The sequence below is a fragment of the Schistocerca cancellata genome, chromosome 4 (assembly GCF_023864275.1).
Source record: "Schistocerca cancellata isolate TAMUIC-IGC-003103 chromosome 4, iqSchCanc2.1, whole genome shotgun sequence".
NCBI lineage: Eukaryota > Metazoa > Arthropoda > Insecta > Orthoptera > Acrididae > Schistocerca > Schistocerca cancellata.
The window spans coordinates 471,150,469-471,396,211 of record NC_064629.1 but is presented as its reverse complement, the minus strand read 5'-3'; the positions used below and the strand labels follow the sequence as shown (position 1 = coordinate 471,396,211).

The 245,743-nt window shown below is 41.0% G+C and overlaps 1 protein-coding gene across 1 annotated transcript; it reads left to right on the top strand.

Moving 5' to 3' along the window:
* Positions 1–24,207: 24,207 nt before the first annotated feature.
* On the top strand, positions 24,208–222,981 carry LOC126185116 (formin-binding protein 4-like). Its single transcript, XM_049927934.1, has 12 exons — positions 24,208–24,599; positions 89,970–90,211; positions 137,637–137,805; positions 149,488–149,679; positions 153,201–153,339; positions 155,334–156,664; positions 168,008–168,126; positions 169,765–169,898; positions 214,286–214,548; positions 215,634–216,241; positions 222,133–222,537; positions 222,654–222,981. The coding sequence occupies exons 1-12, from the start codon at positions 24,503–24,505 to the stop codon at positions 222,780–222,782; spliced, it is 3,828 nt and encodes a 1,275-aa protein (XP_049783891.1). The 5' UTR covers positions 24,208–24,502; the 3' UTR covers positions 222,783–222,981.
* The last annotated feature ends 22,762 nt before the right edge of the window (positions 222,982–245,743 follow it).

Genomic DNA, 245,743 nt, shown 5'->3' with positions numbered 1-245,743 from the left:
ACATACAGGATACCTAAATAGTGTACAGTATTTTGAAATGTGAGGCACAGAATTATCTTCACTCAAAACTATTGTAGAATACTTGTACAGATCTTCTGCTGGACACATAAAACACTGTCTTCAACACATGTAAAACATATTAATTCAAACAATAAAACAATAAGCAAACCATCCTCATCTATGGTGATTTAAATATAGACTTTAGAAAACTCCATAAGGTAATAATACAGTTAATGAATCTCTTAATACCTTGTCACTTGGAAATCACAATACATTTACCGACATGAAAAACTTGTTATACAAAACCCAAAACAAATCAAAAGCAAAAATAGTATAGAGTATACCTGAAGACCACTACGGATGCGGCTAGCAAACCGACAAGCACGTATCAGAGCTGGACTTACACTGATTGAAAATGAAATATTTAGAAATTTCACGCAAACAGATTCTTCACTCCAGGTAGTATAAAATCAAGTGCACAGAAACGATTCCCGTACAGAATTACTAAAATGTGACACACAACACATGAATTTGATAGATACTTAAAAACGGTAGAACAGTACACAGGAATGTAATAAAAACTGTCAAAATTCTGGCAAGTAACAGATATGTAGAAAAGCATCCAACAGAATGAAAGCTTTGTACTCATCTGGGTCAGCTGTATTGTATATGTCATGTAAGGACATTATATATTGTGCTAAGAGACCAAGACGCTGCTCTGTTCGATTTTTTCCTTATTGCAATATACTATTTCGGCGTGATTGTCATCTTCAGGTTATGTCAGATTCTGTTGATATCCGTATGATATCGATGTCTCAGTTGGAGTTACTACTGTATCAGTTTTCTCCTTCGATGTTGGTGGATCTATAGTAGGTTTAACGCTTAACTGGAGCAATTACTTTCGAGGTTATCGAATTATGAAATTTCATAATGACGTTACTTGGCAACTGTATTGATATATGGATATCAAGACCACTTGATATAACCTGAAGATGGCAATCATGCCGAAATAGGCCTATTTTACTTAAAAAATATAATAGAACACAGCAGTATCTTGATCTCATACCATAATATAGAATGTAAGCTCTTTCAAATACCGTGTTATAAAGAACGAAACAAAAAATAACAAAATTAAAATAAATAATATGGAGTTGAGTGAAAACTCACGAACTATCAGAAAACCAAAGAATGATGTTAATAAGTCTAACCGTTATTTTGAAAATGTAGCAGAATAGCTTATTAAGCAAAATATCACACACAAACATCATAAATAGTTGGCATCAAACACCGAACAGACAGATAACACAAAATGACTCATGACAACAAATATAGTATCTGAACAGTAAGAAATTATGTTACTAAAATCAGAACATCCATCATTAATAGATAATATAACGCATATTGTGCAAAAAATATGCAGACATAAACTCTGAACCGCCGTCTTATTGCGAAGTGCTGGGGTGGAGAAGAGTTTGTACCTCTTTGATTCAGAGGAATTTTGCATGAGAACGAGACATTGACTCGACCCCCTCCTTATCTACCACCTAATTAATTATGCGCACAACGGTAACGAAAGGAAATGGTGGTGGACCCCGCTAGTTGGTAAAATAAGGAGTGCACACTCACAATAATTTAATAAAAATCGTAATCTACTCAGAGAAAAAAAAGAGACCTCTATCGTAATAAACAACAGGAAATGGTATTCTGCATATATCTACGAAATGATATGCAGATTAAATATTGCAATGAGATTTATTATACATCAGAACATAAAGGCACATGATTATCGACACAGACAGTAGGTTAAAAGATAGGGTATACTGCACTATTATGAGAATAAGAGTTGGCTCGAGAACAAGGGGCTCCTACTCTCTGTGATGTAACAGCTTGACGATAATGACTGGAGGTCCTAATGAATCAAATATTACTCTCCTGACCATATTGCAGTATCGCGATTAGTAGTGAGAGCTCAAATGGGATCACATGTGTGGTGTCACCGCCAGACACCACACTTGCTAGGTGGTAGCTTTAAATCGGCCGCGGTCCATTAGTACATGTCGGACCCGCGTGTCGCCACTGTCAGTAATCGCAGACCGAGCGCCACCACACGGCAGGTCTGGAGAGACTTACTAGCACTCGCCCCAGTTGTACGACGACTTTGCTAGCGACTACACTGACGAAGCCTTTCTCTCATTTGCCGAGAGACAGTTAGAATAGCCTTCAGCTAAGTCCATGACTACGACCTAGCAAGGCGCCATTAACCATATCTGGAGAGAGTCTCACTTGTATTAACAATAGCGATGTACCACAAGGATGAAGTAAAGTTAAGTATTATAGAAGCTACGTACTTTTCTTATTAGCATTCATTACGTATCCTGTTCCAGACTTCACGCCAGTCGGCGTGTGTGTACGCGTGCCTTTCGGTTACCCGTCACTGTGGACTGGCTGTCTTGTCAGTCCATTACAACATGGAGAAACAAGCAAGTGGGCTTGTGGCAGAGAGAGCGCGCGTGCTGCTGAGGGATTCAGTATAAAAACGATAGGTCCTACAATGCCGAAGCCGAAAAATACTGTACCAGACCTGAAATCTGCAGCACGTCGTTGGTAGGCAGCGTTCTGATGATACAGGCGCCGACTTCCACAGTGCAACAACTCTCTTTCAACCACTGGCCTCGAAGGTTGTGTGAGAATTGTAAGTTCTGCCGCAATGGTGCGACTAGATCGCAAGACCATCCGTCTCCAACGAAGATCAGATCCCGAATCCCTGCGGCCGCGCATCGCAGGAGTGAACATTGCTCAACTCCTTACTACTCTCGAAAACCGCAAATCAGCATTCAGTGCTGATTCCAAAATCCCCCCACGCTGTCTCAGAACATCATTCGCGTCAACAGCGACTGTTTCCTCCTATTTCGAGCAGGGCGTTATGACGTCTACTAGCCTCTGTTTAAGTTGACCAGGGCACTGAACTTGCCATTTGACCGGCTATGAAAACGTCTAGACCACTGGTTATCTTGCGCCAGACAGTTGCACCCAGCAGGGCACAGTCCACAAGTATTCTCAGAATTATGAGGACAATGCAGTCAGTCGGTGCCAGCAGTCTTCGTTCCGGGACCTGCTGGAATGGTAAACACATAAACTGTGGCGACACTTAGACGTCTCGCAGGTCGTTTCGCCTGCATACAATAGGCGAAACTCGACCGACGTCAGTCGTTTCACCAGGTGCTTAAGCCTATTGATGCACGACTCTCTCAGTATTCAGAAGTGCAGGCCTCAACCGGAAATGCAGTGTGCCGCGTCCTCCGATGCTCGCTTCGCCCAGGCCACCCAGGGAAGTAACCCGAAATGCATAGGAATCAAGTGAAAAGTACTTTGAGCTCTCAGTACAAATACTCTCAGTACAAGAACCGTGCAATGACATAAAACATTATAAAAATGATGAAAATGGGAGGTGACATGCGAAAGAGGGCATGGGACCTCTCATTACCCCCCAGTCACTTTAGATTATTTTTGGTAGTGGTTGGCTCACTTGACAGAGGTAGTGCGTCAATCACTCAAAAAGAATCTGTCTGAACAGTTTCCAAAATGTCACAGCTAATTGGCAGATTAAATTGGAAAATGGCGATAAAATGAAAGGTGAAATTTTTTATGACTTTGCCAACATCTTACTCACATTGACGAATAAGTCACACCCAACACAGATTCACCCTCAGGAAACTCACTGCCATTCATGCCACATACAAATGTTGAGCACATGCCAGAAGGCCAAGCTCGAAGCTGCAATAAAACGTTGACCTATTGCATCTGCAAGCTTTTCATTAAGATAACATTTAAGAATTAGCTACTGATGCCCAACTCAAACACACATATACTTCTGCATAAAGCCAAAAAGACAAACAATATTTCTATGCTTCATGGTTGAAACGTTTAACCACACTCACGCCATTTCCCTGCACAGAAAGGATGATTTTTTTTATATATAGTGATTGATTGACTGATTGTCCATTCGCCACTAACCAGAATTGTAACCGGAACTATCCCGCTCACATACACAAAACAAACCAAAATACTCTCATGTAACTGTGGCCTATTACTGTGTATAACATTTTGTAACTGTTGGCACATACACAAGAAATTTGTACATGTAGTGACACTTGACAGGCAACAACGTAAGTGAGATAGAGAGAGACAGTGTACAGAAAAATAAACAGAAATTTTATAAGTATACCTGTGTGATCGAAGATTATTTAACATCACAATAAAATATCTTGTTCCAAACTGACATGATGATAAGGAACCAGGATATCTTTATCATGAACAAGTATATAAAAAAAGAACACTGGAAGCTATAAAACAAAACTATATACATGTAGTTGACATTGTATTTCCAGTTTCTAGTCTCTGAAATAAAGTTTGGGGAAGGGGGGGGGACAAAAAAAACAATGTTTTCACTAAGGCCACGAATTTTACTGTGTTCACGCAGTTGTCTGAGCGAAAAAAAAACGAAAAAAAAAACAGTTGACCATAGCATCCTTCACACACCAACACCACATAACGAATCTGATCTTTCGCTCCATGTTCCTGAAGTGACATAGTGTTCTGAGCTTCAGGAAGCATTTCCATGGTCCGAAATGTCCGTAAATGAGGTGGGGATGCCACACCACCTTATTGATTAAATATTCTGGAACCCACAGGCACTATCGACGTCTCCCACATCACTCTGATGAAAAAGTATACCTTTTCTTAAGAGGTAGAATTGTCTAATGACCGTTTGACTCCTGTCCTTTCACTTTTGTTTTACTTTTACGAGGTCACGATCTTTGTCCTGTTCCCTCTGTATGTCTTTCATACTACATGTCACGAAATTTTCAAATGCCACCTTCTGTGTGTAGTACAAACTGTAGTGGCTTCCTTCAACTTCCTCGTTTGTACTACTTTCTAGTCCTATCGGCGAACGTGACAAAGCGCCTGCAGTAAGATTTTGACTACGTGGAATATATTCTATAGTGCAATTATATTGCTGCAAATATGTCACCCACCTTATCAATCTTTCGTGGTTGAGTTCGTGCAGTATGAAGAAATTCCAGTGCCTTGTAGTCCGTGTAGACCTTGGTTCTCCTGTCGGACAAGAAGGACTTAAATTTCTCAAATGTCCACACTATTCCCAATGCCTCCAACTCTGTTACCGAATAGTTCCTCTCACTTTTGGAAAGTACTCTGTTCCCGATGGGATAGTTTTCCAGATCCGGTTCCCTGCTTCGACATAATCCTGGAAAATCATTACACCCAAACCCGAGTACGAACTGTCGGTGGCAATGCAGAATTCTTGGGCTGTGTTTGGGTGCGAGAAGATCGGCGCCTGGCGTTAACGTCGATATGCAACAGGATTTTGTAACATATATTGTGTTCAAACATTATGAATTACCTCGAAGAAAGATGTCTATTGACACACAGCCAACATCGGTTTGGAAAACATCGTTCCTGTGAAACACAACTAGTTTTTTATTCGCATGAACTATTAAGTGCTATTGACAAGGGATTTCAGATCGATTCCGTATTTCTGGATTTTCGGAAGGCTTTTGACACTGTACCACACAAGCAGCTTGTTGTGAAATTGCGTGTTTATGGAATATCGTCTCAGTTACGTGACTGGATTTGTGATTTCCTGTCAGAGAGGTCACAGTTCGTAGTAATTGACGGAAAGTTATCGAGTAAAACTGAAGAGATTTCTGGCGTTCCCCAAAGTAGTGTTATAGGCCCTTTGCTGTTCCTTATTTATATAAACGATTTGGGAGACAATCTGAGCAGTCGTCTTAGGTTGTTTGCAGATGACGCTGTCGTTTATCAACTAATAAAGTCATCAGAAGATCAAAACAAATTTCAAAACGATTTAGAAAAGATATCTGAACGGTGCGAAAATTGGCAGTTGATCCTAAATAACGAAAAGTGTGAGGTCATCCACAAGAGTGCTAAAAGGAATTCGTTAAACATCGATTACACGATAAATCAGTCAATCTAAAAGCCATAAATTCAACTAAATACCTAGGTATTACAATTACGAACAACTTAAACTGGAAGGTTCAAAAATGGCTCTGAGCACTATGGGACTCAACTGCTGTGGTCATCAGTCCCCTAGAACTTAGAACTACTTAAACCTAACTAACCTAAGGACATCACATACACCCATGCCCGAGGCAGTATTCGAACCTGCGACCGTAGCAACAGCGCGGCTCCGGACTGGAGCGCCTACAACCGCACGGCCACCGCGGCCGGCCAAATTGGAAGGAACACATAGAAAATGTCGTGGGGAAGGCTAACCAAAGACTGTGTTTTATTGGCAGGACACTTAGAAAATGTAACAGATCTACTAAGGAGACTGCCTACAGTACTCTTGTCCGTCCTCTTTTAGAATACTGCTGCACGGTGTGGGATCCTTACCAGATAGGACTGACAGAGTACATGGAAAAAGTTCAAAGAAGGGTAGCACGTTTTGTATTATCGTGGAATATGGGAAAGAGTGTCACAGAAATGGTACAGGATTTGTGCTGAACATCATTAAAAGAAAGGTGTTTTTCGTTGCGACGGAACCTTCTCACGAAATTCCAATCACCATCTTTCTCCTCCGAATCCGAAAATATTTTGTTGACGCCGACCTTCATAGGGAGAAACGATCACCATGATAAAATAAGGGAAATCAGAGCTCGTACGGAAAAATATAGGTGTTCGTTCTTTCCGCGCGCTATACAAGTTTGGAATAACAGAAAATTGTGTGACAGAAACTCGCTTTCCGATGTTTCGACCCAGTCCCAAGCAACCTCCTTTCCTGTTAATTGATTCATCCGGGGACAGCTCTGTGTTTTCACGTGAATGAAGTGATTGTATGATTCTGAGTAATCCTCTCAGCCGTCTTCTGTTCCCTGGTCTCAGAAATTTCGCTATGGCTTCTATTTTCTCGGGGTTGGGCGTGATGCCGTCACCTGTAATAATGTGTCTCGGGAAATTCACTGAGGACGTTCCAAAGTTCGATTTCTCAATATTCAATGTAACCCCAAACTCCTTGAAGGTTTGCAGCAGTTCTTTGAGGACTGCATTGTGCTGTCTCCAATATATTTCCGCTATTAATAGGTCATCTATGTAACTGGTGACGTGTCTTTTTAGATTTTCACTGAGAATCCCATCTAGTTCCCTAATAAATGCGGCAGATGAGATGTTTAGACCGAATGGCAGTCGACGAAATTGGAAACACTTCCCAAATGCCAGATATGCAATGTATTTCCTACAGTTGGGATGTAATTTAATTTGCCAAAAGCTGGATCTCAGATCAACAGAGTTGAATACTGATACCCCATCAAAGTTTTGTAGTAGTTCCTCTAGTCTTTCAGGACGATCCATCTCAGGATCAATGATCGTGTTTATTTGCCGATTCTAGCACGAGACGAATTCCCCCATCTGCCTTGTCGACAATTCTCAAAGGATTGTTATATGTCGATCTCGCTGTCTCTGTTATGCCCTCTCTTAACATGCGGGTAATTTCTTTTCGTACACTCTCCCTATAAACCACTGGTATGGCATAAGGTGGCACAAAGAACTTTCTGTGCGGGCGCACCTTGAACTCATACAGAAAATTCTTTATGGATCCAGTCTTTGGTAGGAATACTTCCGTATTTTCTAATAAGATATTGCGCAGCTCCTCGTGCTCGGTCGGGTCTATACTCTTTATCTCGTCGAGTTTTTTTCGCGATGACTGCTTTAATTTCTTGTGTCACCAAGTGAAAAGTATTTTGAGCTCTCAGTAAAAATACTCTCATTACAATAACCTTATTCGGCCTGTTACCACCGTGCAATGACATAAAACATTAATAAAATTGATGAAAATGAGAGGCGACATGCGAAGAGGGCATGGAACCTCTCATTATCTTGTAACTACATTGACGGGAAAAAGTCGAACACAGAGAAGGAGTTGTGCGTACTTCATGTCAGTCGCATAAGAGTGGCACTAGTAGCGCCACAATTAGGATGCTGATCAGGTATGCTTTAAATGCACGCTGTAATTTTCGTTAGCCTTTGTTACCTTTGAGATTGGACATGGTGAGTTGATGTTTGTCAAGTGGCTTAAGGCAACATAGACGCCATTATCAACACCTCACTGAGTTTGAAGGAGGCCGTGTAATATACAGGAAGCTGGGTGTTCCTTCTGTAGTACTCCAGAAAGCCTTGGCAGGAATGTAGCCAGCGTACATTACTGCTGGCAGTTGTGGTCACGAGAATGAACGTCGCAATAAGACCGGGCCCCACACGGCCACGTGGCACTACGGAGAGGGAAGACCTTCGTGTTCGATGTATGGCTCTGGCCCATCGTGCTGCATCTGCAGTAACAGTTTGAGCAGCAGTTTGCGCCACAGTGACACAGCGAACTGTTACAAATCGTTTACTTCAGGGATAGCTCCGAGAAGACGCTCTGTAGCGTGCATCCCACTGACCCCAAACCACCGTCATTTGTGGCTTCAGTGATGTAAAGCGAGAGCTCACTGGAGGATAGGGTGGACATCTGCTGTATTTTCTGTTGAAAGCTGTTTCTACTTCGGTGCCAGTGATGGCCGTGTGTTGGTTTGAAGGAGGCCAATTGAGGGCTTGCAGCCAGTCTGTCTGTGTGCTAGACACGCTGGACTTATACCTGGAGTTACAGTCAAGGGGCCGGTCGGTGTGGCCAATTGGTTCTAGGCGCTTCAGTCTGGAACCGCGCGACTGCTACGGTCGCAGGCTCGAATCCTGCCTCAGGCATGGTTGTGTGTGATGTCCTTAGATTAGTGAGGGTTAAGTACTTCTAAGTTCTAGGGGACTGATGACCTCAGATGTTAAGTCCCATAGTTCTCAGAGCCATTTGAACCATTTGAACAGTCAAGGGTGCGATTTCGTATGACTGTAGGAGCACTCTCATGATTATCCCATGCACCCTGACTGCCAATTTGTGCGTCAGTATGGTGAGTCGACCTGTTAAGGTGCCATTCATGAACAGCATTCTCGGAAGTGTTTTCTGACAGGATAACGCTCGCTCACACGTCGCTGTTGTAACTCAACATGCTCTACAGAGTGTCTACATGTTTCCTTGGCCTGTTCGATCACTAGATCTGCCTCCAATCAAGCACAAATGGGACATCACTGGACGACAGTTTCAGTGTCATCCACAGCCAGCATTAACATCCCTGCATTGACTGACCAAATGCAACAGGCATGGAAGTCCATCCGATGAACTGTCATCTGACACCTGTGAAACACAATGCATGCACGTTTACATGCCTGCATTCAACACTGTGGTGGTTGCACCGGATATTAATGTACCAGCATTTCACATTTGCAATGGTTTATATCGCGCTTGCATTAACTTGTCAACTTGCATTGTTAATCACTGAAGTATGTTACCTAGACAAACATATTCCTGAAATTGTGTTACTAATTATTTTTTGGTGTTGCGATTTTTTTCGTCATTGCATGTCCTATATTACTGGCAATGCTTAAAAGTTTGAAAGTGAAACAACTTCGCAAAAAATAAAATCTAGAAAAGGTGTGAAACTATAGACCTGTTTCGAGAATGAGATTTTCATTCTGCAGCGGAGTGTGCGCTGATATGAAACTTTCTGGCAGATTAAAACTGTGTGCCGGACCGAGACTCGAACTCGGGACCTTTGCCTTTCGCGGTTGTCTACTGTAATGGTTCGAAGGGGCAACGAAGAAACAAGATTGAAACCTATTTGCTCAGGTCGGAGCGTTGTGCAGTTCGTAGAATGTTTGGAAGTCAGGTGTGATGTGTGGGGAAGCTGCAGACAAATCAGCGGTGACCATAAAACTTTTCATTATTAATTTCTCCAACTTATATAGTCTTCTGAGGACGCCTTCTTCTCTAGTTTGGTCCGGTGTCTCTCGTAATATTCCGGTATTGCAGCAGCAGGCGGGCAAGACATGGAGCGTGGACAATACGTCCTGGCATGCTGACCTGGCTTGACAGGCACGCCTGGACTGAGACGTCAGCGGCGACAGTAGCATCGCCCTTGGCCCTGCTGCTCCAGGCAGCGGCAGAGTGTTGGTCGACGAGTCATGTGCAGTCGCGCAGCGGTCCTTGGATCGCAGCCCGTAGGCAGCAGTGGCGACAGCGACATGGTATGCCAATGATTCCAAGGCTGCGGATGGCGCAGTCCGGATGCAGCTACGTTACCCAGCTGGTCACACACCACAGGCTGGCCATGGGCACATTTAAATGCAGCTGCTCCCTGCTGGTTGCATGGGCCATTCAGCGGCATCTGCAACTGAGCAATGGCCGGGGTCTGGCGTAATGGGCAGTAGGTCAGTTGTAGTAACATCCTAAAGACTGGCCATGTGAAGTCACGTAATTTGCTGATCGTTATTTATTTGCAAGTAGTTACACTTTAAATTTTTGACTTCACTGATAGAGACACTTGGTCCTTTACATTATTTCCACTTATTTTTGACCACACCAGCACTTGGCTTACTACTGAGTCTCTACGTCCTTATTTACACACTCTCCAAGTCCCTTTTAGTCCTGCTAGCAGCTACATTATTTCATATCGTGGGGAAGCAATGGCGTGCAGAAAAGCATCTTATCAGCTAGCTGCCCCACCTAGTATTTACACGCCAAAATTCGCATCTCTCACATCCTCCTACTATATACACCACATACTTCCAGTAACTGCAAGAAAAACCTGGAAAATTCTCTTCTATCAGATTAAGGTACAGGGTGTAGCATACTGTTGTGCTGTCTTGGAAATGTATGTAGAAACTTTTACGTTTGGTTCAGCTCTTCATATGCTGTAAGTGGTAGGTGTTCACCAATATGAAGTTAATGACATTCGTGTAATATTGAAGTTTATGGTCAGGCATCTAAGATAGTTCTGCCTCCCTCCCCCTCCCACCTCCCCCCATGCACACTCCCAAATCTATTCTTTCGCGCAGCGACCCCAACACCTCACCACTTGCCATCAACTGTACTCTTCTCCCTCAGTCCCTTCAGCCCTGACACTGTCACCTGTCCATCCCCTTGCTACCCACTCCCCCCCTCCACCCCCTCTTCGTTCTCCCTCAACCCAACAGTCGTGTTCTGTTGTAGGGACTTTCGTATTTTAGGAATGTGTAGAGAATGTCATCGAGCAGTTCTGGCTCAGGATCTTTCGAGCAGTTCTGGCTCAGGATCTTTCATTTTCGGAGTTTTTTTGGCGGTCCTGCCACTTCACTTTCTTTCTTTATTGTATTTCATATCCCCACCCCATGTGGGAAGCGGTGAGCTGGCAGCAGCACAGTTCGCCGCTCTTCAGCCTAGAGACGGTGTAAAATATCACAGGAGAACAATTACACAAAATTGGGGATAAAAGATGAAGTTGACACTAGAGAAGGAGAAACAGTGGAAATTAAAAGACACAAAAAAGTAGTTTGACGAGGCACGTTTACACAAAATCCACATATAGATAAAATGGCATTCGACGAGGATGTAGCACATATACACTGGCTGCACGGGGAGCACGATTAAAATAGCATTCACAGTACCAGTATGAAAGACACACAGGACGACGACACTTAAAATTCACTGCATTTCTCTTATCACATCGGCGAGCACCAAAGCACAATGGAGAGTAACTGGGTTAAAACTGGAAGGACCTGCCAAGGGAGGGGAGGCCAGAGAGGAGGGAAACAGAAGGGAGATGAGGTGTGGCTGTGGAGGAGGGGGAGCTGGAGGGAGCGGAATGTGGGGGAGCCAATAGCACACCAAGGGGCAGGAGACGGGGAGGCTGGGAAACGAGCAATCTAGGAAGGAAAGAACAACTGAGAAGGGCACGGGGAATAGGAGAGAGGATGCAGTAGAGGGGGAGGGAAAGGAGAGTGAGCCCTAGGGAGTAGAGGAGAGGAAGAGGAGAGTCAGAGTTGGAAGGAAGGATAAATACTGGGGCCACGCACATCATATGGGATAGGGAGACTCTGGAAGTTTCTTTAGGAGAAGGGATGGAGAGTGTGGAGATGGATGGAGGGTGAGATACATCGGTAGAGGCGCGTCAGCAGGCGGGGAGTGGTGAGGAAAGGAGACACCAGGGGGTGTGGGGATCGAGGCCGCAGTTGGTGTAGAGGATACAGATGTGAGACCGCCACTTCAGGTGGGTCGTGCAACTGATTGCACAGGTGTGACGTATTTCATGTGACTCTCCATGAGTCAGTGAATTACGATTTTATAATACTTCAGCCATGCGATCATTGTTAGACCAAAATTTTATTGTGCATCTGAAATCATTGTATTTACAGTCTGCGTATGGATTATTGCTATTATTGCAGTATATACCTGTAGGAGACTGTTATGAAAGTGTATTACAACGACGTGTCAAGCATTTAGCTAAACAAATATCCACCAACCCTTTCCTGGCAATACCTGTGATAAAGCAAAGATCATGTGGCTCACACAGTGGTGCTGCTTTGTTCCAATCTCTGCCACTGTTTTGACGTATGTCAGCGTCAGTTGATGAACAGAAGTGATGAACGCAGGTCACATGGATATACACTGAAGAGCCAAAGAAACTGGTACACCTGCCTAATATCGTGTAGACTCCCTGCAAGCACGCAGAAGTGCTGCAGCACGATGTGGCATGGACTCGACTAATGTCTGAAATAGTGCTGGAAGAAATTGGCACCATGAATCCTGCAGGGCTGTCCATAAGTCCGTAAGTACGAGGAGGTGGAGATATCTTCTGAACAGCACATTGCAAGACATCTCAGATATGCTCAGTAATGTTCATGTCGGGGAATCTGGTAGCCCAGAACAGTTTAAACTCAGAAGGGTGTTCCTGGAGGCACTCTGTAGAAATTCTGGACGTGTTGGGTGTCGCAGTGTCCTGCTGAAATTGTCCAAGTGCGTCGGAATGCACAATGGACATGAATGATGATGATGATGATGATGTTTGGTTTGTGGGGCGCTCAACTGCGCGGTTATAGGGCCCGTACAAATTCCCAACCTTTGCTCAGTCCAGTCTCGCCACTTTCATGAATGATAATGAAATGATGAGGACAACACCCAGTCATCTCGAGGCAGGCGAAAATCCCTCGAACCCGGGACCCCATGCTCGGGAAGCGAGAACGCGATCACGAGACCACGAGCTGCGGACCGGACAGGATGCTTACGTACATGTCACCTGTCAGAGTCTTATCTAGATGCATCAGGAGTCCCATATCACTCCAATTGCACACGTCCCACACCATTACAGAGCTTGCGCCATTCCCCTGCTGACGTGCAGGGTCCATGGATTCATGACGCTGTCTCCATACCCGTACACGTCCATGCGATCGATACAATGCGAAACGAGACTCTTCCGATCAGGCAACATGTTTCCAGTCATCAACAGTCCAATGTCGGTGTTGACGGGACCAGGCGAGGCATAAAGCTTTGTGTCGTGCAGTCGTCAAGGGTACACAAGTGGGCCTTTGGCTCCGAAAGTCCATATCCATGATGTTTCGTTGAGTGGTTCGCAAGCTGACACTTTTTGATGGCCCAGCACTGAAATCCGCAGCAGTTTTCTGAAGGGTTGCACTTCTGTCACGTTGGACGATTCTCTTCAGTCGTCGCTGTCCCATCGTTGCAGGATCTTTTTCTGGTCGCAGTGATGTCAGAGATTCGGTGTTTTGCCGGATTCCTGATATTCACGGTACACTCGTGAAAAGGTCTTACGGGAAAATCCCCACTTCATCACTACCTCGGAGATGCTTTGTCCCATCGCTTGTGCGCCGTCTGTAGCACCACGTCCAAACTGACATAAATCTTGATATCCTGTCATTGTAGCAGCAGTAACCGGTCTAACAACTGCGCCAGACACTCGTCTTGTATAGGCGTTGTCGCCGTAGTCTGCCTGTTTGCATATCTCTGTTTTTGAATACGCATGCCTACACCAGTTTCTTTGGCGCTTCAGTGTACAAGCTGTTAAATACGCCACACTGTATGTTAATAGTTTCTAATTATGCACAATTACATTCGTATGTGCTCGTATCCTGTAATACAACAACTGGTTTGTAAGACCAGAAATATGTTTTTTTCTCCAACGATGATGTGTAACAGAAAGGTCAGACATATTTTAATATGTAAGTAATCTTTTCAAATACGTAGTAACCGTTTGTTTCTATCATAGAAATTCTATGCCATATACTGTATGATATGTGCGCGGGAGAACGACTCCAAAGGCCGAAATCATGATTATATGAAAAAGTGAATAATTAGAAGTCAAATGGCAAAAATTTCTTTGAAAAAATTCCATATGGCTGTGATCCCCAACGAAGGAAAGAAGATTAAAATGTATCCCGCATTTAAAGAGAAAATATCGCGCGCTTTCTGGCACTGACGTCGAAATACTCGGGCGCTGCCTGACCTGTATAGCTCGTGTATTTTGATCTGATGAATAATGAAAACTATTTGCAGAGTAAAGGGGTTGGAGGTAGCATTTCCACTGTCACTTTCTTAATAGTACTGACTAACGCAACTCACAAACTTCAACCTCACAATATGCATGTAACACTTCATCATCCTATCCCTCACATTTCTTTATAATGAACCTCAGTATTTCAACACAAAGATACCTCTCATTCCGAGAGAATACAAGTAATCAAGTGGCCTTCCTTCGTAAGCTCTCTAACACTGCAGACCTACTTCCTGGGTAGCAGTCGTTTTTCAGCTACCATCTTGTGCCCATGATACATTTCTTACTTATCTACCCAGAGAGACTATTTCCTGGGCTACCTTCTTGCTCACAATACACCTTTGAAAATGCTTTCCTCTCACATTCTCCCATAGTAACGAATTTCTAGACATCATTTGCAGATTTACTGCTGTTATGTGCACTGTATCCCAGCAGACCTGGAACCGTTTAATTGATGATATGATGTCTAATGATCATCTCGCGTCCGTGTGGTACCTCGACACAATGTTGCTTTGGGTTAGTCATGCATAATAGGATAGTGTGCTGAAAACTAATGCCTCCGAATTTCTTATGTTAAAACTCAGTCCGAATAGGTGTCGGAAGGCCCAACAGCACCGATCGACCGCCGTGTCGGTCTCAGACGATTGGCATCACTGGATGCGGATATGGAGGGGCATGTGGCTCTCCCAGCCGTTGTCAGTTTTCGTGACCGGAGCCGCTACTTCTCAGTCAAGCAGCTCCTCAATTGGCCACACAAGGACTAAGTGCGCCCCAGATACCAACAGCGCTCAGTAGACTTAGTCGGTCACCCATCCAAGCGCTAGCCAAGCCCGACACCACTTAGGTGATCTGACGGAAACCAGTGTTACTACAGCGGCAAGGCCGTCGGGCTAAAATAGCTTTTGAAATAGCTTTTGAAATAAAACAAACCTGATGAACAATCTTTACGTTTTGGAAACATATGAAACTCGGATAGGGCCAAGTTGAGGTTAGCACCGCAGTATTCTTCATTATGTGCGTGCACAATTGTCCCAACGTGGCACAGTTCTGATGGCGATACAAAATTGGAAATTTGTGGTAAGGACTATGGGACCAAACTGCTGAGGTCATCGGTCCCTAGGCTTACACACTAATTAAACTAACTTAAACTAACTTACGCTAAGGACAACACACACCCACGCCCTAGGGAGGACTCGAACCTCCGACGGAGGGAGCCCCTCGAACCGTGACAAGACGCCCTAGACAGTACGGTTCCCGGCACGCCTGAAGTCGATACAATCGTCATCGTACACAGCTTTCATTCTTCTATTGATTTTAATTGGAGCCAGGTTTTCTGCGGTTAGAAACTCGATTACAGCATGCTTTTCTCACACACCGAAATAGTTAAGTCATGCATTGCAATGTCACAAGCTGCAACTCTGAGCCCTCTAGCAGTAGAAGGTTTCAACTTGCGCCCGCGAAGCGGGGACATATAATATCTCACCTGATATTAGGAACGGAATAAAAAATTCGGAGGCATTACCTTTCAGCACACCCTCCTATAACGGCAGAAAACCTGAACCATCTGATTCCATCACGACTCCTGGTCCATGCTCTACTTGGTTAGTGCTGAACTATCACTGGTTACATCTACTTTATTAACAAACATTTTTAGTTCCAAATTCGCATATTCCACGTAATCTAGGTGTAACCTACAATCTCCTCTAACATTTTACCTAAGCTTTAACTACGCTGACAAAAAAATATTGCAGCACCAAAAAATAATTAATTTAGAGAAATGAAATTTCTGGAGGACATTTTCCTAAGTAACATACGTCAGTGATCAACATTGCAAGATCACAGGTTATGTAAGCCTGAGATACTCCACTGCAAATGTGAAATGCTCGTACATTAATAACCAGTGTAGCTACCAGAATGTTGAATGCAAGCTTGCAAACTTGCATACACTATCTTGTACAGGTGCCAGATATCAGTTTGTGGGATGGAGTTCCATGCCAGTTGCACTTGGTTGGTCAATACAGCTATGGTTAATGCTGTTTGTGGATGTTGTTGGAGTTGCCTGATGATGTCCCATATGTACTCAATTGGAGACAGATCTGACGATTGTGCAGGCCAAGCCAAGGAAACATGTAGACACTCTGTAGAGCATTTCGGGTTATAACAGTGGTATGTGGGTGAGCGCTATCCTGTTGGAAAACATCCCCTGGAATGCTGTTCGTGAATGGCTGCACAAGTCAAATATCAGATTGATGTACAAATTTGTAGGTAGTGTGTGTGGGATAACCACGAGAGTACTTCTGCTGTCGTACAAAGTCACACCTCAAACCGTAACCCCAGGTATAAGTCCAGTGTGTCTAGCACACAGACAGGTTAGTTGCAGGCCCTCAGTTGGCCTCCTTCTGTCCAACACAATGCCATCACTGGCACCGATGAAGAACCAACTTCCCTGAGAGAACACAACAGACCTCCACCCTGCCCTCCAATGGGCTCTCGCTTGAATTGTCCGAAAAAACAGGCACCACACATTCATGTAATTGATTCGCCTCAATGGGCAATGATGCTGCTAACTTCAGTGTGGATGCACCTTTACGTCCAACCTCCTGCAGGAATAAATTGTGGAGGACTTGGACGCTAACTGTGGACAGGTGCCTCTGGATAGGAATGTGAACCGGTCGGGGAGAGTGCCGAGTAGTCCGTGCATTTGCGATAAACGCTGTGTGCGGATGGCGCTGTGGTTAATGCAGCTGCCAAGTAAGCAGGAGATCCCGGGTTTGAGTCGCGGTACAGCATATATTTTGATTCGTTGTCGCTGATTCCGAATACAATCCCGATGCAGCTGATATCATAATTTCCTCCCATTTCCTTTCCTTTATCCCACTCCACCTTCAATTTACATAAAATGTTTACAGTATATTGCAAATAACATAAAACGAATAAGAAAAAGGGACTAACAAAGACATAGAATAACAACGGAAATCACCTACGGAAACAACAATCTAAGAAAAGCACGACGAAGCGAATTATGGGTATTGAGACCATGGCTGCGCACAGCGCAGGGTGAAGCGACCCGGGCGGTCGCCCAGGGCGCCGGGGACCAAGGGGCGCCACGTACTAAACGCATGTAAAAAAAAAAATTACAATTTACAATCACCCATTTCGCGAAACTAAAATATTATTCAGTCTCATTCAACATACGTCACTAATCTCACGAATGCGCGATGAATTCGGGGTAGCAGAAGAGAAATTATGCTGAATACAATCTTCGTATTGTCTGCAACCATCCATGTTTGACGCGGGCTAGCACGGGCTCTACCAAAGCGCCTCTCTTATTTGTTTCAAGAACTGCAACAAGAAGAGCCCATGCAGCCGCGCCATCTCTCGTTCACAACAGAAACTACCGGTCGCTCCAAATACACTCCTGGAAATGAAAAAAAGAACACATTGACACCGGTGTGTCAGACACACCATACTTGCTCCGGACACTGCGAGAGGGCTGTACAAGCAATGATCACACGCACGGCACAGCGGACACACCAGGAACCGCGGTGTTGGCCGTCGAATGGCGCTAGCTGCGCAGCATTTGTGCACCGCCGCCGTCAGTGTCAGCCAGTTTGCCGTGGCATACGGAGCTCCATCGCAGTCTTTAACACTGGTAGCATGCCGCGACAGCGTGGACGTGAACCGTATGTGCAGTTGACGGACTTTGAGCGAGGGCGTATAGTGGGCATGCGGGAGGCCGAGTGGACGTACCGCCGAATTGCTCAACACGTGGGGCGTGAGGTCTCCACAGTAAATCGATGTTGTCGCCAGTGGTCGGCGGAAGGTGCACGTGCCCGTCGACCTGGGACCGGACCGCAGCGACGCACGGATGCACGCCAAGACCGTAGGATCCTACGCAGTGCCGTAGGGGACCGCACCGCCACTTCCCAGCAAATTAGGGACACTGTTGCTCCTGGGGTATCGGCGCGGACCATTCGCAACCGTCTCCATGAAGCTGGGCTACGGTCCCGCACACCGTTAGGCCGTCTTCCGCTCACGCCCCAACATCGTGCAGCCCGCCTCCAGTGGTGTCGCGACAGGCGTGAATGGAGGGACGAATGGAGACGTGTCGTCTTCAGCGATGAGAGTCGCTTCTGCCTTGGTGCCAATGATGGTCGTATGCGTGTTTGGCGCCGTGCAGGTGAGCGCCACAATCAGGACTGCATACGACCAAGGCACACAGGGCCAACACCCGGCATGATGTTGTGGGGAGTGATCTCCTACACTGGCCGTACACCACTGGTGATCGTCGAGGGGACACTGAATAGTGCACGGTACATCCAAACCGTCATCGAACCCATCGTTCTACCATTCCTAGACCGGCAAGGGAACTTGCTGTTCCAACAGGACAATGCACGTCCGCATGTATCCCGTGCCACCCAACGTGCTCTAGAAGGTGTAAGTCAACTACCCTGGCCAGCAAGATCTCCGGATCTGTCCCCCATTGAGCATGTTTGGGACTGGATGAAGCGTCGTCTCACGCGGTCTGCACGTCCAGCACGAACGCTGGTCCAACTGAGGCGCCAGGTGGAAATGGCATGGCAAGCCGTTCCACAGGACTACATCCAGCATCTCTACGATCGTCTCCATGGGAGAATAGCAGCCTGTATTGCTGCGAAAGGTGGATATACACTGTACTAGTGCCGACATTGTGCATGCTCTGTTGCCTGTGTCTATGTGCCTGTGGTTCTGTCAGTGTGATCATGTGATGTATCTGACCCCAGGAATGTGTCAATAAAGTTTCCCCTTCCTGGGACAAGAATTCACGGTGTTCTTATTTCAATTTCCAGGAGTGTAAAAGAAAATACAGACTGTGAAATATACATTACATTATGATTTAATTAATACGAATGTATTTATATCGAATATTTGTGACTTAATGACTCATGTACATTAATTAATAGATCATGCAATGCGTGCACTTCATTCATAGAGAATTCTCCCCTAACGTACTGAAATAATACAGCGCCACACAATGTTTGTTAGACTGCATATGTTGGGAGCGCTACGATTTGCACCCGCATGTCAGTAATTGTCAGTAAGAGTCGGAGGCAGCGGTCATGTTTTCGTGGCTGAATAATTGTGAGTGAAACGAGTGTCGTGACTGTGTCAACATTTTAATTTTCTGTTAAGTGCGAAAAACATTTTTATCTTTCAGTTCAGGTTTTTTTTCTAGTTACGTCTACTGATAGGTGAATTTCTTTATTTGTTATAGATCGAATATTGTGGTCGCGAAATAGAGCAGTGTCCAAGCAATAATTTGTCAAATTATTAAATCATGCCAGAAGAGAAGGAAATGATTAAAAAAAAGCTTTCTGGTTCAGGAAATCGGAAAAGAAAAGCTGAAAAAGAAAAAGTTCTTGAAGAAACTAAAAAGCACATGAATATTTATAAGTACCTTAAAGGAAATTATAAGGCAAATACTTCAGATATTGAATCAAAAGTCCATGTATCAGCAAATATTTCTTCAGACTGTGAACAATTATACACAAAAAATATACAATCACCTATTGAAGGTGATCAAATTGACCAGCGCAGTACATCTTTGCATGAATCCTCTGATATTTCTCCAAGTCAAAATCAACACATGACATCTGTGGTTGATGAAAGTATCAACGTTCTTGCTATAAAAGAATACAATGTTTCTTTAATGCTAGAGATATAGATCGCATTATAATATGTGGACCCTCACAAGTATGTCTAAATAACTTTCCAAAAGATGAAAATGGGCCTCATTTCTCTTCAACTCATTACACAAGAAAACTATCAAACGAAGAAACTATCAGACGACGGTGGCTAGTTTATTCTGTATCAAACGACAGTGTCTTTTGCTTTTGTTGTCGACTGTTTGATTTAAAATCAACTACTAATTTGACTACCACTGTGGGTTTCAGAAATTGGAAACATTTAAGTGAAGCTCTGAAACTGCATGAAAATAGTCCTAACCACAAAAAAGCATTTACTCAATGGACTGAAGCTGAAATCAGGTTTAAAGCTGGATTAACTATTGACAAGGAAGAACAAAAGCTAATTTCTAAAGAAAGTTTACGATGGAGCAATGTGCTTCAAAGATTGATGCACATTACTTTGTATTTGGCTGAAAATAATACGGCATTCAGAGGGTTATCAGATAAATTATTTACCCCAAATAATGGAAAATTCTTAGGTCTTGTACAGTTATTGGCAAAGTTTGATCCAATCATGGAAGAGCACGTCAGACTGGCATTGAGTGCTGATTTGGCTGACCATTATTGCGGCAAAAATATACAAAATGAATTAATAGAACTCATGGCATCACACGTTATGTCTACAATCGTATCCCGCATAAAGGGTTCAAAGTATTATGCAATCATAGCTGACTGTACTCCAGATATAAGCCACAAAGAACAACTTTCGATAACTTTAAGATGCGCCGACATAACAGAGGATGGCGCAAGTGTAAAAGAACATTTCATCTCATTTCTGCAAATAGATGATACAACCGGTGAAGGTCTCACAGAAAGCATTTTAAAAACATTGAGTGATCTTGACCTTAACATTAATGACTGCAGAGTACAGGGCTACGATAACGGCGCGAACATGAAGGGGAAAAATAAAGGCGTCCAGAACAGAATTAAGAAGTTAAATCCACTAGCTTTTTTTGTGCCATGTGGATGCCATAGTTATAATTTGGTATTGTGTGATGCGGCAAAATCATCAGTAAAATCCGTGACACTGTTCGGAATGTTACAAAAAATGTTTAATCTATTTGCTGGATCGGTAAATAGATGGAAAATTTTGACCGACCATTTGAAGATATACACCCTGAAAAATGTAAGTGACACACGCTGGGAAGCTCGAATTGATAGCGTCAAAGCGGTCCGTTATCAATTATGCGAAATGCATGACGCTTTGGTTTCCTTGGCCGATGCTACTGAACAAAGCGATGATGCGGTGTCACACGAAGCGACAACACTAGGAGGACAATTAAAAGACTTCAGCTTCATTGTTTCTCTCGTGACATGGTATGATGTTCTGTTTCAAATTAACGTTGTGAGTAAAGCAAGTCAGTCACCCACAATCAACTTTGTCGAGTTTATGGGAATCCTTGACAAATGTTGCTCTTATTTGGAAACATACAGACAAACAGGTTTCGAACAAGCTATTGTAACAGCAACTGAACTGGCTTCGGATCTTGATACGCAGCCATCATTTAAACCACAAATGCGATTAAGACGTATTAAACGCAGGCCGGGGGAAGAGGCTGTTGATGATCAAATAATTGACCCAAAAAAGAAGTTTAAAGTAGAGTTTTTCAATGCACTGTTGGACACCGTGCACATATCTATGAAAGAAAGATTTGAACAGATGCAAGAATTTTCTGCGACGTGGAGTTTCTTGTTTGACATTTAAAAAAATCAAAATAAAGAAGAACTAATACAATGCTGTTCTAAATTACAAGAAAAGTTAACTGTCAACATGAAGTTAGATATTGATGGAAATTTGCTGTGCGACAAAATTTTAGGCCTGCAACACTATTTCGAAGACAGCCAGGCAACGCCTATTGAAGCCTTAAACTTCATAAAAAAGCATAATCTTCAAGAGTTATATCCCAACATCTGGATAACGTTACGTATTTTGCTAACAATACCAGTGACTGTCGCAAGCGGCGAACGCAGTTTTTCCAAACTGAAGTTGATAAAAACGTACTTGCGGTCTACAATGTCTCAAACAAGACTAACCAGTTTGGCCTCACTGTCCATTGAAAATGAAGTTGCAGAAAACCTGGACTTTGCTAATCTGATCAGAGACTTTGCCGACAGAAAAGCGAGAAAAGTAAAATTTTAGTTGTTTATAATTGTTTTTCATTAGGCGTAATATGTTTTGTGTTCAGATGACTGACAGAAAATATAGGTTTATGGCTTACAGTTATATTAAATTCAATAAAAATATGGTACGCAATTCAAAATTAGTGTTTTTTCGTTATACATATTACCTCCTATATATAAAAATCAATTGTTGTGTGTTAGTCTCACCAAAACAAAGAAATGGCTTGACCAATTTGAATAATTTTTGTTTTGTTTTGTTCGCTTTAGTACAGGGGTGCTTCAGAAAAGAAAAGAAATATTTGGGATATACGAGCCTGTTTCAACCACATTTTACGCATCTTTTCTTTGTTTGGAACACGCAAAAACAATTTTCTGGAGTTTTTGTAGATGTACAGTGCAGTACTAAGCAATATTTTTAGACAATTTCCCAAAACGTGAATGCCCAAACAATATATCACTGCTATACTGACTGTTACGGCAGCGACAGCAGCATGCTGGACTGACGTCACAGGCTACACAAGACTCACATGGAGCGTCTTAGCGGGCTTTCAGATTATTTGGATTTCATTTCCATTTAAAAAAATAAAATACTCAAATTTACGATGGAAAAAACCATGTTATGATCATAAGATGACGCCAGTAACCACTTAAGACGATTTCTAGAAAACAGTCAAATACCGTGTTGCAAAGCACTGCCAGGTACGCTATTTATACAATAAAGGGCGCCAACTGGACGACTCGCCCGGGGCACCTGGATGGCTAAGGCCGGCCCTGGCTGCGCATCAGGATGATATGAGCTGTGAGTCATGTGTCCAACAAAGCACGATGACGTCACCCATCGAAATTTCGTTCCCGGGGGACTTTGTGCCGCGTCATGACGTGATGTCCAGTGTGAATGCCGCTACTTGAAATGCATTGTGGAATGTTTTGATGTGCCTGATGTGACATAATAGCCACCGTCCATTGGCTTTTATGATTTCCTTCTAGGAGTCTAAGAGTGCAGCTTAAATTGCCGCGAATAAAACGAGGGGTAGTCACATTTATATTCTCGCTTGTCATCCATACTGTTTTTTCCGGAATGTGTCTTTTTTTGAGGGTGTAGTTAGATGGGAACCTAAGAACAGAACATATAATTGCTGCTAATGAAACGAGAAAAAATTATATTTATAGTCGTGCTTGGCACAAATTTTTAGCTGCGACCGTGTCCTTAAGAACGCTTTCGTGAAATTGTCGGTCGATACAAAGATCGCACCACGCTCGAGAGGGATGTCCCGTGACCGCTTTCCGATTTCAGCCAAATGGCAAACGCACTTCTGAATTTTAGTCAGGTGTCAAAACTACTACATAAGAGAACTTAGGAGGTAAAAGATAGCTTCCGATGTTAGCAGACGACGCCAGTCTCCCAACCAACGCCAACGCCAAAACTTCCTTCCAGAGAAACCTTTGCGCTGGCGTCGCGTTCCGTTCCGTTGATAACTTACGTTAATGACGCCATTCCAAATGTCATATGGAATTCTTTTGATGTTCGGTCAGTTGCGAATCGACATTGGAGTGTCTTCCCTGAGCTTTTGGGCCAAGATATTATTCTTCATCTAGGTAGCATAAAGGCCGATTTACAATGGTCGTCAACTGAATGGAATAACAGAGGACTTCACCGTTGATTCACATCGTCTGCAACTCATAGGGATTGCATTTTTCGTCTTCCATAATTTTGCCACTTGTTTAGAACGTGGTAGATTACAGAGTGCTGTAGAAAAATTCCGATGTTGATTGTGAGCTTCTAATTACTTCCCTTTGCAGTATATATGGTAGATTGACTTTGCTTTGCGAAATCTGTTTGCTAACTGTACAGTGTACATGTAGTAAAATCTTTGCTGTGTTGCAAAGTCAGTGATAGTTTGTAAAGTAAACATATGAAAGGCGATGCGGCGACAGTTAATTTATTTATCGTTATTGTTTTTGTAAGCGTTCAATGCCGTTAAGGTACAGGTAGTTAGAATGAAGTGATATATATAGTTAGCGTCGTGTTGTGAAATGGAATTAGTCTTCACTTAAAAATAGAGTATTGGGTAAAAGGATGCGGTTCCAGTTCGGTACGAAATGTGTAGACGGACATAAGAAAGCGAAGTGTCATTTAGCGACAAAAGTTCGTGTTTTGCAGTGGATGTTGTGACAAATATTGTTTTGGTGTACACTTCTTGGGGAATGATAATGGAGGCAGATCACAAGGAGCAAAGCACCGCGTCGAAGCAGAAGATGGACACCACAGATAACCCAGAAACACACCGTAAATCTTGGCAGTGTAAGCTGTATTCATGTTTTAGCAATAATTTTAAGTCGCTTTCGGCTAGAGTGTGCTAGTGCTCTCCCGCACCACGCACCCATCACCTGAAGTCATGGTTGATATGACAAGCGAATTTGAAACTCAGGCAGATGGGTACATTCATCCATATTTAACGCACTTTTCGTTACAGAAACCACAGCTTTAAGGGAAAACATAGTGCCAAGGTTCCACAATTTACTATATGTTCTCTCCCATTACTTATAAAACTCTCTAAAAGGATGAAACGAACAGATTATTATCATTTTTCTGAATAAAAACAAAGAAACAAGGAAACTTTACCTGTGTAACCTATTCATCATAGTGTGACCATGAGAAATTTTTTGCTATATGCGATTTGTGTAATTAAATAAGGTTTCTTCTCATTTCAAACTGGTATAGCAGTAGGCCTACTGGATGTTTGTGGAAGCTTTAACTAGTCCAGTCTCATTTACATGCTGTGTGTAAGAGTAATGATTACTTTTTAAATGGTTGTAGAATATTCCTGTCTTCCTCACAGTAAAGTTATTTATGATTTGTGAATAATAGATTTATCTTGCTACTACCAAATTTCAGAGTTTGTTTCATTTCGATACTTACACTATAAATCAAACCAAACCTCTCTTTTATAGAATGTATTAAATAAGTCATTTTCTATTCTTGTTGCCTCAAGGAGCTTCAGGTATTGGTTTAATGATGAAAATTCTTGGATTTGTGTCCATCCATCTGTAGTTATTGTCACTTCAAACATAACAGATAAAATTTGTTTTTGAACTAATTTTTAATTTTAACATTTTTAGTTAAAATTGGTTTATTTTATTTAATATTTTGTTATTTAATAATTAATTAAATAAAGTTGGTTTATTTTTAAATTTAGTTTCAAATTAGATATATTAGGCCAACATATAAAGAAACTTTAGTGGGTACAACAGTTGAAGAAATTGATATACAGCCTACTTTTGGGTCATTCCCTGTCAGTTCAACCAGGGGCTCCAGCTCATAGTCTCAGATTTGACTGAAATTCAGTACACTAATTCTACCATGTGTGGAACACTCGTGTACAAAGTTTTAGTTTCCCCTGCCAATTAGTTCCAGAATTATGACTCGTGAAAGAAGGTGGTGTGACCCGAAAATTGCAACCCACATCTGGCAATCTATCTTCAGACCCAACTTCAGGTCTTAATAACTTTGGAACTATTCCACACATTCCAGTGAAATTTTTACAACCCAGTAACATCCATTTAGAGAACACCCTCCATGAATAAAAACACCAACAACATATTTCTGAGGGAAAATAAAAAATTCCAAAATGTGATTTAAAAAATGTAATACGTTAAAAGGTACATTTTGTAGGTGCCCTCTATGCCAAATATAATTCACTCAAAAAGGGTATAATTATTTATTTATTTATTTATTTATTTTTTTTTTTTTTTTTGTGGTAAGCTTAATTTGGCCTAAACACTCACAGAACTCATCTTGCCCATATCAGTCACACAAACGAGTCACATGCACACAAAATTACAAAAATTTGAAAAATTACCTGAAAAACATGGATTTTCGAAGTGTGGTAGCACAAAAGGGACAAATGGTATCCAAACCAAATTTCTCCCACTGCATAAGTAGACCATAATGATATATATCTCAAAATTTCACCATGGTATTGCAAGACATTTGTTTACAATGGAAGTTGGCAGATGTATTTTGTGATGTGGCCATTGTTCTACAACACAATTTTGTAAAAACATATCGTAAACTGTTCTGCCTCTTCTTATCCTCTCACACAACTGTTTAATCACTAAGCAACAACATATAGACAGATTAACACAACCTATCATTAATGTTTACTGCACCTTAACTGCTAAAAACCAGTCAATTGTGCTTCAAACAGAAGTTCTCCCACACTTTAGCTACTGTACTCTGTACATTGAGTGGCAAATTGTACTGTCTTCCTGACACTGTAGTAGGAACTGGAACTTTCATAAGAATATGTTCAAAAGGAATACAACACCTGTCTGCCAAAGTGGCCAATGAAATGATCTTGCTGGTCCTGCTGGTGCCATGAAGTTCACAAATACATCTCTTCTGCTTCACAGCACTCTGCAGCACATCCTAAGTACCATTTGTCATCATAAACAGCAATAACATAGCAACCTGGTAGTATGTTGCTGCTTTTACTTCTGAATCCTGAGTCAGACACACTGAGAAGACGTGTTGTGCATGAACCTATAGGTATAACTGGACAGTCTGTTCATCCGCACATTGTCAGTGTCTTTTGGAGAGAAGTGATGATGGCTCCTTGCGTCTGCAACAGTTTTAACGTGTTCTGGTCTGCTTTTTAGCAACTCTTCGACTGATTTCACCTCATCTTTTGAAACGTAGAATGATTGTATACCAGAGGTATTTTTCCGTGCCCAGGTAAATAATTGAAGAGGTGTTAGAATGTGACCTTCTGTAGGGTGCTGCAGACTAGCTCATGATGCCATGCGCTTAATGTTGGCACCAATACCATCACATACATTTTTACCATGACTTGTTGCGAAAAAATTCCATTCTGCGTGAATCTGAAAATCATGGTAATGCATGCATAATTTTTTGAGATTTTTACAGTTTTTGTACTGACTAGCTGCCCCATCACTGAAGTATTTCGCAAAATGTATGTGAGACAACTTGTTTTTCACATATGCCATGACAGTGAGAATGTCATTTATCTTATTTTATTTACTTTCTGATCTGTTCATTCTGTCTCGTGAGATTTTTTTTTTTTAAAAAGACAAAAAACACTAATCAGCTACTGAAGCATCTTTATCTTCTATGGGTTGCAGGGGTTACGACCCCTGGGGAGTTGGGTGGGTATTCATGCATGGCTGTCTTCACTTAAACGTTGTATCTACGCAAGGCGTCTAAATTTGTTTATATTTAGTTTGCCCCCCACCCAAAACACCCCATTTCCCGCGCTTGTCCCGTTAGTGTCATTAGGCTTCTTGTGGAAAGTGTGTGTGTTTTTTTTTGTTTCCGCCATATTTGTGACGTCATGGGTCAAAGCAGACGGGTGGGATCGGACGCTTCCGTATTTCCTTAAACAGACACTAAAAACGCACAGGTTCATGACAGACACATCACCTGATTCACCTATATTGTAAATCGCAAATGGCTGGAGAGTTGCTTGACTGTTGTCCCAATAATATCCTTGGATGGCATCTTGAACTATAAATGCATAATTTTCAGAAAAGTCTAGTATTACTATAATTTCATCTTGTTTCAAATTATCCTTACAAAACTGGAGATAAGCCGATTGTGCTGTTGCTTTAAAGTTGTGTGTGGTCAGTTTGTCCGTTTTTTGACAACACATTTCAACAAAACATTCCACTGTACTTTGCTTTGTTTCAAGACTTGTGCGATCCATGTGTGTCCATTGTTTATAAGAAACAAGTTCGTCATCCATAATGAGTTCACCATACAGTTTGTTATTCATGTGTTCTGCAAGATTTGCCTTACCAGGACACTTTTCACACCTGTGTATCATGCACTGGTAGGAACTGATGTCATACACTAGCAGCTTCATTGCACCTTTGTAATCCAGACCAGAATCCTTTATAGCAGCAAACATCAGCTTAGCATTTTGATGGGTCTCACATACACAAACATTGTGTGTGCCCCTTGCAGGCACTACCCATTTTGGCCGAAGATTGAAAAAAGATGATAAACGTACTTTGGTATTGGGATACTTTTCCTTGAATTCTACATATAGTTCTGATATGTTGCATAGCAACAGTCTTTTTTTCATCTGTACACGTACATTTCCCATTTTCGCCATTACGTAGTCTTTTTTTTCCAGGCATTATTCGGCTGTAGTCATTATTTTCATAAAACTCCGACACTAGCACCTTTATTTCTGAACTCAATTGCTTACCCTGAGCCTGCTGAAGCTGTGGAAGCACTCCTTGGGTTGCTTTTATTTTCCTAGCTTTTTACCATATATGTAGAAACATTGAATTCCTTTGCAGTGTAGTCAATAGACCAGCTGGAAGGTGCAAGGGTAAGAATAGCTACTTTTTTCTGCCATGTGGATATGGCACATTTTTCTTTCAAATTATGCACAGTTTTGGGGTCGACAGAAGCGTCCGATCCCACGCGTCGGCTTTGACCCGTGACGTAACGGTGTTGTGTGTGACGTCATGACAGCGCGGTGTTTGGTTTGAGTGTGACTGTCTCCAGTTCTGTTTTATCTTATTTTATTTACTTTTCTGATCTGTTCGTTCTATCTGGTGATTTTTTTTTTAATTTAAAAACGCTTATTACTTATTTTAATTATCTGTTTCCTCCAATTTCTGTTTTAGTTTATTATATTTATCTTTCTGATCTGTTCGTTCTATCCCGTGAGATTTTTTTTTAAAAAGACAAAAAACACTAATCAGCTACTGAAGCATCTTTATCTTCTATGGGTTGCAGGGGTTACGACCCCTGGGGACGTGGGTGGGTATTCATGCATGGCTGTCTTCACTTACACGTTGTAGCTAAGCAAGGCGTCTAAATTTGTTTATATTTAGTTTGCCCCCCCCCTCCCCCCCACTCAAAACACCCCATTTCCCGCGCTTGTCCCGTTAGTGTCATTGGGCTTCTTGTGGAAAATGTGTGTGTTTGTTTTTGTTTCCGCCATATTTGTGACGTCATGGGTCAAAGCAGACGGGCGGGATCGGACGCTTCCGTATTTCCCAATTTTGTCCAAATCAGAGCATTTCTGGCATGATTTCTGTTCCTTTGGAGCAGATAGTTCTTCCTCTTCCACCATTAGCGTGTCAGCTATTTTGTGTTTTAATTCCATTTGAGCTTCTTGTAGTTTTCTTCTACCATAGCTGGGCCTGTCTCTTTTCCCAACTTCGTGTGTCTTCATGGGAAACAAACCAAGAGCAGTCACTGAAGTATTTAATTGCTCATCCGCTGTGGTTGTAGGTGGCTGATACTCTTTCCCACTGTCATGTAAATTATCAGAATATTCTTCATTTTTTAGCTGTGTAACACACCTGGAACATATCTTTTGTCCTGGTTTCATGTTAAGTCCCATGCACTGATTCACTTTCAATACTGATTTTATATCAGTTTCTCTGAGGCTACACTTCACTGTCTTCTTATGAATCCGAAATGGATCAAAACAACTTCTTTGTAGGAAAGAATACTTATCCAGAAACACTTTCATATGATGATAACAAACACTAAAGTTTCCTGGAACTGTACTTCTTGTTCCCACAGGGTGTATCCCGGATCTCCATAGCAACAAATCTTGATCCGATTCATCCAGAACATACAGTACAAAGCGAATGCCATATTTTGTTCCATACCTTGTTTTACGACATTCAGATTCTTGTGCTTAACCAATACTGCAACTTGTTTGAACAAAAGCACCACTAGCACACTCTTCTGCCTCTATACTGACTTTCCACAACAGTACTGACCAGTCTGAACTGGAATCTTAAAAACATGAGTAACCTGTAATTGTTGCTTGTTTCTTTTGTTGTTCCTGCCTAACAATGATTCATTCTGTCCCTGAAAACTACCACTGTATAACTTTCTGTTGCCTAATGATTTCCAACAATTGCTGCAGCTTTATCTGAAACAAGCTGTCTGCATTATCACTATTACTTGTTAAATCGTGTTAAAAGAAACGTAACCAAATACATATCTCTCAACTTTTATTGTACACAAATGCCATGCAATAACAAGTTGAAATTTTGCCACATATTATATTATGGTCTACTTATGCAGTGTTTGAAATTTGCCTTGGATATCACTTGTCCCTTTTGAGCTACCACACTTAGAAAATCCATTTTTTCAGGTAATTTTTCAAATTTTCGTGTGCATGTGACTCAGTTTGTGTGACTGATATGGGCAAGATGAGTTCTGTGTGTGTTTAGGCCACATTAAGCTTACCACAAAAAAAAAAAATTATACCCTTTTTGAGTGAATTATATTTGGCATAGAGGGCACCTTTTAACGTATTACATTTTTTTAATCACATTTTGGAATTTTTTATTTTCCCTCGGAAATATGTTGTTGGTGTTTTGATTCATAGTGTGTGTTCTCTAAGTGGATGTTACTGGGCTGTAAAAATTTCACTGGACTGTGCGGAATAGTTCTAGGAGTTGGGTCTGAAGATAGATTGCCAGATGCGGGTTGCAATTTCCGGGTCATGCCATCTTCTTTCACAAGCCATAATTCTGGAACTAATTGGCAGGGGAACTTAAAATTTTGTACATGAGCGTTCCACACTTGGTAGCATTGGTGTGCTAAATTTCAGCCAAATCTGGGACTATCAGCTGGAATATTTTCTCAAATTGGTTGAATTGACATGGAATGACTTTTTAATGGACCGTAATTTCATTTCATTTCGTTTATTCTTTACTGGAGTAAACATGAAGTTCATACAAAACAGTCATGGTAACAATAATAGGAAATACAGAAGCGTCCGATCCTACCCGTCGGCTTTGACCCATGACGTCACAAATATGGCGGAAACGACCATAAACGACAATTCCAATATGGCGGATATAAAAACATCGCATACGTATCATAAACACGAAAATACATAGAAAAACAACACACACACACACACACACACACACACACACACACACACACACACACACAGGTTTCACAAAAAGCCTAATGACTCTAACGGGACAAGCGTGGGAAATTGGGGGTTTTTGGGTGGGGAGAAACTAAATATACACAAATTTAGCCACCGACCGCCATACAAAACCACGCAAAACGACGAAAAAAAATCGACATCACAAAACTCACCAAATACCACAAAACACATTCTTATCCGGAATCAGACACTTCCCTTGACCTATATAGATCTACAGTAGCTCCCGATCCCATAAATTGGGATCGAACACTTCCCTTGACCTATATAGCTCAACAGCATCTCCCGATCCCATCCCTCAATACAAAAATCAAAATACACTGCAAAACATTGCGAACAAACACTTCCCTTCACCTACATATATCTACAGCAGCTCCCGATCCCATAAATAGGGATCGAACACTTCCCTTGACCTATATAGCTCAACAGCAACTCCCGATCCCATCTCCCATTACAAAAATCAACATACTCCACCAAACATTGAGATTGAACACTTCCCTCCAACTATATAGCTCAACAGCAGCTACCAATCCCATAACTTAGGATCGACCACTATCCATGACCTATGAACTCAAACACATCTCCCAATACGAATACCAATACCAACCTTCACAGCCACAAATCTCAATGAAACACTTCCCTATACCCAATACACAACACATACGCCAAAAACAAAAAAAAAAAGGGAACTTACCACAAAAAACCACAACCGAATACACTTAACAACAAACTCACCCGACGTACTGCAATCATCATTACATGAACCATCACACAAAACCGTTAACTCACTAATACAAATTCCGCTTCAAAACCACGCACGCAGCACTCACCACTGAGCAACAGCAAACTGACCCCAACACACCAAACAAACGAAAACCATGAACACACCACCAGAGGGCACAACAAACAACAACACAACATCTACAAACACGCCACAATCACAAACCAAACTCCGCGCCGTAATGACGTCACACACCACACCACGCTTACGTCACGGGTCAAAGCCAACGCGTGAGATCGGATGTTTCTGTTGACCCCAATAATATAAGTTGAATCTGAACATTAAATAAGATGCAATTAAAAAGTCGTGCAGTGCCCACAATCAAAATGTGGGAGGGATCAAGCAAAAATTAATAACAAAACTTATTATTAGGGCTCATTGAGGCAATAGGAATGTTTTATATAAACGAATTCTTGAGCTTGGTTTTAAATTTTGAACATAAGAAACACATCAGTTTAAAGTAATCCTATTTAACATTCTACGGGTCACTAGTTTTATGGTTGGCCAGTAATACTACATACAAATGAGAATTTGAATGAAGAACTGCTGCCTTGTACGAAATTATGCATCTGATTTTGATTTCTGTTCAAAACCCTGATATACAATCTTCATCTTTTGGCTGGCCAATGACATGACGGTTTTGGGTAGACACTGAAGGTCATGCATGAAAACTGTCCAGCCATCCAGATTTAGGTTTTCTGTAATACCTCAAAATCATTTAGGCCTAAGACAAATGCGCTGGGTTGACTCTAATGACAAGGACATGGTCAGTTTCCTTTCCTATCCTTCCCAGTCCAAGGTTGTGCTGTATCTCTTAATGACATCATTTCTGATGGCACGTAAAATGCCGACCTTCCTTTTTGAGAGGAATTCAAGCAGATGAACTGTTCCAATGATCTTTGTCATTTTTAACACAAAGGTTGGGAAATTATCAGATGTTCATCATTCTGTCATTACACAGTAATTCATTCACTGATTGACATGGGTGTTAGACAACTGTAATTGTTGCATGGCTCTATAACTTAAAAGAAAAAGTAGGAGAAGCATGATAATGCCATGATTCCAGTGCCTTTGAGAAATACTTAAGATTGATGTTTATGGACATACTGAAGGAGAGGAAATGAATCTAAATGTCCCTTTCACAAAGGACCACAGTCAGCAGACAGAAAATTAAGATCAGTCACTATTATAAAGATAACATATTTTTGAATGTACTAGTTTCTAAATGGATATATCCTGTGTGAACTGTTGACTGGAAGAAGTTCTTTTAGCAAAACTACGTTGAACTGAAGTTTAGAGGGAATAAAAAGTCTGATGTAAGTAGTGCCCCATATACCACAAGAATGCTTGACACAGGAAAGAAGACAGAATGGTGTTGTCAATTTCTACAATATTAAAAGCTACTTATACAAGTACACTCCTGGAAATTGAAATAAGAACACCGTGAATTCATTGTCCCAGGAAGGGGAAACTTTATTGACACATTCCTGGGGTCAGATACATCACATGATCACACTGACAGAACCACAGGCACATAGACACAGGCAACAGAGCATGCACAATGTCGGCACTAGTACAGTGTATATCCACCTTTCGCAGCAATGCAGGCTGCTATTCTCCCATGGAGACGATTGTAGAGATGCTGGATGTAGTCCTGTTGAACGGCTTGCCATGCCATTTCCACCTGGCGCCTCAGTTGGACCAGCGTTCGTGCTGGACGTGCAGACCGCGTGAGACGACGCTTCATCCAGTCCCAAACATGCTCAATGGGGGACAGATCCGGAGATCTTGCTGGCCAGGGTAGTTGACATACACCTTTTAGAGCACGTTGGGTGGCACGGGATACATGCGGACGTGCATTGTCCTGTTGGAACAGCAAGTTCCCTTGCCGGTCTAGGAATGGTAGAACGATGGGTTCGATGACGGTTTGGATGTACCGTGCACTATTCAGTGTCCCCTCGACGATCACCAGTGGTGTACGGCCAGTGTAGGAGATCGCTCCCCACACCATGATGCCGGATGTTGGCCCTGTGTGCCTCGGTCGTATGCAGTCCTGATTGTGGCGCTCACCTGCACGGCGCCAAACACGCATACGACCATCATTGGCACCAAGGCAGAAGCGACTCTCATCGCTGAAGACGACACGTCTCCATTCGTCCCTCCATTCACGCCTGTCGCGACACCACTGGAGGCGGGCTGCACGATGTTGGGGCGTGAGCGGAAGACGGTCTAACGGTGTGCGGGACCGTAGCCCAGCTTCATGGAGACGGCTGCAAATGGTCCTCGCCGATACCCCAGGAGCAACAGTGTCCCTAATTTGCTGGGAAGTGGCGGTGCGGTCCCCTACGGCACTGCGTAGGATTCTACGGTCTTGGCGTGCATCCGTGCGTCGCTGCGGTCCGGTCCCAGGTCGACGGGCACGTGCACCTTCCGCCGACCACTGTCGACAACATCGATGTACCGTGGAGACCTCACGCCCCACGTGTTGAGCAATTCGGCGGTACGTCCACCCGGCCTCCAGCATGCCCACTATACGCCCTCGCTCAAAGTCCGTCAACTGCACATACGGTTCACGTCCATGCTGTCGCGGCATGCTACCAGTGTTAAAGACTGCGATGGAGCTCCGTATGCCACGGCAAACTGGCTGACACTGACGGCGGCGGTGCACAAATGCTGCGCAGCTAGCGCCATTCGACGGCCAACACCGCGGTTCCTGGTGTGTCCGCTGTGCCGTGCGTGTGATCATTGCTTGTACAGCCCTCTCGCAGTGTCCGGAGCAAGTATGGTGTGTCTGACACACCGGTGTCAATGTGTTCTTTTTTCCATTTCCAGGAGTGTATATTTGGCATCTTGTGCACTTGCACTGCAGTTGAACTAGTATTGAAGACTGCCAAAGGAAATGTGCTCTGTGCTCTTTGGAACGTTACTTGACTGTGTCGCTTCTAACAAATGTGTTCCGTATGATTTATTCAAGCACTGTTTTGTAAGACATAGGCTTGGTGGTCAAAGCACAATCGTATATTGTACACAGCACTTGGTGGTATAGTTGTGAAAGTTGTTCTACTCAGGATGAGGCCATGTGAATACTTTTCTGGGTAATTAATTTGAGTATGTATTGAAGAAATGGTGAAAGCAGTTTATCTATACACTTCATGAAGGTTGCTGTCATAGTTTGTAGTCTTCATCAGTGGAATTCATTTCTGTTTCACGTTTCTATTAGCCAGAAGGTAATGAAAACAGAATGAGTGGTTTCAGTAGATCATCTTACACCTGTTTCAAGAACAACCTTAATGCACAGCCATTGTCGTATTACTATGCTTATCAACAATATATTCCTGTTGGAGAACAGCAGTTTGAGTTTTGCTTATACAGTTACAGTAAAGAGTGATATATGCAGCTGTAAATATCTTTGACAGTTAAAAATTATCAGTCTTCTGTAGCATTTACAGAAACAACAATTTTGTCCAATTTAATTCCTGTTTACCAGTAATAGAGTGAAATGTCGTTGACCATCCAGTACCCTGACCTGCAGATAGTTTCAGGCTATTTTAAGATGCCAAAGGCTTTGAAACATGTTTTTATTTACTTCTCCCTTCCATATCCAGGTATGTTAATATTATTTTTTCCTATGCTTAAGAATAATTTGTTTCATCTTGAATGCTGTCCTGTTTCTTAATTTTGTTCTGTCTTAAATTTCTTGCCTATTAATACCAGGTTCCTCTAGAACTTCATTTATTTTCATAAGACAGTTAATGTTATCTTTCAGTTTTTCATGGTGTAATTTTTGTTTCCTTGGACTGCTGTCAATGTGACATGATTATGCAACAAGTTACTACATGTACAGAACTCCGTAAACAGCAAATCAGATTTTGAGTTTCAGATGTGTGTAATGAAACTAACAGTAGTGATAACAACAGAAATAATAATATACATCCAGCATAAGAATTTATGGTACTTCACTTTATAAAAGCTTTAAAACTGGAAAGGTATTTGGGATGTGTTGGCTATGGCAGTCAGGTATGAGGGATACCAGAATATGAGAAAACCATGGAAAATCCAGATCAGGGTATCTGGATCAGTTAAACGCATATAGCTCAAATGAAACCCGCAATACCAGGAACCCACACACAAGCTGAAAAATCTGTGCTGCAAATTTCACTTGAGCAATATAGCTCAAATGGAGCCCACGATATCAAAAGCCAACACAGTAAAATAATGAAATCCATTATCCAAACCTTCACTTACCCTACCAAGCTAAAATGAAGTCGACAGTATGACAAAACAGAACTCAGTCACATAACTAATATCAAAAAGTTCAAATGGCTCTAAGCACTATGGGACCTAACTTCTGATGTCATCAGTCCCCAAGAACTTAGAACTACTTAAACCTAACTAACCTAAGGACATCACACACACCCATGCCAAAGGCAGGATTCAAACCTGTGACTGTAGCAGCAGCACAGTTTTTTTTTTTTTTTTTTTTTTGAGCATTTAGAGGACAAGTTTGGGGAGGTGGAGGGCTTGTCCAAAATGTGGTCAGGGTTGGTCTTGATCAAAACAGCATCCTCTGCCCAGTTACGGGCACTACTCACCTGTGACAAGCTGGGGGATGTTTCTGTTTCCATCACACCCCATAAGAGCTTAAATATAGTCCAGGGCAATGTATTTCACAGGGACATTCTTTTGCAGTCTGACAATGAGCTGCGCACCACTTTATAGCGGCAAGGTGTCCATTTCGTCTGGTGCATCCACTGGGGTCCAAGGCATAATCAAGATGCCACTGGTGCCTTCATCTTGGCCTTCGAGGGTGACACCTTAACCGAGAAGGTCAAGGTGACGTAAAGCCATATATCCCTTCCCCGATGTGGTGCTTTAAGTGCTGGAAGTTCGGCCATATGTCTTCCTGCTGTACTTCCAGCGTCACCTGTTCACTGCCTCCCATATGTGTCAGCTCCAGAGAGCACCATTCACGTTGCTTGCCAGACTGCAGGATTCTCCAGAAAGGAAGAAAAATAATCTAATACAAGACCCTGAACCGACTGAACTACACTGAGGCCAAGAGAAAGTAGGAGAGGCTACATCTTGTGCATATGACATCAACCTACGCCACCGCTACGACAACAGTTCTACCATCTTCTGTTCTGTTGCGTACAACTGGCTCTCAGAGCCATCAGACTCCACCTGCCCCCTTGATGGTGGGGGGCACGTCCCTCCCTGTTGCTCCTGCACAACCTACTTCAGGAGCAACTCCCCTCCCTCCTCACCCATCGAGGACGTCAGTTCCCGCTTCTCAGCCAGAGAAGCGTAAGTCTTCATCGCAGGGCCCTGTATTGAGTGTCTCTCTATTTTTAGTGGCTATTAATGGTCTAGCAGCAGCTGTAAGGCCATCGGTCTCACCTTCTCTGTATGCAAATGACTTCTGCTTTTCGTACTGCCCCTCCAGTACTGGTGTTGCTGAGCAGAACCTACAGAGAGCCATTCACAAAGTGCAATCATGGGCTGTAGCCCACAGCTTTGAGTTTTCAGCCACGAAGTCGTGTGTCACGCATTTCTGTCGGCGTCGCACCGTTCATCCAGAACCAGAACTTTACCTTAATGACAATCCACTCACTGTAGTGGAGACATATCGATACTGAGGACTGTTTTCGACATCCGATTGGCTTGGCTACCTCACCTTTGTCAGCTTAAGTAGAAGTGCTGGCAGCTCCTCAATACCCCCTGCTGCCTGAGCAACACCGACTAGGGTGCAGGTTTCTCTACGTTGCTGCAGCTCTACAGAGCCCTTGTTCAATCCCACCTTGACTATGGTTTACGGTTCGGCGGCACCCTCAGTGTTGCGTTTACTCGACCCAGTGCCCCACTGTGGCATTCACCTAGCAATGGGAGCTTTTAGAACGAGTCCAGTGACCAGTGTCTTGGTGGAGGCCGGAATCCCTCCATTGAAGGTTAGACGTGCACAACTCCTCACCAGTTATGTTGCACACATTCGTAGTTATCCTGCGCATCCGAATTACCATATCCTTTTCCCAACTGTGGCAGTTCATCCCCCACATTGGCAGCCCAGGTCAGGGCTTATGATTGCGGTTTGTGTCCGGTCCCTTCTGTCTGAACTGGAGTCCTTCCCATTACCACCTCTCCTTGAGGTCCATTCATGTACACCTCCATGGTGTAGACCTAGGCTGCAGATTCTTCTGGACCTTTCGCATGGGTCTAAGGACTCAGTTAACCCTGCGGCTCTGCGCTATCACTTCCTCTCAATTCTCGACATGTACCAGGGCCACGAAGTGGTTTACACCAACGGCTCGATGGCTGATGGTCACGTAGGCTTTGCGTGTGTTCATGGAGAACACTCCCTGCCAGATGGCTGCAGTGTTTTCACTGCAGAGCTGGCGGGCATATTTCATGCTCTTGAGCACATCCTCTCTTGCCCTGGCGAGTCATTTCTCCTTTTTATTCTCATGGCCAGCCAGCCATGGTAATCAGCTCTCTTGTTTTGATCTCTTCTACATGGTTCTCTCTTTGGTTTTCTTATCCAGTTTTGTCCATTTTAGTGTTTGTTTGCCCTTCTGTCATTCTTGTGATTTTGTCCTTCCTTTCAGCTCTGTTTTGTGTGTCTTGATTATTTTACTATCACCCTTGTGGTATTATTTAATTGGAATGAGTGACCAATGACCTAGCAGTTTCATCCCTCAACTCCTGTTTTAAACAAACCAACCAACCAACCAACCATGTAGCCATATTTACAATTTAATTTGTAATGTGAATGTAAAATGATTCATTCCACATCGTTATGGTTTATTGTGCAAAATGATCCATGGAACATGAAACTAACACAGCACAGTTACATCATGGATCAAAGCAGATGGTTTGTACAACAATTGTCCTTCCATTGTTATGGACATGACGTGTACATTTGAAAGTGAAGTATTAACATGAAAATAAAACCCAGAAGTTACTAATTGTTTTTATCTATAACAATGAAAACAGTCAATCATTGACAAAATTATTTAATTGGGTGGATAAAAAATTTACTCGCCAAGAGGCAGCAGAACACACAGTCGTAATAGGCAACCTTTCAGAGCCAGTGGCACCTTCTTCAGGCAGAAGGGGAAGGAAGAGGGATGAAGGAAAAGGACCAGAGAAGTCTAGGAAAAGGGGTAGATTTCGGGAAAGTCACCCAGAACTGCGGGTCAGGGGAGACTTACGATACAGGATGAGAATGAAAGACTGATTGTTTTTATCATGTGTTCATTTTCCACTAAATAAATAAATGAAAAGTTAATTTTGTGTCCACTTAACTTCCATTGAAGGACTGAAATTATGTACCTAGCAATGTCAAAATGTATATTATATATTTATGAATATATGAAGAGTATTCAGATAACATAGAACAAATTTAGTGTTAAGTGTTTAATTTCATCATCACCATTTACATATTCAGGGTAGACGTTTTTACATATCCTGAAACCACACAATTTAAAGCTGATCACATCATCATCTTCATGTTCGCCCTATCCTCCCCCTGCCCTTGGATCTGTAGTCATGGGTTTTCCTTGGTATCCAGCTTTGACCTGTATATAATAGACGATCATGCCATATTTTTCTGTATTGGTGAATCTTTTTTACTGTTCCTGGAACATGGAGCTCCTTTCTTATCTCACTGTTCTTTTTATGATCACTAATTTGTATCCTGCCAAAATTCTTAGAAGTCTCATTTCTGCCACTACAGTTCTCTGTAATTGTTTGTTCATTAAAGTTCATAATTCAGGTCTGTAGAACAGTAAAGGCTCAGTCAGTATTATCCAATTTAAGTTCTCAGGGTGGTGATTCTTCTGGAAGACCTGCAGTTCTCAGGGAATTACATTTGACCTGTCAGGCAAATCTGAAGGGGTATCAGGAGTTTTATTAAGTCTTAGAAGTCTTAGGGACTTATGAGTTTTTAACCTAGCATTTAAATTTAACTTCATTGAGTTTTACAAATCATAAATTTTAAAATACTTAATATTTCAAAATATGTTAATTATATAAATATTAATCCATATAAATTCTCAGTTTTTAAAAAGAGCAGTTAAACTACTGCTTATGGTTAGGGGTGAGGGGAAAATCTCCCTCCCCCTCCACCCCCCCCCCCCCCCCCCCACTTCTCTCTATTTACCAAGATCTTCTTCTGATGCCATCTTTCTCCCTATACGTGGAATTCTCTGGGATTTTTTTTTCCCCTTCTTCCAAGTTTGAGTAGCCACCCTCGTTCTGTCTCTTTTCTGCTTTTATTCTGGAGCATTCTTTTATTCATATCTAATCTGTAGAAGTGCCTTTGTAGTTTCTTTCCAGGATCATTATCAAAAGATAGAGACATCACTTTCCAAGTAACTGAATAGGCCTATATGGACTTCTTCCAAAATGTTATTCTCAGTTATGCTTTGATCTGTATAAAATTCTTTTACAGAAAATGCTTTAACTGTAATTTTCTTTGTGGATATGGTTAGACTATATTGTTTTGGCATAATGTGTTAGGACCATACAGATTGCTGAAGGTTGTCTACCGTATCTTCCCATATAACCTACTCGTCTGGAGAAAGGAGTGAGTTTAAACATTGTGGATGATAAAGGACTTCCTTATCTGATCACTTGTGTGACTCTTCTTGTTCTTGTACGAAAGGTTGAGCAGTCGCTTGCGTTGATATTGTTATCAGCATAAAGAACTATGAATTGACCCTATTAAATGCTATTCCCAACAATCTGTGATAGGTTCTTGTATAGTTGTCTACGTACCACTTGGGAAGTGTCAGCATCATTAGGTAGTTCCCTTTTCTGGTCATACAAATTTATTCCCTCTCCCTTAATCAATGTGACTAAAAAGTTTATTTCCACTTTCTTCACTGACAGCACGCCTAACAAATTTGTGCAAATATCCTCAGCCAGATTCTAATTTAACAATAACTCACTGACCAATAAAAAGGTGAAAAGTTTTCATCATTGTAACTGGCTATGAAAAAATTTGTGTGTGTTTCTTCTTGAACACTATTCTGCAATAGGTTTGAAATGGAAAAGTGTACCATCCTCAGACAAGGAATCTACTTTAACTATATATGTTCCTATGGTGCAGATACTGAGTTTGGAAGAGATTTGATATCCCTCCAATGATGCTTTAGCTGGTCAGAATGGCTTGTTACTCCATCAGTTGGAACTGACGTTATATTAGCATCATCAGTTATGAATTATGCACACTGTGCAGAAGGTGGGGGGGGGGGGGGGAGTATGAGAGGGGTGGCGATATTCATAATAAGGGGGTATTCCATTTGATTCTGTTTGTGTAGCAAAGTGCTGTACTAAATGAGTCACTGAATGTTATGCAGATGCAGTTGACTTTAGTGAAACTACACTTCATTAGAATTATGTTAGGTCCTGTAACTCTGATTTCAGAATGTTGCTGTTTGAACTAGAATTCTTGGTTATAGTTGTGTGCAGTGATTTTAATATTAATTTTAAAGGTGATTGTGTGAGAAAAAGAATGTTGGAATATCTCTAAAATTTATATAATTTGATCCAGACTGCATTCTTTCCAACCAGAGTGCAGAAGAACAGCAGCACCACTGTAGGCAACATTTTTGTTCATTCTTCATTACTAGAGGAACATACTGTTAGTAAAAGGGTAAATAGCCTTTTAAGTCAGGATGTACAAATTTTAATGTTAAAAGGAATTAGTGCATGCACACATATTAAATATAATTACAAACTATTTAGTGATGTTAATCCAGAGGCAACACAGACTTTTTTTAAAACCTTGTTGAAGAGGAAGAGTGGCAGGAAGTTTATAGCACAGATAACATATTGATTGGTGACTCCATGGAGAGCTGTGTGCACAACTCCCATATATGTTAAATTAAAAGAAAGGTCAGTGTTGGCCGTAATATTGAAGGTTTATTAATAGCAAAATCGATAAACCATAAATATTACAGCCAACGCTGACCTTCCTTTTAACTTAACAGGTAACATAGATAGTAAATATAATGCTTTCCTCAATGCATTTAACATCCTCTTTTAAGGTTGTTTTCCATTGTTATTGTTTAAAATACAGTACTGGCACTAATAGGTATCCACGATTTCTGACTAATGGGATAAGGGTAACATGTAGAATAAAGTGGGAATTCTGTCAAAATGTTAGGGATAGTAACAGTTGACCTACAGTAGATTGGGGCACAACTGTTTCTTACTCTACTAATGTGTTAGGTTATTCTAACATATTTCTATTTGATGATGACACTAGCGTGGTGGTGAAGGACGTTGACCTCTGGCCAATAGCGCAAGGTCGAGGATATAAGGTCAGTATGTAGTAAAGGTGTTGTTTTGGTTACTTTTAGTCAGATGCCATCTGTGTGTGTGTGTGCAGAAGTTATTGAAAAGGCTCTCTGTATAAGGGTAATTGATAATTTTGGTTCACATAATTTGCTGATATGTGTACAGTTTGGTTTTTAGAAGAGGCTGAAGAACTAAAGACACTATATTCTGTACCTTTGGTGAAACACTGGATGGATCAAACAAAAAGTTGTGAATACTAGGCATCTTTTTTGATTTAACTGTGGCATATTCCAAAATATTATTGCAGAAATTGGACCATCATGGAATAAGAAGAGTGCCTCACAATTGGCTCATCACATACAGTAAGGACAGCAAAATGTCATTCACTGCTGTAATGAGGATGGCTACAACATGGCATCTGATTGGGGCACAGTTAGGTTGGAGGTGCCTCAGGGGACCACTGCTGTATCATATACTTCTAATATGTCATGTGATTCTAAAATATTTCTGTTTGCTGATGACAATTGCTTGATAGTGAAGGATGTTGAGTATAATGAAGACAGTGTATCAAATACTGCACTTCAGAATGTAAGTTCATGGCTTGTAGAAAATAAATTGATGCCAAATCACAGTAAGACTTGGTTTTTATATTTTCTGACACTTAGTTCAACCGAAGCTGATATTCAAATTACACTGAATGGACATATGAGTCTGAACAATTAAAATTTTTAGGTATTAATAGATAGTAAACTGTCATGGAAAGTTCCATGAAAAAACAACCAAAGTTGAAAGATTCAATTTTTTTTTAATCTATATATGAAGATTGAAGTGATGAATAAAAATTTTTACAAGTCTGGGATTTGAATCTGGGTTCAAATCCTGGTCTTGGTACACATTTTCGTTCATTGCTTCAGTCTGCATGATAGATGTTTGAGACTTGAAAACGGTTCTACAACCATATAGTTTCATTTCAGTGTCTTTCTTTACTAATGACAAGTTTCACGTTACCTGGACCCATTTTCAAAACACCCAGACATGTGGTGGAAAGCCCACATTTTTCAAAAACTGCAGACTGCTATTTTTTACCATTAGAAGGGTATCTGTGATGATTGTGGGTCCAACATGAAAACTAGATCACTTTGCTTATTTTAATTCACTTATGACGAGGGCCTGGATTTTTAGGGTTTTATCAAATGGATTTTAGCCCTTTATTTTCTTGAAAAACTCCGTTTTAGGTTTAAACAAACAATTTTTGCCTTTTTTTAGTATTTTGATGAAAAATGTTATGAACACTAGTATTAATGTGTAGAAAATTTTATAAAATTTTGACACAGTCATTCTAGTTCTTTGTGGTTGATAAACAATTAATGCTTTCTTATATTGGCACTTGAAAAAATGCATAAACAATTGGCATATTTACCCGTGCTACAATTATTCTCTCATTAAAAACATACACTTCAGACTTATACCTACATCTATTAACACATTGTGTCCTAATGCTACAACTAACAAAAAATTTTGTATTATTTTTTAGTAAATTGCAGTAAACAATTAATGATGTTTCTAAGTTTTGTAAAGTGAAAGTTTACTGTCTCCCACTACATTTTTGTATGCTGAGATAGGTCTCTCTACAGCCCAAGAGGTCAGGGGTGTATAGTTCAGTGACACAATTGCTCCTGGCCCTCAGTACAATCCATCTCCGAACTTCTTCATATCCGAGATTCCTCTGAACAATATTGCTTAATTTATGGTGCATGCTGTACCCAATGAACTAAGTATTTACTCCAGATACATCTGTACCTCAGAGATTGTGTCGACAGCATCTTTCAGTGGCATAGATCCGGACTCCAGGTGTTGAATTGCAACTGGTAGATGTTGTAAGTGAGCTCTTTAAAATGCCAAGTATGCAACATTCTGATTATTCTTAAGGGCCATCATGGCTCTTTCAGTAAAAGCCTATTCACTAGAGTTGAATGTGCGTACTACTTTTTTTCGTGATACCATGGATCTAATTTCCCCACCTGGCATTAGCTGTAAATCTGCCACAACTTTCAGTGATCTCATTGAATGAAAACCAGGTATGGTGGTTGCCAGTGTCTGTTTTAGTATCAGGGACAGTCTTTTCATATGCCTGTTTCAAATAATTTTTGCTCAATGTCTTCTCATCTGATGGCAGGAAACCTTTAAGAGTAGGATTCTTTAGCATGTTCCATATCACATTAGCTAACACTAAAGCCTCACGCAAGTCTAGATTAAAGATGTACACCGCACTACTTGCCATAGAGGAAATTAATGGTTGAATCAGTTGTTTGTTCTTCTTCCTAGTAATGCTTCAATTGAAGTGCATATACATGTCGGTAAACAAAATCTAAATTTCAGTTTGAAAATCTGAGGGAAGAAGACTACCAGCAGTTAGAAGACTGGTAGATGAAATAAATGATTAAAATAACCTGTGTTTACTGACTTGTTTTTGGAAGGCTTGGCAAAAAATTATGACTGTCATTTGTGAAATTGGTGTCTTCTTCAATACACTGCCAGGAAAGACCAATTTTTGACACTTTCTGTGTATGCTTGACAAAATGACACTTAAAGCGCACTACTTGATGTGAGTCAACACACCGTGTAACTTTATTTCACAACTACAAAAATAAATAGACTCAAGTGTCACTGATTTGTACCTTTAATATACCTCTCTATTGCCCGATAGCATTTAAGTAAAGGCTGGCTGGCCTTGTTGTAATGCAGCAGTGTGTGGACATATTCTCAGTGCAACAATGCATCACACACAGTGTTTATTTCAGTGCAGGCTATATTTTTTATACCTTCCGAACTAGAAGAATTGGTAGACTCAAGTATTACCTGTGCAGCAGTGTGCTGACACATTGTTAGGTTATAAAGACAAGCATCATTTCACAATACATATTCTTTATTTCAGTGCAATGTATAAATCTATTTGTTATGTCTTTCCTTTGAGCAAATTCACATTATTGATCTTCCTTAGTATTACTTAGGAAAAAATGTGTTTTCCTGCAAAAGTCCTCTTTAGCCTCTTTTAGGCCTTTAATTATAATGTAGCCATTTCTAGGTTCTGTAAGGTTAAAACCTTCAAATCCAAGCCTACTTACGACATATGGCATTATATTCTGAGGTTGCTCTTCCCATTCACAAAGGGTATTTTTGGTTCAGAAACGGGCATTTCAAGCAATATGTGATGTAAGTTCATGAACCTCTCGTTGACCCCCATTCAGGAACCTGGAAATTCAACATTGGCTTCTCAGTATTTATTTTCTTTAATGCTGTTTGTTGTTAGCAATGTGGGCTTATTCCCAAGAATTGGTAGCTTTCACTATTAGAAATACAATGTGCATTTTGATTAAACCTCCTTGACTATTGTGCAGAAAGACATGTAGTATTCTGCTGCATCCATTTTCGAATAACCTAGCACGAGAATTAAAAATCTTAGCTGGGGAGTTCATGGAAAACAAAAATTAAGCTAATTCCTGTGCTATGTTGTTGGTTAGAGCAATATTTACTTTTAACTTGTCATGTACATAAGATTCATCTATATTTTATTTGATCCTTGTTAATTTTGTGTACTGACTTGTTCCATGGCCATAGAGGCTCCTCAGTTGGATCCTTTGGAACTAGATGTGTAAAATAAATATAAATAAATGATCAGTCAGGAAAGAGAGCTTGTCTGACATTCACACCATGCTACACATGATGCTTCAGCATTCCTCCAATGCCATCAACAGCTCCTTTCCAATGGAATGTACAAAAGAAACACTAATTTAACATAAGAGCACAATCCTCTTTGCTGAAAGTTATAATAGCTAATGTGTACCTCTGTTTGAAATGACAAGATACATCAGAGAATATTTCCATCACTTTAAGATTAGGAAACCTATTTTCTAGGTTCTGAAGTATTTTCTTATTAAAGCATTAACTGCTAGTTTATCGTGCTGTAGATAATAAAATATTACGCATATGAAACTGGACCAGTAATTGTTTAAAGCACGTGTGTCAATAGTAATGTGTTAATTACTCCAATCTGCACTCTGCTTCTCACCCAGATATGTTCACACTGAAATAAATCTGGGGAACATGAATGTTATTTTAACAGTTTTCAACTTTTGTCATTAGAAGAAGGAACATCACTTATTTTTGATAAAACCATTAACAAGAAACTTTTTTAACTTGTCCTCAGTTAAAACTTCTGGGCTGAGAGGCCATGGTCGATCTATAAAATTTCCGCCTAATGTTTTGTCTCGGCTCCAGGTACCCTCCCATTTATAGAGGGCAGCACCATTCGTCACGTGATGCCGACAGTATGCCTATACTTTGAAGGCATCATCATTCTTGATTAAGAGTAATCGATTGTCATTCTGCTGGCGCAGTGTTGACATCCATATTTTGTCCGACTTTAAAATTTCGTCTTTTCTTTTAAAATTACTATGGTGTTTGTGAATCTCTATTGCTTCTCTACACATGCACGCATAGGCATACATACATATTTAATTTGTTACTGATGTAACATAAATGAGTTCCCTAGACTATTTTATTCTTTCATTTGTAAAATGCGAAAAGTATTTCCAAACATTATTTGAAGCTGTTTGGAGATGTCATCGAAAACAGTGAAGTACCAAAGAAGTACATTTTGTATCAAAATGCAATGTGCCAAAGTTCATAAATTTTTCTTCGTTTTATTTGAATAAGTCTTCAGCAGGTCTTTTTCACTGAAAATGTAATCTCAACATCATTATGGTGTGGAGAATAATATAGTTTCAAAACTTATACATTCTGACTTTTGAAATTATGTATAGGAAAAGAAAAATCTGTTGCACTTCAAAATTCCCCATTTTGTTTTCACTTTTAATGGAATTACCCTATAATGCAAATCAGCTCACCTTTATACATGAATAGTAGACAATATTCCTACTTCTTGATTCAATCGTCATAGTAAAATTAAATGAGTTAAAAGTATTCCTGCAAAACTGACTGTATTTTACTGGAAGAAAACCTTTGCATTTATGTTTGAAAATGTATAGTTTATCACTAATACCCTTAAACTTCTGTGAAAGATTGTTAATAATGTTTGTTGTTGTGTACTACATAGTGTTTTTAATAGATGGTTTGAACTTCCCCAGTATCAATCCAGCTATATGTTTTCTCTAGTTTCCTTGAAACACTTTAGTGAAATGCTCGGCTGGTTGCATAAAAAGGCCATTTATGATTTCCTACTCATATTTCCCCATCTGAGTTACGCTTGATCTCCAGTGACATTAATGTTGATGTGAAACATCTAACATCATCCCAAAAATTTGATTGAGAATATGCCCATTATTTGACATATTGAAATAAAATAGTGAGAAGTGTTTATGAGGACATCTTTACAACTACAGATATATATCTAGAAACAAAGATGATGTATGTGTACCCACTCCACAAACCATCATGGGACATGTGGCAGAAGGTACACATTGTACCAGTGTCATTCTACCCTTCCTCTCATAAACTAAGGAAGATGGCACTGTGGTTACACCATTGAACTCACATTTGGAAGAATGAGGGGGATATATATTTTATTTGTGGATACAGTTTTTAGAGTCCTTCTTATGAATTACTTTCCTACAAAGTGCACAACCAGAAAGACTGATGTTCTGGTGTGGTCATAAAGATTTTGGTTTTTTTTTTTTTTTTTTTTTTTTTTTTTTTTTTTTTTTTTTTTTTTATAGTTTCTCCTAGTTCATTAAGGCAACTGTCTAGATGGTTCCTTTGAAAAGAGCATGTAGAATTAATTTCCTTCTTCAATCCAAGCTTGTGCAGTACAGAAAATATTCTAAATGTTTTGAAAATATGTCTTAGACATGATGAACATTTTCAGCGTATGAGAAATCCTTGTACTTATCTGTTAATAAGATATGCTCATTTCACATAATGCTGCCATTAATAATCTCACAAAACATGGTAGCAAATCAGTGTTCTGCACACATAAATAATTATCCAAATAAAGTTAGATGTAACAATCATACCACTGATTCAAATATGCATCAGAACAATAATCTTTCTATTTTCATACTAATTTCCATATTATTTACTATTTTATCTCGTTAGCTAGTCCCTTTATGAATTTCTTTGCTTTCTGGGTACTTCAGTCCCACATAGTGTTTATCTTTTTTTTTCACACACTTGAAGACATATCTAGAGAGTATTTGCAGCTCCTTTGTTGCAATTCAAAATTCATAGCTTGCCCCTCACTTGATGCAGTTGTGCTGAGAACATCCTGTGGTTTTTGTGTATCACCCATATCAATAGGCATTATGATGCATTATATGAAACAAACAGTGACACATTAGAAATAGATCATGGTACATTTAGGCACATAAAAATGGGTTAGACATGTTAAAAATCCAAATCAAGAACAAATACTTCAAAGTAACTGTATATTTACCTTAAGTAGGGCATATATAAAACTTAACTTTGTGTTCTGCCTTAAGGCAGGTGGTGTCATGGGGGAAGCCTTGTCAGAGAGGTCCACCGCATGAGTGTCTAGGGAAGTGATTCCAGTGGTGGTTCCCATTGCCTTTCACTGGTGATGATGAAATGATAATGAGGACAACACAACACCCAGTCCCTGAACAGAGAAAATCTCCGACCCAGCCGGGAATCAAACCTGGGCCCCATGGTGTGACAGACCACCGCGCTGACCACTCAGCTATCAGGGCGGACCATATATAAAAATATATTTATTTATTTAATTATTTATTTACCTTTATTCATCTAAGGATCATCTTGTAGGGAAACACAGTGCCAATCAGTAGGCCAAAATAGAACACACAGCATACTTAACATGCTTTAAGAGGCTGAGACAGATAGCCTATGGGGATAGTACAGGTGGTTGGTTGGCTGTGACCTGGATTAAGAAACTATCCCAGCTTTTGTCTTGGTGATGTAGGAAAACTGTGGAGAACCCAAATCAGGATGGCTGGGCAGAACAACTCCTTGCTTCTGAATTGATGTCAGTGTCCTAACAGCAGCATTGCCGTATTTGATAATTCTCTCTTGTGTAATGTTCTTTCATTTAAACACAAATTGTTTCAGGTAACTTGCAGTATAAAACATAGTTTCCTTCTTCCCTGCCCATTCACTGAGAATACATGCTGATGACTCTTGGACTGTTTCTAGTCACTTGCAGTGTAGGACATTTTTTTCGCTTTTCACTGCTGCTCACTCTAAGACACCCACCGATGACTCCTGGACTGAGAACGTGCTGCTTTGCCCCTTACCTCGATTCTGTACTCCGTATTCAACTGTGTGCACTGTCTACCAGAAATACTTAGCCAACAGAGATTACTATCATCTTGACATGAAATTTCTTGTGAAAGCAGTAAACCATAATCATGTACTGAAACGTGACAATGTGCTGTAGTGATGGTAACCAAGTAGTAAACAAGGATTGCAGTTGTTTTTGGTGGAGCGAAGCTGATTTTGTTGGAGTGCAATGCATTAAGTACTGCTTGATTCTGTTATTTTTGCGGTGCGAGTCCATACTGGACATTCTTTAGGGAATGGAGTTTTCAAGGGAAGAGGTGTGTGCACAAGAAACAAGTGCCACAACAATAACTGATACTTTGGAAGCATATCAGATTCGTCCGGATCTTGACTTTAAGTTCAAGACAACAATCCCCTGTGTCGTTCGTCTCCTGCACCACACCCCATCCCCACATCCTTCGAGTTGGAACATACCGAAAGCTGACTGGGGACTTTACTCCTCCCTGGCGACCTTTCCAGACCAAGATTTTCTCAGCTGTGACAGTCAGGTCGAATACCTCACGGCTGTTATCATCAATGCGGCCGAACGTTCCGTTCCTCGTACTACCTCTTCTTCACGTCGTGTTTCAGTCCCCCAGTGGAATGAGGCTTGCAGAGACGCTATCCGTGCTCAACAACGTGCTTTACACACCTTTTGCCGCCATCCTACGCTGGCGAATTGTATTAATTACAAACGACTCCGAGCGCAATGTTGTCGAGTCATCAAAGACAGCAAAAAAGCTTGTTGGGCCTCTTTCACAAGCTCCTTTAACAGTTTTACTCCCTCTTCTGTTGTCTGGGGTGGCCTGCGCCGGTTGTCGGGCATTAAAGCCCACTCCCTGATACCTGGCCTGACTTCCGGTAATGAGGTACTTGTGGACCCTGTGGATGTCTCCAACGCCTTCGGCCGCTTTATCGCGGAGGTTTCAAGCTCCACCCATTACCACCCTGCCTTCCTTCCCAGAAAAGAGGCAGAAGAGGCTCGGCGACCTCCCTTCCACTCGCTGAATCTGGAAGATTATAATGCCCCCTTTACCATGCGAGAACTCAAACGTGCACTTGCACTGTCCCAGTCCTCTGCTCCGGGGCCAGATGCCATTCACGTTCAGATGCTGACACACCTTTCTCTGGCAGGCAAATTCTTTCTTCTTCATACCTATAATCACGTCTGGACCGAAGGTCAGGTCCCCATGCGTGGGCGCGAGGCCATCGTTGTTCCCATACCCAAACCCGGGAAGCATAGACACGTTCCTTCTAGTTACCGCCCCATTTCTCTTACAAGCTGTGTCTATGAGGTGATGGAGCGCATGGTTAATGCTCGGTTGGTTTGGATTCTTGAATCTCGATGGCTACTTACCAATGTTCAATGCGGCTTTCGTCGACGCCGCTCCGCTGTTGACCACCTTGTGACCTTGTCGACATTAATCATGAACAACTTTTTGCGAAAGTGCCAAACGGTAGCTGAGTTCTTCGATTTGGAGAAGGCTTACGATACTTGTTGGGGAGGAGGTATCCTCTGGACTATGCACAGGTGGGGCCTACGTGGTTGCCTGCCCCTTTTTATTGATTCATTTTTAACAGATCGAATGTTTAGGGTAGGTGTGGGTTCCGTATTGTCTGGCGTCTTCCTCCAGGAGAACAGAGTGCCTCAGGGCTCCGTTTTGAGCGTAGCCCTTTTTTCCATAGCGATCAATCCAATTATAGATTGCATTCCACCTAACGTTCTCTTTTCGTCGATGACTTCGGGATCTATATTTAGTAATCGCGAAAGCGTTACGGAGATGATAGATAAACTCCAATGGAAGACTCTGCAGGAGAGACGCTCAGTAGCTCGGTACGGGCTTTTGTCAAAGTTTCGAGAACATACCTTCACCTAAGAGTCAAGCAGTATATTGCTCCCTCCTATGTATATCTCGCGAAGAGACCATGAGGATAAAATCAGAGAGATTAGAGCCCACACAGAGGCATACCGACAATCCTTCTTTCCATGAACAATACGAGACTGGAATAGAAGGGAGAACCGATGGAGGAACTCAAGGTACCCTCCGTCACACACCGTCAGGTGGCTTGCGGAGTATGGATGTAGATGTAGATGTAGATGCACTGCAGTGACCAGAGTACATGCCTCCTGGAGCGCTGCCTTCAGCGTTGTCTTGACAGCCTCTACTCATGGAGTGTGGCTAATGGTTTCCGGTTCTCTGAAGAGAAGACGGTTTGCATCAACTTTTGGCGATATAGAGCATTCCTTCCACCATCCTTACATCTCGGTCCCGTTGTTCTCCCATTCATGGAGACAAAGAAGTTTTTAGGGCTCACACTGGACAGGAAACTTTGTTGATCTCCGCATGTCTCTTATTTGGCTGCCCATTGTACACGTTTCCTTAATCTCCTCCTTGTTCTTAGTGGTTCATCTTGTGGAGCAGATCGCACTGTCCTGCTTCGCTTATATCAGTCCATAGTCTGATCAAAGCTGGATTATGGGAGCCTCGTCTACTCATCTGCTCGGCCACCCTTCTTACGCCGTCTCAACTCCATCCATCATCGGGGGTTACGTCTTGCAACCAGAGCATTCTATACTAGTCCCGTCGAGAGTCTTTATGCTGAAGCTGCCGAATTACCACTGACCTACCGGCGCGATGTACGGCTTTGTCGGTATGCCTGCCGGCTGTTGTCAATGCCAGACCACCCCTCTTATCGGTCCTTCTTCGACGATTCTCCCAACCGTCAGTATGGGTTGTATGTGTCTGCCCTGCTGCCCCCTGGAGTCCGCTTTCGTCGCCTGCTTCGACAATTGGATTTTTCCGTCCCTACCACCTTCAGAGAGGGTGAGAGCCCGACACCACCTTGGCTCCAGGCTCCGGTTCACATTCATCTTGACCTCAGCTCGCTCCTGAAGGAGGGTACTCCGGATGCAGTGTATTGCTCACGGTTTGTCGAACTTCGTACGTGACTCGCCAGTAACACCTTTATTTACACTGATGGATCCAAAACTGACGATGGTATCAGCTGTGCCGTTGTCGTCGGGGACGTCCCCTTCAAATACCGGCTCCTCGACCAGGGTTCCAGGTTTACGGCCGAGCTTTTTGCTCAGGCAGTTCAGTATGTCCGCCGCCACCGCCATTCTCCGTATGTACTCTGCTCTGATTCACTCAGTGCTCTTCAGAGCCTTGGAGCTCCATATCCTGTCCATCCCTTGGTGCAACGGATCCAGCAATCCCTCCATTCTTTTGCTGATGATGGCTCTCCTGTTCGCTTTATGTGGGTTCCAGGCCATATAGGAGTGCCTGGGAATGAGGCTGCTGATGCTGCGGCCAAGGCTGCAGTCCTCCTGCCTCGGCCAGCCTCCCTGTGTGTTCCATCGTCTGACATTAGTGGGGTTGTTTGTAAGAGGTTTGTGTCATTGTGGTGGGATACTTGGTCATCACTTCAAGAAAATAAGCTCCGGGCCGTAAAACCATTCCCAACAGCTTGGACAACCTCCTCCCGACCCTCTCGGTAAGAGGGGGTCATTCTGACCAGGTTGCAGATTGGGCATTGCCGGTTTAGCCACTGCTACCTGCTATCCGGTGACCCCGCCCCGCAGTGCCCATGTGGTCATGCATTGACAGTGCGCCATGTTTTATTGTCGTGTCCCCGTTTTAATCAATCTCATGTTGTCCTGTCTCTGCCATCTACCTTACAGGAAATTTTAGCTGATGACGCTCGAGCAGCTGTTCGTGTTCTTCGTTTTATTACTTTGACGGACTTGTCCAAAGACATCTGACTCTTTTAATTATCTTATCTGTGTCTTTGTAAGAACTTTCTGGTGTTCCCCCCCCCCCCCCCTTGAGTTTTACCAGATTATATGTGCACTTACATTTGTGACTGGGCGCTAATGACCTTAGTAGTTGAGCGCACCCCCCCCCCTCTAAAAAAAAAAAAAAAAAAAAAAAAAAAAAAAAAAAAAAAAAGTGCTGTGGTTATCGCCTTTCACTGGTATCCATCACTCTTGAGTCCTCTAAATAATCTTTGATTGTGTAAGATACATTACTTGAGAAGAACATTTCAGCTACCCTTTTAAACAAATGTGTTTAGTAATCTTTTTTCCTTTCCTTTGGAAATTTATTATATAGTTTTATCCTCTGGCTTTTGTTTCATGATTATGTATAGAACTAGTAGTGCAGTATTTAGTAATTTTACCTGATATGAACTGCAGACTGTTGTATGTACTGACTTGGTGTAGTAAGGATGTCAAATTTCTTAAATATCTCATTGCAGTGAGGCTGACTACTACTTCCAGTTATTATTCTTATGACCATTTTCTACAGTTTAAAAACCATTTTCATGTTTTGTGACCTTGATCCCCAGAAAAGAATCCCATAGCTAAGAACTGAGTGTATGTAGGCATACTGTGTCACCACAAGACATTGGCTATTTCAGACTGATGCCAGCACCCTAAGGGCATAGCATGCTGGTGATATTCTTTTTCCCAGTATCTTTGTATGTTCACTCCATGTTAGCTGACAATCCATGTTCATCCGTAAAAAAATTGTGTTTTTTTCACAATCTATAGATTTATCATCTTTGCTTAAAGTGACAAGAGTTGCTTCCTCTCTTTATGCTGAATGTTTTCTTTATATTCAACATTAATTTATTACATACTGCCCCATTTTAAACATCCTTGAGGGTTTCATTTGTTTTCTGTAATAGAAGATCTGATGTTTTATGAATGACTCTGATGTCACTGTCATCACCAAAGAGAACTTTTTCCGTGTCATTGATGATAAGAACAGAATTGGACCAATACACTACCCTAGTAGTAAGACTGAAAGCACTCATTCTCTGTTCCTCTTATATGTAGCACTTCTAGCTTGCTCGGTAGTATTTTATGGTCAACATTGGTAAAAGCCTTGGACGAGATTAAGAAAATGCCTGTAACACAATCATCCGTATCAAGAGCTTCCAGTGCCACTTTTGTGAACTCTGAAATGGCTGATATTGCCCTTCTTCTGCTTCTGAAACCAAACTGTGTTGTTAAAGACGGTTGATGTACTCTTGTAACATATCAGTCTCTCATTTGTGATTGCTTAAATTATTTGTGAAAATGAAGACAGCAGTGAAACCGGCCCATGGTTTTCAATGCTTTCTCCATACCTTTCTTTAGTAAGGATACCACTCACGCACAGGTGCTATGGAAAAACACGTGAACTAAAGGATTAATTTATTATGTTTGTTGAATGGGACTTGTATGCTATATATGTATGCCTTCAGAACAGACCGGATCCTTGTCTATGCATGCTGACTTACAGTTTTTGATTGTTGTATGGTTTTCCTAACTTCAAGCTCAGTTGTGCTAAACAATATGTGTAAATCGTTTTGGGTGCTACATGTGTTTTAGGAAGATTTAGCTGCAGCTTCTTTGCAATACCAGAGAAATAATCATTTATAAAATTTGCTAATTCCTGAGGACTTTTTATTATTCTATCACCATCTTTTATATGTACATTATTATACTTGTATCACCCTTTTCCAGTTTCTTGTGTTATAACATCCCACACCATTATGCTTTTGTTTTCTGAATTATATATTAATTTGTCGTTGAATGATTATTTTGTCATTTCTGGTACTGTCCTGTATATTTTTATATACTTGGTGATAGTGCGCAAGGAACTGTGGATTAGGCCAGTGCTTTTTCAAAGAACTGAGAAATTTGTGTGTCTGTGAGGACTTTCTAATACCTACAGCTATCCATTTATTTTTCTTAGTTGCTGCAGTAGAAATGGCTACTTTTGGAAATGTCACATCAAAAATTAATTTAAACAATGTACATTTAGAGAACTTAGCATCTACATTGATTTCCATATACACTTCAGCCCTAGAAAGTGTATGTATCTTATGATCTGAGAAAATCCTTTTGAAGGCCTGCAGTTTTGGAGTTTCACTGTGCTTGTCTTTAGCTTAGCTGAAGTGCCAAGATATCTTACAAATACTTTCACTTTTTCCTGTCATTGTCCATAAACACGTGGTCTAAAATTGAAGTTGAACTTTTTGAAACCCTGTAGCAGTGGTTATCATTTGTGCCACACCAAAAGTACTCAAAATGTTTGTGAAGTTATTACTATCTCACCTTGAACATCTGTATTAATATTCGTGTCACCCTGTATTATTGTACTAGTTTTGGGAGCTGATACCCTTTCCAGAACTTCAGTTAATTTGTTGAAGAAAGTATTCGTATTACCAATAGGTGAGTGGTAAACACACATAATGATTAGCTTCCTATAGGCATCTAGCTTTGATTCTTCAATGACTGGCAAATGAATGTTTACCTACACTATTTCTGGTCAGATCTTCTCTAGCTTCAAAATGTGTACTGGCCCTGATACAGCTACATGATCTACCACCCTTTAAGGTAGACCTACAATAGCAACTTGCACATTCATATGATGATAGCCCTATCGGCAGCAATTAATCTCTAACCAGTGCTCTGTATTGCATACTACCGTGCTGCTCAAAGACTGTAATTCAACTTCAAATTGGTGTACTTTATTTTTAATGGACAGCACATTTTGATGAATAATGGATCATTCTGAGAAAATTTCCATGTTGCTTGCACAGTCCATTGTGGTACACTCTATTTCCCATACACATGGTGCTGAAGTCTCTAAACTGGTTGGGGTACCTGTAAGAGAGGGGTACCTGTTGTCGTGGTTTGTCCTCAGTGTTCTACCCTTGACAATAAGTATTCCAGAGAAAAAACTCATAATACAATCACTCTGGCATACAGCTAGTTAATCTTTTATTTGTTACCTCACTTTCACTGTACAAGACTGTGTCTCTGGCAATTGCCCAGCCTACCCTACTGTTAGGAGAAGAGGTCTTAAAAAAGTCTTCCCTCCTATACCAAATGTAAATGAACATGTAGCTCAGGCACAGTTCATGTGTTTGTTTTTGTGACTGTCATTTAAAGTGCTCGAAATGTTGACTTGCAGCATTGATACATGCTGTAAAGCTATACTTCACAGTGGATTTCTGTCTTTGTAACAGTTGCATAGGTACTGGTGCCTATTTAAAGCCCCATGAGTAAAACATGGACCAATTATATGATTTTCAAAAACCATACACCTTACACTGACAGCCCAAGGGTAGTTTTATGCACTTTTCTCACCTAGTGCAGATTTTCAACTACCAGTAGGCATTGTACGTATTGTGAATATTGATTTTTCACAGTTTGTAAACAACTCTTCATCTGTAAACAAAATCTCACATAGAAATGCCACATCACCTTTTTTTTCAGGCACCATTTGGAGAACTATAAACAATTTTGAAAGTCATTATCATGAAGCTGTAGATGGAGTGAACTTGTTGGAAGGCTGAAATCTGTTGGAAATATAGCATTCATAGAACTCTCCCTTTTTTTATCCCATTCAGGTTGCCTCATAGTGACATGGATTGCATGTTACTTCTGCAGGGTAAGGAGTCATCATCTTTCTCACCTTTAGGCACATCTTTTAATGTCACCGTTAGAAATTTTTGTTGCTTTTTTCAACCTTTTTTACTCTTTCTTTAAGGAAATGAATTATTTACTTTTGTTTCCAAGTTTCTTTATGCATGTTCATTCATTTAATGCCCTTGCTACTCCCACCATTATAACCCAAAGCTGTAATGGGAGCATCCAGCATGGTTACCATCACAGCAGTGAGTATGCTACTAATTTCATCTGTTATGGCTAAGCAGACAAATCTGCATCTTGCCAAGCTCTTAGCAGCCACTTTTTGTTGTGCTTTATTTTCCACCATTCTGTAGTATCTTAACTTATGCTCTTATTACAGCAGTGTATATCCAGTACATGGTTCTTTAGCTTAAAACTCAGTTTTTACCACAAGCCATTCTAGTGCACATAAGAGCGGTTTTTGCCTTCTGTCTGTACGGGGTCCTAGATAGTTTTGCATCCAGAATTACCCCTAGAGATCTTTTTTTTTAAGAGCTTGAGATTCTGATATGTGTCCTGAACATGCTTCTTAGTGGAAGATACCACAACAGTTTTCTTGGTACTTACCTGTAGAGCCTTTTTCATTCACCAGTTTTACACAAAGTTCAATGCCTAATGTGCTATTGTTCTAATGTTACTGGCAAATTTGTCAAGTATTACTATGATTAAATCATCTATGTGTACTTGGCAAAAGTAGCCTTTAGTATTTAACTCTTCAATGAATTTATTCACCACTAGGTTCCACAGTAGTGCAGACAGAAGCCCTCCATGCATACACTCTCTGGTGGTGTTGATCACCATTTTCTCATTCAACATTGTGGCTTCTGTCTTTTGTTTACTTAACCTGGTGCTCTTAATGCCATGCTCTTGTGCAGCTGTAACCATGACTTTGAATATTGTATTGCTAAAGGCCCCTTTGCTGTCCATAAAGAGCCAGAGAACAATTTCCTGAAAGTGTAGTGCTTTTTCCACATTCACGACAAGTTGGTAAAGTGCTGTTTCACATAATTTGCTTTGTAGTTATGTGTGTTGGTATCTGTGAAGAGGAATGTCAGTTAATCTCCCTTCCCTAATTTGCACTCTAACCGGTCTCTCTAATGTCTTTAACAGAAAGGAGGACAAACTGATTGCTCTTATATCCTTAGTCTTGGTATGATCAGTTGTCCATGGCTTCAGAATGAAAATAACCTTCAGTATCCTCCAATCATTAGGAATGACTCCTGCTGCTAGGCTGACTCCAAACAGTCCACATAGAAATCTAATTAGTCCCTCTCCTGCTTGTTGCAATAGAACCAGTAAGATTCCGACAGGACATGGTTACTTGAATGTTTGAAATGTTCCCACTGCCCACTCATTTTTTTTAATCATTATATTATCTGGCAGGTTCCCAGTTCTCTTTTTGGTTTCCTGCAAAGCAGTACCTCCCAGGGACTGAAACTTGGACTCTGTTATCTACCAGAGTGCATTGAGGGAAATGAGTCTTGAGGAGCACATCTAGCATCTCACACACTGTCCTTGTATACTCACCATCCTCCTTCCTTAGAGTGTCTCCTCGATTTGTTGGTATTCTAGTGAGGATTTTTGTGAAGTCTGGCGTACGAGAGGCAGTCAGATGGAAACAGAACACCTGCTACAACAGTACCATGGAATGGCTCCATTCAAAAGTAATCACCACATGTGTTAAGAGATTTATGTCACTGGAGGACAAGACAATCAATTACTGTTTCGTAGAATGCAGTCAGCCACTGACAGATCTACAACTGCAACTACTCTTGCACTCCCTTATCTAATTGAAACCAGTGTCTGTGCGTGTCTTTCTTCAGGTTGCCAATAATGTGAAACTCACACAGTGAAAGTTGTAGGCTGTCCGGAGGAAGTTGCGGTGTTTCCCAACCAAATCGCTGCAACGTTGCCTTCATGCAGTTGGCTGTGTGGGGTTTGGTGCTGTTATGCAACAGGATGCTTCCAACCAGCACATGCTGGCAGCCTGCCTGCAAATGGTGAAGTCAACAGTGGTAACATCCCACATCTTTCTCACCAAAGAAGAAGAGCATGGAACAATAAATCAATGTGCAGTGATATGAAAACACTTTCCAAGACCTACGAAACACCATAAAGTCAAAACACCCAGGAATGCTGTCAGACGGAATCATCCAGTTGCATGGTAATGCCCATCCCCACACTGTCAATTGGTCAAAGGCTTCAGTGATTTGGTTGGGAAACACTGCAACATCCTCCATACAGCCCCGATCTTTCACTGTGTGATTTTCACATTGTTGGCAACCTGAAGAAAGACGTGTGTACATCGGTTTCAGTCGGACAAGAAAGTGCAAGAGGGGATGTGGTTGTGGATTAGTCAGTGACCAACTGCATTCTACGAAAAAGGAATTGACTGTCTCTTCTCCCAGTTGGATAAATGTCTTAACATGTGTGGAGATTACTTTTGAGTGGAAAAATTCCATGGTCCCATTTCGGCGGATGTTCGGTTTTCATTCGACTGCCCCTTATAGCTGTACCTTCCACCTCCTCACAGAATACCTTTCAGGATGATAATTTCACTTGCTTGGTCTCAAGGTAGTATTTGACAAGAGCCTCCCGATATTTGCCCATTGTCCTTTCCTCCTTGCAGCATTAAACAGTCTTTTTCTTACCTGCTTCCTTTGCAAATTCAGGTTACTGTTACTCTTTGTGAAATTCGTGGTGATAGTACAGTTTCATAAGTGCAAGGTCATAACAACAGACATACGTAACTTAGTCTCCATTTCCCCAAATCCTACTGGATTCTTTGTTGAAGTTTTGACTTCAGACAGGCAAGAGTTTAGGCGTTTCCTGTATGAGTCCCATTTAGTTTTCCTAGGATTCCATAGTCTGTGGTCTGTTTAGTGCCCATTTCAAACTCAAACTCAAGGTGAGGAGTCAGTCACCCCTCTCACATTTAGTCACCTGTTTTAAACATTTTTCAGTGTTTCTTCTCTTTAATGAAGAAAATTAGTTATTTATTTCTGTTTCCAAGTTTCTGCATTCATGTTTGTTAATTTATCTTTTGGAACACTCCACTGATGAAAGTAGATAAAAATCTAACCTAAGGGGGCTCTGAAATTTGAGGTAGATCATTGCTTTTCTTTTTTGAGTGTTTTTTTTTTTATATTTTGCACAGTTGCTATTAGTGTCAAATATTCCTCTATTAGAACTGCTTGTATTTTTGTTCCAGATTCTAATTTTGCTGCAGTAATATAACTGCTGCTGTGATACTTGTTCAGTTTTGAAAGTAAACTTTTTGTGGTAGGAAATGCAAATTATGTAGTGACAGGAAAGACAGATAGTTTGAAAATTAAAATTTTTGCATGGAGGAAAATGTTAGCAAAAATGAACTATTTTGGATTGTGTGTTCTTGGTCTGTTAATTTTGAGACAAAATTTTTCAGATAGTTTTTAACCACTCACTTTCGACAAGAGATTGAAATTAAATGTGGATCTTTAGAACTTTTAGATGAGGTGCAACATTTAAGTTCAGTATGTGCACCAAAAATACAGATTTTAAGTAGCACTGAATGACAGTGAAATTAGTGATTTATACCTAATAACTGATGGACTGACACAATATTTCCAAGAACACTTGTCAGAAGAATCATGTTCATCAATTACACATTGGGTTTTGATGAAATTACAAATATCAAAGACAAAAAAGGATTAGAAGCAACCATTAAATTTTGCTCAGAGAGTAAGAGTTGCGTAACAGTGCCTCACCTAAGAACTGTCTAAACCAGTGATAGTTCCAGTGCTGTATTTCTGCTGTAGAAAAACCAGTACCTGGAAATAAAAGAAGTGCTGACGGTAGGAAGGAACAGTAAAAATGATGAACCTGGTTGAGGAAACTCACCAGTATTCAGGCACTCAATCCCCCATATAGTATACTGCATCTTGACTGTTTAAATTACTGAGCATAATGGACATAGTGTTGGCACATACTATAAGGGGAATTCAAATGAAACCCGGTCACTAGTCTAAAGTAATGGTAACAATTTTATTAACTCAAAAATGTAGTTAGACACAGTACACATACTCAAAAATAGTTGCCAAAACTGTTGGCACATTTATCCCATTGCGACTCTAGCCGATCAATTCCATCCTTGAAGAAGCTGGTAGGCTGCTGGGGGTTAGCTTGTTTGAGAGATCCAAACACATGAAAGTCACATGATGAAAGGTTGGGACTGTACGGTGGACATTCCAGCATTTCCCACCGAAACTGCTGCAATGTCATCTTCACCGCATTGGCCGTGTGTGGGCGGTCTTTATCATGCAGGAGGATAACGCCATTGGACAACAGGCCTCAGTGTTTTGACTTGATGGCTCATCTAAGGTTCTGTAAACTGGCTTAATAATGCTGGACATTGATGGTGGTTCCCCATTCCGGGAAATCGACAAGCAGTGGGCCCTTGTCATAAAAAAAGGAGGACATCATGACCTTACCAGAACTGGTGTGCACAGCCTTTGATTTCTTTGGAGGTGGTGAGGTTGCATGTTTCCACTGTGCTTGCTCTTATGCTTACTTTCCGGTTCAAAATGGTGACGCCATGTTTCGTCACCTGTGACAATACGTGTCAGAAAGCCATATTCCTCCTCATGGTACTGTTGCAGATGACTGAAAGACAGCACCATCCGAGTATTGCGCTGTTTGGCGGTCAGTTGGTGGGTAACCTAGTGCACACAGACTTTTCAAAAGTTCAAGTGTTAATGCATTATGGTATGGGCGGTGCCCACGCTAATACCCAGTAACTGATGGATCTTGTCCATGGTGATTCTGCGGTTGTCAAAGACTAAAGCATTCACTTCCGTAACCATTTCTGGTGTGATGACATGATGAGCCTGTCCAGGACAAGCATCATCTTACAGTGACTCGCGCCGCTCAAGGAATCGTTTGCTCCATTCCACAACACTTGAACGACTCAACACAGCCTTTATCCATCGGTGATGCATTTTACGCCCTCCAACTCCCTCTGCTGCCAAAAATCGAAATTGCTCCTTTTCCTGCTTGCTCGCCTGCTTGTTTGGTAGTGGATGATAGCTTGTGTGACCAACTTCTCTTTGTCATGAAACCACACTGGTGCTATGCAACATCAAACGGTGTGCATGCATCAGTCTCTCTACCAGTAGATGGTGCCACCATACCCGCAGTTACATGGTGCCACCTTACATGTTAGGCAAAGGTAGACAAAGTGAACAGGTTTCATTTGAATGAACCTCATACATGTAATTGGTAATGACTGACAACAAAGCAGTTCTTGTCCTGACAAATTACACTGTGTGCATCTTACTTGTCATGTGCTATTATAGTCAACGCTGGTATTATCTTTGAACTGAGAAAGAAGGTTGGCAGAGCGCTCAGAATTCACAAACATCACCTTTAAATTACTATGACATTCTATTCTTCCCACCATATTTGTGCAAAAGTACATAGGAGCATAAGAAAAATAGCAAGTCTATTCACTATACTCTGATGTTGGAACTTCAAACTTGAGCTGGCAATGACGTTGTGGCTGGAGCATCCTCTCCACAAATGGCAGCCATTGGCATTGTAGTGACTACTACTGTCACTGAAATCATGTGACATCAAAACGTAGGGATTGGGACGTAACCCTTATGGTGTGGGTGAATTGGGCTTCTTGGCAAGTCACTATGGAGTGCTGTTTCCCCACCTGGATGTGGTGCAGTGGTGATGCTGGCTGAAATCGAATGGTGGGTGGTCAGTAAAACACTCCTGTTTAAGAAAGTTGTTTATTCATGACAGTTACAATGACAGAATCGTAACTGGGGAGAGCGTCAATGATTTCTGAATGTAGATGGCCAAGTTCACTGTAGTTTTCCAGCATCAGCAGTTGTCCACTGGAAGGTGGCAGGTGTTAATGCCAGCGAACTCTGGTGTCAGCACAGCTAGTGAGCGCTGAAGCATGGTGACACTTGAGCAGCAACGGATGTACGAGGTGTCTTAAATGATGGCGTGTGTCCACTCTGGGCATTGAGCAGCAACACTGTAGGCCTGCAGGGGCCAGTGGATAGTTATGATGTATCTCAGCATGTAGATGGCCGCTCAAACCTGTGACTCACCAGGGAGGTGGCCACGAGAAGTGGATAGTTTCCCGACAGGTGACTCATTGGTGCAAAGATGCCAAGTTGACAACATACAGACTATAGCTTAGGTTTAGGCCTGCAGCTAATGGCAGTAAAGCCTGTCAGTGGCAGCTGGCTCCTTCATCTTGAACTGTGAGGGTCTTCTAGTTATAGTTATTGCCTGACACTGACTGTGTCCTTGGCATACTGTGCACACCTGGATGGTACTGAGCATAATGGACATACTGAGACTAAGGGTCTACATTAGGTAGTAATATATGAGAGACAGGTTGGCTAGTTTTTTTCCCACAGCAGCATGTCAGCCTGGAAATCATAACAAGCTAGAGTGCCCGGGCATAACCGTTGGGCAACACTAACTCCATTCACCCCACTTTTTCTGTCTGGTCAGATGTTTCAGATGCCTCAAAGTGTCACAACTTTGGCTTTCAGATACATGGTCTGGTATCTTCTGCATTGCCAGTGTATTGAATGAGAGTTCTTGCATTTGAATAAGTACAGGTACGGGGCCAGTGTATTGTTTGAATAAGTACAGGTACAGGGGTGTTTATCCCACAAGGTAACACCTGAAACTGATAACTACTTCCACTGTAAATAAGTAGTATGTTATCTACGGTATTCTCCTAACAGCAGATGCCAGCATCTTTCCTCATATCAGTCCAGTTTTTTCTCAAGAAAGTACAATTAAGTCGTACTAATAGTCTCTTTAGACAACCTTTCATTGTATCTGGTACACCCCTATACCAAGCACTTTGTCTTGAATATCTGTTTTGGACGTTTGAAAATCATCTTATTTAGTCGCCTTATTTCGATGTTTGAAAATCATCTTATTTAGTCGCCTTATTTCTGAACTGGAGTGTGGTGTTTACTTGAATACGACATTTAAAAGTTTGGTGTATTACTTTCAGGGAACATCTTGTTATCACTGGATATTATGAGAACTGTGGTTGTAGTACAGTTAGAAGGTTTATACTTTAAAGCAGCAGCCAGCCACAAGTATGGTTTAAAAAAGTGACGGATTTCAGTTTATCGAATTTTGAAAGAAAAACCTTTTTGTTTATCTTGGTGAACAAAAACAATAATGGCTACAAAACAAGGCCCCAGGAAAGCAAGAAAATCAGTAATAGCCACCTGAAGATTGATTTGTAATAAATCTGAAACTGATAATGGTTTGATTTAAATGAACTTTTTCAAACAATACTTTGGCTGGTTGCTGTTTTACCAGAAAGCTGCACCCAATGAAATTTGGACCCAATGAGAAATCTGTGAAATTTGCACCCAGTTTACCTGGAAACTACTTGCTCACTATGTCGCAGCCTGCCTGCACTCCAAGTCTTCGCTTACCCCTCCCTCTGGCCATTGTGGGGTGCTGTTTGGCCCTGTCTGAGCTGCGTTGATGCTGCCATGCAAATGTGCAACATTAACAAAATATCTTACGGCTGAAAGAAGAGCAAGAGTGCCACCAATTGTCAACATAATGCTCTGATATTCCCTTGCATGTACCTATAAGACACTGGGTCTACTTGTTTTAATGTTTATATCCTACTTTTCTTCTTTTATGATGTATGTCTACATCTACATAAACATGACTACTCTGCAATTCACATTTAAATGCTTAGCAGAGGATTCACCAAACTATGTTCACACTATTTCCCTATCGTTCCACTCTTGAACAGTGCGTGGGAAAGATGAACACCTAAGTCCTTCTATAAGACTTCTGATTTCTCTTATTTTATCATAATGATCATTTTCAATGGAATATTTTCGCAATAGAGTGAGAAAGTTGCAGATTTAAATTTCATGAAGAGAACCCGCCACAACGAAGAATGCCTTTCTTTTAATGAATGCTGCCCCAACTTGGCTGTCATGCCCGTGACTCTCTCCCCTATTTAGCGATGATACCAAACAAGCTACCCTTCTTTGGACTTTTTCAATGGCCCCCGTCAATCCTATCTGGTAAGCATCCCATACCACACAGTAATGTGTAGTATAGGGACTCTCTTTAACAAAACTGTTTTACCTTCTTTTCTGGCAATAAAACACCATCTTTGGATTGCCTTCCACACAAGATTACATATGTGATGATAACTCTTATCCCTAGATACTTAGTTGAATTGACAGCCTTTGGATTTGTGTGATTTATCATGTAACCGAAATTTAACGGATTCCTTTTAGTACTCATGTTGGTGAACTCACACATTTCATTATATGCAATCAATTGCCACTTCTTTCACCTTTCCAATATTTCAGCTAAATCATTTTGCAGTTAGTTTTGATGTTCTGATGACTTTATGAGATGATAAATGATAGCGTCAGCTGCAAACAATCTAAGAGGACTGCTCATTCTGTCTCCTAAATTGTTTATGTAGATTAGGAACGGCAGAATGCCTACAACGCTTCCTTGGAGAACGCTGCACATCACTTACTACCAAATTTGACCTTTCTGACAGGAAATCACAAATCCATTCACACAATTAAGATGAGACTCCATAGGCATGCAGTTTGATTACAAGTCACATGTGAAGAATGGTATCAGAAGCCTTCAGGAAATCTAGAAATATGGAATTAATTTGAGATAGATACCCTGTTGATAGTACTTATTACTTCGTGAAAATAAAGAGCTAAGTGTGCTGCACAAGAAAGATTAAACTGAATCTGTGCTATGTGTCAGTGGATCGTTTTCTTGGAGGTAATTCATAATTTTCTGACTCAGTATAATTGTGTTCCAGAATCATACTGTAAATTGACGTCCATGACAATAGTCTGTAATTCAGTGAATTATTGGAGTGACATGTGCAACTTTCCATTTTTTGGTACAGATCATTCATCGATCCAGTCATTATTTATGGTCACAAAATATGGAGCTATTACATCAGCATACTCTGGAAGAAACCTAATTTGTATACAGTCTGGACTGGAAGACTTGCCTTTATTAAATGATTTGAGTCATTTCACCACACTGAGGATACCTACTTCTAAGTTCATCATGTAGGCAACAGTTCTTGCTTCGAATGCTGAACTGTTTATCTTGTCTTCTTTGATGAAGGAATTTTGGAAAACCAGCTTTAGTAACTACCCTTTAGTGGTACTGTCATTGGTAACATTACCATTCTGTACATAATTCTACATAATTTTTGCACATTTGTAAAGAGAAGTGACACAGATATTAGTGTCAGTGGTGTTGAGGAACAGCTGAAACCACTAAAATTTAACTAAGTTTCAACACCTAATAGAATCCCCGTCAGATGCTATACCAGATTTCTGTCTTAGTTAGCCCCCTTTTCACCATAATCTGTCATACATCCTTTGAAAAGAAACGCTTCCCAGTGACTGGAAGAAAGCACAGGTCACACTCATACACAAGAAGCATATCGGAAGGAAACCATAAAACTAATGTCCAATATCCTTGAGATCCTTTTGTTGTAGAATTTTAGAACATATTCTGATTTCAAACATAATGTTGTATCTCATCCATGTCAAACAACATGGATTCCAAAAACAATGACCATGTAAAACCCAACTCGAAGTTTTTTCACCTTGGATCAAGGCAATCAGATAGATGTAGTATTTTTCCATATCTGACAAGTGCGATCATATGAGGTATCAGGTGAAAATGATGACTGGATTGAGGATTTCTTGATAGGAAGGACGCAGCAAGTTATCGTGGATGGAGATTAATAAACAGATTCGAAAGTAACTTAAAGTGTGCCGCAGGGAAGTGTGTTGGGACCCCTGTTGTTAATGTTGTGTAGTAGTGACCTTGTGTACAATGTTTTAGTAACTACAGACTCATTGCAGATTGTTGTGTACATAGTTCCACGTAGTCAGCGCGTACACAACTTTCCCAATAGAGCGCGTCCCGCTAAGCACAACAGCGCAGGCGCAGCGCTCGTCCGTCTCCGCACTACGAGATGGCGCTGTCTTAGAGACGGACCAAATTCTGCTTCTGCCGATACGTGTATTAATATGTAACGCAGCCAACGAGATTGCTGCTAACGTAGAACCTTTTCTCGTCGCAGATCACACTCGCGTAGTGATACCTGAACGCTCGAGGTATTATAACGAGGCTCCGATTAGTCAGTCTGCATTAGTCTGCATTTGTCTGTACCAGTCTGTAGTCAAGTTTTAGTCTGCGTCTAATAAGATTATCATATTCCTGTACATAGCCATGAAGAGAAATGTATAGACACTTTGTCAAGTATCAGAGATATGTGAGAATAAGATTAACGTACCAAGACCAAAGGAACTTCAGATTGTCAATTGTAAACAGCATCCAGAATCAAGTTATGTAATGTCTATCCTTTTTATTATTTTAATAAATGTGTGTGAAAATTAATCAAGTTCTGTTTAAAGTTGGTCACTGTCAATCTGCTACTCTAAGCGTGCAAGTGGCATGTCTATCGTCTGACCTAATGGCAGAAGATAAACACGCCATGATAAGACCATGAGACATATTGCTGACACTTGCCTACTTCGTTAGAGCGACAAGTCAAATAATCTGATGGTACCGAACGTCTTACAGTATGCACACCACACAGATGATATAGTTGTGTACACTGAGGTGACAAAAGTCATGGGATACCTTGTAATATCGTGTCGGACCTCTTATTGCCCAGTGTACTGCAGCAACTCGATCTTACCTGGACTCGACAAGTTGATGGATGTCCCCTGCAGAAATACTGAGCCATACTGCCTCTGTAACGATCCATAAGTGCGGAGTGTTGCCAGTGCAGGATTTTTTGCACAAACTGACATTTCAGTTATGTCCCATAAATGTTAGATGGGATTCATGTCGTGCAATCTGGGTGGCCAGATTATTTGCTCCAATTGTCCTGAATGTTCTTCAGACCATCGCGAACAATTGCAGCCCAGTGACATGTCACATTGTTATCTATAAATATTCCATCTTTGTTTGGGAACATGAGGCTCATGAATTGTTGCAAATGGTCTCCAGGTAGCCAAACAACTATTGCCAATCAATGATCGGTTCAGTTGGACCAGAAGACCCAGCCCATTCCACATAAACACAACTCGTACCATTGTGAAACCACCACCAGCTTGCACAGTGCCTTGTTCAGAACTTGAGTACATGGCTTCGTGGGGTCTATGCCACACTCAAACCCTGCCACCAGCTCTTACCAACGGAAATGGAGACTCATCGGACCAGGCTACAGTTTTCAGTCGTCTAAGGTTCAACTGATAAGGTCACCAGCCCAGGAGAGGCACTGTAGGTGATGTGCTGTTAGCAAATGTACTTGCGTCAGTCATCTGCTGCCATAGCCCAAGAACACCAGATTTCAGCGCACTGTCCTAACAGATATGTTCATCATATGTCCCACAGATTTCTATGGTTGTTTCATGCAGTGTTGCTTGTCTGTTAGCACTGACAAATCTACACAAACACCTCTGCCCTCCATATTAACTGAAGGCTGTCTGCCACTGTGTTGGCCATGGTGAGAGCTAATGCCTGAAATTTGGTATTCTTGGCACACCCTTGACACTGTGGCTCTCAGAATATTGAATTCCATTATGATTTCTGGAATAGAATGTCCCGTGCATGTAGCTCCAACTACTATTACATGTACAGAATCTGTTAATTCCCACCAAGCAGCCATAGTCACATAGGAAACCTTTTCACATGACACAGGTAGCTCCACCAATGCACTGTCCTTTTATACCTTGTGTACATGATACTACCACCATCTGTATATGTGCATATTGCTGTCACATTACTTTTGTCACCTCAGTGTATAATGTCTTGGGGGAAAAAACTGCACGGATATTCAGTTAGATCTTGAAAAAATTCAAAATGGTGAAAAGAATGCTTTAAATTTTCAAAAGTGTAAAATGGTGCTCTTCATAAAAACAAAAACAACATGATAGCCTGTGACTACAATATCAATGAGTCACAGTTGGAATCAGTCAACTCATACAAATGCCTAGGTGTAATACTTCTCAGGGATATAAAGCGGAAAGATTACACAGCCTCAGTCTTAGATAAAACAGGGGCAGACTGCTTTGAAAACACTCGTGCAATACATCCTAGAATATTGCTCAAGGATGTGGGAACTACGCAGTATAGGACTTACAGGGGATATTCAATGAGAAAGAGAAAGGTAGCACTAATGATTACAGGTTTGTTTGGCCATTGGGAGTTTGTGGCGGAGATGCTGAAGAAACTGAAACAGCAGAAACTTGAAGATGGAGGCAAACTATCCCAAGAAAGCCTAGTTAGTAAATGTCAAGAACCAGCTTTAAATTATGAACCTATGATTATACTACAATCGTCTGTGTATCAGTCCTGTAGGAATAACAAGAACAGCTTTGACTAATTATGTCACCCTCTATGCAATCATTCCTTCTCCATTCCAAATGTGAATGGAACAGGAAGGAATCTTAATAACTGGTACAGTGGGAAGTACCCTCTAACTGCCATGCACTCCAAAGTGTTTTGCTTGATATGGATGTAGATGTAGGATTACTGTTATAAAGAGAATTGTTTTCATGTTCTACATCACATGTAGAGGACACACACACGTAGCACTATCAGTGGGAGAAGCTACATACAACTCATGTCACCTATACAGGATGAACCAGAACTCCACCTACAAAATTTCAGAGGTTTTTCAGGGATATTTTCTGAGTATTTTGGTATAAAGACCCATGGTCTTATGTAATTATGACTTAACAGGATCTGTTAGTAGAATTATCTTTGTTTTGTGAAAATAATTTCAAAATACTGAAAACGGCTGTGATATGCAGTCATCAAAACATAACAACATGAAAGGATGAGGTTATTCATTTGCACCTATGTAAAGATGCAAAAATTCTGGTACGGGACTGTCATCACTGCGGGAATAGCTCTGCATATCATCATCATGCTGTTTTTTCATTGTGGTCAGTGAACCGGCAGACATGATGCATATCGACCCACTCTTCATGAGTAAACCTATCCATCACTGTTGTGCATCGCTGTTAACGTATAACACTGTTGGATAAAACCAACCTGAGACTGGACCGAGCAGTACTGAATGCAAGTTTGAGGACCAAAGTAAAGTAGGCCTTACTTTTGCTAACTGTAAACACAGCGAATGAATGGAATAAGTTTATCTCCAGACAAGACACACAGCACATACTATCAACATCACTATTGTGCAGATATTTTCAGAGCAATACCAGAGCAAGGGGTAAGAAACAAATGAAATATAATTACTCTGTAATGAACCACTGGAGACCACCCTCATACTGAACAGTTGGAAAATATCCCTGCAAAATTTTGTCGGTGAAGTTATGGTTCACCCTATGACATGCAAATTGGCCAAGAAAAGGCTGTGTATTATTTTAAAGTATGTATTGTCAAGTAGAAGAGATTGGATTTTTAAAATCTGTGTTTGTAATTCAGGTTCAATATTCTCCACTGCATTTTCTGAAGATCTGATCTTAAATTAAAAAAAGTATTATTGGGTCTGACAGAAAATAAAAAAAGCTATAATTGCTTCCAATTGTAAAAATTTAGGAATTACATTTCTTGTTTGAGCATTTTCAGAGCTCTTCATCAGGAGACCACATAAGGGCGGGCCAGCGCAGGCCCTCAGCTCTTCTACCTGCCAGGCAAGTTGCAGAATTTGGCTGGGGTGATTAGTGGACCCTTCCTCAATATTTTCTGGATCCAAATTTCACTGGGTGCAAATTTCACTGTGTGCAATTTACAGGTCACTGTTGTATCCAGTGGTTGTAATGAAAATGCAGGTATTCACAGAGTTCCAGTGTGGGCTATAATTATCGGTTGGTAGAGAAACTCAGTAGATAGTTTCATGCAGAACCGATTAACACTGGGGGGGGGGGGGGGGGGGGAATTAGTGCCAATTTTGACCACCAGGTGCAAATCTAGCAATGTGGGTGCAAAAAAAGACGTACATAAATGTTTCTGTATGTAATGCCTTAGTAACAGGACATGGACAGAAAAGGTCTAGCAAGTGAGAAAGGCATAATGTTGATTTTATTATTAACTGCAGCTTACACAGTTTGTTCAATATAAGCACTGGGGACGTCAATGAGATGCTGTACAGCACCAGATTTACACCTGGTGGCCAAAAGTGGAATTAATTTTTTCCAGTGTAAATTGGTTCCACATTAACACATTAGCATATCTACCAATTTTTGCTGCCATACAGTAATTACAGCCCACACTGGACCTCTGTGAGTAGCTGCACTTTAATTATAACCACCTGGTATTTTATAAACCTTCCTTACTTCTTCTTTTTGGCTCACTATACTTTCAAACTTAATTATTCCCTTTGTTCCTCCCACATGAATATAAAATCTTCCTTTTTAATGTTCATTATTACAGTGTGGAATGCCAATCAGTCTTTACCAATACCTGCACTTACACATAAATCTTGGATCACTTTTGCACCATCACAAAATATAAACCTTGCACCATGACTGTAACTAACACTTGCTTTTTCTTCCCATAGTTGCTATTTCTCAAATGCCCTACACAGGCTACTGTGATATTTGTCCTTTTGCACAATTTTCTTATGCAGTCCTTGTGACATTGCACACAGTTTTCTGCCATTGACTATAATTGTTGTTATTTATGAAATAATTTCTACTGCTTCATCACTTTTGGGGTTACTGCTCTCCAGATCCATGGTGTTCAATAAGCCATGTGTGCCCCTGGCTTGTGCTAAATGTTGGGCACCTCAGGGAGCTTAGGATTGGTTTGCTATGTATGGGCTTACCAAATTGTTTTCTGAGCTGGGGGCTAGTGAGTGCCGCCAGTCCTCTGTAATCGTAAGCTCTACTTCAGCCTTAATTTGTGCTGCGTGTTGATTAAATGGATGGCTGTTGAGGCAGTGCAGTCAGAAGCGGGCAACCTCTGAGGAACCTGCCACACCTCAGTTGTATTTAAGGCTTACCCAGTAAAGCAGGGCTCTGTCTCGGTGGACCCTTATTTCCCTAGTTGCTCGTGGGAACACCATGGTGAACTGAACCAATACGTCGACTCCCAATGTGATGAGTGTACCATCTGGGATTACCCCCCACCCACTTATCCAAACTATAGAAGAAAGCTAGTCTTCCTGATAACCAGATTGTCTTTAGTAATGGGGCACAAGGAGTCATAAATCAGAATGTGTTTCTGATGATGAAGGGGAAGGGGGGAACATTCTAAAAAGGGTCCATTTTTTATATTCATAAAGGATTGAAGGGCTTGCTGGTACCTTAAGGTCTATTAAATGATTGCAAAATATTTCCTTATTATCAAAACACACTTGAACAGACAGTTTGGGAGCCCACACACAATGGAAATATCTTTGACCATGGGCTATAAATAGGCTGGACCTTATCGACAGTGTTATGAGACAGGGATTAGTGATCATGATGTAACTGTAGCAACTATGGGTATGAAAATTAATAAATAAGTCAAGAAGACCAGGAGAATGTTTATGCTAGAAAGAGCAGATAAACACTTAGATGGTGAATTGATATCACTTAGTTCCAGTGAGATGGCTTTTGAGGAATTATGGCCAAAGTTTAAGCAGATTGTTAATTGTGGTCTGGAGAGTTATATTGCCTAATAAGTGGATTAAGGACAGAAATACCCACCATGATTTAACAATGAAATTCAGGGAAAGCTCAGGAAGGAGAGACTGTTGCATCTTGGTTCAAAACATAATGTGCAAATGATGACAAGCAAAGGTTAGTAGAAATCTGTGAAAATATCTAAGCGCATAGCACACAGGTACCAGCATCATACCTTCTGATCCTATGTAAAATTGCTACTCAGTTCTAAGCATTCCATACAATCACTTGTTGGCCAGTCTGGTGTGGCAGTTGAAATTAGCAAAACGAAAGCAGAAGTTTTAAATTTTGCATTTAATAAATCATTCATGTGGGAGAATTGTACAAACACACAGTTATTTGATCATCGAACAGACTCCCGTATAGACGACATAGTAATAAGCATTTCTGGCATAAAGAAACAACTGAAAGAGTTGAAAGAAAAAGATAAGTTGCTAGGTCCATATGGAATCCCATTTCAGTTTTGCAAAAAGTACTCTATGGCATTGGTCCCTTACTTAGTTTGCATTTATCATTAATCTCTCGTCAAGCACAAAAGATGGGGAAAAAGTGCGGGTGACTCTTGTATAGAAGGAGGGCAAAAAATAAACCCACGGAATTATATACAAATATCTCTAACATAGGTTAGTTGCTAAGCCCTTGAACATAACCCCCCCCCCCCCCCCCCCCCCCCCCCCCGGGGGGCTCCCAACTCTTTTGTGAGTACATGCGTGGCTACCACGGGGCCCCAACCTTTGCAGCATTACTTCCTTTCTATGCTGCATGCTTATACTTCCAGTACCCCTTTCTCCCTCAGCCTCTCCATTGGATAGTTTTCTTGGTGCCGACCCTGCTTGTACCTGGTTTATGACTGGGCCTCAAGTTTCCACTTCCGACATATTCTACAACTTCTCGTCAAATAACCACATGATCCCCATTGTTGGGTTTGACCTGCCACCAATTTTCAAAATTCTCCAGAAGAGCGGATCATGCAGGGAAGGCTGCCCAATGTGGTGTGTGCTCCACCTTTGTGCCCACCATCTGTGCACCCTTCCCTTTCATACAGGAATATACCCAAAACTCAGCATGGTAGCCATCCCGTTGTTGGGATGTTGTCAAGTACCTACACTGTGGTAGTCCCCTGACCATGCAAGAGTCGCACTGTTGGTGCCTGAGCTGAAAACTATCCATGCATGCCAAGGAGTATATGCGCATTTTGGCTGGGGTATGACAACTCTGAGCAATGGAATACTGGTGAGGTAGCCATTGCTGAGGCTGAGGAGAGCCCTCATTTGGAGTGGGTGACACCACAGCGGATCAGCTGCAAATGAAGCAGCTGAAGTTACCTCTCTTCCGCTGGTGGCCATACAGTCCCAGCAGTCTCTATGAAAGGACAGTCCACATTCAGTGCAGAGAGATATGGCCCTAAAATATTCCCTTCCCTGGCAACGCCGTGGGAGGAGTGTTTGGCCGAGCGGCAAGCAGAACAATAATCCCCACAATATTTGGTTTGTACAAGGGCTGATGGTGATTCCTTTTTTGCCACGAAAGGCACTCTATGTAGTGAACTCATGCCTCTTAATACCTCTTCGAAGGTTGTGGCTGTTCGGGTAACGGCATTTCAGGATATTACCATCTGCAGTTTTTACGCCCCTCCTGATGATGAAGTGCCTCAGAAGGTACTGTTTGCATTGGATTCTCAGCTCCCCCCATCTTTCCTAATCTTGGGTGATTTCAACATCCATAATCCTTTGTAGTGTGGAACCATGGTCACTGGCCACAGTAAAGACCTTGAAAATTTTCTTGTACAACTTGACCTTTGCCTCTTGAATACTGATACACAGTTCAATGACACTTCAATGTGGTGCGTGGAACCTTCTTAGCTGTAGACCTTTCCATTTGCTCCCCTTGGCTTCTCCCATCCATCCACTGGAGGGTCCACAATAACCTGTGTGTTAATGACCACTTCCCAATTTTGCTGTCCCTCCCTCAGTGTCACTCCCCTGGATGCCTACCTGGATGGGCTCTCAAGAGTATTGACTGGGATGCTTTCACCTCTACTGTTGACCTTGGTTACCTGCCACATGGAGACATCAATCAGGCAGTCGAGCATACAACTACCGCCATTTTTTTTTTCAGCATCTAATTTAGCGATCCCTGTTCCCTGGGCCCACTCTTATGGAAGACAATATGGTACCTCAGTGGTCCTCGTAAGTCACAGAGACTGTTCGAGATTGTAGGTGGATACTCCCAATACCATAAGTGGCACCCATTGATAGAACACTGCATTGCCTTTAAGCGGCTCCATGTCTGTGTCTGCCACCTAATAAAAAGATGGAAGTGAGAATGCTGGGTACAGTACGTTTCAACTGTTGGACCGCATACCTTCTTTGCAGCTTTGGGCTAAGATCAAATGTGTCTTTGGATACCAGACACCTGCAGGTGTACTTGGTGTTACCTTGACTAGGACGTCTACACTGACCCCATCGCTGTCACCAAAAATTTTGCTGTGCAGCAATCGAGAATTATCAACCTGCCTTACCTGTCCTAAAACACTGGTTGAAGCGAAAGCAATTATCTTTTACCATATGCCATCTGGAGCTATTATAATGCTCCATTCAGTGAGTGGGAATTCCTCAGTGTCCTTGCCCACTGCCGATACAGCCCCAGGGCCAGACCATATCCACAACCAAATGAGCAAGCACTTACCGAAGGAGTGTCAGTGTCATATCCGTGCCATCTTTAACTGCATCTGGAGCTAGGGTGCAGCACCAAGAAAGCATCATTGTCCCAGTACAGAAACTGACTTCACGAAACAAAACAGGTGATAAAAGAGACCATGACTCTGTGGAGGTCTTCCATGCAGGCCTCTTGCAAGGCCTCTACCATCTTTTGCCAGTTGCACATTGGTCATGCGTGGCTCACTCATGGTCATCTCCTCCATAGCAAGGAGGCGAAGGGCATTAAGGTCATAAGCCAGGGCTGGAGTAAGGGATTCTACTGGATACTACAGAAGCCTAGGCAACTTTTTGACTTGACTGATTTCAGGAAGAATTATACCCCACACTACATTTTTAAAATAAAATTGAACAAGATTTTAAATTGCTGTATGGATTTTATTATTGTGTACATGGATGGGTCAATTTTATTGGCTGCTCCATCACCCTCCCCAATGTCCTTAGGGTAGGGCTCCCAGAGCAGTTTTCAGTTTATTATGTAGAACTGTTTGCTGTCCAAGGGACATTGAAGCAGATGAGACAGCATCGTGGTATGACATTCTTCATTACCTGTTCAGATTCCGAAAGTGCTCTTTTAGCTGTTATTGGTCGGACATACCAAGCAGATTGGGTGGTGCGAGAAGTACAGGATGTTCTCCTTCACTTGCAAATACGGGAAAAGGAAATAATTATCCTACTGGGTTCCAGGGCACATAAGGATCTGGGGAAATGAACTTGTTGACGAAGCTGCCAAGCAAGCTTCCTGCCTTCCAACTCCTGCTCGCTGTTCAGTTCCCCTGCAGGGGTTTACCACATACGTGACTTAGAAGACCGTGTATTTGTCGGAGGCTTAGTGGCTGGAAGTGAGGAATAATTAGCTGCATTCAGTGAAACATTCGGTGTGGCCGTGGCTTACCTTCTCCAGCCACTATTAGCTGTACAAGCCGTTACCTGGCTTAGAGTGGGACATTGCCCACAGATACACAGCTTTCTCTTGCATTGTGAGGAGTCCCCAGTGTGTTATAAATGTGGAGCTCTGCTGTTGACACAACATATTTTAATTGAGTGTGTTCTAGCTCTGCAGATGATAAAGAGAATCAAGAAATATATGATGAGATGAAAGAGATTATTCACGTAGTTAAGGAAGATGAAAATTTGGTTGTGATAAGGGACTGGAATTTGATAGTAGGAAAGGGAAGAGAACAACAAATAGTGGGTGAATATGGGCTGAGGGAAAGGAGTGAAAGGGGAAACTGCCCAGCAGAATTTTACAGAGAACACAATTTAATCATTGCAAACACTTGGTTCAAGGATCATCAAAGAAGGCTGTGTATGTGGAAGAGACCTGGAAACACCAGAAGTTTTCAGATTGATAATATAACGCTAGGACAGAGTTTTCAGAACCAGATTTTAAAATTTAAGACATTTCCAGGGGCAGGTGTGGACTCTGATCACAATTTATTGGTTATGAACTGTGAAGTAAAACCAGAGAAATGGCAAAAAGGTAGGGAATTTATTAGATGGGATGCAGATAATGTGAAAGAACTGGAGGTTGTTGAGAGTTTCAGAGTGAGAATTAGGCAACAACTGAGTAAGTAGAACAGCCTGCACTCTGGCAGAAACATCCCCCAGAAAATGACCAGAAGGGTACAGGTCCACCTCCTACTGCCATAAACCAGATGAAGAGGGTGGAAACTGCTGTGTTGTGGGTGGGTCCAGCTCCATTGGTAGGACAAGAGAAAGTGGAGGAGACAAAGACTCGATCTCCATCGGGTCGTCCCGCGGTGTCGTGATGACACCCTCTGGTGGCTGCTGTGTCCACGCTGTCATCTGGGCGAAGAGAGACTGAAAGATCATTGTGTACATGACAGAGGTGAAGTTGATTTTGATAGCGGCACTGCAAGCCATCTGGACCTGAAAGAAGATACATGCAAACGTCAAATCGACGGACGATCTTCCCTCGTGCCCACCATCTGCTACCGCTAAAATTCCTGTAAAAGACAGTATCATGCACCGCGAAGTGTTACTTGCGGCCTTCCTTCAGCGCCAGATGCTGAGGAGGATGGAGCGGGTGGAACAGTGTCTGATGGCGGTGACCATAGAGCAATTCTGCTGGCAATGGTCAATCTCATGGGTGCAAATGCTATGAGGCGAGAAACAGTTGCAATGCTTGATCCCTGGTGTGTGCAGGGTGAAATTTGGCCACCTGCTGCTTGAATGTTCTGACAAAACATTCTGCTTCACCATTGGACTGTGGATGGAATGGTGCACTAGTTAGGTGCTGTATGCCATTGCAATCACAGAATGTTTCAAATTCATTTGATGTGAACTGGCGTCTGTTGTGCAACACTATTACTTCAGGTAAACCTGCAAGGCAAAAAATTGATGACAGCACCTGAATTGTGCTATGTGATGTTGTCGAGTTCATTGGCACAGCAAAAGGAAACTTGCTATATGAGTCAACCACAGTTAAACAGCAAGTGTTCCGGAAAGGTCCTGCAAAGTCTATGTGCACACGTTGCCATGTTGTTTGCGACTTAGTCCAAGCAGAGAATTTTTGTAGCAGAGCTGACTGATTTTCCACACATGCATGACACTGTGATGTCGTCTACATCTACATCTACATCTGTATCTATATCCATACTCCGCGAGCCACCTGACGGTGTGTGGCGGAGGGTACCTTGAGTACCTCTATCGGTTCTCCCTTCTATTCCAGTCTCGTATTGTTCGTGGAAAGAAGGATTGTCAGTATGCCTCTGTGCGGGCTCTAATCTCTCTGATTTTATCCTCATGATCTCTTCGCGGGATATGCGTAGGAGGGAGCAATATACTGCTTGACTCCTCAGTGAAGGTATGTTCTCGAAGCTTCAACAAAAGCCCGTACCGAGCTACTGAGCGTCTCTCCTGCAGAGTCTTACACTGTAGTTTATCTATCATCTCCGTAACGCTTTCGCGATTACTAAATGATCCTTTAACGAAGCGCGCTGCTCTCCGTTGGATCTTCTCTATCTCTTCTATCAACCCTATCTGGTACGGATCCCACACTGCTGAGCAATATTCAAGCAGCGGGCGAACAAGCGTACTGTAACCTACTTCCTTTGTTTTCGGATTGCATTTCCTTAGGATTCTTCCAATGAATCTGCCTGGCATCTGCTTTACCGACGATCAACTTTATATGATCATTCCATTTTAAATCACTCCTAATGCGTACGCCCAGATAATTTATGGAATTAACAGCTTCCAGTTGCTGATCTGCTATATTGAAGCTAAATGATAAGGGATCTTTCTTTCTATGTATTCGCAGCACATTACACTTCTCTACATTGAGATTCAATTGCCATTCCCTGCACCGTGCGTCAATTCGCTGCAGATCCTCCTGCATTTTAGTACAATTTTCAGTTGTTACAACCTCTCGATATAACACAGCATCATCCACAAAAAGCCTCAGTGAACTTCCGATGTCATCCACAAGGTCATTTATGTATATTGTGAATAGCAACGGTCCTACGACACTCCCCTGCGGCACACATGAAATCACTCTTACTTCGGAAGACTCCTCTCCATTGAGAATGACATGCTGCGTTCTGTTATCTAGGAACTCTTCAATCCAATCACACAATTGGTCTGATAGTCCATATGCTCTTACTTTATTCATTAAATGACTGTGGGGAACTGTATCGAACGCCTTGCGGAAGTCAAGAAACACGGCATCTACCTGGGAACCCTTGTCTATGGCCCTCTGAGTCTCATGGACGAATAGCGCGAGCTGGGTTTCACATGATCGTCTTTTTCAAAACCCATGCTGATTCCTAAAGAGTAGATTTCTAGTCTCCAGAAAAGTCATTATACTCGAACATAATACGTGTTCCAAAATTCTACAACTGACCGACGTTAGAGATATAGGTCTATAGTTCTGCACATCTGTTCGACGTCCTTTCTTGAAAACGGGGATGACCTGTGCCCTTTTCCAATCCTTTGGAATGCTACGCTCTTCTAGAGACCTACGGTACACCGCTGCAAGAAGGGGGGCAAGTTCCTTCACGTACTCCGTGTAAAATTGAACTGGTATCCCATCAGGTCCAGTGGCCTTTCCTCTTTTGAGCAATTTTAATTGTTTCTCTGTCCCTCTGTCGTCTATTTCAATATTTACCATTTTGTCATCTGTGCGACAATCTAGAGAAGGAACTACAGTGCAGTGTTCCTCTGTGAAACAGCTTTGGAAAAAGACATTTAGTATTTCTGCCTTTAGTCTGTCATCCTCTGTTTCATCACCATTTTGGTCACAGAGTGTCTGGACATTTTGTTTTGATCCACCTACCGCTTTGACATAAGACCAAAATTTCTTAGGATTTTCTGCCAAGTCTGTTGTGATAGGGCGTCCATACCCCGCCAAGTGCAGTGTCGACGCGCTAACTGTTTCGTATGAACCATCCCCCAGTGTCCTTACTGAAGTAACTGCAACTCTTCTTTTTGCGAAGTTCTAAGGATCAACACACGTGATTGTCCACTGCCATTTTGAACCAGAATTACACCTTTCTGTACAGCAAGGCTATCAATGCACTACAGAGTTCTTTATGCTATGCAAGGAATGAGGCAAAGATGTGCGAATGTATGTGAGCAAAATGTTCAGATCGGGATCAGTGTCTGTGGCCTGTGCAATTTTCCTATAGTTCAGAGGAAAGGATTGAAGAAATTCAGAATCCTGAGCTATGATGTGACAACAAGATGCAGCAGAAGTGTCAGAGTCTGTGTCGGGGCCAATCGAAAGACGTGAAAGCACATCCGAATTACAATGTTGAGCTGTCGGACGATACACAATCTCGTACTGGTATTGAGGTGGCAACAAAGCCCGTCTTTGCAATTTTTGGGCAGTTCGTTCAGGAACTGGTTTCATTGGATGAAATAAGGACTGCAAAGGCTTGTGATCCGTTACTAAGTAGAATTTTCTGCCATACAGATAGTGGTGGAATTTGGTGACACCATACACAATAGCCAAAGCCTCTTTTTCAATTTGCGAATAATTACATTAAGGTTTGGACAACACTTTTGATGTGAAAGCAATAGGCCTGCCTTTATCACCAATTCTGTGCGAAAGCACGGCACCAATTCCATAAGAGGAAGCCTCAACTTGCAATACAACAGGTTTGTCTGTATGAAAGTGAACTAAACATCGATCACTTAGCCAATGCATTTTCAAGTTTTTGAAAAGCTGCTTGGCACTCATCTGTCCAAACAAAGGGGACATTCTTGCAATGCAAGTGATGCAATGTAGCTGCGATTTGTGCAGCATTTGGTAAGAACCAAATATAATAAATAGTTCATTTTCCCTTAAACTGACTGCAATTCTGTGATATTCCGAGGAACTGCAAATCGCCTATGGCTAACAAATGACTGCATAAGATGTACTCCTTGACTGTTTGACATGACCAAGATACTGCAACTCAGGTTTTAAAAAATCGCACTTGTCCAATCTACACTTTAGTCCCGCATCAGATAACACACAAAACAAAGCACGCAAATTTGCTGTATGTTCTTCAGGTGTACGATCTGCTACTACAATATCGTCCAAATAGTTTGAACAGTTTGGCACTTGTGCAGTCAGCTGTTCCAAATACTGTTGGAAAATGCTGGGTGCGGAAGCACTACCAAAAGTCAAACACAAATATTTAAACAAGCCCAAATGAGTATTTATTACACACAGTTTTTGAGACTCTTCATCGAGCAGTATCTGAAGATACGCATCGCGCAAGTCAAGTTTTGAAAAATAGCGTCCAGTGCCTAATTTGTCCATAAGATCTTCTGGGCATGGCAATGGATAAGTATCAATCACAGTTTGTGGGTTGACTGTAAACTTAGTCAACACAGAGGCAAATGCGACCTGAAGGTTTGGGGAGCAAAACCAGTTGACTTTCCCATTGACTAGCTGATAGAGGCGCAATCACTCTGTTATTTGCACTTCTTTAAGTTCAGCAGCGACTTTGTCCTGTAATGCAATGGGAACAGTTCTGGCCAGGCAAAATTTCGGCTGGGCATTATCTTTCAGAGTAAGATGTGCAACAAAATTGTTAGCTTTTCCTAAACCTTCAGAAAAGAGTTGCGGGAATTCTTTTAGCAAACTAGCTACACTGTCTTTTGCATTTCTTGCAGACACTTACAATACATTGTACTGATTATTAAAGCCAAACAAATCAAAAGAATAAAAATGAAATAAGTTCTCACACTCGAATGATTGTAGCACTGTAAAAGTCACTGTTTGCGTAGCTATATATAGCAGGCAAAGTACATGTTCCGAGAATGGGAATGTCTTGACTATTATAAGCCGTCAGCTGCGTGCTAGTTTTAGACAGGCATGGAGAGCCTAACAGTTCATATGTGTGACAAGTGAGCAATGTGACAAAGGCACCCGTGTCCAACTGAAATTTCACACATTTACCACAAATAAGTAAATGAACAAAAAGTTTGTTTCACTCATGTATTACTGATGAAACTGCACGCTTGCTAGTTGCAGACTTGGAATATACTGCATTAATGATATGATATGGGCCGTGCGACTAGATTTTTGTGAGTGGGCGGAATTCTTCTGTTTGTTCCATTGCAAACATATGGATTGTACATGCCCTTTCCTACCACAAGCATAACACCGAGCTTGTCAGGAGGGAAAATCTTGTTGTTTGTGCCATGAGTAACACTTAGGGCAAGACTTAATTCTGTTCGCCTGTTTAGCGAACTGCTTACGCAGTGTGGAAAGTTGGTTAGTTGGTGTAGCGAGTGCACGCTGCCAGTGCGGAAAGGGGTGATCACAAGGAAGGGACTCAACCCGACATATAGCTGGCTGCTCAGATGTATGAGCCGACAAGGCACCGGAATCTTACTGCTCAAGTATTTGCACTGCCTGCTGAAATAATGGATCAGACTGTTTCAAAATCTGTTCTCTGAGTTTGACATTAGGTACATTGAACACGATCACATCACGAAACATAACGTCTGAATATAAAGCACTGCAAGCACATATTGAATTTGTGTTTCCTTGTCATACCCTGCAAATCTGTTACCCCCTCGTGATAAGTTTGTTTGGAAGGTCGTTTTGCAATTAAAGAATTGATACCTAGTTGCTACTGCATTCACTTGTTCATAAAATTTGTTTGAGAGTCTACCTTTGCGTTGTAAGCAAGTTCACTCGGAGTGGCGTTAAGGAAAGAGTTTCTGAATTAATCTGAACACTGCACTTCCTACCATGGATAATGGATATGGAAGTTTCACAGTACCTGGGACGTTGTGAGCTAGCATATGGGTATCGAACTGGTGCAGCCACTCGATCCATTCTTCTTCTTGTTTACTAAATTTTTGGAAAGGTGGTATAGCAGCTGTAGTAGGCAGTGCTTGTTCTGTTGGGCACACAGCATTGGCCAGTAGCTGCTGCAGCATGTTGAGTAGTGCTGAGATCTGCTGTGTCTGAAACTGAAACATCTGCATTAGCTGTGTGGCATCTAACTCTTGCAGCTGTGGCGCCTGAGCAGAGGGCGGGGCAGGTGGGACGGACATGTTGGAAGACACAAATGTAACAAATAGACAAAAATATGTACAAACAGAGGTTATACAATGCTCACCTGAAAACACAAATTAACAAAAGAAAAATTCCGTGGCTGTCGGGCACTGGGGTTGGAGGAGGATACTCGTCACCAATTGTTGGGTCTTGCCCACTCGTCTCATATAGGGCACCTAAGGGATGCTGCATTCTCAGAATGCTCTACAACAATCTTCAGTGTTCAAACAAGCAACAGATATGGATCACTATGATCTGATAATATAGCACTCTCTGCTATGCTATGCTAATGCGGTCCACTAATGTCCATATACTGAGCCAATCAGAGTAATAATGTCCGGCCAAGGCTGGCAGAAGCGGCACTTATATTCTCTTCTTGCAGGTGTCACTCCTGTCGTGGTGCGGTCCTAATCAGCGCACCATTGGCTGATGTCGTTTCAGCACCTTCTCTGGTCTTACGTTCTTCATCTTCGTTCTGGCACTTGTTTTTATGCCAGAAGAGTATGAATATCAGGAGCTCAAATGGAAAACCAGTCCTAAGCAAAGAAGGTAAAACTGAAAGGTAGATGGAGTAAATATGAACTTGAAGGCAATATTATAGAAGGGGAAGAGGTTGTAGATGAAGATAGCATGGGAGATATGATATTGCGAGAAGGATTTGGCAGAGCACTGAAACACCTATGTCAAAAAAAGGTTGTGACAGTAGATGACATTCCAACAGAGCTGCTGATAGCCTTGGAGAGACAGCCATGAAAAAATTCTTCTCTCTGGTGTGCAAGATGTGTGAGACAGACAAAGTACTATCAGACTTCAAGAAGCCTCTTAATAATTCTAGTTCCAAAAAGAGCAAGTGCTGACGGGTGTGAATATTACAAAATGTCAGTTTAATAAGTCATGGTTGGAAAATACTAACACAAATTTTTTATAGATGAATGGAAAACCTTGTAGAAGTCAACCTCGGGGAAGATCAGTTTGAATTCTGAGGAAATGTAAGAACATGCAAACCAATACTGACCCTATGACTTATCTTAGAAGATAGGTTAAGGAAATGCAAACCTGCATTTGTAGCATTTGTAGACTTAGAGAAAGCTTTTGACAGTGTTGACTGGAATACTCTCTTCAAAATTCTGAAGGGATAGAATACAGGGAGTGAATGGCTATCTACAATTTTTACAGGAAGCAGACAGTAGTTATAAGAATCAAGTGACATGAAAGGGAAGCAGTGGTTGCGAAGGAAATGAGGCAGGGTTGTAGCCTATCCCAGACATTATTCAATCTGTACGTTCAGCAAGCAGTAAAGGAAAACAAAGAAAAATTTGAAGTGGGGATTAACAGTCCAGATTTGAGAAATAAAAACTTGAAGTTTGTCGATGACCTTGTAGTTCTGTCACAGACAGCAAAGGACTTGGATGTACAGTTGAATGGAATGGGACAGCGTGTTGAAAGGAGGATGTAAGATGAACATCAACAAAAGCCAAACAAGGATAATGGAATGCATTCAAAATATATCTGATAATGCTGAGGTTATGCTACAGAAGAATGCTAAAGATTGGAGGGATAGCTCACATAACTAATGAGGTGGTACTGTATAGAACTGGATGGAAAGAAATTTGTGACACAACGTCACTAGAAGAAGGTATAACACTAACATGCCGTGAAACATGGTAATGTTACCCTCTGAGAGGATTTAGAATTTTGACCGTGTGTGTGTGTGTGTGTGTGTAATGGACAAAAGTATCGGACTATAATTTTGAATATGGTGAAATTAACAGAAAAACTAAATGGACTTAAACCTTGGGGGTTAATGAAAGTGGTAAAATCATAAGTGAATGGAAAAAAATGAATGGTCACCAGCCCAATTAGGCACATTAATTTAGAAATATATGTTTAAGAGAACTGAATATTGGTTATTGAAGTTACTTTTGTTGAAATTTCCCTTTGAATATCACAAAGGATACAAACTGACACAGTGCACTCTAAACTGTGTGTGGCAGTAGTTACTAATAACACACACACACACACACACACACACACACCAGTGAATTAAAGGAAGCAAATTTGCACCAAGCTCATACTAATGACAGTTACACTCAAGATCATTACTTAATCAAATACTGAAATGTTACTGCATGAAGTGCAAAACTAAATTTGGACATGAGGAGCTTTTACCTTAACTGACATGAAAAAAAAAGATGAATAATATTATAAATACACTGTTTAAACTCCTCTATATATATCAGTTTTCCTTAGCAACAGTAATAGCTCAATTTTCTTTTCTAATAAGTGGAGAATATTATGGGGACCCATAAACTAGTATAGTTTCACTAGTCAACGCTCTCTGATTATTACCGTAGAAAATTCTAATTCAAAAAGCTAATCATTCACTTCACTTGGAGTGGTTCATTATTTACTTTGCAAGACAATAAAATACAACACTGGACTTAATTAACTTCTAAAAAGAAACCGTTCATAAAAGAAATCAAAACCACACTATTTTTCTTTTTATCACCTGTGAAGCAGGTATTCTAGACAATAATATTTACACAATCTTGCACTGTAATGCTGCAAAACTATATTTTGTAATAAACTAAGGATACTTTAGCAAAAGTGTATCCAACTTCACTTTTGTGGTTTTAACTTTAACTTTTACTACTCCTTTTATATATCACTTTTAAACACTTGAATGCAAGAATTGTTCATTTTAAATCGGGATACTCAGTTTTAGTAGCACTTAGGTGAGAGCCCTGCATAGGTTTGTGATCAGGATAGAAAATATGATTCTGGACACGGATTTCTAATGTGAGAAAAGTATGAAGCTAGTGAAGCAGTGGCGAAGATTGGTGGCAGTGACATGGCGGCTAACTGTATTCACGGCTCTTGATGTTTGAATGCTCTATAAAATATCTTCTTGGCGTTGGATTTTTAACATATTAGAGTCATTTTTAACATATTAGAGTCATTCCTTTATGCCGAGAATATCAAATAATAGCCAGACCCACATCCGAGGCAAATCCTTTGTAAAGCAGCTTCCAATTGTCTCTCTTAGCACTGTCGAAGTGTACCGTGCTATGGCTAGCCACATACTGTGTACCGTTCACACCAAGGAGCTGGCCAGTTTGACTGCCAAAACCACCTCTTACATCGCGCCATTCCACTTCTGTTGTGGGGGGGACTTCCCTACAGCTTTTATATGTTACAATTACAAGTGCCCTAAGCATGAACCAGCTTTCAATAAACATTTTCTTTTTATGAACATACACATATTACAATAATTTATCATTTTAACATATCCTTTCCCTTACACACACACACACACACACACACACACACACACACACAGTACAAAACTTAAGTTTCTTGCCATAGCTCAAGGACTTTGTTTTTTAAAGAATATACACTCCTTAATTGCAGATACACAGTTACATAATATAAACCCACTTCTAATCAATATAAGTGTTACACAGGGCACACTCTAAGGCATCGTGGATTACAAATTTAGTATGGGAGAGAGAGAGAGAGAGAGAGAGAGAGAAAGAGTGAGTGAGTGAGTGAGTGAGTGAGCACGCGCAGTTAAGTGTTTGCTACCTGTAATTGTGGCCAGGGGCTTTGCTTTGGCTACTTGCTCTCCTTCTTGCAGCATATTGAGTCAACTCTAGGTGGATTAAAGTTATTTGACTGTCGATTTGGAAGCTTTAAAAGTCAAGATTCCAGTAAATCTGGTTTATTGATTTGTGAGGAAAGCATTATTCTGAGCATGGATGAATATTATTGACAGATTACACTGTCTAGTCATATTAATGTGACCACTGCCTATGTTTGATACGTGCAGTAACCAATCACAGACGGCAGGTGGCAACATTAGGAATGAAGGCTATATAAAGTGTGTCAGGGAATGGAAAACAGTGCGGTTGTCATAATGCAGAAACGAAGCGATTTATCTGTCATCCAGAAGGGCATGATCATTGGATTTGGGGGCCAAGGTAGGAAGTGTTTATGAAACAAGTAAGTTTGTAAACTCTTCATGTGTCACTGTGGTTAAAGTATACCATGCCTGGCAAAATGGCATTATTCACGCAGTGGGAACTGTGGTACACCAGTGGCCATAGGTGACAGGGGTGAATGATAGCTGTAGGGATGTGTACATACAATTAGGCGTGCTGCTGTTGAGCAACTGACAGCAACAACATTTGTCTTACAAATTAACATATTTATTGTGCTTTAAAATAGCATACCAATTATTTTCCATGTATAAATTTTGCCCTCAGTCCATCAAAGTGACTATTGCCGTGTTACATATAATTAATAAATCAAATATCATTCATATCTGATTTATTATTCTTTCCCTTGCTAACATATCTTTTGTCATGTATACCTCTCATGTTGGATGATGTCGCTGATCCTTGGCTCTATTAAATATATCAAATATTCATACAAATGCCACCCACCCTCTTTTGCATGGCAGTGCAAGTAAAATGCTTTCAAAATCTGACTTACTACTGCTAGTGCGTATCTTGCAGCAAAAATATTTGTGAGGAAAGGATAATCCAATGTAATAAACTATGCACTGTGATGAGGATGCTTCACACTCAGTCTCTGATGACCTTGTCATTGACTGGCCTTCATATTTTAATCTTCCTTCCTTTACAACTAAAAACATGAAGAAAATGCACAAAGTAGTGTTAGATGATAATTGATTTAAGATTTATTTGATAGCTGGTATTGTAAAGATGTCAGAAGGGGGAGTACAGTATGTATTACATGTAGACTTAATTGTAATAGGTATATGCTGAATGTTGAACAGTAGGAGATTTACAAATGATTTTCTCTGCAATGTGTAGGCTGTTTTAAATTGAATCCAACTGACTCATACTGTAGATGGGATATTCATTCAACAGTTCATGCAAGAAATAAAACAGCAATGAAGTAGTTCATCAGATCAGATGGTCCTGCATTAAAAAAGGCAAATTAATTTTAATCTACTTAAGATGTTGTGGTGTTTATTTTCTAAGCTCCAAAAAGAATCTCTTCTTCTTGATTAATTTGCAAAAGATTAAAAAACAGGCAAATACAATCCAAATCTTCCATACCAACTATATGAAAATACACATATTGCAGAACAATAACAGGTCATCTTTCATCATCTGCCCATTCATTAGATTTGGCACTCTTTTCATTTGCTGCATTCTCATATCCAAAGAAATTTTCGGTTATCAATGACTAATGTAGAGTTATGTGGGTCACGCTATGTGTGTGACAGTAATAAACCTCTATATATACAATGTCTTAATCTTTACCAGGAAGAACCTACAAGCTGTGAAATGTAGAGAAAATGTACATTGTTACAACACAAGAAGCATCAAACACATATACACGCCTTACCACAGATTATCAAAATCAATAAATAGCTATGAAGTCACAGGGCACAAATTATTTAATAAGCTGCCACATGCTATACAGGATCTTCCTGAACATGCATTCAAAGAAAGACTGCATGAATAGTTTATTGCCCACCCGTTCTATGATATCAATAAATTCTTCAACTGTAAAATGCAGTAATCCAACAGATGACCCACTGTACATTTATTGTAACATAAGCTAAAATATTTCAGTAGTCAATACCTTATCACACTGTATTATAAATTGTAACTTCATTTGACATTGTCAATTGCTGTAATGGCCTAAAGACAATAAAATCTTTATTATTATTATTTAAAAAATTACTACATTAGTTGGCTGCATAAGGACATTGAGAAGTGTGCAATAATTATGACAGTTGCTGCCTTTTTTTCTGTCAGTGTGCTGTATATACAGAATTGACATAACGTGCTTGGAGAACAAATCTGCAGTCACTGGTTTCCAAACAGATTTATTATCCATCTTGATTGCATTTTTTTTTTTAACTTACCAGTTCTGATTCAACAAAAACCATCCTCGTGTCAGAGTGTACCAGCTACAAAAGTAGCCTGTCCAACTAACAGAAACATTCATTATATGCTATGTCACATATTGAACTGTGTTTAGCATTAAAGTTATTCAACCACTTGGTTCCGGTTGTCTGTTTTTAATATCAGGAAGTTCCAAATGTCATTACAACTTTTCTGAAGATAATTTACATTCTTGTCTTCTGGTTGTGTACTTAATTTCTCTAGATCTTTTTTGATATTCATGTACCAGGATATTTTTGAGTCAAAGATGTTGAACGTACAATTCATCAATTTGGAGCTGACTTTTCTTCATATCCATCTGTAAAACCTAACTCACTTTTGAGGTTTTGTTCTGAGTCTTTAAATGTAGTTTTTGTTTCTTAACTTACTCAGCATGTTGCACAAGAACTTTCATCTAATTGTGCCATTATTGTTATTATTATTATTATTATTATTATTATTATTATTATTATTGTCCGCCCTGATAGCTGAGCGGTCAGCGCGATGGAATGCCGTGCAAAGGGACCCGAGTTTGATTCCCTGGTGGGTCGGAGATTTTCTCCGCTTAGGGGCTGGGTGTTGTGTTGTTGTCATCGTCGTCGTCATAATCATAATCATAATCATCATCATCATCATCATCATCATCTCCTCATCCCCATCAATGCACAAGTTGTTGAAGTGGCATCAACTCAAAAGACTTGCACCAGGCAACCGGTCTAACCGACGGGAGGCCCTAGCCTCACGACACTTCATTATTATTATTATTATTAATTTTTGTAGCCACATAATGTATTATGTTTATCTTTCCTCATATTTAACTTACGCGACTCATATTTGCTTACAATCTACTGTTTTTTTCCATTTGATAGCATAATTTCCATGTTATAATTTTCTTTTAAAAATTTTTGTCCCTCTGTAGCCTCTTTCTGATAGCATTTTACATGTATATGTTTCTTGAAACATTGTTATTGATTTTACAGCAAAATACCAAAGCATCTGCCAAGAATATTCCAGCAGAGTAGAGGAAATAAAGAAATCACGAAGTCCTGATGGTGATTCTCATCAACCAAAGAATAAAAATCCTCTTATTGGACTTCTTTCTGAATACAACTCGGATTCTGAATCTGAAGAAGCTGAAAATACTGCATCACATAATAACGCACCACCAACACCATCAGCACCTAAAAAGCAGCTTACTGATGAACTATCGTATTTTCTGCAGGTATGTGTTAACATTATATGTTAGTGAGATCAACAGATGTTTGCTTATGGGCTTTTCCTTTTCTTTTTTAAATTTATTTCAGTTCTTTCTTATTTATTGCTGCAGAAGTATTAGTTTTCTGTGCAACAGCCACTTTAGCTGCAGAATTTGAAATATGTTTCAATTTCTGACATAGGCAATTGAATTAGGCACACCACCCTAGTAGAACGAGTTTGGAGTCCTCATCAGTATAAGAGGAGTAATCACAAAGTTTTTAATTGAGAAAATAATGCTACCTATTTAAATTTTGTGTGTTTATTGTTACATGTTTGCAGTCCTGATGCAAATTGAAATTTCAGTGTCACAGCACTGTAACACTCTGCTAGAGGACCAAAACGAAATATTGCAGCCCATCTCGACTTTATCAATGAACTGATCCGTTTTGCTTTTTTCTCACTAGTGGTGTGCTGTGGTGCAGGAATTTCAATGTGTATCATGAATGCAGACATGTACCTGAAAAAAGAGAGAGAGAGAGAGAGAGAGAGAGAGAGAGAGAGAGAGAGAGAGAGAGAAAATTACTTGACTTTACTTTTCTGAAGTGACAGTTCTGTGAATTTGGCTCCAACTCACTACCCAGAGCTGGAAGTAAACATTGAAATGTCCAACACTTGAAGAACTGTTTTCCAATGCAGAAGCCTACTTCTTGGCTTTACACTGTTGTCCCCGTCGGCACATCGTTGAGATCTTAATTGAGGGGCTGTGAGCATTGGCGCACCTCTTATCGATGGAAACTGTCCATAGTGGTTCCTGGGTTTCCTGAAATGTTCCAGGAAGAGATGTACTGCCCCCTAGTAAGTCGTGACAAGATGTAGGCGTGGTCTTGTGGTGTGACCTGCGATCTCATATAGCTATTTACCTGGTGGTCCGTAGCTCTTGGTATGCCTCTCGGTGGTCTAAGGATATACTTGAAAATCCCACGTGGCTGCTACGGACTACATGAGTGTTGCTTTCTGTGGCTCACTAATTATAGCTGTTGTGTGGCGGCTGGTGCCCCTGGACACTATGGCAGTTAAAATATTAGAATGAGAAACAGAGTGACTCACTTAATGTGTTGTATATATCCAAGTTTTTATCTATAAAAGCTACTAAATTGTTGAAAAATTTCATTTGAACCATTTTGTTTTACATTTGCAGAAATTATAACCCATACAGCTCTGTATGGGTTATAATTTATGTGACTTTGCCATCATAGTTACATGTTTGGTAATTATATTTCTTCTCTATTCTCAAAATATTGGTTCTTGCCAGATTAAGAAATTTCTTTCTGTGGTACATCTTGCTTTATTTTAGCTTATGGTGTGTGTCTCTGACATTATTTGTTGGAGTCCTACATATTTTCTTTCAATCCAGTTTAGCATAACTCCATTCAGAGAAAAAGCACTAAGGAATTGATGTGAAAGCTTTGTAAATGATCTACATTTTCTAAAAAGTCTTACAATGAGTTTCAGATGTATTTAAGAACTCTTTTCGTCTATCTGTACAGATCATTTAAGTTTGGACATTTTTCCAAAACATGTTTGTTAAAATTCAGTTATGCTCTACACCTCAAAAAAGTTTTTAATGTCATCCACACTCCTAAAAACAAATGTTACTGGGAGTACGATGAAATTAATGGCAAAATAAATCAAAACTGTTGTCCAGTATTTTGGAACGTAGAAGTTACTACTGTATTTAACCTCTGAGTTTAGTTTGGTTTCCAAACAGAATTAGGTATTTTCTTATCAAGTTTCTTTCCAAAAAGGAAGACCTACTTATTCATCGTATTTTTGTCAGCACTTTCAAACTATTTAAGGAGGGCCCATGTATTAGAGTATATAACAGTCTTAGAGTAAACAAACGTTGTCGGTGACAAACTTTTTGGATTTTCAACAAGACTATCAACTAAACTGGTTATGTATTGATATATACAGATGATATACTAGAATAAATAAATTAGAAATTATTCCAACTATGAATATTATATGACTTTTCCAGTTTTGGATTTAACTGATTAAATCCATTCATTAGAATGCCTTTCAAGCTCTCCATTAAAGGTTTTTCTTTTATTTGCGTATTGTTCCAGTAATCGCGAAAAGTTCGTTTTGTTTATATTTCGCGGCTTTGCTTTACTTTCCGAGTGTGCATACGTAGCGTTATACCGCAATCTTAAGTGCATTTGGTATAGATTAACTAAGTAAATACATTCATTAGTGTGCTATTCAAGCTTGCCATTAAAGGTTTTTCTTTTATTTACGTATTCTTCCACTTATCACAAAAAGTTCGTTTTGGTTACATTCGGCTGTTTAGGCCTAATTTTTGATCGTGCATATTTAGCATTATACCACAAATTTAAGTGCATTTGGTAATAGTTTACTTACATATTAGTTTTTAAAACATATTTAGTGTCCTTTTGCATCTGTATTTAATATATTATGGTTATCACTTAGTAAATCTCTTAACTAATTTCCAATCTACCATGGATACTAAGTGTGTGAGCTGCAGTAGGAAAGTTAGTTCAGGGGTTTTGTGCAGCTGTTGTGACAGGTGATTTCATTGGGAAAATTTTAGCGACATGGGAATTGGGGAAGCAAATGAGACTCTTCCATTCTCTTGCAGGGTTTGCTCAAGAGATAGGATTATAGCTGAACAGGAGGAGAAAATTAGAGCCCTTCAGGCTGATTTGGACAGAGCGAGGGAGGAACTGAAGAGGTTAAGGGGGGAGGAGGGCAAACAGTGGTGGGAAGTCATAGCTGGGAACGGGGCCACAGAAAGAGGACAGTGTCTGACAGTTTCCCAATTGGATTTGCCTTGCTACCACAGTTAAGTAAGGAAGAGGCTCCAGTAGAAGTAGATGTAGTTAAGATGCAACAGAATCTCACTAGGAAACCAACTGTTTCAAAAAAAAGTAGAAAGTAAGAGGAAAGTTCTGTTGCTAGGTAGCAGCCATGGAAGAGGTGTGGGCCAGATTTTTCAGGAAAAATTAGGTGACAGGTACCAGGTCACAAGCTTTTTCAAGCCAAGTGCAAGTCTTAGCCATGTGGTAGAGGATATAGGTTCCTTGTGCAAGGGATTCACAAAGCAGGATCATGTGATGATAGTGAGTGGAGTGGGAAACAGTATTGATAGGGATCAGGGCTACAGCATTGAGTGTGACCTGGTGAAAATAGCCTCGGCAACGACCCATACCAGTGTTGGGCTGGTGCCTGCTTTCGTGCGGCATGATCAGCCCCAGTTGAACCGCTCTGTCAGGAGGGTAAATATGGAGTTGGATCAGTTGCGTAGGGAGGCCACTCTGTCAGACATTGGATTGGTTCCTGTCAAGGCTATTGATAGGGGGGATTTCACAAGGCATGGCCTACATCTCAATAGGAAAGGGAAGGGTAAACTGGCAGGGTTGTTAGCGAAATCCATAAGGGGGGACACTAGTACTCATGGGTGTACCTCTTTTTTAGAATAATATCAGTGTCCAATGAGAAGTTCAGGCAGGCAGGTGCTAAAGAGGTCCAAAACTCACAAATTATCACAACAGGAAAGTAAATAATAATGTTACCATATTTAACCAAAATATTGGTGGAGTAAAGAGAAAAGCAGATTCTCACAAAAGTAAAGTAAAAAATAATGTTACCATTTTTCACCAAAATATTCCGGGATTGAAGAATAAAGTAGATGAGCTCCTGGTTTGTTTAGATGGCATTGAATCTGATAATGTAATAGATATACTATGCCTGTCTGAGCATCACATTGTGTCTGACATGGAAAAGGTAAATATCAGTGGTTATAAACTAGCTGCACATATGATTAGAGAGAATAAGGTGGGAGGAGGAGTTGCCATATATGTCAAAAGTTATCACTGTGTAGAAAGCTTCGATACAAAAAAGTTTTGTCTAGAGCAACATATAGAAGCATGTGCCTGTCAATTTAAACTGAAGGAAGGCTCTTTTATAATTGTAACAGTATATAGGTCCCCTTCAGGAAACTTTCATTTATTCCCGGAAAACTTGGATGCCTTGTTGTGCTGTCTGTCAGATAGGGGAAAGCTAATTATTAGTTGTGGGGACTTCAATGTTGATTCACTGAAAGAGTGTAATAGGAAGAATGACCTGGAAGTCTTGCTGGGTTCTTTCAATTTGACATCTTTCATTAATTTTCGTACTCGGGTAGTAAAGGACAGCAGCACATTGATAGATAACACTTTTATAGACCAAGATAGGTTTAAAAACATAAATTCTTGTCCTGTTGAGAATAGGCTTTCTGATCATGATGCTCAGCTAGTTAAAATATATGACATATGTCCATTCAGTAAGTCAAAACTACCCTCCAAAGTTGTGCGTTCAATTAATGACTCAACAATTAGAAATTTCAGAGAAAATCTTCAGCAGTTAGACTGGGATGAGGTGTACAAGGAACCCGATGCTAATTTAAAATATAACTTATTTCGTGATACGCTTGTAAGAGAATTTGAAAACTGTTTCCCCAAGAAAGTAGTTAAATCTAATTATAGGAAACCGTGCAAAAGACCTTGGCTTACTAAAGGAATAAAAATATCTTGTAACCACAAAAGGGAACTGTATCTAACAACAAGAAAGAGTAATGACCCAGAAACAACCAAATATTATAAAAACTACTGTGCTACATTAAGAAAGGTTATTAAAAAGTCCAGAAGCATGTGCATCATGTCTGAGATTAATACCTCTGATAACAAAATCAAAACAATTTGGAATATTATTACAAGGGAGACAGGACAACCAAGAGTACAGGATGACGGTATCACCATCAAAGCGAATGGAAACTTGGTAAACAAGAAGCCGGAAGTCAAAAACATTTTGAATAATCATTTTTTAAATGTTGTAGGGAAAATAGGATCTAAATGTTCATTAGAAGAAGCAAGGCAGTTAATGGAAGAGGCCTTACCCACACCATTTGATACAACTGAAATTCCACCCACCTCTCCTTCTGAAATTAGGAAGATAATAAACTCACTCAAGAATAAAAGCTCACATGGAATTGATAGCATTTCCAGCAGGATAATAAAAGCTTGTTCCCAAGAAGTAAGTAGGATTCTTAGCCACATATGTAATAGCTCTCTGAAGCAGGGCATTTTCCCAGATAGACTGAGGTATGCCATTGTTATACCACTGCATAAAAAAGGGGATACAACTGATGTCAACAAGTACCGCCCATCTCTCTTCTGACTGCCTTATCCAAAATTCTTGAAAAAGTAATGTATTGCAGAGTAGCTTCACACCTTTGTAAAAATAAAGTTTTAACAAAATGTCAGTTTGGTTTCCAGAAGGGTTTCTCAACGGAAAATGCTATATATACTTTCACTAATGAAATATTAAATGCTCTGAGTAACCGTAAGTCACCAGTTGGCACTTTTTGTGATATATCAAAGGCTTTTGATTGTGTAAATCATGGAATACTTCTAGATAAGCTCAAATACTGTGGTATGAATGGGACAGTGCTCAAATGGTTTAAATCATACCTAACTGGAAGAGTGCAGAAAGTTGAAATGAACAGTTCACATAATATGCAAAAAACTGGTGATTTCTCAAACTGGGGAACAATCATGAATGGGGTGCCTCAAGGTTCGGTCTGGGGTCCTCTGCTGTTCTTGATATATATTAATGACTTGCCATTCTATATTTATGAAGATCCAAAGCTGGTACTTTTTGCCGATGATACAAGTATAGCTATCACACCCGACAGACAAGAATTAACTGGTGAAATTGTAAATGATGTTTTTCAGAAAATCATTAAGTGCTTCTCTGCAAATGGGCTCTCATTAAACTTTGACGAAACACAGTATGTACATTTCCACACAGTAAATGTAATGAGCCCATTAATAAATATAGACTTTGATCAGAAATTGGTAAATAAGGTAGAATATTCAAAATTTCTAGGTGTATGCATTGACGAGGGGTTGAACTGGAAAAAACACACTGAGGATCTGCTGAAACGTTTGAGTTCAGCTACTTATGCTATTAGGGTCATTGCAAATTTTGGTGATATATGTCTGAGTAAATTAGCTTACCACGCCTATTTTCATTCTCTGCTTTCGTATGGCATCATATTCTGGGGTAACTTTGTTCTTTGCACAAAAGCGTGTAATCAGAATAATTGCTGGAGCTCATCCAAGATCATCCTGCAGACACTTATTTAAAGTGCTAGAAATCTTCACTGTAGCCTCACAATATATATATTCACTTATGAAATTTGTTATTAACAATCCGAAGGAATTCAAAAGAAATAGCAGTGTACATGGCTACAACACTAGGAGAAAGGATGATCTTCACTACTCAAGGTTAAATCTAACTTTGGCTCAGAAGGGGGAAAATTATGCTGCCACAAATGTCTTTGGTCACTTACCTAATAGCATCAAAAGTCTGACAGATAGCCATATAGCATTTAAAAGTAAATTAAAAGAATTTCTTAATGGCAACTCCTTCTACTCATTAGATGAATTTTTGGATATAGTAAGTGGGTAATTTCCCAACCCCACAAAAAACATGTAATATTTTGTCTAATGTAATATCTTGTATTGACACCTTTATTAACCTGACCACATCATTACGAAGTGTCGTATTCATGATCTATGGAACAAGTACTAATCTAATTTAATCTAATGATGTCGTCATGCAGAAGTCAAAATATTGTGAACTAATCAACCTAGAAGGTTCATAGATTTCACTTTATCTGCAGCCCCATAATTAGTGCATATCTGTTCCATGTCTGTCATATAGAAAAGGGCTCCCTGAATTTCAAGTTGGCATGGAGTGCCATGGGATCCTCCGTTGTTTCAACAGACATGAATAATCTTTCACTTCTACTGTCATGAAATGCAGATTTAATGCTTTTTGCAGATGACACAAGTATAGGAAAAGTAGTCATATTTCTGTTATGGAAAAGGTAGCTGAATTGTAAAATGTCAGAAGATAGTTATAGGTGAACTGAATGTGATAAAACCTTGCAACTTTGTACTTTTGCACATACAGTTTAGAATCAGTACATAAATTTCAGTATTTCTTATTGCACTAAAGAGCTCATAACTATAATAAGTTCAATCAATGACGTACATGGATTAGACAATGTTCAGTTCTAGGGAGTACAAATGATTGTAACCGAAATGGCAAAACCCACACTACACTATTTGGGTAACTTTAGTTCACCCTCTGTATCTACAGCTAAATATGTACTTGGGAAACCATCATACAGTGAATGCTGGAAAGTTCCTTGTACAACTGCTAGTCATTCACTTTCCTGTTCCACTCACAAGTGGATCAAGAGAAAACTGACTGCATATATTCCTCAGTACAAGCCCTAATTTATCTTATCTTGTCCTTGTGACCCTTACGTCACATAGAAAAGGGCTCCCTGAATTTCAAGTTGGCATGTTGGCAAGTTGTGGCATTAGAATTGTTCGGCAGTCAGCTAGCTGCAAATGCTAGTTCTCTTAGATTTTCTTAACAGTATTTTGTCTTCTTTTCAGAGATTCCATTTTACGTTCACAGAGCATTTCTATAATGATTGTATGCTGAGTGAACTCACCAATAACAGATCTAGCAGCAAGCCTCTGAATCTCTTTGATGTCTTCCTTTAATCCTTTGATGTCTTCCTTTAATCGGGCCTTGGGGAGATCCCAAACACTCAAGCAGTACTCAAGAATGGGTTGCTCTAGAATTCTGTTTGCTGTCTCTTTTATAAATGAGCTGCACCCTCCCAAAATTCTCATAATAAACTAAAGTTGACTATTCACCTTCCCTACTACCCAACTTACATGCTTGTTCCATTTCATAGCAGTTTGCGGTGTTACACCTAGATATGTAATCAACATGACTGTGTCAAGCAGTGGACTACCAGTACTGTGTTTGAACATTTTGGGATTGATTTTCTTACTCATCTACGTTAACTTACATTTTTCTACATACAAGGCAAGCTGACTTCCACCACATCAAAGAGAATTTTGTCTAAGTCAGCCTGTATTGTGCTACAGTCACTCAGTGATGACACTTTCCTGTACAATATGCTTCATCAGCAAACATTTACAGATTGCTGCTCACACTATCCATCAGATTGTTTATGTTTATAGATAGCAAGAGTGCTCCTATCACACTTCCCAGGGGCAGCTTGACGATATTGTTGGTTCTGATCAACACTCACTTTCCAGGGCAATGTGCTGGCTTCTGTTTCATAAAAAGTGTTCCAGCCACTCACATATCTGAGAACCTATTGCGTGCACTTGTGTCTTTCATAACAGTTACATTGGGGCACTGTGTCAAACACTTTCAGTAAGTCTAGGGATGTGGAATCTGTCTGTTGCTCTTCATCCATGGTTTGCAAGATGCTGTGCAAGAAAAGAGCGAGCTTAGTTTGGCATGAGTGACTTTTTTAAATCCATGCTGATTTGTGGACAGAAACTTTTCTGTCAAATTTATTATATTCATACTTAGAATATGCTCAAGAATTCTGCAACAAACTCATGCTAAAGATGTTGGTCTGTAGTTTAATGAATGTTTTCTTTTGCTCATGCATATGTACAGGAGTCCTTTTCCCTTTCTCCCGGTTGCTTGGGACTTTGCATTGAGCAAGAGATTTGCAATAAATGCAAGTCAAGTGCCCATTGTTGAAGAGTAATATCTGTAAAACCAAATTTGGATTCCATCTGGATCTGTCAACTTGTTTGTTTTGAACCCTTTCAGTGACTTCTCACTGCCAGGGTTGCCTACATCAGTGTCCTCCATATGGGAGTCTGTGCGGTTGTAAGTGATGGTATGTCTGTTTGATTCTCCTGCATGAATTATTTTTTAAATACATGATTTAGAACTTCAGCTTTCCTTTTTGCGAACCCAGACTGGTCAACATGCGACTAAATAGGAGCCTTTGATCCACTTAGTGATTTTCATAGGACCAGAAGTTTCTCGGGTTCTCAGCAACGCTTTTTGCTAACTTATGATGGTAGAAGTTGTATGCTTCACATGTTGATCTTTTTATAGATGCACAAATTACTACTAAATTTTGCCTGCCGACATTTCTGATCATTTTTAAGCGAGAATGCAACAATCCCTGTTTCCTGAGCATTTTATGAGTTTTTTTATTAAACAACATTTGGTCTTTTCTGTCCACAATCCACTTACTTGGCACATACTTCTCCAGAGGGTGATATACAATCAGCTTAAGCATTGCCCATAATTCCTCTACATCCATCATATTGAAACTAAATCTGCATCTACATCCATACTCCGCAAGCCACCTGATGGTGGTTGGTTCATTTGGAGGAGGGGGGTAGCAAGAGGGACAGCTATGCCACCTGTTGGCAATGAACGCATGCACAGAAGCTGTCAGTCATACTGTGTGTTGCTCTCAGCCACCACAGCACCCTTTGTCAGGAGCCGTCTGCCAAAATGCGTGTCCACCCAGGTGTGTGCACATCCTCACCTTTGTCAGCCAAATAAATATGTCACCACTGCAGTGTCACCCTTGTATGACCAACAGTTCTTCCTAGTGGTCACTGTGATATAATGTAACCAGTGCTGGATCGTGTACTTTGACAAGTTGGTACCCTGTGTCCCTGTTCAGCAGATTAGTCAAGCCGTAAATTTCCACCGCTTCTTTAATAACACTGTCCCAGTATGAAGATGTCAACAAGAGAATTTTGGTTTCACAGTAGGTAGTCACCCATTGTGGCCAATCTTTTTATGGAAAATTTCAAGGAGAGAGTACTCCAGTTAGCGGTGTTGAAACATATGTGCTTTTGACGATATGTATGTGACACCTTTGTCATCAAGCCCCACTGCACTACATCATTGGATTCATGTTTGCTGTACCTAAATTATCTCCATTCAAACTTCAAGTCTATGATGGAGATGGAGAAAAATGGCAAATACCCTTTTTGGGTATGTTGGTCCAGAGAAAAGAGAATGGCACCCTATGTCATGTTGTGTACTGTAAACCTGCACACACTGACTCATATTTACAGGCCATCAGCTTTCACCGTCCTGCACAATGAAATGGCGTGCTTAGGATGATGGTCCATAGAGAACAAGCCATATAGGATACAGACAGCTTATCTGATGAGCTACGCCACCTCCATAACATATTTTTAGAGAATTGATATTGTGAATGGGAGATTCACCATGCCTTACACCCAGCACATGCTAGACAAAGCGACGAGCTGGAAGAAAGTGAAGAACAAAGAAGAATGGTCATCCTGCCATATGTCGGCAGTGTTTCATAAAAAATAAGATGATTATCGGAGAAAATGAAGTTAAATGCGTCTTTCATCTGCCAATGAAACTCAAACTCTTTTAGGCTCAGTGAAAGGTGATCTTGGTTTAAGAAGGCCTGGCGTCTGTAAGATTTCTTGCACCTGCAGGAAGTTATACATTGGACAACCTTGTCGCAACATGGAGGACAGATGCATAGAACATTGACGACACATGTCTGTACCAGCCAGAGAAATCTGTAGTGGACAAGCATTGTCATAGTTAAAGATACAGTACGGAATATGAAAATAGAAAAATTCTCTTGACAATGTCTTCGTATTGGGACGGCGTTATTAAAGAAACCGTGGAAATTTGCAGCTCGATTAATCTGCTGAACAGGTACACAGGATATCAACTTAGCATGGCATGGGATCCAGCACTGGGCATGTTAAAATCACAGTGACCCCGAAGAGGAATTGCTGCAGTGGCAACATAGATATTCAGTTGACAATGGCAAGGATAGGCACATGCCAGCACAGACACATATTCTGGCTGGCAGTTTCCAACAGAGGGCACAGGGGTGGCCAACTGCAGCACACAGTGTGATGGACAGTTTCTGCACGTGAGTTCATTGTCTGGCAGATGGCATCTCTCTCTCTCTCTCTCTCTCTCTCTCTCTCTCTCTCTCTCTCTCTCTCTCTCACTACCAATCACATATCTACACCATTGGTCACAATTTGGTGTGTTCATGCCTGCGCTGTTCCTTCTCAGGCTGTCAGATTTTGGTCACAGCCTCAGTAGTGTGTTTGCCACACCTGAAAATGTCTGTCAGTTGTGCCAACAAAATAATGTGGAAATTTCAGAGAGACATCTGACATCTTGACTGGGAACCATATTTACAAATAGTCCATCGCGAAAGCCTCGAGCAACACAACTGCTTATCTGTTGACATAAAAGTTTTCTGGGTTTGGTACCGCGTCATAATGTAAAAACTACTGCTGCTATAGAAAAGCCAACGTTTCGGCCACGCGGTACCAAACCCAGAAAACTTTTATGTCGACTGACTCTGGCCGCGGAAGCCTACGCAATTATGCTTATCTGTTCTTTCTAGCTTGAAAACTCTCCTAGCATTCTTGATGAATTTATTAACTGTAGTAACTATCGTCACTATGGTATCATGATCACTAATCCCTGTCTCTATACTGCCACTGTTGATAAGGTCAGGCCTGTTTACAGCTTCAAGGTCTAAAACATTTCTACTGCTTATGGGCTGTTGAACTAGGTGCTCATGACAGTTTTCGGAGAACATGCTGCTAACTACTTCAAAAGGTGGTCTGGCCATACCACCTGCAGTGAATCCATAGAAGTCTCAGTAGGTGAGAATCACCTTCAATTAAAATTACATGGTTGGGGGACTTCCACACTACCAAGTGTAAACTTTGGTAGTTGTACAACTTTTATGGTGGAATCTGGTGGTCAGTAATAACATCAAATGATTCACTTGATTTCACCTTCTTTTTGATATATGTGTCATGTCTCATTAAGTATTTTGGAGCCCTTTTACTTTATCTTTCATACAGCTCTTGGTTCTGAGTGTAAATTGAGCATGACAGCTATTCTGGAGGAGGTGAATTCAGGGAATTGGTTACAAATGTTTTGGCAGTTAACTGTTAAAATCTCGACATTGGAAGTCTGTCTACTTTGTATGTGGTCTGATTCTATTCTCTGCGCATCGACTGGTGAGCATTCATCAGAGGACCTCAAACTATCACGTAATGTAAAAAAAGTGTGCACTGAAGTCTTCCGCTACCCAAGTAGCTGCTTCCTCTGTGTAGTGCACTCCTGACCTGTCAAGGAGAATCCTACAATTCTCCACCCAATAACACAGGTCAAGAACTCTGCACACAAGACCGTCAGAGAATACATCCTCCTTGAGCATGATTACAGTTAAAGGTAATTTAAACTGAAGACATTAATCAATTCTCACACAAATATTTTCAGGATTCAGAATTGCTAAAATTACACAATCGATTCGCATTAATGAGACCATGTGTCAGAAGCCTTTTGCAGTGTGTATGTGCAAGAAGAGAATCAGTGATGTTCTGGAAGGTACCAACACGGATGTGGAGCCCTGCCGACTGCAGTGCCATGGCCAGCTGCACTAGGTTTCTCAGTTGAGGATCCATGATGCAAACAGAATTAGTGAGGGTATCCCACAGATTCTGTATTGGGTTTAAATCTGGGAAGTTTATTGGACAAGGGAGTACAGTAAACTAATCCTGATACTCATCAAACCAGGCACATACACTATGAGCTGTCTGCCACGTTCAGTTGTCCTGCTGGCAGATGCCATCATACTGAGGAAAAAAACAAACTGCATTTAGGGATGGACATGGTCTGCAGGTATAGTTGTGTATATGTGTTGATCCATTGTGCCTACCTAATGACGAGATCACCCAGGGAAAGACTCCTCAGACCATAAAACTCCCTCCTGTGGCCTGGTCCCTTTCAACAATTGTTGCAGGGCTGCACACACCAATGGCTGTTTGTCTGATGGGGCATAAAAAGTGGCTGTTTGTCTGATGGGGCATAAAAAGTGATTCATCCGAAAAGGCCATCTGTCACCAGTCAGTGGAAGGCCAGTTGTGGTACAGGCATGCAAATTCCAGCCTTCGACGACAATGAGCAGCAGTCAGCACAGGTGCATATACCATACGGTTGCTGCAGAGGCCTAGATGCAGGAACATTCGCTAAACAATAATTGAGGAGACATTGTTGGTAGCCACTTGGTTCATCTTGGTGGTCAGTTGCTCATCTGTTGCATGTCTGTTTACCTGTACACATCTCTGCAGCTGTCGTTAACCCCGTCATCTATGGTCCATTCCCCTGCGGGTCCAGGGGTTAGAATAGGCCCGAGGTATTGCTGCCTGTCGTAAGAGGCAACTAAAAGGAGTCTCTCACGTTTTGGCCTTTATGTGATTGTCTCCTGTCGGGTTCGACCTCCATTTTTCCAAATTTTCCCAAAGAGTGAGCCAATTGGGGAAGGCCACCTTACATGGTGCACCGTGTCCATCATGCACTGAGACCTCTCGCATCCTTTATCGATGTGGATCTGCACTTCTGCTCATTCTCCAGCTGTTGGGCGAGGTCACCCTCCTGGGTTTTTTCTCGCTTCCCGAGCACGGGGTCCCGGGTTCGATTCCCGGCGGGGTCAGGGATTTTCCCTGCCTCGAGATGACTGGGTGTTTGTGTTGTCCTCATCATTTCATCATCATCCAGGAAAGTGGCGAAATTGGACTGAGCAAAGATTGGGTAATTGTACGGGCGCTGATAACCACGCAGTTGAGTGCCCCACAAAACAAACATCATCATCACCCTCCTGGGTGCATTTTCCACCGTCCACTGTGCAGTATTGTTTTCTGCGTTGACATGATAATGGACCTGTTCGCGTGGTTGCACCTGATATCCAGCACGGTAGCCCGTCCGTTGTGGTGGGGCCGCCATGTAGCCTGTTGATTGTAACCCCCTGACCACAGAGGGATCGCTCAGCTGATGCCTGCACTGTTAACTCCCCACATATGCCAAGGAGTAGATGTCCATCACCCTGGTGCATCGGGACTCCCGGCAATGGCCATCCTGCAAGATGGCCTGTGCTGTGGCTGGGTGGGGCTCATGGGGAGGGCCCCTGGTCGGAGTGGGTGATATCAGGGCAGTTGACACGCCATGAAGCGTAGTATGTCATCTCTTACTGGTGGTTTGCCACCAGCAGTCTCTAAGCGGGCAAAGTCTAACTTCAATGCTAGGAATTATGACCCCAAATCGTTCCCCTCCCTGGCCACACCATGGGAGGAACGCCAGGCTAAGGATGGCAGTGAAGTTTATTTGCCCCGGTACCTCGTATGTACGAGAGTTGAAAGATTCCCCATCATGTACATGAAGCCTCAGTTTTTTGTGGAGCATTTGGAGGACAGGTTTGAAGCACTGGAGGGCTTGTCCAAAATGCGCACTGGGTCAGTCATGATAAAAACAGCTTCCTCTGTCCAGTCATGGGGATTACTCGCTTGACAAGTTGGGGGATGTTTCTGTTACCATCACACCCCATAAGAGCTTAAATATAGTCCAGGGTTATTATATTCCACAGGGACCTTCCTTTGCAGTCTGACGATGAGCTGCACACCAGTTTAGAGTGGCAAGGTATTCATTTCGTCTGGCGTGTCCATTGGGGTCTGAGGGATAATCAGGTTTCCACTGGTGCCTTCATCTTGCCCTTGCCACATTGCCAGAGAAGGTCTAGGTGATTGTCTACCGCTGTGACGTTAAGCCATATATCCCTCTCCCATTGTGGTGCGTTAAGTGTTGGAAGTTCGGCCATATGTCTTCCCATTGTACTTCCAGCATCACATACCGAGGTTGTGGACGTCCTTCACATTCGAATACATCATGTGCCCCACCTTCTTTCTTTGTGAACTGCAAAGAGCATCATTCACATTGCTCGTCAGACTGTAAAATTTTACAGAAAGAGAGGAAAATCATGGAATATAAGACCTTGAACTGACTGACCTACACTGATGCTACGAGGAAAACTGAGCGCCTACATCCTGTGGCGATGACCACCTCTTACGCCACTGCTACGAGAGCAGTTGCCACCCCATCAGTTCCTCGCATTCCTGTCGCTTCTCAGAACCAGAAGACTGCACCTGCCCCATGACGGTGGGTAGGCACTTCCCTCCCTGTTGCTCCCGCACCACCTACTTTGGTCGGCTGTAACACTCCCCCCCCCTTCAACCATCGGGGATATCAGTCCCCACTTCTGAGCTGGAGAAGCGTAAGTCTTCTTCGGCTCCTCTTGCTAGGAAGGGTTCCCTTTGGTTACTCACTTTCCAGGTTTCTGCTGGTGGGAAAGATGACACCCACCAGTGGCTGAAAAGCCCAAAAGCAGCTGGTCGTAGGGCTTCCCTCTCATCCTCAGTCCTGGAGACTGAATCAGTGAAGTCCTTCCTGCCAGGGAAACCCAAGGAGCATTGAGAGAAATCCAAAAGGAAGGTCCCCAGGGCCAAGGGAATTGCAGTGGCACCCACACCACCGCTACCTACAAGCTCTGTGTCTGTGGATGAGGTGGAGATTCAGGCGTCTGCTGAGGACCTAGATCTCACCGAACACTCAGACACAGTGGAAATAGACTGCTCAGGCAAAAAGTTGATGGCAGCAGGTGACCCTGAGGTGTAAACTGCCTCATTGAATGTTCCATGCCTTCCCAGTCTCATGATGACGTCATCCTCCAGTGGAATTGCAGTGGTCTTTTCCGCAGCCTGGCTGAGCTATTGCAACTGTTAAGCTTTACACCTGCTTTCTGCATTGCCCTCCAGGAAACCTATAAGGGATATTACAGGAACCATGGTGACTGTAATAATGTGTCAGATGGAGTTTGCGTCTGTCCTGAACTTAGTATGTAGTGAACCTGTGCCCTTTCAAACCCCTCTTGAAACTGTGGGTGTCAGAATAAGGATGACGCAGGAAATAACTGTCTGCAATGTATATCTTCCTCCAGATGGTGCAGTACCCCTGAACATATTGACTGCACTGATTGATCAACTCCCTAAACCTTTCCTACTTTTGGAAGATTTTAACACCCATAACCCCTTGTGGGGTGGCACCGTGCTTACGGGCTGAGGCAGAGATCTCAAAACTTTACTGTCTCAGTTTGACCTCTTCCTCTTAAGTATTGGGACCGCCACACATTTCAGTATGGTTCAGGGTAGTTACTCGGCCATTGATTTATCAATTTGCAGCCCAGGACTTCTCCCATCTATCCACTGGAGAGCACATGAAGACCTGTGTGGTAGTGACCACTTCCCCATCTTCCTGTCACTGCCCCAGCGTCAGACCCATGGACGCCTGCCCAGATGGGCTCTAAACGAGGCGGACTGGGAAACTTTCACCTCTGCTTTCACCATTGAATCTCCCCCACATGGTAACATCGATGTGATGGTTGAGCAGGTGACTACAACTATCGTTTCTGTGGTAGAAACACGACCCCTCGCTCTTTAGGGTGCCTTCAGCAAAAGGCAGTCCCTTGGTGGTCACCAGAAATCACTGAAGCAATTGAGAAGTGTCAGCGAGCTCTACAGTGGCATAAGCAGCACCCTTCCCTGGAGCACCTAATAGCTTTTAAACAGCTCTGTGCCCGCATTTGCCAGCTTATAGAAAGCCGGAAACAGGTGTGTTGGGAGAGGTACATCTCGACAATTGGGTGCCATATGTCACCTTCCCAAGTCTGGATGAAGATCAGATGTGTTTTTGGGTACCAGACCCCAACAGGTGTCTCTGGCATTAACATCAATGGCGTGTTATCTACCGATGCAAACGCAATTGCCGAGCACTTTGCTGTGTGCTATGCTCAAGCCTCTGCATCAGAGAACTACCCCCCAGTCTTCCGCATCTTCAAACAGCGGATGGAAAGGAAAGTCCTCTTGTTCACTACACGCCACAGTGAACCCTATAATGCCCCACTTACAGAGTAGGAGCTCCTCAGCACCTGTGGCTTCCACCAGGGTCGCTCTACTGCTGATAATCTGGTGTCCCTCGAGTCTGCGATTCGAACAGCCTTTTCCAGACACCAACACCTGGTTACCGTCACGTTTGGTTTACGAAAAGTGTATGACACCACCTGGTAACATCGTATCCTTGCCACATTATACGAGTGGGGTCTCCGAGACCCGCTCCCGATGTTTATCCAAAATATCCTGCCGCTTCATACTTTCCGTGTCCAAGTTGGTGCCTCCCATAGTTCCCCTCCCCCCCCCCCACACCATATCCAGGAGAATGGGGTACCCCAGGGCTCTGTATTGAGTGTGTCTATTTTTAGTGGCCATTAATGGTCTAGCAGCAGCTGTAGGGCTGTCCGTCTCACCTTCTCTGTATGCATACAACTTCTGCATTTCATACTGGTCCACCAGTACTGGTGTTGCTGAGCGGCACCTACAGGGAGCCATCCACAAGGCACAGTCATGAGCTCTAGCCCACAGTTTCCAGTTTTCTGCTGCAAAGTCGTGTGTTATGCACTTCTGTCAGTGTTGTACCGTTCATCCAGAACCAGAACTTTACCATAATGACGATCCACTCACTGTAGTAAAGACATATTGATTCTTAGGACTGGTTTTTGACACCCGATTGACTTGGCTTCCTCATCTTTGTCAGCTTAAGCGGAAGTGCTGGCAGCACCCCAGTGCCCTCCGCTGCCTGAGCAATACCAACTGGGATGTAGATCACTCTACGCTGCTGCAGCTCTACAAAGCCCTTGTTCAATCCTGCCTTGACTATTGGAGTCTAGTTTATGGTTCGGCAGCGCCCTCAGTGTTGCGTTTACTTGACCCAGTGCACCACTGTGGCGTTCGCCTAGCAACAGGAGCTTTTAGGACGAGTCTGGTGTCCAGTGACCTTCTGGAGGCTGGAGTCCCTCCATTGCAGGTTAGGCATGCACAACTGCTGGTCAGTTACGTTGCACATGTTTGTAGTTCTCCTGCACATCCAAATCACTGTCTCCTTTTCCCACCCACGGCGGTTCATCTCCCGCATCGACGGCCCAGGTCAGGGCTTCCAATTGCAGTTCGTGTCCGATCCCTTCTTTCCTAACTGTAGTACTTGCTTTTACCACCTGTACTTGAGGTCCATTCACATACACCTCCATGGTGTACACCTAGGCCGCGGCTTCGCCTAGACCTTTCACGTAGCCCTGAGGACTCAGTTAACTCCACGGCTCTCCGCTGCCACTTCCTCTCGATTCTTGACATGTACCGAGGCCACGAAGTGGTTTACACTGATGGTTCAGTGGCTGATGCTCATGTTGGCTTCACGTATTTCCATGGAGGACATATTGAACAGCGTTCCTTGCCCGATGGCTGCAGTGTTTTCACTGCTGAGCTAGTGGCTATATCTCGTGCTCTTGAGCACATCCGTTCATGCACTGGGGAGTCGTTTCTTCTGTGTATTTACTCCTTGAGCAGCCTACAAGCTATTGACCAGTGCTACCCTGGTCATCCTTTGGTAGCGACCATCCAAGAGTCCATCTATGCCCTGAAATGGTCCAGTCATTCAGTGGTGTTTGTCTGGACCCCAGGTCACGTCGGAATCCCAGGCAACGAACTTGCCGACAGGCTGGCCAAACAGACTATGCGGAAACTGCTTATGGAGATTGGCTTCTCTGCAACTGACCTGCGCTCAGTACTACGCCACAAGGTTTTCCAGTTTTGGGAGATGAAATGGCATAACCTCAGCATGCACAACAAACTGCGTGCCATTAAAGAGAATATGAAAGTGTGGCAGTCCTCCATGTGGGCCTCTCGCAGGGACTCAATGGTTCTCTGAGCGCTCCGCATTGGCCATGCTTGGGTGACACACAGCTACCTCCTGCGCTGTGATGACCCACCTCAGTGTCGGTGCAGGACCCACCTCAGTGTCGGTGCAGCACCCATATCTTGGTGAGCTGCCCTTCTTTGGCTGCCCTGCGATGCACACTTAAGTTTCTGGACTCATTGCCATTAATTTCAGTTGACAACACCTCATCAGCTAATTTAGTTATACGTTTTATACATGACTGTGGGTTTTATCATGTTATGTAAGTTTTAGCTCATGTCCTTTGTCCCTCTGTGTTCTTCACTCTAATGCTTTTAGGGTGCATGTTTTAATGTATCACAGAGTGGCTGGCTTTTCCTTTTTGTTCTCATGGTTGGCCAGCCATCTGAGCTCTTGTTTTTACCCCTTCTACCTGTTTCTTGTTTCTCTCTGTGGTTTTCTTTTCCTGTTTTGTCCACGGTAGTGTTGGTTGTCTTTCTGTCATTCTTCTGGTTCTCTCTTTCTCCTGTTATTGTGTTGTATGTCTCCTTTCTTTTCTTCTTTCCCTTGTGTAATTATTTCACCAGTAACAAGGGACGCTCCCTCTTTCAAACCAACCATCTACATCTACGTCTACATTTATACTCCGCAAGGCACCCAACGGAGTGTGGCAGAGGGCACTTTACGTGCCACTGTCATTACGTCCCTTTCCTGTTCCAGTCGCATATGTTTCGCGGGAAGAATGACTGCCGGAAAGCCTCTGTGCATACTTGAATCTATCTAATTTTACATTTGTGATCTCCTCGGGAGGTATAAGTAGGGGGAAGCAATATATTTGATTCCTCATCCAGAAACACACCCTCTTGAAACCTGGACAGCAAGCTACACTGCGATGCAGAGCGCCTCTCTTGCAGAGGCTGCCACTTGAGTTTGCTAAACATCTCCGTAACGCTATCATGCTTACCAAATAACCCTGTGACGAAATGCACCGCTCTTCTTTGGATCTTCTCTATCTCCTCTGTCAACCCGACCTGGTGCAGATCCCGCACTGATGAGCAGTACTCAAGTATAGGTCGAACGAGTGTTTTGTAAGCCACCTCCTTTGTTGATGGACTACATTTTCTGAGGACTCGCCCAATGAATCTCAACCTGGCACCCGCCTTACCAACAATTAATTTTATATGATCATTCCACTTCAAATCGTTCCGTACGCATACTCCCACATATTTTACAGAAGTAACTGCTACCAGTGTTTGTTCCACTATCATATAATCATACAATAAAGGATCCTTCTTTCTATGTATTCGGTTCCACTATCATATAATCATACAATAAAGGATCCTTCTTTCTATGTATTCACAATACATTACATTTGTCTATGTTAAGGGTCAGTTGCCACTTCCTGTACCAAGTACCTATCCACTGCAGATCTTCCTGCATTTTGCTGCAATTTTATAATGCTGCAACTTCTGTGTATACTACAGCATCATCTGCAAAAAGCCGCATGGAACTTCGGACACTACAGGAAAATGATAACATAAAACATATTGCAGAAAAATCAGATGCCAGGCTGAACTCATTGGAAGCATATAAAGGAAATGTAATTCATCTATCAGAGAAGTGCCTAACAAAACACTTTTAAGACTAATTCTTGAGTTTTTTTCATCTGTTGTGAACAGTGGCTGATAAATATGGGGGGGGCGCAGGGTGCACAAACCCCCCCCCCCCCCCACCCCGCTCCTTGCGGGGCCGCCCGAGTTGCCACCCATGCGGCCCCCGCCAGTTAGCCCACATGCTATTCATTTGTTTCTTTCATCAGTTGACTCGACTGAATCGAGTTATCGAGTAGCTGTACTTTCCTATGTAGCACATGCATCCGCGTCGTCATATTTTATATATTTCTGTCTGGCACATAGATAAGCTAACGCATACCTATGAGAAAAATTGCAGCCATTCTAGTGATCTCGATACATTATTCTGTCTGGCATTTGTTTGAGAAAAGTTGCGAATATTCTACAGTTTTCTTGTACAGAGAACCTGTGATACGTAGCATTATAAGTATGGACTATTCACCGAATAGGAAGCTAGTCTATATTCAGAAAGAGAAATATTAAGACTGAAGAATGAATAAGTAAAAAGTCCTGGTTGTAGCAATATGAGTTAGATACGGGAAACTATTGATGTGTATATCTCCAGTAATAGTGAATTTTGAGAAGACTCCTAAAAATGCATTGTTACTATATAGGCCCTCTATCGAGTGCACTGGAAAGGAACGGAATCCACAATAAAATTTCCACACACATAAATTGCCAGATGACGTCGTCATTGGAAACTCGTCCTTATATTATGTGTATGTGTCACAGGATTGTTTAGGAAATGCGAGAGCATTATGGAGGTGGTTAAAAAACTTCAGTGACAGATACTAAAAGAGGAATGTTGTGTCTCAGATAGAGGTTTGTCTGGTATTTGGCATCACAGGAGTGTACACGCGGTTTAAGGCACCATGTCACGGATTGTGCCGCCCCTCCCACCAGAAGTTCATGTCCTCCCTTGGGCATGGGTGGGTGTGTTGTTCTTACCATAAGTTAGTTTCAGTTAGTTTAAGTAGTGTGTAAGTCTAGGGACCTATGACCTCAGCAGTCTGGTCCCTTGGTCCCTTAGGAATACACACACACACACACACACACACACACACACACACACACACACACACACATTTTTTTCTCCAGAGGAGATGGACTTAGGTGGCTATTAGGGGGCATTGCTCAACTGGTTTGCCTGCTGAAGCAACAGCAGCAAATTACTGCCACAGCGGCAGCAGTATTAGCAGCTTTAGTTAGGCTTGTTACAAAAATCACTTCAGCTTCAGGTGGACAAACTCGTATCACACGAGGCTCACTTGCACCAGGCATCAGCACCTCCCACTCCTGACAAGCTCGTAAGTCCTCCAGCGTTTCCACCTTTCATTGGTGCTAAAGAGGGCTGGGACACATACTTGTGTCATCTCGCACTGTGTGATTATGGTGGCCAGTAGTGTTGCACATGGTTGGTAATAGGCAGCCATCCAGCACTCAGCTGGTCAGTTCAGTGCTCACGCTTGATATTGTTGGATCTACCTGCTTTACTAGAACTGCTTGAATATGTTGCTTGTCATCCGGCTACTCTCTTTGGTTGTGTCTTGGATTTGTCTCTCCACTGCTCTGAGCCGTGGCGTCATTGGTGTGTTGAATGTTTAGCGTAGTGCCTCACAGCTGTCTACATTGTTTGTCCTTGTTCTGATCTGTTGTTTGTCCCATCTGTTTGTCGTATTTTGCTTGCCTACCGTTAGTTTGAGTTACTTTTCTGTAGGTGGCTCTCCTGCCTGGTGGCTTTCTCACCCGGCAGCTTTCTCAATTTCTCCATTTCTTCCAGAGCTCCGACTTGGGCAATGACATCTGGCTACATGTGGATATAGCAGTGGTAGTGAGGAAAAAGGAAGTTATTTAGTACCATAGATGCTCAACTGGTTTGCCTGCTGAAGCAACAGCAGCAGTTAATGCCACAGCAGCAGCAGTATTAGCAGCTTTAGTTAGGCTTGTTACAAAAATCACTTCAGCTTCAGGTGGACAAACTCGTATCACACGAGGCTCACTTGCACCAGGCATCAGCACCTCCCACTCCTGACAATCTCGTAAGTCCTTCAGCGTTTCCACCTTTCATTGGTGCTAAAGAGGGCTGGGACACATACTTGTGTCATCTGAAACAGCATTTTATGTCATTTCAGATCACAGATGATTTTTTGCAGTGATCATTATTTTTGTATTGGTCTTCACAAGACACGTTCTTTCTGCTCCAAAAGTTGGCCCCTCTGTCAGGCCTTGTCACACACTCCTTTCAGAAGATATGCCTTATGTTGACTAATTACTATTCCCAGAGATACCATCTGGTTTCCTCTAGGCTCGAGTTCCATCAATACCATGAACATCTGGAACAATCATAGCCCTCTTGGCTCACTGACTTGCAAGGTCTCAGCTGCAAATGCGATTTCAGTTGAACCAATCAAGGTGACATGCTTCATACACAGACTCCTTGATTTGTGACGTGGTGGTCCAAGATGCACCAGATGCGGAGGTCTGTTGAAACTAGATAACCTATCACTGGAGGACATTTTGCACATCACACACTCATTTGAAATTGCACAGGTGGCTAACAAACGACTCATGGCGAGGTTGCAATTCGCACTGGTCGACCAGCCTCCACGCACTCCACTACTGTGCTGCAAGTGTAGAACAGTTCCCAGGCTGCAGCATAATCATGATTCATCCTTGTCTGACATCTCTGTGTCGTCAACTATGTGCCTGGTAAGTGGATTAAGGATAGAAAAGACCCACCACGATTTAACAATGGAATTCCAAAAAATTCTGAGGAAGCAAAGGCTGTTGCACTCTCAGTTGAAGAGCTAACATGGAAATGGCAACAAGCAAAATTTAGTAGAGATTCCTGCATCTGTGAAATGATCTATACATAAAGCAAAAGATCTGACCAAGAACCAAAGAAAATTCTGGTTCTATGTAAAATTGCTAAGTGGGCCTAAGGCTTCCTCCTTCCAATCACTCATTGACCAGTCTGGTGTGGCAGTCGAAGTTAGCAAAATAAAAGGTAAAGTTTCGGATTTCATGTTTAAGAAAACAATCGTGCAGGAGAATTGTACAGACATACTATTCTTTGACCATCGAGCAGACTCTCATATGGACAACATTGTAATAATCATCCACGGCAGGGAGAAACAACTGAAAGAGTTGAAAACAAATAAATTGTCAGGTCCAGATGAAATCCCAGTCCTGTTTTACAAAGACTACACTACAGAATTGACCCCTTACTTATCTTGCATTTATTGCGAATCTCTCCCCAGGTACAAAGTCATAAGTGGTTGGGAAAAAGTGCAAGTGACTCCTGTTTACAAGAAAGGTAAAAACAGACCTGAAAATCACAGACCAATAACCATAACATCGGTTTGCTGCATAATCATTGAACATATTCTCTGTTTGAATAAAATAACATTTCTTGAGACCAAGAAGCTTATGTCCACAAATCAGCATAGTTTTACAATGCATCACTCGTGTGAAACTCGGCCTGCCGTTTTCTCACCTGATATACTGTGAGTTATGGATGAAGGGGGAACAGGTAGATTCCATATTTCTGGATTTCCAGGAAGCATCTGACATGATGCCCCACTGCAGACTGTTAACTAAAGTACAATCATATGTTACAGATTCCCATATGGGTGAGTGGCGGTAAGACTTCTTAAGTAATAGAACCCAGTCCGTTGTCCTCAATGGCGAGTGTTCATTAAAGACAAGAGTGTTGCCAGGAGTGCCGCAGGGAAGTGTGATATTTCTCCTATTATTTTCTACATACATGAAAGACTGGTGAATGGGGTAGGCAGCAGTCCACAGTTGTTTGCTGATGATACTGTGGTGCGTGGGAAGGTGTCGAAGTTGAGTGACTGTAGGAGGATACAAGATGAATTGGAGAAAATTTCTAGTTAGTCTGATGAGTGGAAGATAGCTCTAAATGTAGAAAAATTTAAGTTATGCAGTTTAACAGGAAAAACAAACTGATTTAAATATCTGGGCATAACACTGCAAAGCAATGTGAAATTTAACGAACATGTGAGGATTGTGACAGGGCAGGCAAATGGCTGACTTTGGTTTATTGGGAGAATTTTGGGAAAGCGTGATTCATCTGTAAATGGCACTGCATATAGGACGCTAGGGCAACCTATTCCTAAGTAGTGCTCTACTGTTTGGGATCTGTACCAGTCAGATTAATGGAAGTCATCGAAACAGTTCATAGGCGGGCAACTGCATTTGTTAGCGGTAGGTTTGAAGAGCACATAAGTGTTATGGAGATGCTTCAGGAAATGAAATGGGAATCGCTGGAAGGAAGGTGACATTATTTTTGAGAAAAACTGTTGAGAAAATTTGCAGAACCAACTTTTGAAGCTGACTGCAGGACGATTCTACTGCCGCCAAAATAAATATCAGATAGAGAAAGTAGGGGTCATACAGAGCCATCCAGAGCCATATAGACAGTTTTTTTTACCCTTACTCTATTTGTCAGTGGAACAGGAAAGAAAATGACTAGCAACAAAAAGGGCACAGTTGGCACACATTGTATAGTGGCTTGTGGAGTATGTATGTAGATGTAGACCCGAGCTTCTGGTCGCACTGTGTCACAAGTCACAAGCATTACTCCTTTTGTGCCAACACTGTTTCTCGACTCACTTGTCAATGGACTGTGCACATTGCTGGGGTCCTGCATGCTTTGTAGCAAAGAGGGTCATCTTTGATCTGTGTGTCGCAGCCGCACAACCCGCTGCTGTCCTCCTGCCCTACGAGGGCATCAGGACACCATACATGCACTGCAGTCAGTAGTCACACTGGATGACCCTATCATGTGAAAGTTATTTGTCATGCTCCTCAGTTTTAATGAGGATGTCTGTTTTCAGGTGGACAAGGGGGCTGATTTGTTTGATCAGTCTAGCAGTGCATACGTGATTGGTCTTGGCCAAGTTGTCTGTGTCGTTATGGCATTTGGTTTCCAACAGGGACAGTTCTGTTCCCTTTGTGGACAGTTCTTTGTCACAGCAGCCTACAAACATGTTACATGGCTCATATCATTATTTATATCATTACACTGTTTGGGGTCTTCTATCTCCGATGAAGTCAAGGTCATACCCCCCACAGTTATCTTCCCAGGAACTGGATGATCTTTGCTCAGCATCTGCATCTCTTTTTTGCTCAGCATCTGCATCTCTATTAAGGCCAGATTTGGGGTGTGCCTAAGATTTTCGGACACACATCACCCTATGGCCACGCACCACACCTCGTTTTTACGTTGCAAGACCCAATTTGTTTGCCTTTCATACTGCTGTGAACCAGGAACTTGATATTGTCGAGACTGCTGGAATTATCAATACTGTGCAATTTAGTGTGTGTGCCACCCAATCTGGTCATTATCAGAAAGCCCAATGGTTCTCTTAGATTATGTGAGGATTTGAAAGCTATGGTTAGTGCTCAGTCACAGGTCAAAATGTATCTTATTCCCCAGATGAAAGACCTCCTGGGAGGAGGAGGGGAGAGGGTTCACTACTTAAAGATTGACCTTGCCGAAGTTTACCCTCAGTTGCCCTGAGATGAGGAATCTCAGCTCATTGTTATCAACAACACAATATTTGGATTGTGTAAGTACAAGTGGCTCCCATTTGACTCTGCCTTGGCTGCTGCAACTTTCCAACGGAACTTGCACAGTGCATTATCTGGATGATCTCACTGTCAGAGGACCCTCCTGCCAGGAGCCTTTGTATAACCTCTGCACCCCCTTTACAACTCTGCAGGATACAAGGCTGCATTGTCATTCGTTAAAGTGCAGATTTTTCAACCAGAAGTGGTGTATTTGGGGCACTGGCTCACCACAGTAGGAATCAGGACTAATGAATGTCACTGCCATTGATTTAATTCCCCACCAAAGGAACTTACCTGAACTGCAGGTGTTTTTAGACAAACTCAATTATTACTCCAAGTTCCTACCCCAAGCAGCCCACATTATACAACTCTTCAATCACATGCTTAAGAAGGAGTATGCTACAACTGGACCCCTGGCTGTGACCAGGGTTTGACCAGTTAAAAACCATACTGAACTCTACCTCGTGTCTCACGATTCTCTCTCCTCAACGTCCCTTAGGTCTGGCGGCCGACGCATCTGCCTGTTACATCAAGGCAGTATTGACCCACTGGAATGAGGATGGCTCCAAACAGCCAATGGCATATGCATTCAAGACATTCACTCTTGCACAGTGGAACTACTCACTGACCGAAAAGGAGACGTTGGTGATAGTGGTTGCCCATAAAAAAATTCATGTCTCTCTGTTTTGGGCAAAATTATCGCCAATTATAGATTACAAGCTGTTGGTTACATTAGTTGGACCCTGATACAAGCTCATGGAGAGAACAGTTCAGTGCCAGTGCTGGACATAGTTCCTGAGTGCATACAGTTACACCACCTGGTTTAAGCCCACGGCACAACATTCCAACAGTGACACTTTGTCTCATCTACCCACTGGCCCAATCCCTGATTTCAACCAACAGGAGGTCCTCTGCTTCCACATCGATACTGCACAGCAACTTATGTTGGACAGTTCCCCCTTTATAGCTGTAGGTGTCACCACCACAATACGCTGGGACCTCACCTTGTGGCAGGCCCTCCAGTACATAACCTGCCACACTCAGTGGTTGGCAATCGAGTTCAACATCTAGAAACTTGTCGATGATGCCATTCTTTTGGATACTAAGACCGACACACATCAGGTAATCATCCCAGCTGAATTGCAGCATTGAGTCATGAGATTACTGCACCAGTGACAATGGGGAATGACCCACATTGGGAATGACCCACAAGGAGGTGTTGACTCACTGACATGTGTACTTTCTGGATATCAGTGGCAAAATTGACAGAACAGTCCATGGCTGCACATTGTGGGCCCGGCACCAAGTGGCACTCCCACAATTATTTTCACCCTGTTGTACACCCCGCACTCCCGGGAACCACATCCTCGTCGATTTTGCAAGTCCGTTTTTGGGATCAAAGTGGTTGCTCATCATGGATGCCTACTCCTAGTACCCGTATGTGGTGGGCAATGCATCCACCACGACAATGACATCCTCATTTATTTGGCCATCGAAGGGTTACCTCACACTTTGGTCTCTGATTATGGGCCCTAATTCATGGTGTCATGCCCTCAGAGAGTTCCGTGTGGCCAGTGGCTTAAAACACATTCTCAGCTCTCCAATCCATCTTTCCTCTAATGGTGAAGTGGATCGTCTCGTTCAGACTTTTAAGCAGAAAATGATGAAAGCTGTCGAATTCTCTGGCTCTACATCAGCCCTCACCCTGTTTCTAAGTACCTGTCCCACCACATTTAGTGCTGGTTGTAGCCACACTGAGCTGCTCCACAGGCAGCAACTGTGGACCTTACTTCATCTTCTGATGCCATCCCCTTCAGCAGCCACCTCCCGGCTGCCCCAGTGTTATGCACCACCCTCACCTGTTCCGATGGGGCCACTACAGCTTGAATGCCGGTAATGGTAGTAAAGACCCACGGTGGCAAATTACGTCTGTCCAGACACAGAAGGGGCTCGAGTGCTGCCACCACAAGCAACCCTGGCCTTGAACACAGGCGTTACACCCGCTGCCGCCATTTTCTGCTCCGCCTTGCAGTGACATGAGGCCCCAGGGCTGGCACCATTGGTGGCTGCCTATGACTCCCCACAGGTGCATCGGCACTATCTTTTGCATACATGAGGATTAGAGGCGAACCCTCTGCGCCCTCGCCTCCAGCGCCATCCCAATGGACAATGCCGAACACCATCCCCTCCTCCAAGTAGCAGTCGAAGGGACAATGTCTTCATCCAAACCTTTTTTCTGTCATCCGGAGCATTTCTGCCTGTAGCACCACATTTCGAAAGCTTCTATTCTTTTCCTGTCCAAACTATTTATCGTCCATGTTTCACTTCCATAAATGGCTACACTCCATACAAATACTTTCAGAAGAGACCTCTTGATACTTCAATCTATACCCAATGTTAACTTCTTCAGAAACGGTTTTCTTGCCATTGCCAGTCTATATTTCATAACCTCTCTACCTCAAGCATCATTAGTTATTTTGCTGCCAGAATAGCAAAACTCGTCTACTACTTCAAGTGCCTCATTTCCTAATCTAATTCCCTCAGTATCACCTGATTTAATTTAACTACATTCTATTAAGCTGGTTTTGCTTTTCTTGATGTTCATCTTAAATCCCCCTTTCAAGACACTGTCCAGTCAGTTCAACCGTTCTTCCAAGTTCTTTGCTGTCTCTGAGAGAATTACAATGTCATCAGCAAATCTCAAAGCTTTTATTTCTTCTTCCTAGATTTCAATTCCTACTCCAAATTTTTCTTTGGTTTCCGTTACTGCTTGCTCAATGTACAGACTGAATAACATCTGGTATAGGCTACAACCATGTGCCACTCCCTTCTCAACCACTGTTTCTATTTCACACCTCTGGACCCTTATCACTGCTGTCTGGTTTCTGTACAAGTTGTAAATAGCCTTACAATCCCTGTATTTTACCCCTGATACCTTCAGGGTTTCACAGAGAATATTCCAATCAACATTGTCAAAAGTGTTCTCTTAGTCTACAAATGTAGATTTGCCTTTCCTTAACCTATCTGCTAATAGAAGTCATAGGGTCAGTATTGCATCCAGTGTTCCTACATTCCTCCAGAATTTAAACTGACCTTCTCTGAGGTCGGCTTCTACCAGTTTTACCATTCTTCTTCTGTAAAGAATTCGTGTTAGTATTTTGTAACTGTAAATTATTAAAGTGATAGTTCAGTATTTTTCACATCTGTCAGCACCTGCTTAATTTAAAATTAGAATTATTATATTCTTCTTGCAGTCTGAGGGTATTATGCCTGTCTCATACATCTTGCTCATTATATGGAAGAATTTTGTCATGGCTGGCTCTCCCAAGGCTTTCAGTAGTGCTAACGGAATTTTGTCTACTCCAAGGGCCTTGTTTCAACTTAGGTCTTTCAGTGCTCTATCAAATTCTTCATGCGCTATCATATCTCCCATCTTATCTTTGTCTATGTCCTCTTACATTTCCATAATATTGCCCTCAAATATATTGTCCTTGTACTCTATATAACCCCCACCTCCCCCCCCCCCCCCCCTTCCCCATGAACCATGGACCTTGCCGTTGGTGGGGAGGCTTGCATGCCTCAACGATACAGATAGCTGTACCGTAGGTGCAACCACAATGGAGGGGTATCTGTTGAGAGGCCAGACAAATGTGTGGTTCCTGAAGAGGAGCGGCAGCCTTTTCAGTAGTTGCAGGGGCACAGTCTGGATGATGGACTGATCTGGCCCTGTAACACTAACCAAAACGGCCTTGCTGTTATGGAACTGCGAACGGCTGAAAGCAAGGGGAAACTACAGCCGTAATTTTTCCCGAGGGCTTGCAGCTTTACTGTATGATTAAATGATGATGGCGTCCTCTTGGGTAAAATATTCCGGAGGTAAAATAGTCCCCCATTCGGATCTCCGGGTGAGGACTACTCAAGAGGACGTCGTTATCAGGAGAAAGAAAACTGGCGTTCTACGGATCGGAGTGTGGAATGTCAGATCCCTTAAGCAGGCAGGCAGGTTAGAAAATTTAAAAAGGGAAATGGATTGGTTGAAGTTAGATATAGTGGGAATTAGTGGAGTTTGGTGGCAGGAGGAACAAGACTTTTGGTCAGGTGAATACAGGATTATAAATACAAAATCAAATAGGGGTAATGCAGGAGTAGGTTTAATAATGAATAAAAAAAATAGGAGTGTGGGTAAGCTACTACAAACAGCATAGTGAATGCATTGTTGTGGCCAAGCCCACACCTACTACAGTAGTACAAGTTTATATGCCAACTAGCTCTGCAGATGATGAAGAAATTGATGAAATGTATGACGACGAGATAAAAGAAATTATTCAGGTAGTGAATGGACACAAAAATTTAATAGTCATGGGTGACTGGAATTCAAGAGTAGGAAAAGGGAGAGAAGGAAAAGTAGTATTTGAATATGGATTGGGGGTAAGAAATAAAAGAGGAAGCCGCCTGGTAGAATTTTGCACAGAGCATAACTTAATCATAGCTAACACTTGGTTCAAGAATCATAAAAGAAGGTTGTATACATGGAAGAATCCTGGAGATACTAGAAGGTATCAGATAGATTATATAATGGTAAGACAGAGATTTAGAAACCAGATTTTAAATTGTAAGACATTTCCAGGGGCAGATATGGACTCTGACCACAATCTATTGGTTATGAACTGTAGATTAAAACTGAAGAAAAAGGAGATGGGACCTGGATAATCTGACTAAACCAGAGGTTGTACAGAGTTTCAGGGAGAGCATAAGGGAACAATTGACAGGAATGGGGGAAAGAAATACGGTAGAAGAAGAATGGGTAGCTTTGAGTAATGAAATAGTGAAGGCAGCAGAGGATCAAGTAGGTAAAAAGATGAGGGCTAGTAGAAATCCTTGGGTAACAGAAGAGATACTGAACTTAATTGATGAAAGGAGAAAATACAAAAATGCAGTAAATGAAGCAGGCAAAAAGGAATACAAACGTCTCAAAAATGAGATTGACAGGAAGTGCAAAATGGCTAAGCAGGGATGGCTAGAGGACAAATGTAAGGATGTAGAGGCTTGTCTCATGAGGGGTAAGATAGATACTGCCTACAGGAAAAATTAGAGAGACCTTTGGAGAAAAGAGAACCACTTGCATGAATATCAAGAGCTCAGATGGAAACCCACTTCTAAGCAAAGAAGGGAAAGCAGAAAGGTGGAAGGAGTATATAGAGGGTCTATACAGGGCGAAGTTCTTGAGGACAATATTATGAAAATGGAAGAGGAGGTAGATGAGGATGAAATGGGAGATATGATACTGCGTGAAGAGTTTGACAGAGCATTGAAAGACCTAAGTTGAACAAGGCCCCAGGAGTAGACAACATTCCATTAGAACTACTGACAGCCTTGGGAGAGCCAGTCGTGACAAAACTCTACCATCTGGTGAGCAAGATGTATGAGACAGGCGAAATTCCCTCAGACTTCAAGAAGAATATAATAATTCCAATCCCAAAGAAAGCAAGGATTGATAGATGTGAAAATTACTGAACTATCAGTTTAATAAGTCACAGCTGCAAAATACTAATGCGAATTCTTTACAGACGAATGGAAAAACTGGTAGAAGCCGACCTCTGGTAAGATCAGTTTGGATTCCGTAGAAATGTTGGAACACATGAGGCAATACTGACCCTAAGACTTACCTTAGAAGAAAGATTAAGGAAAGGCAAACCTATGTTATTAGCATTTGTAGACTTAGAAAAAGCTTTTGACAATGTTGACTGGAATACTCTCTTTCAAATTCTGAAGGTGGCAGGGGTAAAATACAAGGAACGAAAGGCTATTTACAATTTGTACAAAAACCAAATGGCAGTTATAAGAGTCGAGGTGCACAGAAGGGAAGCAGTGGTTGGGAAGGGAGTGAGACAGGGTTGTAGCCTCTCCCCAATGCTATTCAATCTGTGTATTGAGCAAGCGGTAAAGGAAACAAAAGAAAAGTTCAGAGTAAGTATTAAAATCCATGGAGAAGAAATAAAAACTTTGAGGTTAGCCGATGACATTGAAATTCTGTCAGAGACAGCAAAGGACTTGGAAGAGCAGTTGGACGGAATGGATAGTGTCTTGAAAGGAGGGTATAAGATGAACATCAAAAAAAGCAAAACGAGGATAATGGAATGTAGTTGAATTAAGTCGGGTGATGCTGAGGGAATTAGATTAGAAAAAGTAGTAAAGAAGTTTTGCTATTTGGAGAGCAAAATAACTGATGATGGTCGAAGTAGAGAGGTTATAACATGTAGACTGGCAATGGCAAGGAAAGCGTTTCTGAAGAAGATAAATTTGTTAACATCGAGTATAGATTTAAGTGTCAGGAAGTCGTTTCCGAAAGTATTTGTGTGAAGTGTAGCCATGTATGGAAGTGATACATGGTCGATAAATAGTTTAGACAAGAAGAGGATAGAAGCTTTTGAAATGTGGTGCTACAGAAGAATGCTGAAGATTAGATTGGTAGATCACATAACTCATGAGGAGATATTGAATAGAATTGGGGAGAAGAAGAGTTTGTGGCACAACTTCACTAGAAGAAGGGATCGGTTGGTAGGACATGTTCTGAGGCATCAAGGGATCACCAATTTAGTACTGGAGGGCAGCGTGAAGGGTAAAAATCGTAGAGGGAGACCAAGAGATGAATACACTAAGCCGATTCAGAAGGATGTAGGCTGCAGTAGGTACTGCGAGATGAAGAAGCTTGCACAGGATAGAGTAGCATGGAGAGCTGCATCAAACCAGTCTTTGGACTGAAGACCACAACATTCTTTTTTGCTTGCTTCATTTACTGCATTTTTATGTTTTCTCATTTCATCAATTAAATTCAATATCTCTTGTGTTACCCAATTTCTACTAGCCCTCATCTTTTTACCTACTTGATCCTCTGCTTCCTTCACAATTTCATCTCTCAAAGCTACCCCTTCTTCTTCTACTGTATTCCTTTGCAGACTGCCAGTAAGAGACCAGCCAGATGGTATCGCTATGTCGATGACACGTTCGTAGTATGGACACACGGAGCAGAGGAGTTGGATGCCTTCCTGACACATTTAAATAGCATTAATCCGAAAATCCAATTCACTATGGAGACGGAAAGGAATGGGCAATTGAATTTCCTGGATGTGTCTGTGATTAGACGACGGGACGGAACGTTGGGCCATAAGGTGTATAGAAAGCCCACACATACTGATCGTTACCTACATAAAGATTCAAACCACCACCCTAGACAAAAAAGAGGTGTAATGAAAACTTTGATAGACAGGGCGTACAAACTTTGTGAACCTGTTTATTTAAAAGATGAGATTGAACAACTATGGTCAACTTTCGTGAAGAATGGCTATTCCAGCAAGGATATAGATCGAACACTTTGCTCTAGGCAGAGAATCAGGAGCAACGACGAACAACAGTCGCCCAAGGGCAAAGTTTTTCTTCCGTTCATTAGTAAAGTCACAGATCGTATTGGGAAAGTTTTAGGCAAGTATGGGGTGGAAACTACTTTCAGACCCACTAGGAAAATAAAAGAATTTTTAAGGTCAGCAAAAGATGCACGACACCCTTAGGATACACCAGGGGTATATAAAATTCCTTGTAGTTGTGGACAGGTTTACATCGGTACCACAAAGAGAAGTGTGAACACCCGTTTTGTTGAACATAAGAGGAATTGCCGCCTAGGTCACATGGATAAATCAGCCGTAGCGGAACATGTTTACCAGGAAGGTGATCATGAAATAAAATTCAGCGAGACAAGCGTCATATCTAAAACCTCGCATTATTATGCACACTTGTATAGAGAGGCTATCGAGATTGATAAACATCGTAATAATTTTAACAGGAAAGACGAAGGTGTTAAATTGGATAAAATTTGGAAGTCAGTGTTGCACCACAAGCATGACGATCGATTACTTTCAATCGAGAGTGTTGGCATCACCAGAGACAATCTCATAGCCGACGCCACGTGATCGACTGTGGCGCCCTCTGTACCGCTTATATAATCAGCGCTTCCTCGAGTTCTCTTCGCAGTTCGCCGTTTTACCTCCGAGGATGTCTCCCACAGTCGGAGACGAAACGTCAGGAGACAGTTTTATACTTCGGCCACGGCCTATCAGCCCGGAAGTTTTAAGTGAAGATTCCTTTCCCCTGTTCTTGTCAATTGTTCCCTAACACTCCTTTTGAAACAGCCTACAACCTCTGGTTCTTTCAGTTTACCAGATCCCATCTTAAATTCCTACCTTTTTTGCAGTTTCTTCAGCTTTTATCTACAGTTCAAGACCAATAAATTGTGGTCAGAGTCCACATCTGCCACTGGGAATGTCTTACAATTTAAAACCTGGTTCCTAAATCTCTGTCTTGCCATTATACTCAATCTGAAACCTTCCCTTCCGGTGTCTCCAGGTCTCTTCCACATATACAGCCTTCTTTCACGATTCTTAAACCAATTGTTAGCTGTGATTTAGTTATGCTCTGTGTAAAATTCTACCAGGCGGCTTCCTCTTTCATTCCTTACCCCCATTTCATATTCACCTACTACTTTTCCTTCTCTTCCTTTTTCTACTATTGAATTTCAGTCCCCAAGGACTATTAAATTTTTGTCTCCCTTAACTATCTGAAAAATTTCTTTTATCTCATCATACATTTCTTCAATCTCTTCATCATCTGCCGAGCAAGTTGGCATATAAAATTGTACTACTGTAGTAGGTGTGGGCTTCATGTCTATCTTTGCTACAATAATGTGTTAACTGTGCTGTTTGTAGTAGCTTATCTGTGTTCCTATTTTTTATTCATTATTAAACCCAGTCCTCCATTACCCCTATTTGATTTTGTATTTATAATCCTGCGTTCACCTGACCAGAAGTCTTGTTCCTCCTGCCACTGAACTTCACTAATTCCCACTATATCTAACTTTAACCTATCCATTTCCCTTTTTAAAATTTTCTAACCTACCTGCCCAATTAAGGGAGCTGACATTCCACACTCTGGTATGTAGAAGGCCAGTTTCCTTTCTCCTGATAAAGATGTCTTTCTGAGTAGTCCCCGCCGGGAGATCGGAATGGGGGATTATTTTACCTCCAGAATATTTTACCCGAAAGGACGCCATCATCATTAAACCATCCAGTAAAGCTGCATGCCCTCGGGAATAATTACGGGTGTAGTTTCCCCTTACTTTCAGCTGTTTGCAGTACCAACAGAGCAAGGCCGATTTGGTTAATGTTACAGGACCAGATCAGTGAATCACCCAATCTGTTGCCTCTGAAACTACTGAAAAGACTACTACCCATCTTCAGGAACCACATGTTTGTCTGGTTTCTCAACAGATACCCCTCTGTTGGGGTTGCACCTATGGTACGTCTATCTGTATCGCTGAGGCACGCAAGCCTCCCTACCAATGGCTAGGTCCAAGGTTCATGTCTACCATATCTGCGTTGTAGACATTATTTGTTGCTATATTTTTTAGTCGAAACAACTCTATTATAATGGGAGGTTGATGATTAGGTAGGTAATGGAGTGAAAAAAGACTTTCTTAAGCATTTCTGAATAGCACGAACTGTTGCAATTTATGCTGTTGGTGCAGGTCAGTTTTCAAAATATTCCAAATTTGTGGGTGCCATTGTCATTGTTTATTATCATATCTAAAAAATTAATGGACGTTTGCTTTTCTAGATTCCATAATATACTCGATTTCTGTATGTTCACTGCTATATTTTGAAAGAATATTTTTAATTTCAGCATCTTATGAAAATACCAGCCAGTGTACCAGCAACTCAACTGCCAATCGCAACACCATCTGGTTACGAATATATCTCACCTTCAAATTTAAAATAATTGAAAGATAACATCAACTATAGTAATTCAATAATTTCATCAGGTTCAGCCATTTTTTAATGTTGAAGTAGGTTCTTTTTTAAGGTGCCAATTGTTTTTATTATTGGCATGTTATAGTAAATCTATTCACTATCAAATAAGGAGAATTATACTCCATAAGTATGGGTCCATCTTTAATCTAGGTAATTACATCACTGGCATTTTTAACTGTGTAGTCTGTTTCAAAAATGTAATATTTTTAATTAGAGTATTAAGTTTCGTATTAATTCTGTATGCAGGACTGTCAATACAATTTCAGAATACAAACAGTCTCGGTTGCAAAGTTAATTAAATATCATAATATTTGTGTGTGCACCAAATGTACTGTACATTGTATGTGTGTGGCTCATACCACGTTTATTTTGTAAGCATGGCCCTAATTTGTACTGCTATGGAGGAGTCAACTTGTGTGCTCAAGGTCCACTTTGCATTTAATATGTTTTTATGACATGTGGATTACATACTCAGTTACTGTTGCATCCATTTTCCATTTCATATGGCTTTATTATGAATGGTTTACATGTCCAGCCACTTATACACAATCTGATGATGCCTCAAAAGGGTGAAATACGTCACCGATATTAAATAACTTTGCGACCAAGAAAGTTTTTATTCTAAAATAATTTGGAACTTGTTGCTGTAGCACCCTACCATAACCGAATAGAAAAATTTATATTTTTACAACTCGCTACAGAGTGTATAGGATATTCTGTCTTACGGACCTTAAGTTGAGCACGAAGTGTGGGTGTTCGTGGGTACCTGACAGACATTCATTGACCTCTCTCTCTCTCTCTCTCTCTCTCTCTCTCTCTCTCTCTCTGACAGGATGAAATCAAACTTTTTAAAAATCTTCTTGATTAAAGCATTAAATCTACTGGTAGGATCTCTATTCAATTTTGTAATATTATTAGCAGCAATAAAGTATTGTACCTTATTAACATAATCATTCTTATTTATAACAACTGTAGTAACACCTCCTGCTTTCACAGCAATAGCTTTGTTTATTGTTAATTTCATATTAATTTCACATATGACAAGATTGTATTGCATATTATTATGATACGTCTTTTTTATGTTTTATTTGTTCTGCAATAACCCTAGCCACTTTGTTAGAAATTCTGTATTTTCCATGGACTGGTAACTAGGCCATATCTAGAGTGACTTTTGTATCGACAGTAATGTTTTTTAAATTCATGGTAGGTGCAACATTGTATTTCAACCCTTTGTTTAAAATGTTCATTTCAGCTGTAGTAAAGGTACTGTTATTTAGGTTGGCTACGTGCTTAAAAAATTTAAAATGGCAGTCAGTGTTATTAGATCTAAATCTAGTGTTGTTTTTCTGCAGATGTCTTTGTTATAACCTTTAATTCACTAATAATTTCCGTGGATATACAAACATAGAACAATAGTGAGTTTCATACTACCAACTCCGTATCTGTCACTCAACTGCCGTGCCGTGACATGCGGCCGGCGCCGTTCATAGCTAGGTGGCGCTCCCGCGCTCAGCCGAGCTGCGGAGCGCCTCTATCGCCGTGTTTGCGTACTGACGTAGCGGCACTTTTAAATCTCGTGGCACTGTCACAACACTTTTCCCCCCTTGAAAAAAAAAAGACACTCACTTCCTTGGAGACACGGACAGTGCGGAGACATCCATGGCCTCTTGGGAGACCCCAAGAAGATCCCGCGGAGAAACACGAGAATATGGTCAAAAATGTCCAGGACGGAAGCTTGTGCGTGGAACGTGCCTCCTGGATGAGATGATGGGTGAAAACTCCGGAGCAGTATCCATAGGTGTCGTGGACCTGGGGGTGTGCTCCAGCGAGAAGGGTCCCGGAGAAGGCGGCATCGCGCCTGGGGCAGGTTTCGGCGTACTTGGAAGCGGCAGCGACGTTGGCTGCAGCGACACGCACGGGAGATCGGCAGCAGCGACAGGACTGGCTTCTCGGGCTGGTGGAGGCGAAAGAAGGGGCGGTGGCACTGGCGTGGCCACCACTCGTGGGCGCATCTGGTCGTAATGGCGAACAACCATGCCATCGTCCGTACGTATTTCACAAAGCCGGCGGCCGCGAAGAGCCTTGACCACCCCTGGAATCCATTTAGGGCGAGATCCATACCCTCGTGCCCACACGTTGGCGCCCACAGAGTATTTTCCCGCACTAGGGGACACAGTACTAGGCCTGACAGGGTGAAGCAGGTGCAGTAGAGTGCGCGGTTGGCGGCCATGCAAGAGTTCAGCAGGGCTGCGATCACCCAGAGGCGTGAAGCGATAAGAACTCAGAAATTGCAACAGAGCGTCATCGGTAGAAAAATCAAGAAGGAATTTTTTCATCTGGCTTTTGAAAGTGCGGACAAGGCGCTCGACCTCCCCATTCGATTGGGGATGGAAGGGCGGTGCTGTAACATGATGAATCCCTTGTCCAGTACAAAAATCACGGAAGGCCTGCGAAGAGAACTGAGGGCCGTTGTCCATGACAATCGTGGATGGAAGACCTTCTAGCGCAAAGATTTTGGACAAAGCAAGCGTCGTCGCCGCCGCAGTGGTGGGCGACGGACATCGAACCACAAACGGAAACTTCGAGAAGGCGTCAATCAACAGTAGCCAATAAGTGCCGAGGATGGGGCCGGCAAAGTCAGCGTGCACCCATTCCCATGGCTGCGCCGGATCAGGCCACAGAGAGGGCATTGTACGGGGCGCAGCCAGTTGTTGAGCACACTGACCACACGCAGCGACCATGTGGGAGATGTCCGAATCGATACCGGGCCAATAAACATGCCTGCGGGCCAGGGACTTAGTTCGAGAAATCCCCCAATGGCCTTCATGCAATAGTTTGAGAACATCTTTGCGAAGAGAAGCTGGCACCACAACCCGTGGAGATGTGCCATCCGTGGCCAGAAGAACAACACCCTCACGAACAGACAGACGAAGGCGCAAGGCATGGTAGTTGGGAAGGGGATCCGATGCCCGGCCCTTGGTCCTGTCCGGCCAACCCCGTTGAACAAAACCGATCACCTGACGCAGGACCGGGTCCCGCGCAGTAGCCGACGCGACCTGCGAACCTGTAAGCGGGAAACCCTCGACCGCACGACGTTCTTCCTCATCAATGTGGAAACAGAGTAGTTCATCTCGATCGAAAACCGGGTCGGGGCCCATCGGCAAACGCGACAACGCGTCATCGTTGGCGTGCTGGGCCGTGGGGCGATAGTGAATCTCATAGTGAAAACGAGACAAGTATAAGGCCCAACGTTGCAGGTGGTGAGCTGCCTTATCCGGAAGCGACGCCGAGGGGCTGAACAGAGAGACCAGTGGCTTGTGGTCGGTGATGAGGTGAAACTTAGAACCATACAAAAAAACGCTGAACTTTTTTAGAGCATAAATGATAGCGAGCGCCTCCTTTTCGAATTGAGAGTAACGCCGTTGGGCATCGTTGAGGGTCTTGGAAGCATAGGCGATGGGTTGTTCCGACCCATCCTCATACCGATGGGCGAGAACAGCCCCTAGGCCATACTGTGATGCGTCAGTCGCCAGAACCAAGTGCTGACCCGGACGGAATGTGGCAAGACAAGGCGCCGACTGCAAATGAGCCTTCAGGTGGACAAAAGCCTGCTCACACTCGTCAGACCAACAGAAAGGAATGTTTTTGCGTAACAGCTGATGCAGAGGATGAGCCACCGCCGCCGCGGATGGAATGAATTTGTGATAATAAGCAATCTTGCCGAGAAACGCCTGAAGTTCTTTGACCGTAGACGGCCGGGGTAGAGCGGTAATGGCCGCAACGTGCTGACGTAGAGGACGTATACCCTCACGGGACAAGTGGAAACCAAGATACACAATGGAGGGTGGAAGAACTGTGACTTGTCCAGATTGCACTTCAACCCAGCCGAATGCAGAACCCGAAATAATGAACGCAAATTGCGAAGGTGCTCCTCAGTGGAGGCCCCCGTGACAACAATGTCATCCAGGTAGTTGATGCAGCCAGGAACGGAAGCCGTGAGCTGTTCCAAAAACTGCTGAAAAATGGCCGGCACGCTAGCGACACCAAATGGTAACCGCTGGTACTGGTACAACCCACAAGCAGTGTTGATGATGAGAAATTCCTTGGAAGACGCATCCAACGGCAACTGATGGTACGCCTCCGATAAGTCAAGTTTGGAAAAGAACTGGCCCCCAGCGAGCTTGGTAAATAACTCCTCAGGACGGGGAAGAGGATAAGTTTCAATGAGGCTCTGAGCGTTGACAGTGGCTTTAAAATCGCCACACAACCGCAGACTCCTGTTTGGTTTAGAAACCACCACGATTGGCGATGCCCATTCGCTGGAGGTAACAGGAAGGAGAATCCCTGAAGCTGTTAACCTGTCTATCTCAGCCTTGACAGGTGCATGCAACGCCATCGGAATAGGGCGTGCCCGAAAAAACTTAGGGCGAGCTGTAGGTTTAAGAGTAATGTGGGCTTCAAAATCCTTGGCACGACCGTGACCAGCAGAGAACACGGACAAGAATTCAGAACACAATCCATCCAGCTGTTGATATGGAATATCCTCAGATATGAGGTGCACATCATCATCAATAGAGAACCCAAACAACTGGAAAGCATCATAACCGAACAGATTTTCAGTGCCCGCATGATCCACCACATAAAACGTGAGGGGCCGAACAACAGACTTGTGGGCAGTGGAAGCATCAAACTGGCCAACGATAGGAATTTTCTGTTTATTATAAGTCCTCAGATTTCGCGTAACTGGAGACAAGGGGGGGGGAGCCCAACTCCAAATACGTGCGGGAATTAATGAGAGTTACTGCAGAGCCAGTGTCCACTTGCATGCGAATGTCTTTATCCAGAACACGAACAGTAACAAACAACTTATTTGTTTGAGAAAGCACACAGTTAACATCCATGTCCGATGCCTCATCCTCGTCGACAGGAACTTTAGGGGACTGACACACAGAAGCAATGTGGCCTTTTTTCCTACATGAATTACACGTGGCCCAACGTTTTGGACACGCGGCCCTGTCATGCTGTACGAAACAACGTGGACAAGAAGGAAGTGCGGAACGAACCTGCTTCTGTGGCTGCTGTTTTCGCTGCGAGCGTGGCGGCCCAACGCGACGTTGTTGACGTGAGTGAACCGCCGCCACATCGTCGGTGCCTTGGGAAACAGGCAAATTGTCCATGTCGAAAGTGGTCTGTATAGCGCCTACATCACACCACGCGTCTATTTGCGCACCAGCAGCGTGAGACACTTCAAAAGATTGAGCGATGCTGAGAACTTCCGACAACGACGGGTTTGGCAGTTGTAAGGCACGTTGTCGAACTTCTTTATCAGGAGCAAGCCGTAGAATAGCATCCCTAACCATTGAATCAGCGTAAGACTCATAATGAGTGTCCGTGACAAACTGACATTTCCTACTCAGACCGTGTAGTTCCGCCGCCCAAGCCCGGTAAGATTGGTGGGGCTGTTTACGACACCGGTAGAACGCCACACGGGCGGCAACGACGTGGGTGTTTTTTCAGTAATAGTTAGACAATAAGTCACACATTTCTTGGAAGGACAGAGAGGTAGGTTCCCGCAGAGGGGCTAACTGAGATAGCAGCTGATAGATCCGTGGGGAAATCTAAGATAGAAATAAGGACTTACACAGAGGAGCGTCGACAATGCCGAAAGCCAAGAAGTGTTGCCGCAAACGCTTCTCATAATCCTCCCAGTCTTCAGCGGCCTCGTCGTAAGGAGGGAACGGAGGCGGAGAAGCGGAAGACAGACGATGAGTAAGCGACGTCGACAACGCCTGAATAACAGCCGTCAGCTGTGTTTGTTGTTCAATGAGCGCTTGCAGAAGCTGTTCCATGCCTGCCCAGACACGAACGCACAGTTCCCCAACGCAGGAAAAAAATATCCGACCTCGTCGACAAAAAGTGTTATAACCTTTAATTCACTAATAATTTGCGTGGATATACAAACATAGAACAATAGTGAGTTTCATACTACTAACTCCGTATCTGTCACTCAACTGCCGTGCCGTGACATGCGGCCGGCGCCGTTCATAGCTAGGTGGTGCTCCCGCGCTCAGCCGAGCTGCGGAGCGCCTCTATCGCCGTGTTTGCGTACTGACGTAGCGGCACTTTTAAATCTCGTGGCACTGTCACAACAGCCTTAATTTGTCAAGCTTGCAAGCATGTCTTGTCTCCATTTCATTATTAACAATGTGTATGTAGTCATGAATTAATTTATAAACTGAGTTAAGCTGTAGTGAACTAATTTCTCTCCCTAATGCCATATGGGTCCGATACAGTTTTATGATGTGCTCTTGGATTTATTTGAACTTACCATGTTTTCACATTTTAGACAGAGTAGTTCACTATATGGGTTAACATGTTTTGCAACACTAGAGTCTGAATTTATCTGAACACACATACATTTGGGAGTCCCTCTGTGCATCAGACATTGTTTACTGAAACTAATACCTTCTACAAATTTCACCATTTTTCTTCAAGTACATTGAAATATTAGTAGTACACCCTCGTCCTTGTCAGGCAGCATGCCCAATAATTTCTTTTAATGTGGGTCCACTGCAAGTATAATTTTTTAAAAATGAAATCATATTTCTTTCAAAAGCAGGGACAATAATCAGACACACCATGCACAAAGAAAAAACATGTACACACTGAGTGATTTATAAAATCAAATGTGGTGAATGCGTAAGTTTCCATGTGGGGCAAACAGGTAGACGTTACTCCGCCAGGTTCAGAGAGCACATAAACATAAGCATGAGCTGTAAATCTTCACTTAATACACATCTATGAAACTACAATGACAACATCAGCAGCATTGAGAAATCTATGGAGGTTCTACATGAGGTAGTGAAAAGCAGATTAATGAATACTCCAGAAGAAATTGACAGAAAGACCACAATGCGCACTGAATAAACAAACATACCACAAAATATTTTTTTCAATTGTTTTACACATTTACTCTAATATATTATCAATGCACACATTTAGTGTCAACCTGTCATGATAATTACAATCCATTTCAGTAATGAAATGAAATACTGACTAATGTTGCTGAATAGTTGTTCTCTGATGTGCATACTACATTGCTATCTCTACTTGATCTACACCAACCTGTATGTCAAAATCTTGTAAGTATATGAATGCCAATAGACTACATAAGTGGTTATACATACTGTTATTCCCACAATACATTGTTCTCATGAAGTTGTGTTATGTTTTGTGTTTTGTACATGCTAAGTCATTCTTCCCTGGCAGGCATTCAACCTCTGCTATGGTGCCCAATAACAGAGCCCTCTCCCACAAAACATGCATGTACGGGTAGAAATGCTCCGGATGACAGAAAAAAGGTTTGGATGAAGACCTTGTCCCTTTGACTGCTACTTGGAGGAGGGGGTGGTGTTTGGCATTGTCCATTGGGATGGCGCTGGAGGTGAGGGCGCAGAGGGTTCGCCTCTGATCCTCATGTATGCAAAAGATAGTGCCGATGCACCTGTGGGGAGTCATAGGCAGCCACCAATGGTGCCAGCCCTGGGGCCTCATGTCACTGCAAGGCGGAGCAGAAAATGGCGGCAGCGGGTGTAACGCCTGTGTTCAAGGCCAGGGTTGCTTGTGGTGGCAGCACTCGAGCCCCTTCTGTGTCTGGACAGACGTAATTTGCCACCGTGGGTCTTTACTACCATTACCGGCATTCAAGCTGTAGTGGCCCCATCGGAACAGGTGAGGGTGGTGCATAACACTGGGGCAGCCGGGAGGTGGCTGCTGAAGGGGATGGCATCAGAAGATGAAGTAAGGTCCACAGTTGCTGCCTGTGGAGCAGCTCAGTGTGGCTACAACCAGCACTAAATGTGGTGGGACAGGTACTTAGAAACAGGGTGAGGGCCGATGTAGAGCCAGAGAATTCGACAGCTTTCATCATTTTCTGCTTAAAAGTCTGAACGAGACGATCCACTTCACCATTAGAGGAAAGATGGATTGGAGAGCTGAGAATGTGTTTTAAGCCACTGGCCACACGGAACTCTCTGAGGGCATGACACCATGAATTAGGGCCCATAATCAGAGACCAAAGTGTGAGGTAACCCTTCGATGGCCAAATAAATGAGGATGTCATTGTCGTGGTGGATGCATTGCCCACCACATACGGGTACTAGGAGTAGGCATCCATGATGAGCAACCACTTTGATCCCAAAAACGGACTTGCAAAATCGACGAGGATGTGGTTCCCGGGAGTGCGGGGTGTACAACAGGGTGAAAATAATTGTGGGAGTGCCACTTGGTGCCGGGCCCACAATGTGCAGCCATGGACTGTTCTGTCAATTTTGCCACTGATATCCAGAAAGTACACATGTCAGTGAGTCAACACCTCCTTGTGGGTCATTCCCAATGTGGGTCATTCCCCATTGTCACTGGTGCAGTAATCTCATGACTCAATGCTGCAATTCAGCTGGGATGATTACCTGATGTGTGTCGGTCTTAGTATCCAAAAGAATGGCATCATCGACAAGTTTCTAGATGTTGAACTCGATTGCCAACCACTGAGTGTGGCAGGTTATGTACTGGAGGGCCTGCCACAAGGTGAGGTCCCAGCGTATTGTGGTGGTGACACCTACAGCTATAAAGGGGGAACTGTCCAACATAAGTTGCTGTGCAGTATCGATGTGGAAGCAGAGGACCTCCTGTTGGTTGAAATCAGGGATTGGGCCAGTGGGTAGATGAGACAAAGTGTCACTGTTGGAATGTTGTGCCGTGGGCTTAAACCGGGTGGTGTAACTGTATGCACTCAGGAACTATGTCCAGCACTGGCACTGAACTGTTCTCTCCATGAGCTTGTATCAGGGTCCAACTAATGTAACCAACAGCTTGTAATCTATAATTGGCGATAATTTTGCCCAAAACAGAGAGACATGAATTTTTTTATGGGCAACCACTATCACCAACGTCTCCTTTTCGGTCAGTGAGTAGTTCCACTGTGCAAGAGTGAATGTCTTGAATGCATATGCCATTGGCTGTTTGGAGCCATCCTCATTCCAGTGGGTCAATACTGCCTTGATGTAACAGGCAGATGCGTCGGCCGCCAGACCTAAGGGACGTTGAGGAGAGAGAATCGTGAGACACGAGGTAGAGTTCAGTATGGTTTTTAACTGGCCAAACCCTGGTCACAGCCAGGGGTCCAGTTGTAGCATACTCCTTCTTAAGCATGTGATTGAAGAGTTGTATAATGTGGGCTGCTTGGGGTAGGAACTTGGAGTAATAATTGAGTTTGTCTAAAAACACCTGCAGTTCAGGTAAGTTCCTTTGGTGGGGAATTAAATCAATGGCAGTGACATTCATTAGTCCTGATTCCTACTGTGGTGAGCCAGTGCCCCAAATACACCACTTCTGGTTGAAAAATCTGCACTTTTACGAATGACAATGCAGCCTTGTATCCTGCAGAGTTGTAAAGGGGGTGCAGAGGTTATACAAATGCTCCTGGCAGGAGGGTCCTCTGACAGTGAGATCATCCACGTAATTCACCGGAGCTGGAATGTGCTGTATTGCAGGGGCCAAGGCGGTGCCAAATGGTAGCTGCATGTACTTACACAATCCAAAAGTTGTGTTGAGTTGTCTCATTTAAGGACAACTGAGGGTAAGGATTGGCAAGTCAATCTGTAAGTAGTTACCCTCTTCTCCTCTCCTCTCCTCTCCTCCTCCTAGCAAGGTTGGTGAGGAGGTCTTTCATTTGGGGAATAAGATACATTTCGATCTGTGACTGAGCATTAACCATAACTTTCAAATCCTCACATAGTCTAAGAGAACCATTGGGCTTTCTGATAATGACTAGATGGGGTGGCGCACACAATAAATTGCTCAGTATTGATAATTCCAGCAGTCTCGACAATATCAAGTTCCTGGATCACAGCAGTATGTAAGGCAAACAAATTGGGTCTGGCAACGTAAAAACGAGGTGTGGTGCGTGGACAAAGGGTGATGTGTGTCTGAAAATCTTAGGTGCACCCCAAATCTGGCCTAAATAGAGACGCAGATGCTGAGCAAAGATCATCCAGTTCCTGGGAAGATGACAGGAGGGGGTATGAACTTGACACTTCATCGGAGATAGAAAACCCAAACAGTGTAAAAGTGTTGAGGTCAAAAATGTTAGTATCCAATGACTGGTCGGCCACAAATAATGATATGAGCTGTGTAACATATTTGTAGGCTGCTGTAACGAAGAACTGTCCCTGTCGGACACCAAATGCCATAACGATACAGACAACTTGGGCAAGCCCAATCATGTATGCTCTGATAGACAGATCAAACAAATCAGCCCCCTTGTGCACCTGAAAACAGACATCCTCATTAAAAATGAGGAGCGTGACAAATAACTTTCACATGAAAGGGTCATCCAGTGTGACTACTGACTGCAGTGCATGTATAGTGTCCTGATGCCCTCGTAGGGCAGGAGGACAGCAGCGGGTTGTGCGGCTGCAACACACAGATCAAAGATGACCCTCTTTGCTACATAGCATGCAGGACCCCAGCAATGTGCACAGTCCATTGACAAGTGAGTCGAGAAACAGTGTTGGCACAAAAAGAGTAATGCTTGTGACTTGTGACACAGTGCAACCAGAGGCTCAGGTCTAAATCTACATACATACCCCACAAGCCACCATACAGTGTGTGACAAAGTGTGCCCTTTATTGCTGCTAGTCATTTTCTTTCCTGTTCCACTGACAAATAGAGTAAGGGTAAAAAACTGTCTATATGGCTCTGTATGACCCCTACTTTCTCTATCTGATATTTATTTTGGCGGCAGTAGAATCGTCCTGCAGTCAGCTTCAAAAGTTGGTTCTGCAAATTTTCTCAACAGTGTTTCTCAAAAAGAATGTCACCTTCCCTCCAGGGATTCCCATTTTAGTTCCTGAAGCATCTCCATAACACTTGTGTGCTGTTCAAACCTACCGCTAAAAAATGCAGTGCCTGTCTATGAACTGCTTCGATGACTTCCATTAATCTGACTGGTAATGATCCCAAACAGTGGAGCAGTACTCAGGAATAGGTTGCACTCGCATCCTATGTGCAGTGTAGTTTACAGATAAATCATGCTTTCCCAAAATTCTCCCAATAAACCAAAGTCAATCATTTGCCTTCCCTGTCACAATCCTCATATGTTCATTCCATTTCATGTCACTTTGCAGTGTTATGCCCAGATATTGAAACAAGTTTGTTTTTCCTTTTCAACCACATAACTTATGTTTTTCTGGCATAACTGTCTGCAGAATGAGTCCAACTGACCATGTGTATTTGCCAAGTAGCATCTTCTCAAGGTGGAGGAGGAGTACAAGGAACAAACAGCTACAAGAAAACTGCCATGCAGTCTCAATGTCTTTCTGCCTGAAAACCCCGTTCATGGGTACAAACTGTCAATTCATCATCAGTATCCGAACACTTGCAAGTCCAGCACACAGTTTTAATCTGTGAAAGAGTTTTAGAATTTATGATACTTACCATACAATGTGACACAGAATTTTTTTTCTATTTCTTTGTTCATATGGCAGAAGTTCATAACACCTAACAGGAGCAATATCAGCAATACTCTTCTTGTGTAGCATCCACTTCATGCAACATCCACTGTAAATTTACTGCAGATTAATGCATAAGGTAAAAGAGATGTGAAAGTTTAATCATTAAAATAAAATCAAAAAATGTCTGGAGATACAAAATACTAGAAACTACAAGCACATTTTATTGAGTAATTTGTTCTAAGCTCACTTATTGAGTAAACGTCTACTTTTTCATCCAGGAAATACAGACACTGTCATCTGAAGAAAAGACTTCTGAGATGCCTACAGTGCCTGCTCCAGCTGAGAACATGAGTTCTGCTGTCGCTCGAGTAGATGAAATGCATCCTGCTGCTCCTGGTGAAATGCAACATTTTGAGGAGCAGTTGCCTTACATGGAGGTTCCAATGAGTAAGCTGCATAATTGGTTTTTTACTGAACATCAGTATCATATTTGCTTTTGGAATTACCCCTCTTGAGAGAATATATAATGGTAGTCAATAGTGATCACTCAATTTTGGTAATGCACACATAAAATTTTGTAACAATAGCCCAGCAGGGAGTTTCTAAGCATAGAAATGGTTTAGTGCCAGTCAACACTGAACTTTTTGTTGTTCTCATTTCATTCCTCTACCGATCAACATTTCGTTTTGCAGTTCAGATAAGTGCTCCTGAATGTAAACTTTCATGCTGAGCTTGCATCAGCAATGCACCTGCTGTTTGTGGCCTGGTGCACATCATGGCAGTCCTGACTGTTATGACCATTTCTGTTGCACAACGTGGTGTGCTTGTTGTACTAAATTATTGTCATTGCTGTGTTTGTTTATTTTGATTAACAAAACTTTACAGTAAAGGAAAAAATTACATTTCATCAATAATTTTGGTTATTGTATAGTTCAAAATACAGGACAGCACAGAATCCAACATAGTATTGTTCATCACAGTACTGCTGGGATGTTTTAATACTGCAGGCAACATAACCTATGAAAGGGCACCTGTCTTATAGATATAATTCAACAGAGCTTGGAAGTGCCTCCATCATTGTTGCAAAGGATTTTGATCTCCCGATCTGTGGTATGCTGATTGTGTTCTTTCTTAATGATGTTTCTCTAGAATTTTCAAGTAATGGCCAGATGAAACTCAGATTCTAATATGTCCATGAAGCACGTGTTTGCAAGGTGACAGCTCAGTTGTGAGCTGGTGAAGCCAACCAATGTTATGTCATGAGAATAACTTTAATTCTTGTTGTTGTGCAGATGCTACATGTATTACATTTCGATGACTCATTTATGTCTGGCATTTTAATGAGATCATTGGCAAAAGCCAACAGCTTGTATCTGAGGCTTCAGTTAAACCTGTGCTACTATTTGAGTTCAAGAGAAAAAAATTGAATTGCAGTTTCTCAAATTGTCAGTAACTTCTTAGCCTATTTATATGACAGACCATGTAGTTTTGTGATTGACCACCATTCTTTTGTTGGCTGCCAAGCTGAAGAATCCTTCATGGACAAGTGGCAATACAGACACTGGAGCTTTGAAATACAAGAATACATTAGTATACAAGAATGAATGCAAACACAAGAATACCAACTGCATTGGAATCAATTGGAGGAATATTATAGTGCTGGTTATATTCCAGTCATTGTTGCACTACAGCCAAACAAAGCGAAGAACGAGCACTACTAGATGATGTGCAAGACAAAAAAAGTGGTCAGTGCGAATCCAAGTAAATAGACAGAACACCTTATATAAGGAATTATGTTCCTATGGGACCAGTGTTCGTGCTGGACGTGCAGACCGCATGAGACAACGCTTCATCCAGTCCCAAACATGCTCAATGGGGGACAGATCCGGAGATCTTGCTGGCCAGGGTAGTTGACGTACACCTTCTAGAGCACGTTGGGTGGCACGGGATACATGCGGACGTGCATTGTCCTGTTGGAACAGCAAGTTCCCTTGCCGGTCTAGGAATGGTACAACGATGGGTTCGATGATGGTTTGGATGTACCGTGCACTATTCAGTGTCCCCTCGACGATCACCAGTGGTGTACGGCCAGTGTAGGAGATCGCTCCCCACACCATGATGCCGGGTGTTGGCCCTGTGTGCCTCGGTCGTATGCAGTCCTGATTGTGGCGCTCACCTGCACGGCGCCAAACACGCATACGACCATCATTGGCACCAAGGCAGAAGCGACTCTCATCGCTGAAGACGACACGTCTCCATTCATCCCTCCATTCAAGCCTGTCGCGACACCACTGGAGGCGGACTGCGCGATGTTGGGGCGTGAGCGGAAGACGGCCTAACGGTGTGCGGGACCGTAGCCCAGCTTCATGGAGACGGTTGCGAATGGTCCTCGCCGATACCCCAGGAGCAACAGTGTCCCTAATTTGCTGGGAAGTGGCGGTGCGGTCCCCTACGGCACTGCATAGGATCCTACGGTCTTGGTGTGCATCCGTGCGTCGCTGCGGTCCGGTCCCAGGTCGACGGGCACGTGCACCTTCCGCCGACCACTGGCGACGACATCGATGTACTGTGGAGACCTCACGCCCCACGTGTTGAGCAATTCGGCGGTACGTCCACCCGGCCTCCCGCATGCCCACTATACGCCCTCGCTCAAAGTCCGTCAACTGCACATACGGTTCACGTCCACGCTGTCGCGGCATGCTACCAGTGTTAAAGACTGCGATGGAGCTCCGTATGCCACGGCAAACTGGCTGACTCTGACGACGGCGGTGCACAAATGCTGCGCAGCTAGCGCCATTCGACGGCCAACACCGCGGTTCCTGGTGTGTCCGCTGTGCCGTGCGTGTGATCATTGCTTGTACAGCCCTCTCGCAGTGTCCGGAGCAAGTATGGTGGGTCTGACACATCGGTGTCAATGTGTTCTTTTTTTCCATTTCCAGGAGTGTAAATGAAATGTAATTCTTTCAGAACAGTTGTGTATATAGGGGAATGCCACAAGTGCACTGTTAGGCTTGTGAACTCGTGACCTTGCTCTCCTTTTTGAGTGAGGTGAGTCCACTTGTGCCCAACAACAGACTCAGATGACAAGTGGACAGTGGCGGAGACTCATGAGTTGCATCTATGGGCACACAGAGATGGAGAGTTCAGAGATGATGTCAGAAGACTGTCTGGCGAGTTTAAAGCAACTATATGAAGCTCATTTCTGATCTTGAGTGGACAAACAATTGATGTGTATGCAATAGGGCAGCCGGGCTGTAGCCAGCATGACTGTACTGCCCTGGCTGAGAGCCTTCAGGTAGGTGTGGCAAAGTTGCTTGTGGCATGGGCGGAACACATTCAGTAGGGCTACCGGGGTAGGGATGGGGAGGTTGGGGGTGGGGGGTTAGCTTATACTAGTTGAGGCTGCCTGCAGACAGGCTGAGGGGTGGGGTGCCCATTGGAACACACTGATGTAAGCCGTTGTTGTACAATATCTCAGCAATGAAACAATGTGCCTCAGTTACCGCTGGGAAACCTTTTACCACTTACTGCTGTAGTTGCTCCAGTTCACCAGATTAGACTTTACCTCCTTGGAAGGTTTCTCCAAGTCAACAAATAGGAATAAATGGCTAGAAGTGTGCACTGACTAACTCACTCACAACCATATCAGCAGTAAGCTGCAGACACTGGAAGGTTTCTTGTAAAAGACATAATTTTTTAAGCATGGAGCACCATGTGCGATGATCTCTGATTATCAAAAGGTGTTCCAGTCAAGACTGGTGTCAGAAGTAATTTTACGATGCAGCTTCATCCACACAGTGATAACTGCGTACCATCCACAGATGAATGGCATCTCAGAATATTTTATTAAGGTGTTGCCGGATATGATCCCGATCTATGCAGATGTTAATCAGAGAGACTGGGATACAATGGGTCAATCCATATGATGTAGTCCAGTGGTGGTTGCTTGACCATTTTTAAATATTTTAATTTTTGTATAATGTCATTGCCCTATATTTGAGAAGTTCAAAACAGTTTTTTTAAAATAATTTATCTTGCACCTTTACTGGATGGCGGCCATTTTTATTTGTAGGTGCGAGACGATTTCTCAGTCTGGAGACATTAGCAAAAATTTGAATGTCTCTGCACTGGATTAAGTTCCAACATTGCAATTGACATGATTGTTTTTAGAAAAGTGTTCTCTACAACATTGTCTATTACACAAAATACCCTAAATTCAAAAATAACCAGTCAAAATGACCTCCAGAGTTTGGTATCCAAATTTTCAAAAATCCAAATTTAGGCCTTAAACAACAAACAAGGAGTGATTTATGAGAGTCTATTTTTTCCTATAGTTAGATATCATACACTACTAGTCTCATATAGAGCAAGAACACTTACAAATGTTTCCTTAATTTTTTATTGAATTTTGAAATTTGAAAATTTTCATTTTGGTAACTAACAGAAGTTTCAGAACAGATTGGCTACAACAGTGCCACACCCAGCAATTATGTACTTCTACAATGCCACACCCAGAAATAATGTACTTCTTTATTGAAAATAAACCTAAACGTAAGTGGCCATATAACAAAAGTGAAAGCTGCTATTGTTTAATATCGCATTATTAAAAATAAATAAACTAAATGAACATTGGGTGCTAGTGTTAACTAAATGTATCTCACAATTAAATTTTATTACTATGAAACAATAAACCATTTAAATAGGCAACAACCATAAGATCAGTTATAGAGTAATGCGAATTATTTCCTCATTTTCAAAAATTCGTATCTTTGTTCACAGTCAGATATCAATGTTGAAATTTTTACAGTACATTGCTGTCATATAGGTGTACAAACTGTGCAAAAATCATATTTTTATATTCAGTCCCACCTGAGATAACTAATTTGAAAACTTTACAAAAAATGAAAATTTTCAAATTTCAAAAATCCCTAAAAATTAAGGAAACAGTTGTAAGTGTTCTTGCTTTGTATGAGGCTAGTAGTGTATGATATCTAACTACAGGAAAAAAGTAGAATCTCATAAATCACTCCTTGTTTGTTATTTTTGACCTAAAAAGTGGGTTTTTGAAAATTTGGATACCAAACTTTGGAGATCATTTTGAGTGGTTATTTTTGAATTTGGGGTATTATGTGTAATAGACAATGTTGTAGAGGACACTTTTCTAAAAACAACCATGTCAATTGCAATGTTGTAACTTAACCCAGTGCAGAGATATTCATATTTTTGCTAATGTCTCTAAACTGAAACATCGTCGCACACTTACAAGCGGAAATGGCTGCCATTCAGTAAAGGTGAAAGGTAAAATTTTTTAAAAAACTGTTTTTTACTTCTCAATTATAGGGTAATCACATATAAAAAAAATTAAAATATTTAAAATGGTCAAGCAACCAACTTAATTTTTATTGGACAACTTCATTTGGATTGACCCAATACTACCTATCAAGACATTCACACACAACACAGAAATTGAAGACACCGCTGTTCTTTATGCACATGTGGAAGACTGGAATGACAGTGGATTCTTTGTTTCCCTTTCAGCATGATTATTATGATGAAGATTAAATCAAATAGCTCTATAGCTCATTGCAAGAACTGAGAAAGCAAAGCTGCATACAGACTTTGAACATCCTGGATAAGGACGGTGAACATTGTAACACCAAACAGTGACTATATGTTACAACTCTGGTGACTTAGTATGGACTTTACACTTGTACAGGATTAGCCCATAAGAAGAGTTTTTAATCCATTACTTTGATCCATACAAAAACTTAAGTTGCTTCTCACATACGATCGTACATCAAAGAGACAAAAGCACACAGAAGTTATCCATGTCCTTTATATGAAGACCTATCATAGTTATTAGTTAGTTAGAATTGGAGCTTCAAGTGCAAAGAACATCAAGACATGCAAGAGAATTCTGATGCCCTGGGGAAGTACTCAGTGTGATTGTCACTGTGGGCAACGTGACTAGAACATGGGAATCCACTAGTGGCACTATATTAATTTGAGCCATATCAAATTGATTGTTGCTTGTCAAATGTCACCTACGAAGTCAAGGATGATACCCCTACATTGAGGTTATCACAGTCTTGAGGTGTATATCGATGATAGTGGCTTAGGACACAAGGTACATCAAGACTTGCAGGACAGTCACAATGCCTTGAGGGAAGTAGCTCCATTTGAATACTGCAGGGACCATGAGTATGCAGCAACACGAACAAAATGTGAATATCTACCAGTGCTGCGATACAAAGGACCAGTGACTAATCCAGATTGAGGAAGCTATAGTTCATTTTGAAACAGCAGATCATTGTTTTATGAAGAGGGAAAGCAATGCAATTTGCTGTGCATTGTCTGCCACGGTGTAGCAGCTTAGTTGCTGGCTGGCACCATGCAGGTCAGCAGTTTAACTCCCACCTCGTGCATTTATCACTCGATGGGCATTTGTGAAGAAAATCCCAGGTTAACAGTTTTATTTTCTTTGTGAAATCTCCTTTCAAATGATTTCTTCATTTGTATTTTGAAAGTTCTGTGATTTACTTATGTATTATATACTGGAATTGACTAGAACATTCTATGTATGTATAAATGGGAGCACACTCTGCGGAAGCAGGCAGTACAATTCCATCCATACTTTTTTGAGTGATCAGTACACATGCCTTCACTGTGCAGTATTAGTTCTTGTTGACAGTCATGCTTTTAAAACTAGTACTTGTTTCAGGAGTCTGTGTCACAGTATTGCTATTTGTTTGCTCATTATTTGTAGTAACCAAGTAATACACAAAACGGATCCAAATGACACAAATACAGCTTTATTAATAAATCTCTGTGAACAATAACGGAAAAAAGCCTCTCATGACTCCACACGTAACAAGACAAGAGAATCATGCAGAAGGTGCAACATAAGTGATACACAGAACAATTGACGTGAGTGGCACTAACTAAAATTACGTAGTGAGAGTGAGTCAGCACTGCTCTGTGTGTATATAGGTGTGAGCCGCTGGCAGACTGCGGAGGATATACTGTGTGCATGCTGTCTACAGGTGGCATCCAGTGCCTGGCCCAGAACATACCGTGGGCATGCTTTCTACAGATGGCGTCCAGTGGCTGGCCCATGTTGATACAATCGGCAGTTAATTTAAGTATGCACCTATGGTGACACTGCACTCAGCACACTCACATGCTCTTGTAGCAGGATACAGTACACCTCTCCCTCATGCAGAGAGTATGCCCAGGTGATAGAGGAGACGCTGGCAGCCCAATGGAGCAACAGCTGCCAGTGCCACAGTGGGTCGGGGGGGGGGGGGGGGGTCAGGATGATGTACTGGGAAGGCACTGGAGCATGGGGCCGAACATGGGGAGACACGGGCACGCTAGAGGGCAGTGGGCCTGCTTGGCACCCGATGACAGCACCAGGGAATGCAGTGCTATCGCCATCTCTGTGTCGTCCTCAGCAGACAGGTCCCAGTGTGGGGGGGATGGTGTTGGACCCATTGGCAATGATGGCTGAGGCGATGATGATGAGGGGGTCGGCAAGCTGCTACAATGGATTTGAGGCTGGAGACAGGCCGGCACCCAGCACTGGGAAGCTGGAAACCCAGGGCGTCGCATGTGGAGGAAGCAACCAATGGGGCAAGGCCACTTCAACAGCAAGTGTCGACAGGCTTGAGACAGAGGGCAGCGGGCCGAGCTGCGGCAATGGGAGCTACATCTGTGAACTGGTAGCTTCCAGCAGCGAGTGGGGCACAGCTGATCAAAGTGGTGTGATACTAGCCCATTGGCTATACGGACACCACAGAAATGGCATCCACGGCAGCACACAACAGTGGCCGGTATCCACTTGGGCCAGTGACCAAACTCTCGTGCCCACATCGGCAATCCCAGTGCAAATTGGCCAGATGAATCTAACCTCAGCAGGTGCGGTGCAGGCTGCAGAAGGTGGAGGAGCATGCATGGTTTCCAGCTGTGAAGCAACTCAGCAGGCTCTGCTCCCCCATAGGCATGAAGTGATAGGTGCTCAGAAAACAGAGAAGGGCATCATCCAGTGAAGAATACACAACAAACTTTTTCATTTGGGACCTGAATGTATGCAATAGTCATTCTGCCTTGCCGCTTGATTGAGGGGGGGAAATGGCAGAGCTGTAACATGACAAATGCTGTGAGGGGGCAAAAAGAAAACAGTTGAAAGGTATGAGAAATGAATTGAGGGCCATTAACTTAAACTAAGACATCTGCCGACATAAACACACACTAGATAATGTAAGGAAACTGAGAAAATGCATCCACAACCAAGAGCCAATAGGAATTCAAGAAGGGACCCAGAACGTCAACACAAATGCGTTCCCCTGGCTGGTGTGGAGCAGGCCAGGGGACAGGGACGCCCTGGGAGATGCCTGTTATTGGGCACAGTGCTTAGAAACCATGACAAAACAGACAATTTCGCCATCAGTCCCTGGCCAAAAATCATGTCTCCTAGCCAACGTTTTAGTGCACAGAATTCCCCAATGGGTGGAGAAGGCGTAGAACCTCGTGCCGTAACATGGCTGGATTGACTACACTGGGAGTGTGCTCTTCCGTAGACAACAGCAAAACACCATCAAAGACAGAGAGGTGATACCGTAAGGAAAAATAGTTTTGAGGGTGGTCGAAAGCTCATCCCGGTGTTTTATCTAGCAAGCCGTGTTGAACAAGCCAAACCACCTGGCGGAGAACTGGGTTGGTGGCAACAGCAGCTGCTATGTGCAAACTTGTAATTGTGAAACCCTCAACTGCAGCCTGCATTTCACCACCAAGATGTAAGCAAAGCAGTTCTTCACAATCAAAGTCGAGATCAAGACCCACAGGAAGGTGTGACAAGGTGTCCACATCGGCATGTTTATAGATGTAGGACAAAAATGGATTTCATAATTGTAGCAAGACTTCAGCAGCCAGCATTGTAGGTGGTGTGCAAGGGTTTATGATCAGTAATAAGGTGAATTTTGGAGCCTAACAGAAAACATGAAATTTCTATAGTGCATAGCCTATGAGAAGAGCCTCTTTTACCACCTGAGAGTAACGCTGCTGGGATGGAGTGAGAGATTTAGAGGTGAAAGCAACAGGTCATTCAGAGCTGTCTGCATATTGGTGCGCTAGAACAGCGCTGAGGCCGTACTGTGAGGTGTCAGTCACCAAAACTATGTGCTGATCCGAAGAGAATGTATAGCTAAACAAGGGACTGGAGTAGTTTGGACTTCAGCATTTGAAAAGCACGTTCGCAATGTGGAATCCAGCAAAAAGGTACATTCTTGCGTAGTAAACTGTGCAATGGCTGGGCCAATGTAGCCACCCCTGGCAGGGATTTATGGTAGTAGGATATCTTACCTGTGAAGGTCTGAAGTAGTTCCTTTGTGGGGGAGGGGCGAGGTGTAGACATAACAGCAGAGATGTGGTCTGGCAGAGGGCGAACCCCATCCTGCAAGACCTTGAACACCAAATAAACAATATAAAAAAAAAAAAAAAAACTGAGATTTCACGAGGTTACACCGTAAGCGAGCGATCTGTAAGACAGGAAACAAATTGGGCAAATTTTTGAAGTGATTGCTTGTGGAGGAACTTGTGACGACAATATCATCCAGATAATTAATGCATCCTGGGACAGGCATGATCAGTCACTCTAAAAATCATTAGAAAATAGCAGGGGCACTAACCATGCCAAAAGGAATGTGAAAATATTGATAGAGACCAAAAGGAATATTCGAAACCAGCCCTTGCCAAGACTCTTCATCCATATGAAGATGCAGATAAGCTTGAGAGAAATCAATTTTAGAAAAGTGCTGGCCACCTGATATTTTTGCCAACAGTTCTTCCTGGCGTGGTAGAGGTTACATACCTACAGCTGACTGTGCATTGACAGTAGTACTGAAGTCACCACAGAGACGAAGATTCCCCAGTGGCTTCCAAACTACAACCAGTGGAGACGACCATTCACTATCCATAACAGGCTGCAGTATGCCTAGAGATTTAAGTCTGACCAATTATGATCTTTGAGGCTGGCAGGAATAGGACGCGCATGGCAAAAACGAGGCTGAGCCATTGATTTCAAAGAAATATGAGCAGAAAAATTCATAGCACATGCTATACGTTCTGAAAAAAAGTCTAAAAAATCCTCACGTGGAGGTTCCAGTTGACATTCTGGTACCTGGTCGGACACAAGGTGAACTACATCGGTGATAGAAAATCCAAATTCCTGAAATGTGTCCATCCCGAACAAGTTCTTAACATCAGCATCGGCAACCACCAAAAGTGTAATAGAAAGAACCACTGACTTGCAAGAGGCAGATGCCGTAAATTGTCCCAACAGCACAATCTTTTTTTTATAACTGGTCAGCTTCCACATGACTGGTGTCAATGGAGACGAGCCTAAACTTATGTATGTTTGATAATTCATAATGTCTCTAAGGCACCTGTGTTGACCTGTGGCAAAAAATACTGAACTCGATAAACAACTTGGGAGAAGTCACAAGCACTGGAGTCACACAGATGACGTCCATGTCCATATCCTGAGCAACCTTCTGTGAATGAGACACTGAGGCAGTGTGGCATTTTTTCTGCCAAATATTACGAGTAGCCGAGAGCTTAGGGCACACCCGATGTTCATGTTGGACAAAACATAAAGGACAAGATGAAAATATATAATGCTGACGCTGGCATGCAGACATGGTTGCTTGGGCTGGCCTTGGTCTTCTTGGCGCTGGACCTGCATGTATACCGCCACCACTATCACTTCCTTGTGCAAGCTATCTATTGTCCTAGTGGGCAAATCTTGTGACACCATTGCCACATTGACCCAGGCTTCAGTTTGGTCACTCACTTCAAAAGATTGTGCTATTTGCAAAACTTCTGCAAACAGGGATTTTATCAGAGTAAAGCCTTCTGGCACATTTCCTTGTTCATTATGGGTATCAGTAACAAACTCATACTTATGGCTAAGGCCGTGAAGTTCAGCTCTAGAGGCCATGTATGACTGGTTTGGTTTCTTGTGGGATCAGTATGAATCAACTCGTGCCGCTATGACATGCATTCATTTTCAATGGTAGTTGAACAATGAACTGCATGTGATCAAAAGTAAGAGCTGCCAGTTCTTGTAAGGGGCAAGCTGACACAGTAATTGATACACCTTAGGAGGAATCCATGAGAGGAATAAGGCTTTGCACAAATTCGAATCTGTCACACCGAAAACCAAAAAATGCTGCCTGAGTCTTTTTTCATAAGCTTACTAATCCTGGTCTGAATCATTATATGTAGGAAAAGTCAGTTGATTTACTGGTCGAACAGTACACTGTCTGTTAATGGAGGCCAACAAAGTGGTCTCTGCTGAAGTAAGCTGTTCAATCAGGGCCAATAGCATGGTGTCCACAATGACTAAACCTGACAAAATGGCACTTAAAGACTGCACACACAGAAACTGTTCCAAACTTGTCACCAATTGTGTAATAACCAAGTAATATATGAAACCAATCCAAGTAACACAAACATGGCTTTATTTATAAACCTCTGAACAATAATGGAAAGAAGCCTCTCATGACTCCACACGTAACAAGACACAGAGTAATCATACAGAAGGTGCAACATAAGTGATATACAGGACAACTAATATGAGCAGTAAAAACTAAAAGAATATAGTAAGAGTGAGTTGGCACTGTTCCACGCATATATGGGCGTGAGTCACCGGTAGACAGCACCGTGGAGTCTGTGCCGTGTGTACGCTTCCTACAGGCGGCCTTTAGTGGCCAGCCCATGCTGATGCCGTTGACGGTTGATTTTAGTACGCACACACGGCAACACTACATTTGGTGCACTCACACTCACATGCAGGATACAGCATTATTAATGGTGTTTCACTAGGCAGTTGATTAAATTAAAATTCATTTTTTCTTACAAGAAATATTCTTATTCCAATCCAATATCCTGTCTGTAAATTGTGCTGAACTCTAATTCTGGTTGTGCCATACTATTATGATCATGTATAGGATAAAAAATTTGTGTGTGTTGCTCTAGTAATATAAGGTATTTGCACGTGTGTAAATTGTGATTTGGTGGAATTATGTAATGTATCAGGATGAGTGTTTATTTAAATATTCTTGTTTACAGCTTCATGGCAGGAATGTTATGATGAAAATTCTGGCTATGTCTACTACTGGAATGTTGAAACAAATGAAGTTAGTTGGGAGATGCCCGCAGCATACCAATATTATTTTCTCCAACATCAGCATTGGATGCAACAAACTCAGATGCCAATGATGCTTCCCGAGTATGGCGTTCTTCCTAACATGCAAACCCCAGGTAAAAAAAAAATGCTGTACATATTCCACTTATGTAGCTCCTAGAAAAAACAAATTACCAAACATTATATGAAGACAGTTTCAAATGCTGTGAGGATCAATTTGAATAGGACATGACCAATTTCCTTCCCCACTTATCCCTAATCCATGTTGGTTGCCTCATTTGCAGTGGTACAAGCAGTTCCTGTACTGGTATGCTGAGTACATCAACAAGACTTTCACATCCCGGAACTACCCTTCAAACTTTGTCCAAAATCGGATATCCTGTGCCACGTCTCCAAACACATTAAACACTGCTCTCACACCTGCTGGTCATCCAGAAAGTAGAACCCCATTCGTCTTTCATCCAGAGCTGGAATAACTAAATCACATTGTCCAACAGGGCTGCAACAGCCCTCTTAGTGCCATGTAACCCCGAAATCTTTGTCACCACTCTCAAAGGGGTATTCTACTACCCATTCAACCTATATGATATCATTGTCTGCCTCTCTGCCCATCCTCTTAACAACCCTTTTTCCCATGTAAGAACCAGGTGAAGAACGTGTTCCATACATCCACTGACTACTTTCTATTCTGGCCTTGTCTGTGGCATTTCGTATCCGATCAGTGGCAGAGATACCTGTGAAAGTAGCCTCATTGTATATCAACTTTGTTGTAAAAAACGGCATGGCATTCTATGTGGATATGACCCTGTATAAACTATTTGCTTGAATGAATGGGTGCTCACTACCAAACTATGGCCAGCAGCCAGCTGGATCACCCAGTTGCAGAGCGTGTTTTGCCATGTAATGCAGTTAACTTCATTGGCTGGTTTACAGTTGATTCTATTTGTGTACGCACCACCAACACTCAATTTTCAAAATTATGCAGATAGAAAGTCTCCTTGCAATATAGTATTAATTCCAGTAACCCCCTGGTCTCAGTATCCACTAATCCCAGTCTGTCATTTACTTCTCCCTCTCCTGTATGCAGCTCGTCCCATCTCACTGTTATCACGCCAGCTTCTCATCCCCCACCCCTGCTGCATACATGCGTGTGTGCTCATGCTCTGTCAAAGTACTTTGTCTGAGAGTTAACTTATTTTTTGCTTTTTAAAAAATGTTTCTGAGTGGTAATCTAGCATCATGCACATATTATATATCCTTACACATTGCTGATGTCCATCCATTCTCGTATACATTGTATTCAAAATTTATGACTTTACTGCTAATCCCGGTTAGTCTGTTTAGTGTTTTAATGTTGTCTCTTGATTACTACTATTCATAATTGACGAGATGGGCTACAAAAAATTCCATACCATGTTTCCTCAAAAAATTTAATGCAGGAATGTGTGGTGTAATGCTTTCCTAATGTTCAGTGAAGTGGCTGTCAATTAACATGACAGAAATTATATTTTGGCAAGATGATGCTATACAAGCTGTCACATTTTTGTTCATGAATAAATTCAGAACAATGCTAGCTGCAAGAATTCATCTGCACCACAAAATAGTTGTCATGTTTTGTTCCATTTTCACTCAATGATGATGGATGCTAGTAACACCAGTATCATAAATCTTTGTCTTAAGCTCAGTAATGACTAATTGTGATGGGGAACTGAATGCCACGTTATGATCCTCCAATCACTGTCTAACCTTATGGTTGATTCTACGATAACACATGAAGGTTCAACCTGTGTTGCGATCTAAGAGGTGGTAGTGGTATATAGAGGGCTTGAACTATTTCAGTGTGCAACCACCTCATCTGATCCTTTTATCTTCAGAGCAGCAGCCACTGGATTTGAAATTGTTGCAATGATTATTGAAAAGTAAATGCGTGAATGGAATTATAACTGCTGATCAATGACTTGTTATTAAAGTCACAATAATAATTTACAATTACATCATGTTTGTTAACTGTATACTGTATCCCATGCTGTAGCAAGTTTGCATAACAAATGTTTGTCACAGGTTGACTGTCAGCTCAAAATGTTTCTTCCCTTTCTGTTTTACTTACATCACTTAATTCATTTTGCTTCTGCCTTCGGAATCTTGTAGTCTCTCATGTGTTAACAATTAGATCACATCCACTCTTCCTGTCATATTTCACAGGTCATCATTTGTAAAGTTTACAGCATTTACTGCCAGCTCAATCACATGATCCAAGTTCGCTGTCGAACAGTTCTGAATATGTTTGTGTGAATATGTGCCATGCACCTTGAGAGTCCACAGCAATTCATTTCTCATGTATCTTGTGCCTTTTATTAAATTCAGTGTGCAAAAATTAGTATTTTTGCTTATTTTAACACTTCATATATATCTTTTTTTTCTTGCAGTGAGTGCCATGAACAACCCTAAAACCAACATCTAACCCTACTGATGAATGCACAATAACATCCAAAGGGAGGGTTTGTAGTGTAGAGGGGTGTTTCTTGTGAGCTGCACAACTTCAGTGAGAATGTACACCTGCACATTCTCCTTCCAGTATCTGTTACTTAACATTGCTTTAAGCTCTGGAAAGGCAAAGCTTAGTCCTTGTGAAAAATGTCAATTTACACTGGGTTTCAAAGTCTGCATTAAACTGTGGGAGCCTTCGTAGCAGTTCTGTGAGCTGATTTATATATCGATAGAAGGCAGGGGCGTACAGTGTTCAGTTGTGCAATGACTGCCAAAGTCCTTTTATATTTTTTATTATTTATTTATTTATTGCATACCCTGGTGCTCACAACACCCAGTAACACACAAACATTCAGCTTTCCGCTCAGAGGCACATTGTCTCCAATCTGTTCCCATGTCCAAAGATGGTTTCAAAGCAGAGTTAGACATAATAAAATATATTGCTTCAGCCAGTGGCTATAACCCTGTCCTGACTGACCATACCTTGCATAGGAAACAAAAATTGAAAGTAATACCCTTCCAAAATAGTTTTTTACTCTGCAGCAGAGTGTTCATTGATTTGAAACTTCCTGGCAGATTAAAACTATGTGGCAGACCAGGACTCAAATCTGAGACCTTTCCCTTTGCTTAGGCAGGTCGTGAGTTGTGCTAGGATAGCTAAGTTGATGAAGCACTTTACTGCAAAAGGCAAATGTTCCAGTTTTTGAGTCCTGCTCCAGTACATTGTTCTAATCTGTCATGAAGTTTCATGTCCATGCACACTCCACTACAAAGTAAAAATTCATTCTGGAAACAATCCCCCAGGCTCTGGCTGAGTCATGTCTCCATAGTATGCTTTCTTCCAGGAGTGCTAGTACCACAAGGTATACAGGAGAACTTCTGTGAGGTTTGGAAGGTAGGAGATGCAGTACTTTTCCCAGTAACATCACTCTGATGAGCTCATCTAAGGTCCAAAGTTTCATTCGGAAAAATGTAAAATAAAAGAGTATTTGTTTGCATAAAAGTTTTCTTGGTCTTTAGTTGTTGTTTAAAAGACTATTTTTCTGCAACAGGGTGGTATGATAGAAGAGGAATGTCATTTTTTGAGCTTAGTCTCCATTTTTTACTATGAAGTTGTCAGAGGCATTATGATTTTTTTTTTAATTTACAGCTGTTATTGAAGCACCAGCTGTGTTAAAAAGGCCTATAAATCCAAAAAAAATTATCTCCATAGAACAGCACAAGAAAAACTTAAAGAAAAGAAAGAAGAAGAAACATGCAAAGTCCAAACCAGATGACTCAGATGAAGAGTAAGTACCTCATCAGCTTTACAACTGAACCTGCATTAAAAGAAAAGTCAAAGTGTGTGAATTCCGTGTAAATAAGAAAATGAAAAGTATCTTTAGATGCACTCAAAGTGTATAATTTTAAAATGGATGACACTGTTTCTATTCTGAAAATCTTTGTCATTAAAAATACCTGCAGTTGCAACTTTAAAAGTTGAGAGTGCATTCATTGTAAACAATTAGTGGTGGTGAATATATCATTCTATGTATTCTTGAAATAACTACTCTGCTACACCATTAATGTGTTACAAAAACACCTGATCCATCTATCTTAACGTGACTCCATTTATAAGTTACTCTATGTTATTAATGAAAGAAATGAATTCCTGGTTGTAGTCCATCATCTTTAGTAACTTTACAAATAATACCATGTATTTTTCTTAATGATATTTTTATTTATAGCGTTATTAAAAATGTAAAAACTTGCAAAAAAAAAAAAAAAAAAAACATCTAGTTACCTATATGGCATTATTCTCAAAACATTCCGTATGACCTAGGCCACATAACAATAAAATATAGAGACCCAAGTACACAAATTATTAACTTTGCTTAACTGTTTGACTTAAGATTCTCCTGTGGATTCTTTGCACATATTTAGGTGTCATTCTAAATGTTTGTGTTATTGAAAATGTTAATGGCGTTAAAAGTTTGTTCATTTAATTGTTTTTGTGGAACTGAGACTTTGCTTCTGTAATAAATATAAAAAGCACAGCTGTTAATAACTGTGGAAAGGGGCACATTAACAAAGTAGTAAAGTTTTTATTGTAAAGAGTTTTATTCACAATTTAGCCTGTCTACCTTGATTTTTATTTTTCATAACCTTGTAAACTATCAAATAAAATGCTTTCATAGTTGTTAAAAATATTGGAAGATTAATTTTTTTCCCTCATCATCATAGAATTTTAGTAACTGCTCCATCTGCAATGAATGCTTTGTGCAAAAGAAATTGTGAAGCCTTAATAAGGATTGATAAGGATGGCAAGGGGGAAAGGCACTCTAGGTGACTCACTAGAAATGTGCCCATTCTTAACACACCAGTTTGATTGTAGAATTATTGCATACAGAGTTAGCAGTCTGTGAGCAAACTCTTCTCCAGATAATATTAGAATAGAAATGTGATTTTCCCTTTGAAGATGGTCAAAACCATAACCAGGATAGACTCAGTGTGTCCGTTCTTGTAAGATTGTAATTTACTCTCTGTTAGTGATGTTTTGTCAGTTTTTGTCATTGACTCCTCCAGTACTGCTTTACCATGTAAATTGTTTTATGATGGTCTGGGACAACCCCACCATCGTGACTACCAAAATAATGCATCCCTCTTTTAACAAGCTTTCTATAACATACACAAGTATTGTCAGTGCTGTCTCATACTTGCTACTATTACTGGTACAAAATTGTTGTTAAATAAGATTGATTGTTATTCTGATCTTTCAGAGTTTTTCAGAGGCCACAGTTCAGTGTTAGTCATTTTGTATATGTATAGCATAAATTAATAGATGTTTCTGTTTGATAATTAGTGTTTAACATATGCTTGGTTGCGCAGTTGATCACAGCTCATGCTTATAACCCAAAGAGAAAGTGGGAGCTGATCCTAGAATATTTACCAGGCATATATTCAGTCGAGGCAATACATGATACATATAAGAAATGCCAAGTACCATCATCATTCAAGTACCTCATTCAGTGTTAGATTCCTCCAAAATTGGCTAGATGTGGAGGTTCTCTAGTTAAAGGAAGGCAACCCATACCACCTACAGTGGGAGTTGTAGTAAAACATTCAGTAGTTGAGTGTGATTTTAAATTTGATGAGTGCTTCACATTTTAAAAATAATTGATATTTCACTGCATCATTTACATTTAGAAGTAAGCAAATTTTATTGAGTTGATTCCATGTATTGGAAAAGATTATGATAAATTGTTTTTTTAATTTCATCAAAAAATGTGTTTTTATTTTGCAGGAAGATTGAAATGATTACTTCATATGGGCCCCCAAGTGAAGATGAATCTGATGAAAGCATGCCAGAGAAGAAGAAAAAGAAGAGGCATCATCAGGCAGGTGTTTCAGCTGTACATTGCCCAGTCTTCCCCCAAACAACATTGGGTCCACAGCCACTGGTAAAGCCACAGAAATTGCCCACTAAGGAGGCTCAGTTGAGCAAGCAACACCCTCAGTCTATTTCAGCTTGTATAGCTGCTTTACAGCACAAAGAAGATATTCCCCCTGAAGGTGATGGAATCCGACCAGTTGAAGGAGGAGCTGACACAGAATCACAAGGAGCTGTGACAGATCATAAGAAATCACCAACTTCAAAAATTGAAGGTGAACAAAAGGCAAGCCCAAGGTTAAACAGCATACCCACTACATCTGTCAATTCAGAGGAGAGTGAGCCAGCTGAAGGCAATCCTGAACAGCTGTCTTCTCATGTTAAAACAGAATTAAGTGGTGCAAGTGTATGTACAGATCCATCCAGTTTACAAAACAAAACAGATGTCTCAGAAAGTTCAGCAGGTGAAATTTCTGCTGCAGAAAATTTTTCTGGTGATGATGTGAATGCAAAAGAAAATGTAGACAATGAAGATAAAACAATTACAGAAAATCAAACAGAACAGTCAACTAATAGAAAAGATGAATTGGAAACTGATGATGCAGAGAATAATTCCACAAAGGAAAATGTTGAGAAAACAGGATCTTTTGCTTTGATAGCGGGCTATGGAGATGATTCAGATGTAGAAGAAGAGAAAAAAGAGATCTTGTCCAGGAAAAATGTACCAAATGAAAGGAAGCAAGAGGTGAAGCCAACAATACAATCTCATAAATCACCTGTTGCAATGATTCACAGTTCTAGTACCACTACACATTCTTCAACAACAGACACACTGTCTGAAACTGACTCGACAGATCAGAAAAGTAAAGTGCCTTTTTTGAAACCATTTGTTCCTAGTGCCACTGTTTCAGAAAATAATCCGAATGTAACATCAGATGTAGCTGCTGCTGTAACAGAAATGGCAGTCACAACAACTGCATCCTATAGGTCAAGTCTAGACAATAGTGGACGCCGGGGCCTTGGTTTTGAGCCAAGAGAATCAGATAATCATGAGAACTACGAGTTGGATTCACCTGTACAGTTACGTACTGCAGTTCCTGTGCAGAATGCCTTCCAGAACCATGGAAATATGATAAATTTTGTCAAAGCAGAAACCATGGTTCCATCTACTCACACTCAGGACTTAGAAAACAACAAAGAGGAGGAGGCAGAGAAGACACCCACAGTGCAAGAAGAAAAAGAAGGTCAGTCATTATTTTTTTATGATTTTTTAGTTACAGAAGATATTATTTCTCTATTTCTAAAGTATTTCAGTAATTTGCGCTACAAGTACAGAGACTCATCAAATTCCATTTCCGTTTTTGATTCTCAGTTTGTTTTTATGGGCACTCCTTTTCCCTAAATTGACATTTAAAATATTTCTACTCAGTGAACTAAATATTACATTATGGTTTAATACATGGCTGCACACAGATGACTTTGATCTGTGGACAGGCACAAGTTGCATGTAAAAAGAATAATTAAATGTTGCATTTTATGTTCATATATCAAACATCATCATCGTCATCATCTCCCCCCCCCCCCCCCTCTCTCTCTCTCTCTCTCTCTCTCTCTCTCTCTCTCTCTCTCTCTCTCTCTTCGTAACACTATCACTATGAGTTTAACAGCATAAATTCTGTGTCCAGTTGGATCACAGCTTGAACAGATTTGCGGAAATCACAATGTAAGTCTAAGACTGGTGGATACCAAGTCCTGACACCTGAATCCTGAGTGACCAAGGTCAGTGAGCATGACTGGTTGTTGGCAGCTGACGGCTTCTACACCTACATCTACATGACTACTCTGCAATTCCCATTTAAGTGCTTGGCAGAGGGTTCATCGAACCACAATCATACTATCTCTCTACCATTCCACTCCCGAACAGCGGGTGGGGAAAACGAACACCTAAACCTTTCTGTTCGAGCTCTGATTTCTCTTATTTTATTTTGATGATCATTCCTACCCATTTGGTTTGGGCTCAACAAAATATTTTCGCATTCGGAAGATAAAGTTGGTGACTGAAATTTCGTAAATAGATCTCGCCGCGCCGAAAAACGTCTTTGCTTTAATGACTTCCATCCCAATTCGCATATCATATCTGCCACACTCTCTCCCCTATTACGTGATAATACAAAACGAGCTGCCCTTTTTTGCACCCTTTCGATGTCCTCCGTCAATCCCACCTGGTAAGGATCCCACACCGCGCAGCAATATTCTGACAGAGGACGTACGAGTGTAGTGTAAGCTGTCTCTTTAGTGGACTTGTTGCATCTTCTAAGTGTCCTGCCAATGAAACGCAACCTTTGGCTCGCCTTCCCCCACAATATTATTTATGTGGTCTTTCCAACTGAAGTTGTTCGTAATTTTAACACCCAGGTACTTGGTTGAATTGACAGCCTTGAGAATTGTACTATTTATCGAGTAATCAAATTCCAATGGATTTCTTTTGGAACTCATGTGGATCACCTCGCACTTTTCGTTATTTAGTGTCAACTGCCACCTGCCACACCATACAGCAATCTTTTCTAAATCGCTTTGCAACTGATACTGGTCTTCGGATGACCTTACTAAACGGTAAATTACAGCATCATCTGCGAACAACCTAAGAGAACTGCTCAGATTCTCACCCAGGTCATTTATATAGATCAGGAACAGCAGAGGTCCCAGGATGCTTCCCTGGGGAACACCTGATATCACTTCAGTTTTACTCGATGATTTGCCGTCTATTACTACGAACTGCGACCTTCCTGACAGGAAATCACGAATCCAGTCGCACAACAACCCCATAGGCCCGCAGCTTGACTAGAAGTCGTTTGTGAGGAACGGTGTCAAAAGCTTTCCGGAAATCTAGAAATACGGAATCAACTTGAGATCCCCTGTCGATAGCGGCCATTACTTCGTGCGAATAAAGAGCTAGCTGCGTTGCACAAGAACGATGTTTTCTGAAACCATGCTGATTACTTATCAATAGGTCATTCCTTTCAAGGTGATTCATAATGTTTGAATACAGTATATGCTCCAAAACCCTACTGCAAACCAACGTCAATGATATAGGCCTGTAGTTCGATGGATTACTCCTACTACCCTTCTTAAACACTGGTGCGACCTGCGCAATTTTCCAATCTGTAGGTACAGATCTATCGGTGAGCGAGCGGTTGTATATGATTGCTAAGTAGGGAGCTATTGTAATCTGAAAGGAACCTAATCGATATACAATCTGGACCTGAAGACTTGCCCGTATGAAGCGATTTGAGTTACTTCGCAACCCCTAAGGTATCTACTTGTAAGAAACTCATGCTAATAGCTGTTTGTGTTTCAAATTCTGGAATATTCCATTTGTCTTCCCTGGTGAAGGAATTTTGGAAAACTGCGTTCAATAACTCCGCTTTAGTGGCATAGTCGTTGGTAACAGTACCATCGGCACTGCGCAGTGAAGGTATTGACTGCGTCTTGCCGCTTGTGTACTTTACATACCACCAGAATTTCTTCGGATTTTCTACGAAATTTCGAGACAGTGTTTCGTTGTGGAACCTATTAAAGGCATCTCGCATTGAAGTCCGTGCCAAATTTCGCGCGTCTGTAAATTTTAGCCAATCTTCAGGATTTCACATTCTTCTCAACTTCACATGCTTTTTCCATTGCCTCTGCAACAGCGTTCGGACCTGTTTTGTGTACCACGGGGGATCAGTTCCATCTCTTACCAATTTATGAGGTATGAATCTCTCAATTGCTGTTGCTACTATATCTTTGAATTTGAGTCACATCTCATCTACATTGCATAGTCATTTCGGAATGAATGGAGATTGTCTCTTAGGAAGGCTTCTAGTGACACTTTATCCGCTTTTTCAAATAAAATTATTTTACATTTGTTTCTGGTGGATTTGGAAGAAGTGGTATTGAGTCTAGCTACAATGACCTTGTGATTACTAATCCCTGTATCAGTCATGATGATCCCTATCAGCTCTGGATTGTTTGTGGCTAAGAGGTCAAGTGTGTTTTCGCAACCATTTACAATTCGCGTGGGTTCGTGGACTAACTGCTCGAAATAATTTTCAGAGAAAGCATTTAGGACAATCTCGGAAGATGTTTTCTGCCTACCACCTGTTTTGAACAAGTATTTTTGCCAACGTATTGAGGGAAGGCTGAAGTCCCCACCAACTATAACCGTATGAGTGGGGAATTTATTTGTAACGAGACTCAAATTTTCTCTGAACTGTTCAGCAACTATATCATCGGAGTCTTGGGGTCGGTAGAAGGAGCCAAATATTAACTTAGTTCGGCTGTTAAGTATAACCTCCACCCACACCAATTTGCATGGAGTATCTACTTCGACTTCACTACAAGATAAACCACTACTGACAGACACAAACACTCCACCACCAATTCTGCCTAATCTCTCTTTCCTGAACACTGTCTGAGACTTCGTAAAAATTTCTGCAGAACTTATTTCAGGCTTTAGCCAGCTTTCTGTACATATAACGATTTCAGCTTCTGTGCTTTCTATTAGCGCTTGAAGCTCTGGGACTTTCCCAGCACAACTACAACAATTTACAACTACAATTCCGACTGTTCCTTGATCCAAGCACGTCCTGTATTTGCCATGCATCCTTTGAGATTGCAGCCCACCTCGTACTTTCCCCGAGGCCTTCTAACCTAAAAAACCACCCAGTCCACACCACACAGCCTCCGCTACCCGTGTAGCCGCCAGCTGAGTGTAGTGAACTCCTGACCTATTCAGCGGAACCCGAAACCCCACCACCCTATGGCGCAAGTCAAGGAATCTGCAGCCAACATGGTCGCAAAACCGTCTGAGTCTCTGATTCAGACCCTCCACCTGGCTCTGCACCAAAGGTCTGCAGTCGGTTCTGTCAACGATGCTGCAGATGGTGAGTTTTGCCTTCATCTCATAAGCAAGACTGGCAGCCTTCACCAAATCATATAGCCACTGGAATCCAGAGAGAATTTCCTCAGATCCAAAACGACACACGTCATTAGTGCCGACATGTGCCACCACCTGCAGCTGGCTGCACCCTGTGCTCTTCATGGCATCCGGAAGGACCCTTTCCACGTCAGGAATGACTCCACCCGGAATGCACACTGGATTTCTTCCCCTCCTTAGCCGCCATATCCCTAAGGGGCCCCATTACGCGCCTAACATTGGAGCTCCCAACTACCAATAAGCCCACCCTCTGTGATTGCCCGGACCTTGAAGGCTGAGAATCATACTCTGAAACAGGGCAGGCAGCTGCATCTGGCTCAGCCAAAGACAGTGCCTGAAACCTGTTTGTCAGACGCACCGGGGAGGCTTTCTGATCAGCCTCCGGGGACGTCTTTCGCTGCCTGCCACGCCTTGTAACGACCTCCCAATCAACCACAGGCGAGGGCTCAGCCCCACTGCGGGCACTAACCGGGGCAACCACAGCGGCAGACCGATCTGGGGACAGACGGGACGAGGCTTCAAGTGCGATGGTGTTTCAGGATGATGCATCGGAATCAGCTGGCTTTGCTGTGGTCATGCAAGAGTCCTAAATACAGCATTGGCAGATGGATATGGCACTGTCTACTTGTGGGCATGGACATCCTATTGGCAATATGGACACTGCCTGTTGGCGAAGCAGGCAGCTCTGGTCACAGTGGCGGCCGCCAGAGTTGCCCGTGACAACAAGCTGCTGTTGCCATTGTCCTCTGAACTGAGTGAGGTGGTGCATTGGTTAACACACTGGATTTGTATTCAGGAAGATGATGGTTCAAATCCCTGTCCAGCCATCCAGGCAAATACCAGGAAATTATTTGAGTGAGGTTATGTGCTACAGCTGTCAGGAACTTGAAGAACATTGATTTAGCCATCAGCTGAATTCGTACTGCTGATGGCTAAAATTTAGTTCTTCAAATGCTGGGATGATTCCTTTGAAGATAGCACAGCCGATTTTCTTCCCCATCCTTTTGTCACCTGAGCTTATGATCCATCTCTAATGACCTTGCTGTCAATAGGCTGTTAAACTCTAATCTTGGTACCATCCAGAACTTCTTGTTTGGTTCATGATGCCATAGCACTGGCAGGTCCACATTCTGGCCACTTACTGCAGTGACCTGTTATGTTAGTGGATTGTTTGTACTGAAACTGTATTCCTCTCCCTGCAGGAGAGATAGCAGACCATCTCAACATCACGGAGTCCAGAGGAGGCGGTGGCTGGCTATTGGAAGTAAGGTTCCTGAGTCCTTGCCATCAATGTCCATGGAAATAGGCGGCTGATGAACTGTTGTGGATGCTGGTGTCATGCTGACCAGTTGATTCCCAGGACATTGCTACTGTGGCTGTGCTTGGTCTAACTTGAACATCAGATATGCGAAATCTGTGACAGAGATAGAGGTGGAGTCACCACTGAAGAAACCTGGTGCCCTGCAAGGGTGCAGCTGATCAATATTTTTGTGAGACCAACATTTTCCTGCAGCTGGACCTCCATTGTAGCTCTGCCAAGGAGGCAGGCGATGCATGCTGGGACCCATTGATGCTTACCCCGTGAAAAGATGATTGTCCACATCTAATTGTGGATCCAATAGCGATGGTGATGTGGGCTCGGAGAGGGAAGATTACAGGCTAAAGGTTTCATATTAGAGGGCTGGGATTGCTGAGGGCAGCCACATAGCCTTAACGCCGGGCTTCCCCATTCTTGTGGAGTTGCTGTGGTAGGGGATGAACAACCCATCCAGAACCAGATGGGTGAACTCTGAAACAAAAAGGCTGGTGGAGTGCCTGGGAAAATTGGTCAGCAACCTGACATGGTGCTAGAAGGTGCAGGACCAAAGGTCCTGACTCAGTGTCTGAGTGGTAGCATATGTCTGGTGCATTGTCAGACTTGACGTCCTATCCAGCCAGTGCTCAGTGCTGCATCAAGGAGCTATCCCAGGTGAAACCAAGAAAGTAGAATTGTGCATTTCCAAGTCCAGGTGGTGCAGAAGATGCAAATGCAGCAGCACCCTTCATGGATGACCAATAGGCAAGGCATAATGGAAGATTCGTGATTATTGATGGTACAGCGACAATGAGATCATTACTGTAACTCTTCAGCTGATTGACAAATTGTAGAACTGGTGGTGATCCAGCTGGCTTTAAACTGGTAAATTAATGATCTGGTAGGTGATCCTGTGTTGATCTGGAATGTGAGTGGAATGTTGTTAAGGGACACTTCCAGTGTCAATAACCCATCTGAAATAGGGAATACAGCTTGCACATGTGGCATGTCCGGACTTGGATGCAGTTCATCAGCCTCTGAATTCAGGTACATGCTCCCAAGGCATGTGCTATCCACATTCATCTTGTATGCAGAGGTACACACTTCCACATTGAACTCGATTTGCCACATGTACATTTTGCTTTTCAGAAAGAGTGCTGTTGCACCATTGGTGAGTAACAAAACAATCACTACAAGAGTGCATCTTCCAGGAAGCATGGAACCTCGCAAGAGGGAAAGAGGGAGATGTCGTATGTGGTGGGGATGATGGATGTAAAACAGTTGCAATTAGTCCTGTAAGGTCAATAAAGATCTCAGTGCTTGTTCAGATGCTCGAATGACTAGAAAGCATGCTGGCAACAAATGGTTGTTGAGTTTCAGGAAATCATCTCTAAGACCTTTAATGGATGTGTGGGCCAGTATCATGTCTTTCACTAAAGAACTGGCATATAATTGTTTACACCAAGAATTAGTGCACTGAAAAGGACAGTCCTGAGAAAGGCTCTGTTAATGCAGATCAATCATCGGTCTGTTGCACCATATGTTTTGGGACAAGTAAAGAACTTGTTGCAGGCAGCTGCCACATGGATTAGAGAATGAAAGTACTCCATTAATTCAGTTTTAAGCTGATCATAAGACAATAACTCATGTGATTCAGCCTAATGACCCAGCTGTCGAAGGAGGCGATATACATCAGTTCCTAAGTATGAGGGTTGAATGGAAATTAATGCCTCCACCTTCATGAATTGGTTTGGATGGGGATATTTTAATCAATCAAATGCAGAAATAATCCTTAGACTGCAATCTTTAATTACCAATATTCACTTTTCCACATAATCACCAGCCAATTGCCAACGATGAACAAGTTTTCTGAAGCCATCACGGAAGAAGTCGACACTCTGTTTCCGCAAACAAAGTCTCACAGTTCTCTCAATGTCTTTATCAGAAGTATAATGATGTCCCCACAGATTTCTTTTCATCATCAGGAACAGATGGAAGTCAGACAGTGCTGAATCTGGACTGTATGGAGGATGCCTTATGGTGGAGAGATTTAGTCTCTGAAGTGGTGGCATGTGAAGTGTGTGGTTTGGCATTGTCATGCTCCAGGAAAACATTTCCCTTTTCCTTTTGGACCCTTGTTAGCCATCGTTTCAGAGTTTGCAGCATTGTGATGTAACACTCTGAATTTATTGTTGTTGAACGATCAAGGAAATCAACATGCATAACACCATCTGCATCCCAGAACACTGTGGCCATGATTTTTCCAGCTGAGGGCTGCGTCTCAAATTTCTTTTTCTGGGGCGAGTCTTCGTGTCAATATTCCATAAACTGGCATTTCGTCTCCGGGGTGTAATGGTGTACCCATGTTTTGTGTCCTGTCACAATTAAATGGAGAAAGGCGTAACCATCATTCTCGTAATGCTAGAGGAGTTCCTGGCAAATTTCAAGTCAGTGCGCTTTCATTTCAGGAGTCAGCATCTGGGGTACCCATCATGCACAGATCTTCAGATAGCCAAGCAAAGCAATAATGCGGTCCACACGTTCTTGTGAAATGCCGATCCTACTTGCAATTTCTCTCTGAGTGATATGACAATCATCCTGAACCAATCTGTCAACATTTTGCATGTGAAACTCAGTGGTTGCTGTCACAGGACGTCTAACGCTTTGTCATGCAGGTCAGATGTTCCTGCCCCAACATCTTTAAACTTATCGCCCAACGACACACAGTACGCACATCAACACAATCGCCATAAACTGCTTTCATTATCTGATGAATCTTCTTTGGGGTAACACCTTCTGCTGTCAAGAATTCAATAACTGCACATTGCTTAAATCACATTGACCAACTGTCTGCCCAGGGTTCCATACTTTACACTGTAAAAACACAACCATTCAGTGCTAAGGCATCCCGCCAACTGGAGCTGTAGAGAAGAGACTACGAAACAAGCCAGTACCTGCCGCATACCAATGCTGCCAACTGTTGAAGAGTTACGAAGGTGGAGGCATTACTTTTCAAGTCAACACTCATATGCTAATAAAAAAGCTTGTTGATGGGTATCAATTGAGGTTTCGTATGTGACGAAATGCTGAGCCGAGCATGTGATATAGTTGGCCCATGGCTGCACTTTCATGTCAAAAGAGGGAAATGGCGGTGGGTGCCCGGAATCATTTCAAGAGTATCATGGGGTCGATTTATGAAAGGTGGTTGAAAATTGGTGTTGACGAGGTGATAGTGGCCATCTTTTTAACATGAGTTCTTGCACTTGTGTGTGATCATAACAGCACTTGTATGATTACGCCTGTGATTACAGCGGACACACTGAAATGAGAATTGAATGTTAGTACACCAGGTGTGCGAAAAATTGTCTTGTGAGCATTGTCCACCCTGGAAACTGTGAAAAAGTTTGAGGGAAATGTAAAACCTTGTTGCCATCACTGAAGAGACCTGACAAGGGCTCACTAAACAAAAACAAACTCCCAGGTAGGCATGTAACAATAAGCACTTTGAAGGTAAAATCTTGTGGGTGATTAAGTGGTGCCATATTTCTTCAATATGATCAATGTTTTGACATCTCTGCTGGGATCTTCCTCGGAAACTTATTGTGCCATAGTTAGCTATACACTGCCAAAAACCAACATCACATTCTCTTTAAAAAAAGGGAGTTTTCCCATACTTATGCTGTAGAACTGGAGCTACTGCGTAAAATTTCTGTGGCAACCGTTGGTAGGCCATTGTCACTAGATAGGAGTGAAATCACAGAGCAAGAGGGGGGGGGGGGGGGGGTGTTTTCAAAAATATTATTGGCCATGTAAGTGGCTTCCTGTGTGTTTTTTGTATTTATCACACACGATGGCTGTGTATTCACTTCCTTGATGGCATGAAGCAATGAAGCTGGAAGTTTATAGATGTCCTCTCTATTGAAACTGCATTCATTCTTAGAAATCTCTCAATCACTTCTCAGACTTTTCTTGTATAAATGTTAGCTTCCTTAGTCAACACTTGCACATTGTTGCAAGTAATGTTATGGCCACTGTTCTCGCTGTGTTCTACTACTGCAGATTGCACACTTTATTTTAACTGCATATGGCATTTGTGTTGCTTAATATGTTCTTTTGTCAAAGCCACATATCATTTAATAGACTCACAAAATGTGGAGGTAACCATATGCACCTGTTTTGTGTCAGAAAAAACCTTTTATTTTATTTTGACTGGAAAAGAAAACTATACCATTGTTCCATAGAATTGTATTGATGATGTCTGTAATCCCAGAAACAAATGCTAATCTGACAGAGTGAGAAGGCAGTTGGTCATCTTTCCTATTAGCATAATTAATATTTCCTACAAAAATGCAGCCTGTGGATGTAGTATCATATCCATTGGCCTTCATTGTCTTCTTTAAGAAATCCAACTCCTCTTCCAAAGTGTTATTGTCACTGATGCAGAAGGCATCTGAAGACAGAGTGTTGAGCTCTGCTTGCATCTGGGCTGGGTGGTGGTGCAAAGAAGCATTTAAATACCTATTTTCATTAGTAAGTTCACTATACAATCCATGTCCTAGAGTGTTGTTATATGTTCTACATACTAAGACCTCTAGGAATTGGAAACCAACCTTTATCTCATTTTCTGTGGTAAAGCTGAATTGGAGTGAATTTCATTTAAGAGTTTGTGGAACCTGTGAAGTTATTCTTTGCTGTATGGCCACATAACAAATGTGTCATCCACATATTGTAGCCAAGAGGAAGGCTTTAGTGGCATATTACTTCGTGCCCACTCTCAGACATCAGAAGGCATTTGGACTTTGGCCATCAATCATTATGCCAAGCAACTGATAGGTGTGCAATTCTATAATATAATGGGATGTCTGTGTGTGTTCATGACATAGATAGTGCTGTTTAAATCAAATCAAGCTAGCAACACTACCTATGCTCTATAGATTAGTTCTTTGTTTTTCCATTAAACCTAGATATTGCAATAAATTACAATAAATCAGCACATTTCTAATATCTGTAAACATAACAACATAGCTCCACTTAGGGTAAAGGCTTATTCAAATGACACAGGCAGTGGCCACAACCATCTGTGGTCTCTCTGTTACATGGAACAGTGTTGCCCTGAGCAAATAGGTGGTGCCTAGTCATGTTAGAGTATTCTTGCCTGTGGCAAGCAGCTAATACATCGTGAATTACGAAAGAGACTACAGTGAGCAAGTGTCAGAAATATCTAAAGAAACCAAAAGATTAATTGATTTGGTGCATGCAAGCTTATTTAATGTATGATACACGTCATATGTAATAAAAAATTTATCATAAAAGGTGGCAACATGGAAGGTAATAGGTCTGAGATCAAATCAAACAGGTGTTAACTTCTTCCGTATGCAGACTCTTTCAGTCTTTACATCAAGCATCTTAAGGATGATAGGCCACTTCATGGGGAACAACTTTTGTTAGAGACAAAATGTTGTCTGATGCTTACTGATGATGCTAGATATTCTTATGTATTGGTTCTGATCCTTGGAGGCGGTAGAGTGTAGGCATTCTGCTGCACGAGTATGCAATCTGTGTTGCCTGTAATCCAGGCATTCACTTTTCATGAAATGGTTTGGCCTGTGCAAAATTAAAGTTCGTGATTTGCTTCTATAATATCTTTTTCTGCTTAGAGACACTTATTCTTTTGGTTTTTGTGTTGTAAACCATTCATCAATTTACTGGGGTAGGTAGTGTGCTCCACAGCTGGTTAGTAGAGTGCTAGTTCGGTGAAATCTCTTCATTCCAGGGCCAGCGAATACTAAAGGTTGCCCAGCACTGCTGGAAAGCATCAGTGGACATGTTATATCTAACGAAAATTGTTCCTTGTGACATGATCTCTCACCTTTAGATGCCTGATGCAAAGAGTTTGAAACACCTTGTATGTATGAATAAATGCATACTTGTATAATATATAATATCACACGAGAATTTTTGTGAAAATATCATTCAGTTAATATGGTGGTGGTGGTGGTGGTGGTGGTGGTGGTGGTGGTGATAACAATAATAATTTAATACAACAAGGGAAACCATAAGAATGAGTGTCTCTAAGGAGAGAAAGATGTTTTAGAAGCAAATCAGGAACTTTAATTTTGCTTGGACCTAACCCTTTCACACAAAGTGGATGTCTGGACTACAGTCAATAAAAATAATGATTCACTGCAGATTAGATCCTTAATACAAATAGAAACTCTTATAATGAAGAGGAATTCATTGTTTTCATAGCTTTCAGACAATTGGCTGTAAAAAATAAATAAATAAATAAAATAATGATTGATATTTTTATTGCAGGTAATGGAATTACTGGACAGATAGCTGACATGTCAGGGGTAATAATAGAAAAAGTAACATTTTTAGCAGAAGGAAAAGAAGCTGTGTCTGCTGTTCAAACAATTGGCATTCAAGTGCAGGTAACTGTATTTAAATGTTATCGCCACTAGTAGTTCTCTTTACTTTTTTGTAAACTAATTTTTTCTTTATTCTGCAGAATTTCCTCCTGTGCCGACCTCTTTGTAACTTTCTAGCACAAAATTTGATATAAAAGCCCAATCAAATTGAAGCTTTGAGGCCAAATTAAATTCATAAGTTTTTTTGTGATAAAAATATTACTTGATCAATAAATTCTTCCATAGTGGTTTGCAGTTGTATTCATTGGACTGGTAACTGTACTGCTATAGGCACTCTTTATTTCTATATACTGTCCATGTGTTCAGTTTGTTGAGCCTAAAACTAGGTCTACATCGTATGTCTGATGATTTTTCAAAATATGAAACATTTAATGAAGAATTGTGCAATCAAGACTTTTCCATAATTACAATTTGTGTCAAACCAAAAGTATTTTTAGAGTCTTGAGAGTTAAATGTGTTTAATGCAACATCTCTCTATCTGTAACCATACACATTGTTTTACATCTATTTGGCAGTAGTCGCTGTTTCATTCGCATACTGGATAAGATGAAGTAATGCCTTATGAGCTCAAGGGTGTTGATACATTACAGTGATGAAGTGTTTCTTTTATAAATGCTGAGAAATGTCTTTGAGTTCACTTAATACCTGGATGATGTTATGCTAAATCATCAATGATTGTCAATCAAGGAGGAAATGCAATAGTAGGCAGTTAAAGAGGAAGAGTACCATTTTGTAAACCTGTGAGGTGGAAGAATCTATGTAAACAACAGTATCTAAAAGAAAAGCAAAGGACTGAGAAACAGAATAACAGTTAGAATTTGTGAAAACTAGAAGCCTTATTAGTAAAAAAAAAATTATCAGTGTCCGAGTTTCTTCTGATTGCAGACATCAGATGAAGCAACATTTGCTTCAGCTTGTAATAAACACCCCCCCCCCCCCCCTTGCTCTCAGGGAAAGAAAAAATATAGTGTTGTCAGATGGTTTTCTTTCAAGTTGGTGTAATGTGTGTTTTTTAACAGAGTCAGAAGTGGAACTTTTTTGTGGCTATGTATAGGCCATCATTCACCTTCCAAAATATAAAAATACTCCATACCCCCAGGTCTAGCCCCACCCCCTTACAAACTATCATATGGGCACCCTTGATCAGAAGCGTACTGGTATTGGTTCAATTTTGCACTGTGTACTTTAATATTGAAAGAGTGAAAATGGATTTCCAAAGTAGCAGTACTTAATACTTTTTATGTACTTAGTTATTTATCAGAGTGTTCACAAGATACATTTATAATGTTGTACTAATTTTTGACACGTTCACCTTTTACGATACAATCGTACTTGATTTTGGCCCGCAGTGGCTGTTTTCTGATGCTATGTTAGGCATTTGGTGAGCAAATGCCCATGCATTGTCGAACTGAACATTTGTTCACCAGATGCCACTTGTAGCATCTGAAGATGCCCATTGTGGGCCTAAACCAGTTATGATTTGATTGTGTCATAAAAGAGTGATTGACTAAATATAAAATTCTGTTTATTTTTGACATAGTCACCAATCTCCTTAAGTGGAATGTCATTTCTTTTTTTTTTCCCCAAAAAGGTAGGTTTGTATTTTTAAAGATGTGTTAAAACTACAACTTTATGTTTCAGACACTATTAACAGCCTGGGAACATGGAAGCCTGTGTGAGAATTACTTCTCACAGTGGTTAGCTGACACCATGGAAGAACTGTCTAGGCTGGAGCAAGATGCAGCCCCTGATGGTTGGCAGTGTTTGTGGTCAAGGTATGTTAGCCAGCAAAATGAACACTCCTCCATCACCATAATCGTCATCACAGTCATTATCACCATTGCAGTTGTCCTCATCATGACCATAATCATCTCTGACATCACTAGCAGTAACCACTACAATCATTATTATTGCCGTTATCATTATTTGAATAGTTTCAGTCTTCTTGTAAGTGTGCAACAAAAAGTGTTTCATCGTGCTAGATAATTAAGATGCTTAACAGGCAAGCACTGGGAAGATTTGTTCAGAATTTTGTCTTAAAGCAAATCTCTAAGGTTGGAAGTAACTTGTGAAGACCTTTGCAAATAAGGGTAATGGTCCAACATCTGTTGAAGAAATTCATTGCGATTTGGACATCACATCTGTGACATGCAATCTGAGCACAGACTGGAAACATCATTTCAGTGACTGTGCCCTCTTTGAAAGGTAAGATGCTATAGATTTCTTGTATTATCAGTGCAAGAAATTGGCTGAACAATCAACATTGTAGTTTTTGCCGTTGTACAGTAATCAGTGAGATTAATATACTTATTATTTTCTAATACAAAATGTTTACAGTGAAACTCAAAATTTATATTTTCTTCTCTTTTCAGTTTTGGACTGTTAGCATTAAAGAGCTGTTTGAGTTCAATTTCTTTTCATATTGACCAATATAAATGGAAGCACATTCTTTTGTAATGAAACTGTAGAGATTGATGCTAGCCAATTATTAGTGCAGTGCATCCATCACACACTTTATTTTTATGTCATATTGATACAGGCTGTAAATATCACAGCAACACCCACAGAAGAAAAGAGGGAGTGTTGACTTTCAAATTTTAGGAAGCTTATGTGATCAGAAAAGAGAGATTCATTAATATTTCAGGTGCTCCATCATAGCTGCTGCTACCTGTTTAAGTAATGATTGTCTGCCATTATACCTCACACATAGCACTTAACATTCCAGAACATCTTGTTGTTGTGTGTATCTGTTCCTGACTTTAAAATATGGCTTATGTTTCACTGAATGAATTAGTATTGTAACTTACTGCGCTAAAATGCACCTGAAATCTTATCTGTGTAAAAGGTTCCTTTAAAATTAAATATTGAAATTAAGTTCCTAAGTTCAATTATTGAGCTACTATAGAAACAAACAGTATAGACATCAGTATCAAAGCTTTGATGAAACTGGGTCCGCAGGCTTTATGTAATTTTTGTATGCAGTCATCCTGCATGTGCTGTTGACAATATTTATTCCAGTTGCAGTTTCAGCATTTTGACATTTTCAGACATGGGGGATGTTAAAGCCCACTCTAAAACATTAAATCCTGACATGACGGAACATAGTTTCCAGCAGTCTGAGAACCATTGTAATCTATCTATCACCATGACGACTCGAGCCATGAGCAATTTGTTTTTGAGTGTATTGTGGATGAAGTTTTTATTTTTATGTAAGGGGAAAGATGTTTCCATGCTCATCACATGGCTCATGCTCACATGATCCATGTGAAAAGCTTATACGACCGTAGTTATTTGCCTCAGACTGCGAGAAACTATGTTCCAGCATGTCACAACTGAACACTGTAAAATGTTCAATATCCCATTATGCCTGAAAATCACTAGATGTCAAATCTGCAGTTGCAATAAATATTTCAAGCAGGCATAAGCAGAGTGAGTACACTAAGGATCAAAACTGCTACAAGTGAACAATTTTTGTAACTGGCAGACTATTTGCCTGAATCTGTTTCGTGTCTCCAAATGAAACAGTTGCAAAATGCAGTATGTTGCACTGGACAATGTGTTCCAGTGGTTACAAGATTTTCAGGAGGTATAGCACACAGCTATCTGTAATTAGATTTGTCATACTTCCCTTAAATCACAACTGACAATTGTTGGGATGTCCTTTGTTCAACAAAGCTATGGCCAACTTCTTTTCCCATCCTAGTCTAGTCTCGTCTCATCTTGTGCTCTGTCACTGTTGATTGTATTATCTACAGGGTATTTGCTTACTTGTTGCGATCAACTACAGAGCTGTTGATCAGTAAACCATTGAAAGGACCTAAAAATCCTATTAGAATTATATATTAATACCTTCAGCTGCTGATGGGCGTTGATATATATGAGCGGGGACAGGTGAAAATGTGTGCCCTGACCGGGACTCGAACCCGGGATCTCCTGCTTACATGCCAGATGCTCTATCCGTCTGAGTGACCGAGGGCACAGAGGATAGTGCGACTGTAGGGGCTATCTCGTGCACGCCTCCCGCGAGACCCACATTCTCACCTATTATGTCCACACACTACATTCGTAGTGTCCCTACGCAACACACTCATTACTCGTGGAAGACATTCTTACCAAGTCCCGTAAGAGTTCGGGTAATATGTGTGCATCCGCACAGGAGGAGGAGGCCATGGCCAGTATTGCCAGAACTATATATTTGTATGGATATGGTGTCTGTTCTTTCGGACATGTCCCACATCCTTATAAATATATAAAAATTAAAACTCCTAAGTTATATCTTAATACAGTTCTAAAAATATAGCTAATTATAGGATTAGAGATTTGGAGTTTTGAGATGTAATGTTTGTTTATCAGAGTGGCTATTTTTATAATAATCAGCAAACATTGTGCAACCTGATATTCAAGTGCACTATTTTTCATAATAGGAACAAAGTTGTACGATAAAACTGTTTGATTGTATGTTTCTTGGTTTTCAAACGGTATAACCAGTGATGGATTTTCCTTACTTTTACATTGAGTCCTTGCATTGTCTTATGCCACACAGCCAATAAAATCTTTGAATGGAGATGCTAGTTCAATGTACATTGTGTCAGTTACACACCTCCACATGTTATTGGGATATTTTAATGTGTTAAAAGGATCTGTGCTACAATTTTTTTTTTTTCTTCATGATATTCTTCATGAAGTTTAAAAAGAGACGATGGTCATTTCTTACTGAACACACACACTATTGTTGTGTTTCTGTTCAAAACATATCTTTTTCAATTGTTCATCGCCACACTTAATGTCAATCGCCACTGATCGCGAACTGTTGGGAGTTTCCTCCCAGATCTGGCTTGGAGGTTGCACATCCTTGCTTCCTAGGCATTAATATAGCCAGATATCTTTAAAAAGATGTCCGTATCTGAAAATATTTTCAAATTGCAGTGAACTAAAGGTTCCATCAGAGTACCTGTCTTCTAATAATGGCTTATTTCCGTCCACATGAGAAGCAACGCCTTGTGTAAGTTACTAGATAGTGTGGTTTCAGTTGTCAGTTGTCTGAGACAGCAGACGTGTGTGCAAGTTGCGTTTGGGTGTGTGTGTGCATGCATGTGTTCGTGCACGTGTGTGTGTGTGTGTGTGTTTGTGTGTGTGTGTGTTGCTGACAAAGCCCTTAATGGCCAAAAGCTATGATTGTGTGAATCTTTTTGTTGTGTGTATTGTGACTCAGCGTCTCCACTGTATGGTGAGTAGCAACTTTCCTTCCCTAATATTGTTATTAGATACATATGCTCACATCAGAAAAGTCATTAACAATGTTCTGATGAGTACCCTAAATCTGTCATCATCATCACCACCATAGAACATCATACCTCCCAGCTGAGGAGTTGCGTGATTAAATTCTCACGTACAAGAACAACTGCTTTATGCAGAAAGAGTCAGAGATTAAAACTTTCAAGAAATTGTTCCTCTGTGTGGTTTAATGCTTAGTGTAACTTCCCTCTGACATAAAGGTTCCAAATTTAATTCCTGGCCACCTCCTCAGCTTTTTGTATGGTAACATCATATGGATTAGGCTCCATACAGACACATGAGGCAAACTTAAATCAAGTTCACATGGGCCATGAATACAAAAGGAGAGGCATAATGTAGTTGAACTTTTTCCATGCATGGAAAACAGATGCAAACATCTAATTTATTTATATGCTTGAGAACGTAGGCCATTGAGACACAAGACCATAAAGTGGTGTTTTTAATGTTATAGTTCTACAGGCTATGATAATATGATGTTTAAAGCCAATAGTAAAATAAAGATCTACCAATAATGCATGATTTTTATTGCATATGTTGTAATAAAATACTGAGAATTGGCATGTAGTTGATTAAAAGTGCTACCACAGATATCTGAAAGATCTGTATGCAGATATAAATATTCAAGCAATACCAGCAGTGTAGACAGCTTGTTTGTTCATTATACTAGAAGCTCCTAAGTTGAAGCGAGTCATTTATGTAGCTTCGTTTGTGTGCCTTTGTAGTTTAATCTTTAATTTCTCATGTTTGGGTATGTACTAGGCATAGACTTGTGTTTATTAACTGGGTACTATGGATTTACGTACTCTTTAGAGCCATTGTGGAATGGATAGGGACTACGAATACTGTGTTTGGATGCAACCTTACAAGGGAATGGTCTAGTCCAACATATCAAAACCTACCTTGAAATTTCTCTCACAGGAAGAATACACCAAAAGAAGTGCACTGCCAAAATTTTACCTGCTAAGTGTCTTAGTTTTGCCACATGAAGAATTGCTTATAACAGCTGTTTGTACAGCTCCTCCTGCCTAGCGTGTGACGCGGCAAAGAAGCAGACAAGAGAACATAGCACTATGTAGTGCAAAGTCCAAAGAGTTAAAACATGCGAATTTAAGTACGTAAACCATACCAAAAGTGTTTGATGTAATTAATTTTTTGAATAACTTGCAGTTCATATTAACAGCTAAACTGTTGGATTTGTAATAGGCTATTTTACTGTGTTTAAATTATGGCTCAGACTGTTGACATTCTGAATGATTATAAACTTCAGATAACATTTTCAGTGAGAATTGCCACAAAGTATCTTATTGTCATGTATTTAAAGATTAAAAATCATTGATTTTCAAGATTTGGTCACATGATTGAAAACACACTGCTTATTGGCTGAAGCTCCCATGATGACACAGACTAGGAGTAAGACAAAGCTATACGTATGTTACGGGATTGTTAGCCAAAGTTACTAGGTTTTTCCACCCTTTTTCTGCAAACAGTTTAGCTATTTTTACATAATAATGGAAAGTAATTTTGTGAATGCTGACAGTGAAAACCTTCCAGAAATTGGCGTGTTCACACTCCATACATTTAGGGCAGCAATTTGTGCAAGGGTGGGCATTTTTTCCCTGCTCCATGTGCAGTCATTAAACTCACTCAAAATGCTTCCATATCTTATATCTAGATTGCTGACTGTCATATTCACATGAATACTTTCAGAAATTAAAATGACCTTAACCTGTTAAACTTACAAGTACCATTGTTCATTGTCACTGCAGCCATAAACTTTGGCCCAGAGCACAGTAAATTCTTGGCAAATCTTAGTGTTGATTTCCTCATATACAAGGCAATTCCGAGAGGTAGTGCAGTGTAGCATTAGCAAGAATTCATTGTGGCAGTTGTTTCAATGTTGTGATGTATTATATATAGCTTCACATTAATTTTAGTCAGAGAAATGGACAACAAAAGAGAAATGCATTTTATTTGTGTAGACAAAAGTCACATTTTTGGAAAACGTTGATAGTGGTGAAGGTAGTAACACACGTCCACAGTACAACAAGGTGTACGGCAATGAGGTTTTGTATTTTGAAAGATACAAAGCATGTACAACTTGTTGGTAACACAAACATAAGAGGTGGGATGTTTGTGAGTTGAAACTAATGTCAGTGTCTGAATGACTTACTTTATCTTTAAGTAAGGGGATGAAACTTTAAACAATAAGGGTCCTAGCTGGACAGTGCAAAGATAAAAAAGAATTGTTTGCAATAAAGTAAAAAGTGTGTGGTCACATTAACTAGATATCTTCTTGAAGGTGATGTCTCTGAACAGCGATTGCTAATGTAAGCGTATATGAAAGTCAGGGAAATCTCAGCAATACTATGTTTCAGAATGGTGATGTGAAGTTTCATAAATGTGATTTGGTTTTCATATGAGAGGACTGTTAAGTTTTTAAGTTAAAATCTTCCTTCGGACCAGATATGAACCAGTGACCAGTAGACAACTGTTTATAAAATATTAGAGTCCAGCAGCCTACCAACTGAGCTGATGTTAACAGATTGTAGTGTGTATAATATTGGATGTAACAACAGTCAGTTCTCCCAATTTTCACTGTGAGTTTAATTTTGTTGAATGATGCTGTCCTTCCTTGAAAAGGTGCGAAAGCATATTTTAGAGGTAAATTAATGTCAACTTCAGAGTGCAAGACGTTCTTAAGTTAGGCAATTTGTGCATCGATGTGGTGGTGTTTTGCCTGTACACTGCAACAACATTTATGGATCTTCTAATTCTTTGGAACAATATTTCAGAAATTTCCTACAGGTGTATTTGTGCAGTGTGGTACTGCACACCATTTGTAACCCATTTTCTGAAATGTAAGTTTCAAAACAAGATATCACTGTGAATGAACTTTACGACAGTGGGAGCAGTAAGCTAGCCGGTGATGACACACAGCATCACGTGACTCAAATGGAGCATTTTAGTGGGCTTTCAAGTTATTTGAAATTTATTTCCACTTAAAAAAAAATACTGAAATTCAAGAGGAAGAAAAGCATGTTGTGAGCAGAAAATGACATAATTAACCATTTAAGACGATTTCCAAAAAGCAAATACTCTATTCTTACACAAGTGACCGGCAGAGGAAACAAAATCAAGACAGTGTATTATATTACATTACAGATGATTTCCATCAATCAGGACTTTAATTTGTTGACATGAAATATTTTATAAACATTCCTGCAACACAGTTCTTATGATAATTTTTGAATAGTACATATTTTACTGATAATGAAACAGTTCCTTGTTTATTCACTGTACTCATCACAAAAATGTGAAGCATGTACTGGATGATGAAAACAAACATTTTCCATACATAAGGTACATCTAATAAAAGAAAAATTAATGCATTCAGGTACTTCATAGTAATTACTAGTTGTATTTAGACGAACTGGGATGGAGTAAGAAGTGGTCGTGGTCACTGTTCTTCATATTGTGCTTCATACCAGGCATACTTTTATCAAGTTCATAAAACATGCTGTTGCAAGCTGACAATGCACAAATGACTGAAGTTTAACAACACTGTCGATTGCACAAGCAATAATCTTCTTATGCTTGAAATGACGGTGTGTGATTTGCATGCAATTCTTTCATGAAACTTCACTGACTGGCTTCATACACAACATTTTAGGGGATAACAAGAAGCTATGAATTTGTCTGTAGTATCACCAATTAATAACATCTCCTCTATTGATTTACGTGAAATAAACTTCATAATTTTGTGATTCCCTTTTCCATATAATTTCCCAAACCTGTTTAACATTTATTTAACTCACAATTCAGAGGACCTAGTCTCACATGTTTGCCTTAGTAATGGCACTTTGACTCCCACGAACAGTTCTGAATCTTTCAAATAGTTTTTCTTTCACACTTTTACAAGTTCGATTTTGGTGCATGTTTCAAATTGCATGTAAATATTTCTTCCACTTATACAATTCACATTCAGATTTTACAAAATGAAACTGGCTTTGCAGAAGCTTAACTGTAAGTATTTTCTCCCTCTTGTGCTTAACCAAGAAATTTACCGCCTTTCTTTGTTATGGGAAGCTATTACTCTCCATGTTTTCTTTTGGCTAGGAAGGTAATTTATTTTTACTTTAAGTAGCACAACAATCATTGTTTGAACCACAATTCATGAACTCACTAGCATTGTAATGTTTCCCCAATTTCTAACAAAATATTAAAATAATTTGAGTGAATATCCAAGAAAGTAACTGATAAGTAAGACATATGTAGGTCTTCAGAAGAAGTAGGTGATTTTGTTTGCATACCACGTTCTTCTTATTTAATCTTTGTGAGGTGGAAAACATTAATTGGCTACCACATTACTGTGAAACTCTGGCACCTGCACAAAGACAAATGCTCTTAACAAGCATATATGAAAAAAACAAAAAAAAAAAAAAAAACTCCATTGTTAAAACTCGGTGACACTTCAAAGGTAACTGCTAATTATTGTGGGTATTAAATAAGTTGAAAATTTGAGCGAATAGTAAAATAAACAACTGTGTCAGTGAAACTATCAGTGGAAACTGAAACTCACTTTACAAATTACAACTTTTTTTGTGCCGTATTATCTGCTTACTGATGTGTCATCAATCAAGGCCTCGTGCCTGCAGTGTTGTGTTGCCCCTGTGCTGTCTGCTACAGCTATAGTAGGAGTGTACATTTCTCCAGCCACCTGGCGAACTATGAATTCCACAATTTCAATTTTTTTTCTTTCTTTTTTTCCCCCCTTGTGTCTTAGCAGCAAAAATTTTGACATTGTGGATAACTTTTGGTTTATTCTTCTTGTACAACAAATTTCAGGGCAGGTTATTACATGTCAGATTGGACTGCTCACTTGTTAGGTGGGGTACCTCCACTCACAGCTCCAGGTGGCGCTGGCTTCAGACAGTCACCTGGAGGCTGTTGCCAATGGGTATTACTGTGCTTCACATACTTCAGTCATGCTCCAGCCACCAGCTGTGGCTTGCTAGGAAAGCAGCGAGTTATTTATTTAACTTCTTCTGTGTACTTTTACAGGTTAATTCTTAAATTCCTGGTATGTATTTGTACTTAAAAGGTGTAGTCTCACATTTTAGTACCTGCAAAGAGTTTATACATGCAGTCTGTAGCGCATTTGTCATTTGTTTGTGTTGAATGGTCAGCATTCCATTGGTCACAGTTCAGTTGGTCTCCAGCTGTGGCCTGTAACACACCAGGACTGTAACAAGTTACATATTTAGCTTTCATAGTTAATTCTTAAGTTCATACTACTGGGCTGCATAGTATGTGTGCATGCTGTATGCAGACACAGGAGCTGGCCACAGTACGTGAACAACTGAATATGTTTTGGCCACAGTCCTCTGTCTTCAGGTTGCTTCCTCAGTGTGTAGTGGTGATGGATAATCTGCCACATCACATGGAACATCACAGGTGTCACTTGTTTCGCCCACAGACTTTGTTTTCCAGGAACCTTGCAGTGTAGCTGACGTGGGGGATCCACTCTTGCCTGAGGGTGAGTGGTGTCTTGCTGCAGGGTGCAGTTATGGCTCACATCTGTCCCTTGGGTTTTCAGTTCATACGGGTGACTGGTACAAATGGTGAAGACTGCTGGCCTCACTTGCATGGTCAAAGGCAGAACTCAAAATTTGCAGCATCTTTCCTAGAGTTGATTGGAGTCTTTTGGTTTGGAGTCAAATGGAGGGTCTCAACCAGAGGCTCTGTCAATTCTGTGATGGTCTTGGCTGCATTTTTCAGGACCTGTGTTATGGGGTGCAGAATTGTAGGACTCCCCTTGATAGCTCAGGAGTGCACTACATGAACGAAGCAGGTACTCAGGTAGCACTTTTGCAGTGCACGTGAGGGTTTTCAGGCTATGCTGGAATTTCAGGTCCTCTGATGAACATTTGAAATTAAAAATACAGAGAGTGAAATTGGACCACATACGAAGTAAAGACCCTCCAACTGTTAAAATTTTAACAGTAAATTGTTGAAGTACTTGTAACAAAGTTCCTGAATTTACTTCCCTCCAGGGGAGCTGTTGCACTCTGATTAATCTCAGAACCGAGAAGCTCCAACGTATTAAGCAAGACATGAAATGTATATTGAAAGGACAGATTTGATGCAATTAGAAGGGGAGTGTTCATTGCAGTCAACAAAAGTATCGTGTCTATTAAGGTCGAAATTGAGTTTTAACTGTGAAGTTATTTGGACATGAAGAACAGGCCAAGTAGAACTAAAGTTAATTATCACATATTTTTACCAGGCACCCAATCCTGCAGTGACAGTTTTGGAAGCATTCAAAGATAGTTTATGCTTACTAGCACTGAAACAGCCACAGAGTCCATTATTAGATGATGCGCTGGGACATGTATAGATTCATTGCAGTTGGTATTGACAGTCAGTCTTGTGAATTAGTTTTGAAAATGTTTCCTGAAAACTGTCTTGAGCAGCTAGTTCTACAGCGTATGCACAATGGAAATATTTTAGACCCTGTAATACCAAACAGGTCTGACCATGTCAGCAGTTTCAGTATGAAGACAGGGATTAGTGATGAGGGTGTCATCATAATGCCGATGGTTACTAAAGTTAATAAATTTATCAGGGGTTCGAGAGTATTTTTGCTAGAAACAGCATATAAGCAGTTCTTAGCATCTCGCTTAGCCAATGGTCAGACATAATTTAGTCCCATTATTACATACATAGAATAATTATGGGCAAAGTTTAAACTGATTGTAAATTGCATTCCGGAGAAGTACATGCCGAGTAAGTGGATTAAGATTGGAAACCACCTACTGTGGTTTAATAAGAAAATTCAGAAAATTCTGGAAAAGCAGACATTGTTGCAGTCACAGTTTGGAAAAGTACACGCAAAAGATGACAGTCAAAATTAAGTAGAAATTCATATGTCTGTAAAAAGATCAATGCATGAAGGACACTAAAACTTCCTCTGCCATATGTTAGCAGAAACTCTTGCCAAGAACCTAAGAAATTCCTGGCCCTCCCTAAAATTGTTAACTAGGTTGAAGGCTTGAATCTGCACACTCATCAACCAATATTTTGTGGCAATAGATGACAACACAAGGAAACTTGACTTTTAAATTTTATGTTTAAGAAATCATTGCACAGGAAGACCGTACAAACATATCATTGCTTGATCATCGCACAGTCTCCCATATGGAGAACATAGTAATGGGAATCCCTGCAATAGAGAAGAACTGAAAGAGTTGAAAACAAGTAAGCTGCCAGGTCCGGACGGAATCCCAGTTTTGCTTTACAGAGGGTACTTTACTGCTTTGGCTCGTTACTTACTTTGTATTTATCGCAAATCCCTTGTCCAGCACAAAGTCACAAGTGACTTGAAGAAAGTGCTAGTGACTCCTGTAGATAAGAATGGTGAAATAGCAGACCCATAAAATTGCAGACCAATATCCTTAACATCGGTCTGCTGCAGAATTCTTCCTTGAGATGGAAAAGCTCCATCCACAAATCAGCATGATTTTGGAAGCCCTACTCATGTGAAATTCAACTTACTCTTTTCTCACATGGTATCCTGCGAACCACGCATCGAGGACAACAGGCAGATTGTTCCATATTTCCAAAAAACATTTGCCACACTTCAGACTATTAACAAAGATCCGAGCATATGGATTAGGTTCCTAGGTATGCGAGTAGCTTGACGACTTCTTGTGTAATAGAAGCTAGTACATTGTCTCTGATGGTGAGTGTTCATAAGAAACAAGGGTATTGTCAGGAGTGCCCCATGGAAGTGTGATAGGAGTGCTGTTATTTTCTATATATTAAATGATGTGAGAGACAGCATGAGCTGCAATGTGCAACTGTTTGCTGATGACACTGTGGTTTATGGGAAGATGTCGTCACTGAATGACTGTAGAAGGGAAAATTTCTAGTTAGTGTGGTGAATGTCAGCTTGCTCAGAATATAGGAAAATGTAAGTTAATGCACATAAGTAGGGAAAATGACTCTGTAAGGTTCGAATACAGCATTGGTAGTCTGGTGCTTGACAGTCACTTCGACTGAGTATCTAGGCGCAATGAGCACGTAAGGCAGTAGTAGGAAAGGCGAATAGTTGAGTTCAGTTTATTGGGAGAATTTAAGGAAAGTGTAGCTCATGCATAAAGGAGACCACATATAGAACACTAGTGGGACACTTTCTTGAGTACTGCTTGAGTGTTTAGCATCCCCATCAGGTCAGATTAAAGGAAGACATAAAAGCATTTCAGAAGTGAGCCACTAGATTTGTTACCAGTAGGTTTGGTCAGCATATGAGCATTACAGAGAGGGGGAGTATTACTGAGATGGGGTCCTGTCAGGAGCTGCTCGCTATCAGTTGCAGGATATAGAGGCACTGGACCGAGCTTGGCGGCCCCTGGTGGGAGCCCAGAGCAGCTGAATGGCACGCTAGTCAAATGAGTGTGCATTTCTGTATGCACATCTATTCTAGATGTGCTGGCCACAAGGGATGGTGAAAACCTGGGACACAGCGTGTATAGAAAACCGACACACACAGACCAATACCTGCACAAACTATCAAACCACCACCCGAGCCAGAAAAAGAGGCATGATTAATACGCTCATAACGCGAGCAGGATGAATATATGACCCGCAGCACCTCACATGTGAAATGCGATGCCTGGGAAGTGTTCTGCGGACCAAGGCTACTCCACAAATTATATTAGAAATGTAACAAAGCTAAACATTTGGCGAAGTAAGGAATCAGGACAAGAAATGTCGGAATGTCGGGTACGGCCTTTCTGCCATACAATCCCAGAGTGATGGACAGAATCGGCCGTATGTTGCACAATCATGGCATAAAGACGATTTTCAAACTGACAAGGAAGATCAAAGAGTGTCTTAGACCGGCAAACGAGAAAAGGGACCCACTTGCAAATGTCAGGAATATACCATATACCATGCGAATGCAAAAAAGTGTATGTCGGAATGACTGGATGATCAATCAACACCAGGATCAAAGAACATAAACGACATTGCAGGCTGGGGCAGGTGGAGAAATTGGCCGCGGCAGAGTACACACTGAGTGAGACCGACCACGCAATAAAATTCACCGACACGGAAGTTCTGGCTGTAGAGAAGCACTATCACATGCGCTTGTTCAGAGAAGCTGTAGAAATACAAAAACACACGAACAGCTTCAACAAGAAAGAGGAAAGCCGTAAGGTAAACGGATCCTGGCTTCCCGTACTGCAGCGAATGACCGTCGCAGGTAGTAAGAGGAGAACCACACCGGAAATGACAGCGGAGAAGCCCTTGGACGTTGGTGGGCCAGGTACATATAGTTGATGTGAATTCTTCCCCAAGGTAGTGTGGGCGCTGGCCAAGAGTGCCGCCTGTTGATTTGAACACTTGCGGTTTAGTGCAAGAGCCTCCTCAATCACCTTGATGTAACAGGTTGAAAACCTCCTACGCAACATTGCTGGAATCACAACATGGGGCATACCCTCTTGCATCGACAAGAGACTGACACTATTTAACAGGAAAAGATGATTGTGGAAAGCATAGAAGTTCCGCAGCAGGTCAGATACCAAGCCCAGCAGATGGTAAGGCCACCTATGTTGTATCATGCACACCAGTTATTTAAGCAGTGGGTGCATAGCTACTGCAATGCAATCCTGGAGCTGGTAATGAAGAAACCATCAATAGTCTGCTTGCTTCCACGCCAAGTTGAAAACACAACAATTCTTCCTGATCAAACAATGGAGCAGGCCCCATGGGCACCTGAGACAATGCCTCCACACTTGCATGCTGTGATTTTGGGTGTCAGTTGATCTTGTAATTATATCACAACAAAAGTAAGGCCCATTGTTTAGGGTGATGAGGGGCTTTGTCAGGTAAAGCAGCTAAAGAATGAAACGAGGAAATCAAAGATTTGTTAGCTGTGACTGAGTGTGATTTCATACCATGTAAGAATAAATGAAATTTTTTAAATGCATAAACAACCACAATGACTTACTTTTTGACTTGGGAATAGTGCTGCTGAGCTGTGTTGAACAATTTTGATGCAAAAGTGATAGGTTTCTGACAGCCATCCACATGACTTTGGGTCAGAACTGCCCCCACCCCATACTGGGAGATGTCCGTAGTCAAGACTAAATGTTTACCAGATTGAAAGGACCGCTTGAAAGGAACATTGGTCCATAGCAACTGGTGCATTGGGGAACCAGAGTGGCTGCATCCGGTATAAACCTGTGATAGTATGCTATTTTACCAAGGAATGCCTGTAATTCCTGCAAATTGGTCAGATGAGGCAAAGCCATAGCAGCAGCGATATGCTGTTCCAGGGGTCAAACGCCCTACCTGGATGATATTTAGTGACCAAGATACACACTAGAGGGTTGAAAAGGTTGTGACTTATGAAGATTACCCTTAAGGCCTGCAGTTCGCAAAACAGAAAAGAGAGAACTGAGGTTACGTAAGTATTTTTGTGTTGCAGTGTATGTTACTAAAATAACATCAATATAGTTGACACAGCAAGGAGCATCTGCTGTCAGTTGCTCCAAAAAGCATTGGAAGAAAGCTGGGGCACTAGCCACTCCAAAACACTGAACGTTGGTATTGCTAAAGACCAAAAGGCATGTTCCCTCCATGCAATTGTTTTGATGTGCTATCTAATCGAGCCTGTGGATAGGCCTCAACTAAATTAGTTTTGGAAAATAATTTGTCCCTAGCCAATTACGCAAGTAATTCACCATCTCGAGACAGATGGTATATGTCAATAACAGACTATGCATTTACAGTAACTTTATAGTCTCTACAAAGTCGGAGCTGACCTGATGCTTTTTTACAGTCAGTAATAGCATAGCCCACTCACTTGTTGAAATTGGTTGAATGATGCCTAGTGATATGTCTATCCAAACCGGACTTTGTAATGTTCATGTAAGTGTAATTGTTCATGTAAGGACACAGGTATGGGCCGTGCTCAGAAGAAACACAGCTAAGCTGAAGGGTTAAGTGTGATATGCACTGTCAATTTATTTGCACACCCTAATCTCTCAGAAAATAAATATGAAAATTCAGAAGAAAAGTGAATCAAGGTCATGTAAGGGAATCTGATTTGATGCAAGATACACATTGTCAGTAATAGAAAAATTCAAAAGCAGTGAAAGCGTATAATTCAAACAAATTTTCTGAATGGGGGATCATTAACAGCCAAATATGTAATAGGACAGACTACAGATTTGTAAGCTGTAGCAGCAGTAAATTGACCAAGAACAGGAATATGCTGTTTATTGTAGCTTACCAGTCGGGGCTTAACAGGAGCCGAGCCATACATACATTTGAGAGTTGAGGAGCGAAACAACTGCTCCAGTGTCCACTTGTAGCATTAACTGTTTGTTCAGCACAAACACTTCAATAAAGAGCTTGTTCAGACCTATAGACAATGAAGAAATAGAATGAACATCAATGTCCATGTGTTCTGAAGAAGCCTGTGAATGACAAACTGATGCCGTATTGCATTTCTTGTGACTTTTGTGGCATTACGTGTGCTGCCTGGGGTATGCAGCTCTCTATGTTGCACAAAGCAAGAGGGGCATGACAGAAGCGCTGAACGGTGTCCATATTGTTGTTGCTGACAGGTTTGTCTGTTGCAGCTAGATTTCCTGGTTCAAATGGCATCAACTTCCTCTTCGCTCATGAGCTTGTTGCTAGGCGCCAATGCAGTTCATTATCGGTGATGGTGACATCATCCCATGCTTCGACTTGGTGGCCAACAGAGAGGGAACTCCAAAGGATTGAATAATGTTTAAAACGTCTTCCGAAGATGGACCCTTACACTGTAAAGGCCCTCTGAGGATCTTCCTTATCAGATGCTAGTGGATGATCACGCCTCGAACCATGTAGGTTGCATAGGGTTCTGTGAAGGCATAATAATAAAATGGCACTTACAACTCAAACCCTGCAGCTCCACTTCTTGAGCTCGACATGACTTACGTGACTCTTGTGGCAATGGTAAATTATGGCATGAGCGACTACAACATGAATGCACTTGCGATGATACGAATTCAACAAACTACACATTTCTTCGAAAGTGGGTGAAGCAGTCAGTGCACTTGAGGCAGTGGAGCCTGAACAGTATTGTCACAAGTTTTTCCAAGGCGGCCATAGTAATTTGTTGCTGCTGGGGAAGTGATTGAAGTATTTGAAGTATTACATCTGTGCCAAGGAGGGGCAGAAATCCAGTGTGCACTTTGCATGCGTATTGTGGGGAGTCTCACCAGTTCCAAATGTGTAACTGGTCGGTCCACATGCCATAAAGAGTATAGGGTGCAGCCAACTGCAGGTGGTGGCTCATGTTGGTGATAACAAAGTGTGTCACTTTAGCTCGTAAGAAATTCTAGAAATTATCTCTGGTTTCTGACGTCTGTCTGAAAAGCTAAAGACAGTCAGTCTTTCTTGCAAGATGAAGGCAGAGCTCACTATTTGCAGCAGCATCAACAGGATGATTGCAGACCTTTGGTGCAGAGCCAAGTAAAGGGTGTAAATCAGAGGCTCAGACAGTATTGTGGCCATGTAGGCTGCTGATTCCTTGACTTGCGTCATAGGGTGGAGAAGTGTCAGGATCCACTTAATAGATTAGTGGTCTAACACATGCAGGAGGCAGCTACACAGTCGCAGGGACTGTGTGGAGTAGACTGGATGGTTAGAGGGTCTTGAAATTCTTCAAACAGGGGTACAGTCTCAAAGGGAACAGGTTAAAAATAAGATGAGGGAAAACCTTGAAAACATCACTGTTTTAGTTCAAAATTGCCATAGCTGTGTTGAAAAAGAACCGGAACTCCCAAGTGCTCATGGCAAGTGCTGAGGCAGAAATCAGTGTAGATACTGAAAGCTGGATAAAGCCAGAAATGAGTTAAGCGGAAGTTTTTGTCAAGGGCGTAATGCTTTAGAAAAAGAATATACTCCAAGGGGACTCAAAAAGTTATATATGCTGTCCCACACTAAGACCATTACACAACAAGAGTGGAAAGAATATATGTTCTGGGTTTCCTGCAATCGCATTTCTGGTGCAGTATGGCTGAAAGGTGCATCTCATGTGCGAGTGAAATTATGCAGCAACTGAAATATGCTGCAAATTTGGAATATGTGGGACAGGATTATTCTTGTGGGCAAAATGTCTAAATTGCACTCAGATTCACCATGAAATTCAGGCAATATATGGGCCAGATGCAATGTTATGACCAGTTGTATTGAAATGGTGCCAACAATTTGACAAAGACTGCACAGCTGTGGGTGATGCTGATAGAGAAGGAAGGTCATAGACATCAATCACAAACAAGAATGCCCAGGAATTCGGGGAACTGATTCGCAGCAGTCACAGATTATGTGATGATGAGGACATTCACACAGCAGTTCTTGGATGGTTCTGTGACTGAGGAATGGGTTTGTCACATCAAGAAATTGAACAATCAGTAGAGTGATCCAACGGTTGTTTACAGGGATTTGTTGACTATGTTGAAAAATAGTGTGATGTATTGCGTCACATTGGTGTGTAGTGCAGTAATCAATAAAAGTTACTTGACCTGTTATAATAATGTGTAACTTACTTTGTGAAATCCCCTTGAAAATTCAGTTGGTGGTGGCTCACTTGTTGCTGTTAGAAGTAATTTATCCTTTAGTGAAATTTAAGTAGATAGTTGCTGTGAATTAGTATAGGTAGGAACTACACTCGACAACCAAAATTAATTAGTAATTGGTTTCTTTTACTGATCTGTCAACTCAGATGACTAATTGCTGAAAGGTTTAAGTAAAAGTCTCATTTCGAATAGGCACCTGACTCATTCAGTTGTTGTCAGTGGTGTGTTCAATCTGCCCTCGATATGTTGGAAAAAATGTATGTTTAAAGTAAGTGGTGGGCATAAAACATTGTCCAAAATTGTACTAAATTCTTTCTTCAAAAATCGTTTTGAGCAGGAGTTCAGGAGCCCACAAACAGTGTAAATGGTTGCAATAACATACTAGACATCTAAGCAACAAACAATTCTAGAGTAGAGCATGTCATGAGTGATACAGGAGTGTGACCACAAGGTCATTGTAATTATATTTGAATATCATAACATTCAAATCCAAAAATAAATGTAAAATATATTTATTTAAAAAGTTGTATAAAAATTTGACATCTTCCTAAGAAACAGTCTCCATTCCTTCCATACTAACAATGAAAAACTCTTTGAAATGTTGCTCAAATTCAAAGAAGTAGTGTCACCTGCAATTTAGAGTTTTATACCAAATAAATTAATGAGTGACAGAGCAAATCTGATATGTTAGATAAAACACATCAGGACACTGTCCCAGGAGCAGGAAGAAAAGCATGCCAAATTTAAAAGAAAGCAAAATCTGAAACATTGGTGACAGTTTACAAGTGGTCCAAACTTAGCATGAACTTCAGTGAGGGACACCTTCAATAGTTTCTATGTTGCAACTCTGTCTTGAAATCTGACAGGAAATTCAGAGAGGTTCTGGTCATATGTCAAATATACCAGCAGCAAGACACAATCACTTTGTGATAGCAGTGGTAATGTTACCAACGGCAAAGTCACTAAAGGAGTGTTACTAAACACATTATATTGAAATTCATTCACCAAAGAAGCTACAGTAAATATTCTCTAATTCTAATCAAGAACAGCTGCCAAAATGAGTAATATGGAATTAGATACCCTCAGTGGAGTTAAGCTGCTTAAGTCATTCAATAAAGGCAAGTCGTACCATCCAGATTGTAGACCAGTTAGCTTCCTTTCGAAGTATGCTGCTGAAATGGTCCATATTTAACAATCGTATACAACTGCTCACATGTTGAGAGATCTGTACCTAAAGACTAAAAAGCTCTTCAGGTCACAGGTCACAACCGTAAACAAGAAAGGAAATAGAAGTAATCTGCTCAATTGTAGACCCATATCATTGACATCAATTTGTAGTAGTACAAGATATGTGTGTTTTGTGAATATATGATGGATTCGAATCTAGTGTGATTGCATGAGCCAACCTTGAACCTTCATGCTCATGTGCATGAATTTTTTTCCCAACTGTTGAGAGCACCAGTTAATGGCAAGCAGCAATTGAGTGAGGTAGTGTGTAGCGTCATGTCAGATTTTCATTGCAAGGGAAATTATGGAACGACTGGAGGAGCTCTACTGCATCAAATTTTGCCACAAAATGGGTGACAGCCAGGTGGAGATCATTTGGAAGGTTCAGATGGCTTTTGGTGACAATGCTATGGGCATCACACGGATTAAGGAGTGGTACAAATGGTTTAAAAATGGCTGCACATTGGCAGAGAGTGAGCCACTCTCTGGTCATCCATCAACATGCCAAAATCACCAGGTCATTGCCAACATGATTGCTGTGGTGATGCTGGACTGTAATGTGACTGTCGGTGAAATTGCGGAAGTGGTGTGCATTGGCACTTTTTCAGTACATTCCATTGTGACCGAAAATTAGTCCATGAAGACAGTGTCAGTGGAATTCGTGCCGAAGCTGCTGATGGCAGAGCAAAAGCAACTTCATGTTGAAGTGTCACAGGACATGCTGGACTCCACACCCATGTCGTGAACACCATAATCACTGGTGACAAGTCCTGGGTGTACGGGTACAACCCAGAAACCAAATCCCAGTTGTCACAGTAGAAGCATCCCTCATCACGAAGACCAAAAAGGCCTGCCAAGTGTGCATCAATGTCAAAGTGACACTGACTGCTTTTTTTGACTCCTGTGGTGTTGTACATCATGAGTACGCATCACAGGGTCAAACAATCACCAAAGAGTATTACATGGGTGTTTTCTCCATGGTTGACATGATGCTGTGTGGCACAAGAGACCTGACTTGCTGTCAACAGGAAATAGGTGTCTCAACTACGACAGTTCTCCAGCACATTCCTTGCACTTGATTCAGACTTTTTTGGCTGAAAACCAGATTCCTGTGCTTCAACAGGCTACTTTCTCTTCTGATATGCCCTCCTGAAACTTCTGGCTCTTCCCTAAACTCAAGAGGCCATTGAAAGGAACACAATTGCAGACAAGAGAGCCGAGCTAAACTTCATTCCAAAAGTGGCTTTTTTGGCATGCTTCCAACTACATCAGCACCACTAGGAGAAGTGTGTCAAGTCCCAAAGGATCTTTGAGGGCGATTAGGTGCCCATTGCCCCAGGTAAGTCAGTTTTTTTTTCCAGCCAGATGTCGGATACTTTTCTAACAGACCTTGTATTTTATAACAAATACTGCATTCCAAACTTATGAAATACCTGGAAGAAAATGATTTGTTTACACGTAACCAGCATGGATTCAGAAAATATCGTTCTTGTGAAACACAACTGGCTCTTTATTCGCATGAAGTAACAAGTGATATTGACAGGCAATCTCAAGTTGATTCCATTTTTCTAAGTTTCTCCAAGGCTTTTTACACTGTTCCTAACAAACTGTTTCAAATCAAATTCCATGCCTGTGAAGTATCATCTCGGCTATACAAATGGATTTGTGATTTCTTGTCAGGAAGGTTGCAGTTTGATGGGAAGTCATCTAGTGAAACTGAAGTGGTAGCTGGGGTTCTCAGAGGAAGTTTTATAGGTGCTCTGGTACTTTTAAGCTATATAGACAACTTAGGAGACAATCTAAGCAGTCCTTTCAGGTTGTTTGCCAATGATGCTGTCATTTACCATCTAGTAAAGTCATCAGAAGATCAAAACTAATTACAAAATAATTTAGACAAGATATGTGCATGGCTTATCTTAGAAGAAAGATTAAGGAAAGGCAAACCTACATTTCTAGCATTTGTAGACTTAGAGAAAGCTTTTGACAATGTTGACTGGAATACTCTCTTTCAAATTCTAAAGGTGGCAGGGGTAAAATACAGGGAGCGAAAGGCTATTTACAATTTGTACAGAAACCAGATGGCAGTTATAAGAGTCGAGGGACATGAAAGGGAAGCAGTGGTTGGGAAGGGAGTAAGACAGGGTTGTAGCCTCTCCCCGATGTTATTCAATCTGTATATTGAGCAAGCAGTAAAGGAAACAAAAGAAAAATTCGGAGTAGGTATTAAAATCCATGGAGAAGAAATAAAAACGTTGAGGTTTGCCGATGACATTGTAATTCTGTCAGAGACAGCAAAGGACTTGGAAGAGCAGTTGAATGGAATGGATGGTGTCTTGAAGGGAGGATATAAGATGAATATCAACAAAACCAAAACGAGGATAACAACAATGTGCATGATCTGAAAAGTGGCAATTGACTTGGAACAATAAAAAGTATGATGCCCTCCACATGCTGTTACATCAGTATATGTGTGTTCCGTGAGCACTAAAAGCATTTCATTAAATTTAGGTTGCACAGTGAAACACACAAAATAAAGGTTGTCATTTCAACAAAATATATAGAAATTACAATTATGAACAACATGAATTAGAAATATCGCGTAGAAAATATGGTGAGGAGGTGAACAAAAGTCTATATTTTATTGGCAGAACACATAGAAGGTGCAAAAAATCTCCTAAAGAGACTGCCTACACTATGCATATCTGCCCTCTTCTGGATTACTGCTGCCCAGGATGTGATCCTTACCAGACAGGACTGATGGAGAACTAAAGTACAAAGAAGGGCAGTTTGTTTTGTATTATTAGGAAATTGGGGAAAGAGTTTCACAGATTATGATAAGTGAGTTGAGTTGGCAACCATATAAAAAAAGGCATTAAATGTCAGTGGAGCAAGATTTTTTCACAAAACTACAATCACCAACTTTAACTTTCTCCAACTGTCAAAACATTTTTGTCACTTTCATGTTCATGTGGAGAAATGACCAACGTGACAAAATAAGAGAAATCAGAGCTTGCATGGAACGATTAATGTGTTAATTTTTCTCACATTCTATTCAACAGTGAAACAGTACAGAAATAATGTGAAAGCAGTTCTATGAACATTCTGCTAAACACAAGTGTGAATTGCACAGTAATGATGTAGATGCAGGTATTGCCACAGACAGTTTTTCTAAGGATAATTAGGGACTGATGACCTCAGCAGTTTGGTCCCATTGGAACTCGCCACCAACCTCCAAGGATAATTTGGAATATTTTTATAATTCTTTGCAAATTAAATGCCACTAAATCCTGTAACAATCTTCTTTAGTATTTTCTCTGCCTATCTTTGTCAAATGCACAGAAAATAACGCAGGTATTTCACATGTCAGTTTTTGGGAACTTGCCACTGTGAAAGCATTGTTGTCACATATTATATTGATCCATGTGCATGAACACCCAGAATTTCTTACTGTTTATAATCATGTCAATGCATTGCATGTTTAAGGACCATTTCCTGTATGAAGAGTGGTTTAGGGACTGCTTCAGTAATTGAGGAGTGGTGGTGATATGCAATGTACACACAGCATCAGTGAGTCACAGTTGGTATCAGTCAGTTCATACAAATACCTGTAGGGATATGGAATAGAATGATCACAGAGGCCCAGTCATAGGTAAAGCAGGTGGCAGATTTTAATTCATATTATGATACTGGGAAAAAGCTGTTAGGAGGTTGCATACACCCGTGCAGCTCATCCTAGAATATTTCTCAAGTTTCTGGGACCCATACCATATAGAACTAACAGAAAATACTGAACATACACGAAGAAGGGTAGCACAAATGGTCACAGATTTTGTTTGATTCCTGGGAAATGTTGAAAAACCTGAATTAATGATAGCTCAAGGTGAAATGCATTATTGTGTTTAATTTTAAAAAAATAAAAAGGAATCAAGGTGGAAAATTACATTAATTATTGACAATGATCGCAGGTGCATTTAATAAGTCTAGATCATTAATAGGAATTATGGGTAGGACAAATTGATATTACCACTTGTACGTTATGATGTAGAGTCATTTTTAGAGGGCAGAGTGGGATGAATCCTTCAGAGAAACCATGCATATAATGCTCAAGTGCTGGAGAAAGGAAGTGTTGAGCAGGAAACTCATTTCAGCTTAAGCAATTATCAGAATAATGAAAGAATGTTGATACACTGCAACATCATCAAGTACATGTGTACAACCATTCCATAGACTAGCCTGCGGTATTAAAAAAGGTTGATATACTGTATCTCAACAAATACACATATACAGTTGTGCTGTAGACATTCTTTTAATATGATTCTGAAGATGGAGTAAGCCAAACCATGTGAAGGTGCGAATTTCATTTTTTTTAAAAAGAGATAAAAGAAAAAAGCAGAAAATTACATAAACTTATGTGGCAAAAAAAAATATAATTTGAATGAAATGACAATTGTTTTGAACCTGATCTGAATACTGCAGATACTTTCGTTAGTGATTTTAAAGGATGTACAACTACAGAGATTGTTTTCCCTTTCTACTAAAACAGTATATTGTCAGCAGATAAGGAGTCTTTATGGACTGTTTATAGGAATGGACCAAGAAATTTAGGGAAGGTGTAACAAAACTTTATGTACATGTAATTTTGTAGCATGTAAGTAGGGACACAAAAATTTTGCATAAACAATAACATGACAAATTACTCATAATCGGTGGTGTAACTGACATAACACAAAATTGAGAGCTTTTATGAATAGTCTTTTGCATATACGGGTCCACAGTTGCTGTGAATTTCTTGAGGGAACTCATTTTGTTGCATAGACTGTTTTATTTTGAAATAACCACTTTATTTATGATGTAGTGATTAGCTAATTTTGCCTCCTTGGGCAAGCTAAACCAGCATTAAAATGTTTTAATGCATATACCATATACCATAATACATTCCCCATATCTGTGTGGAGGAATCTACATGTGATGGCGTCCCTAATATGGCTTTCATTGGTATGGTTGTGCAAAACCTTTATTAGAAATGCCCTTTCTTTCTTTCTTTCCCCTCCCCCCCCCCCCTTTTTTTTTAAAAAAAAAACTGTGATGTAGCTTAATAATTCCCAAGGAGATAAAATAAAGCAGCCTATGCAGAAAAATGACTTCGACCAAGGTTTCTATTAAATGTGGCCATATTTGGCATTTTCCCCATTCCCTTGTAAAAGTGTTGTACATCCGAAGGCAGCAGTTTACTACTATGGGTAACAACTATATATTTAATGTTGAAACTGTACCTTAATTTTTTCTCGAGGTTAAGGCATGCATACAGCCTTAAAATGAGGATTCATTTCTTACATAAAGGGCTGATGCCCTAGATGTGATAACAGTTTTATCTGACCACGCCACATCTCCTGAACCTTTTGCACATCAGATTATACCAAAAAAATCCATTTTGGACCCCATCTCATGTACTCCTGCCCGTGCCTTATTTGACATTGGGTAGAGTTATAGTTTTAGGGCTAACTGATTTTTCATAATTGTTTGGGAAAGTCCTGTCATTGCTGACATAACCTCACCAGATTCATTGATTTCCTCTGGGTCGTCACTACAACCTTGATAAATTCTTAGGAAAACATCATTTCCACTAGGCTGTTTCGCTAAAATAAAGACTTATTTAGCTTTACTGGTCAGTTTGAAGCTCTAGCTCATTTTGAAGTACACAGATGGATCTAGACTCATCCTCCTAGTAACTATATACATTTTGGGACTATAAAAATGTGTGGGTGTGTGGTTTCTGGCTGTTAGTTGTAAGGTTCTGTCTGTTGATGACCATATCATGTGTAAATGTGCATAGCCTATGACTTTTGATATATACTTGGTAAGAGGATGTGTCTACACACATTATTGCACTTGAAAATTATCTAGAGTTTGAAGATGACCAGTAGTGCGAAATAAAGTACTTATTTTAACCAAACAACCTGGGTGAAATGTCTTTCTTTGAAGTCAAAAAATGAAAAGTTAGTTGTATATAAGATTGTTGGCTTATGGTGTTAGGACAAAATATGAACAAATTGAATATTGATTAATATGGAGAGGATTAATTCATACAAACAGTGGAGCAGTCGGCAAATTTTACCTGCAACACACACAGCCTGGTTTCAATCTCCAGTACATAGATCATTTCTTAGTGGGAGTGTAGGAGTAGGGTTCACTCATCCTTGTGAAGACAGTTGAGAATCTATTTCAGAGAGAAGTAATGGCTTCAGGTTTGAAACTCAACTTTAACAGCAAAGAGAGCAACTTACTGATTACTGGCACCTCCTGTTCTGATGTCCACAAACAGCTCAAGCAGAGGATGAAAGTATGGTTAATTGGTCAGTGTCATTAGGAACAAGTAGTTTGTATGTAAGTGACATATAGATTTATTAAAGTCCTTGTACATAAAATTTGAGTTTCACTGTATGCTCTATTCTTTGTGTATCTAAGATAGTGTAGTTTTTGTCATGCATCAGTTTTCATTAGTTGATTTTGTGTTTTTTGGAAAAAAAGTGATTCTGATTGTGTGACATGTAAACTTGTTATTTTTGTTGCACATTGCTTCAAATATTTTAGTATTATGTATTCAGGAAATAGATTTAGCAAACAACATTTCCACTGAAAACTTAATACTATATCTGGAAATGAAGTATGAATAATGAATTTAAACAGGAGAGTGAATATTCCTGTGCTAATTCTTTTTACAAAATTTCATTCTATACATCATTAATAGCTTCAGTAATTTACAGCTGGTGATTTCCTTTTTTCTTATCACGTTCTGAAATGTGTCTTTCTTCAAGATTTATGCTTTGATCTTTTTCAGCAGATATTCACTGGAGTGGCTGTCGGAAGTAACTGCCCATCAGCTACTTGGATCTGCATTACACTTTCCATTCTGCCCTATTTAAGTGAATATATATTTTTCACATAGAAAAAATACTTGAGAAAATGGCCTGGACAAGATAATAGTTCTGTATGGCAGCAGGATGGCCTGAGAGTAGTGGGAGCAACACTGTGTGCAACATGCTGAAGTCTAATGCAAATTTTATGCATGGGTGGGGTGGAGGCTGGGGTGAGTGTTCAGGGATGTGTTAGGGGTACATATATGTGGGAAAGTGCAAGTAGTAGGATGCTATCACTTTGAAACTGTTAGTGAAGATTATATCTCGGGATGTTACATTTATTACGCGGGACTTTCCCCTCATTTAACCAATAAAAACAGCAACACTGCATCTAGAAATTTAATAAATGCAGAGATCATGTATGGACTTGATAACCTGTCGGAGAGTGCAGGAATGTATTTTTTTCTTTTTTTCAAGTTGCAGTAAATTATGCAGTTTGTGCCACTGATTAATGGAATGAAAACAAGTATGTTATGTAAGTGTCTCCAAAAAAGGTAAAATTTTGAAGTTTTCTAAAATTTAGTTATTGTCATATTGTATGCCATATTTGCTATTATAAATGACATAATAATTGCAGATAGTTGTGTGTGTGTGTGTGTGTGTGTGTGTGTGTGTGTGTGTGAGACAATCTTTAGCTATGAGAATAGTGTGTTTATGAGAAGATAATTCCAAAAATAACTCAGATTTTTAGTAATGGTAAGATGTTTATTCAGCAAAAAAAAGAAAAACATTATGGTGCAGCATTAATTTGTGGTCTACTCCAAAGATACGGCAAAGTTTGCTTTTTCTCAGATTGCTGTGGTGTTTGCCATGGTGTTACTCATCTAAAGTTATTTCCTTTTGTCATATGATAGGAGAGAATACTAGAAAACTACATACAACAAATATATATGCTTTTTACACAGATACACACAATCTCCAGTTCATAGTAGGTTCATAGCCATAAATGAAGGAGTGAATTCCAGTCAGAAGCTTCCGAACACAGATTCCAAATGTCCTCCATTGTCCCTTTGAATCTCTGAGTGAACAGTCAAATGCCATATGATGTACAGTTTGCTGTTCTTCACCACAGTCACTGTGGGGAGAGGGCTTCCATCCCATTGGTGCAGCAATGATCCACATTCGCCATAATCAGTTCTGATCCAGTTCATTATATATCATTGTTGTTGGGTTAGATGAAATCATGCTGGTTGTTCACAGGGAATTTTAATTAATTGGTGATGCATCAAAGATGTTTGCTTTTGCCATTGATTGCTCCAGGAATTCTGCATGTTCAGATGACTGTTCTGCAGACTAATTGCTGGGGGTGGTGATTGTTCGTTAGACCTCAAGTGGTTCAGGTGATGAAGATTTTGAATGAATTGCAATTTTTCTGAGGTTTTTTTAATTTTTTTAATTTTAATTTTTATTTTTTTTATGCACCCTCAACAATGACTGTGATCTTTTTATTGGCGGTACTGGAATATTACAAAGAACCAGTATCCTGCATGTGTTTGTGGAACGAATACATCCTGTGGTGAGGTGCACTGACTGATTGAGCTGTGTGTCAATTATTTTGGTGTGAGCACTGTTTAGCTGGAAGAAACAGCAGTATTCTGTGATTGAGTATGAAAGAGATAAAGCTGATGATTGTTGGAATTGAAGCCCTGGTGGTTCCGGTTAATTTCTGGAGTATGGTGTGCCATGTTTTGATCTTAGCTGCCACATTCTGGAGATGGACTTTGTATGCCAGTCACCTGTCTAGGGTCACATCTAGGTATTTTGGAGTGTTGCAGTGTTGGGGAGGCTGTAAATGTGATTTTAGATTTGTGATTTGCCTGTTTATACCATTGGTTAAAAGTTGGTACAGTGGTCTTTGAGGATTCAGTCAGAGAGAATTACAAAGAACATATCATCCAACATCTTCAGGTCTGATGTTAGTGTTGCTTCAGGTTCCGTAAATCTTTAACTATGAGTGATCAGAGCAGTATCATCATGTAATTAATATCCTGAACTTTGTTTCTGGAAGGTTGTATGTATACAAAGTAGAAATGAGGGGGGCAAAACAGAAGCTTTTGGGATACCATCATTGATTTTATGAACTCTACTTTTAAAATTCTGTGGGAGCAGCTGGAAGTATGTATTTTTCAGCACGTTGCCAATAGAGTGATTGATTTTCAACACAGAATGACACTGATGAATTTGAACAGGAGTCTGTCATAAAAGATGGTGTCATAGGCTGCCATCAGGTCTAAGACCCCTATGTTTATCTAAAACTGCTGTAAATTCATTGCTGTTGTTAGTACTTGTTCCTTACATCCTCTCTCTGATCTAACATGTTTGTTGTTGGCTGAACAGATTCTCTTGTGAATGATCCTCTCCAGGAGCTTTAACATGACCCTAAAGAGAGTAGTAGGGCTTTAGTTTTAACCTTTTGAGGAATCTTTGATTGACTGTAGTGCATTAGTGATCTTAATTTTTGCCAGGAATGGTGACAGATGACCTGTTTCTAAGAAGTTTGAAAAGAAGGTGATCAACCGTTTAACACTCACAGGACCACAGTACAACCCATGAAACTTGGGATAAATACCATAAATACTTGCTGCCTTTCTAGATATGGTTTTCTTAATAGGTGTTATGGTCTCTTTCCAATGAAATCGAGTGGAAAACAGATTTTTGTGGAACCTGGTGTTCCATTACTTTAAGACATATCTAACTTCTGTTTTGGTTTGTATGTCATGTTGATTTGGAGTTTGAGATCATGAAATTGGCCATATCTTGTAAATTTATGTTACATTTTTGTGTGGCTGTGGTGTTTGCTATATCCAACTTTCTGATTAAGAACCAGGCCTTCGTGCTTGTTTCTTCCTGTCTGTTTTGTCTGTCCTTGTTTAATAGTTATAAGAGATCAGAGGCAGTAACAGGATCAACACACTCTTCAAATTCCTTGATTCAGACCAGTTGGCTCTTTTTTTTTTTGGGGGGTGTGTGTGTGTGTGTGTGTGTAGTTCCACCTTGGTTTAGATACTAGAGGATAGTGGGTATGAACAGTTGTGTCTGGAGAATTATTGGATGATATTGGCTGGCTATGGAGGAATCTGGTTAGGACTCTGCAGTGCACCTCATTGGTCACATTCAGAGACTACACGATAAAGCATTGGTAAGGTGTGTAGCCCTTTTTCCATTGGCCAAGAAAGAAGATTTCCTTGTCTCTTGCACCATATATAGGTTGAGGTTTTCTGTTTCTGTTTGCCCAGTTTTTGTCCATTTCCATCACTTTCTTGATATCCTTCGACTATATGGTGGCTGTTGAAGTCTCTGGCTATGATAGTTGTGTGGTGTTGACAGAGGTGGAGAAAGCCAATTACATCCTGGTGGTTTGTACGGGTTGACTCTCGCCAAGTTCCTCACTTTAACTACAGCTTTAAAAATGTTCTGAAGTTGATGGCATGACTTCATAATTATTGTTTCTTACATAGGTTGCTAATCCCTGTTTAGGGTGATTGTTTGCAGTTGTCATTTTAAAGCCCAAGATCCTTCCTCTGCTGTGAAGTTTTACATTCTCTTCTGCATGGCTTTCTTGGAGCAAGGTGATGTAAATTTGATGTTCTTTCAGTGTTGCGTATAAACATTCACTCTTTGCTCTCTCTCTCTCTCTCTCTCTCTCTCTCTCTCTCTCTCTCTCTCTCTCTCTCTCTCTCTCTCTCTGTGTGTGTGTGTGTGTGTGTGTGTGTGTGTGTGTGTGTGTGTGTGTTTTAGTTTGAAAGTCACAGGTAACTTTTTTAACCATGGCAACAGTTTAGCAGAGGACTGGTAGCCAATAAAGTGATTTTACTGAAGTTGTAAGTATGTTGACAAGTTAATTTTTAATAATATGCATATGTGTAAACTTATATCTTGGCCCTGTCAGCTTATCCAGAAGAATGGATCTTCATGTGCAAATGTTGGAAATATTAATGTAAGAGACTCCCGATTCTTAATATTGATGTGATAACGATGAATGTGTGATACTAACTTCATAAACAGGAAGATTCAGTACTGCTCAGATTTCATTAAATTGAAGGTATCCATATAAAAATGCTATCCTGAAGGTGATCAAAATGTAGTTCTTAGACCTATAATAGAGTACTGAGTCTTAGGTAGAAAAGATCCCTGGGGTGGAAAGGAATAGGGGTGGGGGGAGCAGTTGTGTGGCATAAGGTGCACGGTTTAGCTACTAATCAGTGCTCTCACTGTGTGGTGAGTGGCTACTCGTATCACCGTAATTTATCGTTTGTTTCTTTTAGCCAAATTATTCTTAACAGAACTCCATGAGTAGACGATGTTGAATTAAGTTGCAAATCAAGAATTCAAGACTATTATGTCTTACTCCATTGGATCATTTGAGACCTTTTTATTTTACCCAAACACTGGTATCTGTCCAAAACAGACTCAACACAAACTCGTTTAAAGGTAGCAGCCTAGTGAAATAATTCATGCAATTGCTCATTTTATGTCAGTCTTCAATGACCATTGATCATAATAGTAATTCAGACAGTTTTCCAGTTTTTCCACCCAGATAATGGCCTCCGAGATTCCAGGCAGGTGCACACTATACATTACTTACATACTGCATCTGAAATATCAGCATCCTTAATGCTGTGGTCAGATTCATTATTCAAGAAAAATTTCAGAGAGCTTTCTCACAGTGTAAATAAATTACATGATTTTCTATTTGATCTAAAATTTGTGCTGCTTTTCCAACAGTTGAAACAACCAAACTGTTCTTTGAAATGAACTTGTATTCCAGGTCTGATAAATGCTTAAATCATGTTCATTGAATTCATCAAGTCCAAATGAAATTACTTTTCAGGTTATTGATTTTTGTAGCCGTATCACATAACTTAAGGTGTTATTTCATATAAATTGTAGGTCATTGACCTGGCAATCATCAGTTTCTCAGCTTCAGTAATGTCTCAAAGTACTGTGTTAATCTAGAATGCATCTCTCATTTTGCAAGGGTGTGTGCACTGTTTTGAAACTTTCTGTCTGTATTTTGGACCAGGATTTGAACCCGAAATCTTGCCTCTTGCCCTCTGAGCTATCCAATAACAGTTCATGACATTATATTTGTCTTCAACCTATACACTTATCTTTTCAATTTTTATTATCTACCTACACGATTAAAGTATCTAACATTCTACACTCTGACACATGGGCCAAGATAAATTTTATTTATTTATTTATTTATATTTTTTTTCTAATAACAACATCCTTCTAAACAGTTCACATTCAGAAATCTGAATGGGTGACTATTTTATGCCCAGATTATATTCCCCAGTACTGCCACACTCCTGGAATTGTATATTAGTCTGACCTTTTCACAGCTAACTTTGCACCTACAAGGCAGATTCTATATTATTGAGGCGCAAAAATCACCACAGGACTTCAAGGTTGATGGTTTATGGGGGTATAGAATAAAAACAAATGGGACTTGCACCAAATTTCTGAAAACAAGTTTTTTGCAGGGCATTGCAAAAAGATATCCACTCTTGTAGCCAACAGTTGGAAATGCTTACAAGACTGTATAAGAATAAGTAAAGAAAGTAGATTGCAAAAGCTGTGTGTGTGTGTGTGTCTATATATATATATATATATATATATATATATATATATATATATATATATATATATATATTCCTTTCGTCTTTCCCTCTCCTTCCCTCTTTCCTGATGAGGCAACAGTTTGTTGCGAAAGCTTGAATTTTGTGTGTATGTTTGTGTTCGTTTGTGTGTCTGTCGACCTGCCAGCACTTTCATTTGGTAAGTTACATCATCTTTGTTTTTAGGTATATGTTTCCTTCGTGGAATGTTTCCTTCTATTATAACTATATATATATAAAAAAAAAACAAAGATGTGCTGGCAGGTCGATAGACACACAAACATACACTCAAAATTCGGCTTTCGCAACCCCTGGTTGCTTCGTCAGGAAAGAGCCAAAAATCCTGTCCAGTGATTGAAGTCGTTCCCATCAGTTATATCTAGTTTTGTGCTTCTATTAGCTATACCAGCCTGTCTAAATTAGTATGAGCTACTTGTAAACTATGAAACCAAAGATAGTCCTGTGTAACACTTAAACAGCAGTTACTAACATACATAATTTTACTACTGTTTTTACTTGAAAATTCACTAAATTGTTACAGCAGGAATCTGTGACATTGAATGTATTATATTAGTACTCCAATTCAACAGACCCTGACCCTGATTTACAAGTCCATCATTTATGCCCATTTAAAAGCAAAACAAACAGAACTGGTTTTTGAAATAGCATATATTTTAGTTATGGACATGAGCCAGTAACTTCAAAAATTGCTGAAGCTTTCTTTTCCCACACATTTAACCTAGTACAGTGATGATCCAGTACTCAAAACTTATCTATGAAATTTTTTAAAGACTGCTTTCAGTGAAAGTGCTTCTTCATTTCAGAAATCTCTTTGTTGGGAAAAGTACAGGGTGATTCAAAAAGAATACCACAACTTTAGGAATTTAAAACTCTGTAACAACAAAAGGCAGAGCTAAGCACTATCTGTCGGCGAATTAAGGGAGCTATAAAGTTTCATTTAGTTGTACATTTGTTCGCTTGAGGCGCTGTTGACTAGGCGTCAGCGTCAGTTGATGCTAAGACAGAGCACTTCATCACTGGCCTCCAAGAAGCCCTGATCTTACCCCCTGCGATTTTTTCTTATGGGGGTATGTTAAGGATATGGTGTTTCGGCCACCTCTCCCAGCCACCATTGATGATTTGAAACGAGAAATAACAGCAGCTATCCAAACTGTTACGCCTGATATGCTACAGAGAGTGTGGAACGAGTTGGAGTATCGGGTTGATATTGCTCGAGTGTCTGGAGGGGGCCATATTGAACATCTCTGAACTTGTTTTTGAGTGAAAAAAAACCTTTTTAAATACTCTTTGTAATGATGTATAACAGAAGGTTATATTATGTTTCTTTCATTAAATACACATTTTTTAAGTTGTGGTATTCTTTTTGAATCACCCTGTACATCTGCATCATTTATAATTTAATTACCTCTAAAAGTAACATAATTTTATTTTCAATGGAACTGATATGTTGCCGTAATTGAAAAATCGGGCGATAGCAGTTAGAAATGATTGCCAGCTTTAAAAGTTATTTCAGTTCATTAATCATACATGCAAAACAATCAATAATGCATATAAAACTCATTTAAGAGTATGTAACAAAATTTTAGTATGTGATGGCTGTAGTAAAACAGGCCCAGAAAATGACTAAGCCTGACACAAAAGTAGTTACACTACACTCTGGTTAAATCTACAGAGACTGGCAAAAAGAAGACCTCATCTATTTCAAACGGTACTTATAAATGAACCAGGCAAGATGCAGAAAAAATATATTTTTGTGAACAGAAAATACTATGCCATTTTAGCATTTTACAATAGTTGGTTTTAATAATTTTGTCCTGTAAATGGTGTCCTCTGTTGTTGACACATTCACTAAACATTTCTTCATTTCTAACAAAATAATGTAACTGGATGGATAAAAAATCCTCACCAAGCAGCAGTAGAACACACACATAAAAGGCGGTTGTAATTGGCAATCTTTTGGAGCCAGTGGCTCCTTCTTCAGGCAGAAGGATTGAAGGAAAAAGAAGAGGGGTGAAGGAAAGGGACTGGGGAGGTCTAGGAAAAGGGGTAGATTTTGGGAAAGTCACCCTGAACTGCGGGTCAGGAGAGACTTACCACACGGGATGAGAAGAAAAGACTGATTGTTGGGGACTGCATCAGATGAGATTTGAAAACCTGAGAGCCTAAAGGTGGAAAACAGGGTAATATGCAGACAGAGATTACTGCTTACACATCATGCATGTGTTAATAAAAGTGAAAAGCTAAGTGCATTGTACGTAACAGAGGTGGGAGGGGGACAGTGAAAAATCGATGGGTAAGACAATGAACTAAAACGGAGTGAAGCAAAGAGTAGCAACTGTGAAGAAATGCTGAGACGGAAGAAATTAATGTAAATTAAGACCAGTTGGGTGGCAAGAACCAAGGATGTGGTGTAGTGCTAGTTCCCACCTGTGGAATTCTGAGAAACTGGTGTCTGGGGGAAGAATCGAGATGACACGCGTGGTGAAACAGGTGCCGAGGTCACAATTGTCATGTTGTAGAGCATGCCCTGCAACAGGATATAGCAAGTTGTCAGTATACAAGCAGCTGATGTGTGCAGATGTAGAAGGGTTGAAATGTTCCTGATGGATTTGTTACTTGGGTGATATCCAATGATTGGCCCACACCCAAAGTCACTGAGCTTTCCTGACCAACCCATTCTGCTGTTACTGTTTCTCTACTGATAACACAATATTCCCCACTGTGGTATCTGCCACCACTCAGCCACGCAGACGTCAACATGTGCAAAGCGCAGCCCGCCGTGCAGCTGCAAAGATAACACACATGGTCCGGGCACATAGATTCACCGAGTGCCCGCGTAGTCCATTTGAAGATTACCACTAGAAGGCTGGTGTCGTGAGATGGAAGCAAGTCTCCACTCGGCCCCTGGCACCACCACACGCTGAATTCCCGGACTACCAGAACGGTATATAGGTCACTGCAACAGCTTTGTACAGCCAGTCCTATGCCTGCCTTCGCTCATACTTGTGATTGCACATACTAGGAACCCTGTGAAACTTAGGATACTGTTTCAACTATCTCGGATGTGAACTGTGAAGTGGAAATGTGAAAGAACCACCAAAGCTAAACCAAATCCAGACAGACCCCATATGCTGACAGTCAGGGACTGTCAAGCATTACAGAGAGTGGTCGTAAAAAATTGCATGAAATCAACAGAAGGAATGACACGTGAGTTCCAAATGTGCTACCAGCAGTCCAAATAGCTTAGGAAGTTAAAAAGAGTGGGGTACAATCATTGAGCAGCTCCTCATAAACTACACATTTCTGTTGTGAGTTCTAAGTGATGCTTGATTTGATGTAAAGAGTAACACCACTGGACAGTGGATAACTGGAAATGAGTGATTTAGAGTGACAGATTGTGTTATACCCTGTGGCAATTCAGTGACAGGGTTTGGGTTTGGTGAATGCATGGGGAAAGTTAGCCTGCCATCATGTGTAGTACCTACAGTAAAGTACAGAGGAGGTGGTATTACTGTATGGGGGTGGGCCCATTATTGCACGTAAGAAAATGCTAAATGTGGAAGGATATGAACACATTTTACAGCATTGTACCTTGCATGTAGTAGAGGAACAGTTTAGAGATGATGATTGTTTGTATCAGCATGACAGTACACCTTCTCTTAAAGTAGCATCTCTGAGGCAAAGGTTTGTGGACAATAACATTCCTGAAATGGGGTGGCTCACCCAGAGTCCTGACGTGACTGCAATGGAACACCTTTGGGATGAGTTAGAATGTCAACTTCGCTCCAGGCCCCACATAGGACATCACTATTTTCCCTGGTTTCTCCTCTTGAGGAAGAAAGGGTCCAGATACTTGTGATCAGATAGTGTCCTTGAAAACTGCAAATGAACTTCAGCTTTTTTGTGGCACGTTGACTACAATTCACATGTGACACTGAGAGCTGTGACAAGAGGAACTAAGTTTCAAAATGTGAACTTTCAACTAACTAGTTATTTTATTTTTAGCAGACTATAGTTAATGATCAGGAAAATTTATCTTTGCAGAAGATGGTGAAAATAATCACAAGTGATATCCTAAAAATTTTAATGCAATTGTTAGTGCAATTGATGACTTTGCTCTCATCATCAAATACCCAACAAACTTGTGCCAAGGTTGGATGCGAGCTCTTTGTTTTTACTCCATTTTCCTGAAACTGACTGTACAATTATTCAACCTTCATCATTTCACCCACAGATGGATTAAAAAGTTTCTAAACATACCTCCCAGCATTAACAGTTTGATGAAAGAATCATTCAGTTTGTAAACTAGACATTGTGAATCAAAAATCAAAAGCATTATTGTTTCAACTTACTGATAAGGATTCTCTGATGTATTTGGAAAGAATAGTATTCAAAACTCCAGCAGGCCATCCACATTTAGGTCTTCATTGGTTTCCCTTCATGACATAATCCATATGATATGAGCTCAATTGAAAAATGCCATGGCAGAAATTCTGCCTGACCACTGTTCAGTTTGAGTGTTGATGTGGTGCTAAACTATAATCTTCCTTGAGAAATTTCATGATCACTTATATTCCTTTAGTCGTCTGCATTCCCATGACTTTATATTCCTCAATTGAATGCCTGTCAATTTGTCTACAGACAGATACTAAAGTTCACTTTCATTATATTCTTATATTAACTAAATTCTCACGTATAAGTAAAACGTTCAAGTATAAATATTCTCCCAAGCAGTCAGTTATGGCAGACTGCATTCTTTAGACTTCATCATAGAAAACTAGCAACACTTAATACACACAATGTTCACAATTTTCACGAAAGTTGCCATTTTTAATCCCTGTTCCATTAACACTACCTACGGTGCCTTTACATTTATATTAATTTTGGACCTCGACAGCATTTTGTATCAACGCAGACAACATTACATGTTTTATGCGAGTTGTTTCATATAAAAACAGATATGTAAAAAGATTAGTTTTGGCAAATATTTATAGCTTCATTGTTCATAATCATTTGTTTTAGCAAAGGCTTATCCTGATCATTAAAAGCCATAAATTTCTAAGTGTCTGCTTCTTATTGAGATCATTACACTGCAGTTTGCACGGTGGGGTCCACTGTAGTCACTTCTAAGAAATACTCATCGTTGTTTATAGTGGTAACTGCAACTATTGGCTGGTTCCTCACACTAATTTATTCAGGTCTCGTAAGAAATTTCAACACATTTGTCAACAGTATATTCACTTTCATTTGGCCCTCTCCTTGATGACTGATGTAGTCTGTTATAAAATTGTTCATTCCAACTTCGGATTGTTACTGTAGGGTGAATGCAATGTTCAGATTGCAGTCCAAATGTCTTCTAAACCCAACATTCATGTCTTTTAGTGCACATTCAAGAACCCATTGTCTATAATTAATTGATATTGCTACCGTGTTCTCCAGTTAGTGTTAGAAAAACTGCAACAAACATAAACATGTGGTCTCTCTCTCTCTCTCTCTCTCTCTCTCTCTCTCTCTCTCTCTCTCTCTCTCTCTCTACATGTTGAACATTTTGCTGTGGCGTATCAAGACAGCCATGCCACTCGGAAGTAGCCGAAATGCACGCGTTACATTCAAGCAGATGGGCGTGAGGTCTGAAACAGGATACGTAATGAATGCTATAAAGAAAAGTACGTAGCTGCTGTAATACTTAACTTTAATCCATCATTGTGGTACATCGCTCTTGACGATACAAATGAAACTCTTTAAATAGAAACACTGTAAGGCTAATCGCGCCTTGCTAGTTCATAGCCATGGACTTAGCTGAAGGCTATTCTAACTATCTCTCGGCAAATGAGAGAAAGGCTTCGACAGTGTAGTCGCTAGCAAAGCCGTCGTACAACTGGGGACGAGTCCTAGTACGTCTCTCTAGACCTGCCGTGTGGTGGCGCTCGGTCTGCAATTACTGACAGTGGCGACACGCGGGTCCGACATGTACTAATGGACCGCGGCCGATTTAAAGCTACCACCTAGCAAGTGTGGTGTCTGGCGGTGACACCACACATTTTGTGTCTATCTGGACCCTAGATTATGATTACAGTACTTGCTCTTCTTCTTTTGAATGTGTTTGATAGTTTTGAACACCATACCACTGATGAGCCTCCCCTGTCCACCTGCATTGAATACAGTTTTAAATATATGTTCTACCAATTCAATCCACTCCTTCTTTGTTTGTGCTTGTCATTATTATATTGTTATTTCCAGAACTATTTTACAAATTTTGGATAAAGTATGTACAACTGCTTATGGTAAGTTATTAGAAGTTCCTACTGTGTACATGTGTCAACATATTGTTTGCTGCACAATGACAGATATTTGTGTTTCAGACTGAAGGGATGGAGCAATGCTCTTATAAAAAAAGTGGCCTTGAGAGTTTCAATTCCATCAGTACACACTATTGATGTGAAAGCTGGGCTTTATTTATTTTTCAGTGTTTTCAGTTTTTCTTATTAAATATAAAAGTCACACTTTGCAGTGAATTGTTCAGAGAAGTGTAACAACCACAATCACTATCTCCTCTGCCTTCCTTCTCCTGCTCCTCCTCACTTCTAGTAGCCTGTTTCTTTATCCTATGCGTGTTTTTACTGTAAATGATATTTGAAAGAATTGTGTAAATGTAATTGAGATCATGGTTGGAATGCAGTTATTGACATTTATTTATAGAATAGGTAATGTGAGAGTTATTTAATGTAGCTTAAGTCTCATTCTTAGTTATGAAAAGGGGGTAATTTTGAATTTTCTTACTAAAAAAAATAAATGAAGTAGAAAATTTAGGCTTCTATTTCAGAATTTCAGTGGGAATACATATAAATTCTAAAGATTGAATTCAATTGTCATTGACAGTGGAAATCACAAGTAGGCCAGGTACAACCTACTATATAAACATTACATTTACAGTATGTAGAACAAAAATTTCATGTTTTAGTTCTGTAGAGGAAGGCGCAACAAAGTCAGTGAGATTCACAAGGCTTAATAAGGATTTTCTCTTTCATAAGACATCTTGCCATGATACTGCATAACCTTGGTTCTGATTTGTGTCAATAGCTTTTGATATGAAAATTTTGATTTCCTCTGCAGAAAACTGTCTTTGCCTTTTTATATGTTCCAGCTATAGTCTGAGGAAATATATTATGTTGGTAGAGAGAAAACTGCACCAAAATTCAATTATATGGTAATTTATATAAAGGATGGGCAAAATAAAACTGCTTGAACAATTTTTTCTGCTATTCATACTCTTTTCAGATATTTACGCATTTTATTTGCCACAGAGCCTGTTTTGCACTATTTTACCATTAAGTTTTGCATTGCCGACTTTGCTGGAGGTTTTGCCTAAATATTTCCAGTTCAAAGTTGATTCAAATAGTTCCACATACGTTTTCCACAAATTGTACTTCACATATCACTTGACAAGGAATGTGCACTGTTTTATAGTGAACACTATTTTGTGTTGCATTCAGCTGTTCACAAAACACATCTGCATCCCTCTCTCACTCAAATATAATGACACTGCAAATTACTAGGGACAGAGCATGCAGGAGGTGAACATGTGCAGGTGTAACAGCAGAAAATTTGTGCTACAAAATTATGGTTTTTAGCATTTTCTCTGTTCATTAGGAGGGTCAGTTCTGCATCAGTCTTATAAATATTTTCTGGAGCAGTTTTGTGTTGCCCAGCATGTACCTCTGAATGCAATTTAATTATCAAACATGTAGTCTTTTACAGATGGTCTTAAATAAGTCCCTGTGTGCTTATCACTTATTATTTCATTTGTGATTGAAATGTGATATGTCAAGTTTTTTTATCCACTTAGTAACTTGATATGGAAAATTAGGATTTGCTTTATTCCTCCATCAAAGATATTGAAGTTGAACCTAAGAAATGACAACTATCTCGAAGGTCACAATTATGTTAATGGTGATGAAAATGATATATGAAAAATTACTGAAACTGTCTGTAGCCCTTTCTGTGAGCCGGCCGCTGTGGCCGAGCGGTTGTAGGCGCTTCAGTCCGGAACCGCACTGCTGCTACAGTCACAGGTTCTAATCCTGCCTCGGGCCTGGATGTGTGAGATGTCCTTAGGTTAGTTAGGTTTAAGTAGTTCTAAGTCTAGAGGACTGATGACTTCATATGTTAAGTCCCATAGTGCTTAGAGCCATTTGAACCTTTCTGTGATCACAGAAGTTTGCCTAGAATGTAAATACAGAGTTTCACCAGTAAAGAATTACAGTGCCAATTGTAATCATAATCCATTTATGAAAAAAATTAGACATGATTTTTTATCCTTCTTTTTAACACATTCCAGGCAATGACGAAGTGGTGTCCCTATTAAAAGATTAAAAATAGTATTTAATTTCCATTTGGGCATGCAGAGAAGAAAATGGACTATTGAAATTCAATTCACCTGCAACAGATTGTAGGGTACAATATTGAAGTTAGTTATATATCACAATGAGGGGCACTTTGGAAAAAAATGAAAAGGGGGTGGGGTTCTAAGCCATTCATGGCTGTGCTTTAGTAACAATATTCAGGAAATGCTGAGGATGAAGAGACTGTTGCATTCTCGGTTAGAAAAAGATCGCACAAATGATGACAGGGAAAAGTTAGCAGAAATTTGTGCTTCTGTGAAGAGATCGATGTATGAAACGTACAACTACCACCACCATACCTTAGCAAAAGATCTTGCCAATAAACAGAGAAGATTCTAGTCTTTTATAAAATTGCTAGCAGGTTGAAGGCTTATGTCCAAGCAGTTGTTGACCAGTTTTCTGTAGCAATAGAATACAGAAAATTGGAATGTTGAAGTTTTAAATTTTGCATTTAAGAAATCATTCATGCAAGAGGGTCATACATACACACACCATCACACAGACACCCATGTGAAGGTTATAGTAATGGTAAAACATGGCATAGAGAAGCAAATGAAAGAGTAGAAAACAAATAAATCACCAGGTCCAGATAGAATACATACTTCGTTTTGTAGAGAGTACTCTACAACATTGGTCTCTTACTTAGCTCACATTTTTCGCAAATCTTTCGCCCAGTGCAGAGGACCAAGGCACTGGAAAAAAGTGAGATTGACTCTTGTATATAAGAAGGATACAGGAACGGACCCACAAAATTACAGATCAATATCCTTAACATTCGATAGCTGCAGAATTCTTGAGCGTGTACTCAGTTCACATACAATAAATTTCCGTGAGGTAGAGAAGCTTCTGTACACAAATCATATCAGTTGGCATCACAGTGATACAATGAACTGTTGCAACTCAGTTACTTCAGGGACAGCTCTGAGCCAGATGTACTGTAGCATGCACTCCACTGACCTCGAACCACCGCCATTTGCAATTCAGTCATATCAAGTGAAAGCTCATGCAAAACTCTGCTCGTCCTGTTCTCTGCCTGATACCTTGTCAACAATGGATGAAGGGCAACAGGCAGAAGCCATATGTTTAGTTTTCTGGAAATGTGCCCCCACTGCAGACTGTTAATACAGGTACAGATTTGTTAGTGGCCTGAAGTCTTCTTATGTAATACACTGATGGGAAAAGAATCGCAACACCAAAAAATAATTAATGTAGAGTAATAAAATTTTGGGAATACATTTGTCTAAGTAACATATTAAAGCAATTAACATTGCAAGATCAAAGGTTAGCATGAGATAAGCTATTGCAAATGTGAAAATGGTGGTACATTAATAACCAGTGTAACTGCCAGAATGTTCAGTGCAAGCTTGAAAATGTGAATGCATTGGTATCATACAGGTTCTGGATGTCAGTACGTGGGATGGAGTTCCATGCCTGTTGCAATTGGTCTGGCAATACACAGACGGTTAATGCTGATTGTAGATGTCACGGGAGTTGCATATGATGATGTCCCATATGTGCTCAATTGGAAACAGACTGGTGATTGAGCAGGTCAAGGCAATATGTCAACACTCTGCAGAGCAAGTTGGATTTCAACAACGGGATATGGGCAAGCATTATCCATTTGGAAAACACCTGCTGAAATGCTGTTCACGAATGGCAGTGCAACAGGTTGAGTCACGAGATTGACATACGAATTTGCAGTCGGGGTGCCTGGAATAACCACAAGAGTGCTCCTGCTGTCATATGAAATCTCAGTCCAGACCATAACTCGAAGTGTAGGTGTGTGTCTAGCCCTCAGACAGGTTGGTCGCAGGCCCTCAACTGGCCTCCTAACCAAAACATGACCATCAAGGTACCAAGGCAGAACCAACTTTATCAGAAGATGCAACAGACCTCCACCCTGCCCTCCAATGAGCTTTCACTTGATATGACTGAATTGCAAATGGCGGTGGTTCGAGGTCAGTGGAGTGCATGCTACAGTACATCTGGCTCAGAGCTGTCCCTGAAGTAACTGAGTTGCAACAGTTCATTGTATCACTGTGATGCCAAATGCTGCTCAAATTGCTGCTGGTGATGGGATATAATGAGCCAGAGCCACACACCAAACACGATGGTCTTCCCTCTCTGTAGTGCCACATTGCCATCCGGAGCCTCGTCTTCCTGTGACCATACATTCCCATGATTACCATTGCCAACAATCATGTACAGTGGCTTCATTCCTTCCAAGCCTTTCTGCAGTATCTCAGAAGGAACATCCAGCTTCTCATAGTGCTATTACACGACCTCATTCAAACTCAGTGAGGTATTGATGATGACGTCTTTGTCACCTTAGAGGCATTTTTGGCTAACATCAACTCATCACGTCTCATCTCAAGGGAAACTAATGCTCATGACTGTTACAACATGTATTTAAAGCAAACCTGATTTGCCTCCTCCTACTGCCACTACTAGCACCACTCTTATGTGACAGGTGCGAAATTTGAATAGACTTCATCTTTCAGATGTGGAACCATACCTACCAGCTTTTGTTTATGTCACACAACTCCTCCTTGGTGTTGCAATTTTTGTTCCGTCATCGTAGAACCCAGTATGTTGCCATTGTTGAGGAGTGTTGATCAAAGACAGGGGTATCATTAGGAGTGCCCCAGAGAAATGTGAAAAGACTGCTCTTATTTTCTATATACGTTAATGATGTGATGGACGGGGTGAGGAGCAATCTGCGGCTGTTTGGTGTAGTTCTGTGGGTTCCAAGATGATGTCATCATTGAGTAACTCCAGGAGGATACAAGATGTCTTAGACAAAATTTCTAATTTTTATGATGAATGACAGCTTGCTGTAAATGTATAAAAATGTGAGTTAATGGGTACAAGTTGGAAAAGCAATCCTCAAATGTTCAAAATACAGCATTAATAGTATGCTGTTTGACACAGTCATATCAATTAAATAATTAGATATAATATTGCAAAGCAATATGAAAAAGAATGGCACACAAGGACAGCAGTAGGGAAGATGAATGGTTGACTTAAGTTTATTGGGAGTATTTTAGGGAAGTGTGGTTCATCTGTAACAGAGACTCCATATAGCACACTAGTACAACCCATTCTTGAGTAATGCTCAAGTATTTGCAATCTCCACAAGGTCAGATTAAAGGGAAACATCGAAGCATATCAGAGGCAGGCTACTAGATTTGTTACCGGTATGTTTGATTAACATGTGAATATTGTGGAAATGGGAATCCCTGGAGGGTAGACAACATTGAAAAAATTTAGACAACAGGCATTTGAAGTTGACTGCAGAATGATTCTACTGTCACTAATGTTTATTTCACAAAAGGGCCATGAAGATACAAGAGAAGTTAAGGCTCATACAGAGGCATATAGACAGTCATTCTTCCCTCACCCCATTTGCTAGTGGAGGAGGAAAGGAAATGACTAGTAGTAGTACAAGGTACCCTCCACCATGCACCATACAGTGGCTTGCAGATTATGTATGTAGATGAACATATTGATATAAAAAATATTTAATTGTAATGAGTCTTAGACTGCTGACATACTGAATTTCACTTTGAGGTGTGATGAGAAGGAACATTGAGTAGAATAAAAGTGAAAAAATCAAAGGGATGTTGTAGTTTTTACTATCATCACACACAGCCTCAAGATATACATTTCATTGCCAATGGACCACCATTTTTCTGACACACTTCATATATCATTAGAGGAACTAAATAAAAAACTTAAACCGTGTGCCAAAAGATAAATGTAACAGTGGTCATCATACATTTTGGGTGAAGCAGTTATGAGCAGAAAAAGAAATAAGAAAAATTTGTTAAATGATTTTTAAGTACATCGAGTGTCAATTGAATCACTATTATTGTACAACTCTCAGTCTTTAATAATAATGGAAGAACACCCCACGATGCATGCCGAGAAGAAAGTAATATGTTTCAAAACTCTCTGCCAAAGAGGTATGCCAAATATTCTGGGTTGTTAGTGAGATAATTTCGTGGACATGAAAACTTATTTAAAACTATATTCTGACACACAACAACTGAAATAACATCATGTAATAATAATTCTGGAAATTCATTCCTGTGGCTGATTATTTATTGTCTTCCAACATCTGTAGACTGATATATAATTAAAAGCTATCAGTCATAAGGGTGAAGCAATAAATAAATTAAACAGTATTATCAGTAAGGTTTTCAAAACTAACATTCACCACAAATCTGCTGTTCTACAAATATGCCAGCATTTTGTTTGCTCATTGTGTATTGTTGGCAGATAACTATGGTGTTGATGAGTTTATGAAGTAATTTCTCTCCCCTTTAAACTCCAGACAATATGTAATGAAGTGACATGAAGCAACAGTTTTATTATTTTTGTGCAGGTAGACTATTTAAATTTTAAGTGACTATGCTATTAGATACTGTCATATAAAAAGCTTTTCATGGAAATTATTAACATCACTTAGGTACTGGTGTACCTAAATGATATGTGAATGAATTTTGATGCAGTTTTGTCAGTTTTAAACTAAAATGTCTCATAAAAGTTGGTAGTTCTGTTGCTGTTGTATGTTCTCCAGCTACCACTTATTATTTATCTTTACTTGCAACAAATGTTCAACCATTGATCTTCAAATAATGAGCAGTGTACACCACAATGATATATGAGTAATTAATTCCAATTCTGTAAAACTATATTTGTTATCCTCTTGTATCTTAAATGTAGGAAGTGGAATTAACTTTTGTTACAGAAAAAAATATGTTATGAAAATGTTATTATTATGATCATTATTGTATTATTTTAAAAGCACATGTATGATTTGTGCTGCCACAGAGAATTACTGTAAGAGTAATGAAATGAATCAGTGTAATGCCCCTAATTTCTGAAAGCTGATAATATGTCTAGTGTAATAATGTATGGTGCTTCATAACTGTAGTGATTTTATTAAAATCATTCTCAAATATTTGAATGTTATTTCAGTTGTATCATTTCTTTCTTTGTTTGTTTCTTTCCTTTTTGCTGCGCTCATCTGGTGCATCTAGGGGATGGAAGAGATATTATTATTACAATTCTGAGACTGGTGAAGTTCAGTGGGAATATCCTTATTTGGGTGATAGTGGCGCAATGGAAGACGATTCAATGGATGCCAGTGAGGAACTTGTGGAGCAGCCTGGTTTACCATGTTCAACTCAAGAAAATAAAAATAATAAACGACCAGACTCTTCTCATAAAGGATGTGATCAGAAGAAGAAGCAACTCTCTCAGCGTGCATCTGTGTCCAAACAAATATATGAACATCATAAAGGTAATACATGGTTCTCTCTTGAGAAGAAAACTGTGTGATTTTGCTATTATTTACAGCTTTATGTTCCTTGTGTCAGTCATTAGGTACATACTGTTAGATTTCATGTTAATAGTGCTGAAAATGGCTTTAAATTGTCACTGAAATTTGGTTTCATTTTCCTATCCTAAGTGCTGATATTGAGTGATGTATTTTATTACACACAAGCAACATAAAAACTGAAAACAAGATTGAAAGTAAATACATAAAGCTGTAGATTAGTATATTATCTAGTGCATTTCTTTCCATTATGTTGTTAATATTTGTAAAAGATCTCTTGATAAAGATTCACAGTTAAAAGCCCTTACTGAGAAAGCTAATTTATGTACTTTTCAAAGGCAGTTGTAAATTAGTTTATTCCCATGCATCAGTATTTCAGTTACATTGTTATTCATAAACATCATAAATATTTATTTCGAAACATAATCAGAGCTTACTGATGTTTTGCGACTTTATTCATGTTTATTAGTCCAAATGCCTTTACTGTGTCCTCCCCTACGTAAGTTAGCAGAGAATTTCCTTTATTTCCCTGAGACTATTATGCTTCTGCTCTAAAGCTGGCTTTGGGGTAGACGATAGATTGAGTTAATTGTGCCAGGTGAAAGGTGATTCGTTTTCTTATCCTGTTAATGCTATGAATCAAGAAGTTCACTTCTAATGTAACGTTATACACATAAAAGAAGCAGTTTGAGTGACAAAGAAGGAAATTGAAGCTGGCACAGTCACATGCCATGTGTAATATATGAACCATTATGTCAGTAATATTTATGCTGTAGGTTTTTTCGATGATCTGTTCAACTTTAAATTTGTTTCCTATGAATTCATTGCTTTTCTGAACTGTATTGTGTGCATGTGTTTTTTTAAGTATTGTTGTTCCATTATGCCAGTATTCCTAATATACATTTTTGTATCCTTTTTTATTATTTCACTAAAGTGATAACGCTTCAGAGCAGAATAAAGTCAGTATTATACTTATTAATTTACCATTTATTTTAGTACTGAGAGAATAATTCAGCTACAACTTTATTTGTTTTTGTATTTATTTGCAGATGGCATTTCAGATGACGGTGATAAGTTGTCAGATTCTGCTCCACTCCATGTTTCACATACCCAAGCACCACTTCCTGCAGAGAATTCATCCACTGCTGTGCAGTCATCAGTACCTGATCATCGAACAGATGTGATGAAAGGAGATGGTAGGGTTCAGCCTTTACCACCTGGAGTTGATCATCCAGAGCTCCCATATATTATTGCTGGTCCCCCTCCCCCTCCTCCTCCCCCTCCCCCACCACCACCTCCACCCCCACCACCTACTTCTCCTCCTCCTCCACCATCGCCACCACCACCACCCCCACCACCACCACCACCCCCAGCATCACCACCACCCCCAGCATCTGCACCACCACCATTGCCACCGACACCTCCCCCTCCTTCTATTTCATCGCCTCCACCACCACCACCTCCTCCTCCTCCACCACCATGTATATCTGTTTCTACTTCTTATGTACAGTCTGCCCATATCATGCCAGGTTATGATCCCACAACTGAAGATTATACAGACATTGATGGTGAAGAGATGATAGAAGATGATGAATCACGCAGTAGCTCAACTGTACTATCACATGCTGAACTGTATGCAGATGATAGTGCCTATATGGTAAGATTATTTGTAAATCAGTACTTTTTTTGAAAGGTTTTTTAAAAATATTTTGTGTGCGTGCGGGTAGGGGGCATAGGGGGGGGGGGGGGGGAGGGGGGGATGTGAATGAATGAGTGATTTCATCATCAGTCGCTGATGAAATATTACACCCTTACCTTCCTCCCTTCCTCCCTTTTCAAAAGCCCAGTAAGTATCATATGTTCCAGGTACCCATATGGTGCTCATTGCCTCTTCCTATGGTCAGTTGCGATGTATCTTCATAGACCTAAAAACAGTAAATAAGACTTATTTAGGAAACAGAATGGTACAAGAGGAAATGCAGAAAAAATAGTACAGGGGGAGGTGAAGGATCTATAGTGAGAGAAAGAGATAAGGAAAGGAAGATACTGGTGATGTGTGTCACATGGTCATTAGCACAGACAGTTGTACTCAGACGTCATGTCATTGTCACTAAGCAGCCTTGATTATAATTGAATCCATGAACGAAGGCAGGCCATGCAGGTCCACACAATGTAAAGGCACAGGGGGTGACTGCAGTGTTTCCAGTTGCGAACGACAGGTGCAGGCACCAAACACTTCATAAGCTTGACATTAGGGGATAGCAGGCAGTGGAGAAAGTTAAGCCGCCACCACCACGTAACTACCACTACGATACGATTGGAACAAAAGGAATAAAATACACAATGTTGGCTGGTGCAGCAAGTTGCATTTTGTGCTTCACCCTGGGCATCTGCGTACATGAAAGTATGAATGCTTATGTGTATGGACAGATGGCTACCGCACCGGACTGCATGTTTCATCATCACCTGGCTTCTTATGAACTGTCTGATTATCTTCTGTGCTTTACAATTGCTGTGCTGGTCATGTGCAATGTGTACTACTGCCAAATTAGACACAGTCTGCCACACATTACATGTTGCATAACATTCTCAAGGGAATAATTTAAATATTACAAAAATATTATATGTAATACTGGAAGATATTCTGTCTTTCGTGACTTTAATAAAAATATTATTTAGACAAGACATGTTTTACTTTATTTTAAAGTACTTTGACCAGAGCATATTTGACGAAGTACACAAAGGTGAATTATGGACTCACAAAAACATAAAAACTAAAGTATATTGTAAGTCAGTGAAATGCTGTGTGCTGAAAAATCAAACGTCTTTGTGTGTGTGTGTGTGTGTGTGTGTGTGTGTGTGTGTGTGTGTGTGTGTGTGTGTCTGTCATACACAAACAGCAATTAATTGCTAAAATATAGGTTATTTAACACAAATGTTGAATGTGATATTCCCGCAGCAACGATGGACAAAACTATGACAGAAATCAAGTGGCTTGGCAATGTAGGAACCAAAATATTGTCCATTCAAGACACATCAGGATAAAGCAAAATGCATCTGTTCTAAATAAGACTTTTATTACAGTTGCTGGAGATAGAATATGTCTTAGTATTATAGTAAAACTGCAGCTGTGGAAGAGCCATAAAAAGAAAGAAGACAGCATAAATATTGTTTGTGTTCCTTACTTTCCATTGCTTTCAGTCACTGCAGTTGTCATCATCTATATCTCTGCAGTCAATGTTGTTGTCTGATTTACGTTGTCTTAGAGTGATGACAATAGGATCAAGCACATTGTCAATTAAAATTTTTCTCTCCATGTCATCCTGCATGCCAAACACATTCATCCCATGCTGAAGGGGTTTTGCTGTCTAGAGATTCATGCAAAAGCCTTTCTGTGTCACCAATTTTAAATGTTGTGTTTCATTCTGCAACATACCCTTTCACTTGCCCCTGTATGAGTTCCGTCGGATTCCACTGGCAATGATATGGTGGCAAACATAAAACTTTATGTCTATGTTCCTGTGCAGTACAGTTAATTTCATAAACTTTTGCATGAGGATTATGAAACATTACAAAATTCAGCAATTCAGCATGAGTGAGGAACACTAATTTGTTTTCAGGACAGATAAATTAAATTCACTGCAGTGGATTTTCTCAAGCTGATGCCACTTGATTCTTCAGTGCATTCCTGAGACCCGGCAACACCTGTGATAGGTCCTCCGTTTTCTGCTTGGGAGTAGAAGAAAATGTGTATCCTATAAATTATACCCCTCATTTGTTTATGGAGAATTTTTTGCTTAGCACCACCATCAACCATGACAACCCGCATCAAATGAAATAAAAATTCACCAAATAATTTATTACAATCACTTTTAATGCTGGCCTAGACTTACATATCAGAGCACTCGGAAAACTACTAAACACTCATCGGCTGTTGAAAGATGAGAGATGTTAGGTGTACAGAAAAGCCTAAACTCTACCGCCATCATTCCTGGCTCTAATTATAGTCATTATCATATGGTGTGGGCCAAGGTCAACCCTAAGAATGTAGGAGATTAACACCTACATGTAAATATGTAGTGGCAAAACCACAGTAAGGCTTATGTAAAGTACCAGTATCATTTCCCCACCTCTTATCTCTATTCCTTTTGCAGATGGTACACTGGAAGAAAACTCTTGGTACCCCTATGTAAGAGCCTGAATGTCCCTAATTTTAGCGTTGTGGTCATTATGCGAGATGTGTGTTACAGGAAGTAATATGTTTCTTAACTCAGTTTGGAATATGGACTCTTGGAATTTTGGTAGTAAGACCCTTCACAAAAACTTTCTTCTTGCATCTCTCGCTCTCTAGTGTTTGTTCAGCATGTCTTTACCACTGTCATACTGACTAATCAAATCCATGATGTATCGCCCAGCTTTTTTTTTATTTCTTCCATTAATCCAACTTTTTAACAGTCCCAGACCAACGAACAGTATTCAAGAAACATATTTTATCCATGCATTGCACCTGAATAAGATCCATCCAGTAAATCTGAGTCTGGCACCTCCCTCCCCTTTGTTAGATATATGTGGTCATTTCACCTTAAATTCTCTCAAGACAGATACTCCTAGATACTTGAAAGTTGTGACTGTTGCTAATGTCTGATCACTATTTCTGTAGTCTAATGATATCATATCTTTTTGTCCATCTACAGAATTTAAATTATATTTATTTATGTTTCAAGTCAGTTGCTGATTTTACACCTTGTGCTGTTTTTTAAAAGTCTCTCTAAAATTCTTAAAAAAATGCTCTGCCACACTAACTTGAGGTATACTGGATGCTACCTACACTTTTGACAAGCCTCCCCATTAAGGACAACATGCCAAGTTCTGTATTTTATGAAGTGTTCAATCAAACGACTTATGTATATTCCGTATGGACATATTTTTTTACTATGTTATGGCGCACAGCTGTATAAAAGGCTTTGTGGAAACCATGACACACAACTGCAATTTGAGGGTCTCATGAGCAAGCATAGAACAGTCAGTGCTAGCAAGAAGAGTTTTGGTTGTGACATAGGAGTTGTTTGGTCTCCAGGAAAATCATCATACATGAGCACAATATACGTTTAATAATTCTATAAAAAATTGGTATTAGTGAGACAGTTTTATACCTTTGCACATTGATCTTGCAACCATTCGCATAGATTGGAATGACCTGCACCTTTTTCAGCCACATGGCAGGCTCTGTTACTCTTGTGACCGATGATAAGCTAATACTAGAAGGGGAACTAGTTCCTCTGCTTATTCAATATAGAATATAACCGACTTTCCTCTATCAGACGACTGAAGCTCCGTTTCAGTTCCGCTCTTCCCTATTTCTGTATCTGACATTTTTGTGTCCATACAGAGGTCAGATGTTGGAAATGACTTGTGATCATTTTTGGTGTAGCAATTTTCAAAGACAGACTACAGTATCTATGCCCAAATTATATCATTTTCAGTTTCAGTGCCGCAATACGTGATGAGAATTGAGACAGATGAATTTGTTCCATTGAGTAATTTTACAGAGGACCAAAGTTTTTAGCTTGTTTAAGAAGTCTTGTCCACTTACCCCTGTCTATATTTTATTTTGTGTTATCTCTATATCTTACACAAATGTCTGACATATGTTCAACATGTCCTAAACTACTGGATTGATGTCAACCAAACTTGATACACACATTACTTGGTGTCTGGAAAGAAGCCCTGTGGATGTAAGAACCATCTGAAAATGAAGAGGGCAGGAGTGAGGGTGAGGGTAAGGGTGCACCTTGCACAAATACCCAGACAATATTCATCCAGAATTTGAGAATAAGAGCACCTTGTTATATACTTTACACATAATTTCAAACTTTTTAAAACTTTTCTTGTTGACACCCTTCACAGGAAGATGAAAGGAAAAAAGTTTATTGCTTTCTACATTTTCGTTCTTCATGCAGTAAAACTGACACATCAGGCATGATATTTTACAATGACCTGACACTGTCAGTTCTGGAGGAAATGATCAGTAGTTATCAGTTGTGTAACCTTCTTGTGGGAACACTTCATTAATCTTGATCACAATTATTTGTACGTAGATAACTAGTTTCAATAAATTAAACTGTCATCTTTTGATCACTTAGTACAAGGCAATAGTGTTTACATTGACCTTTAGAGTTAGACATTTTGTCATAACTGTGTTTTACAATCTAACCTACAGAAAGCCATTATGCTACCCACAACATTATGTATGCAATAAGTACATCAAAGAGATATAATAAGTAGGTAGCAACATACATTTCACATAGTGCAATGTCAGAAGATATGTCTCTGCTGACAGCTACAGGTAGACTAGCCATCAGCAGGCTTGTGGTTAGAGGTAGATTAGTCGTCAACAGGGACACATGTTGATCAAGGCCAATGAAGTGTTCCCACAAGAAGACGAAAGGTAACTCAGGAACACACAGGGCAAGGTCAAACAAATTTATTAAATTGCACGACTTATTATTTGTATAAAGATACTGTGGGACTAAGGTTCACCACTATCACTAGGGGTGGGGATGTAGATGAGAAGAGGTGATGTGAAAAAAGTTTGAAAATGACCTGTTAGTATTTATTTCATGTATTTAGTTGACATGGAATGCTTTTAAAAGCATGAAGTGCAATTTTTCTGTTATTTGTGCCGTTCATTGTGTCAAGCAGATCATAAGAATGAACACTGTAATGGGCCAATAATTTTGTCAACATGTTTCGGTACTTAAGATTAGTCCACATGGATGAAAACCACAGATAAATTTATCATCATCTCTGGATTCATATGGTGTAAAATAGCAAACGATCAGGCATATTTGTGTATGTGCAATATTTGTCGCATCTGCAGAAATATTGTGAGGATGAGGATGATAATGGGGTGATGAACAGAGAAGGGGTGAGGAAGAGGTGGACAGAGATAGGGGTTGAGGAGATGGGCAGGCAGGGTGAGGGGACAGGAGATGGACAGACAAAGAGGGGGGGGGGGGGGGCAGGAGATGGACGGAGAGAGGAGAGGAAGAGGAGGAGGAGGAGGAGATGCACAGAGACAGAGGGATGGACAGTGAGAATGGGGAGGAGGAGATGGATGAGTAGATGATTGGAATAAGTAAATACTGTGGCAGTGCCAAGTTTATCAGCTTGTACTCTTGTAAAGTATTGCATGTGTTGAAGCATGAGATTAATTGTCTCCCAGGAAGATAAATGTCTTAATGCATCTGGTGATTACTTTCGAATGGAACCATTCCATGGTCGTGTTGTGGTGATTGTTTGGTTTTCATTTGACTGCTCCTCATGTGCTTCTAGAGTATATTACATGTATAATGACAAACATACCACTGTTTCTGAAAGGAATCCTTATTTTGCTGGATTTTTCTACACAATTGATACTCTGTTTTAACATTTCTTGTGTCTGCATTTTTAGTTGATTAGAATCTATACATCTAATCTGTAGTGATCATTATTTACTGCAGTACACTGTGTTATAACATTAACTGAATAGTAATGATTGTGTTACAGCATGGTGGTGGTCTTCCTCTCATATGCCCTTTAAATGCTGTTGTTGAATATGGACCAATGCCATATGTAGCAGATCCTGTGGTTCCAGCAGCACATGTCATTGAGAAACCACCAGAAAAGACTTCTCTACATGCAGAAATTGATTCATTCTATTCAGACCTGGCATCTCTTGAACAAACAGCAGTTACAGCATCGTCTGAAAAACACCAAATGGGTGAGCATACAGGTGCAGCCAGTGAGACTGAAAAGGAATCAATGATAGCCCCTTCCACAATAGAACCAAGTTCTAGTGCTAATAGCAATGTTGGTGGTCTTACTGGTAGCACAGCATATCAAAAAGTATCTGCCCACATTGAAGGAAAAACGTCAGAGGCACCTGTAGGAGAAGTACGAAAGAAGAAGAAGGTAAATTAGTCTCTGGTTTACTGTTTGTTAACCTGGAACTGCAGACTACATATAAAACCACTATATTTTGCAATGCATAAATGTAATATTTTTTATTTCTCTCATCTTCTGTCTAGCCAAAATTAGCACCAGGATTGTCACTAAAGAAGAAAGATGTGTCGTCACTAGTGGCTAAATGGCAGAAACTTCAGGAGGAAGTTAGAAGAGACTATAAAAAGCTCGGTGATGAACTCAAAGATAAATAGCAGATGTTCTGTGCCTAATTTTGTCATGGACTACTAAAATGTTAAGCAGGGAGCATTTATAACAAAATTGGCAAATAACTGAATTGTTATATATTGTTACAAACTGTGCCAATTTGCTTAAATATCAAACTGTTTTCATTTGATGTGAAAATTTTCTGAGACAATTTGATACCCAAGTAAATTTATTTTTAAAAAATAATATACTGTGATATTTTACTTGTCTGTTAGTTACTCAGGTTGTATTATTGACTGTACCATACAGCATTTTCTTAAGATTTATTTGTTACTTTATTATAATAAAAACAAGAAGGGTAATTATAAATGAGTGTTTGAATGAAGCTATGCAGTGTTTGACAAAAGAATGAATAGATGGTATTGTCATCAGAAAGGTGCTGCACATGCCAAGATTTTATCAGCGTACTGTGTAATTATGTGCCCATATGTCGTCACCAAGTGAGATATCCTACAGATAATGAACCTTCAGTACAAGATTTCTCCTGATGTCATGAACAATTACTAAGTTGTACTTTGTTGTTGTTTTTCTTTATTTGAAAATAATGTCTTAAATGTCAGTTCAAAGATTTTTTTAAAGAAAGTAGATTCATACTTTGGAAAATTTCACACTTAGCCATTCATTCTTCTTTAATGTAGGGTACACTTTTGCAGTTCTCTCATATTTTTAACCACTCTGTAAATACAAAATGTGTTGTGGGCTGTACTGACAGGCCTTCTGAACACCCACCTAGCAGTGTCTCATAGTGGTTAAGGATCTAGATTCGAAGTTTATGAGAAGTGACATTAAAATGTCATCTGGGCAGTCAGATTTAGGTATTCTGTGATTTTTCATAAATCGCTTCAGGTGAGCACTGTGATATTTCCTTTGAAAAGTATATTGTAATTATCCATTCCCATCCTTGTGCTCTCCCCCTGCTCTTATTCTTTATCTAGGCTTTTACTCCATCTCTAATAAACTTATTGCTGATGGGAGGTTAAATAATCCCAGACTTTCTTGATTACCATTGATCTAGTATGCCATTTTTCAGCTGGAGATGTACTCCTCAGATGGTATTATACTTACTGCTTCAGTGCTGGTGTAAAACACTGTATGACAGCATTATGTTTTCTTATCAGGCAACTCATCTCTAACAGTCAAATAGAACACATTCTATGACATAGGGATACATCCACAGAAATGTTAACTGCAAATTGAAGTATCACAGACTACTTTTATCTAATAACTGTGGGTATTTCAAATGTAAACAGCAAAAGTAATGCCCATTTTTGTTGAACTTTTTCTTTAATTCTTCACAAGTCTCTGCATAGTTTTCATCTCCATTCATTGAATAATGAGACAAAAATATCTTTAGATTTCGTCACAAATTCCACATTTTACATACTTAGTCTTGATAGAAAATCAATTATGTAATTAATAAATCCTGTGATGAACTTTATCTTCTTTATGGTAAGAATTTGACGTGTAACTTGACTTCATGTGATCGAGGCAAAGATAGGGATGGGAGGGGGGGAATTCTTCATTTGCGCAACAGTAGTAGTGTTTTACATGGTGTAATAGGTCTCGTTTCCTTTATCTTGTAGAGATTACCATTGTATTCCATGAGAGTTTTCCAAATTTATAATTCCTTTATTCAGTTTTCTTTGGGCTACAATGGATGCGTTATGAAAATTCAGAGTGTAAAAATGGTTTGACAACAGTAGACTGGCAACAGTTCACATATAATATATATTCTGGCACACCTTTATTGATATTTTATTGGTGTTTCATTAGTGTTGTATATAATGCATACTATAACAGTCACAATATCCACATTTAGTTCTGTCTTGCCCACATCCTGTTCAATCCCCATGATAGAACTCTCATATTTTGTTATGTGCTCCAGAGCTCCATTACAGATATCTTTTTGATACAATGATACACTTCTGTTTGATTTAAAAAATTGTTTCTAGAAGTACAGTGTTGTCAGTGCAAAAATTTTGTTATACAGAACATTGTGTTGTAAATGTTTTCATGTACAGTCATGAACTTCAAGCCCTCTCAAGCAATATTTGTCATACATTATAATATTGATTCCAGAAAGGGCAGTTTTCTATAATATCCTTACATAGATAATGATTATGGTTTTTATGCCATAACAGCGATACTTTTTGTGGCCAAAAGTTTCATTCAAGCTGTAGAAACTCTATACCTATTTTCATTTATAGATTTCATACTTCCTGTTCCGTGACCTTTTTTAGTATTGTTGTCTCGTAAATGGCACTGATGGCCAGGAGTCCCCACGTGGGGAAGTTCAGCCGCCGAGTTGCAAATTGTTTCAGTTGATGCCACGCTGGACGACTTGCATGTTGATGATGATGAAATGATGATAAGTATGAGCCAACATCCATTCCCCGAATTGAGAAAATCTCCGACCTGACCAGAAATCCAACATATGCCCACTGTGTGGCAGTCAGATGTGCAGACCACTCAGCTAAGGAGGTGGATATTGTATCATAAACATTATTTGTATGCTGTTGTGATTACTGTGATTTACTTATTTATTTATTTTAATTGTGTAGCTAAGCACTCTTTCCCGTCTGTTTTGCTTAATCTCGACAAGGAAGTTCTGAAGTCTGTGTACTCATACTGTTTTCAAAACTTTATGCCATTATCATTCTTTCTAACTGAAATTAATTGGCATTTGAATGTCAAGGATTTATCATCCATGAATAGCTGCGGCTTTCATTTTACCTACTATATGTAGCTTTTGCAATTTGTGTTCACTATATTCTGAGTCTTTTTCTTTGTTTTAATAAACCAGTAACTCAGGATAAATTTACAGATGTAATATTATCTGTAGAAGGAATATAGCGAACTTGTGCTCAGCGTACTAGTCACTACTTTTCCTTCAGATGTCTGCTTGGTTGTCATCACTCTGTTCCAAACCTCTCACATAGACATGACTTGAAAGTACAGATGATCAAACACAAGATTCTTTGTGTGTCAGACAGTGATGCTGATGTGGCTGCAGATGAGGGCTTAAAATTGCCTACCTTGAAATAGTGAAAGATGATGATAATGTCATTTTGTGGATGTATAATTCTGTACTTCAGAGGGATAGCCAGAGCAACCTCACATTTTATTTGTTGTTATCAGTGCTTCTAGGTACATAATTTGTGAAGGCTACTGAAGACTCTCTTTGAAATCCTATTTTTCCTTGCAATTGCACACACTGTTCATTTAATTAGAGATTGTGGACACTAGTGTTTGTGTTGATTGGTAGTCTGTGTTGCTAATTGTGTTTATGGGTTGAGTTTTACATAAAATAAAAGTGATGTAAGCCATGTAAATAGCACCAATTGTGAAGATGTGGCTGTGTCACACATTTTTTACATTTATCATGATTTAGAAGAGTTTATGTTATGATTTTAAAAAGTATTACCAAAGGCTGCCAGTTGTCTTTGTATTTAAAATATGCTCCTCTGTTTGTGCACTCAGTATACTGCACACTGTGGAGTTGTTATTCCTGCCCCTCTGCTAATATTATGTAACCATTCATATCTTCTGTGGGGAAAAATACAGGTTACTTTTTGGCAGATTCACTGTCAATTCGTTTCCATAAAATCATTTATCTGCTAGACATTTGATGTCTTCATTTTGTTAAAACCAATTAGGGCTTCTTTCTGAGTCTGCTGTTAGTGTAAGTTGCTGCCACACTAATGTGTAAAAAATTTCATCTCATTTGTATATTTGTTCATTGTGAATTGCTTCCATTATCATTTTATTCCTGCAGGTACCACATCAGTGATAACTGGGATTAAAACTGTGATTGCTTCAATAACCACCTCCACTTTCATTGGTGTAGTCTTACTCTCCACAATTGCTTTCAGATTGGTATCACTTAATTTTCAGGTGGTATGTATGACATATTGCATCACAGCTGTTACTGTGACTCATATTATATACTAATAAAAACCGTCTTAAAATGAAACAGTGTCATTATGTAAGTGACAATGGGTATAAGGAAGATACCAAAGATGTTAAGAGGTGGTTATGGAAACAACCTCAATTTTAAGCCTATTTTTATGTATTACATGTGCGGTTTTTCTGTTTTCATCAAAGAGCAGGTGCGTGTAACTGTGTTTTAGGGAGACAGATTGGTGTAAGAGCTCACATCGGCCAAATTTACAATAATGTTTACATACATTAGAGGGGCACAGTGACCTAAATATCTCTGAGTTATGAAACTTTCTGGCTGATTAAAACTGTGTGCCAGACCAAAACTCAAACTCGAGACCTTTGCCTTTCGCGGATAGTGCTCTACCGACTGAGCTACCTGAGCACGACTCACGACCTGTCCTCACAGCATCACTTCTGCCAGCATCTCGTCTCCTACCTTCCAAACTTCACAGAAGCTCTTCTGCAAACCTTGCAGAACTAGCACTCCTGAAAGAAAGGATATTGCGGAGACATGGATTTGCCACAGCCTGGGGGATGTTTCCAGAATGAAATTTTCACTCTGCAGTGGAGTGTGTGCTGATATGAAACTTCCTGGCAGATTACAACTGTGTGCCAGACCGAGACTCGAACTCGGGACCTTTGCCCATGAAAGGCGATAGGTAGACTTGCACAAAAGAAATTCCTTGATTTTCATTTTTAGATATGTGGTTATTCAGCTTCCTAATATGCTTTTTGATAAGTAACATGTTTATCTGCAAAATAATTGTTAATGATTGAACTTATCTAAACTATAATTTATCAATCCACATAATTATCTATGTGGCCTGTGGTCTTCTACTGGAATACAATGTTTGGAGATTGTATAAAGGGCACAGAGAACCTACTTAATCATATAAAAAGGAAAAATACATTCAGAAATTTATTACATCTATAAAGAGAGAATATAGGCTGGCCTGCACTTAACTTCAGGAAATGTAACTCACTCTATAATCAGTAGACACATTTGAAAATAAGTAATCACTAATCCCAGCTTTCTGAAAACAGAACAGAATAGAGGAGATAGTTTGGGGAGGTTGGCGAGAGGATCAACACACTCAGAACCCTGGGTAGCAGAAAACCACCCTACCTTTGGAGGGAAGAAGGGAAAGATCTACTATTGCATTTTCAGAGAAGGTTTATAGCAACAATTTCTGCAGTGATTTGAAGTTGCATACCTAAAGCTCCTACACTGTGTAATCTGTAGCAATACAGTTTCACTGTAAATAAATTTTATTTACTATAGCTGAGTAAACTAGTAGCAACAGTGGCAGCATAATATTGCAATTCCTATAATTTACCAGATACTTTTTTATTGAAGCATTCAAAATTGCAAAACTTTCAATGATTATTAATGATTTCGCTATCATAGCTGCATCCAGTTCACAGTGTGTAATAAAAACAATGCTACGGTATTAGTACTGAATGGTTACAAACTTTCTGATATGTTACATAGTGCAATGTATGGACATATTTTAATGATGTGATTGGAAGCAACTTTGGAAATCATTTTGTATTGGTATATTTTACAATTGAAGTCCATTTTCCTCTCCAAAGTCAGATTTTTCTGTTGTTTCACTATTCAGTTACATCAGAACATTGCTGTAACTAACTATGATGTTATATTACAATTGAAGTCCATTTTCTTCTCCAGAGTCAGATTTTTCTGTTGTTTCAGTATTCAGTTACATCAGAACATTGCTGCAATTAACTATGATATTTTTAAATAAATCAACTTCCTGGGAAATTTGTGAAACATGTCAGAGATGATGCAGTAAGTTTAATTGTATCTTTTCTTTCTCAATTAGATAACAGTCAAATTTGATATTGATTAGTATGAAACTTGAAGTTTATTTTAATGTATTTATTGTTTTTTCTGTTAATCAAAAATTATATCTTACATAAATTTCTATTATGTTGTAGTAGTAATGTGACTAAAATTTTTAAAAAGGAAGAAATTCTCACATGGTGACATTGGTGCAACATCCACAGATTGTTCATGAAATTATACCAAGTGTTGCAAAATTTGGAAAGTTCATATTAAATATGAAATTAAAATTCAGAATTTTTTTATTTCAGTTCAGTTTTGCTTTTCTGTGGCATTAAAAAACTACCATAAACTTTGTGTCATAAAAATTGCTAGTCATTTTGTACCATAACTTAACCTGTTTTAGCAGACTGCATTTGCTTCCAGAAACAAACATTTTTTTTTTCAGTGTGGATGTCACTATGTTATGTACACAATTCAGTGTTACTCACTGCAAGTGTTATTAGCTTCTGTGTGATCTCATAACTTCTGCTACACATGGATGATGCAAAATAATAATATCTTATGATTTTTCTGTATATTTTCTAATGTGAAAGTCTCAGCACTTACTCTGGTACTTGGGCTCATATATTAAAGTAAGTACCATTTGTGAACCCAAAATTCATGTTCAAGTTTTTCTGCAGACACACTATTTTTGTAACATTTTAAATTTTTGTACCATTGTATATACAAGTACTTCAAAGAACACAGTGCCTGAATAGTTGTAACTAGTTCATCCTGTTTATTAGATATATTTTGTACTAAAACATTTTTTACAGATTCTAAAAATAATAAATTGTTATTAAAACGTAATTTATTCAAGACACTTGCATTAATTTTATTTACATTTTACTTTGATGTATGTTTCGATATTTCAATAACATGAGCAAGAATATGTGAATCACCCTAGTATAAATAAATTTTATTTTATTTACAGTTATTTGTGAGGATCTCCAGTCCAAAGTTAGTAGAAAATAAACATAGAAAAAACTTATACTTACTATACTGGCACAAGTATACATAAGATGAGAAAAATTCTCACTTTTTGAAGCAGATAGCAAGCCAAAATGATTAAATTTTTAGGTGAAATATAATTACTCAAGGATGCAAGTAGGGAAGTGATACAGGGTTTCAAGCAAAGTGATAGCATGATAGTAGGGGTGCGAGGGAAATCAGTTATGAACAGCAAACACAGACATTACCTGAATATCAACAAATTAGAGGTGACAGACTGTGGTTTAATTGGAAGCATAAAAGGGAAAACATAATGACAGAGAAAGTGTAAAAGAACCAAAAAAAGGAAAGAAAGAGCAATTACAAGAAAAGAATTCATAGTGTAGATAAGGTGACGATAAAAATCACAGAATATAAAAGTGAAACAGACAAATAACATAAATTTAAAAAGACAAAAGAGTGGAAACACTGTGGTGCCTCCAAATAGGTATCAATAGCAGTGAATGCTGGGACTGTAAGGAAAGGTGTGTTTCACCTGGAAGGAATGATAATCATCAGTATGCAAGTGTGTGTTGTTGCTATTGATATATACTGGAGTGTGGAATTGGGCATTAGTCAGATAGGTGTTAACATAAGTGTAGGTGTATGACAGATAGTGCAGTGTTATAGTGATCTCATGTTTAAAAATTTATTCATATGTTCTATGAAGTACACAAGTTAAACCTTTATTACAGTTTTATGAGGTGAAAATAATCTCACCTGATAAAATATTAGTGACCCTCTAAAAGAGTACATTGGTCACTTTGGAACATGGTAGAAAGGTACCAGGCGTTAGCTATACAAGGAATGGTGTACAACTCACAGCCATTTAACACTGCACAAGAACAGTGGTCATAAAAAGATCCTAATCGACAGGGACCAGAGACTAGTGTTACATTTTGTCAATGAAAGTTCCCCCCACAACATGAACTGATATGGCCAGTAAATGCAGGTCCACCTCATCCAGCTTCTGAATGGTCATCGCAAAGAGAACTGATTGCAGTGGACATTTGCAGTCTGCTACCTCAGCAAAGGCTGTTGCTTACAGCAGTACATGAAGCTGCATGTTTCTATGGGTCAAACAACATAGAAACTGGACAGTAGCTGAATGGAATTGTGTAGTGTGGTCCAACTAGTTGCTATTTTGCCCACTTTCAAAGCAGGCAGTGAGTCAAGTGTTGTGACTTTCCAGTGAGTCATTTAACCCACGGTGTGAGGGATGCGTAGTTGGTGGTGGTTCTCTGATGATTTTTATACCATGACTTTGGCCTACTCATTCAGGTTGCTATGAATACAAACTAAAATTTTTATTTCAACATTCTTGGTACATATGTGTTGCAGTTTCTTCTATATATTGATATACAGGGTGGTCCATTGTTAGTGACCGGGCCAAATATCTCACGAAATAAGCATCATACTAAAAAACTACAAAGAACGAAACTCGTCTAGCTTGAAGGGGGAAACCAGATGGCGGTATGGTTGGCCCGCTAGATGGCGCCACCATAGGTCAAATGGATATCAACTGGTTCTCTTTTTTTTTTTTAGGAACCCAAATTTTTTATTACATACACTCCTGGAAATTGAAATAAGAACACCGTGAATTCATTGTCCCAGGAAGGGGAAACTTTATTGACACATTCCTGGGGTCAGATACATCACATGATCACACTGACAAAACCACAGGCACATAGACACAGGCAACAGAGCATGCACAATGTCGGCACTAGTACAGTGTATATCCACCTTTCGCAGCAATGCAGGCTGCTATTCTCCCATGGAGACGATCGTAGAGATGCTGGATGTAGTCCTGTGGAACGGCTTCCCATGCCATTTCCACCTGGCGCCTCAGTTGGACCAGCATTCGTGCTGGACGTGCAGACCGCGTGAGACGACGCTTCATCCAGTCCCAAACATGCTCAATGGGGGACAGATCCGGAGATCTTGCTGGCCAGGGTAGTTGACTTACACCTTCTAGAGCACGTTGGGTGGCACGGGATACATGCGGACGTGCATTGTCCTGTTGGAACAGCAAGTTCCCTTGCCGGTCTAGGAATGGTAGAACGATGGGTTCGATGACGGTTTGGATGTACCGTGCACTATTCAGTGTCCCGTCGACGATCACCAGTGGTGTACGGCCAGTGTAGGAGATCGCTCCCCACACCATGATGCCGGGTGTTGGCCCTGTGTGCCTCGGTCGTATGCAGTCCTGATTGTGGCGCTCACCTGCACGGCGCCAAACACGCATACGACCATCATTGGCACCAAGGCAGAAGCGACTCTCATCGCTGAAGACGACACGTCTCCATTCGTACCTCCATTCACGCCTGTCGCGACACCACTGGAGGCGGGCTGCACAATGTTGGGGCGTGAGCGGAAGACGGCCTAACGGTGTGCGGGACCGTAGCCCAGCTTCATGGAGACGGTTGCGAATGGTTCTCGCCGATACCCCAGGAGCAACAGTGTCCCTAATTTGCTGGGAAGTGGCGGTGCGGTCCCCTACGGCACTGCGTAGGATCCTACGGTCTTGGCGTGCATCCGTGCGTCGCTGCGGTCCGGTCCCAGGTCGACGGGCACGTGCGCCTTCCGCCGACCACTGGCGACAACATCGATGTAGTGTGGAGACCTCACGCCCCACGTGTTGAGCAATTCGGCGGTACGTCCACCCGGCCTCCCGCATGCCCACTATACGCCCTCGCTCAAAGTCCGTCAACTGCACATACGGTTCACGTCCACGCTGTCGCGGCATGCGACCAGTGTTAAAGACTACGATGGAGCTCCGTATGCCACGGCAAACTGGCTGACACTGACGGCGGCGGTGCACAAATGCTGCGCAGCTAGCGCCATTCGACGGCCAACACCGCGGTTCCTGGTGTGTCCGCTGTGCCGTGCGTGTGAACATTGCTTTGTACAGCCCTCTCGCAGTGTCCGGAGCAAGTATGGAGGGTCTGACACACCGGTGTCAATGTGTTCTTTTTTCCATTTCCAGGAGTGTATTTGTGTAGTATGTAAAGAAATATGAATGTTTTAGTTGGTCCACTTTTTTTGCTTTGTGATACATGGTGCTGTAATAGTCACAGACGTATAAGTACGTGGTATCACGAAACATTCCACCTGTGCAGACAGTATTTGCTTCGTGATACATTACCCATGTTAAAATGGACCGTTTACCAATTGCGGAAAAGGTCGATATTGTGTTGATATGTGGCTATTGTGATCAAAATCCCCAACGGGTGTGTACTATGTATGCTGCTTGGTATCCCGGACGACATCATCCAAGTGTCCAGACCATTCGCCAGATAATTACGTTATTTAAGGAAACAGGAAGTGTTCAGCCACATGTGAAACGTCAGCCACGACCTGCAACAAATGATGATGCCCAAGTAGGTGTTTTAGCTGCTGTCGCGGCTAATCCGCGCATCAGTAGCAGACGAATGGTGCGAGAATCGGGAATCTGAAAAATGTCGGTGTTGAGAATGCTACATCAACATCAATTGCATCTGTACCATATTTCTATGCACCAGTAATTGCATGGCGACGACTTTGAATGTCGTGTACAGTTCTGCCACTGGGCACAAGGGAAATTACGGGACAATGACAGATTTTTTGCACGCGTACTATTTAGCGACAAAGCATCATTCACGGACAGCGGTAACGTAAACCGGCATAATATGCACTATTGGGCAACGGAAAATCCACGATGGCTGCGACAAGTGGAATATCAGCGACCTTGGCGAGTTAATGTATGGTGCGGCGTTATGGGAGGAAGGATAATTGGCCCCCATTTTATCTATGGCAATCGAAACGGTGCCATGTATACTGATTTCCTACGTAATGTTCTACTGATGTTACTGCAAGATGTTTCACTGCATGACAGAATGGCGATGTACTTCCAACATGATGGATATCCTGCGCATAGCTCGCGTGCAGTTGAAGCGGTATTGAATAGCATATTTCATGACAGGTGGATTGGTAGTCGCACCATACCGTGGCCCGCACGTTCACCAGATCTGATGACCCCGGATGTCTTTCTGTGGGAAAAGTTGAAGGATATTTGCTATCGTGATCCACCGAAAATGCCTGACAACATCCGTCAGCGCATTGCCAATGCATGTGCGAACATTACGGAAAGCGAACTACTTGGTGTTGAGAGGAATGTCCTTACACGTATTGCCAAATGCATTGAGGTTGACGCACATCATTTTGAGCATTTATTGCATTAATGTGGTATTTACAGGTAATCACACTGTAACAGCATGCGTTCCAAAAAATTATAAGTTCACAAAGGTACAAGTATCACATTGGAATAACCGAAATAAAATGTTCAAACGCACCTAATTTTAATTTAAAAAATCTACCTGTTACCAACTGTTCTTCTAAAATTGTGAGCCATACATTTGTGACTATTACAGCGTCAACTATCACAAAGCGAAAAAAGTGGTCCAACTAAAACATTCGTATTTCTTTACATACTACATGAATATGTAATAAAAAATGGGGGTTCCTATTTTAAAAAATGCAGTTGATATCCGTTTGACCTATGGCAGCGCCATCTAGCGGGCCAACCATAGCGCCATCTGGTTTCGCCCTTCAAGGTAGACAAGTTTCATTCTTTGTAGTTTTTTTGTTTGACGCTTATTTCATGACATATTTGTCCCGGTCACAATCGATGGACCACCCTGTATAGTGATGATTTTGCTGTGGAGACTCCCATCTTCAAAAGTAATAACAGCTGTGTTCACACGTTTGTGCGCGCGCGCGCACACACACACACACACACACACACACACACACACACACACACACATATCTTCTTGGTTTGATGAACACTCAGGTGCCTTATCCCAACTTGATTGGCCTGGTTAGTCATCTGATTTTAATCCCATAAAAAAGTTCCACGGTTTATTTGGAACAGTGGGTGAAGCGTGACAGCCAGCAACCCCTTAATTTATTAACTATTCAGGGTGTAATCACCAATTGAATATGGTATTCCTGAAGAAAATTGTAAACTCTCTTCTTATTAGAATTGTGGCCATTATGAAGGATAGAGACATTGTTACCTGGTATTAATTTCTTTGGTTTCCTTTACTGCTTGTTCAATGTACTGATTAGATAATGGTGTGGATAGGCTATAACTCTGTCTCACTTCCTTTTCACTCACTGCTTCCCTTTCATGCCCCTTCACTCTTATAACTGCCGTCCAGTTTCTGCACAAGTTGTAACAATCCTTTTCCTCCCTGTATTTTACCCCTGCCACCTTCAGAATTTCAAAGGGAGTTTACAAGTCAGCATTGTCAAAAACTTTATTCGAGTCTACAAAAGATATAAATGTAGGTTTTTCTTTCCTTATTCTATGTTCTAAGAGAAATTGTAGGATCAGTATTGCCTCATGTGTTCCTACATTTCTCTGGAATCCAGACTGATCTTCCCCGAGATTGCCTTCTACCAGTTTTACCATTCTTCCGTAAATAATTCATTGTAGTATTTTGCAACTGATAGTTCGGTAATATTCACACTTCTCAGCACATACTTTCCTTGGAATTGAAATTATTATATTCTCTTTGAAGTCTAAGGCTATATCGTCAGTCTTTTACATCTTGCACACTAGATGGAAGAGTTTTGTCATGGCTGGCTCTTCGAAGGCTATCAATAGTTGTGACCTAATGTCATCTACTCTCATGGCCTGGTTTCAACTTAATTCTTTCAGTGCTCTGCTGAATTCTTTGTGTAGTATTGTACCTCCCAACTCATCTTCATCCCTATACCTTTCCATTTCTGTAATATTGCCATCAAGTTCATCTCCCTTATATACACACATCAAAAAAGGTTTCAGCTGCAGGAACTAACATACACAAATCAAAAAAAGTTTTCCATCACCCTGGTTCGCAGAACTCCAGAAGATAGACATTGACTGTAGATATAGTATCACAGACACAGTCCCTTTGACTGTTCAGAGATGTCACTAAACCCGCCCAAAGCTGTAAACAACCATGCATGAGAAGCGCCCATTAAATGGAGGGGGTCAGAGAGCCAATCTGTTCCAGTCATTCCACCAGGAAGGAGGTACATGGCTCATGTTGTCTATAGTTTGACCATGCCTAGACGGTAAATACCGCAGTTTGATAGTATCCACATTGTTACTTTGTGCCAGGAAGAGCTCTCAACGAGGTGCCTTCGAGTGAACCAAAGTGATGTTGTTCGAACATGGAAGAGATACAGAGAGACAGAAACTGTCGACGACATGCCTCGCACATGCTGCCCAAGGGCTACTATTACAGTGGATGACTGCTAACTACCGATTATGGCTTTGAGGAACCCTGGCAGCGATGTCACCATGTTGAATAATACTTTTCGTGCAGCCACAGAACTTCGTGTTATGAATCAAACTGTGCGCAATAAGTTGCATGATGCGCAACTTCACTCCCGATGTCAATGACTAGGTCCACCTTTGCGACCACGCCACCATGCAGTGCGGTACAGATGGGCCCAACAACATGCCGCATGGACCACTCAGGATTGGCATCACGTTCTCTTCGCTGTTGAATGTGACATATGCCTTCAACCAGACAATCGTCGGAGATGTGTTTGGAGGCAACCTAGTCAGGCTGAACACCGTAGACACATTGTCCAGCAAGGTGGAGGTTCCCTGCTGTTTTGGGGTGGCATTATGTGGGGCCGACGTACGCCACTGGTGCTCACGGAAGGCGCTGTAACGGCTGTACAATACGTGAATGCCATCCTCCGATCAATTGTGCTACCATATCGGCAGCATATTGACAAGGCATTAGTCTTCATGGACGACAATTCACACCCCCATCATGCACATCTTGTGAATGAGTTCCTTCAGGATAGCAACATTGCTCCACTAGAGTGGCCAGCCTGTTCTCCAGACATGAACCGTATCAAACATGCCTGGAATAGATTGAAAAGGGCTGTTTAGGAACGATGTGACCCATCAACCACTCTGAGGGATCTACACCGAATCACCGTTGAGGAGTGGGACAATCTGGACCAACAGTGCCTTGATGAACTTGTGGATAGTATGCCATAATATATACAGGCATGGATCAATGCAAGAGGATGTGCTACTGGGTATTAGAAGTACAGGTGTGTACAGCAATCTGGCCCATCACCTCTGAAGGTCTCACTGTATGGGTTTCATGAGCAATAAAAAGGGTAGAAATAATGTTTATGTTGATCTCTATTCCAATCTTCTGTACAGGTTCCAGAACTCTCAGAACTGAGGTGATGCAGAACTTTTTTCGATGTGTGTAGTTCCTCTATATACTCTTTCCACCTTTCAGCTTTCCCTTCTTTGGTTCGGACTGGTTTGCCATCTGAGCTTTTGACACTCATACAGCTGCTTCTCTTTTCTCCAAAGGCCTATTCAATTTTCCTGTAGGTGGTATCTACACTGAAGTGCCAAATAAACTGGTATAGTCGTGCGTATTCAAATACAGAGATATGTAAATAGGTAGAATATGGCACTGCAGTCAGTAACACCTATATAAGACAGCAAGTGTCTGGCACAGTTGTTAGATCAGTTACTGCTCCTACAATGGCAGGTTATCAAGATTTAAGTGAGTTTAAACGTGGTGTTATAGTCGGCATACAAGCAATGGGATACAGTATCTCTAAGGTAGTGATGAAGTGGGCATTTTCCCATATGATCATTTCACGAGTGTATCATGAGTATCAGGAACCTGGTAAAACATCAAATCCCCAACATCGTTGTGGGCGGAAAGAGATCCTGATGAGAACAGTTCAATGTGCCAGAAGTGCAACCCTTCCACAGATTGCTGCAGATTTCAGTGCTGGGCCATCAACAAGTGTCAGTGTGCAAACCATTCAATGAAACATTGTTGATATGGGCTTTTGGAGCTGAAGGCCCACTCATGTACCCTTGATGACTGCACAACACAAAGCTTTCTGCCTCACCTAGGCCTGTCAGTACCGACTTGGATTGTTGATGACTGGACACATGTTGCCTGGTTACTCGAGTCTTGTTCCAAATTGTATCAAATGGATGGATGTGTGTGGTTATGGAGACAACGTCATGAGTCCGTGGACCCTGCATCTCAGCAGGGGACTGTTCAAGCTGGTGGAGGGTCTGTGATGGTGTGGAATGTGTGCAGCTGGAGTTATATGAGACTCCTGATACATCTAGATACGACTCTGACAGGTGACACGTACGCAAGCATCCTGTCTGATCACCTGAATCCATTCGTGTCCATTGTTCATTCCAACAGACTTGGGCAATTCCAGCAGGTCAATGCGACACCCGACATGTCCAGAATTGCTACATAGTGTGTCCAGGAACACACTTCTGAGTTTAAACACTTCTGCTGGCCACCAAACTCCCCAGACATGAACATTATTGAGCATATCTGAGATGCGTTGCAGTGTGCTGTTCAGAAGAGATCTCCACCTCCTTGTACTCTTACAGACTTATGGACAGCTCTGCAGGATTTGTGGTGCCAATTCCTTCCAGTACTACTTCAGACATTAGTCGAGGCCATGCCAAGTCATGTTGCGGCACTTCTAAGTGCTCACGGGGGGTGCTACGCAATATTAGGCAGGTGTACCAGTTTCTTTAGCTCTTCAGTGTATCATTATCCTAGTGATATATGCTTATAAATCCTTACTTTTGTCCTCTAGCCAGTCCTTCTTAGCCATTCCTGCAAGAGCTTCTGTAAAGTTTGGAAGGTAGGAGGCGAGGCACTGACAGAAGTACAGCTGTGAGGATGGGGCGTGAGTCGTGCTTGGGTAGCTCAGTTGGTAGAGCACTTACCCGCGAAAGGCAAAGGTCCCGAGTTCGAGTCCCGGTCCAGCACACAGTTTTAATCTACTAACTCTATTCCCAACACATTTTGCAGACAGCATTCACATAAACCATTGAATGGGCCAGCATAATTATATCAGTACAACAGATAGTTAAGGAGAATTGACATAATAAAAAATGAATGTGTGAGAAACCTCTGCATCACAAATGATATTTAAATTTGTTACTGATTTGCTACTAAATCCATTTGCAGCGCTTTTCACAGACATTGGCCACATAAGCTGCTGAATGTACGTACAATAACATATCATTGTATGACACAGTTCAGGGAATGTGACTTCATTAACAATGATATGCCCGAAAAACTGCTGAATCATGGATAATGTTTCAGTTTTTCTTTACTACCAGTTCTATTCACAACACATTTTGCACACATACACTACTATATTCATCTGCAAAATTATATCACTGTACGAGAAAAAGTTCAGAATATATGACATAATAAACATTGATCATATGAAAGCAAAACTACATGGTGAATTTTGATAAAAATATACATGAAGCGTGTGTACAAATATGTGTGAAATATGTAAATATATGTGATGTGTGTACGTGGGCTAAGACACTGTTAAAAACCTCTTCCTACTCTAGATTGATTTTGACCAAATTTCGTACACACATTACTTACCATCCAGAAAGAAAACCTTTGGAGCTAAGAACTGGCAACTTCCTATTGATGTTGTGGTGCCAAGTTGGAAAGAGAAGGAAGGAGGAGGACATGGACAGACAGAGAGAGGCAATGAGGAGATGAACACAGATAGGGGGAGGAAAAAATGAACAGAGAGGGAGCAGAGTAGATGATGGATAGAGAAAGAAAAGAGGAGGCAATGGACAGGGTCATGGGGAGGAAGAATGAGAAGAGGGGGGGGGGGAGGAGATGGACTGAGAGAGGAGGCAGGATGAACAGCAGGAGCAGGTGGACAGGGGGCAGTGGGCAGGAAGAAGTGGACAGAGAGAAGGGGAGGAGGCTGTGAACAAAGAGGGGAGGGGAGAGATTGACAGAGGGGGAAGAAGTGGTTGGAAAGAGGGGGGGGAGGAACAGATGGACACAGAGGGGGATGAGGAGATGGATAAAGATAGAGGTGAAGAGCAGACCAACAGAGAGAGGGGCAGGAGGAGATGAATGGAAAGAAAATGATTGAGTCTGTCAGTGAAATACTGTGCATGAACTGGTGTCAACAACTCGGCTATACAACCAAAAGTACATCATTACTTCTGCTGTCTGTCAGACTTATTTTGATGGGTAGATTATCAACAAGCTTTTTAGCTCTGTATTTCATTCCCTTCATCGCCGAAGTTCAGATTCACTGCAGGGAAGTGCAGATCATTTTTGCTTTTGGTATTGTATTTTCAAAATTGCAATGGATTATTGACCTCAAATTTCATCCTTGAAGAATAGCTGTACTGCGAGGGGGTGAGTCCTACAGGGTATCCCAGGAGGAATGATCAGTATTCAGGGGCATGACAGGAACACTCATTTGAAGCCAAAAAACCTCATATGGACAGTGCCCTATACCAAATGATCTCGAAGATAGAATACACTTAATGTACCGGGTGATCAAAAAGTCAGTATAAATTTGAAAAATTAATAAACCATGGAATAATGTAGAGAGGTAAAAATTGACACACATGCTTGGAATGACATGGGGTTTTATTAGGAAAAAAAAAAAGTTCACAAAATGTCCGACAGATGGCGCTGGACAGCAAAACTGCTACAGTGACGGGTGAGAGGTATGTCAATATGTTACAGAATTGCATCATACCCAGCGTGGCTGATAAACACCTGCTGGAACGTACGATGTTTATGCAGGATGGCGCTCCACCCCATATTGCTAGATGCGTGAAAGATCTCTTGCGCGCATCGTTTGGTGGTGATCATGTGCTCAGCCGCCACTTTCGTCATGCTTGGCCTCCCAGGTCTCCAGACCTCAGTCCGTTCGATTATTGGCTTTGGGGTTTCCTGAAGTCGCAAGTGTATCGTGATTGACTGACATCTCTAGGGATGCTGAAAGACAACATCCGACGCCAATGCCTCACCATAACTCCTGACATGCTTTACGGTGCTGTTCACAACATTATTCCTCGACTACAGTTATTGTTGAGAATGATGGTGGACATATTGAGCATTTCCTGTGAGAACATCATCTTTGCTTTGTCTTACTTTGTTATGCTAATTATTGCTATTCTGATCAGATGAAGCACCATCTATCAGACATTTTTTGAACTTTTGTATTTTTTTTTTTTTTTGTTTTAATAAAACCCCATGTCATTCCAAGCATGTATGTCAATTTGTACCTCTCTATCTACATTATTCCATGATTTATTCAGTTTTCAAATTTATACTGATTTTTTGATCACGCGGTACATTTGTTTTTGGGCTAGTGGCGCATGTGTGTGCCTTACCCACCCGTCCCCTGTGATATTCTAGTCGAACATACCTCATTGATTTCAATCTCTTTGCTCGAGATGTCTTTCTGCCATTAAACTAGCCTAGTTGTCTATGGTGTGTTGTGAATGACATAGTGCAAGGGACAGAGAGTGTATCAGAGAGAAGCATTGGTTAACTGTGTTTGTACGTGCACTGGCTAAAATGCCACAGGTCTACACTAATGAAGGATATGCAGCTATGGTGTACGGTTATGGCTTTGTGACGCATCAAATTTGTGATGATAAAGTGTTTACCTGAGTTTTCAGTACATTGTGTGAAAAAGGCATTCTTCCAAGTTCCCATCTTTCTTCTGAATGTGTAGTTCAACAACTCGTGCAGGGACAGCAACACAGTGTTCAGATAGTGCAGCATAGTCCTACTACCAGCACATGGTGACTTCCTGCAAGTATGAGCGTCCCACAAACAAGAATATGAACATTACATATGGACAACTTGTGCCCAGTACACATATAGTGTGTCCACAATCTTCACATTGGTAACAATGCCACACGATTTGTATTTTGTCACTGATTAAATGACAGTCGTCATTTGCTTCCATTAATATTATTTGCTTAGGAAGATGTATTTACACAGAATGGAATCAACAACACACATAATAAATGTATATGGCTGCAGGGAAATCCAGATGCTACATTAGAAGCCACTTTTCCAAGTTTTGAATAGTCTCTGCTGCTGCATGATTGGTAACATTTTGGTATGTCCTGTCATTCTAGAAGAGTGTATGGCAGGACAGAATTACTTGCATTGTTTGGAAAATTTATGTGTCGAACATCTTGAGGACATTTCTTTGTCCATGCAGACTGCAATGTACTTCCAGTGTGATGGAGCCCCTCCACATTTTATGAAACATATGTGGTAGTACAATTAACTGGCCACCAAGATCCCGAGACCTTACATCATTAGATTTTTGTTTACGAAATTGAATGAAGTCTGAGGTGTACAAATGAAAAGTGAATGCATGAGATGAACTGCTTGGTTGCCTCATGGATGCTGCTGTCTTCAATAGGGAATGGACAGAGGTACTCAGACAAACAACACAACATGTTCTTCCAAGAGTGCATAGATGCATAGTAGTTGATGGTGGGATAAAGCTACAATGTGATGTGTTAAAAATACGTATTTTTCAATTGGTACTTGTTAAAACATATATTGTAATTTTTACTGACTTTTTTACATGTGTAGACCTGATAATTTATTGAATAACACGGAAAATCATTAACAATGTACATTAAACATATTCCATCTTGGGAACCATGTGGTATAGTGCATATATCTGTATGAAGTTTTTCACTTCAGATGATTGTTCCTGCCCCATTCCTCAATACGGACCATTCCTCCTGGGCCACACTGTATAGTGACTCCTGACAACTGCACCCTGTATGCTCAGTAGCTGCAGGCAGGGCTTCACCCACATCTCAGATGAGGGCCCCCATGAGACATACCAAAGACAGATTTCTTTCCGGCCCTAATTGCTATTTCCCTGAGAGGCTCCATAACGTACCTAACATTGGAGCTCCCAATAACTAATGTCTGTCCCCCATGTGCCTGTCTGAAGCATGCTGACAGGGCAGCAACCTGTTAAACCACAGGGTGAATGGGCCAGTTCAAATGGGCAACCTCCACATTGACTCTCCCCTCGAACGATGACAACATGCTACCACCCACCACTCATCCTGTAGTGAGGATGAATTCCCTTAATTGAGTACACTGTAAAGTGTCTTGGCAGCAGAGCCGGTGTTTGAAACAAGGAAAATATGAGATGGCCCCAGGAATGCACCAGATTCTCTTCCACTGCTACACCCTGGGGCAGCAGCCTGAAGAAAGCTTACTGCAGCCAAAAGTATCTTCAGATGTTCGGGAACTGCACCCAGCACCTCCTGCATCCACACAGAGCATGCACAAATGCTGTCTGCCCTAGAACTACTAACTTAATTTTTAACTATAAAAGCACACAGAGATAGCAACTCTCCTGCTGTTTGTCAGGCTGCATTTGGACCCTAACATCAGGAATAACACTGCTGCACCTCTTCAATGCATTGAAAGAATGAGACCTCTTTCCAGATTAAAACTGTTTTCAGTGATGGTCATCCGAAGTAGTGTAGAACCATGATTTATTACTGGACATTGTTCATGATCAGTACACCATGTGTGTTGCGGTGTTAATGGCAGCCTATGCATAGGATATAATTCTCTAGTCTGGCTGCTACTGGCCTCTAACCAATGGTGCAGGTTGATATAATATGATCCAGGGAGTTCATTACTTGTTCTCAAATGGCAGGTACAGTTGTGAAGGGGCTAAAATGTGCTCTTTACCTAGATACAAACAACAATTGGAGTCCTTATTGGCTCATTATACCATCAATACGTTTGGAAACTTAACACACTATTGATCTGGCATTGATTGCACTTTCGGAAACGTTTGTCATGACCTATATTTTAGAATAACTGACTCTGGCAAAAAATATGTTTTCAGCATCACTAGCGTACTAGTACCAGCACAACTACATAACTTAAAGATGATGTATTGAACCAAAATGGTGAGAAACTAATTGATGATCATATCTTCAAGCAAGTGAATCAGAATAATAGTATAGCACGTGAACAAATATAGTGTCTCAAAACTGAAACCACTTCTCTCCAACATAAGCACTCATTGGCACAATAACCAATAAGAAAATCCACACAGCGGTTATAAAAAGCTACAAGCTGTGCCATTATTCACTCTAGGAATCAGTTTCAAACAGAGAAAATGCACTTAAAGAAACTTTCAGACCCATCACTTCTTCACAGAGCTGTCACAGCCTTTTAAAGATGACCAGGAGGAAGGAGAAACATAACATTGCTGTCGATGGTACTGTCTGCTCCTGTCCCTGACTCCACCCCAAATCTTACTTTACATCACCTCACCTCTTAACGTGCCACATAGACTGAAAGAAAAAAAATCACAAAACCAGAAATAATTAATGAAGAATAATGAAATTTTGAGAATACGTTTGTCTAGGTAACAACATATTTAAGCGGTTAACGTTGTGAGATCACAGGTTAATGTAATTGCGAAATAAGCCATTGCAAATTTGAAATTCTGGTGCATTAATAACTGGTGCAACCGCGCGAAGTTTGAACAGACATCATCTTTCAGATGTAGAAACACGCCTTCCAACTTTCGTTCATGTCGCACAATTCCTTCTTGGTGTTGCGACTTTTTTTCCGTCCGTGTTTAAAGAACAGCATTCGCACAAACACAGCATTGGCTCTACTCTTTTTTTTCATACTTCTAATTATTTATACCTAAAGGTAGAGCCGGCTGATCGAGTTCTAGCCCATTGTAGAGTCAGGGTCTCTTAGGTCAAACACCAAGATAGGTAGTCCCAATTGGGAATATTGTGGTGAGGATTTCTAGTTCCAGCATTTGCCTTACAACTAAAGTAAACGTCCTAAATGCGAGCCACGATATTTTCACTTTAATAGTGGGATAGTATCTCCCAAACAAAACATTCGAAAACCTAATTTATGTGTACACATATCTGTTTACATGTATGCAGAGTAAAGCTGATGATGTGCTCAAAATGAGCAGTTCAACATGTTGCTCCTATTAGAAGTGACACGATAACAGCAGTGACATATTATGGCTATACACAGCATAGCCCATTCCTTTATGGGCACATCACTGCCAAAGGTATTGCTCTCGATATGCAATGAGAGTGGTGCCTATTATAGCGTTCGGAGTTTCGCACAGGTAGCACCATTAGTGGTGCACAAGTGGTTGTGGATTCCATATTACTGTCTGGCAGAGATATCAACCTTCCTCTGTACTGATCCTCACCATCCGCACCCCAGTCCCCTCAATCATGAAGGAACCAAAGTGTCACCCTCCACCATTCTTTGCACCTCCTCCCCACCCCCCGTCCCAAGTGGTGCAGGGACCCAAGTATTGCCCTCCACCATTCTTTGCACCTGTACTGGCTCAAGATGGGTAGTGGAACTGAATTTTTTGAGTCAGAAACCGGTAGTTCAGCACCCAGGGCAGGAAAGCAATGGGATGGCGACTGATTGTCTGCTAGCAGGCTGGCATGTCACCAAGAAAGCATAATTAATTAAACATATATTTAATTAGTGAACAAACTACAACAATCGTAGCAACGCTCTGCAGTGTCAACGACCTCCAGGGCGTTTACTGAAGATAACATGTGTGGAAATACTGTGGTTAGCAGGCGGCCTCTGGTAGACTGCAGTGATGCCAGTGACTTAGCGGGTACGGTGATGCAAGGTGTGTGTGGTTGCATGCGCGCCGACGGGACGTAGCCTCATAGCTTAGGACAGGTCGCGCTGGAAGGCTCGGAATCCCACTGTGAACCTCATAGAGCAAGGCTGCCCACGGGCACCGTAGGCATTTGTAACGACGTGCGGGCATGATGTGCTCGCATTTTTATACTCGTGAAGACGACCAAAGACGGCCATCAATACACGATCAACAGCTGACACCCGAGTTTATTGTCACATTAGATTGTCCTAATTACACACATCAAAAAAAGTTTTGCATCACCTCGGTTCCGAGAGTTCTAGAACCTGTACAGAAAAATGGAATAGAGATCAACATAATCATTATTTCCGTCTTTTTTATTGCTCATGAAAACAACATATGGCATGTTGTACCACCATACACCTAGACCTTCAGAGGTGGTGGTCCAGATTACTGTACACACCGGTACCTTTAATACCATCTTGCATTGATGCAGACCAGTATTAGTCGTGGCATACTACCCACAAGTTCATCAAGGCACTGTTGGTCCAGATTGTCCCACTCCTCAATGGTGATTCGGTGTAGATCCCACAGAGTGGTTGGTAGGTCACATCGTCCATAAACAGCCCTTTTCAATCTATC

What these genes read in the sequence shown, in the direction of transcription:
- LOC126185116 (XM_049927934.1), top strand. Translation starts at nt 24,503, where the DNA reads ATGATAATGGAGGCAGATCACAAGGAGCAAAGCACCGCGTCGAAGCAG. An exon ending in TCCTAACATGCAAACCCCAG is followed by an intron (nt 149,680 to 153,200) that starts GTAAAAAAAAAA and finishes TTTAATTTACAG; the next exon opens with CTGTTATTGAAGCACCAGCT. An exon ending in CAGATGATAGTGCCTATATG is followed by an intron (nt 216,242 to 222,132) that starts GTAAGATTATTT and finishes ATTGTGTTACAG; the next exon opens with CATGGTGGTGGTCTTCCTCT.